The sequence below is a fragment of the Pristis pectinata genome, chromosome 10, assembly GCF_009764475.1.
Source record: "Pristis pectinata isolate sPriPec2 chromosome 10, sPriPec2.1.pri, whole genome shotgun sequence".
Taxonomy (NCBI): Eukaryota; Metazoa; Chordata; class Chondrichthyes; order Rhinopristiformes; family Pristidae; genus Pristis; species Pristis pectinata.
This window is the reverse complement of record NC_067414.1, coordinates 32,134,698-32,380,302: the sequence shown is the minus strand read 5'-3', so window position 1 is coordinate 32,380,302 and position 245,605 is coordinate 32,134,698. Positions and strand designations below refer to the sequence as shown.

The following is a 245,605-nucleotide window of genomic DNA, read 5'->3' as shown; positions in this document are numbered from 1 at the left end:
TTCAGGTTGGGGACCCTTTGTCAGATGATTCAATATAAGGTCTGACAAAGGGTCTCTGACCTGCAACATTGACTCGGTTTCTCTTCCCGCACACATGTCCTGCTGAGTACTTCCAGTGTTTTCTGCTTTTGTTTTGGACTTCCAACATCTGTATTTTTTTTTGTTTTTCTTTGCAGAGCTTCTTTGTAAACACACAGTCCACAAGCAGGCAGATGACATTTCCTCTGCACCACAGCTGCTTCAAGGGTAATGTGCAAAAGGAGTTAGACTTCAGCTCAAGAAGGACCTGAAGGTTGGCACTCCTCACCACTAGCAAAGGTCTTGAAGTTCAGCCAAGTTACTTCAATAGTAAAACCATCTGACAGGATCCACCGACTCCTCCTACTGCAGCGTCTCCAGGACATTCTATTCAGACCATTGTCTGATTGACTCATGATCAATGTGTTTCTCTTAAGAAAATTTTCTGTGTCCTAGTCTAAATGAATGGAATGCTCTACAGCAACAAGGCCAGGCCCACCCTTCACAACAGCAGGGACAAATGGAACCTCAGCACTTGGTGTTTGAGTACACAGCCAAAGAACATGGACTTACTTTTGCTGTGACAGATTCCTGAGACCAGTTCAATCTGGTCACAGATGTTCATGAATCTGCAGACCGATAGTGGGTCCAAGCAGAAGATGGTGATGTTGTTCATGTACAGTGAGGCTCCTGACCACCTAGGATCATTACCCCTCTTATGTGTGTAGTTGTGTCCTTGCTGATGGATTCAGCAAAATGTTCAATACATCACACTAACAACAGCTTTACCTGTCTCCTGATTTGATCAATTCTCATCATTAACTTTGACTGTGCTACTGCTGTTTGTTGGAGAAGCTGTATCCAATTACAGATTCCCTCCCCAAAGCCCATTTTGGAGAATGATTTTATCATGTTTGTATGTGATCATGTTCAAGTTTACTGTTGTCATAGGCATACATACACAGGGTATAAATGCATGAAAATTAGCTTTTGGAAGCAGCAGCACAGTACATTACAAACATGGTAAGCATAGTTTAACATAAAACTAAATTAACATAAATTATACACAACTTACACATGCACAAAAATAAACATAATGACACTAATGCAAGATTAAGAGAGAGAAAACGAAATACATTCCAAGGTAGTATTAGGGTTTTCAGGTCGGTTCAAGAACCTGATGGCAGTGGGGAAGAAGCTGTTGTTGAACCTTGAGGTGTGGGTCTTCAGGCTCCTGTACCTCTTGCCTAATGGCATCATTGAGAAGAGGGCATGGCCTGGATGGTGAGGGTCCCTGATGATGGATGTCTCCTTCCTGAGATATCACCTCTTGTAGATTTCCTCAATGGCGGGGAGAGCTGTATCTGTGATGGAAATGGCTTAGTCCATTACTCTTTGTAGCTTTTGCACTCCTGTGCATTAGAGTTTCCATACCAGGCCGAAATGCAACCAGTCAGAATGCTTTCCACTGTCAAAGGCTTCTCCTGTTTCAAATTGATCAGGAAAATCTTTTCAGAGGCGAGCTGATTAGTCAGGTTTTTTCAGCCTGTGCCTTCAACAATAGCAGTGATAGTATTGTACTTCTGCTGAATGGTGAACATTGAAAAGTCTGTGAACAGAATCCTTTTTAATTGATCACAAGACTTTTGGATATTATTTAAATTTCCTACTTTGAAATAAACCAAGAGATTTGTATCATGCTCTTGCATGCCTTGCCTCTAAACAAGTCACTGATACAGTGTAGAAAAAACAGCAGCCAATTTGTGTGCAGCAAGTTCCCGCAAACAACAAACCCAATAGATCAAGTGTTTTTAATGATGTTGATTGCATTGCAAATCTTGGCCAGGGGTTTAAAGATAACTCCCTGCTTATCACCTTGCCTTTGACTGTGTTAGGGGAGTTTACATCCATCTAAAAATAGAAAGAGTCTCTGTTTAATTTCAAAAGATAGATCTTTGACATTGTGGCACTCTCTTAGTACTTGGCCAGATGGTCAGCCTGGATTTCCTGGAGTGAAATTTAAACCCACGACCTCTTATTAAAGCCACAATTCATACACCTCCAACAGGCTCCAAGTCTTGTGAAAATTTACTTTTGTCAACTACTTCTAACATAATAGAACAAGCATCCAGTATTTCATGTAACTGGTGAATTAATATTAGTGATCAGTGCTGGCTACATTGTTAACAAGCCTGGTTAAAAGCAGGTTGCTTGAAACAGAGACTTATAAAATAAAACTTGCCTTTGCTGTACTACATATTTATTAGATTTAGGTTGCATTATGGCCCCATAGTTAGTTGCAAAGAGATTCACAGGTAATTAAAAAAGAAAACAAATGCTAAATATTCCTATTTAAATCTGCATTTGAGCTATATTGTCATATCCTGGAGCTTTACAGAATGTAAATGAATACTTTTGACCCATTTTCACAACCAGTGAAAATAGTCTTTCCAGATTTAACATATCCACTCTTCATTTTGAACAACTCTACCAAATTAACTGTTCTCATGATTCTGATTCCAATGAACCTGATTCTGATTCTGAAAAAAACCTGTAGTCTCTTTAGACGTTCCTCCCTTATTATCTCAGGTGTTTATCTCAAGACAAACATTATCATTATGATCATAACAGTCTCTCTAAAGTAAGGGGCCTGAAACTGATTGCCTAGAAATAGAACTGCACATTATTTGTTCTATAGTTAAAGAACTGGTACCTAAGGGTCCAAGCTATGGAGTATAAAGACATCAAATAAAATTCTAAAAAGTATTGCAGCTTTACTATCAGTAGACATTTTCTAAACTATCCATCGTCTTCCATAACTAAATTATAATTTGGTGTAACTGATGATCCCAATGAAGCAAATAATCTTTCAGAAACCTTTTAAATCTGTACAAGCATGAGGAACAACCATTACATTGATCAGCACTAATTGTGCTTACGATTCTTGTCTTTACACACTAGGTGGCTCTCAAAATGTGTTCAACCTTGGTGAATATTAAAATTCCATGTTAGGTACTATCATTCCCAATAGATTACTCTTATTATTATCATTTCAGCCTGTTTAGATAGTAGAACATAAAATAGTTCAGGATTTTGGAATTTGTTTGTATATTAGGTTAAAATGTTGCACTCTGAGGCCAAAAGTACCATCAAAGAAAGGATGGATGGTATAAATATTGGAATAAACTTCCAGTTTGAATATCCTAACTTGGTGTTTTATGTTTATAAATGCAGAGTAAAATAGATAAGATAAGATTTCTTTATTAGTCACATGTACATCGAAACACACAGTGAGATGCATCTTTTGCATAGAGTGTTCTGGGGGCAGCCCGCAACTGTTGCCACGCTTCCGGCACCAACATAGCATGTCCACAACTTCCTAACCCGTACGTCTTTTGGAATGTGGGAGGAAACCGGAACACCCGGAGGAAACACACGCAGACATGTGGAGAACATACAAACTATTTACAGACAGTGGCTGAAATTGAACCCGGGTCGCTGGCGCTATAATAGCGTTACACTAACCACTGCACAACATGCCTGTCCTTGGGGCGCCGAGGAGCAGGGAAAAATGGAGAGGAAGCTGTGGTTGATGTTAGTGCCGGTGTTTGGTGTTGCTGTGTTCTAAAAAATATTCAATAAGCAATTTATAAACCATACCTAAGTTACGTTATACAGTATACTCCCACATTAAGGAGAGGTTGCATTCTCAGAAAACCATTCATATCACAATTTCCACAATGTGAACTGCCGACAAAAGTTGACAAAATTTATTGTTTCTTTCCCATTTTGTGTTTGTTTAGCTTTTTTTTCTCACATGAATTCCATAAGAGTGAATGGGCGATCTTCTGCTATCCAAAATACCATAAGGCAGGGGTACACTGTACTAAAAAATTACAAATATTGAAGAAAATGACATAATGCCAGTGTAACCTGTATACTTTGACAGTCCAGTAGATGGCAGTAGGAAAGCTGGTCAGATCCAACCCTTTTGGATTATCTATATCCCGGAATTGGCACAAGGGACTCCTGGGGTGGATACTAGTAGCTGGGGAGCTACATACTTTAAATTCAACCACATAGCTGCAACCCCCAGTGATTTAGCTTCCATCTTAGGTTAAAAAGCAACCACAAACCATTCTTGTTTGTTTTTATCTTTAGCTAGTGATTTTGATTTGTCTAATAAAAACATAGTCAAACATTAGAACACTTTTCCATTCAAGCTTGGCATCAGTCCTCACTGGTTCAAGCACAGACAGTCAACAAATGTTGAAATTTCTTTGGCTCAAAGATGCTTTCTAGCCTCATATTGTTGCATAACCATATTTGTGTGGCACTTCTGTTTTCCATACCAAAGATGGAAAGAACTTTGATTCAATCCAGAACTAGTAATATTCATCAATAACGTGATAGTAATTGTTAGGTTTCTCATAGGATCAAGAGTTGAACCAATAGCCAACAATTCACTTCAAACTGCCATTTACATTCTGAGTAATTGTCTGTTATTCTACCAGAAACTAGTGGCAGGATCTACATCCTTTAACTGCAGTGAGAGACCCCTGCCCTGCACAAGACGTGGACAGACTTTCCATCAACTTCACTTTTGAAAGGCCACTCTGGATACAACTTTGCTTGCAATAAGGGTTATTTATATTTTGTTTTGGTTAACCACTCAAGTTGAATAACAAAATATCTACTCTGCGTGGTTATTCAAAGACATTGGTGCCATGCTTTTACAGCTAAATCGAGAGATCAAGCAAGCTGCATTTTAGGCAGCTTGGTGTGACCAGCCAAGAAAACCCAAGGAATCTGCAAACATAAACAATGTCAAGATCAGACTGTGAATTAGTCCTGGCAATATCCATTAACTAAATCTATGATACAATTACTATTGGTAATGAAAACAATGAAAACTAACAAGAAAACAGGCACAGTAATTTATCACACAATTGTTTACACTACATAATGTTCAAAGAGGTGATGTAGGAGACTACTAAATTTTCACATGATTGTAAATTAATACAGCATTCTTTCCTCATATGGCAAGATAGATAAAGAGTGGAACTTCTGTTTCAAAATTCAGATTCATCTCGATAGTAGGAGATACAGATTGTTTCTCAAACTATTGTTAAACCGTAGCTTCAAAGTGGGAATTTGTACTGCAGAAGTGTATTTTGACAACAAAAATTTTGTATCTTGCTTGACTATTATCTCAATTCCTTAAATGTCTAAATTTGTCACAATTTATCAAAATTAGAAATAATATTTTGAACAGAAGACTCATGTCACTGGCATCTCTAATAGATACAATAGACTTAAGTTTGTTAACTCCACTCATAACATCACATACACACCGACACCTGCCAATCAATAGTTGACCCATTGATTAAGGGTCTTTCAAACAGTATTTTTTTAACCAGCTCTATTAAGTTCCCATCCAATTTATAAAAAAATATTTTAATTTATAATTGATGATAGGGAAGACCTGATGAACTAGTTGCTTGTTAAATACTTACATTTGTATTACTGATCAATGTGAAAACTACATCCTGAACAGGATTTCCTTTTCCCTCTGTACTCTAATTTGATAATATAAACAAATGTTAAGAATCCAATGAGTACACACATGAGTAGCAATAATCATTAAAAATGATACACCTTCAATTCTTAGATATACTTAGCTCTTGCAGAGCAGAAGTTGAGGGGCTCTAATTTACATCAATGACCCTGATTTAGAGAGCAGAGAATTGGCATGGCTTTTTGCTCATGACTGCTAATCAGTTCCTGATGGAAAATGAGCATGTACTGACATTAGATGATGACTACATTGAGCTCCAAAAGAAGACCCTATATTCTATGTGCAATCACAGTTTAAGCTCATTGAATAAAGACAGCAGATGCCTTGAGGATGCCAAAGAATGAAGGCTGGAAAAATTGAAGGGCATGAGGGGAAAGAATGCATTGTTTAGTAATAGTTCATCTCTTGCACACATGATCATAAACTATGTCACAAGTTAGTCAGCCTGCTCTGATTTAGTACCAATGATGTTCCAAGAAGCAGAGAAGCAGGAGTTTAGTAACCCACATAGAGGAGGAACTCCAGGATGGATTTTCCTTTATCATGATGTATATTTTTTTGAACAGAAATCATTGACCTGAAATATTAAATCAGTTTCTCTCTCCTGCTGCCTGACTTCCTGAGCACTTACAGTATTTTGTTTTGTTTTTATTTCAGATTTCCAAGGTCCATAGTATTTTGTTTTAGAGTTTATTGCATTCCACAAGAAATAAAGCAATGTATGAGACTGACTGAGCCCAATGATACAATAAGAAGTGCACACTAATACATTTTCCAGGTTGCTGCTTTACGAATGAATATGATTTGGTGAGAACAATTTTTAAGTTCACTTTACAAGATATTGAAAGTACGTGGGATTTATGAAAAGTTATCAGTGATTGAAATGACTCATCTACTCTCAGATTGCCTAATATGATTAATTTGTTTCATGTCCTGGAATGTGTTAACAATCTGACTCAGCATCACACTTGCCGACAATTTCCTCCTCATTAACCTTTTTTAAAAACTACAGATCAACAATTTCATTATTATACGTAGGCAAACAAAATTAATGCACTCTGAAAATAAATCATAAGTAATTCTATGCTATGTGGCTAAAATTCTGAACAACTGTATCTTTTATTCCACTCTTGGGGTTCTAATTTAGCTAAAGGAGTGCCTGGGAGGTATGTCATAATATTTGTTCATGTTGGAATTAAATAAATTCAAAAGTCATTTTCCTTCCATCAAATTAATTTTTCAGACCTAAGTACAAATGGTACATATAATTCCCTTACATTTCATAGTGAAAACAATGTCTAGATATTAAAAAAAATTCTTTGGCCCATAAAGCCACTTCTTTCAACAGACTTGCCCTGCTGTGATCTCTCCCCAAATACAAGTTAGGTGATGTAATTTGATGAATGTCTACAAGTACTCTATATCCTAGCAACATAATAAATAATTGTTGATCAAAACAGTGCATCTAAAATTATATCTAACATTTCCTTTCCTCTGTATAAGCCACACTTACTCCTGTATATGCATGAAAGCGACAGTTCAGTGCAATTAGATGTGTAGTGTGTTTTTACAAATCAATGAGCAATGGATGAGAGACATCAGAAAGGCAATGGTAGTATCATTTTGGTGGTGGCAGTTTGGAATAAATGTGGTGTTCAGGAAAGGAAATCTGTTAGAATTGAGAAACCAAGGCAATCAGCCAACATGTTTGACATTGTGAGTGTTGAAAAGGGTAATTGAAAAGCTAAGTTATTTAAGAAATAAATCCCAGGTGATTCAGAGCTTTGTTTTTCAAAAACCCAATAAATGCAGGAGAGAGACTGAGGGGCATTTTCTACAGTTTTTAGGTTGAAGAGACAAGTGTTGTGTTCGCCTTAGTAATGGAAATGAGCAAAGAGAGAATTACCAAGAGGACTTCAGAGCATTAGACCATAATTTTTCTAGAATGAAATCAAGGCAGTGGGTATAAAGATTAACTGAACATCCAGGAAATGAAGAGTACATGTGGCATATGGGCTGAAGGATGTCAGTTGGTTAAAGCAACAAAGGGATTTGAAAGCAAAGTCCAGAATTTTATGTGTATTCTTTGGGATATAGATTGGAGAAAAGAGATGGGCGCTTTGGCAGGGGGATGGGAACCAGAGCATCGGATCAGAAAGTGGAGGGATTGAGAGGAAGGTAGATGTCAGAGCTAGTGAAAACAGGCAGGAGCAAAGTAATAGACACGTTGGGATTTGAATGCTAGGAGTATTATGGGTAAGGGTGATGAACTTAGAGCATGGATCAGTACATGGAACTATGATGTTGTGGCCATAACAGAGACTTGGTTGAGAGAGGGACAGGAATAGGTGCTTAATATTCCAGGGTTTTGAGGTTTCAATGTTTCAGAAAGGGTAGAGAGGGAGGTAAAGTGGGGGTGGGGGGGGGAGTTGCACTACTAATCAGGGACAATATCACAGCTGCACTCAGAGGGGACACAATGGAGGGCTTGTCCACTGGGTCTATATGGGTAGAACTCAAAAATAAGAAAGGTGCAATCACTCTGATGGGATTATACTACAAACCCCCCCAATAGCCACCGGAACATTGAGGAAAAGATATGCAGGCAGATTAGGGAAAGGTGTAAAACTAATAGGGTTGTTGTTGTGGGGGATTTCGACTTCCCTAATATAAACTGGGACCTCCTTAGTGTAAGAGGTTTAGATGGGGCAGAATTTGTTAGGTGCATCCAGGAGGGTTTCTTAAATCAATACGTAGATAGTCCAATGAGAGGAGGGGTCGTACTGGACCAGGTGTTGGGTAATGAGCCTGGCCAGGTGACAGAACTTTCAGTGGAAGAACAGTTAGGGAACAGTGATTACAACTCCTTAAGTTTAAGATAGCTACAGGTAAGGATAAGTCCCTGGGGCCTGATGGAATATACCCCCAGGTTATTGAGAGAGGACCTTGCAGGAGAGTATTAAATTGGAGCAGGGCAAATTACAGGAGCATTAGTTAGGAACTAGGGAGAATTAATTGGGAACAGCTGTTTTTGGGCAAGTCCCCATCTGACATGTGGAGAGTGTTTAAAGACCAACTGCACAGAGTACAGGACAAGGAGGGCAAGAAAAGAGAACCTTGGATGTTGAGAGTGGTGGTGAATTTAGTCAAGAAGAAAAAGGAAAAGTATGTAAAGCTTAGGAAGCTAAGATCAAACAGAGCATGAGGATTATAAAGAAGCCAGAAAGGAACTCAAGAAGGGAATTAGGAAAGCCAGGAGGGGCCATGAAAAGTCCTTGGCAAGTGGGATTAAAAAGAATCCCAAGGCATTCTATACATACATCAAGAGAAAGCGGATAACTAGGGAGAGGGTATGATCACTCAAGGATAAAGGAGGGAACATGTGCTTGGAAGCAGAGGATGTGGGTGAGGTCCTTAATGAGTACTTTGTATCAGTATTTACCAAGGAGAAGGACATGAAGGATAGGGAGATCAGTGTGGAGTATGCTAATATGCCAGGACATTTCAAGATAATGGAGGTATAATGTTGGGTCACTTAAAGAGCATTAAGGTGGATAAGTTCCTGGGGCCTAATGAGATATATCCCAGGTTATTGAGAGAGGCAAGAGATGAGATTGCTGGGGCCTTGACCAATATCTTCGTGTCCTCTCTAGCCACAGGTGAGGTCCTGGAGGACTGGCGAATAGCTAATGTTGTTCCATTATTCAAGAAGGGAAACAGTGATAATCCTGGTAACTATAGACCAGTGAGTTTCATGCCAGTAGTAGGGAAGTTACTGAAGAGGATCCTTATGGATAGGATTTATGAGCATTTGGAAAACCATAGCCGAATTAGGGATAGTCCGCATGGCTTTGTGCAGGGCAAGTTGTGCCTTGCTAACTTAATTGAGTTTTTTAACGCAGTGACAAGGATTATTGATGAAGGTAGAGCTGTGGATGTTGTCTACATGGACTTTAGTAAGGCGTTTGACAAGGTCCCTCATGGGAGGCTCATTCAGAAGATTAAGATGCATGGGATCCATGGTGAATTGCCCATTTGGATTCAGAACTGGCTTGCCTGTAGAAGACAGAGGGCAGTGGTCAAGGGGACTTATTCTAGCTGGAGGTCTGTGACTAGTGGTGTTCCTCGGGGATCTGTACTGGGACCTCTGCTGTTTGTGATGTAGTTTAATGACCTGGATGAAAATGTACATTGGTGGGTTAGTAAGTTTACAGCTGATACGAAGATTGGTGGTGGTGTGGATAGTGTAGAAGACTGGCAAAGAAAACAGCGGGATGTAGATCATTGCAGATATGGGTGAAGAAATGGCAGATGGAGTTTAACCTGGCCAAATGTGAAGTGTTGGACCTTGGGAGATCAAATGTCCAGAGCCAGCACAATGTTAATGGCAAGACCCTTAACAGTGTTGATGAGCAGAAGGATCTTGGGTCCAAGTTCATAGCTCCCTGAAAGTGGCTGCAGAGGTTGATCGGGTGGTAAAAAAGGCATATGGCATGCTTACCTTCATTAGTTGAGGCATTGAGTTCAAGAGTCAGGAAGTTATGCTGCAGCTTTATAAAACTTTAGTTAGGCCGCATCTGGAGTATTGCATTCAGTTCTGGTCACCACATTATAGGAAGGATGTCAAGGCTTTGGAGAGGGTGCAGAAGAGGTTTACCAAGATGCTGCATGGATTAGAGGGCATGTACTATGTGGATAGGTTGGACAAACTTGGGTTGTTCTCTCTGGAGTGGCGGAGGCTGAGGAAAGACCTGATAGAGGTTTGTAAGATTATGAGAGGCATAGATAAAGTAAACAGCCAGTATCTTTTCCCCAGGGTTGAAATGTCTACCATGCATTTAAGGTCATAGGGGTACATTCAAAGGAGATGTGTGGGGCGTTTTTTACACAGAGAGTGGTGAGTGCCTGGAATGCGCTACCTGAGGTGGTGGTGGAGCCAAGTACAATAGGGGCGTTCAAGAAGCTCTAATATAGGCTCATGAATGTGAGGAAAATGGTAGAATATGGACATTGTGTAGGCAGAAGGGATTAGTTTAGTTGGGCATTTCATTACTAATGTAATTGGTTCGGAACAACATTGTGGGCCGAAGGGCCTATTCCTGTGCTGTACTGTACTATGTTCTATTTTCTATGTATGGTTGGACATAGGCTACATCATTTTCACTTTTTTTTTAGTTGCAGGAGAAATGAGTTGGAGAAAATTACAGAAGTCAAACTTTGAGATCATAAATGCATTACCATATATTCTGATGAAGGGTCCTCTCCTCTCCATTCCCTGGCACTTTCCCTGGCAACTGTAGCAGGTACAACACCTCCTCCCTCACCACCATCCTAGGACCTAAACAGCCTTTGAGGCAAAGATTAATCTGCACCTCCTCCAACCTCGTTTACTGCATTTAATGCTGCAGATGTGGCCTCCTCTGCATTGCCAAGACCAAGCATAGACTCGACAACTGTTTTGCAGAGCACCTCCGCTCTGTCCACAACAACGATTATCTCGAGCTGTGTGTCGTTTCAACTCCCCTCCCCATTCCTTAGCCTCCTCCACTGCCATGGTGAGGCCAAACACAAACTAGAAGAACAACACCTCATGTTCTTCTTTTGTTGCCTACAACCCAATGTTATGAATTTTCCATCTACAGGTAACCCACACTCCCTGTGCTTCTTTCCCACTCCAACCTGCCACCTAGATTATAGAGTCATATACAGCTAAAAAACAGGCCCTTCAGCCCAACTCATCCATGCTGACCAAGATGTCATTCCAAGCTACCCCTATTTGCCTGCATTTGGCCCATTTCCCTCTAAATCTTTACTCTCTCCCTTTGTTCAGCTTTTTTATTTCAACTCCACCCCCCCCTTACCTGGATTTATTACCCTCTCCACCTGTTTCCATCTGCCCATCACTCACACACCTTTCCAACTGGGTTTTTTCTCTCTTTGCTTACCTTATCTGTTTCCACTTATCACCTTCCAGCCTCTGTCTCTATCTTCCTTTACCGCCCCACCTGGCTCCATCTGCCCATCATCCCCCACCGCAACTGATTCTTCTCTCACCTACCAGCCCCTGTTTCACCACCCCCCCCCCCCCCACTCATCTCTTTATACTGGTTATCTTCTCTCTGTGAAAGGCCTGGATAGAGTGGATGTGAGGAGGATGTTTCCAGCAGTGGGAGAGTCTTGGACCAGGTGGCACAGCCTCAGAATAGAAGGGCGTCCCTTTAGAACAGAGATGAGAAGGAACTTCTTTAGTCAGAGGTGAATCTGCGGAATTCATTGCCACAGACGGCTGTGGAAGCCAAGTCATTGGGTATATTTAAAGTGGGAGGTTGAATAGGTTCTTGATTAGCAAGGGCGTCAATGGTTACGGGGAGAAGGCAGGAAAAATAAATCAGCCATGATCGAATGGTGGAGCAGACTTTGATGGGCCAAATGGCCTAATTCTGCTCCTATGTCTTATGGTCTTATGGCCTCTATGCTCTCAGTCCTATTACAGGGTCTTGACCTGAAACGCTCGACCATCCCTTTGCCTCCACAGGTTGACCCACTGAGTTCCCTCCAGCAGTTTCTTTTTGCAGCATATAAATGGTACAGTGGAAAGGATGAAAGATACACCTCTTGAGAACATAGGTCAGCAGTTGCATTTTGTTGTGTACAAAGACAGACTGCAGAAGGGAGACACTGGACAAAATCGGCAGAGCACTAACCATTACACTGGTAACTTTTCAACAGAATATTTTGTTAAACACTAGAGGTATGAAGAGATCACATAACAAACAATGAACTTTTTATTTGGATTCCATACAGAAAATATATGTCTGTCCACAACAGTTTGATATAGAAACAGAAAATGCTGGATAAACACTGCAGGCCAGGCAGCTTCTGTGGAAAGTTAACATTTCAGGTTGAAGACCCTTTCATCTGACTTTCTGAGGAAGAGTCTTCAACCTGAAACGTTAACTGTTTTCCTTTTTCCACAGATCCTGCCTGACTGCTGGGTTTTTCTAACATTTTCTGTTTTTTATTTCACGTTTCCAGCATCTGCAGTTTTTAAATGTTCATCCAGTTTTGATGCCATGATATGATTCACCAAAAAACAGTCATTCCTCAAGACCCGCATTTATTTCTTATTTGCAAATTATGTTGTTTAAGTCATTGGATCCTGGCTTCACCTAGTAGATAAGCTATTCTGGCCAGTAAGATGCTAAGTTCGATCCTGATACTTTGACGATCTGATCCCAGGCACTTCAGAAGGTCCTACAGTTCCCACCGATGTCGTTAGATTTGAGGATGGAAAAAACTGCAGCAATTCCCCATACCTGAACACACCCCGTAAACAGAAGAAGTGGTTACTTTTTTTCGGGTGTCGCCTCCAGAATCAGGTTTCACCAGGAAACCAGGTGACAGCAGGAGAAAAGGAGGGTGCGGAAGACAAATTTGGAGGCGGGGCGAGATTCGTCATCATTTGAAAACAAATAACGAAGGACTTTCTGATGGAGTCCTCTGGGAACGTGGCCGAAACTCGGAAAGGGCGGGAGCTTTTGTAAATAGTTCTCGTAAATATTGACATTTCTGGTTGAGTTACAATTGGAACGACAGGCGTCTTTGTCAATTCCATGAACAAGGCATTGCAATAGAACCGAAACCATTTCGTACTGAGAAACTCTGCAAAAGGGTGAAGCAAAATGCAAAGAAACAAGCATGCGATATGACGTGAAACGTTTAAAAATTCCACCAGAGGACAATTGACAGTGGCTTATTTGCAAAGTTCCTGCTACGCTGTCCTCTTCCTACGCCCCCTGCTGTATTGAAATCGGCCATTATGTTGGATGTTGTCCTATTTTGGTAATCGGACGGCCCCTAAAGCTAGACTTAGAACTGACTCGTCTTGTGCTTGTCAGTGGGATACACATAGCATGAAACTGACAGGGTGCTGCAGTTACACATCGCTGATTGGAGTCCAGCGCTCTGCTGCCAGTTTGAAGTTCGTGCGTCGGGTTTTCGGTTGTGAATTAGTACAACTGATTTGCATTCCCGGAAAGAGCAGGGGATGCTGAGGAGGAGCTGAGGAACGTTCCTTTGAAGTCTCCCATGTGGGCCAGAGGAAGCTGGATCGGGAGAACTGCATCGCCGCTGAAGGCAGAGGCTGCCGCAGCGGCTCCGCTCGCAACATGAACGCCGACCGGGAGACGGCAGGAGCCCCGACGCCCGCTGAAGGAGACGCCGGGACACTGCTCTCCCCGGCCTCCAGCAGCGTGCCAGCCGGCACTTACTGGCAGGACCACACGGCGGCTGCCACTTGCGCCCCGCCCTGGTACCGGCAGCTCGCCTCAAGAACCGGCCGACCACGGTGGGTATGTGATGAACGAGGCGGCTCAGCTGCAGCTGGCCGAGAGCTTGGCGCTGCAGTGCTTGAGGGAAGCGTGCGAGAGTGTCAGCGCCGACCTGCAGACCGTGCCCTTCGAGAAGCTGGACTTCGGAGAGACCGCCGTCCTGGACTATTTTTATAACGCAGGTAAAGCGAGTGAAAGCAGAGAGCTGCTCCCACCTGAAGCCGCTGCCCCCACCTGAAGCCGCTGCCGTGCACGTCTTACACCAGAGTGCAGGGAAGGGAAGGGCAAGGTGCCTAGACTACCGGGGTGACCTTCTAACCTTAGCTAGAGGGTCACTTCTCCAATAAGTTGATCCAGCAAGCAGGAAGATAAAAACTTAAAGCACTTTTGCATTTAACTAACTCATTTTGAGGCTTTTCTTTAAATATAGGAAGCGCCGCAGCTACATTATAGTTGGCCAAAAGGCCAGTTATATTTTCTCTCTGGTGGACGCAGTGCCATGGGCTTTATTCCATCCGAGAGAAGACAGTTTAACATCTGCTCCTTTTTGGAACACTCCCTCAGCACTTGCGCTAGAGAGTTAGCTGGGATTTTTCTATTCAGCTCTCTGGAGTGTGTTTCGAAACCCCCAATTTAAGGCGAAAGTGCTATAATGTAGTCAAAATTAAGTTGATTCATTTACTGTCAGAATGGCTCCGTGTCGCACATGTGTTATTCGAATGGTATTGATATGTGGGAGACGCTGAACCAGGTTTGTTTTGACTTGTTCTGGCACTTAGGCCCGCCTGTCTAAACCATACCAAACGATTGCTACAACAGACTGAACCTGTTGCTACACACTCGCTGTTTCAGCAAACTGCGGCAGCAACGAGGGCTATAATGAAATTGGAGATTGAAACAAGACAGATTGCAGCCGAAGTAGGTGAATCATGAGAAAAACTACTGCACAAAGATGGCCATTCGGCCCGATGTGTCGATGATAGTCGTAAAAGAGCTGGCCAATCAAGTCCCGCCTTCTAGTAAATTAAACGAAGCTAAAATTAATTTATAGCGATAACTACACTAACATTGGTAACATTGTGTTCCTGTCTTCGGTATTTGTTCTGGAGATTGATGAAACTGACCTAACCTTTGGCAGACGTAGGTTGGTTCTGGTGCTGGTGTATGAAGTTGTAGCTGGATTTTTTTGTGTGTGTGTGGCTTTGATCCAGACTTAAGACAAGTTTGCTCTGTGTGTATGTTTAGTCTAAAATCCTTGCAGCCACAGAGGCAGCAGAGCAGAAGTCTGTGAGATACTGCTGTATCAGTCTGAGTGATAAAGGTATGTGAGCAGTTGAGCTCTTGACAATGCATGATTAAACTGCCGTTTTTTGTGTATTAGTGCAAGTCTATTTGGCTTCGTCAGATTAACAAACACGCGAGTTTCCGCGCACTTATTTCAGCAAATAGCAACCGTGGCAGTGCTGACAGCAGTGGTGAAATTGGTGATTAAAACGAGACAAATTAGAGTTGAAAATTACTGACAGGGAAGACATTTGGCCCATCGAGTCTGTGCCAGTTGGAAAGGAGTTTGGCAGCTCAGTCTCACCTTCCAATGCATGATCCATAGCCCCGCAAGACACAGCCATTGAAGAACATGTTAAAATACTTTTGAAATGTGATGAGAATTCTGCCCTTGGATGAAAACACTTTTCCTCATTTCCCCTCTAATCCTTCTGCCAATGGTCACTGGCTTCTGGTTTTGACCCCTGTGCTAAGGAAACCAGGTTCTTCTTACTCACTTCAACTAGGCCTCTCATAATTTTATACCATTCAATTAAATCTCTTCTCGGTATCCTCTGTTCCAAAGTAAACATGCCTAACTTATTCAATCTTTCTGCATAATTACAACTCTCTATCCTTTAAATTTCCTCTGCACCCTCTCCAGTGTGATCACATTTCATGTAATATGGTGACTAGAAATATATACAGTACTCAAGCTGTGACCTAATATTGTAGGCAGCTCTAACATAGCCTCTCTGCTCCCATTTCGTATTGCCTTGGTTAATAAAGGAAAGCATCCTGTCTGCCCTTTTAACCACCTTATTGACCCATCCTGGTGGCTTTAAGGATCTGTGGACATATGCTCCAAGGTCTGTCTGTTCCTTCACACCAGTCAATATCCTCTCATTTACTGTATATTCCCATACCATGTTGCACCTCTTCAAAAGCATTATCTCACACTTTTCTGGATTAAATTCCATTTACCACTTATCTGTTTAACTGGCCAGACTATTTATAATTTCCTGCAATCTAAAGCTTTCAATGGCCAATTTTTGTATCATCTGAAAATTTTATTATGTTCCCTTCATTTCAGTCAATATCATTTACATTACAAAAAGCAAGTAGTGAAGTATTGAGCCCTGTGGGAACCCAATGGCAACAGCCAAGTTACAAACAACAATCATTATCCTTTGCCTCCTGTCACAGAACCAATTTTGGAGTGAATTTGCCACTCGTCCTTCAATCCCACTGGATTTTCCTTTTGGATGAGGCTTCCCATATGGGACATTGGTAGAAGATGACATTAAGCACACAACCCTCACCAACCCTCCTTGTTACCTCCTCAAAATAAGATATTTTATAATTATAAAGATATAATAAAGATATCTTTACTAGTCACACATGCACTGAAATACAGTGATAGCTAGTAAAGTCAGTCAGAAAGGGCCTTCCTCTAACAAATCCATGCTGACAGAATCTATGTCTTGGAAAATTTATAATATTCCTCAGAATAGATTCCAATAATTTACCACCAGCCCTTTAATTACTCCATTTATACTTCCTCTCTTTTTAAACAACCACACATTAGCAATCCTCCAATCAGCTGACGCTACTCCTGCAGCCAGAGAAGATTGGACAATAGTATCAAAACCTTTGTCATTTCCTCCCTGCTGCTTTTAATTGGTGGAGGTTAATTTTATTGTTAGTGTCTTATGCGTAACTACACTTGATGCAGCGTTAAATCTGCACGAGAAATTCAGGTTTATTTTTTAATTGTATGTGATTACTTTTGAGTTTTATAAAATGATTCAATGAGAATTATTTTCAATGGTTTTCAAATCGCTCACCTCTCCATACTTATTTTTCTGTGGTTGGGGAGCATATGTACACGTAGACCAGTGAAGTAGTAGAGGGAGGGAAGAACTTTTTAATCACTCCTCGCCGGTAGCCAGCAAACATGCATCCTGTACCCCGTGAACTCGGAGACACATCTACCTCCCATCGCCCCAATCCAAGAGCAATAGCACGTTCGAAACAACCAGTTGCTGGCGCTGCCCTCTCTGAACAGGGAGCATCGCGCTATCCCACCGCCTCAATAAAAATTTCACTGAAGTGTACGGCAGTGTCCTGAACGCAGTATTAGTCTGCCTTTTACAGCCCCTTACGTGTATCCTGATTTTAATAGGATTGGGGTGATGAAAATGAAAGATCAGATTTTGCCAGAAGTATCAACTTGCAGTTTAAAGATAGGTTAATAAATAGTGTTATTTTGCCGCGTTACTTTGCGGCCACCTCTGTTCCAATATTTCAGTGTTGTTCACTGTTTCCATCGCCTGTGCTTAATTTCAGTTGTCTACTCTAAAGCCTGGGCGCACATATGTAGAATCAATTCATCTAATTAGCCTTTACCCCATAGTTTTGGTGTGTGGGAGAAAGCTGTGGTGTGGGAAGGGCGTGTAGAGTAGTATGTTTTCCAGAGAGCTCTGGGAAAAGAAATATTTGTCCTGTTAGGGTGGGATCTTGCTCCTTTCATTTTTTTTTAAAAATAGTACATTTGAAACTTACGTAAATCTACAATGCACGCAGGAACCGCTGTGATAGATTTCCTCTTCACATGAAAAGCTTTGTATGGTATGTTCACATTATACCTATGTAATTTTGTACATTACAGCATTTGAATATATTGATCAATTAAATTTTTCTCAAAGTGCAGCATCCAAAGTATATGGACTGAATTTACTCTTTCAATTAAAATTGTGTGGATGCACCTTGCATTAGCATCCAATTGAGAGCTGCTTGTAATTTTGGGAGGAACAAGATCAAGAAGGGATTTGAAAGAAAGTATGAGGTTTCAAATCAGCATAGCTGCACAGGGAGCCATTGTAACTGAGCAAACACAGAGATAACAGTGCCGAACCCTTACTTTTCACCCAAGAAAAAGTCTTCCCAGTGGCATTGACTGTAATACCCAAATACTTTGGACATTTTCTATACCCTTTTCTGGGCCAGATGAGACTATGGAATACCAAATGGGAAGGGTTGAACCTAGTTAGGATTTACTTAGACTTTTAACTTTATACGAAACAGTTTTCTAAGCTCGACTAAATGTGATGAAAAGAAAGAAGTGGGGGCAAGCAATTTTTATTAGATTTTAAACTGTCTCCCATCGGTTTGCCCACTGAGATGGTGGTCAATAAATGCTCAGCAACACAGAGGTTAGGTTTACTTTCCTCAACCCCAAAAGAGTGGAAAGAAGTGCCTTGAGGTCTCTCATTTTTCGGGAGAAAAATACAGGCTCTTTCAGCAGTTGAAGGTGATTCATTGTGATACCTTACAAATGTGACTCTTGTTCTGGACATGTTAGTACCTACTTTTCAGGAAACTGTTTAGGCTTGTGAGTAGTTTTATAGTCAGATCTTTGGTCTGTTGAAAAATGGAGCCAATTGTGCATGTCATTGATACTGCTGCACTTTTATCAGGTTGTGTTTAAAAAAAGTGTACTTACTTTCTGAGGTGCATGTGTCATTTTGTAATTGTGTCGTTAAGCCACACTCTTCCTTTCAATGGTTTTGCAATTTTGTGTTTATGATGTTGAATTAAATGTTTGGTGTTGTGAAGTAACATGTTTATTTTTCTACTTTTATGGTTCTCGGCTTTTGTTTGACACTTTCCTGTGTTTTAGAAGTTTCCCTGAGCAAGCAGTTGCATTTGAACTTGAATGTATATCTGTCCTTGTACTGTGAGGGAGAGTGCAGGTTTCAATAACTCCTTAGTTATGGCATATATACCAGACACTCTATAAGATACCTGCAATCCCCCATCAACCTAGAAAGGTAACAGATAACACACTGTGAGACTTGTTCAGGGAAAAAAAAACAAGCAACTACATTCATTTAAGCAAGTTAATTCACAGAGGAATGTGATATAATTGCAATAGCTTGTAATTATGCAACAAAAACAGAAGTTGCTGGAAACATTCAGAAATGTTGAAAAGTCATTGACTGAAACATTAACTCGTGTGTATGAGTTTTATGTGGGAAATATACTATGCACAGTGCAGTTGGGGTCTATGCTACTTTGCTTCAATTGCATGGCTGTCTTCGACATTGATAAATCCATTTACTAATCAAACCATGTTATTCTTCATGGGCACATAGTTAAGATGATATGCATTTTTAACATTGGTAGGTAAGGTTTAAAATTGCGCTCTCCAAGCTGTATGATAATTGATTTGCTTTTGACAGCATTTGAAATCATAGTTGTTCATCTGACTGGTGTTGATTGTGGTTAATACTTTACACATGCAGTCTCTTAAAAAATTAAATAATTTTATTGGCTTGAGTTCAAAGGCTCTTGGGACTTTGACCCACATTATCTGACTATAGTTCATTTACCAATATGTACCCACGGTGAGAAAAATTGTGTCTGAAGCTACTTGTTAAACTCCACAATTTTGATTCTGACAAAGGGTCTTTGACCTGAAACTTTGACTCTGTTTCTCTTCCCAAAGATGCTGCCTGACCTGCTGAGTATTTCCAGTATTTTCTGTTTTTAATAGCCAACACTTTTTGTTCATGTAATATTATCTACAATGAACAACTATTGTGTCAATACAAGGCAGATCTATTGCTGTGTGAATCAGGATGGAGTTATATGGTCCATCTTTGGGCTGATGTAAAATATCTCTGGGGTATACCTCAGCAGTACGGTATCACCAAACTCATTTGCTCCCAGTACAACAATGTTAATTTTAAAATTCTCATCCCCATTTTCAAATCCATCTATTAGCTTATCCCTCTCTAGCCCCCTATACCTCTTCTGTTATTCCGCGCCCCCCCCCCCAACTCTCTATCTTAATCAGTTCCTCAGAATCAAGGTTGACTTGCCATTCCAGTTCTGTGAAGGCTGAGGTGGCTGAAGAACATAGAACAGTACAGCGCAGTATGGGCCCTTTGGCCCACAATGTTGTGCCAACCTATATAAACACCTGCTCCAATATCAATCTAACCCTTCTCTCCTGCACAGCCCATAACTCTCCATTTTCTTACATCATGTGCTTATCTAAGGGTCTTTTAAATGTCCCCATTGTATCAGTCTCTACCACTACCCCTGGCAGTGCATTTCAGGCACCCACCACTCTCTGTGTAAAAAAACCTTCCTCTGACATCCCCCCTGAACATTCCTCCTCTGACCTTAAACAGATGTCCTCTGGTATTGGCCATTGCTGCCCTGGGGAAAAGGTGCTGGCTGTCCACTCTATCTATGCCCCTCATAATCTTCTACACCTCTATCAAGTTGCTTCTCATCCTGCATCACCCCAAAGAGAAAAGCCCTAGCTTGCTCAACCTTTCCTCATAAGACATGTTCTCTAATCCAGGCAGCATCCTGGTAAATCTCTGCACCCTCTCTAAAGCTTCCACATCCTTCCTGTAATGAGGTGACCAGAACTGAAGTGTGTCTAACCAGATTTTATAGAGCTGTAACATTACCTCGCAGCTCTTGAACTCAATCCCCTGACTAATGAAGGCCAGCACACCATAGGACTTCTTAACTATCCAATCAACTTGCATGACAACTTTGAGAAATCTATGGACTTGGACCCCAAGCTCCCTCTGTTCCTCCACACTGCTAAGAATCCTGCCATTAACCTTGTATTCCGTCTTCATGTTCATTCTTCCAAAGTGTATTACTCCACAATTTTCTGGATTGAAATCCATCTACCACTTCTCTGCTCAACTCTGCATCCTGTCCCTTTTGTAACCTACGACAACCTTCTACACTATTCACAAAACCTCCAACCTTCCTGTCACCTGCAAACTTACTAACTCATCCCTCCACTTCCTCATCCAAGTCATTTATAAAAATCACAAAAAGCAGGGGTCCCTGCGGAACACCACTAGTCACCGACCTCCAGTCAGATTACTCTCCATCTACTACCACCATATGCCTTCTGTGGGCAAGCCAATTACAAATCCACACAGCCAAGTCTCCATGGATCCCATGCCTTATGACTTTCTGGATGAGCCCACAATGGGGAACCTTGCCAAATGCCTTACTAAAATCTATATATACCATGTCCGCTGATCTACCTTCATTAATTTGTTTAGTCACCTCCTCGAGAAACTCAATTAGGCTCGTGATGCATGACCTGCCCCTCACAAAACCATGAAGAGTTCTATGTAGGATTCTCAGACATTGCTTCGTTGGATGGATCTTGACTGGGTGGATGGGCTTTGGGATGATCTGTGCTCCTTCTGGTGTTTATCCATGGCTTCTGTATGTTCCCACTGTAGAGATTTGAGATGTTGCTTCTACATTTTGAGAGGTCATGTGCCAAGGATTCCAATGAATCAATGTTACATTTTTTTCAAGGAGACTTTGAGAACATCTTTGAAGCCTTTTCTGTCCTCCTGGATATCTCTTGCTGCCAAGGAGCTTGGAGTAGAGTGCTTATTTTTTGGAGTCTGGTGTTAGGGATGTGAATGATGTGGCCCATCCACCATAGCTGGTTGAGTATGATCAAAGGCTAGGTGCTGGGGATATTGGCTTGGAAGAGAATGCCAATATTGGTTTGTCCATCTTGCCACTGAATTTGTAGGGTTTTGTGGAGACGGCATTGCTGCTACCTCTCCAGTGCTCTGGGGTGTCTAGTGTACATTGGCCATGTCTTCAACTCATTAAAGAGGGTAGGGATCACCGCTACTTAGTAAACCATGAGCTTGGTGCCAGGTTTGGAAACCTGGTCTTCGAAATTCTTTTCCTCAGACAGATGAAGGTTGTTCTAGTGCATTGGAAGTGGTAGTGAATTTCATCATCGATGTCTGACTTCACTGAGAGGTGTTATCCAAGATTTGGGAAGTGACCTATGTTTTCCAGAGTCTTGTTGTGGATCTTGATTGTTGGACAGTGGAATTGTCAGGTTGCTGTAATTACAGGCTATGTCATCACAAAGGTCCTCCTCAATCCTCCTCCATCACCTCCTCCCAGTGGTTGAAGAACTCCCAGAGTCAAAATGTGGATTCCGCCCATCAGGATGTCCAATAGGCATGATCTTCACTGGATAACAAATCCAAGAAAAATGTACAGTGTAGCATCAACCACTATATATGGCCTCTTCAACCTCACAAAAGCCTTTGACTTTATCAAACACAAAGAGATTATGGAGATTCATTCTCAAATTTTTTGCCCTCATAATTTTATTACAGTTCTATTCCAGCTACACGAGAAGATGAAAGCTGTTATCCTAACCAATGTGATATAGTCCCACTGCAGAATGGGACCAAACCTCTTCTCAATCTCCCTTGCCATAAAACTGCATCAACAAGCTCTGTGCTGGACTAGAATTAGTCTATTGAATGAACAGCTATTTTTGCCCCTCCTTTTGTTATCCTTAACAAATAAATCTGTTATCCTTTATCCTTACAAATAAATGAGATAACTGTGATTCACTAATTCTCACCTCTTCCTCATCTCTGATTTTCTGGTGGGTGTGCTTTCAGCTGCCTGTCCCTAAAATCATGCAATATGAAACCAACCCTATGAGGCTGGTGCCTGGTGTAGTGAAAGCTCCAGGGTAAATGAAGCAAAATGTCTTATGGGGCTCAGTGTCAAATTTTGTTTAAGCTCCTGTGAGTTGGCTATGGATGTTGAATGGAAGTTTTTTTTAATTGTTTCTGTGCATTATCTTAAAATAAATGTTGTTACTAGCAATGCCTGTGAGGGTCTGACAGTATGATAACTATTACTAAAATATCCTGCCAGTGCATGTGCATTAGTACAGGAATCATTACAGGAATTTTTATTAGTCGGGATATATCTGTCTTTCTTTTTGAACTAAGGTGCTGTTCCACTGATGTTATGGATTGGTTTCATATGCCAAACATTGGCACTGATTGACCAAAAAAAGGTATCTTTAGCCTGGGGTCTGCCCTGGCTGAGTAATAAAATGATATATATTTATATATTGAGTGATTTCCATTCAGGCTGGTTCTGAATGGCTGTCTATGAAATCCAGTGTAGGAGCTTTACCTAAATGCACCTTTGGAACAGCTGTAAAGGGTAAACCTGAAATAGATCCCCATGAAGTGAATTGCAAAATGAAAATAAGGGCACACTTTCCCACGTGCAAGAATTCACGTAACCTTTTAGCAATTCATATTCACTTCTCATAAACCACAGAAAGCCTTAGAAAGGTTTTGGTGATTTCACACTTTTTGCAAAATTTAACAAATGATCTGACTAAATCTTTGAGTTCAACACCCACATCAATATTGAAAGGTTAATCAAATACAGCTGAATTGTGCTCAGTAGGATTGGTGTGAAAACAGCAGTGTCTGTAAGTGAAGCCATCTCCACCACCAATCGACCTGTAACTGAAACTGGCTCCAACTCCTTCACTTCCCAACTACATACTCTGTATTTTCTGGCCCATTAATGAAGCTGCATTGTGACTGCAATGTACGTTAACTGTCATTAAACAAATGTTGCAGCCATAATATCCCATTTTGTTTTCTTTTACTACTTGGCTAAGAACAGAAAATTTCAGTATTTTAAATCAATCTTGACATTAAAACTATGGTATTGCAAAAAAAAAATGTTTGGGTGAAAAGAGGCATTGGTTTGGTTTAAATGCACCATTAGCATTTTCCATTTAATCTTTTGTGAGTGGGAAGAGATCATATGATGACTGCTGAGAGCTGTGTGTGGGCTGAGCATAAATTTAAGTAGTTAGCAATGCCAATATAAAGTTATTTGGCATTTCTGTAATTGAACCATAAATGAGAATAAATAAAAAAAAGAACTGAAAGTTAAGCAATGCACAGCAGGCGTTAGAGCTGAATATCTCAGAAAGGGTCAAAACACACATCTCACTCTTCAGGTGGATGATGAGGGTGTGTGCCTTCCTTACTCTCATATTTTGAGCCATTACCACTCTCATCCACATAGTCCCTTTAATTTGTTGACAGAATTTCATTTTAGTAATGTTTTGCTGCGGTATTAAAATGAAACAGGTGTATCTGATCGATGAAATAATCACAAAGCAAAATTAGACACTAATGTACAGGATCAGGCAGACCAAGTGGGGGGTTCCCCTTCCACTCCATCAGTTTCACATGTAACGGATCATTCTGCTCAATTTCCTGCACCTTCAATAAGATTCCAGGAGTGGACACACTTTCCCCTCCCTGCCCTTTCCAGCATTCCAAAGGGACTACTTCCTCTGTTGCACCCTGTTTCACTCTTCCATCTTCAACCACTTCCTTGCAACTACAGAAGATGCCACATTGCCCTTTTACCTCCCCATTCCCACCACCAACCAACCCAAATAGTCTGTCCGGCTGAAATAACAATTCATTTGCACTTCTTCCAACCTGGGGTTCATGATATGGTCTCCTCTGCACTGGATAAACTAGACACAGATTAGGTGAGTGCCTTGCAGAACATCTCCAGTCAGTCTGCAAGGATGACCTTGATCTTCCAGCCACCTGTCACTTTAGTTCTCCATCCCACTCTGACCTCTCTGTCTTTGATCTTAGTGTGTTCCAACAAAACCGAACATAAGTTTTTGCTCTTATGTTCAAGAACAAAAGAATATCTTTTGAGGATGAGAACCAACTCACCTTCTGTCTTGTCACTTTGCAGCTGTCTGCACTCAATATTAAATTCCACAATTTCAGATAGCCGGCTTTTCCTGTTTTTCTCTCTCCATAGATGCTACCATATTTGCTGGGTAGGTCCAATATTCTTTTATGCTTCAGATTTCCAGCAACAGTCTCTCTCTAACTCCCTAACTCCCCTTATTCATCTATTAACTAGACAGCTCTGAAAGCACTGTCACCTGGACAGCCTTCATTTCCACCATATCACAGGCATTCCCTTTGTCCTCTCCACCCATCCCCCTCTCTGCAATTTAAAACAAACTGTTTTTCTCACTTCTACAGTTCTGCTGAAGTTTCATTGACCCAACCTGTTAAATCCATCCACAGATGCTGCCTCACCTTGATGAGTAATTCTACCACTTCCTGTTTTTATTTCAGGTTTAAGACACCTGTAGCTATGATTTTTCAAACTAAGACCAGTTTGGATGAACAATGTTAAAATACAGCAGAAGCTCTCCCAAAAACTGTGGAAACAAAAACAATTGGATGCATTTGTGCTGGCTATTACCTTCTCTGACTCAGTGTTCCAGTTCAGGTCTCCAGGCTTTGTTTTGCTTTCTCCCTTGTCCCATCATGTGAGAACTCTAATACTTGCACCTTCATGTTGAAGATTGGGCATTTCTCCAGTTTTCATCTAGAATCCCATCAATTGTTTTGAGGTAAACTAAAATATCTGTCACCCTGATATTTTGGTCACACAGTTTGTCAAATGTCATTGTGTGTGGGGTGGAAGAAAATGACTTGATACTAAAATCACTCAGATACTTTTTGTGCAAATTGGGTAAATGAAACATTCTAATATTTTACCTAATTTTCCACAGTGTTTTAAGAAGGTTCCGTTCATACAAATATTCTCTAAATCTATAGAAACAATGTATGGCTGCTAAATTTAACATGCAATAACTAGACTTTTTATGATGAATTTTTGGTCAGTAACTAGTAAAGTCACACATTTTTAAAAACTGTTGCAAAATTGCCAAGTTGTAACTTTTGAAGAACTATAGGAAGTCTCCCTGGCAGAGAGCTGCTTTTTACAAGAATACCTTAAATAATGCCAGCCTTTTCTTCCCAATTTTTACTGAATTGTAAATACAAATTCACGCTGCTATGATGGAACTTGAACTAGTCATCTCCAAAATGCTGATCCAGTAAGTTTGTACCTTTTGGAGACACAAGAGACTGTAGATCCTGGAATTTGAAGCAGCAAACAATCTGCTGGAGGAACTCAACAGGTCAAGCAGCATCTGTAGGAGGAAAGGAATTGTTGATGTTTCAGGTTGAAACTCTGCTTCAGGACTGAGAGTGGAGTGCCGAGATGGCCAGTGTAAAGAGAAGGGGAATGGTTAGACAGGAGTCCGAGGTGATTAGTGGACTGAGGAGGGGTATAAGATGACAGGCAGGTTGCACCACATAGGAAAGTGGAGGGAACAAGGGGAGGGGGGTTGGTGGGGGTGGGGCTGGGGGGGTTGGGGCTGGAGTTGGGAGAAAGTGACAGGTGAATGATAGATGGAGGCAGACAAAGAGGGAAAAAACTGAGAGGCAGATGGAGCAAGGTGGGGGAAGGGGAGGGTGAAGGTTGGAGACAGCAGGAACACAAAGGGCTGGAATCTGATAAATAAAGGAGGTGATAGCCAGAACAATTAGGGGAGAGGTGAATGGCGGGTGGAACCAGAACCAGATAGGGGAGGAGGGAGGGAGTGCGGAAGCCACCGGGTGATCTATGTGTGTGGTGGGTGGATGGAACCAGTAGGGGGAGGAAGATGAAGCTGGGTGATGGGGGGGCTGGAGGGAGGGGGCTTTGAAGGAAGGGGGACAAAAATGGGAGGACAGAAGGAGGATCAGAAGGAGGGGTGGGGACATTGGGGGAAAAGGGGATAGAACCCACTGTAGGGGAGGGTTACCTAAAATTGGAAAACTCAGTGTTCATCCCATAGACTACCCAGGCAGAATATAAGACGTTGTTCCTCTAGTGGGGGAAGGCTGAGGCAGAATATAAGACGTTGTTCCTCTGGCTGGGGAGAAGGCTGAGGATGGACAGGTCAGTGTGGGAATGGGAAGAGAAATTGAAATGGCATGCAACTGAGAGCTCAGAATGGCCCTTTTGAGGTTGTACCTTTTTCTTATTGAATGGAGAAGCAGGCTTATGGGGCTCACTCTTCATTTTGTTTAAGTTTTTCAAAGAGCTAGCACAAGCAGAATGGGCCGAGTATTCACCCTCTGTTCAGTACCAATCTCTGCTTCTAAAAGTAAAAGATAATTATTATTCAGAAAATGTAAAATTAATTCAACAATTTCCTTTTCTTAACATTTTTTTTTATTTTTACCAAAATTAATTCAGTCCTTTAACAGAAAGTAACAAATGTGAAAGGTGTTATGTCCCTCCTTGGATACAGCTGGGTGTGGTGTGCCATTTTTCTACATGATGTTCCCCCAACATACTTTGCTCCATATTTCAGTGTTTTTTGCTAAATTTGTTTTTTTTTGTTATGCTGCACATTGAGCAGGTGCCCTTCATGGCATACACACTCTGCACATGCATGGAAGGAGCCTGGTGCAACAGGATCCCATAGCCACTGAAATCAGTTAAGGTTATGAAAGAATAAATCATATTGTTAGTTCCTTTCCAAAACATTTGTGTGCTCCTCTGTAATGGCTGAATATGAAAAACATAAGATTTCCCAATAGCTTTGGATAGTTATCCAAAAGCTTTATCCATTTAACTGTCAATTAAGTATTTATTTTTTAAATATTTAATTATTTTATTTTTAATATAATTATTTGAAGAGCAGTCATCCTTTCCACTCATTCCCTCCCCCTATGCTACCTGGTATCAGGTTATGCTACCTGATACTTGTTGCTATTAAGTTTCATTTACCTCTGTTCCATGTGTATTTATTTATCTCATCTTATAATTTCCTATCTGTATTCTTGCTCAATTACTACTCCCTCTCTATCTTGGTATGGCCTACAAATTTGCAAAGTTGCAGGACGCTATATAACTCTAGTTTAGAACCTGTGCACCATACTCTTGTGAAGGAAACTAGTTTTACATCAGTCCTTGCAGGTTGACCCCCAAAAAGTTATGGAATAGCTTAATATTAATTGCATCTGATGGGTTAAATAATCGGTCTGCTACCATGCTACACATTGAGCCACTCGCAAACTGTTCAGCGTCATGCCTGCCCTACCCAGGGAGTGGTGTCCATATTTATCTAGCAACACATCCGTTTCCTGCATGTCATTCTCATAACAATGGTACTGCTACAGGTACAATGCTTTTTTTTAACATATACTAAAAGTTATGATCTGTTTTTATTGTATCTGACAATGAATGTTCCTGGCATAAACTGTGTCAATTGTAAATGAGTTGCAGAATAATGTTGTGAATATAAGGCATGGGTAAGATTTCAGTCAAAGTTTTGTTATCTATAAAAATATATATTTGAATATTAAAGTTGAAACATCAGTGTACTTTTGAAGAGATGGTAAGATCTGGTATCTACTTTATAATGCAACCAGTAAGGATGCACTGAATTGGCCAACTGATATGGACCAAAAAAAACTTAGAGTGCTCCTTTATAATCTGAAAAATTACATGACATTTATCAACAGTCTAGGCTGTGTCTTATTTAAAGGTAGTAGAAGATGTATTGCAGATAATGTTTCCTGGCTAACCAACATTAAAAAGGGCGAGAGGGAGAGACAGTAAGAGCAGCAACTGCAATCACCCTGCTCCCTACCGTAGACCATGTTTGACTTTGAACTGTAGATCGCCATCGTGATCAGGACTTGGAGCAGAGAAATGAAGAGGTCCTCTAACATTCCAGCATCCTCTAAGCTGGATGGCCTTGCATCAGCACTGTGGGACCGAAGTGGAACCAGATGGTGAAAAGCAGCCCTTCAATTAATGTGCTAGGCTTCATGAATTAACATTGTAAATGCTATTGTAAAGCTATTGTATAATGCTCCTCTTCCATCAGAGTGATGTGATAAATCTACCCATTTCAATCACTATGGGTGCAAGGAAGCATCTGCAAGATGTGGTTTAGTTTTGTATATGGAACAGCAAACATCCAGAATGCAACCTTGGTTTAATTGTGGGCAATGAGTTGCTGGTTAAGAATTCTCTGATTTTGGAATTAAACAGTGCTTGAAGAAATCAGCTCTGACTAAAGTGATGGTGAAAATTTGTTTTCAGTGATAGATACTGCCAAAAAAGGAATCAGCAAACTAGCTTTCTTTAGTACAGTGGAGGAAAATCCTTCACCCTCCTGTCGGGAAATCTTCCATCTGAGCAACCTGTGTACAGGAGGTGAAGTACCAAAGGAAGATGAGTTGGCTATGGCTTGTAGCTGAGATGGTTGTCTTCCAACACAGATCACATTCTCCTTGAAAATGGTTTTGAGGAGAATTGCTTAAGAAAATAATGGTTGTGTTAGATGACACGGATGGACCTGCCCCTCCTATTTATTACTGAGTTACAAGCATCTATAGAAATGAATAAATCAAACATCAGACAAGTGTCAGAACACACGCATATGTAAAATATGAATGAGGTTTTATCATCATGCTCCTTGCTATTCTTAAGTTGCATCAAGATACAATCAAAGGACCAGAGGCTTTAATATACTGTGATACTAAGAGTATTCAGATCAGCACTTGAGAAGGCTAGAAAGCTCTGGACCAAGTGCTGTTAAATGGGATTAGTGTAGATGGGTACTTGATCATTGACATGTACATGATGGGCCAAAGGACCTATTTCTATGCTGTATGACCATGACTCTATGAGATGTGAAAATGAAAACTGCAGAGCCTGTTGCTGGTTTGTGAGGAGCCTCTACTCTTCAATGCAAGATCCCAGATGCACCCTGACATCTTTGGCATCTAAATGGGCACAACTTACAAGAATAATAGAACAAGGTTCAAATTAAAAACTTGCTCAGCATTTAATCATCTACAAACAGTTATGAAGTGACTACAGAATATATTCCCAGACATCCCATTTAACTGGAAAGCATTTTTTATCTTGAAAATTTGGGGATCCTGATGACATGTGCTTGGGAAAGGCACTGGGTTTTGCAAGAGGATTCTTTGTGTAACAGTAATAAAGATTGGTGTAGATGGTGTTCCTGTTTTGGATTTCTGAAGTAGCTGTTCAATGATACAGTATATTAAACTGGAATTCTTAATTGCCTCTAATTTTGAGCAGTGTCCTACAGGATGCAGCTCAAAAGTTGATTAGTGTTTTTTTTATCTGGTTTGTTTAATTTGTTAAGTATGTTCCAAGGAGTAAAAAGATGGTTTATTTCTCCACTGTTCTATCTTTTTGCTTGACATTGTTCAGGTATTTCCTATGTAAATTGAACACAGCGTGTACTAGAACTGACTTTTCGGTTGTTTGGCTGTTGCCTCTGATTATGCAGTGCAGCCAAATATTTTTCACTTTATACATGTCTAGTTGGAGTACTTCATGTAGCCCTTTTTAAAGACAACTCAGATGTTAAAATTACATCAGGAATTATTGGTAGTTTTCACTGAACAATGATGGAAATGATGAGTGCATTCAACCAAATGGTCATATTTCCTGTATTTGAAGCCCTGAATTTGTTCTGTATTCTGTGTGACTAGAGTATTTTTTTCCCCTTGTGTAACTGTGTTAAACTGCTTGTTCTATACGTGGTGATGAGAGCTGGTAATTGACAATGCTCCATTTCATGGCAGCCTGTGCTGAGTCATCCGTGAATACAAAAAAACTAAGATAATGTGTGAAATCAAAGCAATCTTTTACACTAATTCAGAAAGAGGATCTTGGACAACTGGATGGAAGAAAAATCATCGCGAGACTAATTTTCTGCTGTCAATGATGGTGGCATTTAGAGGTTCTATTGTTTTCAAAATGCTTGCAGTGGTGCAGAATAATTCTTCCCATGGGTTCTGAATGGATGATGCACATTGATGAATTGGAGCTCAGCCAAGTTTCTACCTCTTTCCTGTTCAATGAATTAATTTTTAAACTGTTGTTAACTAGACATTATTAAATTTGTCATTTGTTGTTTGCAGATATCGCTGTGGTGGAGATGAGTGATGCTTTCCGTCAGCCTTCCCTGTTCTACCATCTTGGAGTGCGAGAGAGTTTCAGCATGGCAAATAATATCATTTTATATTGTGATACAAATTCAGACACACTTCAGTCACTTCAGGTAAAGTTATGTGGAACTTGCTCATATTGTTTAGTGTTCTCTGAGGTGGATAATAAAGTACAAAATAGAATCTTGGGAGTGCATAATAAGCAGGTGTCTGGTTTTGCTTACATGTCAAAATAGTAGCAAAAATTCAAATGTCATTAAGTAGCTGAAGGACTTTTAAAACATTCTAGTATTAATAAAAAACAATAAGTTAGATTACATGGGTCATTTTTATATCCTGTTAAATTACATATTTAATAGAATGGTTACCATTAAATGATGTTATTGCTTCCTACCTTACTTAGCAACAAGAAGCCAAATTCACCTTGTTATGTAACAAGTAATTAATTAGATACCATTGGACCCAGAATCATTTTATATGATGGAACTGGTTTTACAAAGTACTGTTGGCCTGCAAGTAGTATGAGAGGATTGTGACAGAGTGCCACTAATAATGTTTCTGCTTGTTTTCAATGGGTAATTCTATTGAAAATGGCACTAACTTAGCCATGTAAAATTATAGGCCTGGGGCAAGCATTTTCTGGGGCCAGAAAAGGTATTAGTAAGGGAAAATATAAAGAAAAGATTTGAAATGCATATTCGGCCAGTTGGTCTTTAAGATAAGATATCTTTATTAGTCACGTGCACGTCGAAACACACAGTGAAATGCATCTTTTGCGTAGAGTGTTCTGGGAGCAGCCCGCAAGTGTCGCCACGCTTCCGGTGCCAACACAGCATGCCCACAACTTCCTAACCCGTACGTCTTTGAATGTGGGAGGAAACCAGAGTACCCGGAGGAAACCCACGCAGACACGGGGAAAACGTACAAATTCCATAGCGGTTAGCATAACTCTATTACAGCGGCCGGAATTGAACCCAGGTCACTGGCGCTGTAATAGAGTTATGCTAACCACTATGGTCTTCATTAAGAGAAAAAAATATTCATATTTTGGCTGTACACCATTCCTCAGAACAGAATCTTACCTGTTAAACAAGACATTTAGTAACAATAGTATCTGATCTGCACTGTATTTCTAGCATTTATTGTTTCTCTTAACTAAGAAACATTGTTAACTGTGTAAATGATGTACCAACATATGAATTAGGTGTAGGAGTAGGCCACTCAACTCCTTGAATCTACTTCATCATTTGAAAAGGTCATGACTGATCTATGTGTAACCTCAACTCTGCTTTCCTATCTATCCATGGTAATCTTTCACCCACTGGTTTATCAAGAACCTATGAACCTCTACCTTAAGAAAATATTCAATAATGAAAAGCACTGCTTTTGCCATCCTGTGAGGAAGGGGATTCCAAAGATCCACAAACTTCTGAGAGGAAAAAATTTGCACTTCATCATCGGCTTAAATGGGTGGCTCCTTATTTTTATACAGTGACTCCTTTTTCTGTGTTCTTTCACAAGAGGAAACATCCTCTGTACATCCACTCTGATAAGGCCCTTCGGGATCCTATATAGTTCAATCTGCCTGATCTCCAGCGTGTCTGCCATTACTTTGCTGGGATAGCTGTGCAAACTATGGAAGATTGGTAGCAAATGCACAGGAAAGCCCCTCAAGGAAATGTACTCCTAGTCCTATCTCTACTTTAAACAACGTCAATGTCACTTGGAACTTATGTAAATGAAAGCTAAATTGCAGTATTAAAAATTAACTCAAATGTGCTCAAAGTGAGCACCACGTCCATAATGTGAGTAAACGAAAATCTTTAGCCTTGCATCTCATGGGTCCAGGCTGGTTTGAACCCATGTTCTGGCATGAAAGACCAGGGCAGGCACGGTAGTGTAGTGGTTAGCGTAACGCTTTACAGCACCAGCAACCCGGGGTCAATTCTGGCTGCTGTCTGTAAGGAGTTTGTACATTTTCCCCGTGTCTGCGTGGGTTTCCTCTGGGTGCTCCAGTTTCCTCCCACATTCCGAAGACGTACGGGTTAGGAAATTGTGGGCATGTTACGTTGGCGCCAGAAGCATGGCGACACTTGCAGGCTGGCCCCAGAACACTCTACGCAAAAGATGCATTTCACTGTGTGTTTTGATGAACATGTGACTAATAAAGAAATCTTATCTTACTTTTAAAGGCATTGTTGCTTTCCCTTTACTTCCCTTTCATATTAATGAGCAGATAAGTCACCAGCACCAGGAAAATGATAAATTAGAGCAGGATATAAGGAAGTTGGTGTAAGGGGCAAGATAGGTGGAAGCTGAAATTTAATGAGGAGAAATGTGAGGTGATGAGTTTGTGTCGGAAGAATAAGGAACGACAATAGAGAATAAAGAAAAACATTCAAAAAGGTGCAGGAACAGAGGGACCCATGGTGATATGTGCACAAGTTATGGAAAATGGCAGGGCAGATTGAGAAAGCGGTTAATAAGACATACACATTTCTAGATTTTATTAATAAAAGCAGGGCTAAATCTCAGTAAAACATTGGTCTGGCTTCAATTGGAGTATTTACATTACACATTATGGAAAGGATGAAAGGGTCTTAGAAAGAGTCCTGGATAGATTTGCAAGAATAACTGTTGAGATGAGGAACTACAGTTACAAAGGTAGATTTAGAGAGACTGGGACTGTTTTCTTTTGAGAAGCCTGAGGGGCGGTGTGATAAAAATGCACAAAACAATGTTGGGTCTAGACAGACTGACAGTGGGAGGGTGTTCCTTTTGGTGGAGGGGTCAAGGACTAAATGTCACAGGGGGAAGAGAATTAAGAGTGAGGAAAGACTATTTTATTCAGACATGCTTCGTCTGGAATACACTGCTTGCTGGTATGGTTGAGGCAGGTTCCACTGAGTCCTTGAAGAGGAAATTGGATAGATAAGAAAATTGCTCTGGTTGAAAGCTGGCATAGACATGATTGGCTGATGGACCTTCCCTCTGCTGTAATCATGATTATTACAAAGAAATGTCATCCATTTCACCAATCATTTTTAGAAATTATGATTCTGTGAAATGTTGTTCATACAACCAGTATACTTTCCATCTCTCTTGCCAAAAAATAGAATTTTGTGGCTGAATGTCATCAAAAGAAGCAAGAACTTGTAATTAAAAATTATTTCCTTGAAAGACTCAAAGTTCATGACATCCAATTGCTTACTTTCTGAAGGGCAATCTTTGTTGCCATTGCAGACAAATGTGCACACAATGCCCAAGATACTCTCGGTACTCCCACTTGTATTCTTAAACCTCTGGAACAAAGACATGGCGCCCCATGTAACATTTTAACTGAAAGATGGACGCAGCTAGACTTCATTGAAACCTTGAAATCAAGTTTGAAATGGAAAGGTTTTAATTTAGTGAGGTTATTAATAATTGAAGCAAATTGACAATTTTTCTTGTATGTAGGAAAATTATCAAAATATAATCCTGTGTTTCAACAATGCGACAAAAAAGGACCTGACAGGTCATTGGGCTCCCTGTCTTCGGCAGATTAAGATCCTCTTTCAACAGATTGATTGGATTAATCACATTATTACAACACTGTGAAATACCACAGCAGCCTTACTGTGTATTTTTGTGTAAGAGTCAGGTTTAAATTATTTTGTGTGATTTCTTGAAATTTGCTATTATGACAAAGTTTTATGCTAATATCAGCTGATTTGTCTTTGTCCTTCTGCAGGAAATAATATGTCAGAAGAAAAATGTAAGTGTTTAACTCTGATATTTCAAAGCTATTTCTATGTACTGGTTGTGATGGAATTAGTAGTTTGCTGTGTTTAATTTTCATTAAGATCTTTTTATTATGGTTTCAAAAAGTCATTACAGGAGTATTCATAAATAAAAATTTAAAAAGAGAAAGTAAAATTAGGTGAGGTTTATAATGTAGCTGATCTCATATTGTCTTTGCACCATTGCTTTAAGTTATCCCCAGGAAATGAGTAAGAACCTTACTGAAAAATGGTGAATTTTAGATATTAGTTAACTATTTCCAATTCAAATTTAAAAATTAATTTTTTGTCATTGCTCTCCTGGTGTTGAGCATCGTGTGGGCTGAATGCAGGAATCCAAACATTCTGAAAATAAAGATAAATGCTGGAAACATTCAGCAGGACGGGCAGCAGCTGTAAAGTCAGAACAAGTTAACATTCTAGTTTGAAAATCAAAAAAAAACTCTAGGTGCTGGAAATCAAAATAGACATGGAAGATATTGGAAACACTCAAGAGGTCATGGCAGCAACTGTGGAAAGAGTTAATAGCATCAATTTTGGGTTCTAGTTCTCTTTCCCACAGATGCTCCCTTAACCTGCTGAGTGCTTTTTAACATTTTATTTATAACATTCCAGGGTGGTGACCTTTCATCAGATCTCCTGATTTTCTTTCCACTGAATGAACAAAGATAGAATCCAGTGCCCTCTGTGAGCATAGAGTCACAGAGTTATACAGCATGGAAACAGGTCCTTTGGCCAAACTCATCCATGCCAACCAAGTTGCCTACCTGAGAAAGTCCCAGTTGCCTGCATTTGGCCCATATCCCTCCAAATCTTTCCTATCCTTGTTCCTGTCTAAATGTGTTTTAAACAACCTCTCATGCTCTCCAGCATACTTTTATTTTTGCCCTGTATGTAGTAAAGAAAAATCTTTCTTTTGACTCCTGTCTGAGATGTGACTTCTTTATCCCCTCTCTTTCATCCAACCTCATTGCTCAAAATTATTTCATGTACTGATTCTTGAGTACTGCCTTCTTTTTCCTTTCCAACACCGAAATTGTGAAGTTAAGGCACTGAGATGCCACAGAATCTAAGTGTTTAGAGTATGAAGAAAATGATTTGATGCACCTTCAGTTTTGGCAGCACCATGTGAATTGTGAAGAGATTTCTAATTCAGTTTGTATTCAACTACAGTAAAATGCCAATAATTTGTCACGTTTGGGACTTTGGTGGTGCCACACTGGCCTATTAGATATCATTACATTAATAACCCCACAAACTGTTATTTCATATTTTTTTACATCTTGTACAGTATCATAACAAATTTTCCAGAGAACCCAATAAGTTTGCAGGAACAGGGCCCTGGTGAGTTTAAAGAGAGCATAGGAAATGGGGCTTGGTCTAGTTTTAAAAGGAGCGCAGTAACCCTGCCCATGTGAGTTTAAAGGGAGCATGGGAGCCAAGGCCCCACTAATTGAAAGGGAGTACAGGAACTGGTGTGTTGAAAGGGAGTATGGCAGACATCACCCAGTGCATCGATTTCTGAGTAGTCTGAGAGCAAATAATCAGAGTTTTACTGTATACAGGGATACGTAATCTAGACAGTGTGAATTGTAGAAAATTTACGACATAGAAGGAAGCCATTTTGCTCAACGTGTCAGTACCAAATGAGCTACTCTGCTCCCTTCCAGCTCTAAGTCCATTACCACAGCTCTTCAATTATACATTCAAGTCCATGCCGTTGGTCTTTGAACCCTCTCCTGAAGGAAATTGGTCTTTCTTATTTATTCTGTCTAGGCCCCTCATGAATTTTACACACCTTAAGCCTCCCTTAGTCATTCTATTGTTCCAAGAGAACCCTTTTCCCACACTATCCAGTCTTTCCTCAGAGCTGTGATTTGCCTTTACTGGTAACGTTCTTATCAATCTCTCTACACCCTCTCCAATACAATCACATCTTTCCTGTATGTAACTTGAAATGTAAGCAGTATTCAAGATGTGGCATAAATTGTATTTGTAAAAGGTTATAGCGTAACCTGTGTTCTCTTCAATTTCATTCCTTAGCTTATAAAGAAAAGGAGTCCATCCTTATCCCTAACCCTTATTGCTCTGTCCTGCTACCTTCAAGGATCTGTGGACAATAACTCCAAGATCCCTCTGTTCTTTCACACAATTGCAAATCATCCCATTAATATATATTCCAGTGTTTTGTTGCACCTCTCAAATGTGTTATCTCAAAGATTCCTTGATAAATTCCATTTGCCACTTTTCTAACAAGGTGACCAGTCTACTAGTATTCTCCAGCAGTTTGAAATTTTCCCTCTTACTGAAAACCACCCAACCAGCGTTTTTCCCATCTGCAAGTGTTTTTATTATGCCCCTACATTTAAAGGTAATTTTTTAATGTATATAACAAAAGGCAAAGGATTGAGTACTGAATCTTGTCGAACCCCACCACAAACAGCCTTCTTGTTGGAAAAACACACTTCAATGACTATCCATTGCTTTCTGCCACCAAGTCAATTTTGGATCCAATTTGCCATCCTTCCTTGGATCCCGCAGGATTTGATTTTTTGGACCAGCCTGTCGTTTTGGTCCTTGTCAAAAATCTTGGGGGAGCAGTAAAGTTTCCAGATTAACTTAGAAACAGCAAACAGTGTAAATCTGTACCAGTGTCAAGATTATACCCAAGTTGGCTTGCTCTTTATGTAGTCATTCTGTAATGGAAATAAACAATCAAAAGAGCATTTCAAATTGAGGAAGCCTAACTCCTATTATTGATTAACCAAAATTTATTTCCTGTTGAAAGGATGGTGACCTGAAACATTAACTTTCCACAGGGGCTTACTGAACTGCTGAGCATTTCCAGAATTTCCTGTTTAAATTTAAAAATTTAATTTCATTGAAATTTTCTTTTCAAAAAATGCTTCTGACTCTCATTAGTAACTTTTAAACCAAGGAGTGAAACAAACTTTTAAATAATTAACCAATTGCCCTTCTGTTTCAACGAATGACTGCATTTAAACTGAAGACGATATAAATTGATAACATTTATGGATTGCTTTTTCAAATCCAATTCAAAGTTCTTTATACATTAAAAGACAAAAACATTTCAAAAATGCACACCACTGTGGCCATTCTGTCTTATTTGCAGGGTTTATATGACTCCTTTGCTTTTCTATGAGAGCTTTATACCAAGTTTTATACACAACAATAATGTCTGCACTTCAAGAAATTGATTGTGAAGTATTTAGTGATGTCTTGAAGTCATGAAATTTATGATATAAGTTAAAGTCTTTTATTTTTCCTTTCTTCCTAATCCTTAAAGGTAATTGAACAAGATATCTATCTATCATTATGCCTGGATGGATTGCTTAGTTGAGCAAAGGGAATTTAATCCAGGGAAGTTTGAGATAATACGTTTAGGGAGTTGCAACAAGGCATTGGAATATACAGTAAATGAGGGCATAAGCAATTCATTTGAGTTCCATTGTTGTAATATGGCATGCCAATTTAGTTGGAATGTGCCAAGTTGCTGCACTAAACACTTCCCAGTTTATTTGACTTGCCTGATCCGATGAGAATAAGTTTCTACTTCAAAGTTATATTCTGAATGAGAAAAAATGAGGTTGCATCTTAATCCTTGATAGTTGTCCTTCCAAAGTTCAAATGAAGTAAATTTTACTAAAATGGAAAAGGAAAGAGATTTTATTTTGTTACTTTTGCAGCATTTACAATTATATTTCTAGCTGATAAATTTCTGGTAAAAGTAAAGACAAAAGAAATTTTTGAAGCAGTCCTACTAGATCACAGCTATTTCTTGCATCCAGTTGACAAATAACATGTTTGTCAAAATGTTAGTTAATCTCTTCTTGCATAGCTCAATAATACAAATTGTTTTAATTGTGGCAGGACATTATATACAGTGATTCATGTTTAATATCGTTTTCACATTAAAGTGTGATTGTGCTTCCCAAAATTATTGTGGTCAACATATAGCTCCCTTTAATATTACTTCATGAGATGAATAATTATAAACCTACTTATGCAAATCCATAAATTAAGGCTATGGGGGTCACAATATTCACTTGTGCTTTCAAGTAGTTTAGAATCAGTCCAGCATGTATGTTGAATAAAAATCATGTAAATAAGGCCAATGAACTTGTTGCATGGCTTACAAATACATATTTTAAAAGATTCCTCCAATGTTCCACACTGATTCCATAATCTTATGTCTTATATAAGCCAAACATGATGAGGCAGCTTGCTGAATTTTAACTTTATTCACGACCACAAACTAAGTCTGATAGATTTAATTGACTTCATCTTGCTACTGCTTGATGCTTGCATACATTGTACAACAATATCTAACCTGGCAAGCTCCCTGAGACTTCTTCAGTAATTCTGTTTAACATGGTAGTGGATTCGTAACTTATGAGGACGTCTGGCCAGTAATTTCCACAACTTTATCATATCTCTAATGCCTAGCTTAGAGGAGGAGAGATGTAGTGATGCATTTTCTGAGGGGTATTTGAGCAATCTATCAGAATCTTTGTGAACTCCTATAACTCACTTTTCAATGGTGAAATTTTTTTACACGTAGCATGTTGACATATTGTTTGGACACAAAAGAAATGGTGGGGGCTTGGAAAAATAGACAGGCTAAAGACAGAGTAAAATAATAGAAAATACGTTGCTGACAATGGTACAACTATGCCTTTTGTTCCAGACATCATGTGGAAACTACAGCTTTATACCATATATGGTGACTCCACACAACAAGGTTTACTGTTGTGAGAGCAGCTACATGAAGGGCTTGAGTGAGCTAATGCAGCCGAATTTTGAGTTGTTGCTTGGGCCTATCTGCATGCCATTAGTGGATCGCTTTGTTCAATTGCTGAAGGTTGCACACATCAGCTGCTGGTAGGTGTTTCTTTACACAAAGATCATGTTTCTGCACAAAAAAAAGTTTCTTCAAGCAAGCCTCTGTATTTGCCACGTTTGTTTTCACATATTTCCATGGTTGGCTAACTGTAAATGATGTGATCATTGTTTGAGTCATTTTTCTCAGTGTACTAGTATGATTGTCTGGTCCCACTGTGTTCTACATTTGCTCTAATTAAGCTCCACGTGTCAACAGAAGATAGAGGAAAATTTGCTGAAGTGAAACTACAATCGATTTGGTGATGATTTTGGTACTGATTTGTTTTTTCCTTTACTGGCGTTTGATTGTTGTGAATCTAAAGGTTGAGTGGGGGAGAACTGGATGCAGTTTTTATTTCAACCCCACCTACTGTTTAAGTAACGCTATCCAGGTCTCTTAACCGCCTACTCAAAGCTGGCAGATTACTTAATTAAGGTTAGAGTTTCCAAGAAGATGGGAAATCAAGAGCTCCTTGATGGGGGATGAGGTGAGGGGAGTTTGCCAGAGGAGCAGGAGCTCTTTTGCATTTGCCATCACCTCTCCTCAGAAATGGTCTTAATTCCTCCGCCCTTTTAATCTACCCGTCCATCTACAACTTTTCTTTACTATCCATTGTCCTTGAGTTTATTGTGCACAGTTAAATCCAGGCCAATCTTTCCACATCTTTTATTAGAATCTGTTCATTCTGGTTCCTACCATTGCTTAGAATGGAAGTGGCCCTTCTCAAAGTCACAAATGATGTTCCTTACGGCTTTGACTATAGTAAACTCTCCTCCCTCCTTGTCTTTCTCAACCTGTCTGCACCCTTTGACACAGTTGTCGAATCCATCTATCTCCTCCTTTGTCCAGCTGAGTGGAATTGTTCCTGTTAGTTTCATTCCTATTCATCAATCTCTGGCAATAATTTTTCCTCTCACTCCTATGTTATTATTCCCATGGATTTATATTTAACCTACTCCTACTTCTTAGCAAGCATCACCCCTCAGTGAAATCATACAAAGTCATAACATCATATTCCACATTGCACTCTAGAAATTCAACTGGAGTCTTCTGGGGGCTGAGGTCCCAACTCAATATTTACATCAAAGGCACAGATGATAATGGAGTTCCCTGCACAGTGCTCTTTTGGAGCATTGCAGTGGAATTTGGGCCACATTGTCTTGGAAGTGCTTGTTAGGCACTTCCAGGGCAATATGATCTTCCTGGTGCAACATCGGAATGGGGTATCTGTCAGTTAGGTGAATTCTTACCTTGATCCTTAGGCTCCCTGGCCATACTGCACCAACCTCGCGATCTTCCTTGATCTCATTCCCAACACCACTATTCCTCCAACATTAAAACTGCTGGGTCCAGTGTCCCATTCCCAACAGTAGCACAGACCCAAATGGGCCTGTGACCACAGACTATCCAGAATCCAAAAGGTGTACAAAGTGGTACATTTTCATTGTCAAAAATATGCAGAGCTTGGTGAGTTACAAGGCCTCAGCTGCAATTGAAGCTTTCAGCACAAGGCCAGCGAGTGGAATTGTCACTGGTACCCTGTTGTGACAGCTCTCCAATTGTCTTCAACCCCCTCCATAAACTTAGCTCCTTGATCACTGTTACCATCAAAGAAAACTACATGAAACTGAGCCAGAGATGTGAATGGAACTGAATCTCAATACACATGTTACAGCATTGCCTGTTTGGATTAATATAGGAACTTCATGTTTTACAGTTGCAAAATCAGAAGAACTGCATTGTATTAGGCATTAAGTCTAATTCCAGTTCTGCTGATGTTCCTGTTTGGCTTTCCCCTAGACGGCCCAATGCCTTTTTCTAAGTGCAGCCCTGAACCTAGGCATAGTGTCTTGCCGATTTGAGGGAGAAAAACTCAGCCTAACTTCTTTTGTGTGGTTAACTGCTTATCTTTCCTTTGGGAGTCCAGAGTGCACTGCAGATAAACATTCCAGGCAGGCTCTGCCTTTTTAATCTTGGTGCAATTGTTTCAGGCAGGTTTTCTTTTTAATTTTAGGGCATGGTTATGGTGTTGCTGAACAATCATAAACCCTGCAGTTATTTCCTTCCCTTCTTCATCTACATAATGGTGTGTAATCTATTTTAAAATATCACATTGTCACCGCCCTACACTGGTTGCTTTCTTCCAAGCCTTTTAAAAATCCCTTTTTATTTGCATTCGTAACTGTGTTAGTGGAGGGGAATAAAATTTTAACTATGCCATATTCACGTCAAAGCAATTACCACAGTTTTTTACTTTTGAAGCATAGTGACTTTTGCGGGGTAGGCAGAAGTACTTTGTTGAACGTAGAGCACTTAGGAATCTCCAAAGGTTATGAAAAGTATTATAGGCACGTCCTTGATTTCTTACTATTATCCAATTAGAACGTAGAACACTACAGCACAGTACAGGCCCTTCGGCCCACAATGTTGTGCCGACATTTTATCCTGCTCTAAGATCTATCTAACCCTTCCGTCCCACATAGCCCCCTATTTTTCTATCATTCATGTGTCTATCTAAGAGTCTCTTAAATGTCCCTAATGTATCTGCCGCCACAACCTCTACTGGCAGTGCGTTCCACACACCCACCACTCTCTGTGTAAAAAAAAACTTACCCCTGACATCCCCCTTATACCTTCCTCCAATCACCTTAAAATTATGTCCCCTCATGTTAGCCATTGTTGCACTGGGGAAAAAGTCTCTTACTGTCCACTCGATCTATGCCTCTTATCATTTTGTACGCCTCTATCAAATCACCTCTCATCATCCTTCTCTCCAAAGAGAAAAGCCCGAGCTCGCTCAACCTATCCTCATAAGACATGCTCTCCAATCCAGACAACATCCTGGTAAATCTCCTCTGCACCCTCTCTAAAGCTTCCACATTCTTTCAATAATGAGGCGACCAGAACTGTACACAATACTCCAAGTGTGGTCTAACCAGAGTTCTATAGAGCTGCAACATCACCTCGCAGCTCTTGAACTCAATACCCCGACTAAGGAAGGCCAACACTCCATACGCCTTCTTAACAACCCTATCAACCTGCATTGCAACCTTGAGGGATCTATGGACGTGGACCCCAAGATCCCTCTGTTCCTCCACACTGCTAAGAGTCCTGCCATTAACCTTGTATTCTGCCTTCGAATTCGATCTCCCGAAGTGTATCACTTCACACTTATCCGGGTTGAACTCCATCCGCCACTTCTCAGCCCAGCTCTGCATTCTATCAATATCCTGTTGTAATCTACACCAACCTTCTACACTATCCACAACGTCACCAACCTTTGTATCAACAGCAAACATTCTACGATAACTTACAGTACAACACATTACTGTATTACTAAGCAAATTGAAAAGTAAAAAAACTGCAGATGCTGGAACTCTGCAATAAAAATAGAAAATGCTAAAATATGCAGCAAGTTAGACAACATCACTGGAGAGAGAAACAAGAATTAACATTTCAGGTTGAACTGACAATTTATCACATTGAACTGTTTTAACTGGCCAGCCACGTTCATTGATAGCAAAGTTTCTTTTTGGATTCATCTTTTGGTCTAACAAGAATAACAGGAAATGCTAATCGAGTTACATAAAGGCAAGTATACTTTTTAATATGCATAATTGAAAGTAAAGTCATCCAGATTTCAACTTCCTCACTATTGTCCTGCCTGATGATTCACCAATATTTGATTTGGATGAGGACAGGATTAGGCTGACCTGAACAGAGATTCCTTGATATGCTTGAATGGCCTTGCTAAACTCACACATGAAAAGTAATCACTCTGATCCCAGGCCTGAAAATGTGGAACCAAGGATAAGTATCATATAGCAGGAAATCAGAAGGTTGGTAGGGGTGGGTGGGAGGGGGGAGCAGGAAATGTGAAAGCAAGAGTATTTAAAATTTCCCTTGCTACCAACAGGAATAAAATACAGAACAAGTTATAATTCACTGACTTAATAAAGGGTTTGTTCTGTTTGGTAACAGGGTCCATTTTCAAGCAAGGGGTTTTGTACCCACTGAAACACCATCCTACAGTTGAAATGTTGCCGTTATGTCCTTGTTCCTTCCTTCAGCACTGATGTTTCTGAAATATCAGTTGCTAAAGAAATATTTTGACATTCTTGACACAATACGCTGTTTTACATCATAATTGCAGAAAATATGAGCAAGCCAGCCACAAAATGGAAAAGATCTTCAACAAACATTTTGCTCCTCTTGTATTAATTCTTCATTTTCATTTACCTGTGAGTCTGCATGCTGTTCTGTCACATGAGCTGCAGCATGATAGTGAATGGTTATAAGCAATCTTCTTTAGCAACAGCATCTAATCAGAAAAAAGCTCATCGAAATGTCTTGAACAGAAAATATGTTTAAATGTTTAGATTGACTGTTAATCACAGACCTGTTCTTTATCCTGTATGACATTTTAAAGTCAATGCTGAAATGTGAGGATGTCTTTAAGAGGCCAGTGAGTGAAAGAATAATCACCCAAAACGATCATGTCTGCTTGTGTTTTACAGTCAGTACTTTAGGGAAACCATCCTGAATGACATCAGGAAGGCCCGTGAGCTTTACAGTGGTAAAGAATTGGCCGCAGAGCTAGGAAGAATAAGAAAACGCCTGGACAATGTTGAAGTTCTCTCTGCTGACATTATCATTAATTTGCTTCTTTCCTACCGAGATATTCAGGTAAATGTTTTGCAATGAAGACACCACGCTTGCATGGCCATTTATATTTTAATGTCTAAGTACATACTTTCAAATAACTGTGGATCAAATCAGACTTCCTTGAGCATTTGCTGCACTTTATATGAACTCCATATCTTTACCTCAAAGTTTGCATTGTGTTTTGTCCTATAAGAGAAAGAATTGTAAATAAAGAGGTAGAAATTGATACCTCTCTGTTTGTTTACATTCAAAATTGTTGGGGACAACTTCAGGTTATGGTGTCCCACTTGAATCAAAAAAAAAACAAAATCCCATTGTCTGGCACCCAGTGACTTCTGAGTGGCTAAACACCTATCTGAAGCAGGTATTGTGACTGCTGACAATGTAAATTGGAGCCATGCCTCCAACTCAGGATCTAGATACCACATTTGGCTAAAACTGAACAGACTATATTCTGCCAAGATCTTAGTGTCCTTTGGAAGCTAAAGCAACAGTTCTCAAAATGACACCTGAAGCGGAGGTGAGTTTTCTTTCCAAGTGCTCACTTAGTGGTCTTTAGGTTCTCACAGAACAACTGTAGCTTGCTTTCAGCTTCTCCCCCATCCCAGTCCCCAACCATCCCTTGACCCACCTGAGGACTGCAAGCCTGAAGTAGGAGAGTCTCGTTGGAGGGTTCCATGAGAATTCAGAGGAGGGTGGGTACTGAATTTGACTCTGGCTCTCAATTGGTTATGCAATCAAGTGAGAAATAGGACTCGGGTTATGGATCAGTATTTATCTCTTTGAGTCACAGAACAGGTTGGAAGGGACAACATAATAGACTATGTCATTTCCAATGTTCCTCAGTAAGAGGAGGTTCCCAGAAAAATAAATTAGACACAAAAATCCCAGATATTGCTGTAAAGGAATACAGCCACTGTGTTTTTAAAACATCTTTTATCCTAAATCAACAGCTCTATACTGTACATACTGTTTAAACACATAACTGAAGAGGTTGCATGAAATATCAGAGCCACAAAATATTGCAATAGAAAATGCATTCCAACATTCTTTCTCAAAATAGAACTGACTTTTTTTATTTGTCCCAAGGCATTTTCTACTTCAACTTGGCTGAATGGGTGTGATGCATAAAGGGTTGGGGTGAAGGTGGGGAAGAAATCTGTCTGCTACTTGCAACTCTTGTAAACATGGTTATGGTTGAAAGATTGCAGGATGGTGTGTCACAGTTCACTGGTAAATCAGTGAACTATACTGCTGACTGCCACATGGATCTTATTATGGAATTACTGCACATGCGACAAATTTTAAGCTTAAAACTTGTGTTTGGGATCTGAATCACAATGTACAGAACTTCAAATATAAAATTACATTAACTTTGTATCTGTTATTTCCCTCCTTAAGGACTATAATGCCATTGTAACATTGGTAGAGACTTTGGAGAGACTTCCAACCTGTGATCTGGTGGACAATCTTCACATCAAATTTCATTATGCCTTTGCACTGAATCGGTAAGGCATTCATTTAACATCCATGCTATATTATTATATTATGAAGTTGCCTGCTTCACTATGTGTTTTCAAGGAGCTGTTTTTAAATTTTAAAGTAATTTTCTGGTTGTCGCTTCCTTAGCTTAGTTTTATAGGAATTGTAAAGTTTTTTTTAAATTATAGTAATTTTTTCTGTTGAAAGGCGGTAATTTGTCAATCTAAGAATGTAATTTTTTTTCTCAGTCTTTCAGTGCACGGTAGATAGATCTTTTACAGGTTACTGCAGGGAAAGCAGAAGAACTGGTGGAAGGAAAGCATTTCACTTCTCTGCTATAAGAAAGATGTCATTAAGCTGGAAAGATTCACAAGGATGTTATTGGACTGGAGGGCTTGAGTTATAAACAGAGGCTGGATAGGCTGGGACTATTTTCCCTGGAGCGTAGGAGGCTAATAGGTGACCTTATAAGGGTTTATCAAATCATGAGAGGCATAGATAAAGTGAATGGTAGCAGTCTTTTTCCCATAATAGGGGAGCCTAAAACTAGAGAGCATGGGGTTAAAGTGAAAGCAGAAAGACTTAAAAGGGACTGGAGGTCCAACTTCTTCACACAGAGGGTGGTGGATGTCTGGAACAAGTTGCCAGTGGAAGCTGTAGAGGTGGGTACAATTACAATGTTTAAAAGACATTTGGACGGGTACATGGATAGGAAATATTTAGATGGATATGGGCCAAAGGCAGGCAAATGGGACTAACTCAAGTATGCAACAACAGCGGACCCAGCACTGATCCCTGCTGAACATCACTGGTCACAGGCCTACAACCTGAAAAACAGTCCTCCACTACCGCCCTCTGACTCCTATCGCCAAGCCAATTTTGTATCCAGGTGTTTGACTCAGATGGTGTTTTACTGATGAATTTACTTTCAAGATAAAATTCTTGAGCAGACACGTGTTTATGTGAATAATCTTGGCTTTATCAGCAAGTGAACATCACAGACATATTTCTTCAGCTGATAAATGAATTGTTAGATGTTTCCTGTATCCTGATGCAGTATGCTGATTTATGCTGCAGTGTTGATTTAGGTCAAAATATTTCAAGGCTGAATGCCACAAATAAAACCTTGCAGGCTATGAGGGTGAATGCTGACATCTGTTTTATATCTGTATGAAATCAGAAAATTATCACCAACTTTTACCGATGCACCATAGAAAGCATCCTATCAGGATGTATCACTGCTTGGTACCTCAACTGCTCTGCCCAAGACTGCAAGAAGCTGCAGAGAGTTGTGGACACAGCCCAGCGCATCACGGACACCAGTCTCCCCTCATTGGACTCTGTCTTTACCTCTTGTTGTCTTGGTGTAGCAGCCAGCATAATCAAAGACCCCACCCACCCGGGACATTCTCTCTTCTCTCCTCTTCCATCGGGTAAAAGATACAGGAGCCAGAGGGCAGGTACCACCAGACTTAAGGACAGCTTCTACCCCACAGTGATAAGACTATCGTACAGTTCCCTTATGCAATGAGATGGACTATGACCTATGACCTCATGATCTCACAATCTACCTTGTTGTGACCTTGCACCTTATTGCACTGCACTTTCTCTGTAGCTGTGACACTTTACTCTGTACTGTTATTGTTTTTACCTGTACTACATCAATGCACTCTGTACTGACTCGATGTAACTGCACTGTGTAATGAATTGACCTGTAAGATCGGTTTGTAAGACAAGTTTTTCACTGTACCTCAGTACAAGTGACAATAATAAACCAATACCAATACCAGAATGATTTCTAGTATTCAGCTGTTGAGTTTTAGATGGTTGATCAGAACATGAGCAGGATTAGGCCATTCAACAAGATCATGTCTGATCTTCTACCTCAACATCATTTTACTGCTCTATTCCCATATCCCTCAATTCCTTGAATATCCAAAAATTGGGCAACCTCCATTATTCAAGAAATCATTGTTATTTCACAAAATAGCATGATCTATTCATAATTTATCATCCTTAAGGGAATTTCATCTTCATCAAGAAACAATTGTATTGAAATACCTTCAACTAAATTTCTTCATGTATTAAAAATTAACTACATTTGATTGTTCTTCTTTGTGGTAAATTAATAGACAGGAGAATGCTATTGATGCATAAGGAAAATATTAAAGATGCTGGAAATCTTAAACAGAAATGCTGGAAATGCTCAGCAGGTCAGGCATCACCTGTGGAGAGAGAAACAACTTCGATGTTTCAGATGTGAATTGAGCTCTGTTGAAAGGTCATTGACCACAGACTTTCACTCCATTTCTCTCCACAGATGCTGCTTGACATGATATAAGTAATGGAGGTTCATTGACATTAATATTCATGAGCTCTGTTCAAGTTCCCACCTATTAATTGTTTCCCAGGCTTCCTGCAGGTAGCTCAGTTTTCTCTTTCATGTGGAACACATATTAATTCCCTCAAAAACTAAATAAAAGCACAAATCTCTTTAAATAAAATGCAGCTTCTGCTTCAATACCTTAAGAAGATCTAACAGCTATCCTCATTCTTGTATAAGATGCAAGAAAAAGATTGTCAACAGATTGATAAAGTTCTCACTTCTAATTTTCAACAAACATCTGCTTATATTTTGTCTTTCTTTCTCCATTGAGACATGTCTCTTTTGAAGGGAGGTATTACTGTTAAAAAGCATTACTAAGTTTTTCTAGTACACGAGCACGACATTAGGTTTAATGGATTCATGCTGGTGCCCCACATGAAGTTTCTCACTCTCCCCTTCTAACTCTATCAACACGTGCTGCTCTTTCACATGCATTTGTATTTTCACTTCTTTCCTTTTGATGCGACAATAAATTTAGACTTTGCACATTTCTCCATTGTGTATTGGCATCATCTAATCATCTCCACAGAAATTCTGCACCTTTCTCAACACTTCAGTCTGTTAACAAGTCCTAACCCTTCAACAAATTTTTAAGTTTTAAAAAAAAGGTTAAACCATGCCAAAACTTTGATCTTTTGTGAGACAGAGGATTCTCTAAAATGCCAGGCAGTCTCCCAGTTTTTGCATTCTGTTGTAGAAGTAAAATTTAATCAGCCAGTGCTGCATAACATAAAATAAGTAGTTTAGGCAGAGATTAGTAGTCCAAAATAGATATGTTCTACTCTCTAAAAGATCATATGTAAATAACAAACAAAAACTAGCTGCACATCAGAGTCTAAATGATGAACAAACCAAAAGAAGGCCCGTTTATGAAGGGCTTGTTCAACAACATTCCATTGACTAGTTATATTTCTAACATTAAGAAATTCCCTTTGTAATTGATTCTAGAGGAAGAGTTCAAGGTGAGTCATAAATGTGGGATTTATGTCATTTCACATCTCCCTTTCTCTCTCTCTCTCGCTCTTCAGTCTCTGATCACAAACTTACCCCAATCTCCTCCACTCAAGTTGCTATGCATTGTCCCCTTCTATTAGTTTGCTGAGTTAACAAAGGGCTTAGTCACCTGTTGGTTGGCTGATTACCAGGCAAAACACAGTGGATGAAAGTGATTAGGATGCCATATACTTATTATGTTATTAGTATAAGTATTTACTTTTAGGAAGTAGTTTGGCCCATTCGTCCAATTTGTCTGATTCCTCCTCCTCATTTCCCTGTACTCCTGCAACTTAGTCTCTTTCATACTTGCCCATCAACTCCCCTTTGATACATTTTTGCCATTAACCTACACCAATGGTGATTTACAATAGCCAATTGACCTACCAGTGTGTCTGTGGGATGTGTGAGGTAACTGAAGCATCTGGAGACAACCTGTGCAATCACAGAGAGAACGTGCAAACTCCGCACAAATAGCAGGATCAAAACCAGGTCCCCGGAGCCGTAGTTCAATTCTCCACATTCCTGGCCATGCCCCAGGTTCTTTGTCTGTTCTCAGCTTTCGTGTAAGCATCATAATCTCGGATTCAAAACAGAAAAATGCATGAATTTAGTCAGCTGCTGAAGGAGGTAGAAGATTTAATATTTTTGGATGCAATCTTCTATCTGCCTTGAAGTGTGCCAATAACCCACTTCAGTTTTTGACTGCCATGAAGTTTTATCAATTTATCCTTTTGTTTTTCCCCATTTACACTGCAAGCAGAATAAATCATTTGTATATTTGGGCTATAAGGGAATATGAAAGAAGTTTTATTGCATTTAGTTTGGGGGTTCTTCCCCACTGCATTGCCAGCTGGGGCTTATTCTTACTTGCAACATTGTTCTCCATCTCCTTCGCACTGGAAATGACAGTAAGCTAAGCAGGTAGGAAAAATATCAGCTTCTGGTAATATGATCTTTTTCAAAAGTTCAAAGGGACATGAAAACAGAGCCCTGGTGAGTTTTAAACAAGTATTTGGTGAGTAAACAAAAGAAAAAAATTCCTTAAGTGTAAGTCAAACAATAAGTGATGGCATTTGTACTATATTCTTTTGGTTGAATTAGTCTAAAAGGGTAGTGGGGCCAATCAGAAAGCAGGAAAGAAATTTATTCATAGAAGCAGAGGGCATGGTGGCGGTACTAAAGGAGTACCTTACATCAACCTTCACCAAGGAAGAAGGTGCTGATAGGGTATCGGCAAAGGAAGGTATAGCTGAGATTGTTGATGGGCTAATGATGGATAAGGAGGAGCCTTTAGAAAGGCTAGCTGCTCTTAGAGTGGATAAATGACCTGGTCCAGAAGGTATGCCTCTGAGTTTGCTGAGGGAGGTAAAGGAGAAAATCGCAGGGGCTTTTGACATCAACCTTGATCCAGGGTGGTACCTGAACATTTGTAAATTGCAAATGTTACATCCTTCTTCAAAAAAAAAACTGATGGGGATTAACAATCTAGAAATAATAATGCAACAAAATGACTGCTTGGACAAGTGTAGATTGGTTAGAGAAAGTCAGTGTGGACTTGTTAAAGGCAAATCATGCAACCTAACTTGCCGGAGTATTTTGTTGAAATAACAGAGATGACCAATGAGAAAACAATGCTGATGTGGTACACATGGAGTTGCAATTAGCATTTATAAAGGTGCCACTTAATCTGTTTGTCATCAAGATTGACGCTCTTGGGACAAAAGTGGCTGTAGTCCCATGGATGGTAAATTAATTAATCAATCAATCAATTTTCTGTTGATGCTGCAGCCTATTTTGTCCAAAAAGCCTTCGACCTTGATGACAAAACTATTAGGTGGCACCTTGACAGAGAGTCATTGTGAAAGCTTGTTTTCAGGGTGGGGGAAAGTGTACAGTGGAGTTCCCCAGCAATCAGTAGCACAATTATTGCTTTACCTAATAGCTATAAACAAGTTGGATTCAGGTGTACAGGGCACAATTTCCAGATTTGAAGATGACAATGAACTTGGAGGAGTAGTGAATTGTGAGGATAGTATTACACTTCAAGGAGATACAAATAGTCTGGTGGAACGGGCAAACAGGTGGCAGATGAAATTTAATGTTGACAAATGCGAAGTATTAGAGAAATAATGAGAAGAGGCAATATGAGCATGATTCTAAAAGGGGCACAAGAGGAAAGAGACCTGGGGATATGTGCATAGTTGAATGTGGCAGGGCAGGTTGAGTAAGTACAATGTATGAATAGAGGCAAAGAGTTCAAAAGCAATGAAGTCATTATGACTTTTTATTTTAAAAAAACACTGTTTCAGCCATAACTGGAGTATTGTGTTCAGTTCTGGGTGCTACAATTTGTGAAAGGTGTGAAGGCTTTAGAGAAGGTGCAGAGAGATTTGTCCAAATGATATCAGACATCAGAGACTTCAGTGAAGTAGATAGATGGCGAAAACATGGGGTGTTCTCCTTTGCATACAGGAGTTTGTGAGATCTTTTCGAGGTATTTAAAATCATGAGGGGTGTTGACATAGTAGATAGATAGAAGCTGTTCCCATCGGTGGTGGAGTCAAAAACTTAGGGGCCATATAATCAATATGATTGGGAAAAGAACCAACTATCACTTGAGGAAAATTTCTTTTACCCTGCAAGTGTTTTGGGTTTGATGGGGCAGATTCAACTGTAGCATTCAAAAGAGACCTGGATAAGTCTCTGAAGGAAAGAATTTTCAGGGTTATGAGGAGTGGGACAAGACGGATTGTCCTTGTATACAGCTGGTACAGACTCAATGAACCAAATGGTCTCTTTCCATGCTGTAACCATCTTGTGATTCTGTGAAATGCTACCTCTTTTTCTCTGAAGCGTATAACAGGCTGTTATGATACTGGCAATCCCAATAGCTCTGATAGTTTTCAATATTTAGATCTAGCTAGATGTATCATTGGTAATTATTTTCATATCTACCTAATGATGACACCTAGTTTTGTCACTGTGAAATGTTGAGTTTTTCTGTCTAGGTATAAAGCACTCAAGAACTTGTTTTTGCTGTATAAAACAGATGTTTCAAAATGATACCATTTGCTTCCTGTTTTCTAACATGTATCCTAGTCAGATTTTTAGACTTGTCAATGAATCTATCCTTTGTTGAGGGTTAGATTATCATGTTCTCATATAATCTTTCCAGAAGATCAGATCCTTTTCTAGAAGGATGCATTCCTTGGATTGATAATAAATTGAAGCCACATCCTTCTTGAAATTTTTGATATTCCTCTTGTGCTTTCCAATGCTTCACAGGTTCTGACTGTTCAAAGGGAAAATTTAGCATTACACAAAACATTGACAAATTTACAGCATAAAATAAGTTGGATGTGAGGACCTTTTCCTCAAGAGCTTTATGACCATTTCCCTGCATTTGGTTGGCTACATAAATAATTAATGATGGTGCATATTAGTCACTCAAACATGCATTTAATTTGATAAGAAAACGGCCCTGCATATTGGAAATCAGAAATAAAAACTGAAATGATGGAAATTCTAAGCAGGTCTGGCACAGCTAGTAGAGTTGCTGCCTCACAACTTCAGTGACCTGGGTTCAGTTCTGACCTCTATTGTTGTCTGTGCAGAGTTTGCATATTCTCCCTGTGATCATGTGGGTTTGTTCTGTGTGCTCTGGTTTTCTCCCACATTCCAAACATGTGTGGGTTGGTAGTTTAGTTGGCTACTGTAAATTACCATGTGTGTACAAAAGTGGTAGAGTCTAGAAGGGGTTAATGGGAATGTTGGTAGGATAAAATGGGTTCAGGTAGAATAAGTATAAAAATGGATGCATGGTCTTGGCACAGACGTGGTGGGCCAAAGGGCCTGTTTCAGGGCTGTGTCTCTCTATGACTCTGTTTGTGGTCATAGACCTAAGAGTTTATCTTGTTGATCTCTTCACAAATGCTGCCTGATCTGCTGATCGTTTCTAGTATTCTCTGTTTAATGTTGTGCATTTGGTGTAGCATAATCATATCACACCAAAACCTGAAATACAAATTATGCATCCCACACTTTATTTTACCATGATATACAAATGGATATATTTGTGTGCCTTTCAATGCAGCCACTTCCACCTCGTACAACTGAACTGAAAGTTTTCTTTACCTAGTTCATTGAATCATTTTGTAATTATGACACTAATAACTATTAGTACATTGTGGAATCTTCCTAAAGTGATCAAGTGGGTATAATATTGAGCATAGAAGTAGTTGCAACATGTTGAAACTTCACTCTGGGTATTTAGAGAAATGTCCACTATTCCACATGGAGTCATTATATTAAAATTGCAGTTAAGTGCTTATGGTGTCATTGAGTCTTAAATAAACAAAAGCTTCCTACAGGTTGGGTGTGCATAAATAAGTTATTTAGGCAATTCTTATGTCTTCAATGTGAAATTCTTGCAAAGGCAATTCTCATGTCCCCCTCAAGCATCTTTTGAACTATGGCTTCCTCATTATCTCAATGTGAAAGAACAATTTTTTAAGATTAAAGAACAGGAGAATTACAAGAAACGTCTCCTGCTGTCCTAGTACCTATTTCAAAATATGCTAAAAATCAAAGGATTCAAGTAATTCAGAACATGTACCATATTATTACTACCACACTTATTACTTTGGCCTTTTAATCATAGCAGGTTAGAGGATATCCTACTGCAGCTTTGGGTGGGAATATTCTTTGCCCCAGGATTAAACATGATGACGACATTTATTTTTCGGCACCTCAGATTTGTAATAATAATGGATGTGTCAGTGTTGTTAACTAACCCCTGTGGCTGGAGCCTTTTTGTGGAGATGACCATATGCTTTGTGTAAATGAGATGATGGAAAGGAATAAATTATACAGAACAGAAACAGACTAAGACCTCCTAACAGCTATAAGTACAAGAAAAAGAATCATTCTTAACTTGCATGTGATTTTATTTTACTTGCATCTTCTGCAATGTGCCTTTCTTAGTGTACACACTTGATCTATGCTGTGCCTGTGTAGATGTAAAGGATGCAGTCAAATATGTTCAGTAATTCATTTAAATATTTTATGAAAGATGTGTCCAAAATTGTGCCTGTTTCTGGGGTCTGCCTCTACTGAGTGAGCTATAATGAGCTATGTGAATAATACTTATTCTGTTGTTTTATTGGCAGAAGTGACTAATTGGACTACAATAAACTATTGTCAAAGGAATACCAGGCCTGAGAGCCATTTAGTATCTCAGCCACAAATTTGCAGTTGCTATTTCTGCAGATTTGCTTGTTTACATTTGGGAATTCAATAAGAATTTCAACTATGTTTTCCATGAATAACTTATTTCTTTATAACTGGTTAGTATTCAATTCATTATATTTAACAGTACTGTCAGATTATTCACGCACTTTACTTTGTAAGTGGCAGTTATCTCAGTGTTAGTATTAAGTCCAAATTAAAGTTTCTTTAGATTCAAGTGACTTGGTTGGTAACAATCCAAAAAGAGTACATTCAGTACATGATTTGAGTACGCACAATACTTGATGCATGAAATTGCAATATATTGAAATGAAATTCTAAATGTGGCAGAGGTAAAAGGCCTTTCTTTGTTTTCATTTGAAAAAAAATTTCCACGCCTTGTTTATTTTGAAAGTGGCTGAGCTTTTGTATTGGAGAGTGAGCTATGGCTTGCTCTGCTTCTTTGTCTGCTCAGTTGTTCCTGTGTGCAAGTTCTGGCTCCCGGCAGAAATCGGATTGCCAGTGACAACAGTATTCAAATACTACGTTAATAAAATCGCTGACCTTCAACTAACTGCGACAGTCTTTCGCTGAGTTGTCAGCGGCTACTTTTTAAGCTCCTTGCAATCAGCTGCAAAATAATTAAAGAATAAAACGACACAACTCACAAACAATGCTGCAGGAAGTATTTTTTCTTTATTTTCAGAATATCCCACTCTTGCTGATTTGTTTTTTCCCTCCTGCTGTTATTAGCCAAGGATTGCTGGGGAAGTTTATAGCAAAAGCCTTGCTGATACCAGCTGTCGTCATCTTTTGCCATCCTTCATTGTGGTTCCTTCTTTCTTCTTTTTCCAACTCAGTTTACATACTTTGGAGAAATGAATGTTGCACTTAAATATTGCTTTATTTCTTACCATGCCTATCACACTCTCTAATTGGGGTCAAGATTCACTAGAACAACTCAGAAAGGTTGCTTTGACAGTACCTTCAAAACACATAACCTTTACTAACTAAAAGTGGGTGAATGAAAGGACTATCATCGCCAAGTTACACACCAGTCTGTCTTTGAGATATGTAATCAAGCCTTAATTGTTGTTGGGTCAGAATTCTGGAACTTTCTTCCTAGAGTCCCTGTGCCAGTACCTTCATCCCACAGCCTGCAGTAGCTCAATGAGGCAGCTCGCCACTCCCTTGAGGATGGACTGTAAATACCAATCTAGCTACTGATACAAACAAACACATAGAACAGCTCAACACAGGAACAGTCCCTTCATCCCACTATGTCTGTGCCGACCATGATGCCAATCTAAACTAATCCCATCTGCCTGCACGGGTCCGTATCCCTCTGTTCCCTGCCAGTTCACGTGTTTGTCTAAATGCCACTTAAGTGTAGCTATCATATCTGCTAATACCAACTCCCCTTGCAGCACATTCCAAGGATGCATCACTTTCTACGTAAAACACTTGCCTTGCAAATCTCCTTTAAACTTTCCCCCTCTCATCTTAAACCTAAGTTCTCTAATAATTAACATGGCCGTTTTTAAAAAATGTGAACAGGTCTTCATAAAGCCTTTGGCATTGGACAATTTCATTTTAAGGTTGAACTGGAAGCTGATTGAGTCTGTGAGTTAATCTTACAGTTTTCCTTCTTTCCTGAGCTGAACTCTTTAGGATGATGTAGGAATGTTGGAATGCACGTGTCAAAGACTATTCCTCCGCATCTGGCTGACCTCATTCTATAGGAACTGTCACATTCCACAACACCTCTCTATCATATTTCTGCAGAACTGTCTCCAGATTACTTTTGTGTTTACTGATTAAAGATAGCCATCTTTCTTTTCCACATGTTCACCACCCAGCATACCCATGTAAAGACTATGCAGAGAGATTTCCACTGCACTGCAGTCTCTGTATTTTAACATTATAGAAAGTTTTAATCAGGACTTTCAAAGGGAACTTTTATGGAACATTTCCCACTATATGCTATCATTAAATTGACAATCAGTTTCTAATTACATATTTCCATAAAAACTTCTGTAATTTACCATTCACCTGCCAATACTTTCATAGTTTATGATTTTTCTTTTCAGGAGAAATCTTTCAGGAGACCGACAAAGTGCCATTGCTATACTACTGCCAATGGTGCAGTCAGAAGAGCAGGTTCCTTCGGACATATATTGCCTCTTGGGAAGGATCTACAAAGACATGTTTCTAGACTCTGGCTTCCAAGATACAGAAAGCCGAGACAATGGTGCTTACTGGTTAGTATTCACTCCATGTTACTGGCACCACAGATGTACCATGCTTAACCCAGTTTATGCAAAGTACATATAATAACAGCCCAGTTAATTTTGTTTTGCTTCAGAGAAAGATGGCAGAAGGAACAATGTTCACTTTAGGGTGTGAAAGAGGAAGGTAGACAAGAAGTAGGGGTGGCCTAGAAAATCTACCATGCACCATGAAGTATATGTGCACCACACTATAGAAGGTTATTGGAAAACTGATTGTTGAATGTAATTGGGTGCATGCTGCTTCGTTGGTGAAGTTCGCATAATTGCTTAATACTCCTCCACATAACTGACATGTTAATACAAGGAGGCATCTGGATATACATAGTGGCATCCAACAGCATGTAATGTTTATTCGTATGTCATTCATGTAGCAGCAGCCCTTCACGACAAATGTGAGATCTACCTCAGGGCTGCATAGAGGCCCAGAAGTCATAGGGGTACGAGAATAAATAGCAAAATTGTGCATTGATATATACTCATCAGAGGCATAAATTTTAATGCAGCTTTAACGTTAAGCATAATTAGTTTCAGATATTCCTGTCATTTCAGCTGGGAAAAATACAAATAATCAAAAGTGGAAATAAATATAAATCCGCTATCAACGTATGATGTTGTGGACTGCACTCAGGGCAGATGTGCTACTAACATAATTTGGACTGGAGCTGCAAGTGGCGCTCCATTTGGAGTATATTAATACTGCTGCTATTACAATTTTATTGATATTGGACAAGAGGGGAAACCTTGAAAGTGTTGACATTGGTTACTATCTCTGCTTGTTATTCAGTAGCTATATTGTTGCTTTCATTGGTATTGGTTTATTATTGTCACTTGTACCAAGGTACAGTGAAAAACTTGTCTTGCATACCGACTGTACAGGTCAATTCAGTTGAGTATGTTAACAGATAAACCAACTAATTTTTTGGATTTTTTGTGAAAATGAACAAGGTGATACAGGCATTTGAAACTGCACATCCACTGTGATTCTGTCCTACTTCTCATGCCACACAAAGTTTACCCTTTGAGTGCAGCCACAAAATAATTTCCAAACTGAAGAACTAAATTATCTGAACTGCATAATTTTGCTTTTTATTTGTAAAAGGATATATGAATTAGGAGCAATGATACGCATGGATTGAAAAGCATAGTAGCTTTTTAAAAGGGATCTCTTTAATGTGTAGAAGGATAAGCATATGTTTAATCATGCAGTCATTATCCTACTATTTGTTTCTATTCCGATTGAAAGTACTTGTTAAATAGTTAAATGTCAGTGTTTATACTTCAGCAATATCTGGGGGCTTGATGGATTGGATGGGCAGGCAAGCATGTGCTCATGTTTCCTATTTCGTTCCGAGTGTTCATTGATGCTCCATTGGGTGCTGAAAGGCTAATGTGTTCTCTGCATTTATGGGATTTTGCAAACACTCAAATTCTACTCCTGCTGAGTCTTGCCGGGAAATTCATCCCAAGCTGGATATACTCTGCTTATGATATTCATTTCATTGATGTCAATTGCAATCATATTTAGCACCATTGATAAGGGTTGAATTTATAGGCAAATGGAATTCTTTTTGAAGCCTAAATAAATTGGAATAATTCTTAACCAGATATTTTATATTTTTAAGTTAGCATTTTTCAAATTGTGCCTATGCACATTTGCTGACAGTCATTGATTACCTAAATTCTGTGGGGTTTATTCAAAAGTAGTCATACAATGTAAAGATTTTTTAACATTGGAATGTCTGTTTAAGGTACGGAAAGGCTTTTGAATCTGAGCCAACGATACATTCTGGGATAAATTTAGCCGTACTTCTTCTCGCAGCAGGACATCAGTTTGACACATCCTTTGAACTGCACAAAACTGGTAATTAGTTTCACTTTCTGTATGTATAGATTTTAATAAGGTATTTAAGAAACACTGCAGTTAGCTATGATTCAACATTGAAAATGTTGTTTCTCATTGGATCCAGTTCTCGTTTTAGTAAACACTCCATCCATTGTGACCACTTTTTTTAATCAAAGTAAGAGTAATACTCTCCTTATAATGAAGGAGAGGAAACTTGATACAGTGCTTGCTTGCACTGAAGGGTTCACCTTCTAATCTTGATTTTAAGAAGTGCAAAGAGTAAGGGCTCAAAAAATAGTTACTTAGTTCATCAAACCCATTACAGCATGGAGAGAAGTCTGCATTTTTTTGTCCCAGCATCCCTTTTTCTCTCATAGCTGGTGCACGTGAACTTAACGCGAATTGAGTCATCCAATGTGTTTAGAGTTGGTGTTGAAGGGCTGGTGTCCAGACTTCTTAATAAACTGTGGCACTTCAAGTAAGTGTAGCTGAAAAATACCAGAGCCCTAGAGCGATAGAACATGGAAATAGCCCCTTCAGATCACCCACGGCAACCATCAAGCACATATTTACTCTTTTCTTAACTAATCATCTGTTTTTCTTCCATATTCCCACCGACTTTCCCCCATTCTACCACTCACCTTCACAATAGGGTCAAATTACAGTAGCCAATTAACCAATCAATCTGCATATATTAGGGAGGAAGCAAAGCACCCAGAGGAAACCCACGTGGTCACAGGAAGGATGTGCAAACTCCACAAAGACAGAATAGGAAGTCAGGATTGAACCCCTGGCACTGGATCTGTGAGGCGGCAGCTCTACGAGCAGCACCACTGTGCCATCCTGCACTGCTCTGAGCAGCACCCAAAATCTTTGACACAAGGACTGAAATTCCTGGAGCTTGTCCTACATAAGATGTGTGACGGTATTTCCGTCCAGTAGGTGGAGAGCCCACTGATGCTACACAATTTCTGCAGATGGTATTATTGTGTAATGATTGGTGAAAGTGGCTCACACCTGACATTGTGTCCATCCTGGTGTGACTCTGGAGCTTGCTTCATAATTTAAATGGGCAGAGCTCCAGCATGAAGAAAAAGCCAAAGTTATTTTCCTCTTATTAACTATCAACTGAGCTGAGCTGGTCGTACTGAGCAGAATTCCTGAGTACACGTGGAAGTTACACTGTGGAATTAGCTGGCCATGCAAAACATTTACCTTCCTACACATCCCCTCCCTCAACGCCACCAACCACTGTCCCCCAGTCCCACTCAGAAACATTTCAATAACACATCTTCCTTAGACTCAACAAAAAATGAGTTTCCACAGAATGCAAAATGCATCTGCAGAACTAAAAATAAGCCTTCTCAACCACAACCCCGGAAACAGGAGCTTGTCAAGAGTGACAGATTTTCTTGTTTGCTCTTGAATCAGCAGAAAATATTACTCAGTTTGCGCCACAGTTGAACATGTAAAATTCTGTTTTTACACAAGTTGAGGGAGGAAAATTAGCTTAGACGGGGATGAATTACAGCACTAGTTTTGGTGCAAAACAGGACCCTAATCACCTTGGTGGATATTTGTTTCCACTGAAGACAACGTGAAGTCAAAGAAACTTGGACACAGTTGATCTGCTGCTGTCTGCCCTGTCAAATTGTGCCATTGCCAAAATTGAATTTTCATCGCAGTGATTTGATCAACTCCACAACACGTTGCTTGTTGGAAAGTATATATTTAGGAATGGTTACAGTGCAGAAGGAGGCCATTCAGACCATCATGTTTGCAGAGGCTTTCTACCAAAGCTTATTCCTAGTTCCAACCCCGAGTCCTTTCTTCATGGACTCACTGTTTTCTTCACCATGTATTTGTTCAATTCCCACTTGAAGGCCACAATAGGACCTGCCTCCACCACATCTGCAGGCAGTAAATTCCAGATTCCAGCCAAAAGTAGTTGTTCCTCATATCATATATGAGCAACCTCTTGCCATGACGCCTTCCACCAAAGGGAACAGCCTCCCACTATCCACTCAGTCCAAGTACCACATCATTTGAAATACCTTTATCAAACCACTCCTCAGTCCTCTCATCACTAGAGAGAATAGTCCTAACCTCTCTAATCTGTCCTTGAAACTGTAGTTGCTCATCCCTGGAACTATTCTCATTAATCTTTTTTGGACCGTCTCTAATATCCTCACATTTTTCTAATAAAATGTGATGACCATAATTGAACACAATAATCCAGATGAGGCTGGAGCCGTGTTTTTCGAAGATTCAGTATGACTTCCCTGCTTTTATACTCTTTGCCTCCCATTATAATTAAAGCCTAAAATTGTGACTTATTAACGACTCTTTTAACCTCCACTGCCACTTTCAATGATTGGTGTACACATACCCCCAGATCCTTCTGCACCTGCACTCCTTTTAGAACTGTATCCTTTACTCTATATTACGTCTCCTCATTCCTCCTACCAAAATGTATCACCACATATTCCTCAGCATTAAACTTCATCTGCTATATGTCTGTCCATTTCACCAGCCTGTCCATATCCTGCTGCAATCTATCACTGCACACATTACCAAGTTTTGTGTCATCTGAACATTTACAAATTGCAGATTGCACCCCAAGGCCAAGCCATTACAGAGATCAAGAAAATCAATAGTCCAAGCAGTGATCCCCAGAGAAAGCCACTTCCTCTATCTAATTATATAGTTTTTTTTAATATGGCATTCATGTTATGAAATAATCTGGTGAAAATTTTTGATGTTGATTGTAAAGAACATGTAGAAAACACAGACTCAGAAAAGATTATTTTATCAACAAATTCAATACATCCAGAAGTTCCGCATAACACGATCTATTGGAGTCTATCCAATATCTAATTCCTGCAAAGTTTTTCCTCATAATTGACATTCCAGAAAGTTAATTCCTGTAAATACCAGAAAATATAATCGTCCGAATATTTTTTATCTAAGTTTACAGTTACTTTACACAAAGAGAATTATCAAAGAAATGATATATTTTAAGGGTGTACATGCTGAGGTAAATGAAGATAAACTAAAACAGTTAAGAAAATAAATGATTGTCACACTAAGTGGCAGAAATACTGATTTCTGGGTGTTAAAATGGGAGTTAAGAACACCAAATTTCCCTGCCAAATTTCCTTGTTCAAATTCTGCCTAATTGACAGTTGGCAACTTCTGAGTCTCCAAGTAGATTATTGGAACAGGGGCTGGACCTCTGGAATATGTGAATTGTTCCAAATTCAACAAAAGCAGGGGAAAATAGGCAATATATTATTTGTTCTGTATAAAATATAGTTTACTGAACTTGCCATTAAGTTCGATGGAGTGTGGGCGAACTTGAGTTTGAGGTAAATACCATGGGTACACGTGCTATGTAAGGGTACACAATAATATACAAGTATTTAGGCCTATAGTTGAACAAAACCTATCATGCAGCAAGTACAAAAAGATTACATTTGAATTGTCACTAGTACCTTGATGCAGTTTTTCATTATAGAATATGTTATATCTTGATTCATGGCACTGTTCATTTCAGGACTTGGCCATTGAGTAACTTACCGTGTAGCCTCTACAATTAGATCAGAGAGATTAAACACACTTCTGTACTTCTACACTTACTGTATGGATCGTATTTGTCATTCATACGGCAGTTTTGCTTTTCAGCAAACAAGCTCAAATATTGCTGCATATAAATGCTGTGATTTCATTTCTGTGGTCATCTTGTAGTTTGAAGTTTGCAGTAATACCTTACTTTCATGGCAATATCCCATGTAAAGCTAAGGGGGAAATAAAATGTTATTTTTGTGACTGCTACTTATAGTTAAAATAAAAATACCAATATTGCAAGTTATAGAATCCTTGTTTGAAAAGGGTGGAGCAGTCATAAAATCCAAATAGAAAGGTTTGATCAAATATATTTTGTTATATCAGAATCAGGTTTATTATCACTGATATATGTCATGAAATTTGTGTTTTGTGGCAGCAGTACAGTGCAAGACATAAAGACATAAAAATTACTACAAGTTGCAAAGCTAAGTAAGTAGTGCAAAAGAGAAATAATGAGGTAGTGTTCATGGGTTCATGGACTGTTCAGAAATCTGAAGCTATTACTGAAATGATATAGATATAGAAACGATATACTGTAGATGTCTCTTTTGAAATTTAGCATCGTTGTCTTTAAATTTTGATTCCAAAACTGTAATATGTACTGCTGCATATGTGTCTCCTCTAAATTGAGCATATCTGACCAAGTGATTTTCACCATATAACTTTAGAAATTTCTCAGCGTTTAAATGGACTTCCTCCAAGTGAACTTCCTGAATTGAATGTTGAAATTGGAGGCTAGACTGAAAGAATCAGAAGAATTCAGTCTGTCTGCTTAAAATATTCATGTGCCCATGATTTTGCTTAAGTGAAAAGATCCTTGAGGTTCCTCTAGTATAGCACAATGTGCCTGATTTCTTTATTTGATGCTAACATTGGTGATACTTCTAATTTATGCAGGTGTGAAACTCAGCAGCCTACTGGGGAAGAAGGGAAACTTGGAAAAAATACAGAGTTACTGGGATGTGGGGTTTTTCCTTGGTGCCAGTATGTTAGCAAATGATCCTCTCCGAGTTATTATGGCTTCTGAGAAGCTCTTTAAACTCAAGGCACCTGCCTGGTAAGTTTAGATGTCTGCGGGATTGGAATAATAGGCCAGCTTTGTAAGGACTTTTGTAAATATAAGCAATAGAAAGGTTGAGTTAGTTGGGTCGACTGTGACATGGTGAACAATTAAGAGGCTCAGTAACACAGTGTGGATTTATGGTGCAGGGGAATGTAATTGAGACTTTGCTCATCTATTTGTTCATTGACAATTTCATGTCTGTACCCGAGGCAGGGTGCGAAGTTGAAGCACTTTACTGGCACTTTACACTGGACAATATGCTCAATGAAACTGTGCAAGATCAGACTAATACTGATCAGTAAAATTCTATTGCCCTACCTTTGTTAATGTTTAGGCTGTTTATCAAAGTAAGGGTGGATGGCACTTACATGCATGGGTTTAGAAATGGATAACAAAATCTCACGAGAAATAAAAATCCACAAATTGGTGCAAAATGCATCTGTGAGAATGGAATTAGGGCAAGGAGGTTATGGTTGCTGCAGGTTTCTGATCTGTCTGCATTAAACATGGCAGCTGGTGAGTTGGGACTCAGTCCCATTAAAGGAGAGTGGGCTGGTCAGAGCTGGGACCACTGAATAGAGTGCAACAGCTTGCCAGCCACAAGGTGGAAGCTGCAGTTTTTCAATGGTTGGCTGGGCACTGGGATCAATGGAGATCAGGAACTGGGACTAACAGGTTTCAGACCACAGCACAGCCCTGTTGGGGTTAATAATAGAAGGAAGGGATAGCATAAAGGTTGGCAGCAAGGGAAGAAACAAAAAAAAGCCATTTACAAGACATTTTGAGCATGCTCAGGAGAGGCCAGAACCAGGTGTGAGAGAGACAGTATTGGAGGACTTTAGCAGAATGCAGAAGGGTATGAATAAATCTTCCACGTTTTCTAATTCAATATTAAATTGTGATTTGTTGGTGGAAGGGGGTTTTAAACAATGTGATATTTGAGCTTTTCCAGTGTTCATCTCCTGTATTTTCCCCTGTCTTGGGGATATTTTTGAACTGGAGTGCCAGTGCACATTATGGAATTATGCCCAGATGCAATGTTCTTTTTCAGAAATTGGCTTGAAAGCAGCTACACATGAAGCTTGACAATTAATTGCGTGCTGTTAAATAGTGCATGCCGTGACTAGCAACTTATATTGCACCAATACTCAATGGATTGCTCAATTACTTAATTATATATATGGACTATAAAGTCAGTGAACCAATTTTTCAGATTTGTTAAAGGCTGGTTCATTGTATTCTCAGCCTTACACCGGGTAATTTTTTTTGTAGTTCCAATTCATCCACATAATCTGCTCCTTTAGGGCTTTGCATCTTTTTAAGTGCTTTATATACTCTACTTGCAATGTAATTAACTTTTTTTATTCATGAAATCCTAAACTGCGGATTTTACAACCTATCTAAGAGCTGAGTTACTTCAGTATTTAGTAATTGCTTTGAAAGTTATTCCCCATACATTATCTTGGTACACACATAGAGGATGATCTTTGTGGTGGGGTACAGGTGGGTGTTTGGTGCCATTGTGTTCAAGGGAGGATAAGACAAAAAGCAGGAACCATTGTATCAAAGACAAGAATAAAATTGAAAAGAGGAACAATAGAGACACAAACGAGAACCTCCTTACAGCACTTCTGATTGCAATACAAGGGTAAATCTTAAAATTCAGCCCTTCTGGTGTAGAGCTCCCTGTGATAGAATGATATCTATGCATTTCGATCACTGGGGGCAAGCTTACTCAATTTATGACCTGTATGATTACCTAATCACAATGGACAATTACAAATTTTGGATCAACACCAAATATAGTCTTAAATTCAAAATCATTGGCTGCTCCTGTGGAGGATCCATTTGACCTATGGGATCAAGGATTTACTTTTTCTATTCATCAGCAAGTCATACGATGATGAAATTGAGACCAGTTGTTATGTGATTTTAGATACTGCAAAGTCAAAGTCGAGTTTATTGTCATATGCACAAGTACATGTATGCACAGGTGCAATGAAAACCTTACTTGCAGCAACATCACAGGCACATAGCATCATATAAGTAGCATTCACAAGAAAAACATAAATTAAACATAAATTTTACACAATTTTTACAAGCAAACAGAACACAATTAGAACAAAAAAAAGTCAATTTTAGTACTAAGTGATCAGAGTGGTCATAACATTATTAAAACTGTAGTGGTGATTAGGGTATTGCCAATTGGTTCAAGAACCATATCTAAGTTTCTTTTCTCTTCCATAACACTGATTTATCATGCTGATCATTTGTAAATTATCCTCAGATTGTATAGAATGCAGAAAAATGGGGTGAGTGTTATATTTTAACTTGAATTATATTGTGACTGAGGAACAATTTTAAATAAATTAAGCTCACAAGGACTTGATGTGGTCAAGTATAAGAGAGCCCTGTCATAAGTTGAAAACTGATGCCATAAACTTATGAGACGGTTTGTGAATGCATCTTAAAAAGAATCTGCTAGTACTGGTGCTTCTGATCAATTTTTGTTTGCTTTTGTCTGTACTTTTAGGTATTTGAAGTCTGTTGTACAAACCATTCATATATATCAACGATTTAAGAAGCAGACTCCAGAGCAGCCCTCTGAATGTCAGGACCTGATGGACTTCTGGATGGAGTTCATTGTCGAAGCCACCAATGAAGTTGTGTCCTTGGTCCGATTTCCTGTATGTAGTTTTATTTGAAGTTTTATTTGTGCTCAAGCACATACATTCTTGTGTGTAAGCCTACATAGCCTATGTCTATATGAACCACATTTTAAAGTTAAAGCCTGAAAGAGTTTGAAGCTTTCTAATGCCATAAGTATCAGAACCATTCAATTGGTGTCCTCCAGAACTAACCCCACTGGAGCATGTAGAATATGGAGGAAATCAGAAGTATTCGGCGACAAAGTTAATAGTAATAATGCAGAGACCAAAAATATAAAACCTTTTACCATATATTCGTTTTTCAAAATCCGCTTGTTGCCAGCAAGACCAGCATTTATTGTTTATTCCTAATTGCTGATGAGAAAATGGTGGTGGTGAGCTGCCAGCACCTTGAGTTGTAGCAGTGCTTCTGTGAAGGTACTCCCACAGTGCATTTTGGGTTGGTAGTTATAGGAGTTAGGGCCAGCAATGATGAAGGAACACCATTACAAATGTAAGACAAGGTTCTGTGTGACCTGGAGGGGAACCTACAGGTGCTTCCCATGTACTTGCTGTCCTCGTGAGTTTGGGAGGTGCTGTTGGAGTAGCCTGGGTAAATAACTGGATGGAACATACTGCAGCCACTGGTAGAACAGGTGAATGTTTAGGGTGCTTAATGGGGTTCAATCAAATTGCTTTGCCCTGGATGGTGTCAAACTTTTGGGAGTTGTTGGGGCTACGCTCCAGGTAAGTGGAGAATATTCCATTGTACTCCTGACTTGTGCCTTGTAGATAGTGGAAAGATCCTGAGGAATCAAGAGTTGAGTCAGTCACCAGAGGATAGCTAGTCTCTGACCTGCTCTTTCAGCCACAATACTTATGCAGCTGGTCCAGTTAAGCTTCTGGTCAGGGGTGACTCTCATGTTGACAGTGGAAGATTTGGCGATAGTAATGCCATTGAATGTTAGACTCTTGTCTTGTTGGAGATGGCCATTGTCTGGCACTTTTGGGTCACGTATGTCACTTGCCATTTATCAGACCGTGCCTGAATGTTGTTTAGGTCATGCTGTATGCAGGTATAAACTGCCTAATTTGCTGTGGAGAAGTAAATAAACTTGAACATATTGCAATCATCAGTGAACGTCCCCACTTAAAACCTTATGATGAAAGGAAGGTGGTGAAGCAACTGAAGATGATTAGGCCTAGGACACTTCCCTCAGGAGCACCTGCAATGTTGATTGGATTTATTCTCCTTTTTGTGAATAGGAATTCCCTGTGCAGTTTTTCCACTTTGATAGATTTCAGTGTGGTAACTGAATTGGCTGGAGGTGCAACTAGTTCTGGTCTTCAGTACTATATCTGGGATGTTGTCTGGCTCTGGAGCCTTTGCTGTATCCAATGCTGTCAGCCATTTCCTCATGTCATGATGGATCATCCATTTGGCACATCTGGCTGAACCTGGTTCCAAGTGCTTCAACTTTGTCTTTAGCAGTCAAGTGCTGGGCCTCATCATCATTGAGGATGGGGATGTTCTTAGAATCTCCTCTTTCCATTAGCTGTTTAATTGTTCTCCATGATTCTCAACCAGATGTGACGGGATTGCACAGCTTTAGTCTGACTTGTTGGTTGTGTGATTGCCTAGCTCTATCTATTGCATGCACTCTTTGCCGGTTGGCACACAGGTCGTTCTGTGTTGCAGTTTCAGATCATCATTAGGTTGTGCAATAGATTTGGGTGTCATCAAGGAATGATAGATTAGAAGCAGATCACCAGTATTCCATTAGAAATAAGCTAATTTGTGGGTGTACGATGAACAAGAGGTTCAGACCAGTGTTTAATGCCAGGCCATTCCAAATAGGGTGCTAAATGGGTAGAGAAAGTTGCCTGACTGTTGTAGATCCTGACTGAATTACTGGCTTGTGGACAATAATGTAGATTAAGATTTGATTAACTAGTTGATGCATGTTATATTATAAAAATCTGCAGGATGCAAAGGTAATAAGCATACTGTGCTTATGTGGTTTGGCAAGCGAGAATCAGGGTATTCACATCAGTAAATGTACATATATGTCTACCAACTTGGAACAAACTGGTGATGTGGCCATTTTTCATGTCTGTTTGGATGGTGGGTCTGGGTAATGATACTAGTTCATGATTCTCATTAATCTGAAGAAAAAGGTGTTCAGAGTGCTTGCAAATTCTTGGACATGATACTATCTAAAATACTTTTAAAAATTTCCCTATTTTTACACTTGATGTGACAGGTTTTAATCTTGGAGCCAACCAAAGTCTTCCAGCCTGCATATTTATCCATTAACAATGAGGCAGAAGAGAAGACCGTGTCTATTTGGCATGTATCACCAAGTGATAAGGTAATTTGTTACGTGTGATACAAGAAAATTAAATGAATTAATTTCTTAGTATTCATTACTCTCCATCTATAATGTGAGTTTGTATTTCTTGTTTCTTTTTTCCCCATGGGAAACCACAGAATGCCATATATGAGTGGAACTTCAATGCTTCTTCAATCAGGGGTGTGAGGTCAGTGACTGACTGGTGTATTCAACGCACAATAAGCTCTAGTGTCATGTTGATTATTGTCATGTAAGCAGCATAAACATTAGGTATCACTGTTATAAAGTTCTTTTTTTTTATAAATAGTGGTAATTTATTATAATTTAGAACCAGTGTTAGGAATTTATATTAACTCATTCACAGACATGTTGTTTGATAGGTTGTAATAACTGAAGCAGTATTAATTACAATGTTACTGTATTTTAGGGGTGTATGGCCTTTATCAGATACAAAATGGGTTTAAGATTGTCGTGATATGTTGTACTTTGTTTAAAGATTATGGACAAAAGAAAATACCAAATTCAGTAGGTGTTTTGGGAGAATTGTTTCCTAATATGAAGAATATGTGTGTATTTCAGGAAAATGCATTTAAGAATAAAAATTCTTTGAGTACTCTGAGCATTATAATAGTTAAAGATCATCCAGCAACCAGATCTATGATAAGTCAAAGCTCTTATGATTTTTTCAACAAACATACCATGCTTTAACGATCATATGAATTCTCCACTTTTTTTCATCTGGGAACAATCTGGTGCACTGAATCATGGGGAAAATCTCATAGCTTGCTGGAGTCATACGTGGCTCAAAGGGGAGTGGTTCTGCTCGGCAGATGTCAACTATTTCATTCAGTGTATCGTTGCAGGAGATCCTTGTGGTAGGATTGTAAGTCCAGCCATCTTCAGATTCTGTTCCCTCCATTACAAGGTCAATATTGCTAAATTGGTTTATTATTGTTACATGTACCAAGGTACAGTGAAAAACTTCATTTTGCATGCCATCCATACAGATTACTTCATTACAACGGTGCATTGAGGTAGTACAAGGGAAAATAATAAACAAATGCAGAATAAAATGTTACCATTATAGAGAAAGTGCAGTGCTGGCAGACAAGAAGGTGCAAGGCCATAATGAGGTAGATTGTGAGGTCAAGAGTCCATCTTATTGTACTAGGGGACCGTTCAATAGTCTTATAACAGAGGGATAGAAGCTGTCCTTGAGCCAACCATGCTTGCTATTTAGTGGCATTACTATTGCCAAACACCCCTACCATCAACATCCTGGGAAACACTGTTGACCAGTAACATAGGTGTATCAGCCGTAGAGGTGATATCCCTCCAAGATCAAAATGCACATATCTTAAATCAAGTGACTCAGCTCCTGAGGCATGAAAAACTTTCCACCACCTACAAGGCACAAGTCAGGATAGAATACCGTCCATTTATCTGAATGTGTGCAGCTCTAAAACATTCAAGACGCTTGACATCACCCACAGCAAAGCAGGTCATTTGACTGAGATGCAAATACACACTCTATCACCTCCAGTACATGTGGCTACAGAGTGCACTATCTATAAGATACACTGCAGAAAATTGACGTAGTTTCTTCACTGGTACCCACCAAATCCACAATCTCTACCATCTCGAAAGGCAGCGAACCAAGGAAATGCCGCCGCCTGCAAATTCCCCTCCATGTCATGCACCATCCTTCCCTGGGGTACTGGTTATTCGTGGTAGGCAAAGTGACTATAAGGTTATTTTGTTTCCATCATTGCAAAATTTGTGAATGCTTTATAATCATTCTAACTAATCTAGATAAGATTAAATAGCCAAAGAACAACCAAATTTGGTCATTTTTGCAGATGACTTTTAAAAATAGTGGATGCTAATAATACGTCAACATAGTAGCAGGCCTATATGCAGAAGTAAGATTTGGGCTGCCTCTTGTTAGGGAAAGAATGCAACGCTATCGCATTTTGCTGAAGCATATTCATTGCACTTTCTTCTACTGGCTACAGTTAGAAGCCAGACTGTAACATAGAGAGTGGAAGAAGAAATGAGGGAACTACTAATAACATTTTTATATTTAATGAGTTACTAGAGTCTTAATGAGTCCCATTATCTGAACTAAAGATAGTTCAAGAGTGAAAGCCAGTGTAACTTAAGTAGGTGCACATGATTTAGGTAAAATGGTCGACTGAACTTTGACCCACTGAAATAGTGTGGAGCTAGCCTTAAAATTGTTCTTTTTAATATTTCAGTGTTTCCAAATGTGATGAACGTTGTTGCTTCTTGTATGTTCTACATAATTCAGATGACTTTCAGATATACTTTTGCTCAGAGCTTCATTGCAAAAGGTATGTACATTTTCCTGTCTCAGTTCTATGAAGTCTCAAATCCTTATCCACAAATCATTTTAAACAGTAATTAAGTAACTAGCTAAGCACATGTGCTGGTTTCAGCTGATTTATCCTCCTCCTTTCCCTGTTTTGAGGTCAGCAGTTTGCACTGTACGGAATAATCATGGTATATAATTGTACGAAGTGCTGTGCCATTAAGACTCAATTATATTTTTGTGCAAAGCACAGTTCTACTTTTCAGAAAGTTAATGCTTTCATTGGCTCAATAATTTTGAGTCCCTTAAACGTATGAGTGAATCATCATTGTCTGTCCAGATCTATCTAAACTATGCTACCATTGCTCAGAATGCTAAAATAGAAGTGGTTTTGTTAATATATTTTAAAGCTTCCATTTTAATTACATTCCCAGTTTGATCCAGCTGAGATTAAAAACCTCAGGACGAAAACTGGATGATTAATTTGTTGCTGACTTGTCATAATCTGCAGTTAAATCCTTCTGAGAAATTAATATGGAAAAAAATCATAATCGTTTTCCAATAAACCTAAAGATTAATGATGTCAAAGTCTTGCAAATTTTCATGAGATTAAAATAATGTTGCATTTTCTTAACAATGCAGGCCAAACTTTCTCAGCGAATAACCTATGTGCATTTTTTTCTTTTCACCCTGTTTAATTGAGAAAGAACTGTTCTATTAGAACTAAAATCACTGTTTCTTAATTACAAGTTAAATAAGAATGCAAAGCGAAACTGTGTGATATTGTTTCCAACAACGTAATGTAGCTTCATTGATCATGCACATTTAGGTACATGTGAATTTAGCACAGCATGCATCTGCTACAAAAATCTTTTCTTAACAGAAAAATTGTTTTGCTTCTGTAACATTTTCATCTGCTGTTTGGAATAAATTAGTTTTGTGGTATTTTGCTTTCATCGAGCTTGGATACTTAATGAAATGTGTAGGTGGCAAATTGCAGAATGATGTGTTATTACAAGGTAGGAATAAAGCAAATTTTTTCACATGCTGGAAATCTGAAATAAAATAAAATGCTGAGCAAGTTAGGCAACAGACATGAAAAGGAAAACAGATTTAATCTCACAGGTTGTTTAGAAGTATTTCATTTGTAGAATTTCATTTTTCACAATAACATACTTCTGGATGATCTGAAGTCCATTAAAAATACAGAAGTATATATTGAACAATAGTTCTGTGAATCATTACAAGTTAATTTTGGTGGCATAAATGTTTTTCAGATTCTGTGAAATGGTGAATTCTATAACAGACGAGGTAGGAAAAGGTGCAGAAGAAGGAGACTCTGAGGGAGATGCGTTGGAGGTAAGGTAGCCATTTTATTTAAGAAAGAACAGAAAATGCTCAATATACTCAGCTACAACCGTGGAATGTGAAAAAAGAATGATAACGTGAAAATACCAGAACTTTGTACTGCTGAGCTAGTTTTTGATTTTCCATTGAATCATTCAATGCACAAAAATACTTTTTGGTCCATTGTGCCTGCTCTGCTCTTTGAAGGCTCATGACCTTGATATTTACATTGAAAATGCAGGTTAAAAATAGCTAAAGAACCCAAGCAACGCCAGGTACATAGTGTTCCTATTGATTCTAACAACAGGAGCTCAAAAGCAGCTTTGTAGTTCTACCTCCTGTAGACAGCATGACCCAGCAAGTGTGGTGGAGGGAAGCCCAGAGGCATCAGCCAGGTGCAGCTGGTGCCACTTTGGAACAGTTGTGTGCAAGTAGGAGTGGGTGGTCGAGAGTACGACTGATAATCAGAAGGACTGAGAGGGACAGAGGGATTGGGCTGGCAGTGGTGGAGAAAAGCTGGTGATTGGGGTAGATAGGGAGGGGCTGGAGATCAGGGCTAGCAAGTGAGAGCTGAAGCTGGCTCTGGGCACAGGGAGTGGTTGAGGCTTCCTTTGAAGGATCTTGGGGTTAACTTATGTTTGTCATGTTTGTAATATACAGTGCTGCTGCTGCAAAACGGTAATTTTCCTGGCATTTATACCCTGTGTATTGATACCGTGACTTGCAGGGAAAGCTGAGAAAGTTAGATGCCTTGGAAATACCAGCATTTGACTTCTGGGTTTCTCAACCTTGAGGAACCCCAAGCAGCTCCAATTAATTTCAGCTCTGGCTTGCAATATGAATCCATTTCAGGTAATGTTAGGAAGTACTCTGCCTCTTCATTCCAGATTCATTGATATTGAACTAATTGGACAGTGTTAAATAACAGAGACGCTCAGTAGGCCGATCTGAAGATGCAAGCTGTTTATTGGAATTGGTTTATTATTGTCACTTGTACCGAGGTACAGTGAAAAACTTGTCTTGCATACCGTTCGTACAGATCAATTCATTACACAGTGCATCGAGGTAGTACAGGGTAAAAACAATAACAGAATGCACAGTAAAATGTCACAGCTACAGAGGAAGTGCATTGCAGGTAACAATAAGGTGCAAGGTCATAACGAGGTGAATTGTGAGGTTGAGTCCATCTTATCTAACTAAGGAACTGTCCAATAGTCTTATAACAGTGGGATAGAAGCTGTCCTGAGCCTGATGGTACATGCTTTCAGGCTTTTGTATCTTCTACCCAATGGGAGAGGGGAGAAGAGAGGACGTCTGGGGTGGGTGGGGTCTTTGATTATGCTGGCTGCTTTACCGAGGCAGCGAGGTGTAGATAGAGTCCATGTATGGGGGGAAACAGCTTGAAGGTTTTTTTTCAGCAAGTTACAAGTAGACATGACTTTTACATAGAAAGTACAGCTACACAACCTGTACGGCTGGACAATTGGCCTTGGATTACGGTTATCATTGGGTCATTCACATTTATTATCTCCTGAGGTGTTAAGAGATTGTCCAGCTGATTAATTACTTCTCACTGCTTTGTCTTGTAGTCCTGTATCCTGTCCAGAATCCTATGTCCTGAATTTTATCCACTGCTCATGCACCATAAACAATTTCAGTCTCTGTTAAGGTGTTATCCTTTACTGATAAATGGTGCGATGTTGGGAGTGGGTGTTGTATTCTATACACTTAACCTTTTAAAACCCCACTCCCCCCCACACAGCACTATCCGAACCTCTGCTTTTAGAATGCAAGACCAGTAATGCCTGATAGTAAAAGGATACATTCATGGGAAGATAATAACCAGCCCTGGCTTTAAACACTAATCAGCACTGTAGAGAGAGGCCTCCTTGTGCTATATGTGACAGAATCTTCCACTGACTAGGCTTGCTGGTTGTTTGCCCTTGGAGTTAATTTGAATGCAGTTGATTGTTACACAGCTCTGCACATTATGTTTCAAGGTTTGCTTCAGCGTCTCTATTTTAAAGTTCATTCCTGGCATTTTGTCCAAGAAATACATATAAAAAGCTATTTGACAATATTTGATATTTTTGTATCACTCCTCAGTTAATGGGCTTTCCAACAACTAATTGTGGACTTCATTTGAGTGAATAGTCCTTTCTTCAATTTGATCTAAACTTGAATGACATTTGCCCTATTCACTGACATCAGTTAATCATGAGGTTTCTGACAAAGGGTCTGTGACCTGAAACATTAACTCTGTTTCTCTTACCACAGATACTGCCTAACCTGCTGAGTGTTTCCATTTGTTCTTTTATAATCGTGAGGTTTTTTCCTTTTAGTGATTATTGTTTTCACAGTTAATCACAGTGACATAATTTGTTAAACTTCCTGTGGTTTGGTTGATACATTATACTTTGGAATTTGCGAGATCATCATTTTCAACTGTTCAAACTATTCTCTCAGGTTAATACTTCCATGAGTAACTTTTGATAAGAACATAAAAGGAAATGAAAGATGGTCAAACGTTTGTGCTGGAAAAGGCATCAGATTTGTTTGAGTCACTGAGCATAGAAGGAAATTAAAGGAGTCTAAAGAGGGAAAAAAATCTAGTTTAAAAGTTTGTGTAGAAGTGCCAATAAATGTGCTTACATTGATGAGCTTTGAGAGAAAAGACCATCTATTTTCGGCATGCTGAATCTTGCAAAGGCATGGAGTTTTTGTTTTGCTCTGTTTTCTAAACCTTGTTCGTTTTATCTTGCATGTACAGCCCCTTTCAAAACCACTCAAGTAGCTTAAATAGCTGTTCATACTCATTTATTAGGCAAACACTCATGAATGAATTCTTGGTTAGCTGTCACTACAAATAGAAACGCTGAAGCAAAACTTGAAACATACACACTTGACTGCAGGGAGGACGTGCAAACTGTCCATAGCACCATGGCACAGGGAGCCATTCAAGTGGGGGGCAGAAAAGAATAGTCACAGGGGATAGCATTGTTAGGGGGAACAAAACCCTGCTGCAGAGTCCTGAAGGCTGTGTTGCCTGCCTGGTGCTCACTGGACTGAAAAGGAATTTGGAATTGGAAGGGGAGGATGCAGTGGTGGTGATCCATGTAGATACTGAACACATATTAGGATGAGGAAGGAAGTTCTCCTGAAGAATTATGAGAAGCTCGAGATAAAATTGAAAAACAGAACCACAAGGGTGATAGACACTGGATTATTACCTGAGGTAATTATAATTAGGGAGGTAAACGCATGGCTCAAAGCTTGGTGTAGTAGAAATGGGTTCCGATTAATGGGACATTGGCACCAGTACTGGGGAAAGAGAGAGCTGTTCCACTGGCATGGACGACACCTGAATCAGTGTCCTGGTGAACTGCATAACCAGGGTTGTCGACAGGGTTTTAAACTAACTAGGATAGGGGAGGCCTTCAAGAACAGAAGATTTAATAAATGAGAAGGAAATGAAAGAGCAGTGGCATAGAATAGTGAGAGGGAAACTGACAGTCATTGTGTGATAAGTCAGGTCAGAAGATGCAAATAAAAATATGCAAAAGAGAGCATATCCAGCATTATAAATAACCGTAAGAAATCAAAACTTAATGTTCTTTATTTGAAAGCACACAGCATTTGCAACAAGATAGATGAGATAATAGCATAGACAATATGACAAATGAGTATGATGCAATAAATATGATATGATTGCAGGGTGACCTGGACTGGGTGCTCAGTATTCTAGGTTATATACTGTTCAAAAGAACAGGCCAAAGGGGAAAGGAGATGAGGTGGCATTGTTAATCAAGGAAGGTACCAGACCAGTGCTAAGTCATATAAAAGGAGTGGATAATGTATGGAATCAGTTTGGGTTGAAATCATGAATAGCAGGGGAAGGAAGACCTGGGTGTGAGTAGTCTCTAGACCCCAAAAGGTGACATCTCAATAGGTCAGAGCATAAATGGGGAAATATCAAGGGTATGTTTGAAGGGAACTGCAATTATCATAAGCAATTTTAATCTAGATATTGACTGGACAAACCAAACTGACATGGTATCATAATAGAAGAATTTGTGGAATGTGTCAGAGATTGCTTTTTAGAACAGTACTCTGTGAAATCTACCTGGGAACAGGCTATTTTAGATTTGGTCTGATGTAATGAGGATTAATAAGGGGTCCTGTGGTTATAAATCCCCTAGGGGGTAGTAACCACAATATAATAGAATTCCAATTGCAGTTCGATGATAAATACCATAGGTCTATAAATAGTGTCTTCAATTTAAATAAGGGCAATTATAGTGTGAGGGAGCAGTTGTCTAAGGTGCACTAGATAAACTGGCTAAGAGACAGGTCAATAAAGTAACTGTGGCAGATATTCAAACAGCTGGTCCATAATACTCAGCAAGAGTCTGTCCCAATCAAAAAGAGGGCTTCCATGAGAAAGAGGCACAGTCTGTGGTTAACAAAGGATAACATTAAATTGAAAACTAGGGTATACAATGTGGCAAAGGTGAGTGCTAGACCAGAGGACTGAGAAGTTTTTAAGATCCAGCAGCAAAAGACTAAAAAGCTTATAAGAAAGGAGAAGTGAATTTGAAAGAAGACTTGCATGCAGTATAGAAATAAACAGTAACATTTTCAATGAATATGTAAATAGGAAGAGGGCGGTTCAGGTAAATGTGCGGCCTCTAGAGAATAAGACTGGTGAATTGACAACAGCAGACAAAGAAATGGCAGATACACTAAATAAATTTTTTGCATCAGTCTTCACCATGGAAGACATTGCTAATATCCCTAAGATATCAGGCAGGCTAATTTCAAATAACATGGTAGAATTTACAAATATCCCAATTACAAGGGATAAAGTATTGGAGAAATTCAGGGGAATAAATAGTTTGGGCCTGTATTCCTTACAGTTTAGAAAAATGTGGTATGACCTTTTCCAAACATACTGTATGAGGGGGATTGACAGGAGAGATGTTGGTATGTTTTCACTGGTTGGAGAGTCTTAAACAAGGGGGCATAACCACAGGATAAGGAGCTGGTCATTTAAAACAAAGGAAGATGGAAATTTCTTCTTGTAGAGGGTGGTGAATCTCTGGAATTCTCTGGCCCAGGGTGTGGTGAAAGCGGGATCATTAGTAATATTTAAAGTGGTGGGGATAAATATTTGATAGATTGAGGAATAGAGGGGTAGGGAGAAATGGCACAGAAGAGGAATTGAGACCAGCATAGATCAACCATGATCATATTAAATGGCAGAGCAGGTTTGAAGGGCAGGACTGCCTACTCCTGTTCCTATTTTCTTGTGTTCTTACATTCAAAGTTACACACATCCACCATGATTCCCCATAAACTACATTCTTCTAATGAAAATACCTCAATTTTTCAAGTCTTACTTCAGAATTGCATTTTAACGTACCAGGCAGTCTTGTGAATTTGAAGTGAACTCTCTGAAATGTCTGAATATCCTTACTATCGCATGAATTGCAGTATTTTAAATTGCTTTCTGACATGTTATTTCACATATAAAGCTAACATTATCTTCTGGCTTTTGTATGCTACACCTTGTGATTAAACCTAGAATTCCATTAGTTTCACTTTATGGCCTTGGCTGTGTTCTGAGTCTGTAGCCTTGTCCTTCTGCTCAGCCTGAGCTTGACAACTTCCATTCAGATTTATTTCCTGCTGTTACCTTCATGCCAGTACCTTTTTGACATAGAATCCCAAATGTCTTCTTTTGATAGATTTCTCCATTTGACTCGTATTGCTTTACATTTTCTTTTTCTTTTTTAATGAATAAATCAACTGTTTTGATGCTGTGTAAATCTGACCATTGCCTGCTTTCACCTATGTTAAGGTTATTCATGAACAAAATGAATAAAACTTCACTGAACTCTGTGTGGAGATTGCTCACAACTTATAATTAGACTGGAAAAACTGACCTAACCTCCAACTGAGCTCATCTAAACACGTTTTTAAATTCATTTTGCAATTCTCTCCCTTCATCTTCACTAATAATCTCCTGCATGATTGACCAGCAACCTATTTCTGGCACTCATGCCTCAACGCATCAGACAAGATTATATGTGTTTACAACCAAGAGGAGAATTTAAATCCACAGCCATCTGAGTCAGAGACACGGTGCTACTAATTGAGCCAAGCAAATGCTTTTGCAAAAAGATAGTATTTAGACAAAATCCTTAACAAATCTATCAGTAAAATGCTCAAACTTTATTTGTTACATGTGGATCCACTGTTGTTGCATATATTAAGTTGGAGGAAAAAGTGCTCTAATGCTGTGTGGCATTAGGGGCTTAAGTCCAGTATGGGATCACATTGTTAATTTACTTCTAGTGACTGGGTCCAATTGTCATTTGAGAAAATTGGTGTGAGTAGGGAAGTAGGGTGGAATATGGGGTCTGCTTGTTAACCCTAAAGAGTGACCCAGTCCAATATTTATAGAAGCCTACCATAATAGTTTGAAACACCTGCAACACACAAAGCACTCGAGGGACTCAGCAGGTCAGGCAGCATCTATGGAGGGAAATAGTCGACATTTTGAGTCGAGACCCTTCACCTGGACTGAGTGATTAGTCCAGATTAAGGGTCTCGATCTGAAATGTCGACTGTCCAGTGCAGATTAAGGGTCTCAACCTAAAATGTTGACTGTCCATTTCCCTCCATAGAGGTTGCCTTGACCTGCTGAGTTCCTTCAGCTTCTTGTGTGTTGCTCCAGATTCCAGCATCTGCAGTCTCTTGTGTCTCCAGGCTGAAACGCCTCCCTGAAACAGATTGTTGGCCTCTTTCCCACATTAATTAGGATCCTAGTGACAAGAAAAGAAAATGCTACAAGAAAATGCTGCACTCAACAGGTTAGGCAGCATCTTGGGGAGGGAAACATAATATGCATTACAGATCAAGTACCCTTCGTCAGAACAGGAAAAGTGAGAAAACAACATATTAAGTTGCAGAGAGAGGGAGGAGTGGAGAGAACAGAGGGAAAGTGTATGATAGGATGCAGACCAAGATTGCAAAGGTAACGATTACTTTATGAACCAGCAGTTTGAGAAACAAGAGAATAAAGAAATGAGTTGAAATAAAAAGGTACATCCACATCTGTGGTGGGAAAGTAAAAGGTGACCACCCAAAATTGTTAAATTCACTGTTGAGTCCTGAGGGCTGCAACATGCCCAGATGGAAGATGAAGTACCTGTTCCTTGAGCCTATGTTGGGCCCTGTTGGAGCAGTGTGGGAGGCCAAGAGGATGGTAGGGGGGGACTGATAACCGAGAGCTTTTCAGTCTGTTCTCCCAGTTTCTCCATCTCTGTCATATCTGCTCCAATGAGAAGTCTTTCCACACCAGTGTCTTTAAGATGTTTTCCTTTAATTATGCTTCCTGTCTACCATATTTGACAGGGACCTCAGCAGTGCCTTGTCTGTTTCCTGCACTTCTACCATCACTTATGCTATCACGCTCTGTCCTCCCACCTAGAGCAAGGAAAGGATTAACCTTGTCCTCGCCTGCCATGCCACCAACCTCCACATTCATTGAATCATTCTTTGTAATTTCTGCCAATTCCTTCAGGTTTCAACCATCAGACGAACCTTCCCCTCCTGTCACCTTCCAGCATTCCAAAGGGACTGTTCCCTCCTCGACTTCCTGATCCATTTTTCCATTTCCACCAACCACTCTCCTTCTCTTGGCACTTTCCCATCCTACTGCAGGGGATGCAGTTCCTGTCCTTATACCTCCTCACTTTGCTGCTGGTGGTTTTGCCATGGTGCTGGAGTCCAGGGTGCTTTAGGCCACATCCAGACCTGTAAGTATGAGTGGGGAGACTACCTGTGATAGTTCTGAATAGCAGACCTGGGCCAATAGGTTTAGCCGGTTGTTATGACTGTAACTGCAACTTTAGGAGACATCTGCAGGCCTTGCAAGGCAAACACCACAATGGTATTTTCAGTCTTTGTGATCGCAAGCCTGTGACCAGTGGTGTACTGTGGAATTGGTGCTAGAACTCTTACATTAATAAACATTAATGATCCGGATGTGAATGGAAGAGCTATGATTTGTGAGTTCTCAGGTGATATGAATATTGGTGGTGTTGATGGTGAGGAGGGATAGTCTTGGGCTACAAAACAATATTGATTAGTTGGGAAGATGTGCAGAGAAGTGGCAGATGGAATTTCACACTTAAACTGAGCTGATGCAATTTTGAAAGAACTAATCAAACTAGGACATACACAATGAATAATAGGACAGTCAGGATTATTGAGGAGTAGAGGGGCCTTGTGCATGTACAAGAATCCCTGAAGGCAGCAGTAGAGGTAGATACTGTGGTTAAGAAGGCATACAAGATACTGGTCTTCATTAGCTGGGCTATTAAGTATGAGAGCAGGGAGCTTATGGTACAACTATATAAAACATTGGTTAGTTAGAGTGCTGAATGGAATTCTGGTTGACATGCTCCAGGAAGGATGCAATTGCATTGGAGGGAATGCAGAGGGGAGTCACCAGGATGTTGCCTAATAGGAGGGTTTCAGTTATAAGAAGAGATTGAATAGACTGGGTTTGTTTTCCTTGGAATGGAGAAGGCTAATTGAGGTATATACAATTGTAAGTGGTATGGATGGTGTAGAGAGTGAGAAACTTTTCCCACTAGCAGAGTGCATATGTCCGAGATAAGGGCCAGGAGATTAGGAAGGGATTTGAAGAGGAATTTTTTTTCACCCAGAGGTTGCTGGAATCTGGAATGCACTGCCTGAGGAGTGGCAAAGGCAAGGACTCTCACAATGTTTAAGAAATATTTAGATGAGTGCTTGAAATGCTAAGACATTAGAAGGCTATGGATGAAATGTTGGAAAACAGAATTATTATAGATAGATACTTGATTGTAAGTACATGGTGGGCCAAAGAGCCTGATTCCCTGCTGTATAAGTCTGTAACATGCACTGAAAGTACATCAGGGAACTACTGTACCAGAGAGGATTTTGTGTACAGAACTTATAGAAAGCTGGAGTGCTGGTTACAACAAAGCACTGGAAGTTGCAGCTGACTTAGCCTAACTTTGTCTTGGCACAACATGCTGGTATCCTAGTTGGCCGATGCATTGCAGCCAAAGACGTCTATTTTGTGTTCATGTTTTGACTGCATTATAAGATGTGTCCCAGGCTTCAGTAGTAGCCACCTGTCCGTAACTGGGATGGACTCCAGAAGACAGCACAGATTGGTTTCCAAAGTCAAAATTGCCACCATTAAGTCAATTGTGATTATTACTCAATAGTAGCTTGGGGTATTCCCTCGCTAATTTTTTATTATGGTTTTCTCGTTATTAATGTACAACTCGAGGTAAGTTAACAATCCAGGGAGTATTTGACATATACAGGTAGTCCCCAGGTTATGTAAGGGTTCTGTTCCTGAGAACAGTCTGTAAGCCGATTTCTCTATAAGTCAGAAACATCCGTTTTCTATAGCTACCCATATCATGTTGTTCAACATAAACTTGGTATAATTCTTTCATTTCATCGAATATTCACCCTGACACTACCCATAATTAAACTAATGGAAATCGTACTGTTGTTAATGAATACCACAAAACATTTTATTATTATTATTATTATTATGATCTATTAAAATGCTTTTAAAATGTATGGAAAAATTTGCATAAAGTCAGATATCTGTAAGTCAGGTCATTTGTAACCTGGGGAGCTCTGTAAATGTTTAGGTAGATCATTAAGCTGTATAAGCAAAGTTAAAATTAAACTCAGTGGAAACTGTAAACTGAAAATGCTTACTTTCATTTTTATTTGTGCCGCAGTACGATTATGAATATGATGAGAATGGTGAGAAGGTTGTACTGGGTAAAGGCACATTTGGAGTCGTCTATGCTGGTAGAGACCTGAGCAATCAAGTCAGAATTGCCATCAAAGAAATCCCAGAAAGAGACAGCAGGCAAGTAACTGCCTTGAGAGAGGACACAATTGTCCATGATAACAGTGTAAATGAAGAGTGTGAAGTTATCTTTCAATTTAATGTTTGGTACATGTTCCTAATGATGACGAATATGCTGGATAATGCCATTAACAGCATGATCCAAAGGTGAAAACTTTTTCTCTGAGAGGTGCACTGAAATGTCCCTGTCTGATATGCCAATGACTGCTTTAGTCAGGGGCCTACCACAGCAAAATCCAGCAGCGCGCATTAACCATGGCAATGAATGACCTCCATGTTCCTCCTGCTGAGGAGGATGCAGAGGCCAGTCTAGGACAGGAGAGAAGTTGGGAAGCGTGTCAGCAATCAGACTATGGCCTGGGTTGGATTGAAGGTTGAGTCGGATGTCGGGATTGGGGCCTGGATAAGGGATTGGAGAGTCAGGGTGCAATTGATGAACGTGAGGGGTCGAGGTTGGGGACTGGTGAGGGGAGTGGGGGGAGATGGGTGACAAATCCTCCCCAGAGTGTAAACTTCTTTCATCACCTGGTTTTGACAATTGTGCATGAAGGCAGTTTGGTCGGCGCTTTCTGCTCTGAGTGGAATTGGTCCACAGCCCAATTGTGCTCATAATTAACACCAATTTTCCATTCACTTCGGCTGTAGCCTGATACATAGCAGGAAAGGGAAAATCATTAAAACTGGTGCAGTAAGAGGTGCTGTACTTCAAACCAACTCGAGTGCATTTCTGGTCTTTAATGTTTGAGTGTGGAGCATTGGGGCAGTACAGAACCTAGGAGGATGATGCACCCATTTTTCTTTCTGCTACTTCATATGAAAATTATATCAGGCAGTTTTCAATGGGGTAGTGAAAATGTAAATCTGGTTACACTGGATATCCAGTTGGATTTTGCCTGACCTGAAACCCAAACATAAATTATCACACACTCTGCCAAATGTTCATCTGAATCTTGCATGGTAAGATTCACAAGGTCTCAAATGGTTACAGCATGGACGGAGGCCTCTTGGTCTGTCATGTCCATACTGGATCTACATAAGGACAATCCAGCTTGTCCCTACTCCTCCATGCTCTCCTCATGGCTTTACACATTCTTTCAGGTTCCCATCTAGCTCCTTTCTAAACAACGTGATTTCATCTGCCTCCACTACTACCTTAGCAGTGCCTTTTAGTTCTCAACAATTCACTGTGCAAAAAAGGTTTTCCTTCATGTTATTTTGGTTCTTTTGTCAATCACCTTCATTTTATGCTGCTCTCTAGTTCTTAACTTCTCTGCCAAAGAAACATTTCTAGCTATCTACATCCTGCATGATTTTAAACAGGTCCATCATATCTTCTTACAACTTCCTCTGTTCCAAGAAGAAAAGTCCCAGCTTCTCCCAGCTATCTGCAAAAGTAAAGCCCTCATCCATTAGAAATTTTTCCTGCATCCTCTCTGAAGTATTCTTATCTTTCTTAAAGTGTGGTATTTTCATTAAAGTGTGGTTTTTCCATTGAACACATGGGGCTCTGTTTCCCACACTTATAAACTCACAGCATTTCTTTTTCTTGTTCAACTGTTCACTCAGCTGTGAAGATCTTCATCTAAGTAGGGTCTGTCACACAGTACAAGTTTCAATGCACCTCACAGATAATTAAGTACTTCTGCAAAATAACACTCGTTGAAGGCAGCTGCTACATACAGATTTAGTGAGATAATAATAGGTAGACAGTTTTTACAGGAATAATTATGGGACAGGACACTTGGAAGCATATCTGGCTCTTTTTCAAAAGCTGCCTTGTAATCTTTTATATCCATCAAAAAGAACAGACAGCCCTTGGTTTCATTTCTTATTGAGAGGTGATACCTCTCTCAGCACAGTGCTTCACTGAAGTGTCAGCCTAGATTATGCTCAAGTGTCTGGAGTGGGACCTGAATCCATGATTTTTTAAGAGCTAAGGGGGATGTTATGCTCAGTAGCAGTGTAGTATGAATAAAACCAAAGGCCACTGTTGAAGGAGCTTACAAACACAAGTCACAGCAGCTTCAGTTAAAACACTATTTTAGAACATAGAACAATACAGCCCACAATGTTGTGCCAAACCAATTACATTAGTAATAAAATGCCCAACTAAACTAATCCCTTCTGCCTACACAATGTCCATATCCTACCATTTCCCTCACATTTATCTGCCTATATTAGAGCTTCTTGAATGCTCCTATCATATTTGCCTCCATCACCATTCCAGGCACCCACCACTCTCTGTGTAAAAAAAAAACTTGCCCCACACATCTCCTTTGAACTTACCCCCATCACCTTAAGTGCATGTCCTCTAGTATTAGACATTTCAACCCTGGGGAAAAGATGCTGGCTGTCTACTCTGTCTATGCCTCTCATAATCTTATAAGCCTCTATCAGATCTCCCCTCAGCCTCTGCCACTCCAGAGAGAACAACCCAAGTTCGTCCAACCTATCCTCATAGCACATGCCCTCTAATCCAGACAGCATCTTGGTAAACCTCTTCTGCACCCTCTGCAAAGCCTCGACGTCCTTCCTATAATGAGAAGCAATACTCCAGATGCGGCCTAACTAAAGTTTTATAAAGCTGCAGCATAACCTCCTGACTCTTGAACTCAATGCCTCCAGTAATGAAGGCAAGCATGCCATATGCCTTCTTTACTGCCTTATCAACCTGTGTAGCCACTTTCAGGGAGCTATGAACTTGGACCCCAAGATCCCTCTGCTCATCAACACTGTTCAGGTTTCTTTCTTATGGTTTGACCAGTAAATTAAATTTTAAGCAAACTTCTTTCTTCTTCTTAGCCAGTCCTTTGGAATCCAGGATGACTTCCACTCTGGTTTTGTGGATTCTACGGTCGCCCTTTGCAGAAACGTTAATGGTGGTATTTATCCACTGCATTGAGGTGTCTGCAAAAGGTAGTCCAGGTCTCAGAAGCATATAGAAGAGCAAGATCGTGGCTTGCATCCTGCTGTAAAGCAAACATAAGATAAAGACAAATTTCTATGGGCAAATGAATTTGAGGAAAGTGCTCCAAAGGCCCACTGATTGATGGAGTCATAGGCTTTAGTGATGTTGAAGAAGACCATGTGTAGTGGCTGGTGCTGCTTCCTGCATTTTCCTTTGAAATATCACTCAGTGAAGCTCTTGTCCACTGCACGTCTAAGTCAGTGGAACCTACACTAGGGTTCAAGGAGCAGCTCTTCAGCCTCGGGGAGAACTCTGTTGAGAAGGATCCTGGTGATTTTTCCTGTGGCAGACAGCAGGAAGACACCCCTGTAGTCACCATGGTCGCTCTTCTTTCTTGAGTAAAAGTTCTTTGCTGACAACACTAATAGAACAAAGTTGGAATAAGGCCTCAAAAGTAAATGCTGACAGATTGGTCAAATCTTATTAAATGGTGAAGCAGACTTGAGAGGCAGAATGACCCATCCGTCCTCTTATTTTGTATGTTTGTATGCATTGTGGGTTCAAATTTGCATCTGCCTGATGATCAATTGGCTTGAAAACAAAATCAGAATTCACTTATAATAAGTTGCTTTAATAAAACTAAAAACAAAGAGGGGGTTTAATGGACTGTCTTTACATGTGAATTGTTCAACCCAATCTTTTTATTTTGAAGTATGAGGTGATAAAATTGTTATTTATATTTGACATTAAACTGTGGTTCTGTCAAAATGTTTTCAGATACTCGCAGCCCCTCCATGAAGAAATTGCTCTTCATAAGCACCTCAAGCACAAAAACATTGTGCAATACCTGGGCTCCATTAGTGAAAGTGGCTTCATTAAGATCTTTATGGAGCAAGTTCCTGGAGGTATGTTTGTTTGCATTCTGGCTGTTCTGAATCCCAGATCACCAGGGTTCATCTGTGTTTTAGGAAAATTTTGCATGTACACAAAAGAAAAAGTTTTATCATGTCATGTATTTTCATAAATTTATTCTGAGGTGAATGAAACATTAAATAATATCCTAAGACATACAAATTTAAAAATATGATACCTCCAATATTTTGATGTGAGGAAATGGCTGCTGCTTTGACTTCTGACAAACTTTTGTGACCGCTGCCATGTGTATGCTTTAGTTTGGTAGTTATGAGGTATGTTTCAGATGATGTAAAGTCTTCTGCACAGATAAGTGAAGCTTTGATGGTTTTATTTTTCCTTTTAAGGAATCTGTGCATTGTTGGCAACAACAGCTTTTATTGCCTATCCCTAATTGTCTTTGCACTAAGTAGTTTGCTAAGTCACCTCAGAGAGCATTTAAGAATCATTTAAGAGTCTGGAATCACATATTGGCTGGACTGGGGAAACATAGCAGATTTCTTCTCCTGTGAACCAAGTGGGATTTTAACCACAACCAGGTAGTTTTTGTCATTACCATTATGAGGTCTAATTGTTGTTTTTCCAAATTCCAGATAATTTATCTGAATTTAAATTCCGTGGCTTCAGAGGTGGGATTTGAATCCAGGTTTCTGGATTGTTGATCCAGGCCTTGGGATTCCTAGTCTAGTGGTTTACACACTGTACCACCATTGTATCCCTATTCATTGAGAAATTATCAACAAATTCTACTGATATGATTGGGCCTGGTATACTCTGTAGGCAAAACTTTTGCCTTTTGGTCAGGAGCTTTTAGTATGGAGGTCCAACTCCAGGATTTAAATATGTAAATTGAGGCTGATGTTTCAGTGCTATACTGTTGATGGATGCCCCCCTCCTCCTCTTGGAGATAAGGGTTTATTGGCACTAATTCAAGGAGAGCAGGGACGAGTGCTCCAGGAGGCCTACTTTTTCCTCAAGTAACACAACCAAATAAGCATGAACTGGCTGATCAGCTGTTTATAGGACTGTTCTGTGTGTAAATCGTCTGTTCTCCTTGACCACAAAATAAGAGTGACTGTACTTCAAAAGCATTATATGATGGTAAAACAGTCTGAAATATCATCAGGATGTGACATGACAGCATTTCTTTCTGTTTATTTATAGTAATGTGAATACCTTTACTTTCAATGAGTACTGGAGTTTATAGAACATGGTGTTTCTGATAATCCCATTGTTCCAGTCATTTGTTTCATCCTGATCTTGGGTGTGTTGAGTTTGCACGTTTACCTTTTGACCACTTATGTTGCTCCATACTCCGGTTTCCTCCCATATTCCAAAGACCTGTTGGTTGGTAGGTTAATTGGCTAGTGTAAATTACCCCTAGTGTAGATGGGTGTTAGGAGAATTGGGGCTGATGGTCTTCTATGACAGAATGGCTCACTGGGAAAAAAGTAAGGGAATGGGATTGATGGGAATGCTCTGAAAACCAGCAGAGATGATAAACAAAATGGCCTTCCTCTTGTGAGAAAATAAGAGACGTTACAGATCGCCAGACATGGTGCATCACATTTGCTGTTTAATCACAAAGAATTGAAGGGACTGCTCTTAATTTCCATGTGTGTTCTCCTGATTATTCTTTGTAATTTCAGCAGAATATTTTCTGATGCAGAAGAAACAATGTAACTCCATTATGTCATTTTTTTCAGATGTTTGCATAAGATCTCACCTTCAGATTAGGGTAGATGATTGAAAGAGGCCCCGATGGAGTTCACATATAAATAATTATTTTTATTGATGTGTCCTTTTTGTTTTGCATAAATGAACAGGCAGCCTTTCTGCTCTCTTACGATCGAAATGGGGCCCTTTAAAGGATAATGAACAGACCATTGGATTTTATACCAAACAGATCCTGGAAGGACTGAAATACCTTCATGACAATCAAATAGCACATCGAGACATTAAGGTATAGATTATTCAAAGAGCTATCACAGAGTTCTCGTTCTGAATATTTGCATTGTTTCCATTTTTGGACGGAGCAATTTTCCTGTTAATAATGCAAAGATCATGGGCACAGCGAGTTTTCATGATCTCATTCACTTTTGGCACTTTGGTTTAAAAGGATCCCAGATTGTTTCAGTTTCCATCTGATATTAGGGCCACTGGATTTTTCCCCTTATCCAATGGACAGATGTACAAGATTGATGTGCTCTCTTGTGGATGCAACCAGATGGGAGGGGGAATCAATCTGAATCAGATTTATTATCACTGACTTAGATGATGTGAAATTTGTTGTATTGCAGCAGCAGTAGAGTGCAAAGAAATAAAATTACTATAAATTACAAAATAAATAAGTAAATAGTGCCAAAAAAGGAATAACAAGGTAGTGTTCATGAGTTCACGGAATCTGATGGTGGAAGGGAAGAAATTGTTTCTGAATAATTGCGTGTGGGTCTTCAGGCTCCTGTACCACCTCCCCGATGGTCGTAATGAGAAGGGGGCATGTCCCGGATGGTGAGAATCCTTAGTGATGGATGCCGCCTTCGTGAGGCACCGCCTCTTGAAGATGTCCTCGAGGGTGGGGAGCGTTGTGCTTGTGATGGCGCTGGTTAAGTCTACAACCCCCTGCAGCCCTTTGTGATCCTGTCCATTGGATACCAGGCTGTGATGCAACCAGTCAGACTGCTCTCCGCCGTACATCTATAGAAATTTGTAAGAGTCTTTGGTGACATACCAAATCTCCTCAAACTCTTAATGAAGTAGAGCCGCTGGTGTGCTTTCTTCATGATTGCATCAATGGGTTGGGTCTAGGATAGGGTCTCCAAGATGTTGACACCCAGGAACTTGAAGCTACTCACCCTTTCCACCGATGAGCCCTCAATGAGGGCTGGTGTATGTGGTGATGAAATTGGGAGTGCCTTTATGAGGTTCTTAAAGAAAATGTTTTGGGGAACAATAGAGGCAGAAGTGTGAAATGCCAAGAGGGTTTGATAGGGTAGATACAGAGAAGCTTTATCCTTCTGGTGGTGGAATCCTGACCAAGAGCAGCGTAATCTTAAATTTAGTGCTAAGCAATTTAGAAAGGAAATCAGGAAACACTTTCTTCACAAAGCAGCAATGAAAATTGGCACTCCCTTCCCTAGAAGACTGTGGATAGTGGGTTAATTAGTGCTTTCAAGACAGAGGGAGAAAGAAAGAGAGAGAGAGAGAGAAGTAAGAGTGACCAGGGAAAGGGAGCTGAGGTCCTGATCAGTTGTGATCTCATTAAACAATAGAGTTGAATGGCCTACTCCTATGGTGTAGGCAGCTGGCAGGTTTCTTGATGCTGGATACTTGTATCTACCTAAGCCTGTGTAATCTAACACAGTTAAAATTACCCCCACCAACACCGGTACAAAGAGGCTACAGCCTTTTGGAGTCCTGGAGTTACAAATGAAGCACTACGTCTTCAATTTGCAATGAAATGTCAGCTGTATTCCCAACTACAGGGTGGCAAGCCCAGCACATCACAGAAACCAGCCTCCCCTCCATAGACTCTCACTGCCTTGATGAAGCAGCCAGCATAATCAAAGACCACATCCACTCAGGTCATTTTCTCTTCTCTCCTCGCCCGTCAGGCAGAAGATACAGGAGCCTGAGAGCACATAGCACCGGGCTCAAGTACAGCTTCTACCCCACTGTGATGAAACTATTGAATGGTTCCCTAATACGATGAGATGGACTCTTGACCTCACAATCTACCTTGTTTGACCTTGCACCTTATTGTCTACCTGCAATGCACTTCCTTGTAGCTGTGACACTTTATTCTGTATTCCGTTATTGTTTTTACCCTGTACTACTTCAATGCACTGTGTAATGAATTGATCTGTACGAACGGTATGCAAGCCAAGTTTTTCACTGTACCTCGGTACAAGGGACAATAATATACCAATGCCGAGAATACTTGCTTTTCAGCCAATTTGTCTTTTAAAGCAAATTCAACCAATGGCTGCAATGCTGAAATAGCCTGTTGATTTCTTTTTCTTCAATTTATAGTAGATCTGTTTTTAAATTGATTCGTGCTTCACCAAATAAAGGAAAATAGTCTACAAAGCTGGAGCAATTTTCGTTTTCGTACTAGATCGGAGCAGTAACTTTTCCAGCATCTTTGTAACATTATATTCTAAAACCCTTAACATTTTAGAGATACAATCCTGACTCGATACTCTCCCAATGGATACTTGCAATCTGAAAATTTAATATTGTTGTGTTTCATTCTGGTATTAAGGGAGCATTTACTCCAATTATGCCTCCACTTGTTATTTATTACAGAATTGATAAAAAATTGAGTATTTTTAGGGATCCACCTGTAACAAATTAGGGTGGTGAATGACTGGAAATCTGAATATGTCGTTAGTATATATTCCATTTCTCCTTTCTTTGCTTAAATGCAAATATAGAACAGCAGTTTGTGTCTTTTTCCTTTGGAAAATTGCTAGGAGCTGCCCAAATTCCATCATCTTTAGAATTTTGCCAGCTCTGGAAATGTGAGCCTTTCATACTAGCTGCATATATACTCATATCCCTTTCAGTATTTCCTTAGTCCTTTTTCTGTGCTTTAATCCTCAGCCTCGTCCTTAGTTTCCCATAAGCCGCTTTTACTTAATGTTCTGTAATTCTGATTGCCCAGGTGGTGAATTTAACTTTGGCCTCATCTAACATTAAGCTCACACTTCCTGCATTATAAATATGTGTCTGTATTTAGGAGAAAAATATCCTTTCTTTAAAAGGAACATTTTTTTTCAAGATTACCTTTACAGCCTAATATATTTCAGTTATAAAAAGGTAGAAGTACCTGTCTATTACCTGTCCATGATTTTAGAGTTTTGGTAACTCTAAAATCATTAGTACCAAATTTGTACAAACCTTTATTAACAAAAATTAGTACAAACTCTAAAATCATTAGTACCAAACCTTTAACCATAGTTTTAATTTGTTTGTTTAAGCATGTCAGGCATTGTAAGGCGGCACCATTACTGGTAATCTCTGGCAAGTTTTTAACTTTTCTTTTTAAACGAGCTAAATTGGAGAATCTGCTCTACTATATCATGTATGGTAGATAGGGTTGATCTTAAAAACACAAATGCTGGAAACAATAGGTTTAGGCAGCATTTGTGGAAAGACAAACAGTCAACATTGATAACATAAGTCTGGGAGGTTGGACACTGAGATTTAAATATTTTGGGCCACTTCTGGTTAGAAAATGTCAGCAAATGAGAAATGTCAGAGCACACGACTGGAAAGGAACTTGGCCTGTTTTTATTCCATTTAAATTGTTGGTGGTCCTGGCAGAGAAACAGATTTTAAAAAATCTCTCCCTGACATCCACACACTCTCTACTAACTGCATAGTACCTTTTTCTGCCTTCTGTTTCTTTTTTCATGCTCACTCATGCCTTACTCTTTAAAAATATCGAAATGAAAAAGCTATTTGAAATTATGACTTACTAAATACATAAATCCAAAGTGTGGGGAAAGATATATTGACTATTGTTAATTGACAGTCCAAAAAGTTAATGACTATTTATCATAGATTTATGTGAGGAACTTCTAATAATTGTCATATGTAGTTTACGTAACAGGTGGCTGCTTTGCTGGCAGAAAAGAGTTGAGAAATGTTCCATTATTAACAAAACAAACTAATTATTCCCCCAGGGCGATAATGTGCTGATCAACACCTACAGTGGGATCTTAAAAATTTCAGATTTTGGTACCTCAAAAAGACTGGCAGGAATCAATCCTTGTGCTGAAACATTCACAGGTACGAAGCGATGAAACATTCATGGTTAGGAAGCGTTTGTGGTTACATTGTTTTTATGAAGGTGTAATTTTCAAGAAAGGTCATGCAGTAGCTGTTTTTAAAACATGAGGGAGTGGGCAGAACAAATGAGGGAGTAGACAAGTAAAGCATTCATTTAGAAACTGCTGGTAAAGGTGAAATGCTGCTTTTTTTTAATGTTGGTTTACACCACATAATTGAGATGCTATCTGTGTCGTTTACTTTATCAGCATTCTGCCTGTGAAAAACAGTGTAGCTTTGTGAAATCATTAATCACTAAAATTAATGATTTTAATACTTCGATACCACATCATAATCCTGCTGATAAAGTTGAGTTGCAGGTTGAAGATCTCAGAGTTAGTTGGTTGTTTGCTAGAAGTCATGAATGTAATAAGACAGGATCTAAGAGATGTGTAAATCAGCCAGTGTGAGTCTTGCCAAATCAGGGAACTGCCTTTGTTGAAGATAGCAACGTTGTCAGGGATGAGTTTCATAATGCAGGCTGCATTCATCCTATCAAATACAATTTTGGCCAAAATACTGTTGATGATTATTCAGATGGCGTAAAGATGTAAGAGAAAGTGCCAGTTGCTGAAACTTGAATAGCTGTGGCAGATCAGACAAGTTATAGGAGAAAAACAGAAGGATTCCTTTCAATCGTTCAATTGTGCTTTTAGATTTAGAAGAACTGCACTCTCAGAAAGTAATACAGTTGCAGCCCTGTTACAGGCATTTTGTCCATGGCCAGAAACCTGTCCATACTGACTAAGATATTGTTTCTAGGATGTGTCAAAAGAGACTTGTATTTGGTGCATTTGTTTTATAGGGAAACCATGTAGCAAAATAAATTGGAGAAACAAAGGACTGCAGATGCTGGAATCTAGATGAAAGAACAACAAGATGCTGGAGGAACTCAGCAGGTCAGGCAGCATCCATGAAGAAAAGCAGACAGTCAATGTTTCGGGTCAGGACCCTTCTTCAGGACTGCAGATAGGAGAAGGGAAAGCCCAATATGTTGGGGGGGGGGGGTTACAGAACAGTGATAGGTGGACAAAAGAGGAGAGGCGATGTGGGCACAGGTAGTGATAGGTAGACGCAGGTAAGAGATAATGATAGGCAGGTGTGGGGGAGGAGGGGAGAGCAGATCCACTGGGGATGGGTCAAAGATATGAAGGCAGGCGGCATGGGGGGAGGGAAGGTAAGGAAAAGGAGAGAGAAAAAAAACAGTCCTTTCAGGTGTGGCAGAGATTTACCTGCACCTCCCTTAATATCATCTACTGCATTTGGTGCTCCAAGTGTGGCCTCCTCTACACTGGTGAGACCAAACACAGACTAGGTGACCATTTGGTAGAACACCTGTGCTCTGTCCGTAACTGCGATCTGCATCTCCCATTCCCAGTCACTTCAACTCCCCCTCCCACTCCCACTCCCACTCCATCACTGATATGTCAGTCCTTGGCCTCCTTCACTGCTGGGAGAAGTCCAAATGCAAACTGGAGAAACAACATGAAAAACACGATGATGCTGGAGGAACTCAGCAGGCCAGGCAGCATCCGTGGAGAAAAGCAGGTGGTCAACATTTCGGGTCAGGACCCTTCTTCGGGGGCCTGCTGAGTTCCTCCAGCATCATCATGTTTTTCATCTAGACTCCAGCATTTGCAGTCCTTTGTTTCTCTGGAGGAACAACACCTCATTTTCCGTCTTGGAACCTGACAGCCTAACGGGATGAACATCGAATTCCCCCACTTTAAGTAAATGAACCACCCCCCGCCCCCGCCCCCCCCCCCCACACCTTGCCTTTCTTTACTTCCCTTTCCTAGCCTATCTCTTTTTTTCTCCTCGCCATATTTTTTTGTAAATTGCCCAGACATAGTACCAGGCAACAGCTGAAACACAAATAATTCTTCCTGTGGATCTGATAGTCACTTTTCCATCAAACTTTCATTTCACTTGATTCCTCAATGTCATTATATGTGCCAAATCAGTCATTGCCACTTAATAATGCATCTGTGGACAGTAAAATAGTGTGTCCTAAAATTTCATTTGTGTAGCATTTGTCGTTTAAGTGCTATGGGAATGAACTGTATAGGGGTGCAAGTAAACCAGGATGGGTTGGTGTAGTGTGTCAATAGTAAGCTACGTTTGTGGTGTGACCAAACCTGCAAGAAATTTAACTTGCTTTCACCCATGGAATTGTTGCATTGAGAAAGATCACAAGTAGTTGCAATAGTTATATGCACAGGGTATGCCAGTGAAAGACTTTCTCCAACATCTACACAGAATGGCATGGGTTTCCCACATGGTGTTGTTTTAGTGACAGTTCATGTACAAATGAAAACTTTTATAAGAACATAAAAGGAGCAGGAGTAGGCCTGTTGACCCTCAAGTCCGCACCTCCATTCAATATGATCGTGGCTGACCTGCCCCAAGCCTCATCTCCTCTTCTGTGCTGATTTCCCTTTACCCTCAGTTCCCTGATCTTTCAAAAATTTATCTGCTTCCTCTTTAAATACCTCCACTGATCTAGCCCCTACAACCCTCTGGGGTAGAAAATTCCAGAGGTTCATCACTTTCTGTGAGAAGTTGTTCCCACACACCTCAGTTAAAAATATCCACCCCTTATCTTGTTACTATGTTTCCTCACTGGAGATTCTAGATATCTACTATTTCCTGCCATCAAAAGATCCTGTAAGATCACCCCTCTTTCTCCTAAACTTCATAGATCTAATTTATAGATCTAATTTCTTTAGCTACTTGTGGCAGAGCAATCCTCTCATCCCTGAAAGTAGCCTTGTGAATCTCTGCCTCCCGTATCAGTATATTGTTCCTTAAATATAGGGACCAAAATTGTGGACAGTACTCCAGGTGTGGCCTCACCGATACCCTTTACAATTGTAACAAAACTTCCCTATTTCTGTACTCCAACCTTCTTGCAATAAAGGCCAATATACCATTTGCCTTCCTAAGCACTTGCTGCACCACCTGCTAACCTTTTGTGATTCATGCGCAAGATGCCTAGATACCTCTGTACTTTTCTCATCTGCATTTTTTCTCCATTTAGATAATAATATACCCTTAGATTGCTCTTACTAAAGTGGATAACCTCACACTTTCCCACATTAAACTCCATTTGCCAAGGTTTCTCCCACTCACTCAACCTATCTACAGGTCCTCCCCAGCTTATAATCGCCTGACTTAAGTACAGCCCATACATACATTCTAGGACTTAGGAGACCAGCGAGATGGATTTTCTGGCTGTTATAGGGCTGCAGGCATCTTCTACTGCCTGGGAACTCAGTTCATGGCTGCATTTCTGGTTTGCGAACTGTTCTGGTTACAAACAGTTCACAGGAAGGGAACCCTGCCTTAACCTGGGGATGACCTGTATGTCCAATTGCAGAGTCCTAATAACCTCATCGTGATATGCCCTCCCACTTATTTTTGTATTCATTGGCCAACTTAGATACCTTAGACTCCGCCCCCTCTTCCAGGTTATTAATATAAATTGTAAATAATTGAGGGTCTGTGGAGCACTGGTTACACTAGTTACATACTTCCACCCTGAAAAAGATACATTTATTCTGATTCTCTGACTTCTATGTGAAAACCAATCTTCAATCCTTGCTAACACATTTCCCCTAATACTATGTGCTCTTATCTTGTGCATCAGCCTTTAATGTGGCACCTTGCCAAATGCCCCTGTTTGAATGCTTATGGTAGTAAGATTTTCAAGATTGCAATGCATCATAGGTGACACGTTATGACCATTTGGGCCTTTCACACTAATCGAATGATCTAACAAGGTATACCTCAACTTATTAATATTCCGGCAATTAACCGAGAAAACCTCTCCAAGTAAAACAATGCCATCACTGGTCTGGGAGGATGTCAATGACTGTCGGTGTCTGTACATTGGGAGGAAGGGGGAAGTATTGAGGATGAAAGGTAAGCATAGAACTGACCTAGTGGGATCCCTCTCCACCCCTGTGCCATAAAGTCACTTGTTATCCCAGGAGTGGCCACAAGCAATTTTCCCCACAATGCTTCAAAGAAGAGTTGCACAGAGATTGTCGTCATTTCATTGGAGATCAGATGTTGAAATCTCATGAGATGCACAGGTGTGACACGGAACAGGAAATTCCTAATTAACTCTCCAGAGTGATATGAAATGACTTGGAAGTGGTGGTTATGGCATAATGCTGAAATAGATTGTGGCTCAAGGTATAATTTCTGGGCCCACAAGTTCTGGTCATCAGTTACCATCCCTGCTGCCAGCAGTATCCAGATCTTCTGCTCCAAGGACAGAAGGGAAACTTAATCAAGTCTCCCTGAGTCATCACTACCATGTGTTAGCAACTTCAAGGGTAGCATGGCCAGGCCTTGAAAACTTTTTGCCTGAATGTGTTTCCCCAAAGTGGTTTTGTGAATATCATAGAGTGATTATGATGCAAATAATTAATCAATGAGGTTAAGTGGGCACTTGTACAGCTTCTTCATAATTTTCATCCAATCTTTCATTGGTAACCTACTAAGGCATGCTCCAGAGTAATGGCATGCAAACTGCATGTGTATGCAGCTGAGATACTGACGTAACTTATGATAATAAATTTATGAAATCTGGTGAATTTCCACAAATTGCTTCCTTATTGCCAATGATAGGAACAGAAGTAGGCAAAGTTGCGGAACAGAAGTAGGCATAGTTGCACAACAAAGGAGATTATTCAAAAGGACAAAATTGTTGGATAATTCCAGCAATTGACTTCTGTGCTTCCGTCATTCCTGTTTTCTTTGTCCTGTATTACAGCCAACCATGCCTCGAACATATCAGCATACACACATACGAAGTAGAAGCAGGCGTGCGCCTCTCAACCCTCAAGCCTGCTCTGCCATTTAATAAGTTCATAGCTGAACTGATTGTGAACTGAGTTCTGCATTCCAGCCTACTCTCTGTAACTTTCCCTCCCTTGCTTATCAAGCCTTACAAATATTCAAAGACTCTACTTCCACTACCCTTTGAGGAAGACAATTCCAAGGAACTGCAGCCCTTTGAGAGAAAAAAAGTATCTCCTTTAAATGGGTAACCCCCTTATTTTTTAACAATGATTTCTGGTTCTGAAATGCGATGGAAACCAAATGGAGAACACGGTTCTAGTTGATATCTTACAGGCTGTGAACTAAAATAAGTTGCTAATTTTTTGCATATGCATTCTGAGGGATTTATCTTGTTTTATTTAAGTTATTGCAGGTATGATGGATGTTTTTTTTTACATAATCTGAATTGTACATCCTTCTTCATAAAGCCGATGGACAGTAGTTGGAAAATCACCAATACCAGGATTAATTTAAGCAGTTGGCTTAATTTTTTTCCACAGTAGTCCATGTAACAATACAAACAATACTTTAATGATCTGGTTCTTCAACCTAAAAGAAATGTAAATAGTAACTTTTCTTATTGTGGTTCAGTGGGAAGATTTCCATAGTTCATTAAATGTAACTAAATTACAAACCTGTCCTTTACAAACCAATTTTTGAGTTTGTCGGATATAAATCAGAGAAAATCTTTAACCTTGGCCAATATAACAGGCCAGGATTAGATTGTCACTTGAATCTCCTGATTTGCACAGGGTTTCACAACAGGAACGTGCTGTTCCATATGTTTGTCTTTAGCAGATTTCTTTCTTATTCTATTTGTTATTTTTTTTATAAATGACATTCACATTCAAAAATAAGAAATGTGCCGACGTCTCTGCATGGAATTTGCTGCACATTTTGGGGGTGGGGGGAGAGGGATCATTTGGGGAATTAAATGCAATTTGTTTATTTTGTCTTTAGTCAAGGTGAATTTTACAGTCAGGGACATTTGTACCGATATGGATTATACTGCAAGTACCATAGAACCATACCATAGAACCATACAGCACAAAACAGGCCCTTCGGCCCACCGTGTCGTGCTGTCCATCAGACCACCCTCACACTACCTAACCCCTTCCTCCCGCATATCCCTCTATCTCACATTCCTCCATATGCCTATCCAACAAGCTCTTGAACCTGTTCAATGTATCTGCCTCCACCACCACCCCAGGCAGTGCATTCCATGCACCAACCACTCTTTGGGTGAAAAACCTCCCTCTGACATCTCCCCTGAACCTCCCACCCATAACCCTAAAGCCATGACCTCTCGTCTTGAGCATTGGTGCCCTGGGAAGGAGGCGCTGACTGTCTACTCTATCTATTCCTCTCAATATTTTATATACCTCTATCATGTCTCCTCTCATCCTCCTCCTTTCCAGTGAATAAAGCCCTAGCACCTTAAGCCTCTCCTCATATTCAATACCCTCCAATCCAGACAGCATCCTGGTAAATCTCCTCTGCACCCTCTCCAATGCCTCCACATCCTTCCTATAATGAGGCGACCAGAACTGAACACAGTACTCTAAATGTGGCCTAACTAGAGTTTTGTAAAGCTGCATCATAACCTCGCGGCTCTTAAACTCAATCCCACGACTTATGAAAGCCAACATCCCATTGGCCTTCTTAACTGCTCTTTCCACCTGTGAGGCAACTTTCAACGAACTGTGAATATGAACCCCCAGATCCCTCTGCTCCTCCACACTGCCAAGTACCTTGCTGTTTACCCTGTACTCTGCCCTGGAGTTTGTCCTTCCAAAGTGTACCACCTCACACTTCTCCGGATTGAACTCCATCTGCCACTTGTCAGCCCAGCTCTGCATCCTATCAATATCCCTCTGTAAGCTCCGACAGCCCTCCACACTATCCACAACACCACCTATCTTAGTGTCGTCCGCAAACTTACTAACCCAGCCCTCCACCCCCTCATCTAAGTCATCTATAAATATCACAACAAGTCATCTATAAATATCACAAAATAACATTTGCTTTTTCATGAGGTTAGAGAAAATGGTTCTCTTATTGGAACACCATGCATCATGTTTTAAAAACGTTTCTTAACATTCAAAATCAATGCACGGCATGAAACATATGCAATGTGAATCTATTTATCAAATATCTTCAAAGAACATTTAGCCTCAAGTTTTTGTTGCTAAATTTCTCATAGGCCGCATTGTTCATTATCTTAACTTTATCAGAGTTTGGTCAACCCTCTTTTGGATGCATTTTTACTCATCCTGACCGGAGCCCTAACCATCACTTGAAAATCGACTTTTGCTGGAAAGTACAGGCCTCAAATGCATTGTGCAGTCCTGCTTCTGCAAGAGTGGCCTGGATTCTATGGCAATCCATGTGACTGGCCCAGCAAGTACCCAATCTGATCTAACAAAGTCAAAGTCGAGTTTATCGTCATATGCACAAGTATATGTATGCAGAGGTGCAATGAAAAACTGACTTGCAGCATCATCACAGGCACATAACATCATATAAGCAGCATTCACAAGAAAAACATAAATTAAACATAAATTATACACAATTTTTACAAGAAAGAACACAACTAGAACAAAAAAAGTCAATTTCAGCAATTTAAAAACAATTGGCTTTTTGGTAAAAAATTTCTTGCATAACATGTAAAAATATAACACTAGAATTTCCAGGTAACTTCATCTTCTGGCAATTACTGAGGTATGAGGTAAACTTGCTAACCACTTGGAATAACATCAGGACAACTCCGAAGAGATTTCAAAATACCAGATCATACAGGGGAAAATGAAGTAGATATGTAATAAAGATCAATTTTCAAAAAGCACTGAAAAATATAGGCATGAAGATGATGCAACATGGAATTTGGGGAGTATAGCCAAAGAGTACAAAGCAAAGGGTTGAGGTATAAGGAATACTGGAAAGATTTTTCTGTGCGAGGTGGGATGTGAGAGAGGCGGAGATACTGATGAGCAGAAGAAGCAAGAATTGACAGTGCTTGGTGTGAGGCAGGCATGTTCAGTAGCTAAGGACAGGCTGTGATTGTTTTCTCTGGAGCGAAAGAGGCTGAGGTGTGATCTTAGAGAGGTATATAAAATCATGAGGGACATAGATAAAGTGGATGGTCACAGTATTTTTCCCAGGATAGGGGAGCCTAAAACGAGAGAACATAGGTTTAAGATGAGAGGGGAAAGATTTAAAATAGACCTGAGGAGCAAGTTTTTCCATACAGAGAGTGGTGGGTATATGGAACTAGCGGCCAGAGCAAGTGGTATATGCGAGGACAATTACAATGTTTAAAAGACATTTGGAGAGGTACATGGATAGCAAAAGCTTGGGAAAACTTATGGGCCAAACACAGGCAAATGGGGCTAACTCGGGAAGGCATCTTGGTCAGCATGGATAAGTTGGGCTGAAGCTATGACTCCATGAGCTAAAATTTGCTTTTAAGAGTTCTCAGGGCAAGTGAAGCTGGTTGCGCAGACTGACAGAATTCTCAGTTAAGGGTGAGCAAGTGATAGGAGAAGTGGGAGCAGAAGCTACTGTGACAACTTTTGGAGTGGCTGGAGATTCTGCTTGGTGGAAAAGGAACGCATGGATACTGCATTATTGGGGGTGGAGTGGATGGAGCTCCCTAAATGGGGTGGAAGGGGGAAGGGAAGGATTGTTCCATAATGTTGCTTGTTGGGCAGTAGGTCCAAGTAATTCTTCATTGTTCAGAGTGGGGAAGTCCAAATATTTGATGGGATGAGTATCTTACTGTAAATAAGGCACAATGCTTATTTACTTGGGAGAAGTAGGATGTTGAGCTGTGGAGGTAGATTGACAAAAGTCTCAATCTCAGAGTAATGATGGGGTACGACCAGTGTGATGTTCAAAGTTCTGGGGACAGTAAAAGGTTAATAGACAATGGCAGTTAATACAGTTTCTTGGGTACATGCTGGAGCCCCTGAAGGTTCCCGTGAATATACCCAGTGAAAGTCTGCTCAGGTGTGGGGTCAAGCAGGAGACTGTAGTTTGAAAGGGTTGTAACATTTGCAGAGCACATTCCTTCCTCTCATTAGTGCTTCAGGTACATGCACGTTCAATGTGCCCCTCCAAAAGCCAAGATTTGTACCTTTACTAAACTATACTAACATGGCTGGTGACCCAGAAATTTAGGTCACTCTGCAGTGACACATAGTGACATAAGCTTGCAACTGCATGCAGACGGGAGCAGGCTTTCTCGCATGAACATTCAGTATATTTTACAAGGTGATGGGGAGAGGAAGTGGTGGGAGGGGATAGTGATGGAGGAGCTGATGGGATTCCAAGGCAAGGATGAGCAAGTGAGAGAAGTGAAGATTAGACTGTTACACAATGTTCAATCTGTCATGTGATGTTACATTTGCCATCAAGTAGAAGCTTGAGTCTGCACACTTAATATGTGTGTGAGAGAGATGGAGAAAGAGAGGAAAGGGTTGTTAGAAAGTTATGAAACCGGTATTCCTCACCCAGAGTGATCTACATGTGACCTAGTACACACAGCAAGGTTGTTGTTGATGCTGTGTAAGTGCTACAATTCACAATGAAGGCTTTTGTCTCAGGCCAGTTGGTGAAAAGCAACAGAGGAGGCTTCACCACTGCTCTCCTCTTCCTGAAACACATTTAGAGGGGAAAAATGCAGGCAAATTAACCTTTCTGCATGAGGTTGAATTTCTTTTTACTTTACTGTTCAGGAACGCTTCAGTACATGGCCCCTGAGATAATAGACAAAGGACCGAGAGGTTATGGGAAACCTGCTGACATCTGGTCACTGGGATGTACAATTATTGAGATGGCCACAGGGAAACCTCCATTTTATGAACTGGGAGAACCTCAGGCTGCTATGTTTAAGGTAAGCTATTGAAGTGAATGCAGGCTAATGAACAAACTGTTCAAACTTGTGCAAATCAGAAAAGTTGTTGCAATTAAACAGAAGATGCTGAATACGCAGAAGAGACCACTCAAAATCAGCAGTGAGAATGAACAAGTTGACACTCTCCAGCCCCAGCTTCTTTTCAGGACTAAACAATGAACAACTGTCATAAGGTAATCAGAGTAAAAGGGAGATTAACCACAGGAATTGGAATAATCCAGAAAAGCCAAAAACTCCAGATGCCAGAAATAAGTAAAATGGTAAAACTACACTGGAAGACAGCCAGCATCTTTGAAAAGAAAACAGTTAACACTCAGGTCAAAGACACTCGATGTGAACTTATGTGTTAGTCCTGTAGAGGTGGGCAGAATGTGATTTCCTCCAGAAGATAACTAAATCTTCTATATGTTGTATGTTCAACCTGCCTCTGATCTCCAACCAGAAAACAAGTTGGGTACTTTACTGTGATGTGCCCTGAGTTCCTCTTTTTTTGCTTGGGCTCAATCTTCTGTGGACCTGCAGCAGCTATTCCTATTGGTCTGGACAACAGAATCCCTCTCCATTTAATACTGCTCGTGTTTCTCTAGAATTGAAGTCCAGCATTTTCCTCCAACATTCAAATAGCTAACCCATGAGCAGCAATTTAATCTCATGACTTGATTAACCATAGAACCATAGAACAATACAGCACAATACAGGCCCTTTGGCCCACCATGTTGTGCCGCCCTTCAAATCACACCTAAGACTATTTAACCCCTTCCTCCCACATATCCCTCTAACTTAAATTCCTCCATATGCTTATCTAACAATCTCTTGAACTTGTCCAATGTATCAGCCTCCACCACCACCCCAGGAAGCGCATTCCATGCACCAACCACTCTCTGGGTGAAAAACGTCCCTCTGACATCTCCCTTGAACTTCCCACCCAATACCTTAAAGCCATGTCCTCTTGTTTTAAGCATTGGCACCCTGGGAAAGAGGCGACAATATTGGGCAACGATGATAAGTTCATTCTAACAGCTCATTCACCTGCTGAACTATTTTAATGTCATTGCATTGACTTCCATTAATTATCAAGTCAAGATCTCCAAAGTGTATTTTGCCAAAACAAGAGACAATTGTTTCTATGTATTGCATACTTTTTTGTAGGTTGGAATGTTTAAAATTCATCCAGATATTCCAGAATCCATGTCACCAGAAGCCAAAGAGTTCATTCTTCGTTGCTTTGAACCAGAACCCGATGCACGTGCTACTGCTGCAGAGTTGCTATCAGACGAGTTCCTGAAGGTTACCAGCAAGAAGAAAAAGACCCCATTAAAACAACAAGGTAAACAAATCAGAAACACTAGGCTCACATTGTTGTACCATTCTCGTAGTTCATACAGTGAGCTTTTGTATATTTTTTCAACCCAACTTTTCAATCTTCATAGCTGTTTTTTAATACGCTGTGCCAATAAGAAGTGGATTCAAGATAATTCAACTGAAAATTTAAAAATGTTCTGAATATTTCAGTCATTTCAAACAAATTGGTAACTTAGCATTTTCATTAATTACATGATTTACTGGTTCATGGGAAATGTTTTAGTGGTGACTGTTTTTTGCATATGTAACTATTTTCCCCAATTTATAGGAAAGAATTGAAAGACTAACAGACATACAGTACTTACCCCAACTAACTTATATATCAGAAGTAAATAAGATAGGTTGTTAAACTGGGGCCCCATCTTGGGTGGACTTAAAAGATCTCATTATACTATTTAAAAGAGACAGGATTTGGATGGTGGGGTGTGAAGAGAAGTTCTCACTATTTTTGATCAGTATTTATCCTGCAATATACAAATTAACTGGTTATTAATCTCATTGCTAATTGTTCTGTTTATGTACAAAACAATAGTGATGACATTTCAAGAGTAATTAATTGGTACATATTGCTTTCGGATGTCCTGAGCATGTGAAAAAATCTCCAAATATACCTTTTCTGTTTGGAATACCCATTTCCCACCATACTTTTTATCCCTTGCACATTTAGTGTGAGCACTCAACTTGATTTATGTTGTGTATTCTCACATTTTAAGTTGCAGGAAGCTCTTAATTAATTTGGATGTGTCCTCAGTACAAGTTGTCCTCGAGATCCAGAGGTTTTATGAAATCTTATTTCGGGCAATATGGAAGAAACCATTCTGTTTCTCAATATGATCATCGTTACTTCTACTGAACATAACAATGCGCTTTGCCATTCCTTTGTTTTTGCTGTTCCTTGTTTTTAAAGAAATGCCAAGTCTGGCCATTTTGCCAGAATCATACCATAAAGGGATGGATGCCTCACTGATTTGTCTACTGTTAAAAATGCACCCTTTGTTAATACAACTTTTATTGTATTGTAGTTGTTTGGTATTGTGCAGTTGTTAGCCTGTGAAATCGATTCAAATAATTAAATAAATTAAATGATAAATCCAATTAAAAACAGATTAAAAATAAATATAAAGAGAAATAACTATAAGCAAAAATCTTACATGCATTTATCTTTCTAACAAAGGTTGGCAAGCCTATTAAAATGAATGGGGCCACCCTAAATGTGCTGGCTCTGGTCCGCATCAAGAGGAGGGGCAGATGAGAAGTATGTTCAGTGCTCCAGCTAAGAATGTTACAGATGCTGGAACCATCATGCTTCCATTTAAGTGTACCGATGTACAAGTATGGAATGTGCTGATGAGCATGCGGCAGCTAAGTGACAATTCTCTACCAGAATTACCAGCTAGCTCTCAGTGCGATCCAGCCTAATGCTTCATCAAGACGTTTTAAAATCAGGTTGCAGTTGAACTCCACAACGTAAAGAATGGAATTATAGGGATGATTATTACTAAACAGCAGGAAGCTTGGGGGCAGCTGAATCACATGGAAACACGTGGGAAGTTTCAAAGAACAGTGGTATATATATGCACATTCTTGTTTTCTTGGAAAAGTTGAATGTTTAGCATCTCCCAAGGTTCTATTTTCTTATTATTCTGTTTATTTCCAATACAGATTATCTTCGCAGTATATCCCTTCCGGTTCCAGTTGTTGTGGAGGAATTGAGTAGTGGCAGTGAATTTGGCTCAGTATCACCAGATTCTGACTTAAAGCAGGATCCATTCTTTTTCAAAGTAAGGGCAAAATCCTGCATTGAAAAGGAGAGCAAACCAACAAGACCTTTGCTTCTCAGGTAAATAGTCTACCAGCTATTCTTACAAAACCATTTGCATCCACTTCAGTGTTGTTGATTTTATTTTTAAGGAACAAGGGTAAAATTGTCTTTACTTAAGAGCACTTTTTCTTTTTACCATTATCTTCTGCTGCTTTCACTACATCATAAACTTTTGTAAGCTGACTGTCAAGATAACTGTACCTGCATTTCATGTACATTTACTAATACTTGTCCACAGTTGCTAAATTAGAGAACACAAAAAAAATTGAGCAATTTTGTTAGTGCCCTAGATTTTGCATGCGACCCGCCTGGTATTACCATTTATTAAGGAGAACAAGGTGGAAGGTCATTCAATGGTGCAGTTTGTTATAACCTCACTTCCTCCATTCACTCATTTATCAATTGTCCCTTTGCTCTTTGATCTCATTCGCCTATTTCCCTGTGCTCACTGACCTTGTTCACCTATTGTTCCTGTGTTCCCTGTTCTCAGTGAGTACATATAGACATGCGCCGCATTATGGGGGGGAGGGGGTTCCGTTCCTAGAAAATGGGCCGTATCACGATTTTCCGTAATACGAAGTCGCATCACAGAACATTGAACATAGAACACAGCACAGCAACAGGATCTCTGGCCCACGAAGTCTGTGCCGAGCATGATGCCAAATTAAACAAATCCCTTCTGCCTGCACATGACCTATATCCATCCATTTCCTGCAAGTTCATGTGTGTATCTAAAAACATCTTGAATGATGTCACTAACGTAACTACGCACCTGTGCATGTGTTAAGAAGCGTGAGTTTAAAACAATTGTTTATTTATTTATTTTTCACATAAATTCCCTGACAGCAAATTTTATTCCATATCTCAGATTTTTAGGTAGCAGTTAGTGAATTCTTTAAGGGCAAATATCCATTATCTGAATGGCCGTAACATGGGGGGTTGCCTGCAATTCATCAGTGTGAAGCATTGCATACTAACTAGGACAATTTTATGATTGCTTGGGTTAAATAGATTATCTTGTGAATCTCTGGAGCTGGGTGCTATAACTTGCATTCTGAAATAATCTACTTCTTGCCCATATTAATTATGAGTGTCTATAATCCCAATAGTAATTAGGAATTGCAGTCATCTGTTAATCATAATTGAATGTCTGATGCATAAGAATTCGTTAAAGATTGTGCTCCTAGGCTAATATACAATTCCTTTACAGGAAGTCATTAGTTAAAGCATTAAACATATCAGCAATTCATCAGATGTTTATTCATGAAATTGGCATCATTGGCATTTTAAATCATGAACAGACATTCCTGGAACAATTTCAGACATTCAAAGTACAAAAATTGTTACCATCTAATTAAAATTAATGGTTAATTAGCCTATGTTTTCTGACAATAAATTGGAATTAAAATGTTTCATTTGCAATAATACAAATAATTTTAATTTATGTCTGTGTTTCCTATATAAATACTGAGTGGTAGATAAACGGTAGGTCAAAGGTGACTAAATTAATTCACAGGCTACACTGGAGATTAAATTAACAGACCAGTAATCCAGATGCTTGGGCTAACAATCTAAAGTTCTGAATTCAAGTCCCATCAGAACAGCGGCGAAATTTAAATTCAGTTAATAATCTGGAATTTGGAAAAACAACAACTAGTCTTGTTAATGATGACCATGAAAACTACTGGATTAAGATTCACTAATGTCCTTCAGGGAAGAAATCTGCCATTCTATTCAGTCTGGTCTATTTGTAACTACTGACCATCCCATTCACTCTGGGTGGCTAGCAAGCTCCTCAGTTGTACCATTACTGCTACATTCAAGTAGAGAAAGAATGAATCTGGACAGATCACTTGGCACTGAATTCAGACAAGGTAGATACTCCCAGCCCAGTCAAGCTTGCAAAGTGGTCCTCACAATCACCTGTGACTGGTGTCTAAATGGGGAAATCTGTACTAGTTAAGTAACTGGTAAGTAACATATATGACTTAAAAGTCCAGGCAATGACCATTTCCAACAATAGTGTAACCACTTACCCTTGACACTCAATGGCATCACCATCACCAAGTCCCCCACTGTTAATATCTAGAAAGTTACCATTAACTATAAAACTCAACTAGATAATACTGGAGCGACAAAAATAAGTCAGAGATAGGATATTGTATGGTGAGTAAATCACATCCTATCACCCCAAGCTCTTTTCACCACCAAGTCAAGAGTGTGATGGGAAACCGCAAAACTACTCAATATCAAGCAGTACAAATCAGCCACCCTAAGCATCCATTTCCTCTACTATCAGTGCACAGTAGCTATAGTATGTACCATCTGCACAATGCACTGCAGTTATGCAGCTAGGCTACTCTGACAGCATCTCCCAAACCCACACCCTCTGCCACCAAGAACATAGAGAGAGCAGGTGGATGAGAACACTGCCACCTGTGGGTTCCCTTCCAAGTCATACAACATACTGGAAACATATTGCCTATCACTGCCCAGCAGCAGTATGGAAGGACTTTCTCCAGAAGAACTGCAGTGGTTCAAAATGACAACTCGCCAACAGTTAGAGGTGGACAATAAATGTTGGCGAATCCCAGATCTTGAAAAATGAATAGGTTTTAAAAAAGAGGGATAAGTAATGAATATAACGGAGCACTGAATAACCAGTCTGTAATAATTTGTGAAAGGGAGTTCAATTATATGCTTTTATTTTTTCGTTCATGGGAACTTGACATCATTGGCAAATGCCAAAACTAATTGTCCATCCTCAATTGCTTCTGAACTGAGAAGGCAGTTAACAGCCAATAATTAGTGGATCTGGAGCCCAACCAGGAAAACATGGAAGATTTCCTTGAGGCAGACATGATTTTACAAAAGTCCAGTGGTTTCATGGTTACTATTATTGAGAATGTTTTTTGTCATTTTTATTATTTACTTGAATTTAAATTCCCAGCTGTCATGGCCAATTCGGACCCATATCTCTGGGTCAGTGGTCCAGAACACAAACTGTTTTGCAGTAATTTAATCGCTACACCACCAAACCTTCCATGTTAATGTTGGATGAACTTCAAGATGTTCATGTTATGGGAATCCAACACCAGAATTAAACCAGGTGGATGTAACATGACCTAAATGGAGAATAAAACTCCTCTAGCTTTCCCAGCCAATGTAGCTTTATCCTCAAAGAATCACTTGCAAATGATCCTGCAATCCCCCACATAATTTCCAGTGCTATTTTATAGTTATTAAAATTCACACATGGCTAACATGAGGGGACATAATTTTAAGGTGATTGGAGGAAGGTATAAGGGGGATGTCAGGGGTAAGTTTTTTACACAGAGTGGTGGGTGCGTGGAACGCGCTGCCTTGCAGAGGTTGTGGGGGCAGATACATTAGGGGCATTTAAGAGACTCTTAGACACATGAATGATAGAAAAATAGGGGGCTATGTGGAAGGGAAGGGTTAGATAGATCTTAGAGCAGGATAAAATGTCGGCACAACATTGTGGGCCAAAGGGCCTGTACTGTGCTGTAGTGTTCTATGTTCTAGAAGTTCATTCTATATTCAAAAAGCATAGCATAATCCATCATAATTTAATTTCTAACTTAAAAGGATAAATTGCACAAGAAAGCAATTCAGTTTGTGCCCCATGCTGATACAGTGTCAGTGAAGTGAATGTTGCTGGTTCTGGTCCACGCCAGTCTGTGAACCCAGCTGAACCTGCCTGTGGGTTGACAGTGATTTGCCTGCATTGAATTGGCAGTCCATTGAAACCCACCAGCCTGGGAAGCCAGAAGCTTAGCACAGGGTGGTGGGCAACAGGCTAGTAAGTTCTCCTGATGCAGGATTTAGAGCCAAAACATTGACAATTCCTTTCCTCCCACAGATGCTGCTCAGCCCACTGAGTTCCTCCAGCAGCTTGTTAGTTGCTGGTAGTTTTTTTTTGCTCTTGTAAGCCCAGAAAGAGCAATTAAAATTGCCAGGAGATATTTGTGAGCCTGTTGCAACAGGTCCTTTCAACTTGAATTATTATTTCTACATTTTAATGATGCAGGAATTCCTTGGCTAATGTTGAAGTTTGGCATTAAAACTGCTCTCAGTAAATTGTTGATACTTTTTAAGTCTGTGAGACCATTTAATTAGAGGGCCACAGAGAAATTACAGTGTAGTGTTCAGACTGAAAGCAGCAGGAGCTGTGTATTGGCACACATTGTGCATTCTCAGCTGGATGATGCATGTTCACAATTTCTGTAGGGATCAGGGTGCTGGGAAGTTGTTGGCAGAGACCAGAAGTTTCACTGGCTCCTGAATTCTGTCTCTATTTACTAATATCACCAAGCAGGAAGTTCACATGAGTGATTTCTGTCAAGAGATTTTGAGGTTCAAACAAGTTGCATGGGATAATTTTTGTTTATCGTGAAGGTGCCTTCCCATTTCTTCAAACTGCTCACCTTTAATTGTTCCAACCTGCAGTATCCCTGATGACCATTTTGAAGATCACAGTGCACCACCATCACCTGAGGAGAAGGATGCCGGGTTCTTCATGCTGAAGAAAGACAGTGAGAGGAGGGCCACTTTACACCGGATTCTCTCAGAGGATCAGGACAAGGTTGTGAGGAACTTGCTTGAATCTCTGATGCAGGTAAAGACACATTTCCATAACGTACATAAAATGGTTTATATTTTAAATTATTTTCACCTAATTTTTAGATCTTCCAAAAAAATCAGATAATTAGTTATAGCCCCACCCACTTCTTACCAGGCACATCTTCTCCTCCCCACCTCTTTCCACCTTCCACCACTCCCTCCATGAATCCCTGGTCTACTCATCCCTACCCACTCACCCCTCCCTGACCCCTGGCACTTTGCCCTACAACTGCAGGAGGTGCTACACATTGTATTTACACCTCCTCCCTCACCAGCATCCAGGGACATAAACAGCCCTTCCAGGTGAGGCAAAGATGCACGTGCACCTCCTCCAACCTCGTCTACTGCATTCGGTGCTCCCGATATGGCCTCCTCTCCATTGGTGAGAGCAAGTGCAGACTAGGTGACCAATTTGCAGAGCACCTGCAGTCTGTCTGCAGTGGCCATCCCAAGCTCCCAGTTGCATGTCATTTCAATTTTGTTTCCCATTCCCACACCGAACTGTCCATCCTCAGCCTTCTCCACTGCCAGGGTGAGGCCCAACTACCTCATATCCCACCTGGGTAGCCTACAACCCAATGGCATGAACACTGAATTTTCCAATTTCAAGTAACCCCCACCTCTGGTGTTCCCCCCCTCCCCCACCTTCTGATCCACCTCTAGTCCTTCCAATGTTGTCCCCTTTCTCATACCCCGGCCCCCATCACCAATTTCTGTCCCCCTTACTACCATTCCCTTACTACCCACACGTTTCACACACCGTCTCTCCCTGCCCCTTCCCCATCTGGTTCTGGTTCCATTTGCCCTTCACCTTTCCCCTAATGGTTCCCATTGTCACCTTCCCTACTTATCAGATTCCAGCACTGATTGCCTTTGTGTTCCTGCTCATCACCTCTAGCAGCTGTCTCCACCTTCACTCTCCCCTCTCCCCACCTGGCTCCATTTGCCTTTCGTTTTGCCCGCCTCCCCCTATCACCCACCCTCCTCTGTTTCCTAACTCCACCCCTCCCCCTCCCCCAACTGGCTCTATCTCCCCGTTATCCTTAATCCTTCTTCAGTCCGCCAATAACCTACTGGCCCCTGTCTCACCACCCACCCACCCACCACTCTCCTCTATACTGGCTACCTTCCCTCTCCACTCTCAGTCCTGATGCAAGATCTCCACTTGAAACATCGACAATTCCTTTTCTCCCACAGATGCTGCTCGACTTTACTCCTGCCACCCTTCCCTCCCACCCCTTTGGAAATTCCATAGACAACGGAAGTTCATTCATTACTTTATCCCCATTCAAAATCAGCCAGTGTCATAAGAAAATTTGTAGAGAATTGAGTCAAAAATTGTTCCAATATCCTTGTTTTTTTTATTGGGAAATGTACTGGCTAGTATGTCCATACTTTAGATTTTGTTTTATTTGTTTTGGCATTGTCCGTTGACCGTTCTGCACTCCCAGTTTACATAGTTACACTGTTTTCACGTCTACTTTTGGAATGTTTCCCCCAGTTTGTTCACTAATCTCGAAACAAAAGTACTGCTAACTTTTGTATCTCACTTAAAAACATCTTGCTCCATTCCTGAATTTTCCTTTGTCATTATTGCCAACTGATACAGGATGCTCCATTTGCACCACAAAACTTGATTGAGAAGTATTGATGTCCCTAAGCTGGAAACAATGAGAGTTGAGTAATTTTCTTAATGGTGGAACATGATATTTTGTTTAAATCATAAATATCTTGAGCTCTTTTGCTGGAAGTTTTCTGTGTTAATGAAAACTAAAAGCTGATGGGGATAGGTTGAGCGAGTTAGGGCTTTTCTCTTTGGAAAGAAGGAGGATGAGAGGTGACTTGATAGAGGTGTACAGGATGATAAGAGGCATAGATCGAGTGAACAATCAGAAACTTTTTCACAAGGCGAAAATGGCTAACACAAAGGGGCATAATTTTAAGGTGATTGGAGGAAGGTATAAGGGGGATGTCGGAGGTAAGAATTTTACACAGAGTGGTGGTATCATGGAACACACTGCCTGCAGAGGTTGTGGGGCAGATACATTAGGGACATTTAAGAGACTCTTAGATAGGCACATGAATGATAGAAAAATGGAGGGCTATGTGGGAAGGAAGGGTTAGATAGATCTTAGAGCAGGATAAAATGTCGGCACAACATCGTGGGCCGAAGGGCCTGTACTGTGCTGTAATATTCTATGTTCTAGACCAATTCAGACCATATTCCTCTTACTCAGGAGTAGCAATATTTGTAAAGCGCTATAAAGTATAAGAAAAGTATTGTTTGAGGATAAAAGGAACACATAACAGAAAAATATGGAGATAATTAAAACATAAGAATATAAAAACAAACATATTCCCTAAGTTAGTGGAAACACTCATTAGGTCAGGCAGGCATCAGTGGAAGGAGAGAGACAGTTAACATTTTAGATTGAAGGCCCTTAATCAGAAACATGTTATATAAATGTAGAGCTCTGAGATGCAGAGGAATCTGGGTGATTCACAAAGGCTGGCATGCTGGGACCTCAAATAATTAGGAAAGCTAATGCGATGTTATTGTTCATGGCGAGAGGAATTAAATACAAATATAGTGATGGGGTGGGGGGGTTTAATGCTTCAGTAATGTAAGGCAATGGTGAGGCCACTTGTGGAGTACTTTGTAAAGTTTTGATCTCCAAACTTAAGGAAGGATGTTAATGCACTGGAAGCAGTTCATGGAAAGCTTACTGGACTAATACCTGGAATGGGTGGATAGTCTTATGAGGAAAGACTGGACTGACTAAGACGTGTATCTGCTGGGGTTTAGAAGAGAAAAAGGCAACCTGATTGAGATATGTAAGATCCTAAGGGATCTTCTTGGGGTGGAGCTGGAGAGGATGTTTCCTCTTGTGTGAAAATCTAGAACTAGATATACTGTTTAAAAATAAAGGGTTGCCTATTTAACAGAGGTGAGGCAGATAGTTTTCTCTCAGAGAGTCATAAGTCATTTCCTTAAATTACAGTGGATGAAAAGTCTTTGAACATTTTGAAGCCAGAGGTAGATTGATCTGATAAGCAAGGGTTGAAAGGTTACCCAGATAGGCAGGAATGTGGAGTTGAGGTTAAGATCAGATCAGCCACGATTTTATTGAATGGCGGAGCAGGCTCGAGGGGCTTGGGAGCCTACTCCACTACGACCTCCTTAGGAGCAGGGCAGAGGAGCAAGAATAGGCCATTCAGCCCATAAGCCTGATCTTCCATCCAACAAGATTGTGGCTGATCTTCTTCCTCAACACCATTTTCTTGTCCTTTGCCAGGGGAAACATCCACCTGTCAAACCTTTAAGAATTTTACACTTTTCAATGAGATCACTTCCCAGTCTTCAAATCTAGGTGAGGGAGGCCTAGCCTACTTTATATCTGCTCATATGACAAATCTGCCATTCCAGGAACTAGTCTGGTGAACCATTATTTACATGAAAGGTGTAGGCAGCAGTTAACTGAAGTGTTATTTTAAGAACTGACATTCCTAGTGACCTCTCTCCTAAGTAATGCTGTTGAGAGTTGAGTATTAGACAAGAGCTGGGAAAGTTGCCAGGCCATCACATGCAGGACATCAATATAGCTGCTGTTCCACATGTTTGTCACATGCTTTTAATTCAAACGCAGTAAACTGATGTCAGCAAAGTGCTGGTACTTACAGAACAACAGTATTAAAAAGGATTATGCAGTGGGTCCCAGTTACTATATACACACTCCTTTCATTTCTTGACAGGACAGATTGAATTGTCCTGAGCTCAAATCAATTCACCTCTGTTTCAATACAACAAATGTATTACTCATTGATAACATCACTTTTGAGCAATGTCACCAGAAATTTAGAAGAAATAAATCTGGAATTATTTTCATTTTCACTCTCTGAAGCCAGTCATTTTAAATATAATTTCTTCTCAGCATTGAATAGTTTGATATGTCTTGTCATCACTGGTAACAATGAGGGACTTATTTCAAGTTATTCCATATGGAAGCACAATAAGGCCAGATCTCAATGTGAAAGACAACCCTAAGGAGATACCAGAGATGGAAATTGTTTTATTCAGTTTTGACATTGAATTAAACTCAATTGGGAACCAAAATTATTCGTTCTTCACTTAAAAAAAGTTCATCTTGCCACTTGCAAAAAGTATTAACTTTCAATCAACCACTACTACAAATGTTTGTTCAAATCGGCTTAAAGCTGTCAGTACTATTTATTTCTCTCTATACATTCACCACCCACTGTGAAAAGTATTCACGCTTAATCTCTGTTCACCTTTCATCCACAGAGTATGAACTTGTTTTCAGAGGTGCACTAAAATTTAACTCTGTCTATTTCACCTCCCCCCCTCAAATTTGGTTTCATCTCAAAACTTAGTCAAGTTTGACTCTGAGTACAGCTTCTCCTCATTTATATGCATTGTAAGAGCAGTGTCTTGGCACTGATCATCATGACACATTCCTGCCATGGCAACTTATTCTCTTTCAAAGCCACCATTTAGGCTAAGTAAATTTTAATGCATTTCAGAAGATTCTCAGCTATTCAGTGTTTGCCTTTTTAGATGATTTGCTCCTTGTGTCAAATGCCTTGTAAATCCAGATGAACACAAACAAGAATGGCAGTGAGGGAAAAAGCGAAGTGACCCTATCCAAAGATACCACAGTACAGCTGAGAAAGATGACCCCATTGCCTTCTAACTACAAACATTCCCTGATCTTTGGGGGAGCCAAAACCCTGAGCTGCTTCATGGGAGAAACAAAGCTAGGAACTTGTTCATCTCCATTCCAGCAAATTCATTTTTGGTGCTTGACGGAGCAAGTTAATTCCATGCAGAATGAAAATAAATGATTTCTCCTCTGCTTCAAATTTTGTATGCCTGAACATGCCCTTGCTCTTTGTTTCTAGTTCTTTCTAAACAACCTAACTCAAAGTAATCTGCAGAGACAGAGTCTAATCCATTATTATTATATCTTTTAACAAGCAAATATCCTCAATCAAATGTTTCTAAATTTTAAAAGCCCAGTTCCCTAACCATATAATGCTAACTTTGGGGCTTTGAGCAATCAGCCCTTCTCTGAACCTTTTCCAGGAGCCTTCAAATCATTCAAAGTGTAAGAGGATCAAAATGCATTTTAATCTACACAAAGCCTAACTGAGATTTTATCCAAGGATAATATCTTTCAATACATCCTAATACTTCATTTAGACTTGAATAAGAAATAAAAGCAGGAGTAGGGCCATAAAACCCCTCAAGCCTGCCCCACTATTCATTAAATGAATTAGCCTGTCTTGTGCCTTGCCCATTTTGCCATGGATTCCCAAGAAGAACATTTGCTTTTGCTTTGCCTTACTGATGGTAAATCTTAATATATTCATGTTTGTTCCACCCAGGTCCCTTTCCAACTCAACAGTCGAAAGCTTTGAACCCTCTGTGGTGTTACTTAGGTTTATCTTTGCTCACATACATTACATGAGATATATCTTTTGTATGGCTTGTGCCGCCTGCAGCCTTGTTTCCTGAAAATGTATATACAAGACATATTCTATCCATAGAAATTATGTTGTTAATGAGATAAAACATTTCCTTGAGGAGTTTGGAGTTAATGTGTCTAGGCTGAAGCTCTCCTGCTGTAGCATACTTATCAAGGTGCTTCATTGGATCCTCAAAACTAACAACATCTCTCACACATTATTCACACACATTAACTGATGCTGACATCATTGAGAACCTAACTTATCCTCAGTGCAGTTGGTGGCAGCAAATAGCAGCACTGAGGTGCACAGCATAAACACCATCTTCCAGTTCCTTAACAGAGTTTTCTGGCCCCCGCCAGAAGAATTACAAATAATATACCTTGCAAAATATGTCAAATTCTTTCTAAACTTAGATTTTACCTGGTAATAAATACTCATAAATCTGTTCAAACTTGGGAAAATTTAAATGACTGAAGCACAGCACCATGATTAGGAGTTTACAAAGCAAGCGCGTGAAAAATCAACACAATTACAGAAGTTCCATTTGCATATATGGACTATAAACTTTTACTCCCTAATCACCACCTCCCTCCCAATCTTCATCACCCCATCAACTCCATCACCATCACCTTGTAAGGAGATACATCACTCACCCAACAGACAATCTGCTGGAGGAACTCAGCAGGTCAAGCAGGATCTGTAGGGGGAAAAGAATTATTGATGTTTTGATCCAAAACATCGAGAATTCCTTTCCCTCCCAGAGATGCTGCTCAATCTGTTGAGTTCCTCCTGCAGATTGTTTGCTGCTCCACATTCCAGCATTGCAGTCTCTTGTGTCTCCATCACTCACCCAAGCTCATGGTGCTTAAGTATATGTTAGTAAGACCAAGATTTATGTATTCCCAAAAGTGTATGGGCATACTGATATTCCAGTTGAATCCATTTAGCTCACTAGTAAAAGGCATTGTTAAGTGTCTTGCTGTCTGCCCAGCAAGGGCCACCACACTCATTGGGATATGAGTCTGCAACGTTTCATGAATCCAAGTCTCCCAATCACTAATTAAGTCAAATTAGTTAGGTAATTCACAACAGAGTTTAGGTAATACAGGAATGAAAACAGAAAATGCTGGAAACATCCTGATTTTATTTCAGATTCCCAGCACCTGCAGGTTTTGATTTTTATTTATTCTGGGTAGTAAAGCCCGACTACAGAGAGTTGACAGAGATATAATTCCAAGCTTCAGCTGTCAGATATGTCACCTCAAAGCTATCCACATGTGAACAATGTTTAGTTTGGTAAACTGGAGTTAACTTTTTGAGTTGTACAACATGTGGAACAGATTTTCCTTTCCAAGTTGGCTTACTTATTTTTACCAGATATCAACCACTGAGAAAATCTGCCCAAAAAAGTTTCCCATAACTGTCAACATAAATTTCTATCCATCAATTTATCCACAGGCAATTGGATCAGCCTCCTTTAAAGGCATGCAATATTCCCCAAACACTTTTCCTATGAACATTATTGGAACAGGATAATCTGGGCCTATAAATGCAAAGCTTTGCTTGTTAATTTTTGGAAAGCTAATAAGTACATTCTACATGTTTTCTTCATTTGTAGGGTTCTGAAGTACCAAAACTGAAATCCGAGCACATCTGCACACTTGTTGTTAGTTTAAGGGAGTTTGTGAGATCAACTGATCGCAAAATCATCTCAGCCACACTCTCTAGGCTGAAGTTAGAGTTGGACTTTGACAACCACGCCATTAACCAAATTCAAGTGGTGCTGTTTGGTTTCCAAGAAGCTGTAAGTTGAACTTTATTTATTTTAATGTGAAATTATTTCTGGAGAAAGTCCACGTGTCCGCTGGCTGTGAAATGATTTTGACCTGTACCAGCCTGATTGCTAGTGGGTGTGGGTTTACGGGACTCTGCCTAGTGTGCCACTTCTAATCTGTCGCCCCAGACTGGCTGATCAAAAAAGGGGATGATCCTGCAATGGTGTAATTTGATAATGATCAAATGCTGAAGTATTGTTTAATAAGACCGAGGCTTATGCAGTCTTAAAAGTGTGTAAGTATGCTGATATTCCAGTTTAAACCATACAGCTCAATAGTTCAAAGCATTGGTATATAACTTGCTGCTTGCCCAGCAAGGACCACCACGCTCTCTGGGGTATTAAACTGCATTGCTTTGTGAATCCAAGACTCCCATTCACTTAATAAGTCAAATTATTTCATCAATCCATGAGTAAATTCTGGATAATACAGATATAAAAACAGAAAATGTTGAGTACATTTTAATTTTGTCTCAGATGTTCAGCATCTGCAGGTTTTGAATTTCACTTATTCTAGATAATAGACCTAATTCAGGAAGCTGTCAGAGATATGGTTTCAAGCTTCAATGTCCCAAATGTTTCACCTGAGTGTCTAAAACATTAAGTCTTCTGTCTCCTAGGAATAACTGAAATAATATTCATAACCAAGACATACCAGCAAAAATAACTTATTTGTCATTAAATATGTTTTTAGATTATTTTTATGGATTATTCTTTTAGATGCAATTGACTTTCCTTGAGGGGTGAAAAGGTGCAGTTTAAATGGGGTCACACATCCATTAAGATTAAGGGGGAAGAGTCTGATATAAATGAGCTATGTGTTCAAACAATGTTAACAGTCACTTACAGGTATATGAAATGTTTTATTTGCCATTTAAGTTCAATTTCTGGCTTATTGTTTAAAATCACTCGAGGTTCCATATTGCAATTATTGCTGTTTGACAAACTGGATTTTCTGTCAATGTAGCTTATTTTTGGCTGATACTGGGGATTTCAAGGTTAATTTTCAAAATATATCTACTGGGAAAGACACTGAAAAATATTGTACTTGGCAAGTCAAATGATTGGAAAAGAAAAATATCTTCGGCACTGATCATTAGTTGAACTACAACACAGCAAACTCTTATGTCCAGGTTTTCCTTATCTTTCCTCAGTCTGAGGCAAGTGAACCCCTAATGATGCAAAATTGCCTCAGGAAACCACCAGCAATGAAATAAGGCAGAATTCCACAAGATCCACAACTTGATGCTTACTGTTGCCTAGTACTTTAAATTTCCCACTCACTTTCATTCTGACCCCTCCCTCCCACACTGGACCAACAAAACCCAATGGAAGCTTGAGAATCCACACCTCATCTTCTGACCAGGTGTGTTACAGTCTTCCAGGCTCTGTAGTGAATTCGCTATTTCATATAAGTGGCCATTACAATTTTCAATATTTTCTGGTAATTTTCAAATTTTATTCATTTTCTTCTACTTACACCCCACTCCAGACCTGACTTTTGTTATTCACTAGCTTTTACCATCTTCTTTCAGGGAGGTCCATCACCACTTTTGTCATCTAATCTCTCCTGCCCTCCACCGGATCGCAGACTTCCCCTTTTATTCTCTCTGCTCCTCCCCCTTTTCTCTACAACTTAAGATGTCTATCACTAACTCTACCATGACAGAAAATTAACTTTGTTCCCAGCCCCACAGATCTTTATATTTTGAATGCTGAAAACTTAAGACATATGGGTTAGTAGGTTAACATGGGTGTAATTGGGCGGTGCGGACTCATTGGGCTGGAAGGGCCTGTTACTGTGCTGTATAAATAAAGTTTTAATTGCAGATTTCAAATAAGCCCTTTTAAACAAGCTCTTCTTAAAAATATCAGCCAACTTATTGAAAGAGGTTCCTTGTTGGAAATTGAAAAGCAAATACTGAAATTCTGAAATAAAAATAAAAAATACTGGAAAAGTCATGGACTTGAAATGTTAAGACTGTTTTTCTTTTCACAGATGCTGCATGTCCTGTTGAGTATTTCCAGCAATTTTTTGTTTTATTTTCCATTTTACAGCATCTACAGTTTTCTTTTGCTTTTAGAAAATAGAAGTGGAGGTTTTTCAAGCAGCAATTTCCTTTTCTCCATTAATTTACAATAATTGTCATAAAGATAACTGTTAATTACATAAACATTTTATGTGAATTATGTAAATAAGCAGAATATGCTGGAAATGCACATTAGGTCACTTAGCATCTGAAAGAGAATTATCATCAGTATTTTGGAGAATCCATTTCTGGTGATAAGTTGTATCTTCATTGCTGACATTTCTTCTTTCTGGCACAGATTATCATGCATTTTCTCTTTTTAATTCAATGTTAACAGGTAGCTGTTTTCTATGTTCTTACAACACTTTAAAGAAAATTTCATACTGCTTTTCAACATTGTGGGGAAAATCTGCCGTTCTTACATGGTTTGGTTTATACATGTTTCCAAACCCACAAATACAGTTGACTCAAAAATGGCCTCAGAAATGGCCTGCCACACCACTCGGTTTGAGGGCATTTAGGGATGGGCAATCAACGTTGGCCTTGCCAGCAATGCCAAGATGTCCAATAAAGAATAAATGAAACAAAATCTATGTACTTTCTGTTTACTGCTATGCTGTATAGGTTCAATTTCTTTTTATCATTTCCTTCTTCCTGTAGTGACCAAAGAGATTTAGAGTAAATATTAACAAAATTGTTTTTTATTCTGTGATACTAGGTAAATAAAGTCTTGAGAACTCACAATATTAAACCTCACTGGATGTTTGCTTTGGACAACATCATTCGCAAAGCTGTGCAGACAGCTATTACTATTCTTGTTCCTGGTGAGTCATTATGTCCCAGCAGGTGTCTGGGCTATTTAAGAATTATTCGCCTTCAAACTTTAGTAATCCTACCCCTATGAATTCAGCTAATTGGTATTTCCACTATCACCAGATGGCGTAACAAAGAATCCACTATGAAGCTCTTTTATGCCAATGTTTTAAAAAGTTGCTTCTCATTATATGGAATTAACTGAGTTAATTAAACAGAAATATTAATTGTATTAATAATTAAAAGGGCATTTTGCTATTTTTGAATTGGTTGCACAACAGAAGCATTGTAGCAAACTTCTAACTTCTTTCAGGTGTAAAACGGGCAATTTCAGATGGGCACTTGTAGTATGACCCCCTGATTTCTTGATATTGTCTATTTCACATCACTATGTAAGTGACTCTTTTTTAGACACAATGACACATCATATTGGCCCATCATGGAATGCTTGGATGTAGGCTCTCCCCACTGGAGAGAGGAGATCAAAGGATCTCTGAAAGGGAAGAGCTCACCAGACTTCTGCTGTTCATTTACATTTTCCTTGATAATTGCAGCTGCTGTGTTCTGATACCATCCATTTCAATCCCGTATCCACTTCCTCCAGTGCTTCCGTAGCCCTATGAATACCAGAGCTATGCACATCATCCTTAATACTAATGTCTGCCTCACCTACTTGGGCGAGTGGCCAACTACAAAACACATGCAGATGAAATCTCTCTAACAATGAAGTTTAAATTGATTTCTAAAACAGGATTAATAAAAGGCATTTGCAATTGTTCTTCTAAGAAATGCTCTTGCGTCTTTTTGCAATTTTTCACCTTAACTTTTACTCCAGTAAAAGGAAATCAGATAAACATCCAAGCTGGCCTATTGTAATTGTCAAAGTGTCAATCTACAAACTGGAAATATTGATTAATGTTATGCTTAAAAATAATCCAGCACATACATAAAATTCTCCACATTTATTTTGTTTTGCATGCAGGAGCTACAATTGAATGTAACTTTGATTGGAAATAAGCAGACCAGAAACACAACTCAGTGATTTAAAATCATATATCTTCAGCCCATCAGCTGTCAGACAGAACGATAATCTGTTGACATAGTATGTTGTTTTCATACAGAACTGAGACCACATTTCAGCCTTGCATCTGGGAGTGATGCTGCAGACCAAGAAGAAGCAGATGTTGAGGATGATGATGATGAAAATCACAATGAGCCATCCCGCTGTGAAATTCAGCAGCCGATTGCTGTGAATGAGGACCGAATACCAACTTCGGGTGTGAGCACCCTTAGTTCAACAATATCACATGACTCTCAGTATATACACAGATCTCTGACAGTACAATTGGGAAGGCTTAAATTAGAAACCAGCAGGTAAATCGTTCTATTTCAAATGTTTTAATAAGAATTTAATTTGGTTTGATTTTCATGTATTTATATATTAAATAAAACAAAAATTGTTAGAAATAATCAGCAAATCAGGCAGCAGCTGTGGAGGGAGCAAAGATAACATTTCTGGTCAGTGACTTTTCATTGTTTATATTTTAAATTCTAGGAACAATTGAACCATCTTCATTTATACAAGAATCAAATACTCAGCAGCAGATTACTGAATTGTTGCAATGTTTCCACAATTGAATTGTAAAATCTTTCTGTGCAATAGCAAGCTTGGGTTTTGTAACCTACTTGGGGTGCCTGCAACAATAGTGTGGGATTTACAAGTTAACACTGTCATTGGAGAGAGTTTGGATCATATTACTCAGCATAGAAATAGTCTGGCTTGTTTCACAACTGGTCAAATCTCTCTTATTAATTTGAATAGCAGGAAAAGTATATTTCAATGGAAGTTGGTAGATTTATCATAGCACAGAGGAGGTTATTTGCTCCATTGTTCAGTGCAGATTTGTTGTACTATTAGCCCCACTCTTTTTCCAAATCCCATCATTTTTCTTTTAAAGAATTCGTCCAATTCTCTTTTGGATGTTTCTGTTGAACCTGCATCCATCATCCTCTCCAGCAATGCATTCCAGATTGCAACAGCTCAATATGAAAGTCTTCCTCATTCTATTTCTTGCTCTATTAGTTACGTTATGGCTTTTAACAATTCTATTGCCAATTATCAGTAACAATGTCTCCTTGCTTACTCTACAATAGCTTTTCACTTTGAAAATAGATATTTCCTATCGGGAAGGGTCATCTTCATTTTTTTTTGTTTGGGAAGTGGTAGTGATGGTGTGGATGCAATGAGTGAGAAATTAATAGTCATTGATTAATTAGTTTTAATTTAGCTCCAAGTCAAATGATCTGATGTAATTGAAAGGACCCTTAAATTTTATGTGAGGCGGCAGTAGGATTAGGACCACAATAGAACTTAAGGTAGAACTACAGTATCTTTTAAAAGTGTGTACTCAGTCCATGGTTTATCCCAAATATGTGCTCCCACAGTGGATAATAGACAATGTATCTTTTCACTAAAATAATAACTTCAATTCATTTCAACAAAGCAAATCTCCACTCAGATAATCTTTGTATTGGTTGCATATGTGCTTTTTTAAAACGTTGCAATCTAATCTGTAAACCAGTGGAAAAGTTGAGTTAAATGTGGGATTTCAAATTGTGATAAATTGGAACTGCATTTTACAAAGCATTGCTAATGTTTTTACATTAATTTACAGACTTTTAGAAGAGCTCATTCAGAAAGAAAAGGACTATCAGATCCTTCTTCATCAAGCCATTGAAGATAAGGAACAAGAAATTAAATTGCTCAAACTGAAGTCACAGCCAATAGGTAATCCTTGAATAAAATGATCTTGTACAAAAGCATTATTTTGATTACATGTTCCTTTTATGTACATGCTGTTTACACCCCTACTTTCTTGATTGCTGGTTTCAATCTGGTAACAAAAAGTGCAATTGAAAAACATTTGGCCCTAAAGTGAATTCCTCTTTCTTGAATTGGGAGGTGCCAGGCCAGGTTGTCTGAACGTGCCATGCCTGGTTTACTTGGGAATTATCGATAGTTGCTTTCTCTAATCAGCATACAGAAAAAAAGGAAGCAAATTTGAAGTTGGGATGTGGAACCAGGATGTGTACTTGTAGATGATTGTCACACTGGCTAAATATTGGTTCACGATGGCGGCACCTTGTTATTTCTATAAGCCTCCCTATTTGACTAAATTCGCACCAATTGCTCAAACTATATTGTCTAAATGATGAAATTCCACAGAGCTGCTCTGGCTGCACTCTAATTCACTGACAGAGAGTTGTAGGACTGCAAAGACATCAATTGTGCCAGATGACAGCCTTCTCAGTATGTTACATTGGGATCTTTTGGGGGAGTACTGTCCTCTTCTACTTACACACAGTCAGTGGTATGTGGCCACCAAGGAGAGAATGATAATCTTGGAATGTTCTCATTCCCCTTGCACATGAGCCAACAAGCTGAGTATGATGTACTGGCCTGCCAACAATCAGAACCCAGCTGGAGCCCCCAGAATGGTTTGTGGCCTTGGTTCTCATGATAATTTATTTTTAAGTTCACTATCAGTTTATTGGCTGGGGAAGGGCACCAGCAACCCTTCCACTGGGAGACCTCAGACAGACAGGCAGTCAATCTACATCACTACATATTTAGTTTGCATTAGCACCAGAGTTCATTGACAAATGAGTCCCCTATATTTTTCAAGGGCTAATTTTCACATTCTATAATAAACACTGAACAGATTTTGTAATCTATTTTCAATGTACTAGGTAATCCAGCCAGATACTCTATGTAGGAAGACATTACACAGAGGAAGTTTAATATTCACAAAACTGATAGATGTGGCTTTGCACCTTTGATATTGCAATCTTGTTCTCTTACATCTTTTTTTCAAAAAATGCATTTCTTGATTCATCTGAAGCAAGCCCTCACGGTATAAAGAAAGATTTTGATCTGTCATGTTGTGCTACTGTTAACTTCATTCATTAAGTTCCTGTTTACTTTCATCTTATTTTTATAGACTTACCTATTCTGTCAGTATGTCACTATGATTCTTCTCCAGTAAACTCTGGAGACCCTGAACTTATTAGCTGGTTGAAAGAACATGGAGCTGATGAAGATACAATAGATAAGGTAAGAAAGGTCAACTGTTTATGAAGTACACTATTCAGCTGCATAGAGAGAGGGTTTCCTTAACGTTGCAAATCATGATACATATGAAAGATGATAACAAAGGAAAGAGTAGGACCTATTACCAAGCAAAATGGTAACCCGTGTGTGGCGACAGAAGTCGTGTGCATTTCTAAATGAGTACTTCACATCTATCTTCACAGAAAATGAGGATGATACAGACATATAATGTTTATAGCAGAGAAAGAGGCCATTTGGCCCATCACTGTCTACGCAGGCTCTCCACTAGAGCTTTTTTTTAGTTCCAAGCACAGGCCCTTGCTCTGTAACCTTGCACATTCTTCTGCACCACATAGCTATCCAATTCCCTCTTGAAGGCAACAGTGGAACCTGCTGCCACCACATCTGCAGGCAGTGCATTCCAGAATCCAATCACATGCCATGTAGAGAAAAGTTTTTCTTCATGTCTCTTTTAATTCTCTTACCCTTTATTTTATACCTGTGATCTTCCTGGTATCGATTTCGTTCATACCCTTTATCATTTTATATATTTCTATCAAATCTCCTGTCGATCTTCTCTTCTTCAAAGACGATCCCAGTTCCTCCAATCTTTCTTGTAACTGTAGTCACTCATTCCAGAAACCATTCTCATAAACCTTTTCTGGACTTCTCTGATACTTTCCCATCTTCCTTATAATGTGGCAAACACAATTGAACATAATATTCAGCTGAGGCTGGACCAGTGTTTTGTAGAGATTCAGCATGCCTTCCCTGATTTTATACGCTATAACTCTGTTGATAAAGTCTAACAGTTTGTATGCTTATTAACCACTTTCTCAAGTTAAGAGTACACATATTAAGGAGTCAAGCATCTTTAAAACTGGACATGGTGACTTACAAGATATTTGGGATACTTGCTTTTATCAAAGGAGAAAACAAAAGCAGGATGGTTATGTGTGATCTGTATGAAATGCTTCTTTAGCTGTGGTTACAGTATTCTGTCCAGTTCTGATCATCAACTACTGGAATGATTTGATGGCACTACAGAGGATGCATATGAGATTTACATCCAAACTGCCTATGCTGCTTCAGCAGAGAGATCAACAAAAAAAAAAGGCATAGATTTAAATTACTTGGTAGAATTATTGGAAAATTAAGGAAAATTTTCTTCACCTAGGGGGGTGGGTGGTGGGAGTCTGAAATTTACAATATAGAACAGTACAGCATAGAACTTACTGCGTGATGGGGTGGTGGAGACAGAAACCCTCGCTGCATTAAAGGCGATATCTCGATGAATCATGATCTACAATGCTGGGAAATGGGGGTAATGTGAATTTATCCTTTTTGTCTAGCACAGGCACGATAGGCTAATTGCCCATCTGTGCCATGGATTTCCACGATTCTATGATAAGAGTCTTTTATTAGATTGGACACATCTGCAAAGTGAGCTTCACTCTACTTTAAAGGTTGCCTATTTCCATCTCCATAACACATAGCTCCACGACTCATTTTTTAAATTTCAAAATAAACGTTGTTCGTAAAAAATAAACACAAGAAATACAAAAACAGTGCATGGCTTTCTTTACATCTGTAGTGTTGTTCAGTCTTTACATTCATTGTGTTATCGGTCTAAACGTTTGCAGTGTTCACACATCCTAAAGTACAAGGCACCATTTCTACCCATGTGGCCTCTTTGGACGATAAACCGTGTCTGCAGCTCATCTGCTGTTAAGCCCTTATCAATGTCTCAGTTATCTGTAAAGGCGTGACTTTTTCAGCATACTTCCGGCTTACTTATTCTACCCTCCTTATCCCTGTGGTAATCAAAAACTCTGCTGTTCATGTCCTACTTCGCACTGAGTTACATTTACCTATTCCAAAGAAATTTCTCTTCACCTCAGTCTGAAATCTCTTGCTGTGTAACCTGAGACAGTTATCTCTTTTTCTAGACAAACCAACCAGGGGGAACATCTTATCCACATTCAGTCTGTCTGACCATGTCTATATTTTATAACTTTCAATTGCATCCCCTCTTATTCTTCTAAGTTCTAGTGAATACAAACCTAGTCAGCTTCTTGCACCATGGAATCGGTCGCGTAAACTGTCACTGCACTCCCTCTTTGGCAAGTATATTCTCCTTTGGGTAAGAAGACCAAAACTGAACACAACATTCAAGTGTGGTCTCGCCAACACTCTGTACAATTGTAACAAAGCATGAACGGCAACATTTCATTTGTCTTTTTAACTGTTTGCCATGTCTGTTTGCTTCCAGTGACTTATGTCCAAGCACACTCAACTCTCTTAGTATATCAACACTTCCCAATCTAACATCATTTAAATAATATGGGGCTTTTCTGTTTTCCTACTAAACTGGATAACTTCACGTTTATTAACATTAGACGGCATCTGTCATGTTTTTACCACTCACTCAATCTATCTATGTCACCTTGCAGCCTCTTCGCATCCTCATCATACTTTATAATGCCATCCATTTTAGTGTCATTGGCAAACTTTGGAATATTACATTTGGTTCCCACATCCATGTTATATAGGTTGAGGCACAAGCACTGATCCTGCAGTACCCAATTAGTTAATACTTGCCACAGTGAGGAAAACAAAAATCCTATTCTGTGAGTTCTGTCTGTCATTCTGTGTTCCATCCATGCCATTATATTACCCCAATACCATGTATTTTGTTATGTGGCACTTTATCAAAAGCTTCTTGAATATCTAAGTATACAACATCTTAATAGTTACATGCTCAAAAAACTTATGTAGGTTTTTCAAACACAACTTCCCTTTCAGAAATCCACATTGACTCTGTCTAATCCCAAGTGTTTAGATATTTTCCACTTGAATATTTTCTGAGTGTTGCATTATCTCAACCCTTATAATAGAATCCAGCATTTTTCCCACTTTTGAAAATACAGTCAGATTACTCATTCTTCTAAATTTCAGGGAGTCAATTTCTAGTTTCATTCATTTATTCTTGCAATTTAACCCTGTGGTTGAGTTATAATTCTGGTAAATTTCAGTCTAAGGACAAAATATTCTTCTTGAGGTGCAATGCTGAGAAATGTCTCATCTTTCTGGTGTGGTCTAACTTGTACTCCTGACAGTTGTAGTTATCTCCAATCTCCTCCTATTCTTGGTTACTAGATATAAAGGCCAACATTCCTTTAGCCTTTGCGATGATTATTCTGTTCATGTTCATGATAACATAACATTCAGTTAAGGACCCCTACTTCATTAAGCTTCTTCCTATTTGGAAAGTACATTGTTTTATCCTTTTTAGTTCCATTGTGGTGACCACAGATTTGCCTATGCTGAAATTCATTTTCCAGTTTTAACTATTCAATCAGCAAACCTGCCTAATGTTGATGAACTCAGGTACACACACTGAAATGACTGTTGCTGGTGAAGTGGTGAAGGAAATGGATCCTCTCAGATTTGACCAAGGAAGGTGCCAAATTGAGATCATTATTATTGTTTATACAATTATTTTACAGTTTCCCTTGCCTCAAATCTACCATTCAAGTAAAACACACTCACTTTGGAATGTATAGATCTGCTCTCAGGTTAAAAAAAATGCAAACTTATTGTTAATTGTGGTTTATACATTCCAAATACAGTATGTTTGTCATTCACAAATATGATATAGAGCAAGTTAAGTTACCTTCTTGTGGCCATAAAGTTTTTTTTTTCTTACCTCACTCAGTTTGTGGCAGATGATTATAATCTGACGGATGTTCTCAACTACATGACAAGAGATGATCTGAAATGCTTGAGGTTAAGGTAATTGCTTTGTTTACTCTTTGTCTGTTTAATTAGTCGGGGGCAATGGTTAGGAACAGTGGAGTCAGGGAGGTAAGGGAAGGAATATCAGTGCAATTAAATGAAAATGGCTTCCCTGCACATCATGAATTTTACTTAATTCAACCTGCTCTGAATTCCTGTTACTGGCAAACTTAAAATTAATTCTAATGTTCCCATAGCAGGTGGGTAAGCATCCATTAAATCACTTTAAAAGAAATTTCATCTTTCCATCTTCTTAACAAATTTATCAAATTAGTGTTTACATTACCATGCAGTTGCTTATCATTGTAGTAATCTTCATATAGATTATTTTTTGAAGTATTAAACAGTACACTTGAAAAGTTATTTGTCTTAATATTAACTTCCCCACAGCAGGCATGAGAGGGTTGGAGGAATTAAAAAGTCTAATTCTTTAAACACAGCTCAATCCACTTATTTTATGGTGACAGACAATTGGGGGCCAGGCATTCCATCCTAGAGAGGCAAGACACACTTTATTGAAATATTTAAATCAGGTTCAACAGTACAGTTGACAGCCCAATTCAAACTTTGCTCTGCTACCCAGCTATCAGCAAACCAGGAGTGAAGACTTGGGTAGGAAATGCTATCTACATGAGAGAAGTTGATGTTTCAGGACCCCCTTTGAGCAAGGAGAAACAGAAATTCTTCTACCCATCCATTTCTTTCTCCTCCCTTCCCACCCTAAACCTTTGTCGATTCCTCGGGAAAAACCTTCAGTCAATCTGCCTCAGTTTTTTCTCCCCCAACTCCCATTCCATCTGATTGCTGGAGCCTCCTACCATTGGTGCTTCCAATCACCTGGTGTCCATTCGGTCCATTTGACCTACTGCCAGATGGGAGACAGAAGTCCAAAATGTTGCCGAGGTCCATAGAATTAAAATGAGTGGATGTACATTTGAAATCATGGAAGATAGAAGAGTTTCACAGACACACAAGAGAAGAGGCATAGAAAGTGGAAAACATCATAAGGAGAAATGCAACACCTGATAGTCTGCTTTTCTGGGGTAAAATCTGTTTTCTGGATCTCCAAACTTCATGATGTGGTTTGTCATATCAGGCAGCACATTGACTCAATACCAACTTTCTATTTGTTTGGCATGTTCACCTGAACCACGTTACACTCCGCAAATATGCACAGTGGATTTCATAATCACTTGCAGGACAAAGATATAAGGCACATTTTGGAAGTCTGTGCTGTATACGCATACCGTTTGAGTTGAATATTATTCTCATGCTATATAATTCATTATTGCTTGGAAATTGCATCATTTATCACTGAGGTGAAAATGATGCATGACCCAAAATTAATTTTACCTGAAGTAAAATCAGTGGTCACTTCAAGGTGAAATTGGAGTGGGCAATTCTAATTGTGATCCCGATTTAGCATCCCCGACAATTTCCCAAAGTCAAGAGCATGTCTATTGCTGTCTGCCTGGTGTTTTCTCACCTAATCCTGTTGCTATTAATCCCATTCATAAAGCATGGCTCCAAGAGAATGAACAGTAACAGACAGATGTTTTATTTCACCATGTGACCTCGGTTATATTCTTCAACCTCTCTTAGGAGGTATCTCGCCAACAGAGGTTGCCATTGTAAGTATAGATACTGCACATCAAGCAGGAAAGAAGAACCCCCAAGCTAGGAATCTGCTTGGGGGTGAAGGTCAAACATTGAAGGTCAAACTCATTCATTGGCAGAATACCATGAGGGCTATGGCATTAGGTGAATTATTTCACAACCATTTGCTGCACTACGGTGTGGTAATCCTTTTCATTTGGACGGCATCCCTCAACATCTAGCAGCAATCACAGTCAGTCTCCAGCATGTTACTCTGAAATGCATGAGACTATCAGACACAAAAGGGGAGGTATCACAGCAGTGGAGCAATGGCAGCAGCTGCCTGATCACTCTGACTTCTCTCTGCACACTGAAATATGTTGCCAGTGTCTTGAAAGTAATATACAGACAAATTTCATTATTTTCCTTTTGGCATGTGAAACCCCTCTGCTTCCATTTTGCCCACCTTTTCAGTACCCTAGTACTGCATAATGGTGCCCCCTCTATTGCTGTTGCTGGAACATAGAACAGTACAGCACAGGAACAGGCCCTATGGCCCACAATGTTGTACCGATCTACTTAAGCTAATGATGCCTACTTACACATGGAACGCTGCTCCTTTTCCTTTCAATTCAGTGTAGATGCTGTTAATGACAGTTAGAAGCTTTTGCCTTGTATGGTGGCTTCAGATTGCAGGGCAATTAAAGCAGTAGTTCCAATGGTGGCAGTGGGTCACAGGTGAGTGCCTGCTAGACAAGCCATGATGGGTGATGAATTGCTGATGTTCTGAGGAGGGGATATCAAATGTCTGAAACCTGCAAACCAGGCATTTCTGTAGCCAGAAGCAAGACTCCAAGATGGTGTATTGCCTCCCTGTTTCCAGGAACATCCTTGTCTTGGAGAAAGTGCAGGACATTCTGAAAGGTATGGCAAGCAGCTAGAAGTCATGGTCCACATTGGTAATAATGACGTAGGCAGGAAGAGAGGAGGTCCTATAAAGTGAATATCCTAACTTCTAGGGTTGTAATCTCAGGATTACTCCAGGTGCCACGTGCTTAGTGAAGGTAGGAAGAGGGCAAGTAAATTTGTGGCTGAAGAGGTGATGCAGTCAGGAGTGCTTCAGTTACTTGGACCATTGGAACCTCATCTGGGGCAGAGGTGACTTGCGCAAGGTGACAGGTTGCATCTGAACTAGAGGGAGACCAATATCCTTGTGGGGAGGTTTGCTAGAGCTACTCAGGAGGGTTTAAACTAGCATAGCAGAGGGTGGGACCCAAAGTACTAACAGATGAGAAAGTTGAAGCAGGTATAGAGGTTAGTGCAAGCAAGTCCAGTTGGCAGGACAGGCAGGATGGAAAGTCTGATAGGCTAAATTGCATTTACTTTAATGCAAGAAGCTTCGCAGATAAAGCAGATGAACTCAGAGCATAGTTCAACACATGGGATTATGATATTATAGCTATTACGGAAACATGGTTGAGGGATGCGCAGGACTCAGTGTTCTGGGGTATCAATGCTTCTGGCATTTCCCATGGTAGGGTGTTTAAAATTAGAGAGCATTGCTTGAAAGACATGGATAGTAGTGGTTTAGGGGGATATGAGCCAAGCACAGACATATGGGAATAGCTTAGGTAGGTACCTTGGTTGGCATGGATGTGTTAGGCTGAAGGACCTGTTTTTGTTTTAGCTTTATAGCTCTAATACTCTCTGAGAGGGGGAAGGTTTATAGGGGATCTGAGTGGTAAATTTTTCACATAAAGAGTAGTTGGTATCTGGAATGAGCTGCCGAAGGAGGTGCTGAAGGTAAAAGCATTTAAGAGGGACATTGACAGGTACTTGAATGAGCAGAGCATAGAGGGATATAGAACTGATGCAGGCAAGTGAGATTAGTATAGACAGGCATGATGGTTGGCATAGACGTGGTAGGCTGAAGGGCCTGTTTCTATGCTGTACAATTCTAGACTCGGTGACCATTTCGCAGAACACCTGCGCTCTGTCCATAACCGCGACCTGCATCTTCCCGTTGTCAGTCACTTCAACTCCCCCTCCCCTTCCCACACTATCACTGATATGACAGTCCTCGGCCTCTTCCACTGCCAGGAGAATTCCAAGCGCAAACTGGAGGAACAGCACCTCATTTTCCTTCTTGGAACCTTGCAGCCTTATGGCATGAATATTGAATTCTCCCACTTTAGGTAATCCCCACTCTTTCCCCACAACCCCTCCCTCCACCCCCCCCCCCCCCCCATGCTTCTTCTCCCCTTTCCTAGCCCTTTTTTTTCCTTTCTCTTGTAACCTTTTACCCATCTCCTGGTGGATCTGCTCTTCCCTCCTCCCTCGCACCCGCCCATCACTGTCTCTTACCTGCATCTACCTATCACCACCTTGTGCCCACCCCGCCTCCCCTCTTTTGTCCACCTATCACTGCTCTGCTTTTCCCTCCTATATATTGGGCTTCCCCTTTTCCTATCTTCAGTCCTGAAGAAGGGTCCTGACCCAAAATGTTGACCGCCTGCTTTTTTCCACGGATGCTGCCTGGCCTGCTGAGTTCCTCCAGCATCGTCGTGTTTCTCACCTGGATTCCAACATCTGCAGTCCTTTGTTTCTCCTATACAATTCTATGACTCTATTCACCTTGCTTGTAGAATAGCCCTTTCTGCAGACACAAAAACCTACAGCCAAAACCAGGAACATGGGTAGCATATATCATTATAGTAAAGATTACCACAGCACTGTGCATTTATACTACCAAATGCTTGCAAGGAGCCTTCAGTTTAATCAGCCTGCTGATTGTCCACACTTTTGTCAAGCAAATAACAAATGCAGTGTTTCCAGGGAACGGCACATTCATGACTTTCTTTGTGAATAGGAGGCTCAGTGGGCTGGAGACTTTTCACTGAGTGACAGAGTTCCTACAAGTCAAGGCATTGTTGGTTGCACTCGTGTCAACATTGGATTTTCTCACATCAACCTTATGGCCTTCATGACATGTGAAGTCTTCAATCCCATTAATAATCAGGTGATGCTTGACAGCAGAAATGGTCTTGTGCACATGAATGACTGTTATTCAGAATGCAGCTGTGATGCCATTCATAAGCACCGGTTTCAACTCTCATATATATTGGCTTGGTATTCCATAGTTCTAAATCCTCCCTCCCCCACCCTATATACAAACTCTGGATCTAAAATCCACCTTCACCCAAATTCAACTCTCACAGTTGGATCCCTTCAAACACAGAGAGGACAAGTATGCTTCTTTGCAAATCATGTGCCAGAATTTTCAGGTCCCAGGAGAAAGTGGAGGAGTTTTGTCCATATTTCTTCTTGCTTCCCTAGTACCATAGAAAGCATAGGACAATACAGCACAATACAGGCCCTTCAGCCCACCATGTTGTGCCGCCCTTCAAACCACACCTAAGACTATCTAATCCCTTCCTCCCACATATCCTTCTATCTTAAATTCCTCCATATGCTTATCTAACAATCTCTTGAACTTGGCCAACATATCAGCCTCCACCACCACCCTAGGCAGCGCATTCCATGCACCAGCCACTCTCTGGGTGAAAAACCTCCCTCTGACATCTCCCTTGAACTTCCCACCCATTACCTTAAAACCATGTCCTCTTGTTTTGAGCATTGGTGCCCTGGGAAAGAGGCGCTGGCTGTCCACTCTATCTATTCCTCTTGATATCTTGTATACCTCTATCATGTCTCTCCTCATCCTCCTTCTCTACAATGAGTATCGACAGTCAAAGTGTTTACAGTCTTCTTGCTTGCTTGGCATCGCTCAGTTGAGAGCATTGCTACCTCTGATTTTGAGCACAATAAGCCAAGAACTGAATAGGGAGTTTTAATGCTGCACTGAAGAAATGCTGCAGCATTAGAATTAAAGTCATTTGTTTGAAGTGTTAAACTGTTCTGCGCTCCAGAAGCTAGGCATAGTTTACCAGTCCCACAACATTATTCAAAGAAGATCAATTTCCATCAACTGGCCAATATTTTTTCCTTTTCTACTGCCAGCAAAAATGTATTTTTTTTCTTTTGCTTTTTATGGAAGAATGAGAACAATCAATCCACTTCAAAATTTAACAAAATGATTCTGACTTGTGCTTTTCTGTATTTTTGAGCACCATTTTGCTTCAAAATATCTTTCAGTAATCCCTCACTTAAAAACTCCATCCTTTATTTTTTTCCAACTGTTGCTCTATATCTGCCGAGTCCTTTCTATCCTAATCCTTCAATATATTTGCTTAGAAATGCTAGTGCACCAAATGGGTGTGCTGTACTGGCAGTGCAGTACTATTTAAGTCAAGGACCTGCTGCTGTAATTTTCAGGCACACTACTGAATGAGAGTCGGAAAATGTCCCTTTTGAGATGATGGTTGGGGTAGGAGGTAGACAAAAGAACTGGTGGTTGGAGGGTGAGGATCAGGACCTGTGGTCAAACTGGAGCAAAGGGAAGTGTCCAGGATGAGCCAAAGGGAGCTGTTCTGATGGATACGCTGGGGAAGCATGGGACGGGGGCATGCATGGTGATTGAGTAAGTGTTGAGGATATGGGCCAATGACCTGTGCCGAGGAGGATCAGGGGCCTGAAAATTCAAGGGATCAGGATCCTGGAGCATAAGGAGATAGAGGCTTAGAACATCAGGATATCAAGAGACTTGAACAACATGTGAAGCATTGGAAAGTTAGGGGGTTGAGAGTTGTGTTAGTGAAGTGTGATTGTCCTTGGAGCAACCAATGGTGGTTGTTCCTGGGATAAATTAACATAATTTCTAACTTATTCTCCAAGAGGAGTATTGCACAGGGAATGGCATCATCCTGTTTATGACTGATGTTGATCAAACTGGGTGCCTGGTGGAATTTTCCAAGTTGATGTGAAATGATTGGAACCATGTTTCCCTCAGGATAAAGGGAATGTTAGATTGCATAATGCTGAAAAGAAGCACAGCACAACACGATCAAATTCCTAGGTCACAATAATCACACTGTCAAGCTACATCTCTCAGACTTCTTCCTTTTGAATCCCTGTAGACTAAATATTTGAAAATCCAAAATACTGCAATGTTTGAAATTTGAAATAATAACAGATAATGCTAGAAATACTCAGTAGATCAGGTGGCATCTGTGAAAGGAAAAACATAGTTAGTGCTTCAATCAAAGTTCCTTATCAGATTAGATTAGCTTAAATTCTTGATCTTTTAAAAGCATTTGAAATGTCCTGGTCAAAAACATGACAATATTTCTCTCATTGTGTCTCCTTGACTCATTGCTATTATTGATTCCATTGAGAATTTGAAACCATGGAGGGAAGGAAAAAGGAAGTTGCACAGAGGTGTACGGATTCTATATTTCTATCTTTTGTTCCTCTCAGCTCCAATATTGTCATGCAGTGTCTGCACAGTTACCTCTGTCCTGCAGTTCCAAATTTGGTCTCCTATCTGAGAATATATACGAGTGAGAAAACATTCAGTTCCCCCCACCTACCTACCTAAAGATTTCTTTATTAGTCACATGTACATTGAAACACACAGTGAAATGCACCTTTTTTTTGCGTAGAGTGTTCTGGGAGCAGCCCGCAAGTGTTGCCACACTTCCGGCGCCAACATAGCATGCCCAGAACTTCCTAACCCATACGTCTTTGGAATGTGGGAGGAAGCCAGAGCACCTGAAGGAAACCCAAGCAGACACAGGAAGAATGTAAAAACTCCTTACAGACAGTGGCCGGAATTGAACCTGGGTCGCTGGCACTGTAAAGCATTATGCTGACTGCTATGCTACCATGACTCACCATACACCTACCAGACTATGCTCCTCCCCCTCCCCTGAACTTGAACTTCTTATTCTAGCTTCTGGCCTCTTCCTTTCCAGACCTGATGAGGGGTCTCGACCCAAAACGTCAACTGTTTATTTCCCTCCATAGATGCTGCCTGACCTGCTGAGTTCCTCCAGTACTTTGTGTCTGTTGCTCCAGATTCCAACTTCTGCAGAATCCCTTGTGGCAACATTCAGTTCAATCTTTGTGTCAATGCATTGAAAATGTTTACTGTAATTTAGTAAATATACCTTACCTAAAGGATCTTATGCAATGTGTTTTTGGAAGTCTTTTTTAATTCTGAATCGTTAAGAATAAGACTAAGAATAAAACTGACTTCCAATCTGTAGCAACTCTATGGTCCCTATACTTCAGTTGCAATATTTTATTTATATTATCTCATATTCATTGGTTATTTTCTCTGCAACATACTACTGTTGCATAAATTGGATGCCAATAATTTTCTGATTGATCAGTGATTGTTTTTTTTTCCCCTTCTCTAGGGGTGGAATGCTTTGCAAATTGTGGAAAGCAATCGTTGAGAACAGAAAAAAAAATGAATCTACTTCCCCACTAGGTCACATGTAAGGAACTTGTAATGGGACACACAAGAGCATCTCTCAATGAAATACTAGCACTTTAAAATAAATTTGACAATGTAAACATGTAGGTTGTTTATGAGTCTGCTGCAATAAGCACTCTGTATCTGAACTGCTGACAAATGTATGTGTGTTGCCAACAGCTGAGAAATTTAGCTGGTTGTTTTTATTCAAAATAACCACGTTCAATGAAGTGATTTTTGGTATTTAAGGAGTAATTTTCCAACATTTAGAGTTCACTACTGGGGACACTTGTCCACAGTGAATGTACATGGATACCTGTAAGCAGGCTGTAAATGATTTGCCAGCTCTTAAATAAAGGATGTGCAGACATTCTGAAGTTACAAAGTATGTATGCTCCCAATGGGTGAGACTCTATGCTGAGAACACAAAATCTGATGACATTTAGGGTTCTATTTTTTAACTTTTCTCTTAAAAATGGGGGGAAACAATTGTGCACTAAATTCTGTTTTTATACTTTTTTTTTGTTGTTATTGGATGGCATTTTGCTGAACTACTGTTAATGTATGTTGCGCAGAACTGCACATATTATAACTTTTTTATGATGTCTGGAATGTAGCCCACTGTCTTAAGTTGTCTTAATATTTTTCTGCAGTTGAACAATCTGAATTACTGTAGTAAATTTTGTAAATGTACTAATGTTATACGTAATTGTCCCAGTTTTTGTAATGTAAATTATATACTGTAGCTTTATATTGTATAAATGCAGTTAATCCTGTTTCCCTTTGATGTTGAAACATGTTTAAATCATCATATTATGATCCACTGTTCATTGTTGATCTTTGTGCCACAAATGGCTTGTTCTAAAGCTAAAAATCTTTGACAGCCACTTTTAGAAATAAATTAAAGAAAATTACAAACACATTTGGATATTATTACAGGGTCATTGTTTTATTTGTGGAGTTGCAGAATTACAATGGTTAGAGCACAGAAGGAGGCCACTTGGCATGTTGAGTGTCTACCGGCTCTATGTAAGAGCATTTCAGCTGTTCCGCTCCACCAGCCTCTTCTCAAGAGTTCCGCAAATTCTTTCCATTCACAAGGTTATTCAGCTCCCTTCAGAATGCCACACCTGAATCTGCTTCCACACTTGACTCTGCTTCCACTACCACACGTGGCAGTACATTCCAGACATTAACCATTCATTGTGTGGTTTGCTTCTTTTGTCAATCACCTTCATCCTCTATCCCCCAGTTCTTAAGTCCTTTGGCAATCTACTCTGTATGTACCTTACATGATTTTAAATATCTCAGATGTCCCCACCACCCGCCCTGTTCTGAGGAGAAGACCACCAGCTTCTCTTCAGTCTGTTCACATAACTAAACTCTTTCCTTCTCTGGACCTGCTTCCCTTGTCCTTCTTGATCTTAAAGGTTGGGGTTTGGGAAATGCCATTGGAGTGGCTTGGGTGAGGAACTACAGTGCATTTTGTATCCACTGTAGGTATGGTGTACAAGTGCTGGAGGAAGTGAGTATTTAACCAGGTGATTGAGGTGCCTGTGAAAAAGGTTGCTTTGCCCTGGATGGTATTGAGTTTCTTGAGTGTAGTTGGAGCTGCAAACATCCAGGCAAGTGGAGGGTATTCTGTCACCCTTCTGACTTGTCCCTTGTAGATAGTGGAAAGGCCTTGGGGTGTCAGGAGTTGAGTCAGTCACAGAAAGATACCAGCCTCTGATGGTATTTATGTGGCTAGTCCAGTTGAGCTCCTGATCAGTAGTAACTCCCAGGATGTCAAGGGTGGAAGACTTGGTGACGAAAATGCCATTGAATGTTAGTCTCTGTCTTGTTGGAGATGGTCATCACCTGGCACTTTTGTGTTGCATTTATTATCAACCCATGCCTAAATGTTGTTTGGGTCTTGTTAGATGTAGATGTGGACACCTTTGTTTTCTGAGGAGTTGCAAATGAAGTTGAATATTTGGTCATCATTAGCAAACATCCCCATTCTGACATTATGATTAAAAAAATGCAGTTAAAGATAGCATCTGGAAAGAAAATAACAGGTGTCAAGCAACCACAACCCACAGCAGTCTCTTGTGTAACCACAACCATCTTCTTTTGTGCGAGGTGTGATCCAGGCAGTGGAAAAATTTCCCTTGATTCCTGTTGACTTCAGCTTTCCAAAGGTTCCTTGATGAGGTCAAAAGTTCCTCTGATGCTTTAGTATTTGTAGTAATTGCATAATCCTCTGTCATGTGAATGTGCATCACATGTTCAGAAGTCATGTGAGCAGAACATTATGTGATCAAATCTCTAAGACTGCATCCAGCCAGAGGTGGCAGCCTTGTCTATGTACATGTGACTTAAGGTCATGGAATCCATTTTCTTTCATTCTTATCAAATATAATAGTATGAAGTGCAGGATTTCAGAGTTTGGGGCCAGCCAGAGATGGCAAGATATTACTCTTCCCTAATTTGCCTGGGTCTTCTTGTACTCCAGCCTCACAGTAGCCATATTATCAGATCACTTTTCTCTGTCAATGGAAAATGACCACATAATGGCAATGAACTGGAAAGCCCTACTAACAGAGAATAGATCTGATATCGTCTCTCAGTCATGACCCTGCTGACAGGATTGTAGAATTAGTCAAAGTAACATGTCAAAATGAAAAATAGCTTCAAGAGACACACACATGAGATACCGTTCACTGCATATGCCATGACCATTTTGAAAATAAGTAAATCAGTGCAATTTACAGGTTTCATTGTATGGAATAAAATCTTATATCACTAAATTTCAATAATGTTTAAGATAGAGCCAAGCTAACCAGCATACCATAATAGATTGATTTATGAAAGAGTACATCCGTGTTAAAGGCTTTCAGATTTGATCGAGCCTATAAACATTCAAGGTGAGAGTGAGGTGCAAGCTGCACACATCTGCCAGTGTTGTTTGAGACAGCATATAATTTTTGTGCTACCTGCTGATTATCATTGCTCAGGCATGCAAGCAGCAAGATCTGCATTCTTATCCAGCTGCATACTAAGGCTTGGGTATTGGTGTCTCAGATGCAATTTCTAGGTTGACCCAGCATCTATTGAAGGAAGATTGGGCTGGTGAGAATATATGTTTGTCCAGGATCAAAGGTGAGGAGACAAGGGGGGAAGGCTATTTTGAAGGAATAACTTGGAAATGAAGAAGAGCCTGCTTAAAGCAAAGATGGTGTCCAGATTCACAGATGCTTCTTTCAGGTTCTGGTCCTGACAGACGGCAGAACAATCCCTTCCTACCAGTCAGCAGGACATTTGACAAGATTTATCCCTGCTGTTGGTGGAAAGATGTTGCAAAGCAAGAGAATGACTCATAGAAGTACCTCAATGCTGGAAATACTTCAAAATCTCAATATTAATCAAGGTAATCTAAGATTACAACAGGATCCAGATGAACCAGGGAAGTGGGCCAAGGAATGGCAGATGGAATTTATTTCAGAGAAGTGCAAAGTGTTGTATTTTGCTATGTTAAAGGAGGACAGGACTTACACAGTAAATGGTAGTGCCCTGGAGACTGTGTAGAGCAGAGAGACAGAGGGGTACAGGTACATAGTTCCCTGAAAGTGGTGACATGGGTAGACAGGGTGGTGAAGAAAGCGATTGCATCGGTCAGGGTACAAGAGCTGGGACATCATGTTGCAACTTTACAAGTCATGGGTGAGACCACACTTGGAATATTGTGTGCAATTCTGGTCGCCCAGCTTTAGAAGGATGTCATTAAGCTGGAAAGAGTGCAAAAAGGATTCCCAGTGATGTTACCAGAGCATATGAATTATAAGGAGAGGCTGGATATGCTGGGAGTTTTCCCCTGGAGCATAGGAGGCTGAGGGGTGACTTTATAGAAGTATATAAAATCATGAGGGGTGTAGATAAAGTGGATGGTCACAGTCTTTTTCCCAGGGTAGGGGAGTCTAAAACTAGAGGGCATAGATTTAAGGTGAGAGGGGTAAGATTTAAAAGGGAACTGAGGGGCAACCTTTTCACAGTAGGTGGGTGTGTGGAACGAACTGCCAGCAGAGTCTGTAGAGGTCTGTACAATTACAATGTTTAAAAGACAGGTACATAGACAGAAGAGGTTTAGAGGGATATGGGCTAAACACAGACAAGTGGGAGTAGCTCAGGTAGACATCTGGGTCAGCATGGACAAGTTGGGCCAAAGGGCCTGTTTCCGTTCTGTATAATTCAATGACTATAATAATAATGTTCCTTTATCCTCTGCTTGGACGCTTACCAATTCAGATTTCACTGACCACCACATGCCATCCTTCACTACACTTCATTTCCTTCTTCTCACATTCATATTCTCACCACTTCTGTGGTGACTGTGTGGGGAAACCTTATTTCCCTAGAACTCACATCTGATTTCACATGTTCTATAGGCCTGCAGTTCAATTTCATCCTTTGCTGGATTCAAAGCTTTAATAAACACTTATTTCTCTTCTTTTCAGGCATCAAAGATGAGAAATTTCAATGATCTTGAATTCTCATAATCCTTTGACTCTTTCAACCCCTTCACATTCCTCTGACCTCGACTTCCCCTCCCCCCTACACCCCCCCCCCCCCCCCCAATCGCATGTTTCACCCTTGGTTTGTTTTTACTCTCCCTTTTGACCTTTCTTTCTCTGATCATGAAGGATTGTCCGCTGTGGACGCCTCAGCTTCATCCCCTGATATTCCCATCTCAATGAATTCCAAGCCTCACATGATGTTATGCTCTTCATCCAATGCCTTTGCCTCTGCATCCATTTCTCCACTCCAAACTGTGGATACATTTCTCCATCTTCAGACTCCCTAATCCACCCAGGTCCCCTGCTCTGGCCTCTTGCCCTCTCTATATCTACTCATTGCTAATGGCTAATACAACATTGGTTGCCTCAATTTTTCCACTGCACTTACTCACTCTAGCCTTCCCCACTGCAAACTTGCAGTACAAATCTCAATAACAGTCAACCCCAACATTGTCATCAAAACTGTGGACCTTGTTGAGGCTGGAGCAATGTGTCCAGTTTCTGTCTCCTTATCTAAAAAACAAGACGTTTGCCACAGAGGGAAAGCAATGAAGTTTCACCAAATTGCTTCTTGGGTGTTCTGTTTCCTACACAAGGAGGGATTGAGTAAACCAGGCTTGTATTCTACGGAGTTTAGAAGAACAAGAAGGGGCCCCACTGAAACTTAAATAATTCTTTTGAGGCTCAGTCAGTTGTATGCAAAGAGGATTTATCTATGGTCATAGTACCAGAGAAAAAGGTAAACCATTTAGGACTGAAATGAAGTAAAATGTATTCACTCAGAGTCAAAGTCGAGTTTATTGTCATATGCCCAAGTAAATGTATGTATAGGTGCAATGAAAAACATACTTGCAGCAGCATCAAAGGAGCATCAGCATTCACCAGAAAAGCATAAATTAAACATAAATTATACACAATTTGAACAAAAAAATGCATTTTAGTGCAAAGTGATCAAAGTGGTCAGTGTTGCTATACTGTAGTGATTAGGATTGCGCCAGTTGGTTCAAGAATTGAATAGTTGAAGGGAAGTAGCCATTTTTGAATCTGGTGGTGTGGGACTTCAGGCTTCTGTACCTCCTGCCCAACGATGGACCTTTGGAATTCTCTACTCTGGATACTAAATTCCTTTGGAACAGAGATTGAATGATTGCTGGATATTAAGAGAAAAAAAGGGATATTGGGGTAATGTGGGAAAAATGACCCGAGGTGGAAGATCATGATGAATGGTGGAGCAGGCTTGAATGGACAGATAGCCTACTCCTCTCCTAGTTTTTGCACTCATATGATTAGGCAGTGTTGTTACTAATCTCTATTTGCAGATGAACTAATCCTGCAGGTGAACTAATCTCTACTTGCAGAAACTGAATGCCAGTTCTCCAACACCTCCTCAAAGCTTCCTCTGGACCATGATCCTTCTAATGAACATGAGATATTGTTTCCCAGACAGTAACTGACTTCAGCTCATGGAGTCATTGAGTCACAAAAAGCACCTAAACAAGCCCTACAGCCTGCTGAGTCTGCATCTACCATCAAACACACATTTACACCAATCCTGCACTAATCCCATTCTACTTTTTGCCACATTCTCAACTCACCCAGATTCTACCACTCGCCTCTATACTAGGGGCCATTTACAGTGGCTAGTTAATCCAGCAACCAGCACAGAGACACATTTTCTTGGAAGGCACATTGATAAAAATCTGGAAATGAAACTGGAGGAACTCAGCAGGCCAGGCAGCATCCATGGAGAAAAGCAGGTGAAGAAGGATCCTGACCTGAAACGTTGACCGCCTGCTTTTCTTCACGGATGCTGCCTGGCCTGCTGAGTTCCTCCAGCATCATAGTGTTTTTCATCTAGATTCCAGCATCTGCAGTCCTTTGTTTCTTTGTTTCTTTTTGCCAGCTAGCTCCAGGATTCTGGAGCCAACTGTGGTCCTGCTTGAGGGATTTTTGGCGACAAGGAAGCACAAGCCATTTAGATCTATGCAAAGCAGCTGGAAGATTTATTGACTGGTCATTAATTGTATTTAATTATAGATTTTACTGAGAAACAAATAATTGAAATTTACAAAACAAAGACTGTGAAACAAAAACAAACAGGCCTTTTCCTGAGTCTGGAAAGAAATCCAGATTCTTTAACAGCAGCGCTCTCCACCCTGCGCCCTCAGGCCCAGGAGAATACCCGTTTATAGCTCTGATCAAACAGAGGGTGGGGTTGTTTGCAGTCAACCGATGCGAACCGATCTGAAATATGACAGCTGTAAAATAAATAACAGAAGACAACCATTTTATTGTTTAAAACTAATCTTGCAGGCTGAAGGGAATTCGTCACTTCTTTTGTTCAGCCGGCATAATAATTATATGTATCCACTTAGATTTGTAAACAATTTGCATCCTGTTTTGAAATCATCCGTTTGGGACAAGACTTTACTGAAGCGACTACACGTGAACCACCTGGTGTATAATCGCTCTTACTTTGATAATAAAACAATAAATGTATTGCAACAGTTGTCACCTTATTTTAGAAGGTTATGGTTTCGAGCGCATAATCCAGTTTAGTTCTACTGTAAATACTGAAATCGGACTGGGTAGACGAGGCATTGTCAGAGGTGCCGTCCTTCGATGAGATTTTAACGTGAAGCCAGGGTGTCCAATAGGGAAGATGGCAAAAAAAAACCTCACAATTTTCCAGAAAGAATAAGTGTGCTCTCCAGGTTATTTATCTCTCAACCAACGTACTAAAATATGACAATTTGGTTGCTTTTGGTGAAAACTTGCCTCGGGGAACGTGATCGCTGGGTTTTTTTTTACTTTGCAACAGCGATCACAGTTTAAAAAGTACCCACCCAGCCCCACCGAAAGACATGGAGGTGCTTCTTTTGCCCTTCGGAGCTGTGCTTAAACACACACTTAAGTAATGACTCTTTCATATGTCTTAGAAAGTTTGCTAACCGCATTAGCTTTACTGAGGAAATAAAACAAAACTCCTCCTTCAGTGGATTTTCGACCATTTTTTGAAACCAGCAATTAGAATAAAATTGCATCCGAATGCCGCCGTGCCAAAGAAGCCAGGTCCGACGCAGAGTATTTTTAAATAGAAAGTGGTCGATCATTTATGTCATTGAATTATTAATGTAACACTACAAAGCTGGTTCTAGAATCTTAAATAATAGTTGGTGATGGCTCTGAAAGCCGATTTTGGGGGTTGATTGATAGAATAAACAAATAAAACAGATAGAAAGGAAGGTAGATTTAAGATGAAATGACATCGACCTGAAATGATCTCTCCACAATTGCTATCTGACCTGCTGAGTAGTTCCAGCATTTTGTTGTTTCATGTTGGTACTTAGCGCAACTGTTTGTCCTCCAACTGATGAATAGTTCGCTGTTTCTGGTTCTGAAAACAGACTCGGCCGCTATAGATTCAAAAAGATAATAAATTGAGATGTTAACAATGAAACCATACTCCATTACTGGAATACAACTAGTTTGGTGGTGACTTGTAGCCCTTCTATTAATAAATTGCGTATCAATGTATATTTTACTTGTGGGGATATTTTATCTTATTTTGTATCTTGATACTGCTGCATGTCCCGTTTATTGCGTATGGCACCTGTTATTACATGTGTAATACGTTAATGTATCACCTTGATTCTTGCAACATCCATCCAGAGCCCTGCGATATATGTTTATTTATGTCACTGCTTTGTGATGTGTTTGTGTAATACCCGTTGTTACCTGGAGCTGTGTGACCCGCTCATGATGTGTCTGTATAGTACATGCTGCTAAGCCCGCTGTTACCTGTTGGTCTCTATGCATCAACCTGCTACCTGCCACCTCAGACGAAGGCGGGGCCTGAGTTCTCACTGGTTGAATTTCCCGCCGCCCCAAGGTGGGTTCGCCTGCTGCTGACGTCAGGAGTAATGGCGGAGGCGGAGGGAGTCGCATGCCGAGTGGATGGCGGCGACAGTGGTGGTGAGTTTAATGAGTTGGTTTTTTGTTTGTTATGCGCATAAAGGACGGCAAGGTAGAGGGAGGTGAAGCGTTGCTGAGAGGAAGGAGGGAACGGAGGGCGCACGGCAGCAGCTGCGCTGAGACACACCTGGGGCCGGTGCAGCGGGGCCCGGGCCGGTTGTCTCAAGCGGCCGATTGTCCACGTAACAGTGGGTTGGAACTCGCGACCGGCGAGCGCGCGCCGCCCAGCCCGGCCCGGGTAACGCCAGCGGCCGGCGTGGTTGCAAACCCTCTCCGCCAGAGGTGCTTCAGCGCACCGGCAACGTGTACCTTTCGCTGTTGGGAGGAGGAAAAGTACAAAGTGGAACAACAAGTGGCTCCGGGAACGGGAAGACTAATGGAAATAAACCCAATAATGGAGCTGTAGTGTGCAAAGCCAAGCTTCAGTTAACGCAGTCGCCTTTTCCAGCAACTCACCTTGATTGAATTGGCTTGAGAATAAAAACGGGGATGAGTTGGCTTTTTAAATTCCATTTTGTTGGGATCATTTCCACGCAAGCGTAGAGAAAATGGAATCTGTGAACACATTTTAAATTACTTTTTTATAATAAATTCTGAATATTGATACTTGACAGATTATCAGTTACTTCAAATGCATTTCGACTAATGAAGTTCCCTGATGATGTTTTGACTTTTGCTCCATAAAGATTACCCCCCCACCCCCGCCGTCTACTGAGATCTGTGTCATGTGCCGTTTCTTTTCATTGTTATACCTGGCGCCGGGTTTAGGATGGAGGGTGCGGCTGGATATGTATTTAATGTAGCCTGTTCTATCAAGCCTAGTTATGTTCAGCACGGACCTGCCAATGCTTCGTTCAGTTGTTATAAAATTTGAACCAAATTCTTTGCCACATAATCGTCTGAAACCGCGGTATTTTGTATTGCGGTGTATCGAAAGTTGGTGGTTAAACAAGTATCATTAGAGGTTAAGATTAACTGTATTGTAAATGGAATCTCAGGTAAACCGTGTAGGAAACTGCAGAAGGCGTGCCTGATTGGTATGGTGTTTTCGTCGGAGACAAAATAAAAAAACAAACTGCTGGAGGAACTCAGCGGAACAGGTGGTATCGTGGAGGCAAAGGGATAGTCGACGTTTCGGGTCGAGACCCTGCAACATCCGGATTCTGATGTCGGGTCTGGATGTTTCGAGTCGAGACCCTGCAACATCCAGATGTAGGGTATGGACCCGAAATGCCGACAATCCTTTTACCTCTACAGATGCTGTCTGACCCGTTGAGTTCCTCCAGCAGTTCTTTTGCTCCTGATTCCAGCATCTGCATTCTCCTGTGTCTTGATAATTTTATTTTCGGTTCTCAGATACTAGAGTAAGATTTTTGTAATGTAGACAACATCATGAAAAGCTACAGGTGCTGGAAATCTTGAAATAAAAACTAGTGGAAACGTTCAATATGCAATGAACATGGAAAGAGCAGCGGTTAACCTTTCAGGTCAAAGATTGTTCGTCGGAGCGTAATATTTCCCATATGGCATCCATATTTTTCATGTTATTCAGCTCTTCCTCTAATTCCAACCTAAAAAAAAGTCGCTTTTCATGAATAGCGAGTCCTATGAAAGGATGTGAGCAAAAACCTGTTGCATTTTTTCATCCATTTGGACGTTTTGGAGTTCACCTTGGTTATAAATTGAGGGAACCAGCAATAAAAATGTAATTCTGAAAAAAAATGGCATGCTAATAGGGTTATACGTACTTAATATAATTGCCGTTTGTATTTTCAAGGGATGCAAGGGTGAATTGTTTGAAGTTCTGAGTCAAGTATATTCCCCATCTCAGATTATTTGAGTACTTCAGTTTAATTTTTGGATTTTGAGAAGTCAATATTGCCAACTGAAGCTGGTTCCAGTTCTTAAATCATAGTTTTAATATTAATTACCTAATTTGTTAAATGCTTGTAGCTAGTTCTGCCGTGGTCAATAGAGGGGATTTTTTTAAAGATATTTGGTACATATTTGAAATGTTATTGCATCTTTACTGGAGATAATTTTTAAAATGGAGATCTCCATTCATTTGTAAATATATTGCACTTCTGGTGTTTGTGCAGTGAAAGAGGAACATGATTTTTGTGCAAGATAGAAAAGAAGACATTATCAAACGGAGTGTACAAATCTTGCAACACAATTGGCTATATTTTTCAGCAACTATTGTTTTATGAACATAGTTTTGGGTAGTGAAGAGTAGAAGAAATTACAGGGTAGAATTTGTGTGGAGAAGATATAATTGCAAGTTGGTATTGGTGTGAGTGCAAAAGTGAATAAGAATAGTGAAAAATAGGAAGGAAAAGACTGTGGAAAGGCAGGGAAAATGGGAGCTAAGGAGTCCATGTTGATGTTTGTTGGTATTGGTTTATGCTGCCGTCCATCCTTCTGATTCATCACATAATTCATTTAAGGGGAAGTTAGATCACATAGAATACCACAACATGCAGTTGAGGTGTACAATGATTAAAACACTTGAGTTAACAAGTGTCAACACTTATTGACACTCATTTTACTGATGGCTTCTAATTTTGCCCATCCCCAAGAGTGGAAACACTGTCTGCTCTATTAAAGATTTCTAGTAGGTCGACCCTCAACTTTATCAAGAGAATAGAGACCACACTGTTCATCTTCTCCTGATGGGTATAATTGTGGAGTTTTTTTGGTACCCTTACCAAGCCTCAATATGATCCTTATGTAACATGTTGCATCAAATTGTATACATTACCTTAAATGTGGTCTAAACAATATTCTGACAAATTACCTTTGTTTTTCATTTTATTCCTACTAATATTAAGTCACGATGCTTAGTTTTCTCTTTTTTTTTGGCCTTCCTATGTCACAACTTCACAATTTGTATGTTTGCTTTAAAAAAGGGTTTATGATTAAATGGGTGGGAAGCTGTGGGGACTTGTGTTGTGTGGCTTCCCATTAAGGAATTATGCCTGTGTAAATTGGACGTCATTTCACAATGGGTTTTGGATTCAAGTTGTTTCAGTAGAAATGCGGAAAAAGTTTAAAATTTTTTCTTCTATTGCATCCTGCAGGGTGGCTTTTGAAAAAGAGAATTACTTTTGTATTGTGTCATTTAAGATGTCAAGATGTCCCAAAGTGTTTTGGTGCAATTTTTATATAATAACTTGTAGGAAATAGCCAACTTGTTCACAAGCTCCCACAAACAGCAATATGATTAAGACAAATCTTTCTTTTCCCCCACCCCTTCTTATTGCTTTTGAGGTCTAAATATTAGCCAGGACATCAAGGAACTAATTTGCTCCTATTTAAAATTATGCCATGGGATCTTTTGCATCCAGTTGAAAGAGAAAGGGGATCTTGGTAAATCACTGTCAAAGGTGCCACCTATTCGATGGGATGCAGTGCTTCACTGATTCTCTATACTTGCATCATCCTCTACAAAGTTTCTGGACTGGGATTTGAACCTATAACCTATTTTTTTTATCCAGTGTGTTACCTAGAATTTTGCCCAGGGTTTCCAGAGCAAGGGGTCAGTGTAAGGAAGAGCTTGTAAGGAAAATAGGAAATAGAAGCAGGAGTGTTTCGCTGTTCACTAAGGTCACGTTGATCATCTACCATGCCATTTTTCAACATTATCCCCATATTCCATCCCTTGATGCCTTTTTAAAGTCTAGAAATTATTTTGAATGATCACAATGATGGAGCCTCCACAACCCTGTGGGGTAAATGTTCATGATCCTTGTGCATGAAGAAATTTCTCATCATCTCAGTTCTTAGTGCTTATTCTAAAACAATACCCTCAGGTCCTAAGACACCTGAGCTAGAGGAAATATCTTCCCAGTATCTATCCTGTCAATCCCTTTAGGAATTTTTTACATTTCCAATAGATCTTTCATTCTTATCTGCTCTAGAGAATACAGTTCCAGTTAACTCTATCTCTCCTTGTATGGCAAACTGTCATTCCTGGAACCAATCTACTGAATCTTCTCTGAACTTCCTCTTTAGTAAGGAGACTGAAACTATATGTAATATTCCAGATGCAGTCTCAATGTGGCCGTGCACAAACTGCAGTAAGACTTCCTTACTGCTTTATTCAAATACCCTCATGATAAAGGCTTGCATCCCATTTGCTATTTTAATCCTTTGCTGCACCTGCATGTTGGTCTCCAGTTACTTGTGCACAAAGCACAGTCGGGTCCCTTTGAACATCAACACTATCCGATCTCTCACTGTTTAACAAACACTTGCTTTTCTGTTTAGTGCAGAAAAAGTGGATGGTCTCCTATCTTTCCACAGTATATTCCATCTGCCATATTCTCGCCTACTCATTCAGCATTACTATACCTTGAAGCCTCTTTACAAACTCCATTTAGTTTAGCATCAACAGATTTGGAAATATGACCTTTGGTCCCCTTGGCCAACTAGCTGATGTTCTGAAAAGGCGGGGCCCTTCAGCTGATCTCTGCAATCTCAACCCAAGAACAATCTTTTTATTCCAACTTTTTCTGTCTGATAAGGAATTCTCAATACATCATTGTATCCCCACCTCCTTGTGCTGTAACCATGTTGATCAGCCATGTGTGGGGACCTTATCAAATTCATTCTGAAAATCATAGTCAACACATCCACCTGTTCCCTTAATCTTTTCTACAAGTCACATCCTCAGAGCTCCAACAGAATGGTCAAATATGATTCTCCTTTTGTAAACCCATGTTGACTCTGCTCAATCCTGTTATTCATTTCAAGGTGTTCTGTTATTGTAGTTTCGAGCATTTTTTCCTACAACTAACGTTAGCAGTGAAAGAGAAGTAGGAATGGAGAAGATGCTGGCAAGGGTACAAAGCTGCAGGTTGCTGATCACTGGCACATTCTAAGTGTGAGATGAATGGCAGGGTAGATCAGAGAATGGCATTTTACATGAAAACTGAGCTGAAAAGTTGGTGTTATGTTTCAAACAAAATTGAATCTTTTTTGTAATGTTGGTCGGCATTAGTTGTGTGATGCGATGTCAATATAGCAACTTGCCCTTAATGCAGTAAAATGTGTCAAGGAGTTTTGTGAGAATCTTATCAAATGCAAATGGACACTCAACCATGAGAAATTAGACCCATCACCTAAATCCAAAGTACATTTAAAAGTGTATTATAGGGGAGAGATATAGATGGGGAAGAAATTTGGGCATAACCAGCTGAAGGAATGGTCACAAATGGAACAATTAAGTTAAGGCTAGACTTAGAGGTAGAGATCTTGGAAGTTTGTAAGGCAATTTGGAAGTTATAGTGAAATAAAGATCAAAGATGGATGCATTTCTAAACAAGGATGAGAATGTTAAAACCAGGCAGAGCTGAAGTGGAAATCAATGTATGTCAACAAGCATAAGAATGGAGGGTTCAGGAAAGGAGCAGCAGGATTTTGGATATTTAAGTAACTGGTTAAAAGACTCGGGCTGTCCAGGAATACATTGGAATTGCCAGGTCTGGAGCTGAAGGGTTCAGGATGAGGGTTTCAGCAGTAGATGAGCAGAAGCAAACCTGCATTGTAATGGAAGCAGCAGTAGGTGGTCTTGGGTGAAGAAGCAGGCATCTGTCAGCTTGTCTTCGTTCAAATAGAACACTTTGTGACTGTCAGCTTTTGCAATTCCAGGATGCCCCTGAGAACTTCACAATAATCTAATTAAAAGGTAGTTACATTTGGAAATGGGTAAAATCAAGTCATTTGGGGGGGAGGGGTGGGAAGCAATGTTCCACAATTGATAATGAATGCATTGATCAGTGAAGCTGTTTTGGTAGTTGGGCTCTGGCATAAAATATTGGCCAGAATCCAAAAAAACTTCACCTTTTGATGTCCCTGAGATCTTTTCTTTTCATGCTTGTCAAGTTGGTTGGAGAGGCCTCAGTATCATGGTTGGTTCAGATTCATGTCAGTATTGCTTCTGAAAATTTAATTGTCATTGAGAATATTAATATACTGGCCTCCAAGATCTGAGACTTTTTGGATGGGTTGAAGAGAAAAGAAGGAAGTGTTCTATGTAAAAGGGAACAATCCTGTATGCAACTTCGCACATGTGACTGGGTTGTTACTGCAAGTTAGAAGCGATTGGAAATTCATAATCGCTAAAAGGAGATTTCAAAGTGCAAAGCCTCAATCATGGTCAAAGTGCACTGGGTCATCAATTAGCAGCCGGCTTTGAGATTAACATAAAGCTCAAATGTAGTAGTTTTGCGACTTTTAACTGTTGTTTCTCAGTTATGCCTTTTATTGCCAATCAAGGTATAAATACAGCAAAAAAAACTTTTGGAGGTGCTTTCTTGCTTAATTTGTTTTTTGAACTTTGGATTATGGCTAATATTGAGAGAGAACAAAAGCAAGTTGAAAGCAGTATCTTGTTGGGAACTAAAATCTTTTAAACATTTTTAGCACAAGGATTAATTACCCTCATCAAACAGTGTCCATTTACCTAAATTTTAAATATAAAGGTTCAATTAACTTTACAAGATGTTCTATTCAAAGTAGATAAATTTTATAAAATGCTTGTCTACAGAAACAGTTTTATTCAATGCACTTGAAAGTTTAGTATTTGATTTCTTTACTTTCTATCATATGTTATTCATTTTTGGGAAAAGGAATGCAATGAATATCTGAGGATATGCATCCTATTGAAAAAGGCAGGCAGAGGGGGAGGAGTGGCCCTGTTGAAATGAGAAGTGTAGACAGAGTCAATGTAGGAGAAGCTTGATATCATGATAGACTGGGCTGTGTTCACAACTCGCTGCAATTTCTTAGGCAGAGCAGTTGCCATACCAAGCTGTGGTGCATCCAGATAGGATGCTTTCTATGGTGAACCTATTAAAATTGGTCAGGGTCGTTGGGGGCATACCAAATTTCCTTAGCCTTCTGAGGAAGTAGAGGCGCTGGTGTACTCTCTTGGCCATGGTGTCTGTGTGGATGAACCAGGACAAGCTGTTGGTGTTATTTACACCTACAAACTTGAAGCTCTCAACCATCTGCACCTCAGCACCATTGATACAGATAGGTACATGTGTTCTGCCCTGTTTCCTGAAGTTTTTGAGATGTATCTACTATCCACTAGGAAATTGGAATTCAAGTTGCATTTATTTTATGTATCAGTATTCTAAAACACTTCCTTGGGGTTAAGAATTGCTTCTATTCCAGTTCTTAGATGTTTGAGACCAATGTAGGATCTGCAGAATGTGCTTGATTGGATGGATCATAAGGGAATTGGTGTGCTCACATTACGCTTTTTACTGTGCCTGCTTGTGATTCCAGCAGTGACTTGAGATTCTCACTGCCATTCCAGGTACCCCTCCATGTTGAGTATTGTACAGCACAAATTCCTACTGCCATTCCAGGTAGCCCTCCATGTTGAGTATTGTACACCACAAATTCCTATGAGTTGGTGTGGATGTTACTTTTCTTTCCAAGGATGCTTTTGAGAATGTCCTTGAATGTTGCCTTTGCCCTCATCATCTTTTCCTGTGACAGAACTTTGAGTACCTAAAGTTTCTGAGTCTACTGTTAAGACTGCAAATGATATAGTTTGCTGAGTCTAACTACAGCCTTTATATTTGGTGGAGAGAAATTTCACGCCCACATTCTGTGTCATTGCACATCAATCAATAGAGACCAACCAATAGAACACAGTTGATGTTTGGAATACTTATGGTCTGATTGTGTAGCACTAACTTAATAAATTGCTGAAAGTCCTGGGCCCAACACATAGATGCAATCACAAAGAAGGTATGCCAACGTCTTTTAGAAGGTTAAGGAGGTTTGGCATGTCACTGAACACTCCAACAAACTTCTACAGATGTACTGTTGAAAGTATCCTGACTGGTTGCACCATGGTCTGGTACAGTAATTCAAATGTGCAGAAACAAGCTGTAGAGAATAGTGGACTGTGCCAATACATCACGGGCACATCCCTCCCAACCATCGGTGGTATCTACTTGAGGCAACATCTATCATCAAAGATCCCCACCATCTGGGCTATGCCATCTTCTTGCAGCTGCCATATCGGGCAAGAGGTACAGAAGCCTGAAGTCCCACACCACCAGGTTGAAGACAGCTCCTTTCCTTCAACCATCTGTTCATTGGTCCAACCTGTATAACCCTAATCACTGCCTCCATATTGGCAACACCATGGTCACATTGCAGTACAGTGGACTTTGTTTTGTTCTAGTTGTATTCTTGTTTAACAAATGTGTATAATTTATTTTTTTTTCTTAAGTGCTGCTTATCTGCTGCTATGTGCCTGTGATGCTGCTGCAAGTAAGTTTTTCATTGCACCTGTGCATACACTTGTGCATATGACAATAAACTCAACTTTGACTTTTAAAGAAGTGGTGTATAATTTTTTGTCATATCTTAAACGTCAGTTAAGCTCAAAATTTTGCTTTGCACATTTTCAGAAGTATCCTCCATACCTTGCCCAGACAAGTATTATGAAAATCCTTTTGGTTGGAGGATATTATATTTATGCTTGAATTAAACACTGAGTTGCTATTGGGAATGGGAGCCCATTCCATTTCTCTCATTTGTGCATCAGCCAGTTCACCTCCCTCACCTGAATATTTTCCACTTTCATATGTTTGCATTCTGAATTTAGTTATAACTTACCATAAGAGTAGAGGCTTTCTCATTAGTTTATTTGGTCAATATTTATCCCACAAGTAGCATCACTAATAAACATCTGGTCATCAAAAACATTATTATCTGTGCAGTAATTGGGTACCTCCCTTACCATGGAAGAGTGATTATATTTCAAAGTTCATTGGTTGAAAAGGGCTGTGTGTTGTGTCTGAGAGTCAGAATGCCTGTGCTTTTACCTCTTCCCTTCTCACCATCCAGGGATCCAAACACTTCTTCCAAGTAAAGCAAATTTAGTGTTCTGCATTTGGAGCTCTCGGTGTGATATCTGTATTGGAGAAATCAAAGGTAGATTAGGTGACCACATTATGGAACACCTCTGTTATTTCTTAAGGATGACCCTGAGATTCCAGTTGCCTGTCACTTTAATTCTCTATTTCACTCCCACTCTGACCTATGTATTTGGGTACTTGTACAGTTCCAGTTAACCCTAGCATAAGCTGGAGGGACAGCATCTCACAATCTAGGTGTTTTATAGCCTTGGGCCTCTGCATTGAATTAAACACTTGAGGTAACTGGCATTTCCATTTGTATTAGAACTATCCAATTCTAATGAATCTGTTAACACTATTTTTATCCCCCAAAGATGCTGCCTGATATGCTGAATGTTTGTAGCATTTCTCTGTCATTTATTCTTGTGCACAAATTAGTGCCATGTTTGCTAAAATAATTTTTACCGCAGTAATTTCTTTCCTGGAAAGTACTTTGATTTGCTTTTTCATAGTGTCTTCTATTTGCTCCTGTTGCATACATATCACCATAATTTAATAGAGAAGAAACTACGCTGGTGAGATTTAGATCAGGTTTGGGGGGTGGGTGGGGGGAGGATTGACTTGCTCTAAATCTTTCATCAAATTCTTTGCTAGGAAACTTTAAAATTATTAGGGAATCTCATCAAATATTCATTGACTTCAATTTCTTAACTAATCACCAAGTCATTATAAACAGGAACTTACTATTTAAAAGAAAATCAATAATAATTTGACTGAATAACAAATTTAAAATTTTTGTGGCCTTAAAGAATTTTGCTCTGAAGGCTTGTTACAAATGTTTATTTAATTTTAACTGTATGTCATTGCATCAGTATTTTGATTTCCTCCATGGGCAGCAAAATATCTGGTTAGAGTTTTGGGAGGGGGCTTTACACATTTCTGTATGAGTGGTAATTTGAGAATCCATTGACAGTACTATGAAATGGTTTTTAGGTGAGCGCTTGGGGTTGAGAAGGAGAAATTTAAAGAGCACCAGTAAAAGGGACAGGAATATTCAGTTTGCAGTGACCTATACCCTAAAATTGGATTGTTTGGAGAAAAAACTTCTTTGGAAGAAAATAGGAGATAGTATTCATCAAGGTCACTTCTCAACAAAACAAACTTGTAGCTGCCTAAATTTGTTGAGAGGACCTGACTAATATCCTGTTATCCTAATGTTAGTAGAAGGGAAAGTGCTGCAGTCTGTAGTGAAGGATGTAGTTAATAGAACACCTTGGAAAGAACAACACAGTTGAGCAGAGTTGGCATTGATTTATGAAAGGGAATTGTTTTTTGACTAATCCACCAGAGATTCTTGAGAATGTGATGAGTAAAGTAGATATGGGAATCAGTGAATATGATTATATTTGAATCTACAGAAGGTTTTCTGACATCAGAAACTACTGAAAAAATTTCTAAGGCACAGGATTTATCTTTACTTGGAAAAGCAGGGATTGATTAGGGATACTCAGCATGGCTTTGTTCAGCATGCTATCTCAAATTTGATCGAATTTTTTGAGGTAACAAAGCATATTGATAAGAGGAGTGCAGTTGATGTTGTCTACATGAAATTTAGTCAGGGTTTTAACAAGGTATTGCATGGTAGGCTAGTTCAGGTTGGATCCAATGGGATCCAGGGCAAATTGGATCCAAAAATGGCTTCATAATAGGCAGAAGATGGTAGTGGAGGATTGCTTTGCTGATTGTACTTCTATGACTGTTGGTATACCACAGGGATCAGTGCTGGGACCTTTGATGTTTGTGATCTGTGTTAAGAATTTCAATGTGAATGCATTGCAGATAGTGAGGAAGGTTGTTAAAGATACAATAAGATATAGATCAGTTGGAAATTTGGATGGAGAAATGGCAAATTGAGCTTAATCCAGACATGATGTGTTGCATTTTGGGAGGTCAAATGAAAGTGGAAAGTATACAGCAAATGGCAGGACCTTCAAGAGCATTGATATACAGAGGGATCTTCAGGGCCAAGTCTATAGCTTCCTGAAAGTGGCAACACAAGTGAATGAGGTTGTAAAGAAGGGGTGTAGTATGTTTGCATTCATTGGTTGGGATGTTGAGTATAAAAGTCAGGAAGTCATGTTGCAGCTGTATATAACTTTGGTTAGGCCACATTTGGAGTTCTGTGTGCAGTTCTGGTTACCACATTACAGGAAGGCTGTGAAGACTGCGGAGAGGGTGCAGAAGGGGTTTACCAAGATGTTGCCTGGATTAGAGAGTATTAGCTATAGGTAGAGGTTGAGCAAATTTGGATTATTTTCACTGGAGTGTCAGAGACTGATGGACAACCTGATAGAAATGTACAAGATTGAGAGGCATAGGTAGGGTAGATAGTCAGTGTTTTTCCCAGGATGGAAATATCAAATACAAGAGGGCATAGGTTTAAGGTGGGGGGTGGGGAGGAAGGAGGGGGAAGGTTTAAAGGAGACATGTGATGCAAGTTTCTTTTTACAGAGTGGTAGGTGCCAGAAATGTGCTGCCAGTGGAGATGGTAGAAGCAGATATTTAAGAATCATAAGACAAGCACGTGAACAGGCAGGGAATGGAGGGATGTGGACACTGTGCAGGCAGATGGTTTAGTTTAGATTGGCATCATGATCACGCAACCGTCATTAGCCTGTTTCTCTGCTGTACTGTTCTATGTATGTGGTACGATCAGTAAGTTTGCATGTGATGAGGAAATTCTCTGGATACATCCAGCATCTGCAGAACTTCTTGTGTCTTTATGAGGAAATTGGTGGTGTTTAAGGTTAGCATGACATAGATCAGCTAGAAAGTTGGGTAAAGCAATGGCAAATGGAATTTAATCCTGACAAGTGCAAGGTGATGCACTTGACAAGGCTAGGACATACACGGTAAATGGTAGGGCCCAGGGAGTGTTGATGAACAGGGCTGACCTTTGGGTACAACTCCATAGATCCCTGAAGGTGGCAGCAAAGTTGGATAAGGTGGTGAAGAAGGCAAATGGAATACATTGGGTGTGGAATAGAATACAATAGCTGGAATGTCATGTTACAGCTTACTAAAATTTTGGTTAGCTCACACCTGAAGTATTGTTTGTATTTCTGGTCAACATACTAAAAGAAGGAAATAATTGGGCGCTGTAGAAGATGCAGATGAGGTTCACCAGGATGTTGTCTGGTATTTCTGTTGTAAGGAACGACTGGATATTCTGGCTTGTTTTCCCTGGAGTGGAGGAGGCTGAGGGGTGACCTGAAAGAAGTATATAAAATTATATACCTCTTTTGGAATGAGGGGTAGGCCATATGGAACCTCAAGAAGGTAACATCCATCATCAAAGATCCCCACCATCCGTGCCATGCCATCTTGCAGATTCCATTGGGCAAGACGTACAGAAGCTTTGAAGTCTCACACCACCGGGTTCGAGAACAGCTGCTTCCCTTCAACCATTTGGTTCTTGAACCAACTGGCAAAATCCTAATCACTACAGTTTAGCAATACTATGACCACTTTGATAACTTTGCACTAAAATGGACTTTTTGTTTTGTTCTAATTGTGTTCTTTCTTGTTAAAAAAAGATTGTGTTGAATTTGTTTTCTTGTGAATGTTGCTTGTATGATGCTATGTGCCTGTGATGCTGCTGCAAGGTAGGTTTTTCATTGCATCTGTGCTAACATATACTTGTGCATATGACAATAAACTCAACTTTCTCACAAGGTGAGATATTTAGGAGAAATGTATTTAATATAAAGGTCAGGTGATATGGACGAATTTCTGATCTGAATTTTCTGGTCTGAATTTTCAAATGTTTCTGTGAGCATTTAATGCTTCATTGTTGTCAATTGGTTCCAGGTTTAAAAACTGTAATGGATTTGTTCAAATCAATTGTGCAAGTGTGTGTGATTTGTCACGTTATGAATGTTGAAGTGGAGCAATAGTTTTGGTTAGAAATTTGAATGTCTGAAATTCATCTTTTCAAAAAACTTTGACCAATTTATAATACCAGGCTATAGTTTTTCAGCATTTTTGATAACTTGAAAATAATTAAATACACTTTGAGCAGTCCAGGATACAGAACATAGAACACTACAGCACAGTACAGGCCCTTCGGCCCACAATGTTATGCCGACATTTTATCCTGCTCTGAGATCTATCTAACCCTTCCCTCCCACATGGCCCCCTATTTTTCTATCATTCATGTGTCTATCTAAGTGTCTCTTAAATGTCCCTAAAATGGCCATCTTTAAAGTCATGGGATGGCTTTGTGTAAAATTAAGTGACATCTAGTTGTCACAATTATCCACACCTAAAGCTTTCCCCATTACTCTCTCCACTGCTTCATTTCTAAAAAGTGCAGCTCATTAGGTACTTTGGCAAGATCACCAGCCAGGTGGTTGGAAAGGCATAAGAATCAATGAAAACGTGCAATTTTTATTTTAGGTACAGAGTAAGTGCCAAATTAATTTAAATTAAGTAATCTAAATCAGTAATGCATAGTCCAATGCAAGGATGCTCAATTGCTGGAAGAAAAATGGTGAATTATCAGTGCTTAACATTATTTTAATTAAAAACTGCCAATATGTGGTAGGAATACATCCCAGCTTAGTTCACCACATATTGTTGGTTGGGTGGTGGGGGGAGACAACAAAATTAAAATTGACTACAGGCTGTCCCAGGTTAAGAACACCCAATTTATGTTGTTAAACTCACAGGTCTGACATGTGCTTATTCCTCAGAACTAGTTTCCCCTCTCTCTCTCCTCTTTTAGTAATTGTTTTTTCTTGCAGTCTTGTATGCCTTTGATGCCATTTGTTACAATAATGTGGAGGTATAGTTACTACAGTGAGTGATTTTTGTATATTTTCTGATTTGTGGACAAAACTGACTTGTGGATGTCTGTAAAATTGCAACCCGTTCATAACCTGGGGGTCAGGCTGTAATGGGATTACTGTTTTTTACTCTATGGAAATTAATCTTGCCAAGTAATCACCTAGTCAATCATATTGATAATTAATGCTGTTCCCAGTTAACCTAATTGGTCTTGACAAGAAATTCACAAGGGGGATAGTGGAGTTGTGTAATCTCAATACAGCAGATAATACTTGCCATTGGATTTTAAAATCTTCTAAGTTTTCATGGGACTCCTATGCCAGCCTTGCAACCTCATTCATGCCAAATTGGTGATAATTTTCTGGATGCTACAGCTGTTTTAACATTCTGGCCAATAGATTTCAATCAGAAATTAATTTTGAATTACTATTTTGAGGTAAGATGTTAAATGTGGCATAATTTGCAACAATAATATGACTTTAGACCACTTTTTTGTGTGAGAGATTGCTTGAGCAGCTGGTTGTGTGCTCCAAATAAGCAGCTGCTCCTGTGAAGAAATAGGACAAGTGTGTAGCATAAACAGGGAAGTTTTGTTGTGGTGCTTTTTACTTGCATGAAAACTGGGATAAGTTTACACTTAAAAAATTAGATTTGGTATTGAGAAATGAGACTGATATAGTTTACACCATAAAATTACGTGAACATGATCTTTAAACTCCAATCAATTAATCTAAACGGAAATGGGGAACACCTATGATTTTAGATACAAGGTTAATTTGGAGGATGGAACACAGTATTTTCTAAATACTGAAAAACAAGTTCCAGGTCCCATAAAAACCTAGAGTGGGTGGCATATGCTAATGTTAGCATTTCTTCAAATGCCAATTCATGTTACAGAATTGCAGTGCTTACAGCATAGGATGCCATTTGGCCTATTGAGTTCATATCAGCTCTATGCAAGATCAATTAAGTCAGGCCCACTTCCCTACCCTTTCCCTGTAGCTATAAATTCTTTCCTTTCAGACCCTTGGCTAGTTCCTTTCTGAATGCTACAGTTCAATCAACCTTCACTCCTTGAACTGGCAGTGAAACCTAGACCCTAACCACTCAGTGTTTATGGGGAGAAAAAGAAGAAATCCTCAGCATGTTTGATGTCCCATATTTCTTGATTTCTCTGTCAATGGGAACAGTGCTCAAACTACTGCCTATACCCTTCACGATTTTCTATCAGATCACACAAACATGAACTAGGAGCAGGGAGTTGGACATTTGGCTTCTTGGGCTTGCATGGCAATTCAATAAGGTTGTGGTTGATCTGAATTTAACTTCAACTCTGTTTTTCCTACTAAACATCACTAAATTTTCATTTATCTCCTCGTTTATCAAGAATCTATCAGAGCCTACATTTTTAAAAAAAAGTGTTTGAAAGCTCTTCTCCCACTACCCTTGTGACTCTCTGAGAGAAGAACATTTGCCATTTCTGTGTCTTAAATGGGCAACCCCTTACTTTTAAACTAAGTTATCTCTAGTTCTAGATTCCCCATAAGACACAATAGTTTCTTCACGTCCACCCTATCAAGATCCCTCAGGATCTTGTATTTCAGTCACGTTGCTTCTCGCTGTTCTAAATTCCAGCAGATAAGTCTAGCCTGTCTAACCTTTCCTCAAGACAATCCACCCATTCCAGGTATTGGACCAGTAAACCTTTTGTGAACTGCTTCCAATTCATTAATGTCCTTATAGAGACCAATACTGTATACAGTAGTCCTGATATACTCTGCCCAATGACCTATGTACCTGAAGTGTAACCTCTTAACTTGAATATTCAATTATGCTAATGATAAACCATAATATTAGTTGCTGATCTTGCATATGAGCCTTTTGCAAATCAGTAGGACACCCAGAGCTTTGAAGTCTCTCACCATTCAGATTTTTTTCACTTTCCTATCAAAATAGGCAGTTTCACATTTTCCCACATTATGCTTTGCCAAATCTTTGTTCACTTTATATCTCTGTAGCTTCCTTTGTGCCCTCTTCAGAGATTACTATCATTGTCATCAGCAAACATAGCAATTCTACCTTCTATGTCTTTATCCAGATCATTTAAAATTGTAAAAAAAATGAGACCCCAGCATCAGTCCTCTGTGGCACACCACATAAAGGCCAATTTATGCGTACTCCATTTCCTGTTTCCACATCAGTGTATTACCTCCTACACCATGCTCTTTCATTTATTTTGCAATAATCTTTGTGGCACATTTATCAAATGTCTTTTGGAAATTTAAGTACAGTACATTCGGTAGTTCTTTCTTTGTCCTTTTTCCACGCCACTTGCTGCTACTTCAAAGAACTTGAATAAAGTGGTCAAACACAATTTCACTTTCACAAACCTTGTCAATTTTGCCTTATTGCCTTGAATATTTCTGCTGTTGTGTCTTAGTTTCTAATGTCTTCCATATGACAGTTAATCTAATTTTCCTGTAGTTTCCTGCTTTGTTTCCATCACTTTCTGAATTAAGGACTTGTACTTGCTATTTTGCAATCTGATGAAATCTTCCCTGAATCTAGTAAACTTTGGTAATTTAAAATCTAAGCATCAACCATCTTACTGGGCTCTTAAGACTGTGAAATGCATTTGGACCTGGAGTCTGCAGCTCTGTTTGCTTTGTACCACATCCCTGCTGATTTGTCATTTTCCTGAGTTTTTGCAGCCAATTTTGTGAATTGCAGCTATCCTGAAGATTGCCAAATTACCTGTTTAATTAATACGCCACATTGGTTAAAATCTCCTGAATTATAGCCATTCCATAATTTACAAAGGTGATGTGTTCCTGGAAATGTCTTCATTAAATGAAATTTAATTAATGGAAAAGGCCAGGGAGAAAAGTATTATGGAAATTTTGCTGCAGTGCATTTCTATATATTGAGAGTGACACATGCTTCATTATAGCAAAAAAAGTAGCTTTGTAAATCAAGCCAAATTCCCCAAAGAGACAGTGACTTTATAGCAAAATTCATAAATTGAGAAATACCTACAGCTGTCTGCTCTGTCTGTCTGACAATCACCTATTACCTTTCTGCCTGCTTTCTCCTGAATCACAGCATGGTAATCACCTGAAACATGCAATCCATGAGCTCCCTCAGTGGACATTTCCTGTGCAGTTTCTCCAGTACATGGGAATGCCAGCTCGTATGTTAAATTCAAATCTGAAGTGAATTCTTGATAACCAGGAGTTCTACTTTCCCTCATTATGATGAGGATATCTGTCATCTGTGGCTCAGTTGTTAACACTCTCACCTCTGTGTCAGAAGTTGGTTGGTTCAAGTCTTACTTCTGAAGGCTTGAGCTTAAAATTCTAGGCTGGCACAGTAGGGCAGTACTGAAAGAGTGCTGCAGTTGATGTTCACATTTCTGTGGGAACAATGGCCATATCTCCTTAAGTTTTAAGATGGTTCTGAATAAGGATGGATGTCAGGACCTTGCAAGAAAGTACTAAATTAGGGGAGGGCAAATTATGACATTATTAAACAGGAACTACGGGGAGTTAATTGGGATTAGCTGTTATGGGGCAAGTCCACAAATGACACGTGGGAGTTGTTCAAAGACCAGCTGATCGGAGCTTGGATCTGACATGTTCCAAGGAGGAGGAAGGACAAGGATGGCAAGGTAAGGGATCAAGAAGGAGGTGGCACTGGTTCTTTTGAAGAGCATTAAGTCCCCAGGGCCTAATGGGATATATCCCAGGTTATGGAAAGAGGCAAGAGAGGAGATTGCTGGGGCCTTGACGAAGATCTTTGTATCCTCACTAGAAACAGGTGAGGTCCTAGAGGACTGGAGAATAGCCAATGTTGTTCCTTTGTTCAAGAAGGGAAATAGGGATATAATAAATTAATAAGCCAGTGATCCTCCCATCAATGATTGGGAAGCTATTGGAGAGGATTCTTAGAGATAGGATTTACACACATTTGGGAAGAATATGGCCTGATTAGGGATGGTCAGCATGGGTTTGTGTGGGGCAGGTCATGCCTTACAAACTTGAGTTTTTTTAAGGAGGTGACGAAGGTGGTTGATAATGGTAATATTAATATTCTGGATCAGTTTGCCATGAGGGACCTTGTCAAATGCCTTGCTGAAGTCCATGTACTGGATGTTGTTTACATGGACTTTTGCTAAAATCATGTGGACAACATCTAATACATGGACTTTAGTAAGGCATTTGATGGGTCCCTCATGGTAGGCTGATCCAGAACATTAAGACGTATGGGATCCATGGTGACTTGCTGGATTGGATTCAGAATTGGGTTGCCCATAGAAGATGGAGGGTAGTGGTGGAAGGGTCTTATTCTGGTTGGAGGTCCATGAGCAGTGTTTCACTGTTTGTGATGTGTATAAATGACTAAAATGAAAATGTAGATGGTTGGGTTAGTAAGTTTGTAGATGACACAAAAATTGGTGGTTGTGGACAGTGTAGAGGGCTATCAAAGGATACAGCAGGACATAGATCAGTTACAGATATGGGTGGAGAGTAGTGTGTGCCAGGGGTAGTGGTGGAAGCAGATATGATAGTGGTGCTTAAGAGGCTTTTAGATCGACACCTGAAAATGTAGGGAGTGGAGGGATATGGATCATGTACAGGCAGAAGAGATTTAGCTTTATTTGGCATCATGTTTGGCGCAGACATCGTGGGCTGAAGGGCCTGTTCCTGTGCTGTATTGTTCTATGTTCTACTACTGTTTTTTCACGAGATGCATAAACATAACCACATTTCTTCTCCCTGGGTGTAGAACTATTATTAAATATGGGGGTGTTCCACCTGGATAATTGTTATCCTTCAGTCAACATTACTAACACAGATTATGCATTCACGAACACAGCTGTTTATGGGAGTGTCCATTATGCAGATTGGCTGTTCCCTGCTTTGGAACCTTCAGAGAAGGGACAAAAGATATTTCAGAAATGCAAAATATTTCTTTCTGCCTGCAGTCTTGTAGGCAGGAGATGGCAGAGTGAAAGTCACAAGAGATGGATGGAAATGGTGCTGATTGTGAGAGGGTGTGGAAATGTGTTAATAGCAGATGATCTGGCTGGAGGAGATTGAATGAGGCTGAGGAGAGAAAAAAGACTATGCTGGAACTCTGAAACAGAGAACACTGGTTGCTAGAAATCTAAAATAAGAGTATATTCGAAACGCAGAACAGGTTAGGCAGTGTTTGTGGGTAGAAAAAACAACTTAATACCAATAATTATCATTAATATTGCCGGGTTATGACCTTGAATCAGAACTAACCAGTTTTGATTCGTGCTGGAAAGGTTAGTTATCTAAAATTGTTGAATGTGTTGTTGAGTCCTGAAGGAAATGCTGTCCTTGCTAATAAGATCAAATGCTGTCCCCGAGCTTGTATTGGGCTTTGCCAGAGCAATTTAAGAGACTACAGGCAGGGGTTTGAGTGGGATGGCAAATTTAAAATGACAGGCAATTGGAAGTTTGGAACTTGAAGCAGCCATTCCACAAAGAGGTCACCCAGTCTGTATATGGATTCTTCAATGTAGAGGAGACTACATCTTGAACGCTGAATGCAGTACATTAAATTGGAAAATGATCAAATGAATCACTGCTTCACTGGAAGGAGTGTTTGGGTCCCTAGGTGGCAAGAAGGGAAGAGGGAATTGGGGAGGTATCAATGTATCTTCCTTTGCAAATGCAGGATGTGATTGAAGATGGAGAGACCCAGAGCATCACAGAGGGAATAGTTCCTTGATAGTGCTTGAGGGTTGGGCATCATGTTGAAAGCAGTGGAAATTATGGTGGATGTTCCAATGAAAGTAGAGGCTGCTCTTTTGGGAGGTGGTGAAGATGGGAGGAACCTGATCCTTGCAGTGGATGGAAGAAAGTGGGGGGGCGGTGTTTAGACCAAAAATGATAAATAGAAAGACACGATTGAGAGCACCATCAACTATGATAGAGAGGAAAGCCATGGTTAATTAAAGAGACCCTCCAAAAGCAATTGTGTAGAAAATGTTGTCATCTGAATGATTATGACAGAGCTGGAGAAATTCAGTGACTGCAGTGTAGGGAAGTGGAAACTGTCAAAGAGAGAGGGAATCAAAGTTGTATTGGAAGTCAGCTAACTTATGATTTCCATATTGCACTTGGTTGGTGTGGAAGTCAGAAGCTCACAAAGAAGATATAGCTGATAATTCTCCAATAACTCATGGATCAGAAGTAAGCATAATCTGACCCAAGAAGGTGGAATACTTTGACCCAGTGGTCATGAAAGGGAAAGGAATTTAATTCCAATTCAGGATGTTATGAGGATTAGAAAGGGAGCAGGTAGTTGTGTACCAGTGTGTTAACTTCCCCTGTTTTTTTTTGCATTGTTAATTACTGATTCTAACCTTTATATGTACAGAAGCATATGGGTTGGCAGTTCTTGTATCGAATAGTGTATTATAAAACTAGTTTAAATGAATTTCCTTGCAGTGAGTCTGGTAGCACGAGTGTATGATGGGAGCTTTTACTACCTGGAAATGAAATTATGCCAACTTTGTATTAGTATTGTAACACTTCTGATAATGTCCTGTTAATGAAGTTAAGAAAGAAGATTGTTTATGGTATACAAGTAGAAACTTAAATCATGAATGTATTTTTTTCCAATGTTGCACCATTCAAATTCCTTGCAATTGTCTTTGACACAAAATTGAGCATTTGATCCTGTTTCTCCTCTTTCAAGATGCCTTGTTCAATCTCGAGGGGAGATGTGAAACTGCAGATGCTGGAATCTGGAGCAAAAAATAAAAGGCTGGAAGAACTTAGCAGTTGTGGAGACAAAGGGATGGTCAATGTTTTGGGTTGAGACCCTGCATGAGGACTCCAAATGTTCGAGTCCTGATGCAGGGTCTCAAATTGAAACATCGACCATTCCCTTTCCTCCACAGATGTTCCTTAAACTGTTGAGTTCTTCTGCAATTTGTGTTTTTTTTAGTTTAATCACAAATTTTGCTCCTCTCCACTTCTTTATCAACCAGACTGCTGTTGAAACCCTGATCTGTGCCTTTATTATTTTTACAGTTGACTATTGACATGATCTCCAAGCTGGTCTTCTACCTTGTACGCTAAACATTTGAGCTCATTTAAAGCTGATTCCAAATTAAGTCATTAACACGGCCTTGTTTACAAAGCTCCCTTTTAAAATGTTCATTGTTTTCTGGTCCATCCAAGTCCTCGCTCTCTATTTCTGAAACCTACTCCAGGCCTAAAATCCTCTGAGATTTCCTAAGCAGCTTCAGTTCTGAAGATTTGCTTTATCCCCAGTTTAGTGTTTTATTGTTAGTTTTGTCTTCAGTTGGTTAGATCTTAGCTTTTGAATTTCCTTTCTAAGCCTCCCGCCTTTCTATCCCTTTTTAACATACTGCTATGAAGCCAGCTGTTGTTAAGCTTTTGGTCATGTTTTAAATATTTCCTTGGTGACTTTTTCATTTTTGCTTATTATCACTGTTAAACATATTTAGATGTTTGACTACATAATGATGCTAAATAAGGTCAAATGCAGTTCATTGTAGTGATTTGAGTCTTCAAAAAGTCAGTCCTCAGTTTTGCATCCTAGGTAACCAGCATCGTTGAGAATGCAGCTGTATAAATGGTTAGGCTGCATTTGGAATGTTGTGTTCAGTTCTGGTTGCACCACTACAGGAAGGATGTGGAGGTTTTCAAGAGGGTGCAGAAGAGGGTTCACCAGAATGTTGCCTGGATTTAGAGTGTTTTATATATAAGGAGAGTATGGACAGACTTGGATTGTTTTCTCTGGAGCATCAGAGGCTGAGGGGAGACCTGAAAAGTTTATACATTTATGACAGGGGTGTCACAAACCAGCAACAAAAGAAACACACTGAGCATGATTCAGTGTTAAAAACTATTTTATTAATCACTACTTATGATAATACGTAAAATAAAAGTAAAAATGTTAGTATGTTAGAATTCAAGAATGTTAAACCTCGAACGTTAACCCCAAAACTAAACTCTTCGTGTGTGTGTGTGTGTGACAAAGTCCAAAACTCCCAGTTCCGGAATGGTTCTTAAAGTTCGGTTCCGCAAGCCATAAGGTGAAACATGAGCAAGGGCTTCTTCAACAACCACCGTTGTCTGAAGATAAGATGTAGATGTAGAAAAACATAGAGAGAGTACATACGAAATCCAAATGTTCCACGATGGACCCCAAACGACACTCCAGTGTTTACTCGGTAGTGACTTCCTCACCCCGAAAAGCATCCGAACCGTGGTCGTCCACACACAAATACCTGTTTCCTTCTACAGGTCAGCAACAAAGTGAACTCCACCGGATTACTTCCAACTTCCATACATGGATTTCAGTGGCAAACACAGTTATTGTTTCTCATCCATCGATAGAGAAAACTAGCAGGCTGGTGTCTCTCTCCCTTCTCTCTCTCTCTCCTCCTTCTTCTAACCTCTTCAACAACGTCATTACGTCCTTTATCTTCTATTGACGTAAGCACGCCCCACACACACATACACACACACTCTCTATCTTAAAGGGACTTTCACTGAGTCCGTAAACAGGGGGTAGATAGTCAGAGTTTCTTTCCCAAGGTAGAAATGTCAAATACTAGAGGACAAAGCTTTGAGGTGAGAGGGGGAAAGTTTCAAGGAGAATTATAAGGCAAGGTTTTTACGTAGAGTGATAGGTGCCTGGAGTGTGCTGCCAGAGATGGTGGTGGAAGCAGGCACAATACTGGCATTTAAGAGACATTTAGCCACATGAATGTGAAGGAAATGGATCCTGTGCAGGCAGATGGGATTAGTTTTCATTTGGCCTCATGGTCAGCACAGACATCATGGGCTGAAGGGCCTGTTCCTGTGCTGTGTTTTTCTATGTTCAGTAGAAAATTTATTGTAGTAGACTCAGCACATGCAGCAAATCTACATGTAGGTTTTTTGATTTTGATCAAAAGAAGTTGGGTAGGAAGGTTAGTTTTTTTGTGCTAATTAGATTAATAGTATTAAACATGAGTTCACTATTCTTAATACAACTATTTTTTGGCAAAAATATAATTTGTAGCAGAATTAAGGTTATGATTGAAACTAATTGAGCTTAGTGTGTCATATTTAATAAAATTCTTTAGGAAGATTGGTAGCTGATTTTGCTAAGCTTTTGAAGAAAAAAAATGAGTACCACACAGGATTCAGAATTTTTAAAAGTAAATTGCACGGATAATACATTGAATTTCATATACTCTTGCTGATCCTCTAGGTTGAAATGAACAGTATTGTAGCTTGCTTGAAATGGCTTTATTTAAAAAGTGAGTAGTGTGCTCTTGTATAGGTTGTGAGCAGCTGGTTTGTATGTGATGTTTTGCGCTTTTTATAATTCTGCCTCTGTCCAGCAGTCAGCTGTTTATGCAGGCATTATTCTATCCTATAACTGCCGTGGCTGAGTGGAAAGGAAATGCTATTAATTTGATAGTGCTTATTCGTGAATCAGCTGAACACTGAAAATGATGCAGCAGCATTCCGGCATGCTGTGATATCCAGCTGATGAGACATTTATAGTCTCATTGCATTTGTGTATGTCACTGTTGTTGTGGCAACTATTTTAATAGGTGTGTTCTTTATTTTCTCGTGCATCATTTTTTCCTCTGTGGCAGCTTAACTGCTTCTGCAGGAAGGAGAAAGGCGTGCACCAGGATCTAATTGTGAGCATTTGCTGCAGGTCAAAGACGAGAGAGGTAACCTGCTAAAGCAGTAGTTAATTAGACATGGAAGGTGGAAAGCTATAGGCCCAAAATCTGCACTAATTGTTAGTGTTTGTCAGCTGTCATCATTCACCCTGAAGAAATCTATTCTACATGCACAGATGAGCGGAGGTTTGTGGTGGTGCTCTTTTAAGTCCATTTTACTAGGCTGCTGGATCAGTGGCTGTACTGGTTCAGCAGCAACAACAGTCATAACAGCATGCCGGGCTCGACCACTACCGGCAAACAGAGGTTGAAGAAGACGAGTGCAAAGTCAAAGCTTCATGGTTTATTCACTATTAATGAAGAAGATGAGCTCTACAGAACTAGAAATTCCAGAACAGAAGAAGGTATGTATGATTTAGACTGTTCTGTGATCTGATTTCTAGGCTGATGTAATAATTCTGTGATATATTCTCATTACAAACTAATGCAAGTTATATTTTGGAAATTTTAATGGTGCTATTTTATTCTCTTCTAAATGTACAAATTTTATTTTTAATCATGGTGAGGACATAAATTATTGCATAGCCTAAAATGTAATGATCCCCATTTCCTTTCTATATTATAAGTTTTTTTTTGGAGAAAGGTGCTAATATGTTGAGCAAATATGAAAAGTACATTTAAAACAAAAATGATTGACCATTCAGTCCAGTAAAATCCTGCCATTCAGAATCTGATGACTAGCCTTGAACAATTGTTTATCCTCAGCAGCGGTGCCCTTCAGTGATAGCTCTGACAGTATGATAGCTTTATACAATATAATTGGCGCTTTGGTCGACCCAGAGCTGCAAATTGCAACATACTGCTGTTTTTGTCTAGAAATATAACTGCATTAGATGAGTGGCCTGGAATATTCTGCATTTCTAGTTTGACCTTCATTCTCTTCCCATAATTGTTGATAAAATGTGGAGCTTTATTTATTGGGTCACTTATCTGGCTTCATTTATCAAAACTCTTTCTGTCCTTTACATGGTAATACTTTTGCAGGGAAAACCTATTGAAAGTATTTTTTTAAACTGCAAAATAAAAAAGCAAATTTAGCTAAATCATTCCTGCTGTATGACACAGGCATACTTGCCATTTACCCCATAGGCTAAACTTGCCTTTTTTAGATTAGAGGACTTAGGCCCTCAGTGTAGTCATTGGTTTTGGTTTATCTTGCCAACACTATGGATGTAGGCATCCATACATTCAAAATACGTTGACATTGAGTAGATTGTCTTTGTAAATATACTTCTATTATAATTCATAAGCTCTTTTGAGTTCAATTTCAAAATGTCTGACATGACACTAATGTGTTACTTTTCATTAATTTGATCTCTCCTTTGAAGTTCTATCATATTATTATATTGAGCAAAGACTTCTTCAATGTATTGTACAAAAATATTATACATAAGCTCTTAAGCTTGCTATCTGCCTCCTGTTGAATTAAATTAATACTGTTTACAAAAAAAAATCCAGTCTCTTGTACTCAATTTTCAATGAAAACATGATTGTTAAAGCATTGTTTTTTTTCTTTTTAAAAAAAATTGATGCAATGGCAAATTTATTAATATGGTTTTTATGTAATACTTTTGTTTACCATTATCTTCTGATTTGGTTGTGCAATTACCCTTGGGCCAGTGTGTGAAGGATTTTGCTTTATAGAGTACTTAAGATCATTGAAATATTTTTACTTAATTTCAGTTGTGAAACTTGGCAGATGTGAAGAATTTCTCATGGAAAGGCCAAAACGTAGATCTGAAGGGATGGGACCAGATTTAACCAAGAATGAACAACAGATTTATTCATTTGCAGTAATGTAGTTTTAGTTGTCTGTGAAGACAAAATGAGCAAAAATGCTTAGTCGTTATGACCTTGAAGATGGAAGAGTTTCTTTCTAAATTCACACTGATTTCTGGTCAGAATGTAGCTGCTGACACACTTCATTTTTTTCATTGTTTGACTTGCAAAACAGGATCGTTATTATTGATTAGATGCTGCCCGAAGGGCAAAGTTTGAAAAACCTGTTATCGCAGTCTCCAGCATGAGAGGTGTTCTTCACATTTGTATCTCGGGTTAGTAAGATTCTTAGTGCATGATAGAACATAAAGCATTGCCATTAAACACTTTAAAGGCAAAAGTGTTCTTTGTTGGAAATGCACTCTTCTTATGGCCATGAGATTGGCCATGTATGATGGACATGTATGTGAAACTCATCATTTGACTTTTTGGCTAAGCTATGTCCTCTTTAACTTCTACTCCATTGTTTCTGGTTATTATTAAAGCTTAATTTTTTAACTACATTTGGAAACTTATGATTTGAACTTCCTCAATGTTAACTAAAACACTGCTTGTGAGAATTGATGAAGTGCCTCCAGCTTGAAAAGAGAAACATTTTAAACTTTTTTTTCTATGTCCTCCTTCCATTTGAAGACTTTTTTTGTTTAAAGATTTCATATACTATAACTTGTGGCTCACAGTGTGGATTCAATTTTCATAGAATCACTGATAAAACAAGGAAGCAGACCTGACTTTTTGAAAGGCATGCAATTGGTTGCCTCATTATAGGAAGGATGTGGAGGCATTGGAGAGGGTGCAGAGGAGATTTACCAGGATGCTGCCTGAATTAGAGAGTATTGAATATGAGGAGAGGCTTAAGGTGCTAGGGCTTTATTCACTGGAAAGGAGGAGGATGAGAGGACACATGATAGAGGTATATAAAATACTGAGAGGAATAGATAGAGTAGACAGTCAGCGCCTCCTTCCCAGGGCACCAATGCTCAAGACGAGAGGGCATGGCTTTAAGGTTATGGGTGGGAGGTTCAGGGGAGATGTCAGGGGGAGGTTTTTCACCCAAAGAGTGGTTGGTGCATGGAATGCACTGCCTGGGGTGGTGGTGGAGGCAGATACATTGAACAGGTTCAAGAGCATGTTGGATAGGCCTATGGAGGAGTGTGGGATGGGGGGATATGCGGGAGGAAGGGGTTGGGTAGTGTGAGGGTGGTTTGATGGGCGGCACAACATGGTGGGCCGAAGGGCCTGTTTTGTGCTGTATGGTCCTATGGTTCCATCCTGATGCCAGTTCCAATTCAGGTACTTATTTCACTTTTAGTCAATACATCAGATCATCACAATTTGTTGCCAAAATGTGCCTGACTTAATGCTTCTTTTCCATTTACTGTCAAATCTGTTTTCTGCTTTCTACCCTTTCACCTGGAATCTTTTTCCTTCTTTACTTTGAAAACTCCCATGATATTGAGCACCTTTAAGGAATTCTTCATCTTTCCCTCTAAATTTTCCTGTGATATTTTAATGAATCTCCTCTGCATTGATATTTTCTCTGGAGTCGGATATACATACGGTGAAAGTGATAATCATCTTATGTTGATTATGTCACCATTTTATGTCACCAATAGTTTGGCACCCGGTTCACCAGGTGATGTTTTCCATGCTCACTTTGAACTCAACCAAATTTATTATACTATTGTGTAACATTTTTTTAAAAAGAGAGTAAATTTAAAGTGTATTGGAGTATTAAGAGGAATAACATTCAAATCTCTGGTAAATCTGCCAATCCAACACCTCTAGAGTCCCAAGCTTGCTGGATTAAAAGAGTTTTATAGTCATTGGATGCAATGTGCTAGCCAAAGCCTAGCCTATGTTTTATAACAGTTTAACATGAAAACTTTGTTTTGTATCCTGAAACTCCAGTTGTAAAGAAAATGTTTCTTTTTGTCTCTCCATTTTATTCCTGAACCTGTTTTAAAATTACACAATTTAGTTTGTAGCTTCCCTCATTCTTCCTTATCAAAATATATAATTTTATGGCCTTTGTATTTAATTCCACCTGCCATGTGCCAGACTCAATAGCCCATCTGCCTGTTTTCTGATCTGTTACTCTTCCTCGTTGTTTGCTGCTTTTCTGCATTTCATGTCCTAGAAGAGCTTTTGAAATTATACTCTGTATTCCCAAGATTGTCAAAGTTGAGTTTATTGTCATGTATGCACAGGTGCAATGAAAAACTTAACTTGCAGCACCATCACAGGCACATAGCATAATGTAAGCAGCATTCACAAGAAACACATAAATTATGCACAATTTTTACAAGAAAAAAACAGTCCATTTTAGTGCAGAGTCATCATAGTGTTGCTAAGATGAAAGGTTATAATAGTGACAGCATCTTGCACTACCTTCCAGTAAGGAAAGCAGTTCATCACAATACTGCTTTGTTGTCTGTAACCAATCCTGTATCCCAGCTTGTATCACAGTTTGTTCCCAGCCTTCAGTTTTATTAAAATTCATTATGTATCATTTCATGTACATAAACCTTCATTACAACCTTGTCAGTTTTTTGTTACTTCAAAGAACTCCATCCAAATGGTCAAATAGAAATAGCCTTCAGTGGATGCATTTATTAGTCATATTCATAGAAGATAGTGAGTCACACAATTTGTATTTATCCGTGCAAGAAATATAATTTCTTTGAATATCTATGGAAGTGATTACTACCATGGATGTTTATAGCAAAATGAAATTTCCTTGTTCAAAGTTATATTTCTCATCAAATTTAAAGGGAATTATTTTGTAATAAATTGTAGAACTTTATAATGGAGTAATTGGAGAACTTCTGATGTTAGGAAGACTATATTAAAAGAAAAAGTAATGAATCAAGGTATATAATGGGCAGATAACCTATTGCCATGATTGACATACCTGCCAAATTTGAAATTTGTTCAATATTTCATAATTAAAAATATTTTAACCAGAAGTTAACTAGCATTTCAGGAGCACTGTCAGACAAAATTTGATACTGAGCTATAGAAGAAATTATTGGGACACATGGTCAAAGCTTGGTCAAAGACGTAGTCTTTATTAAGGAATCTCTTAAGGAATAAGAAGTGAACTCTTAAGGATGGAATTTGACTTTGCTGGAGGCGCTATGGGTATGTTCATTAATGGTGGAATGATAAACTTGGCAATGGGGTAGAAATGGGAAAGGTTGAAAATAAAAAAAAAACAGATGCTGGAAACATTCAGCAAGTCAGGCTGCATCTGTAGAAAGAGTAACATGGTTAATGTTGCAGAGATCCAGATGAAGGTTCTCAACCCGCAAGGTCGACTGTCCATTTCCCTCCATAGATGCTGCCTTACTCGCTGAGTTCCTCCAGCATCTCGTGTGCTACTAATGTATCAGATTGAAGATGCTTCGTCAGAGCTGGGAAAGAGAGAAAGAGAATTCAACAGGTCAGGTAGCACCTGTTACAGTTTCCAGCACCTTCTGATCTTATTATAGGATTGGAGAAGTTGAGAGTTGGTAGTATTTGGAAATTAGGATAAGATTTTTAAAACTAAGTTCCTGTCATACTAGGAGCTAGTATAGTTCATTGAGCACAGGTGATGAGTGAATGGGGTGAAAAAACAAACTGCTGGAAGAACTCAGAGGATTGAACAGCATTTGTGGGGGCCAGAGGGAGGAATGAGCATCATGCTCATCCAACACTGTCGTCAGAAGAATAGCATGAGGTGGACTTGAATGAGATGATGAGGTTGAGTTGAGTCTTGACAGCATACATGTGAAACTGTGTTTTCCAGGTAGGTTTGTGTGTGAGAAATTGGTCACTGGTCTTCCAGAAGGGATAGTCTTAAGCTTTTGTAGTAGTTTCCAGTAGATGAGCTGGACAGATGTATCATCTTTGCCTTTTTTAAGCAAGTCCATAACAGTAAATCAAAAATTTGCCAGACAAGTTTGCTAAAAAGATTTGAATTAGAACTGCTTCCATTTAAAATTGATATAACACTTTTAGTTTGGTTTGAAATTGTTATGAAATATGGGATTCCTTATAACATAGTTGCTGACTTTTAAGTGGTTAACTAATATCTCTGAAACCCAGTGTCTAGAGCTTTCTGTCATCCTGAGTGATATGAGAAACAAAGTTGCACGTTTAATGTCTAAGCTGCTTTCATGGTTGTCAATGCTCCAAGCAAAAATATTCAGTGTTTTGGGAAGGTTCTGTGCACAAGTTTACTCTGTTATACAAGTTAACACCATTACTGAATTATACCCTTTGTTGGACATTGAAAAGAGGAACAATATCATTGGCAATCATAAGAGTTGTGGGAGAGTTAGAATGTAAAATTATCTATGGTGAATTTACAAGATTTAGAGTAGTTTATCCAAAAGGTGACTAAAACAGATGAACATGTTAACTATTTTTAGATGAATGAACTATAGATATTAATGCTAAGCAGAGAGTATGCTTTTTAAATGTAAGTTGTTGACTAGAAAACTTTCAGCTGCTAGAGACTGGGAGCTATTGTCTTTCACCTTGAATCTTTCATGCCCTTTTTCTCCTATTGGTCATTAAGTACCCTAATGCTGCCAAATCTCACTTCCCCATAAGTGTTGTCATCGCCAACATCCAGCATTCATCTTTCTATGTATGCAAAGAAGAGATTATTACAACACTCTAGTGATCACAATACACAACGACTTTGTAAGTGTTTTGGGAAATCCTGAAATGTCAGAGAAGTGATTTGTTCCTTGTACCAGAGACACATTTTCTTGGAGACGCAAAGGAAGAGAAAGGGGAATTCTGAGATTCAAAAGACATTGTCAAAAAAAAACGCTGTGGGCCTAATTGTTCCAGTATGTGGTTCTGATAAATTGTATGTGGCATAACACTCCCCCCAACCTCCCCTCCCCCCAGGGAAGTTTGTCCAGTAGCCTAATACTGAGTGACAGAGCAGGAGATGCAGTTTTAGATTCTATAAATTGTAACCAAGTGGCAAAAGCAAGTTGAAATTGAATCAATTTTTGCAATCATTCTGTGTGTAATAACTATACAGTACATCTGAGCAACTTCTACCAATGTTGAACCAATTAGCCATTTGAGTTGCTCACGTTTTTAAAATTTTTCCTAATTGCAGTTTCCTTTCAATCAATTACATTCAAGAATTAAAAAACATAATGCACCAAGTTGTGGATTTGTAGAGATGCTTCCAACTGGGAAACTTGTGTTTTGGGATCATGAGTGTCTTTAATGAAACTGTTAAGGAATTCAAGAAGAGCTTCTCATACAGCATGGTTAGAATGCTGAATTTGCTGCTACTTGAAGCAGTTAACAGGAAAGTTGAATATCTACATGAGGGAAAAAGGAATAGAAGAATATACCGATTGGGTTAAATGAAGTTTTTATTATTCATGCAATGCAGATGTCACTGGCACTTATTGTTCATCTGTAATTGCCACTGATGCCAGCTTTATAATTAGGGAGTACATGGAATAATGGTTGGGATAAACACAGTAGAAGAGACTGTATTAATAGTTTTAGCATCTTTTGAAAGCAGATCAATCATCAAGTTTGTGTGTGAAATATCTTTGGCTGATAAAAAGAAGTTGAAGAAAATGCAGAGGATTTAATTGTTTTTCAATCTTTTATGGCTGCAGGAGTGGTGCCACAAAATTGGAGGATTGCTATATCTGTACCATTGTTTGAAAAGTGAGGAAGTAACAAGTTCAATAATTATAGGCCACTTTGGTGGTGGGCAAATTATTAGATTCCAATCTAAGGGATTATTAAACAGCGGGATGGATGGGGATGCAGGCATCTTCTGCCTAGTGGAACTGTGCGTTTCTATGTGTCGTCATCTTTTCCCCTGTCCCCACACTCCCAAGCTGCATCAACCAAGCCAAGCAGACCTGAGAGCAATAAACAGAATCGCTCACTGAGTCAGGCCGCTCTTCCTGCGCCTGCTCATTCTCCCATCACAGCTGTTTCTGTAGCTTCTCCCACACACTGTTTTTGTTCATTTCTGATTTGTGAATTGTTCGGGTTACAAACGGTTCTGAGGAACAGAACCCTGTCATAACCTGGGGAATGCCTACAACTTGATTTCAATGTTTTGATCTTCATTGACTTCTCAGTGAGGGCAGTGCATTTGGCATAGTCGTCATGGAGGTTAGCATAGTTTTTAACAAGATTTGCACATGCAAGCTGGTCGGTGGTGGTAGTGGAGGCAGATTCCTCTGTTCAATTCAAGAGAATTAAATGAGTACTTCAGTAGAAACAGCTTGCAACACTATGGGGATGAATACCACTATGTTAATGGACTTGATTTCTCTTGCAAACAGCTGGCATGCACTCTACAGGCTGAATGGCCATATTATGAGCTGTTACTTGATCCCGTCACAGATACTTCATTACTGCAAAGGAAATATGCACAACATGACTACATCTCATACACGAACCTTTTTTTTAAAAAGTAACAACTGTGATAGTTTAAAGGAATTGTCAATTCTTGGCTCCATACGTTCCAGCATTGTGTTTTTAAAATAGTTAATAGGGTAGTGTGAAAATGCAGGAAAGGCATAGCAAATGTCCAGGATATACCTGACTGTGGGTTTTGCAAGCACACAGTCATGTGAACCACAGTTCAAGCTAAACCAGTAATCTATTTGCATGCAGCTAAAATATGCAATAGCACATCGCCTGACAAGTTATTTCTGTCTTGATAGGCGTGGAACAGAGCAGAAAACACTGGGCTTCAGTAAACATTTGTAACACGTCAGTAGATCTCTGTGCAATAAAATATTTTAATAAATGTTAGGAATTGGCAGGGATATTTTTCAATAAAATAAATATAATTGTTCAAAAATCATTGGATTAGTCCAGTGGTTCATTAGTATAAGAAAAAAAGGCAGGGTAAATACTCAAAGTAGGAGTGAATCCTGTCATCTCAATATTTTGTATAAACAAATCTGGCAGAAATGTTAAGAATTAATTCTTATATCTGGGAGGAGGTGGTGGTGACTGTGGCAGGTGAAACATTGTCCATCTTTAATTGCCACTGAACTGAAGAGAAAGTTAAGAATCAAGCACATTGGGTTTGTGAGAATCCAAACACAGTCCAGACTGGCTAAGGATGGCATATTTTCTTCTTTGACGGAGTTAGAATGAACCAAATGGTTTTTCACACCGTCTGGTAGCTTCATGATTGCCATTACTGAGATTGCCCTTTTTAATTAATTACTTGAATTCCCCAGCTGCCATAATTATACAGTGTGGAAATGGGCCCTTCGGCCCAAGTTGTCTTCTTGAGCTAGTCTCATCTGCCTATGTTTGCCCCATTTTCCCCTAAACTTTTCCTATCCATGCAGCTGTCGAAATGTCTTTTAATCATTGTAATTGTACTCGTGTCTAGCACTTCCACTGGCAGCTTGTCCCACGCACCCACCACCCTTTGTGTGAAAAAATTGCCCCTCAGATCCCCTTTAATTCTTTCCCCTCTCACCTTAAATCTGTGCCCTCCAGTTTTAGACTCCCCTACCTTGGGGGAAGAAAGATGTGGCCATTCACCTCATGGTTTTATGTACCTCTGAGGTCACCCCTCAGCTTCCTATGCTCCAGGGAAAAAAGCCCCAGCCTATCCAATCTCTTCATGACTCAAGCCCTCCACTACTATTAATGTCCTTGTGAAATTTTTTCTGCACCCTTTCGAGCTTAATGACATCCTTCCTATAGCTAAGCAGTCAGAATGGCACACAATATTGCAGGCATTGTCACACCAACATTTTGTACAGTTGCAACATGATGTCTGAACTCTTGTACTCAATATCCTGACTGAAGGCAAGCATGCCATATGCCGCCTTCACCATCCTGTCTACCTGCATCGCCACTATGTACTTGTATCCCCAGGTCTCTCTGTAGGCCCCTGGCTCCTGCCGTTTACCGTGTAAATATTGTTCTGGTTTAACTTGCCAAAATGCATTACTTTGCACTTGTCTGAGTAAAATTCCATCTGCCATTCCTTGGCCCAGTTTACCAGTTGAACTAGAACCTATTGTAATCTTAGTCCAGAATACCACCAATTTTGGTGTCATCCACAAACTTACTGATCTTACCTCCTAGATTAATATCTAAGTTGTTAATGTATACTTTAAAAAAAAACCAAGGGTCCCAGCACTCTTTCCTGTGATACACTGCTGGTCACAGGCCTCCAATCACAAAAGCAACCCTCCACCATCACCCTCTGTTTCCTATTTTGGATTCAGTTTGCCGATGTGTGTTGGATTTCATGAGTTCCAGGTTTTGTTGACCGGCCTTCCATGTGGGACCTTGTCAAAGGCCTTAAAGTCTATGTAAACTACGTTAACCATACTGCCCTCATCAGTATGTTTAATTTACTCTTCAAAATAAACTCGTATCTCCCACCACTGACTATCCTTGATAAATCCCTGCCTTTCCAAGTGTCTCAGAATTGTTTTCCCAATAATTTCCTAACCACTGATAGATTAACTGGCCTATAATTACCTGATTTATCCCTGCTGCCCTTGTTGAATAAAGGTACCATATTTTCTGTCTTCCAGTCATCTGACACTTCATCTGTGGCCAGTAAAGATTTAGATATCTCTATTGAGACTCCAGTGATTTCCTCCCTTGCCTTGTATTGCAGCCTGGGATATATTGCATCAGGTGTTAGGGATTGTTGCCAGCTATGATATTTAATACCAGCTTCTTTTTAATCTTAATGTGCTCTCGAAATTCATTGTCCCAACTGAAATCCCCACCTATGATATCTGTATTCACTACAGAGAAAGACAACGTATTGATTTAAGACCTGGCCTTTGTCCTTTGGCAATAGGTACTATCTGACGCAAAGTGCATTTGAAGAGCAAGGCGTCCTACCGATCACAAAGCTTATGGTCTAAAATGCAGCAGTGATCCCTGCCCTCCTGTATGGTTCTGAGTCATGGATACATAGATCAGGCATCACAAAGCACTGGAGAGATACTGCTATCACTTTCCAGATATCCTCCAAATCCTCACCCAGGTCAACATTGTCAGTGTGGAAGCTCCATTTACATTTATTTGTCTCTGATGTGTACACCACATGCCTGAAACTGAACTCCAGAAGCAGACTTTCTGTTCCGAGCTCTGACGTGGCAAGATTACTAGGTGGACAGAGGAAATCATTCAAGAGTGTTGTCAACGTTTCCCAGGGTGTGCTTGGTTTACATGAAGGTTACATTCCTGCGAACTGTCCATAAACTGAATTTTCCGTAAGTCAGAAACTACTAATTTCGCCCAAAATTGTAATGTGAAATCTTTAGCCTCAACAGCCCTTGGGGACTGAAAGGGTAGACTGGGGAGGTCAGCATAGGTGATAGGACCTGTTACCAGCAAGTGAACTGTGACAGATGTTTGTCTGAATGCAGCCTGGGTAAACTGGTAAATGATTTATTATTGTCACGTGTACTGAGGTACAGTAATAAAAACTGTTTTGCATTGCTATCCATACAGATCATTTCATTATAACAGTGCATTGAGGTAGTACAAGGGAAAATAATAACAATGCAGAATAAAGTGTTACAGTTACAGAGGAAGTACAGTGCAGGTAGACAATAAGGTGCAAGGCCATAACAAGGTAGATTGTAAGGTCAAGAGTCCATCTTTATCGTACCAAGGGACTGTTCAGTAGTCTTGTAACAGCAGGATAGAAGCTGTCCTTGAGCCAGATGGTACATGCTTTCAGGCTTTTGTATCTTCTTCCCAGGTAGAATGATGTGGGGAAGCTGATCTGCTAATCAGCAAGAAAACTGTTGGCAGCTTAATAAAAACAAAAGTGTGCTAACAAGAGGCTCGGGGTTTGTAATGTTTGATCTTACCTGACGAAGAGTTTGGAAAAGGCACTGGCCTTTTCTCTGGGCAATCTCTGCTTTGTTTCCTGGTGAAGAGATTCAAGTACTGTACCTAAGATCAGAGTCTCGGAGAATTTGCGTCAATTTGGGTTTTCATAAGCTAGGTCTTCCATAGCCGGGGAGTCTCCTGTATCCCCATTCACTCAGGAAATATCTGGCCTATAACCATTCAAAATGGAGAAGGGCCATCTGGGATTGCATTGAGAATCCATTTGTCAGAAATTCGCAAGCTGAGCAGACAGAATTGTTGAATACCTCCTGTCCCATCTGTGATGTAGTCTGGGCTTTCACATTAACCTGATCACCCACTCCATCACTCTCAGAATTGGAACTGAAGCAAGTTAATTCTTGAAGGGAGAAACAAAGGACTGCAGATGCTGGAATCTAGATGGAAAACATGATGATGCTGGAGGAACTCAGGTCAGGCAGCATCCGTGGAGGAAAGCAGTCTGTCAATGTTCCAGGTCAGGACCCTTCAGGACTGAGACTGACAATCTACTTCGTATGGCCTTGAACCTTATTGTCTGCTTACACTGCACTTTCTCTGTAATTGTAACACTTTGTTCTATATTCTATTGTTGTTTTCCCTTCTACTACCTCAATGCACTGTTGTAATGAAATGATCTGTATGGATGGCAATGCAAAACATTCTTGAAGGGATTGCTGAGGAAGACATCTAAAACCTAATATGATTGGATCATCCTCTGGAATGTTAAGGTGAAGCATAAAACTAAAATGTTCAAACATTACACAAATGAGCAAAAGCCATTCAATTCCACTTAGTTTTCAAATTTAGGTTGAAGACTTGCATAACTTGCCCCCTGAGTTATGGAGTGGGTGATCAAGTTAATGTGGAACCCCAGACTACATCACAGATGGGACAGGAGGTACTCAACTCTCCCCAAATAACCTCCACAAACTGAACCAGAAAGCAACCTGACTGCTGTTCATGGATTTTTAATGTCTCCAGTTTGAAGTTTGTTTTCACTGGGAATTGATTTATTCTAGCAAATAACCTAGGAATAGACAAGGTCAGGTAAAAATTCTGATCCCCAAAACTAATACTTCAGGATGGATTTTAGTTACTGGTTAGCTAGTTGGGCATTTAATTACTAGTTTAATTAGTTCGGCACAACATTGTGGGCTGAAGGGCCTATTCCTGTGCTGTACTGTTCTATGTTCTATTCACCATCACCCTCACCCATAGATTTCTCCTCCTGTACTGTCATGTAGTTTACTGTCTATAGTTAGAATTTCTGCTGTTTATTTCCTTTGCTTCATCCCATTATCTTACCATTGTATACAGGTGTTGTCATTTTCTGTTCCTGTCACCTTACTTTACCAATCTCTCCCCATTTTAATGTTTAATTTTTTTTCGCCATCTAATGTTGTAGCAAACTTTCTTTTTGTACTCTCTATATGTGTTTATGAACATTGATCTTGAGGCTATTAGCACTTGTATTCTATGTGACCCACTTTGCATAAAGGGGTTTTATTCTGCAGCGCCTCTGCCCACGCCACTCCCTCCCAAATTCTCCATTTCAATTATCAACATTTGAATAGTAATGTTTACTTTTTAATAATAGCATTATCCATCCCATACCTCCCTCTTAGCCCCTTATCCTGATCTAATTGAAGATTTAGGTAATGAGCTGCCATTGGAAGTACTCTTTTATGAAATCTGTCTAGGCTTGGTGCCATGATATGTCAACTTGTCCCTGGAAATTCAACTTGGAAAGTGTGACTGAATTGGATTATTTCAACACTGGAAGACCAGTTATCAGGATTTGTCAATGGTCCCACTTTCTTTTTTTGTAACCTGCTTTATGATATGCTGCTGTTCTGATATTTTGTGCTATCTAAAATCTCATCTTTCTATTTCAGTTCTCCTGACTTGCTCTTGAAAGTTTTATACACTCTGATGTACTGCATTTCTATAATTGGGATTATCTCTCACTCTGCATTAACAAGCAGGAGGAGGAAGATTTGTGGGGAACAGTTGGCTGAAAGAGCAAGTAATTTTTGAGGCAAAAAGACCAATTTGGAAACCAACTTTGGTTTGCCCTCTAAATGTCAACCGTAATATAAAGTTTTATTATTGAAGAAAGGGCAGTTGTTAACTGTAACACTTGCGAGTTTCCATAGTTTGTTGAATTCTTTGCAGGAAAAAAAATTGCACGTCTTCGTAGTGAAGCAAATGTGTTGCCTCAGTAAACGCAGTTCCAACAATTTGGGAAGCTCAACACCATTCTGAGAGAAGTAGCGAATTGGATTTGCACCTGATCCATCAGTCTAAACATTACGTACTGTGGTTGCAACTTGTTCTGTTTATAAAATGCACTGCAGCAATTTCCAAGGCTTTTTTTTAAAGCACCTTCTAAACCTGTAACTCCACTAAAGGTACAATTCCCCACATGCTAACAAAGACTTTTGGTACCTTGCTTGTCATAATATAGTCATTCAGGGATTTCTACAAGAGTTGGCTATTTGCCTGTGTGTGCTGCTTTTCTTTGACAGAAAACTATTGGATTTGTCCAGCTCTGTAATGTTGAGAACTGCGGTTGTTGTGGTGGTTCGTTCTAGATCATTATAACATTCTGTGCCAAGGTTCTGGCAGGTTCCTTGAGTGAATGGGAGATTTCTGTGGCACCTTTTGTTTTTAAACTCGGTTAACCTTTTAAGCAGATGACTTAACCCAGAATGGTGAGAATATTTGTAAAGCTTTGCAGGTTAACCAGCTGAAGCCAACTAATTTAGCATAGGGAAAGTTAAGATATCAAAACTGGTATCCTATGGTTATTATTCTAGTATGGCTTAGCTGCTCATTTGATGAATTTGCCTTGCAGTCATGGAAATAGCTCAAGTCCTTCATTAGATTGCTTAACTGTTTTTCAGTTTACCAACTTAATGAAATGTCAATTGATTATTTGATGACATGCTCAACTGTTTATGGAATTATATTGTTTAAACTTCACTTTTATACAACAGCTGCATGATCAAAGCCAAACATTACACAACATTGCCATCAAGCCTCAATGCAGTAATCAAATGGAGGATGAACTTTGAGTAAAATTTTCCTACAGTAATGCTTTTGCACCTAATTTCTCAGCAGTTAATATGTGTGCTAATCAGAAAATAAGTGTTACTTGAAGTTAGTCAAGTGTGTACCAAATTGATGTCCACCATCCAAAGTCAATCGGGAGCCCTGATGCAGGGTTTCAATCCAAAATGTCGACAGTTCCTTTCCTCCCACAGATGCTGCTTGACCTTCTGAGTTCCTCTAGTAGGTTGTTTTGTTACTCCAGATTACAGTATCTGCAGTCTCTTGTGTCTCCACAATCCTTGTATATCCACAATTGCCTGGATTGGATGTACAAGGCCATTCAAGCTGACCATCCACACCTCAAATGAGGTGTAGCAAGGCCTACCTGCTATTGAGGCCTCAAGCATTGTAGGAGGTGACGTTGGGACAGAGACTTGCTTCCTTTCAAGATATGAGAGTATAAATCTCTTGAGATTTTTTAATCTGGAGACATTTTAAAATAGACTTTATGCTTTAAATTTTTTTTAAATAAAACTCATTTTAGTTATAGTTTTAATATAAACTTTGTCTACCTGAACCTCCAGGTCATGAGCCTCAGTTCAAAATAGTTGGGCTCTGATGCTGCACCAGGTCTGCTTGGCATAGGATTAGGGAGACAGCTTCTTCAGCACAAAGTTTGGGAATTCTGGCACAACCAGTTTCTGCCATTGAACATCAGTGACATCTGTCACTTTGCACAACCCAGATTTGCGACATGTCTGCTTAACACTCTGGGGAGTGGATGCATGCTCTTGGTTATCTTCGGAACTGTTGCACAGCCTGTGCATTGTGGGCCATTGTGTTTTAGGAACCTGTTTTCTCCATCCAAAGAAAACCAACATTCTCATATTCCTAGCTTCCCCTGACTAAAGAGCCACACTCTCCTGAAGTGTCCACTTCCTGTCTGTATTAGTTAGTCCATGACACCCATATTCTCATATTATCCATTCCCACTAAATTGATCACCCTTTCCTGGCTCCTGTGTCAGCTGATAATGCACACAAATCTTTTGAGTAATGCCATCTCTTTACAATTTATTGACCTGCTCTCCTTGTGCCTCGTCAAAAATACCACTAAACACTATTCACCCTGCATCCATATATGGTCTCTTTCCTCAAATATTCAGTCACGCTCTACATGCGGACTGCCAGCCAAGTATATTCACCTTTTTGTTGCTGTGCTTTCATTCCAGAAATTCTTTGCTTTTAGAATTCTCATGTTCTTGCCCCCTCCCTATCCATAACATGTTTCATATCTTTGGCACTCAAAACTGTGTTTGTTCAATTCAGGGTGAATCACAAATTTCTGTCATGCCTTGAGTTATAGATCCTCTGCTCAGGTATTATCTCCTTATATCTTTCAGCTCTTCTTATTGCTCGTTAATCTTTTCAAAGCTCTCCTTTTCAAAACAAAAACTAACCCAAGTTTTTTGTCACTTGAAGAAACGAGTGTTTAATTTTGTTCAATCTGACCTCCCCAATAAAGCACCTTGAAATATTTCGTTATTGACAAGGTCAAGTTTTTGTACCAGTACTTTTGGGGGCATTCCAACTATTTCTACCGCTCATGCAAGACAAGTAGCTTGATTCGCTTTTTCGAAGAAAAAGTGCACTGCTGGAAATATTTGGCATTTGTGGTATCTTTGAAGAGAAAAACTAAAAGTTGACAGTTCATTGGTATTCGACTAAATTTCTTTCCTTGGCTAGGTTTCTTCCTCCTCTGCAGAGCAGTTAGAACACCTTGGCATATTCCTCCAGGGAACTGACACTTTGGCTGTTCCTTACAAGGCATGCTTATTTTATTCTTAAGCTGGATGTTTCGGCATATGCACTCACCCTGGAGCTCCCTGTATTAATCCATGCAGATATTCAAACTATTACAAATTAATATATATTAGTAAATTTGGAAAAAGGTACCAAAAAAAATTAGATATCCTCAAACTTTTATAAAGAAAACAAAATTCATTAATGGAGGTTGAGTCCATGAAGGTTCTTTGGGGTTGATTCTCCAGCATGAGTGTTGGCAAATTGCCACTTTAGACTGATGTTTGACTCTTCAAGGAATCCACAGAACATTTTTTCAAAATTGTTGAACAGCTTTTATGAAGTCTGGGTGTGCATGCATGCATGGAAATCCTATACTTGCTAGTGCTTATGGGAGGAAATGCTGACCATTTCCATCAAAACTTCTCTTTCTCTGTTAGCAGTTGCCTGTCCTGAGAATGCAGCAAAAAATCTTTCTGAATATTTGAGGAGAAATTAAGCATTCTAAAATGTGCAGAACCCTTCTCTTATAACCTGCTCACCTTCACGGCAAAAACGTTTGCTTTACTCTGACCACTGTTATCCAAGGATTTCTTTGTTTGATAAAAGGCCTAGTCACAAACTCCTTTCTCTGAAATTATGGATAATGGAGAGCAAGAGTTAATTGCAATTTGAAAGAAAAGTGAAGATGGAGAGAGTACGAGCATAAAGTACACCTACTGAAAGCTAGGATTAAAACAATGTGCATGGAGATTAATGTGAAATATGAGAAGAGTTCCAACTGTGCCAGTACGTGAAAAGAACTTTCATACCAATGAAGAGAACTGAGTGTTTTTGGAATGATAGAGTGAGAAGAACATTGCAGTAGGTTTTTATAATTGCATGCCTAAGATTTGCTGGGGATGGGAGAACTGCATGCTGAGACATGGTGTGAAAGGAATGTTACCAGAAATTGACAGATGAAAAACACTTCATCCTTTGCTGTTCACATAAAGATGTAAGACCTCATTTTTCCTATTGACATCTGGTCACATGAGGTGGATCTGTCAGTGATCTTCAGCCATCCCTGGCCAGAAGTAAATATAGTCCAGCAGGTGAAGGTGGTCCCCCCCTTTTCCTCTTTGCTCCGATGTGTGTCCCTCTTCTTGTGGGGCATGTGAAGATGTTCTTTTCTTTTCCTTTATGTAATCCTTGGTGTGGAATTTTGTTGTGCAAAAATAAGTGCCCTGTTGAGAGATGCATTCCAGCTTTAAATAGATCTTGATCACACAGCTGTGGAAATTGTAGTAAAAATTGGCAGGGAGCTGATTGGTCACACTAGGTTGAAGCCCAGTGAGCTTTTTGTTCACTTCTGGGATCTGGGTGTTGCTGGCAAGGCTAGCATTTACTGCCCTGGTGAAGATGGTAGTGACCTTTCTTGATTTTCTCCGATTTAGACGGTGATGATTGAAGACTGACAATATATTTTTCAGTCAGGATGGTGGGATACTTGGAAGGAAACCCACAGGTGGTAATATTTCCATCCGCTGACTACGCTTGTCCTCCTTGCTGGTAGAGTTTGCAGATTTGGCCTGGGCAAGTAAGCAGTGCATCTTACATGTGGTATGTACTGGTGCCACTGGTAGTGGACATTGATAGTGGAGAGGATGAATGGTGGATGTAGTGACGATCATGCAGGCAGTTTGTCCTGGATGGTGTTGAACTTGAATGTTTTAGAAGCCACATTCTTCCAGGTGTGAAGAGTATTCCATTCATGCTTCTGACTTGTGCTTTGTGGTTGTCAGGAGAGAGATGGTAACTGTTTCAATTCCTGTAAAGTAATAGTTTGCTTTAGTTAATGCAAACTGAGCAAAAGGAAGAAATTGCAGTCCTTCTGTCTGACCTAGTTGGTTTGGGTTTCATCTTCCCAACGTTTGGACAAATCGAAAGCAGTAACCTTCAGTGTCTTAAGGGGATGAAGGCTGGCCTGTGTGAATGTTATCACTTCATACCTTGGGTGAAAATAAAATTATTGATGTGTTGGGGCATTGGGGTGTAAACTTATTTGTTGTCCTTTTTTCCCTTTTCAAAAAATCTTTTATATTGTGGTCCTCTGGTAAGTGAAGAAAATTCCTTTGTGGAGGTTGTGTATACCACTTTAAAGTGGTTGCTCGGAAGCAAGTGTCACACTAGCAATTGCTTCCAATATATCTTTCATTTCTTAATTTACTGCATTATACAGGCTGTCCTGCCTTTCTGGCTAATGCTGATTTAATGGGCTGAACTTGGTACTCTCAACTAGCAGTGCTACATCTTTGCACTTGTTTAACTTTGTTTCTTTGATTCACTCTTCAGCTTCTGAGACACAAGTGAGAGTGGAGGACAAAAAAGGCAGTCACCTGACTTCTGTTTCTGGGCAAAGTGTGAACTCTGGACCTAAACAAGGTGTGTGAATTTTATTTTTCCAAATTCTATTTGTGAGTTTTAAATCTTAAATGTAAAGTTAATTTAGAAGTGTAATTTTTCAGATTTCATAAACTGCTTTCTATCAAAGGTTATCATGTATTGAAAATCTGTACTTCCTTTATCTCTTTCCAGTCAATATTAATAAAAATTAATAAAGTATAATCCTCTCCAACTCCCCATGAACTTGTTTTGACCTGTCCTCACTTATGCACAGATTTTTTGTTCTACTATCCCTCCTGGCAGCTCTGCAACTTAAAGGCATCTTGTTTTTTAATCCCACTTTCCTAGTTCTGATGAAGGGTCTCTAACCTGAGATATTAATTCTGTTTCTCTTTTTGCAGATCCTGCTTAGTTTTTATTTTTTTGCCTTTTGGAGTGGGGATATGGAGCTTGGTGGCTAAATTGGTGCTTATTGTCTGTACTTGATTAATTGTTGCTTGCTAGAGCAATCAAGGTCAATCATATTACCATGGGCCTGAAGATGTATGTAGATCAGAGTGAATAAAACCAGATTTCCTGCCGTAAAGGGCAGTGGTGGACCAATGGGTAATGGAAGTTACTGATTTGGAAAAACAATTGAGAGAGATTTTGTACTGTGTGGGCAAGGAGGTTGGAGACTTTGAAGTATTCATAAATGCACCCCAAGGGTGATGAGTTTTCCTGAAAAGGAAGTGGGTTAACTATTTTATTATGGGAAAAAAAGTAGAAAGGGAGGATTTGATAAAGACAGTTTAGGAAATACAAAAGGTCTTTTCAGTCTAGCATATATGTAGTGCTGAACACATGTGACTAAGGAATTGATGATGTAAATAATCATGCTTATTGTCATATGCTCGAGTACATGTATGCACAAGTGCAATTAAAAACTTGCAGCAGCATCACAGGAAGATAGCATCAGATAAGCAGCATTCACAAGGAAAACAAATTATACGCAATTTTTACAAGAAATTTCAAAATAAAGCATCAGGAAAGATATTGAAAAAGGATTATGGCAGTCAGATTTAATGGAATGGTAATATTTATGAAGTAATACTGGAATATTATGTTTTACATGATTGCTGAATAGATTAAGGAGTAATATTAGTACTTACAAAGTTAAGGGTTAATGATGACAAATAGATTTTTCTCTTGTCACCAAGATAAAAGCAAGCTACTAGATAAAAATATTAGCACAGGTGATTAGAACCTGACATTACCAACTGTAAACTGAATCTAATTTTTTTGAGAAGGCACTTGTTCTAAAAGAGTAATGTTGAAAGCAGATGAGAATCTAGATTTGATGGTCTGTTATGTCATCTAAAATTTATTGCTCAATATGTAAAGGGTTCTCATGAGAGAAGTGATTATTGGCCTGAATTTTGTTGATTGCTGCCTGTGCCTGCATGCTACCCATCTGATCCAAGCCTTAATATGCCAAAGCCTGAAACATATTGAGGTGACTTGGGCAGACCAGAACAAACACTACCCCAAAAAAATCAACTGGAAACTTTTGACAGATCACAAAGCCCTACTCCCAATTTTGCCAGCTATCAAAATGGTCTGCTTTACAGTATTTCTCAATGCCTCACTTAACAATTGAACTATTCAAAAACTACTTATTTAAAAAAAAAATTAAATGCACAAATCAAACTTTAAAATGTAACTAGCCTTGATTCATTTTCCTCTGTGCAGTCCTACAATCCCTGTTCACTCTGAGGCAGCATTAGGCTCTGAAGCAGAGCATAACTGGGAAGCAATGTAGAACTGCTGGCAAAACTCAGCAACATCTGAGCCATTGTGATCTGCCATAGTATAAATTGTTTTAAAACCTTTTGAACAAAGGCAATAAACTTAGAGAAGTCGTGCTTACTTCTGGAATGAAAAAAATTACTTGTTTTATAGACCTTCCAGTTCTTCGTGTTGATGACAAGCAAAGGCTTGCCAAGGAACGCAGGGAGGAACAACAGAAGCAGCTAGGTAAGAAAATATATGTAAGCTTTGTGTTTGGAAGAACTTTTCTCCCCAAATGTAAATAGTATTAGTACATGTTTACTTAAACTTCGTTAACAACACTGAGCCAGATTTCACTTTAATGCCAAGCAAACAGGACTTGTTCTTTAATCCTAAACTTGGCCAGTTAATTTTCGTGAGTTTTATTTCACAGTGTGTTATTGAATATGTAAGATAAACACTCTGGTGCCCTCTATAGAACACCTGTGTCCTGTGTGAATAGGGCAAGCAGTTTTATTAACCAAATTAGATTGAAATTAGGAAGCATAAATTAGCACAATAAATTCAGTGCCAAATTCAATACAGAGAAGAAAGGAAGGATTGGATTGAAGGAGAAGAGTTTTAATCCTTAGGGGGAAAAAAAATCAAGAATTAAGAGCTGAAAGAATAAGACCACATGTGAAATAAGTTACTTTTCAATGCAAGAGAGGCTGGTTCTTAGTAACTAAGACTGAAAAAGACAATTTGTTTGCACACAATCTTTCAGTGGCTCAGGATATCATGACTTGCATTGAGTTAAAGCTTAAAAGGAAGTTTAATGGAGATGCTGAGATGCTATTGGATGTTAAGAAGGATGGCAATTAATTTACAGAGCAGGCTTCCATGAATGACAGTGTGATCACCAAATTATTTTTCAAGGTTTAAGAGAAATTTTGGCCTGCGTCCTGGGTGTAAGTCTTAATTTTCTTTGTAATGGAACTATTGGATATTTTGCATCGTGAGAGACAACAGCAATCCTGTGGTTGAAAAATATTGTTCCATTCATATTTACAAATGTAAATTTCTATAATTCTCAGGTTAATAATATTGTGGTGAGATTAATTAGTCTTCGTGGACTGGCTGTGAAATTGCCAGTAAGAATACCATTTTGTCCAAAATGCCTTTGGGAATGCTGATGTTGAACTTGTTGGAAAAACCTTAGTCAATGATTATTTTAGTGAATTAGGCAATTTGAGTAGCACAGAGCTAATTCCACTTGCTCGCCTTGCCATACTGTTAATGCTATTATAGTCTAACCCAATTCCTTTCTAAAACATTGGACCAGGGACAAGTATCCCAACCTAATAACTGGGAAGTACTTGATGTGCTGCTCATTGGATTCCATGGTGAGTATACAGCAGCTAGTGATGCAGGCTGTAAGGTGGAATGTGCCATCACTTGTTTAGGCCATTGGCAGCTTTGGAAACCAGATCTTCAGTGGAGATACCTGGATAGTCCCAGCATTAACTCCAGTATAGGTTTGAAGATGTGGCCTATAATTATCATGTGTAAAAACTTGCATTTATGTCTCAGCACTTTACATAACTTGTTGTCCCAAAGCATTTGGGGCCAATTTACCAATTGTCATTGTTGTATGGCTGTTAATTTAAACATAACATTGAGATGACCAAATAATCTCTCTGTTTCTGGTAGTGAGGAATATGGATTGTACAGGACCCCCAGCTCATTTTTTAAAAAAATATTGATCTTTTGGGTTTAGCTGACCATCTCGAACTTGCTTAATGTCTGCTTTGACAATTAGTAGCTCCAACAATGCAACACATCCTCAATCCTACACTTGAATGTCAGTTTAACTTTTGCGCTGAAGTCTGTAGAATACAATTTTCAGATCCCTAGGCAAGGGTACTACCAAATGAGTCATAGTTTATACTTGAAAACTCAATTAATGAGTGGGAATTTTTTTCAGTCTAAACATTTTTTTGATATATGAGAAACAATATAAGAATTTACAGCAGTAAACCTTTTTAAGGAAGCAAACCATTGTTGAAATTTTAAATAATGGATTATCAACTGTCCTATTGCTAACTTGTTCATTTATATATTAATTATATAATACATTTTGCAAGGTTCATGCAAAAAATACAAACTTTATTCTTATGATTTTAAGTCTTTAGGTTTGTTTCAGGACAGCTGTTATAATTCACAAACCATTTTATTATTTAGCTGCAAGAGAACAACTATTACTTGAAAAAGAGGAAAAAGCAAGACAACATTATGAAAAGCAACTAGAAGAACGCAAGAAGAAAATTGAAGAACAGAGACTAAAAGAAGAAAGACGGCGTATTGCTGTTGAAGAAAAACGGAAACAAAGACTTCAAGAAGAAAGAGTACGTTTATTGTGAACAATTACCATAAGCAGTGCGTCTTCTGCCCTCGTTTTTCCTTCCATGTGTGATGTTTTTAAAACTGATTGCATGTTGTTTATTGTTGTTTTTGATTTTACTAGACCTTCACCTGTTTTTTTTTTAAAACTGCTGCCTTTTGGGTCCTAGTAGAAAGTACCATGCGTTTAGTTTGAAGGACGGAGCCAAATTAAATAGAAATACAAAATAGGAAATATGAGCATGAGAGAATCTGGGAAGGAGGGAAATGGCCATTTTTCCAAATCAGTTGAAAAGCAGCATGTTTTATTTCTTTAGTTTACCATATCAATTTATTAATATGTTGTATAATTGAACGTGACAAATGGTATTTACATGTTTTATGGAGCAATTTAGAAAGTAACTACTTTAGGTTAATTGAACCTTTCTTCTTGAAGGAACGGCATGAAGCAGTTGTACGTCGCACAATTGAAAGAAGTCAAAGGATCAAACAGAAGTCCAACAGGTGGTCGTGGGGTGGAGCCCTACAAAGCAATGCAACCAACAGAGATGGTACATATTATAGGATGTATGCTTTATGTTTTAAAAAAAACTGTAATTGCACAATAATGTACAAAATGAACAGAATGTAGTAACCAATTTCCTAATGCAATTGAAGATTATTTAACTGAGGAAAATATTGCATTATAAAAAGTCTTTGCTTTTTGATAAAGTGGTTAATAATTTTCTTGCCATGTTTTTCCTGGAAGTGAACATACTGAAAAATGAATTTTAAAATGCTTTGACGTAAATGTACGCCTGTTTTCCATTAAAAAAAAATCCTGATGACAGTGGAAAAAATACCTTGTTGTAGAATCCAGGAAAATTGATCAGTGCAGCTATTAATCTTTCTTTCTTGGAGGGATTTCTATTCTGTGGTAGTTAGCATCTTGAGATTTTAGATGTCTAATTTTAATAACTTAGATTGGCATATATTGTATCATAACTCGTTCTTATTTTTAGTATTCAACTTTTTGACTATTCTGTGAAATTCTCCTTGTATTTACATATTTCATTTTCTTCACTGGAAGTTCTTCATTGTTTTGCATCTGTTCCTTGTCCAGGTGATTTTGTTGAATCTTCATACTCCTATCTTGATTTAGCAGGCCTTGATTGCCACTCAAGAAATAAGGGTGGTGCTCCTAAAAGTGGTACAGAAACAATAATATTTGATAGGATAATATCACCTTCCAGATAATCAACCTATTAATCTGTTCTTGCATGTTTGTATGTTAATATTTACATTAACTGCTTTCACATAGTTTCTCAAATCCCTTTTCTTCTATTATTAATTTGAGTTGGCAGTGTTTACAAGTATGCCGAATGTGAAACAGAAATTTAATCCTGCTGCCTGCAATTTAAATTGCAATTCAGTAAAATGGTGTAGAGTTAAGGCACTGTCCCTCATGAGGAAAAAAACTCAGTCTTTAACTTCTAATCAGATGACATATCCTATATTCAATCTCATTATTTTAAAGAACTGAAAATTGCCCTGTTACTCATTTCATAACAACAAAAGAACAGGAGGAAGCCTTTTGGCTCGCTTTCTCCATCAATCACTTAGATTATGGGTTAGCTCATTTTGTCTGTGTTGATTCCATATGTTAATGCACTTGGGAACAAAAATTTATTGAACATGGTTTTGAAAATTTCAGTTGTTCTACCCTTGGTAGCTTTATTTGGCAGAAAAGTTCTCAAAATGTATTACTTTTAATCAAAAGAAATGACCATTGATATCTGGATTAGCTCAGATTTTGAGATTTTGTCTTGTAGTTCTGGATTTAGCCACCAGATGATATGCTTTGTCTTTGTCAGCTCCAATGAATCTTGTAATCATCTTTAATATCTCAATCATATCACTCAATCTTCAAACTTAAATCTATTCTAGGTAGCTGTCATAATTTAATCCTCCTTGACTATGAATCATACTTGTGAATCTCTGCTGCTCCCCTTCCGAGGCCAGTATATTCTTTCTGATGTTAACTAAATGGAGCATATAAGATCTCTCACCAGAATCCTAATCTGGTAGAGGTGAAACAACTTTATTGCTTTTGTATTCCCTCAATTTATGTAGGCAATTGATTTTCTGCCAATAAGTTTTACAGGACTGAAACCTTTTCTTCAAAATTCTTTCATTGCAAACAGAAACGGGACCATTTACGTGTTTTACAATTTGTTCAACTCTACTCAATCTTGTAATCTTACCTATAGAAGCGCGCTTAATAACCTTCCTAATTCTTAACAGTAGATCAGAAATATTGCAGTTGGTCTCATGAACTTTAATGTTAGCAGAGAGCCTCGGTGCCATACACAGACAGTCAACTGCAAATGTTTCTATTTGTTTTAGATGCAGATAGGCGATCAGTATCCACAATGAACCTTGCGAAACATGCTGATCCAACCATTAACAAGCGGTTATCATCATCTTCAGCAACATTGTTAAATTCTCCGGACAAAGGTACTGTTTCAGCTTAATATGTTCAGTTTTAAATATTAAATGAAGAAATAGTGAAAATGTTTCTTGAGTGATGTAATTATTTAGTTTTTCACAAAAAACTGGTGTTTTTAAAAAGAACAATAGACTTATTTTAGAATAATGTTTAAATTTTTATTTACCTTCACAAAACTGTTGTGAGTTAACATGGTAGTCTTTTTTCTATCATTGGAATGGTTTGGGACATTGTTTTCTGAATGCAGAAATGCAAAATGTTGTGTAAAATGGAGTATTCCTTTTGAGTTGCACAATAATATTTGGAAAATACGTGAAGTTTGATTATGCCTGCAATCGCTCTTGCATTTTTGTCCATCAATTTTATTGTCTTCTATTGTTGAAAATCTATTAACTGTTTTCACTCCCTCTCCCCATCCAAAGAACATCCATCGCCTGGTCCTTTGTAGATGTTGTGTTTCTTTTATAGCTTTGTGGTAATGGTAACCATTAAATATATTCTCTTTGCAAATTTCTTGATATTTGTTGCTTTGATCAAAAGTATGCTCGAGTCTTCCAAAATATTTTCCAGAATTGTAACTGGTACAAAAGTGCAACTCTTATTCTTTGCCATCTTTAGAAAAGATGTATTTTATGATTGTCTTGGATGTTACCCGGAGACTTATTTTTAGCCATGAGATGATGATGGAGAAGGGAGGGCATTTGAGAAAATAGACCACTTAACAGCATATTTAATTTTTGTTCAGCTCTCAAGCAAAGGATTTCATCCTTTATTAAACAGCCCTCTAAGCCTCGTTCATCTACGCCAGAAAAATTCTGCTCTGAATCTAAACAAGGTGTTTCTAAGACATGAATGAATTTTGTATTTGTCACCAAACTACTCATTAACTGCAACATGACTTCGGTTGTGAAATTATCTGGGAAGCACTTCCTTTTACATTCGTATAGCAAACCAATCAAGTTTTCCGAAATAGGTACTGGTTGCTTTTCACCTCATAGGCTCGTTTATTGAAATTGCTTGAAGAACACTTAATATATGAAGAACAAGTAGCAAAATGAATCTTTAAATTTTTTTTTAGTAATTCTGTTATTATGCCATGCTTCTACAAACCTAATTGTAACTTACTTTACAGCCAGGCAAGTTAGGTTTAATGAAAGATCAATTGAAAATTTCTGAAACCTATCATTTTTGGTGTATTTTTTCCTGAAACAATTAGTTGCACAGTTTCAAAAATATTAGTACTATTCAATCTGTTTTAATATTAGAACCCAAGGTATTATTTGAAATACGGTAGTATTTGAAGACCAAAGCCATTTGGACGGTCTGATCCTTTTCTACCACTTCAGCATCCACTCTCTCCTATCACCCCATCCTGCTCCACCTGAAGATAATGATGGCAGTCTTGATGTCCTTGACTTCAAACTATGCAGGATATGGGAAATACGGTAGTATTTGAAGACCAAAGCCATTTGGACGGTCTGATCCTTTTCTACCACTTCAGCATCCACTCTCTCCTATCACCCCATCCTGCTCCACCTGAAGATAATGATGGCAGTCTTGATGTCCTTGACTTCAAACTATGCAGGATATGGGAATCTCCTGCATAATCATCCTAGTCTCAATCCATTTTGGGTGAAACAAGTCATGTGTGTTTTTCTCCAAGCTCTAGTGCTCCCTAACATTCCTCAGCTCATCCTTTGTCCATGAGCTTTTTCTGGTGCTTTTCTAATTCATCTCTTAACCTATTCACTGATGACCCCTGTGAGCATTTAGACAATCCACTGTGGTAATGACTCAGTTTTAAAATACTTATCCTGGAATTTAAAACGATGCATCTCCTCACCCCACCCTATCCCTATCCTCAAGCTCAAATGTAGCTCAACAAAAATCAGGATGGCAGCTTGCAAATTTAATGGTAATGTTGCCTTTCACAATAGTGTAAAACTGCAGCTTGGCTCTAAATATAATTTCCTGACACTCCTTAATGAGAGATGTACATCCTAATTGAGGCAGCTAATCAGGAGAAAGATCAGATTGAAGTGGTGAATGGAGCAGATTATGATGGTGGTGCACAGCAGATTTGAAATTTAACTTTCACCGTGAAATTTAACACCCCGCCCTTCCTAATTTCCATAATTGAAACACAAAATTCAGAAATTCCTTCAGGGGGAAAGAAACACTTAAATAACAAACCTGTGTTTTATATAGTCTGTCTTGTCTTCTGTCTGTCCACCTGCACCTAAGACCACAAATGGCAAATGTGATAAATGACCATCTGATTTTTGGCAGTGTTGCAGTGAGGAGTGAAAGGTGTCAGTTTTGAAATCTCCAGGCTCTTAAGTGTATTGAATATTTCATACACTCAAACATCAAGATACCTGAACAATTGTGCCGCCAACTAAATGCCTTCCTATAGTGCTAAATTGTTAGGAACTATGCTGAAATCCTGGAATGGGACTTGGGACTTCAAACTTCAACCTCTGCCTGAGACTATGACTACTTTATAAAAGAAAAAAATTCTTCTGTGCGTGAAGTTAGGGATAAACACTAATGTTATAAATTGGACCTTGAATGTAATTCAGACATGTTGCTTGGAAGTCAGTTTTTTTTTGCAACTCTTTCCCCAAATCTGGAATTCCAACTTCCAGAAAGTAATGCAGTTACAAACTATAGGCAAATCTGTGATTAGGGGTTGTAGAAGTTTGGTGTACTGCAGAAGTTTTAATTATGTGTACCTTGCATGTAAATGTTGTCAGCAGCATTTAGTAAACTCTATATGCATTTGGATGATTGTTATATTTATAAAATGTATTAATTTGGGGTTGTCATTAATGTATTATAGTACATATTATAAGCGTTCATGTTTATCAGTGATAAAGCAATTGGGTCTCATTTTTTAAAAAAAAATCAAAAAAATTATTCATCTGTAGCAAAAGGATTTGATTTCCAGATTAGTTTCACATCGTTATTGTAAGGCTCAAAGCGCAGTTTTTGGAAGGCTTGTGTGTGGCTACTAAAGATGATGCATTAATGTGATAATCCCTGTACATTGCTCTGCATGAAGCAAATCTTACTTTGCTTATTCTGTAAATTGCTTTCAACTATTTGTATATTTAAACAAAGGTTCCCCTTTTTGGCACGTTGATTACTTTATTTTTAAATATCCTTTTGGGCTCGTTTAAGTGGGCCGATATCTATATTTCTGAAGCATCTATTACAGTATGTCCTGTTATGCTCGATTTATTAAAAAATTATAGTGCATTTTGGTAGCATGCCTGCAGAAATTTTTCACTGCTATGTCCAACAAAAACCCATTAACTTTTATTCATGAATTTAACTTCATACTTGATAGCAAAACATCTTTTCTTATACTTTAAAACAAGGCCTCAATATTTAATTCATTAATGCATGGAGTTTAACCTGGCAAGTAACTTATTTCAGGCTTCATTACCACTGCTCCAAGTTCTTTTGTCTCATAATTTTTATACTTAAAGTGGATTGAAGTATTTGATGCATAATTGTCCATTTATTTTGTACAGCTCGGCGGTTGCAGCTGAGTCCCTGGGAAAGCAGCATTGTCACTCGCCTTTTAACTCCTACTCACTCATTTCTAGCTAGAAGCAGAAGCACTGCTGCCTTGTATGGGAGTGGTCTGGATGCAGGTAATTCAGCTTTGCACAGAATTATAACACTAAATTATTCAGATCTGTAATGATTAATTTATATATTGATTAAACTGTTCAAATTAGTGAATTTATTTGGGTATTTACAATAATTATGGACATTTTTGGGAACTGATTACTTGTAACTGGACACTGGTAGAAAGTCTCAGTACATTGACATGGCTGGGATCAGATTGCATCAATACAATGCTTTTTTTATCTTTTAAATACAAAAGATATTTCTGCAAGTATGAAGTAGGAATACATTTACTTGAGATTTTAGGTTTGAAATCTGAAGCGCATTTGTAGGTAGTTTGTAAACAAATTAAATCTGTTAATTATGTACAACAAAAATTTGGCATTACAAAAAAATGCAGTGCCACTTAGATGTAATTCAAGTAATTATGTGGAACATTCACAGTTCAAGTGAGGATTTTTCCAGTTTAGGTCACTGAGACCCATGGTTGGAAAGAATGATGAATTAGGTAATATGGATTAAATGTACCTTATTGTTGGTTTGGTCTGAAACTGGTTCTGTTGTTGCACAAGAAAGATACTGGTGAACAACGTTCCACAATTTGGAAAGCTACAGGCCTATCACATTTGATTTTCCATCTATTACTCTAAGCTGATGGAAAAGCTAGTCAGTCATTGCTGGCCCCAGGTTTCTTAGCAAGGACTCACTAAGTTAACGGTTCCACGTGCCAGGAGTACCGAGTATGAAGTATGTCTTCTACTTTTGCCCATTCCTTTTTCTCTCTGTAAGTTACCATACTATTAAATAAAATTATATTGGACATGTCCTCAATTTAAAAAAAACCTTTACATCAACTGTCTGAAGGTGCAAGCACTCTCATTATGAATAGCTTATGCCATTAATACATGAAATGGAGAGGTGATTTAGATCTTGTTAGGTGAAATTTACTTTTATGAATATTATCAATAATGCAGTTTTTAAAATACCCAAATGCAAAGGACCCAATGTTAAATCATTTAAGGTTTCTGGCCTTTTCAAGAATCCACTGATGTTACTGGAAAATCGGCCTCTGTTTACAGTAGGTTGTGAAATGCTCAGTTGTACTATTTCCCATGATCACATAATTACATGTCACGCAATCTACGTACATGAATATTCAAGCAGCAGCTCCGCAGCTTCTGGAGGAGGCCCATGGCAAACAGCAGGGAGACTGCTCTGTAGTCAGACTTTCCGTCTAAGGTTGCTGAAACAATCTCTGAAATACTTGAAAGTCAAATGTGGTAGAACATAGGACAGTACAGCATAGGAACAGGCCCTTCGGCCCACAATGTCTGCACTGAACACAATGCTGAAGTAAACTAATTCTCTTCTGTCTGTACATGATCTATATACCTCTATTCCTTACATATACATCTGTCTATCTAACAGCCTCTTAAACACCACAATCGTATCTGCTTCCACCATTTCCCCCAGCAGCCCATTCCAGGCACCCACCATTCTCTGTAAACTTTAAAAAAAAACTTGCCCCACACATCTCATGGACGAGTTGGGCCAAAGGGCCTGTTTCCATGCCGTAAAAATCTATGACATCTCCTTTAAACTTGCCCCCGCTCACCTTAAATGGATGTCCTCCAGTACTTGCAATTCCTATCCTGGAAAACCAGTTCAGATTGTCTACCCTATTTATGCCTCTCATAACCTTATAAACTTCTATCAAGTCTCCCCTCAGCCTCCAGTGCTCCAGCAAATACAACCCAAGTTTGTCCAACCTCTCCTTGTAGCTCATACCCTCTAATACTAGTAAACCTCTTCTGCATCATTTCAAAGGCTCCACATCCTGCCTGTAATGGAGTGACCATAAATGCACACAGTAGTCCAAGTGTGGCCTAACCAAAGTTTTATACAGCTGTATCATGACTTCTTGACTCTTGTACTCAATGCCCCGACCAATGAAGCTGGCATACCATATCTTTTTTACCACCCTATCTACATATGTGGCCACTTTCAGTGAGCTGTGGACTTGGACCCCTAGACCCCTTTAAATTTTAAAGGGTAACTTTTCCTCTCAAAAAAGAAATAATCACATCAGGCAGCATTTATAGTTAGAACAGTTGGTGTTTCAGTCAGATGAGATTTCATCTGCAGTGCTCAGTTGTGCAATAATTATCTGAAAGTGAACATACAATTGACATCGGGAAAAGTTCTGAAATTTTCATTTGTCGAAATAAACATCACAGCCAGCCCTCGTCTGATTAGCACATATCTTTATTTTACACTAAAGCTTATCTATAAGCACACCAACTACAAAGTCATCCGTTTACTAAATTTTTTCAAACCAACCCTCTCCTGATTAAAATGTTTTGCTTTATTAAAATTGGGGCCTTAGGACTTGTTAATTTTTAAGTGTGGGACTGAAGCATGTTGACTACTTGAACTGTGCATGTTGCAAGTTAGATTTTGAATAACTGACTTCAATAACAAAATCATATTTGAAGTTTTTTTTATCTTGAAGGTTGTTCTATTTTGAGGTTTTTAATTGCTTTCAGTGCTGTTATCTACTGTTGCTCTGTATATAAAGTAAGACCTATTCTGCTGATCTTTTCTAGCAAAATCTATTCTTGTTCTTTCCAATACAGTCTGCTGCTGATTTGCAGCATCTGCTTTCTTTGTGCATTCTGCGTTCTGACAGCTGAAAAGATGGAATGTATACAAATAAACTATTAAAGCACTTAATATTTTTTTCAACCTGTCAGCTGCTTGTAGTGCTATTTCGTCATTGTGTATGTATACATTTCCTGACTTTAGCTGCACTGTAAAACCAAAACCACTTCTGTTTGTTGGATAGGTTGGGAGAATTGATTTCTTGAAAATGCATATAGATGAATCACATGCATACCTCTCTGCCTCAACAATTTTCATAAAGGTAGTTATTACCATAGATAAACTTGACACACATTTTCTGCATCTTTATCAATCCATAATGGTAAGCCTGTCGTTTACCAAGAAGTAATTGGTCAGCATTTTCTGGTATTCATAAATACTATATGGAAATCGGGAAATTGCTGCCCAGGTTGCCCTATTTCTCCTAGGGGTGTCACTGTACTTGTACTTTGTCAAGAAGCTTGACATTCAAATATATCCAGTGGTGTGAGGTTGTTGCACTTGGGTGATAGATAGCTGCTCAAGACACCAAATGATCTTAGAGCTCATCAGACAAAATAAATTAATGACCGCCTAACAACCCCTCAAGTTTGGCAGGTGTTTACTACTATTTTAATTATTGGAAATTTACAAATATTAAGAGGTTTTTGTTTTTACTTTAATCTCATCTTCATCCCATGAAGGATCATCTTTGGCAAGGCCAGCACTTGTTATCTCCCTGCTTCTCATCTCTCAATCCCATTTTTCTTTCTATTAAACCTCCTGTATATTGCTTGCCCTTTTTACTCATTCTCAGTTCCCATGTAGGTGGCTGTGTGCTGGTTTTGATTTTTAGCTTTGCAAATTCAAATATAAAAAAACATAGATCTGGCAAGGGCAATAAGTGTTATATCATTTGATACTCTCAAAAAAAAATCAAAATCAATAAATTTGAGAGCAGAGATTTCTTGATTATTGGCAAAAAAAAGTAGCAATTAGATACATCTGTCAAAATAATTTAAAGGAAATCTTTAAGTTAATTTCCAGTTTGCTTTGTGGAAGAGTCAGATGGAAACTGAAATCATCTTTGAGCTTTGGCAAAAGTGGATTAATACAACATCAGAAATGGTTTTGGTAGCTTTCTTTATGCATTCCTTTCAAGCTAATGCTTGCTATCTTTTCTCTTATTCTTCAACTCCTTTCTTCAACTTCACATAATACTGCAGTTATCCCAATTTGTCCTCGTTCAGTATCTGCCAGCTCTATTACTCCGCCAACCTGCAAGAATCTTCACAATAGGATGTCTGAGTGGCCAAGGTTCATTGTTACCACACATGATGTTCGTGGGCGGAGCAGATCAGCTAATCCTGCAAAGGTAAGCAGCTGTTTCACAATAAACATGGTGCAAAAAAACTAGCTATTGGCAATATTGTTGCCTTGAATGATTATTCATTTTAAATGGTTTTAAATTTTTAGCATGCATTAAAGGATGTTTAATTTCAATGGTATTGCATGAAAAATTCCTTAAAATTTATTACATGAAACGTAACTTCCAGTAAAGGTAAACAAAGAATGTTGGAATACTCAACATCTGTGGACGGAAGAACAGAGTTAACATATAAGGTTAATGGTCCTCCCAGTGTTCCATTTTCATTTCAAATTTTCTACACTTGCTTGATTTCCAACAAAATTATTTCAATAATTTTGATTTTTTTTTGCTTGTTTGAAAGTGTTTATTGAAAGTTGCATCAAAATTTTCCATATTCACTAAGTGCTGGAAATAGTCACGTCAGGCATCTTCTTGGAGAGGAAAACGGTTAACATTCTGATGACTTTTCATAGGGAGAAGGCAGTGTTAGTGATACAATTAAGTTGTGGGGGGGGGGGGGGGAAGAGAGAGGCAAAGAACAAAAGAGCAAGTCTGAATCAGGTGACGAACAGGAGACAGATGGTAAAAGTTGTGATGGAGCAGACTGCAAAGGTGCCAGAAGTGAATGACGAGAAATGTCTAGGAATGGAACAGTGTAGGAAAAAGGGGTCAGTCTGGGAATGAGATGGAGAATTAAAGTAATGCTCATAGACTGAATAAAGGTGTCCCACAAAGTGGTCATCAGCATTTGGCTTCCTTAATTTAGACAGATCTGTATTGTGAGCATTAAATGTAGTATGCTGAAAAAGTGCAAGTAAGTAGCTGCTTCATCCGGAATGGAACCGCGAGTGGTGGAAAGGGAGCAATGAAAAGGCAGGTGCTCCAAGTGTGGCCTCCTCTACATTGGTGAGACCAAACGCAGACTAGGTGACTGTTTTGCAGAACACCTGCACTCTGTAAACTGCAATCTGCATCTCCCCATTGCCAGTCATTTCAGCTCCCTCTCCCACACTATCACTGATGTAGCAGTCCTTGGTCTCCACTGCTCAGAGAATTCCCAGCACAAACTGGAGGAACAGCACCTCATTTTCCTAATGGCATGAACATTGAATTCTCCCACTTTAAGTAATCACCACACACCTCCCCCCACCTTGCTTCTTCTCTTCTTCTCCCTCCTAGCCTATCTCTTTTTATACTTTTTTCCTTTCTCTTCTTACTGTTGACCCAGCCTCTGGTGGATCTGCTCTTCCCTCCTCCCCTGCACCTGCCTATCACTATTCTTACCTGCATCTACCTATCACCACCCATCACTGCTCTGCTTTTCCCTCCTATATATTGGGCTTCCCTTTTTCCTATCTTCAGTCCTGAAGAAGGGTCCTGACCCAAAACGTTGACCGCCTGCTTTTCTCCACAGGTGCTGCCTGACCAGCTGAGTTCCTCCGGTATCATAGTGTCTTTCATGCTGATTTATCAAAATTGCTTTGTGCTCCTTGCTTTTTATCTTGCTCCCAATTTTGAGATATTTACAGATTTTGCGATTTTACCCTGTACACCCTTACCCAACTCATTAATATATCGGCAAAAAGCAGTGGTCCTGGCCTACTGTTCTGCTGGAGAACACTAACGATGACAGTTTGAAAATTGATCATTTTGCTACAATTTTCTTTTCTTTTTTAAACCAATTTCTTATCATTGCTCTCTTTAATGTATTTTATATTCCATGTGCGTCAATTTTTCTAACCAGTCATTCTTAGAAGACATGTGACACCTGTTGCATTTCTTTAACCCATCTTTGTCACCCCACCAAAAAGTTCAATCAGCTTTGCCAAACATGACCTGCTTTAGCAAATCCATGACAATCCATTTATTAACTCAAAGTTAGACATATGCCTAATATTTATCCCAATCATTTTATTTTTAAAAACATTGATTCACTTTCTCTGGGGGAAAAAGATGTGTGCATTCACCCTAACTATGCCCCTCATGACTTTATACACCTCTATAAGACTCCCACCCACCCCCCTCCACTCCTCCCCCAGTCCCAACAGGGATATGCTCCAAGGAATGCCCCTCCCTATAACTCAGGCCCTTGAGTCCTGACAACATTCTCATAAATCTTCTTTGCACTCTTTCCAGCTTAATGACATCTTTCTTATAACAGGATAACCAAGACTGTACACATTACTCCAGGTATTATATTGTATTGTATTGTCTTGTCTAAGATTTTGCCTGGATTGGAGGACTTCAGTTATTGGGAGATATTGGATAGGTTGAGCTGCTTTTTCCAGGAGCGGAGGAGGCTTTGGGGTGATCTAACAGGTGTTTAAAATTACAAGTCGGATGTTAGTATCTTTTTCCATCGTAAGTGTATCAAAAATAAGGAAGCCTGGGTTTAAGGTGAGAGGAAGGAGTTTTAAAGAAGAGTTGAGGGTAAAGTTTTTTTTTACACAGGTTAATTTCTGGAACTGCTGCTAGAGGAGGTGGATGGAATCAAATACAATCATTATGTTTGAGATATTAAGACGTACTGAAGTAGGCAGGACATGGAAGGATGCAGACCGAATGAGGGCAAATGAGATTAGTTTAGATGGGCAAAAAAGTTGGCATAGATATGGTGGGTCGAGGGGCCTATTTTTTTGTGCTACACAAGTTGATGACTCTGACTTTAAATGAGAACTCAGTGAGTGATGTACTAATTCATTCTGTAACCAGATGCCCACTCGTGCATCGAATAAGTTCATTGTCTATAATTTGCAGGCCTAAAGAATGAAAATTTTGAATGTTATAATTTGATGAATCTTCAGCAAAACATTGCACTGTGTGACCCAATAGTCTTTACTGACTGATGCAGGCAGATTATTCTTTAGCTAAAAATTTGTATCAGTACAGTATCTGTATTCAAATATTTGTTTCATCTGTCATGATACCAATATACTTTTCAACAGGAATGTATTAAATGGTAATATTTTTTTCCTGAAATTATTTTTAATTGTCTTAGATGGATAAAAAAGAAAAAGAGAGAGAAAATGAAAGGGAAAAGAATGCAGCTGTAGCTCTTGCTTCAAATGCAACAGCAAAGAGGTCACGTTCTCCTTTGAATGCAAAATATAAGTCACCAATGCCATCCATAGTCCGGTAAGGAAAGTGCAAGTTTATTATGCTAACTGTAACAACTTTGTTATACAGGCTTGCAATATGTCAAAACTTAAATAGAGTTTAGAGCAGAACACGTGGGAATATGGTCGGCATTTTTCTTGGGGTTTGAAGTAAGCAACTGACTTTTCTTTATTTCATCTATATAGTTTTTACTTTTGTTTATTATAGATTATCACCAAAAACAACTGCTTCTGCAGTGAATCCAAAATTACTTATTTCACCACCTGGCTCAGTAAAGAATTCATCAATTCAGAGGCCATCTTCCCCTGGGAATGTTCGTCCAGTCAAAGCATCCGAGTGTGAAATAAAGGTCCAAGAAGAAGTGAGTCCAAAAACTCAAGAGGATACAGGTAAACCCGTCATATCTTATGTTTGTAGTTAAACAGCTGACGTCTTTTCAAGACTGTTGCAAAAATCAAAGGTACAAGTTACTAAGAAACATATCCTCAGTCTTTAATGAATAACTATATAATGTCACAAGATGAATTGAAACTGAGTGCTGGAAGAGCTCAACAGGTCAAGCAGTATCTGCAGTGGCAAATGGTGCATTAGGATTTGTTTGCAGCATCCTTTCATGTTGAATCCATTTGGATGGCAGATGATCACCCCATTTAACAATTGCTAAAGGAAGTTCACCGTGTACTGATGGAGCTGGGCATATCTCCAGGCTAATATCCCATTTATCCAGGAAATTTGCATGGCAGCCTTATGGTTCCAATCTTCGTGAGAGAACGTTTACATGAATTTTAGTATGCTTTCTCGATGAGCATTTCATTGAAACAGAGTTTAATTTTCTTTACCAGGATGCTTTCCTGTTAATCTTCACATATTCATTTGCTGTGCCATACCTAGTCCAGGTCTAACTGACAATCTTTTTTGGAGTAATCCTGTGTAGTTAGACTTGGAGTATTCCTATGATATCTTCACTGTAGAAGATATTAATTTGAGATCACATTTCTATCACCTAAAACAATCAAAAGAGTTCATTTACAATTAAATTTGTATGACTGTTAATACAAATCTACAGTCTTTCCAGGAAAAGTAAGGGCCCAATTTCTCAGATGCTATTGCATTTGCGTTTTCAACATCTCTAAAGTCTTTCTTTCCATAGATCAGGAGGTACTGTGGAACATCCTCAAATTTGGCTGCTTGCAGAAAATTGTCTCTATTTTACATTTGCTCCATGATCATGTGCAAGTCATGATATTTAGCAGCAGATATACAACAGAGCCAATCTCAGCCAAGACTGGTGTCAAATAGGTCAATGCCCTAAAACTTTCCTCAATCTTTTGTACTATAATGTCGCGCCTTGCCTCCAACAAACTTCTTGTGGGAGTGAGCAAATCGTCAGAATTAATGGAAACTGTTCAACCTACCATGACTGTACTCCTGTAAGCTTGCATTTGCACTCACTTGGAGGCTGGGCTCCAAACCACTGCCAACACCTTCACTGAAACATACAAAAGGCACTTGGCATCTGCAAGCGAACATCCCCTACCAACCTGACAATAAAATTCAGGACAAGACCCTGGAAAACATGATCACTTCCCATACCTCAAAAGCCACCTCTTTATGAAGGCATCCCCATTAACTCCTGTAAATCTCTGGTCTATGACATCTCAAACTAGAGGAGAAGCATTCAGGGTGGTATTGGGAACCTCAAGTCCATGCATCATGGGCACACAGAAGTCCTGCATAAAAGGCAGGAGGAGTGCATGACCTCACAAAGTACCCATCCTCTTGCCTGCTCTGTGGAAAAAGTCCATGGTTCTCACTTTGACCTTGTTAGCCACCTTGGAACCCACAAAACTGAAGTGGAAGCAAAAATTCATAGCATCAAAACATTTGATTTATGATAATACTGTTTTAAATAATATTTTTAAATTACTGCTTTGGTATCAAAGTATTTCCAGCTTAAAATTCACTGATGCTGAAAAGAATAATAGCCTACCTTGTGCTCCTTCTCAGTCTTCACCCCATTCACTTTCTCCCATCACCTTCCCTTGCTGAGGTTTTGCCTGCACTCTTTTCCTGATTAGAGTCCCATATTAAGTACTAATTTGGTATTTCAGTTGTGATGCTGTCTTAATATGCTCAGATCATTTTCTATATCACTATAGGCCCTACCCCTCCTTTCATTATCTACTTATTATTTGCATGCATATAGAAGACTTTTGGATTCCCTTTTAACTTTGCTTATAGTCTCTCTTTGCTCATACTTTTTTTCCCCTTCTTCATTACCTTTCTCATCTTTCTATATTCAGCTTGGCTGCACTTGAATTACTTGCATCCTACACAATTTTGTTTTCTTTCCACTGACTTCATAATCTCCTCTGTCATCCAGGCTTTAATTCCCTTGCCCTTTTCCCCACTCTGGGAATGTACCTAACCTGAACCTCTTCTCACTAAAGGTCATCCATTGCTCTTTTACATGTTTACAAAACAATATTTGGTTCTACTTTAACCTAGACTACCCCTTCTCATCCCATTGAAAAGAGAGAGGGAGAAATATTTAGGTGTTAGGAATATGTCAAGAATTCAGATGTATGGCTCACCTTGCCCAATCCTTAAATCCTTTAAATTCTAAAATGATGGAACTGAGGGATCTTGGGGTCCACGTCCATAGATCCCTCAAGGTTGCCACGTAGGTCGATAGGGTTGTTAAGAAGGTGTATGGAGTGTTGGCCTTCATTAGTCAAGGTAAGGAGTTCAAGAACCGCGAGGTGATGTTGCAGCTCTATAGAAATCTGGTCAGACCACACTTGGAGTAGTGTGTTCAGTTCTGGTTGCCTCATTATAGGAAGGATGTGGAAGCTTTAGAGAGAGTGCAGAGGAGATTTACCAGGATGTTGCCTGGATTGGAGAGCATGTCTTTTGAGGATAGGTTGAGCGAGCTAGGGCTTTTCTCTTTGGAGAGGAGGAGGATGAGAGGTGACTTGATAGAGGTGTACAAGAGGCATAGATCGAGTGGACAGTCAGAGACTTTTTCCCCAGGGGACAATGGCTAACCTGAGGGGACATAATTTTAAGGTGATTAGAGGAAGGTATAAGGGGGATGTCGGGTAAGTTTTTTTTTACACAAGTAGTTGGTGTGTGGAACGCACTGCAGAGGTTGTGGGGGCAGATACATTAGGGACATTTAAGAGACTCTTGGGTAGACACATGAATGATAGAAAAATAGGGGGCTATGTGGGAGGGAAGGGTTAGATAGATCTTGGAGTAGGATAAAATGTCGGCACAACATTGTGGGCCGAAGGGCCTGTACTGTGCTGTAGTGTTCTATGATGCAGAATATGAATGCTTCCGGTGAGCTGTTTAATCAGATCTTGTGATAATTGCATTATGATGCTGGAGGAACTCAGTAGGCCAGGCAGCATCCGTGGAGAAAAGCAGACAGTCTACCCTCCTAAAGAAGGGTCCTGACCCGAAACGTTGACTGCCTGCTTTTCTCCACAGATGCTGCCTGGCCTGCTGAGTTCCTCCAGCATCATGGTGTTTTTCATCTAGATTCCAGCATCTGCAGTCCTGTGTTTCTCATGTGATAATTGCATATGCGCATTAAGCAAAACCAACATATTATCATAGTAATTGTATGTTACCAGACCAGATCAAGCCATACAGCTGGCAGTTGTATAGCTATTTCTATGGCAACAATTACTTGACTGGTCCAATTCTTCTAACCAAGGTCTGCATTCCAAAGGCCCTTTGTTCGGCGATAACCCAAAGTTATGCTGAGAACAGCTGTTCTGCTGTAAACAATCCTCCCTTGGTCCGTGTATTTCTTGCTGTTTAATTGTGGAACTGCCGGGTCTCAGCACTACACCACCTGATATGCAAGCCTTGATAATTGCCAAACAGATTCACCACAGACCCAAACCCAGTGCAGACTGTAATCAAGCAAGCCAATGTCATCACACCAACTTTGTTGTGAATCCTTCTGGTTTCAATACTTTTACTAATCTGCAACAGGCTCCTTGCTGGTTGAATGGAAGCAATACACATTTATCATCTCTTGTCCAGAACCAAAATCAAAACCAAACAATTTCAGTTATTAGAATGGAGTATGTAAATGAATCTTGCTGCTTGTTCATTTGGAGGATGAACTTCAAACCACAGAATCCTTCACTGAAGCACGTGAATGGATAGGTCTTTCAACCAAATGCCCAAAGGCAAAAGTGCTTTATGAACTTGCCCTCAGCACAGTACCAACCCCTGCACCTCTGACAATAAAAATCAATAACAAGGCCCTAGTCACTGTGGAATATGAAGCAGTCGTATGTCAGGAGCCCGTTCTCACTGAAGGCTTTCTCAGTCTGTGGAGAAGCATTGGAAGAAGAACTAAATGTTCAAACCCAGCAGTAAGCTTGTGTTTTACAAGGCAGCAGTGAACCTCGCTCCTCTACACACATTATCAGAAAGTTTCCCAAATCCATCGGGAGGGTGGGCTCACCAACGTCAGCGTGCTTCTCGGGCCAGCATCCATGACATCTATCCTCTGGTTAAGCTGGACCAACTCTAATGGGCAGATCACCCTTGCTTGATGCCTGACACTAGACTCCTGAAGTAAGTACTGTGTCCTGTAACTGCAGACAATTTCCAGGACAAAGAAAATGTTTGAAGAACCATGTCAAAATACCATTTTACAAAAAAATTTGTTACATACTCGCCAGCTCACAGAAATTCCTAGCCGTGACCATCAAATAGACAGAGAAACATAAGGAATGTGCAGGAGAGTTGGGATTTCTCTAGAAATGCATACAGACCAAGCACAAGTGGCAGGAGGAGTCTGTGACAGTCCAGTCAAGCCAGTTGCTCACCCTATCGAGCTGCATCTGTCCCATGTGTGGCAGAGTCTATGCATCTTCTGTAGCTTTCATTAGTCTCTTCAGAACCCATGAAACTTGAGTGAAGTAAATCATTGTCAGCTCCAAGGGATTGCCTAAGAAAATGATAACTCATTGCTGAGGTACCACTGTGCTTTGCTAGCTGAGGCCCAGGTGTGTAGGCTCAACGCGATTGTCCATTCACATCCAACCAGATTAGTTTGGGCAGGCACGATAGTGTAGCGGTTAGCGTAACACTATGACGGCGCTGGTGACCCGGGTTCAATTCCGGCCACTGTGAGGCATTTGTATGTTCTCCCCGTGACTGCATGGGTTTCCTCCAGGTGCTCTGGTTTCCTCCCACGTTCCAAAGACGTACGGATTAGGAAGTTGTGGGCATGCGATGTTGGCACCAGAAGCATGGTGACACTTGCAGGCTGCCCCCAGAACATTCTACGCAAAGATGCATTTCGCTGTTGTTTAGATGTACATGTGACTAATAAAGAAATCTTATCTCAAGTGGGAACTGAGTGGTTGGTCAGGTCCATTTGAGATCAGGAACATTTGTGGCAGTAGAAAAACCTTAGAATCAGGATCAGGTTTATTATCACTGACGTATTTTGTGAAATTTGTTGTTTTACAGCAACAGTGTAGTGCAAGACATGAAGACATTTAAAAAAAATTACTATAAGTTACAAAAATAAATAGTGTAAAAGAGGAATAATGAGTTAGTGTTCATGGACCGTTCAGAAATCTGATGACAGAGGGGAAGAAGCTGTTCCTGAAACGTTGAGTGTGGGTCTTCAGGCTCCTTCTAAGTGCATCCATCTCTTTTGAATAATGGAATTGGTTTCCCAGGCTTATTTTTAATTTAAATTATTTCTCTTAATAGTTTAAAAGCTACCTGAAGCTTCATGTCTTGATATTTTAAATACAAACTTGACAGTCGTGTTCAATCCATTATTCCCTCATCTCACCTATTAATGCCGTTTTGTGGCTAGACTTCGTGTTCTACAGTTCTTAGAAACAATTGTGTTTTATTGCAGTGTTACTCATCTTGCTGTCATTTCAATACAAATGTTAACCATTCCGTTTTTCATACAAAATTAACCTGTAATTGCCCACACTCTAAAGATATTCTATTATCAATAAAAAAAAATCAAAGGCTTAATTCCCACACCTGTGGTTAATTTTGGTCTTCATTGCAAGTGTTATGAAGTATAAAAGTAGGGAACATTTCATGCAATTTTACAGGGTGCTGGTGAGCCCACACCTAGAGTACGTCTAGAGTTTTGGTTTCCATATTTAAAACATGTTTTAGAGAGAGTACAGAGAAGGTTATTTGATTTGAACCCTGGGATAGAGGTTGAGGTAAGAAGCAAGGCTGAGTATGTGAGGCCTATGTTGTTTGGAGTTTAGATGAATGAGAAGTGACTTTATTGAAACATATTGGATTCTGAGATGCGTTGTTCAGGTGGATGCTGAGAAGATGTCCCCCTCCTTGGGGGAGGGTATGCAGAACAAGGGGGCACACTTTCAGAATAAGGGGTCATCCACTTAACACTGAAATGAGGAGGAATCATTCCTCCATGGGCCATGATTCTTTCCAATTCCCTATTGCAGGGAGCTATGAAGGCAGAGGGATAACACTGAAATGTTGTTTTCAGTCTGTGTTTTCAATATAGTCAAATATTTGAAATACAAGGGAGCCAAGGGGTGTGAAGGGAACATGGGAGACTGGCGTTGAGCCCAAGTTCATTCACAATCTTAATAAATAGCAGAGCAGGCATGAGTGGTCCCACTTTTGCTTATGGTTTTGTTTCTTATTGTTAATTGGGAAAGCATGGGATCCATCTGTGAATTAATGACTATTTTTGAAATCTATTTAACCACTATTTGCATTTAAACTTTACATCTAAATTCAAATATTTATTCTTTTTCTATTTGTATAGAAAACATTCCAGTCATACTTTCTGCTACTCCTGGTAAGGTCACAGCAGGTACCACTGATGCAGCAGAGGCCACAAGGCTTCTGACTGAGAAACGGCGAATAGCACGGGAACAGAGGGACCGGGAGGAAGAGGAGAAAAGAGAACAAGAGGAGAGAGAAAGGTACACTATTATTTTGATGTAGGTTCGAGGAATTGTTATCTTCAATTTACAGTAATTTAATACGAAAACAGTACTAATCCAAATTTTGTCAAATAAGTAAGTTGGTTTGCATTTTTCAGAAATCCAGTTTAACTGGCTTATAATTGGGAGCTTTGTGTTTGCCTAACCAGAACCACGGTCTAGTTTCATATGTCACCCTTGTGCTTACAGAGCTATACTGGTTTTCAGTCCAGCAAAATTCTTATCCTTGTTTTCAGACCCCTGCCAGGCCTCAAACCTCCCTATATCTGTAGACTTCTTCAGCTTCACAAAGTTCAGCTCCTCCAGTTTGGGACTCTTGCACATTCCCAAATTTAATATTTCACTGTTGATAGTCATACCTTAAGTGACTTAATTTCTGGAATTCTCTCCCTTAAAACTCTCAACTTCTACATCTTCCTCTATTAAGGCACTCCTTAAAACCTACCTTTGTCTAAACTTTAGATCTATTATACTAATATAACATTATTTATGTACACATTTAAATAGTATTGTTTTAAGTAGCATTGCCAAAACTTAGTCCGGAAATGAAGTTATCATGTTAGTTGGGTTTGATATATCTAGTCCTATAGCTACAGTGTTTTCCTGAACTAGAGTTGGTTTCAAAACTGCTATTAAAACTAATGCAATAGTTACAATCCTTGAGAAAACCTATTGTTCTGAATCTGTTGTTTTCTGGGAGTACTTCAATAGAAAGAAATTGGCAATAAACAGCAATGTCAGTAAGTCTTTGTAACTCATGGTGATTCTTTTCTATTCCAAGGCTGGGGGAAGTGGCTGAAGTGGTGGTATTGGGAGAAATTTTGCAGCGTGAGTGCAAATATTGTTCTTGCAACAATGTTTTAATGAAAGACTAGGAAATGTAAAGAAGAAAAGCAAATTTATCTTGGATTTTGAAACCAGAGTATGGAAAATGTAGCATTGTGTTATAACAATATAAGAATAGTCACTTGATGGAAGCCTTCAAAATCAAATCAGGAGAAAGATAAACCAGATGATCTACCATCTATTGACTTGGGCACTGAACTGAATATGGCAAAGCTGCTCCAGTGCTGATAACGTCCTCGCTGTAAACGTATGTGGACAGATGATTAATACTGGTGAGTCGAACAGCAGTCTGACATAATTGTATTTGGAGAATCACACCTTACACACAGTGTGCCAGACTTCATCACAATCCCATTCACAGGACAGACACACCAGAGGCAGAGATGGCAGTACCTTGCAGGTGAGAGGATGTAGCTGTGGAACTTGTCAGTAGGTAGGCCAAGTAACAGAACTGGCAGTCAGGGAGCACTTTGGCTTAGTGACCATAATTCTATTAGTTTTAAGATGGTGATGGAAAAGGATAGGACAGGTCCAAGGTTAGGGTACTAAACTGGAGCAGGGCTAATTTTGGGGGAATTGGGCAGGATCTAGCAGAGGTCAATTGGGTGAGCCTGTTTGAAGACAAAGGAACAAAGATTAAGTGGAAGGTTTTTAAGAGTGTGGTATCAAGAGTTCAGAAGCAGCATGTTCCTGTTAGGATGAAGGGTAAAACTGGCAAGTTCAGGGAACTTTGGCAGACAAGGGATCTTGAGGTTCTGGTCAAGAAAAAGAAGGAATCATTAGGAGGTCGGGGATGAGTGAATCCCTTGATGACTATAAAAAGATTAAGAATACTCCAAAGAGGGAAGTCAGAAGGCAAAGAGAGGGTATGAGATGGATCTGACAAGTAAGGTTAAGGAAAATCCCAGGAGGTTCTGTAGCTATATAAAGAGTAAAAGGGTGGATAGGGAGAGAGTAGGTCCCCTTGGAGATCATCAGGACTGCCTATGTTTTGAGCTGCAGGAGATGGGTGGGATTTTTAACAAATATTTCTCCTCTGTGTTTACTGAGGAGAAAATCATGGTTGCTCAAGAGATAAGGGAAACTAGTGGAGATGTTTTGGAGGAAATTCATATTACCAGGGAGGAGGTATTTGAGCCTTAAACACATTAAAGTGGATAAATCCCCAGGGCCTGACCAAGTGCATCCTCGGACTTTGTGGGAGGCTAGAGAAGAAATTGCAGAGGCCCTTGCAGAGATATTTGCTTCATTGTTAGCCACTGGTGAAGTTCACGAAGACGGGAAGGTGGCTAATGTTCCATTGTTTAAGAAGGATAGCAAGGACAAGCCAGGGAACTACAGGTCAGTCAGCATGACATCAGTAGTGGGGAAGTTACTGGAGGGAATTCTCAGGGACAGGATTTACCAGCATTTGGATAGACGGTCTGTTTAGGAGGAGTCAGCATGGCTTTGCGCATGGAGTTTTTTGAAGAGGTAACTGAAAAGGTAGATAAGGATAGGGCAGTGGCTGTTGTCTATTTAGACTTTAGCAAGGCCTTCAACAAGGTCCTGCATGATAGGCTGGTCTGAAAGGTTAGGTCCCATGGAATCCAGGGAGAGCTAGTTAGGTGGATCCAAAATTGGCTCGGAGGTAGGAAGATGAGGGTGGTGGTTAAAGGTTGTTTTTAGGAATGGAGGCCGGTGACTAGTGGTGTGCCACAGGGGTCAATGTTGGGATCCTTGTTATTTGTTATTTATGTAAATGATTTGGATGCAAGTGCACAAAGCTTGGTTGGTAAGTTTGTGGATGACATGAAATTAGGAGGTGTTGTTGAGGGTGAAGGAGGTTATTGTAGATTACAGGGGGATCTTGATCATTTAGGGAAGTGGGCCAAGGAGTGGCAAATGGATTTCAATACAGATAAGTGTGAGGTGATGCATTTTGGAAAGTCAAACCAGAGTAGGACTTGTACTATGAATGGTGGGGCACTGGGGAGTGTAATGGAACAGAGGGATCTAGGAGTACAAGTGCATTGTTCATTGAAAGTGACATAACAGGTAGACAGGGTGGTGGAAAAGGAGTTTAGCACACTGGTCTTCATCAGTCAGGGCACGGAGTATAGGAGTTGGGACATTATGTTGTATAAGTTGTTGGTGAGGCTGCACTCAGAGTACTGTGTACGGTTTTGGTTGCCCTGTTATAGGAAAGATGTGGTTAAACTAGAAAGTGCAGAATAGACTTGAGATGTTGCCAGGATTAGAGGGACCGAGTTCTAGGGAGAGGTTGGCCAGGCTAGGTATTTATTCCTTGGAAAGTAGGAGAATGAGGGGCAGCCTTGTAGAAATGTTTAAAATTATGAGAGCCATAGATAAGGTGGACGGTAATAGTCTTTTACCCAGGGTAGGTGAGTCCAAAACTAGGGGGGCAGAGGTTTAGGGTGAGAGGAAGAGGACTTAAAAGGGATCTGAGGAGCAACTTTTTCATGCAGAGGGTGGTGAATATATGGAACGAGCTGTCAGAGGAAGTGGTTGAGAGGCAGGTACAATAGAAGCACTTGGATAGGTACATGGAGGGGTGGGGCCTAGAGGGATATGGGCTGAACACAGGAAATTGGGATTAGCTGGGTGGGCACCATGGTCGGCATGGACTCATTGGGCCGAAGGGCCTGTATCTGTGCTGTGTTGGTCTATAACTCTAACTATAGAAGCCAAATGACTTGGGATAAAATATTCCTGAATTGATGAATCGGTGTTTTCCCCATCATGAGGACACTCCCCACTCCCTCCAAACAAGTTCTGTGGTACTAAAATCATAACAAATGGATGGACTAGGAATAAATCTTGCAGCTGAACTGGGCATTCATAAGATGCTGTGGACCGTAAGCAGCAGAAATCTGTTGCACTGTAATCTATAACCTCATAGCCAGAAACATGCCTCACTTTACTATTTCTATCAAACCAAAGAAGTAACCTTCGTTCAATAAGTAGTGTGGGTATGTATTCTGGGACCAGCATCATGCCTACCCAAAAATGAGGTGCCAACTTGGGGAAGCTGCAACACAAGACTACACGTGTGCTAAACAGCAAAACCACTGAAATAAACACAGCTAAATGATCCCTCTACCAGTGGATCAGATCGAGGCTCTGCAGTCCTGCCACAGTTAGTTATTTACCATTGTGAGCAGTGAGACAACACCAGAGGAAGCAGCTCTAAGAACCTCCCCGTCCTTGGTGATAGCTGAGCTCAATACAAGAGTGCTAAAGTCAATGCTAAAGCATTTGTGAACATATTTTGGCAGAAGTGCTGAGTGGTTGATCCATCTGGGACTAGAAACCGGTCTCTTGGCAATTCGATTCAACTCCTTGTGTCTGTGAGAAATGACTAGAACTCCATATGCAGTAATGTGTATGAGACCAGACAACATCCTGACTCTTGGACCAAAGACTTGCATTCCAAAAGTAACCTTGCCTCTAGCCAAGCTATTCCAGTACAGTTACAATGCTGACATCTACCTGACCATTTGGAAGATTGTCTAGGTACATTATGTCCACAGAAAGCAGGACAAATCTAATCTGGCTAGTTAATATTCCATCAGTCTTCAAACATTAACAGAGTGACAGTAGATATCGTTGTCAAGCAGTACTAACTAACATCCTCCTCACCGATGTCTAGTTTGGGTTTCTTCAACTTCCATCACCTGATTCCATACCTCATCAGAGCCTTGCTCCAAACATGGACCCAAGAGCTGAATTCCAGAAGGAGGATGAGAATGACTGCCCTTAACATCAAGGCATCATTTGATCAAGAAGATCTAGTATTGATATAAACAGAGAAGGAGGAGAAAATACTCCAGCAGTTGAATTTATACTTCTCTCAAAGGAGTTGTGGTCCTTGATGGCCAAGCAACACATCCCCACAAAATTGTTGCAGAAGTTCCTCAGAACCATCTCCTAGACCCAGCAATATTCAGCTACTACTTCTATGAATTACCTTCCATCATAAAGTCAGAAATGGGAATATTGGATGAAGTTTACACAATGCACAACAATAGTGGTTACCATTTACAAAATCCACAATGGTTGTGTAGGCTCCTCTAACTGTATTTCTCAAAGTTCACAGCCTCTACATCAAAGGTGATAGATGTGTGGAAACACCACCATCTCCTGGTTTTTCTCCAAGCCACAAACCATTCTGACTTGGAAATATGTTGTCATTCTTTCATTATTGTTGGACCGATATCTTGGAATTCTCAAGCAAACAGTTGTTTTATCTTTTTAGACAGGCTGCAGTGGTTCAAGAAGGTGGCTCAGCACCAATATTTCAAGGGCAATTAAGGCAATAATTGCTGGTCCTGTCAGTGATTGCCCACATTCTGATAAATTAACTAAAAACAAAATTTAAAGGAGAGATTTCTTTAATTTTTCAAGATAAACTATCTTAGCTATTGTAGCTATTTTCACTGAATACAAGCTTGGAAAGAATATGCTTTTTACTCTTAGATTCTCTTCAGGTGAAGTTACACATGGTATTTTCTTTTATTCTGTCATCTGTTCCTTGAACTCCTGCAGTTTACATGTTGTATGGATTAGGCTTTCCAAATACAAGGCCCTTTATGTATTATTCTGTGTTCATTCCTTTTTCTTTTCTCTGGTTTTTGAAATGTGAAAGATCTTGGTGATCATGGTCCTGATGAAATCAGGTGAGTTTATATCGGAGGCTTTGCAGAGTCAAAGGCAGTCTTCCACCTTAATTTGAATGCTTTCTGTTAGATGTAAGCAATGTAGATTGGTCAGTGATACAAATTTTCTAGAGGTCAGCTTGTTCTTTTGGACATTGGGTGATTTAACTTGTACATGGATTATGTGTCTAATCTGTGTGTATTGCTTGCTTGAGTTACTATATTTATTGCTCTACAATAGCTTTGCGATAGAATTTGATAACTAGGGCATTATCTCTTATTTTTAGTACCTTTAGCTTCTAAGGCAATTAATGGTGTACCGTAATTGTCTACTGGAGTGGATCACATCTAGTTCTCTGGTGGGGCATATCTTGGAAAAGGTATTGTCATGGAATCCATTGTTGACCACTTCCTCCATAGTTGAACACCAATATATCATTATCCCCTTTCCATCTGTTGAATAATGCCAAAAGCACACTGAATAAGGAAGGAAGGAAGCAAACACACCCTCATGGGCATACCCCAGCCTACTTAGATGTTAAACCACAATTGCTATGTATATCACTTGTAAAGTCTGTGTGTGGATAGGTGCCATTAGATACCTAGCCAGCACAGCATGGTATGCAGACTCTAAAGTGCTCAGAACAACCACAGTTACTTTGGTTATGCTCTGTGATAGATCAGGAAAATGTGCAACAAATATGGGTTCTCTGCATTCACATTTGAATGGATTTCCAAGAAGTTTCAGATTCTACCATCTGCAGCTTGTTCAGATTCCATCATTTGCAGTTTTATTTGCTTTCCATGAAGTTTGAAATTAGGGTAATTTCCATGTTATTACAATTTTTGGGAACTTGACTGCATTGGAGAGTTGGAGAAATACATTCCAGAACCTTTTTTTTTGAGTTGAGCTTGGGATGCTGAATCATTAAGAAGGGAGGTCATTGTTATTCCTGGCTACATCTTAGATGAGTGGGTAAGACTTTGTGAATGGGGTGGAATTTGTTTTATTTTTGTGTCCAGAGTGTCAGTGTCAGCATTTGGCCTTTTTTAAATGAGCAATGTTTGTCAGCATTTTGAAAGGTGTATACAGATTATCTAACATTGGGTGTGATTCTTTATTAAGATGAAGGTATCCTCCTTTGGATACCTGCATGTTCTTTAGAAAAGGATTTTCAATGTGGTGCTCTCTTATTCTGCACGTCTGAACCAATATTTATGGTTTGCTGTTAAATAAAGGCAAATGAAGGAAGAAATGCAGCGGCGAAAATACGAAGAGAAAGCTCGCCGTGAAGAGGAAGCTCGGAGACTTGAAGAAGAAAAGAGACTTCAAGAACAACAGCAAAAACTTGAAGAGGAGCGTCGACTTCTAGAGGAAAAGGCTCAAAGAGACAGAGAAGAAAGGGAGCGTTTGCAAAAGCAAGTGAGTTCATTTTATTAATTCTGTATATAAGATTTGCATTTTTTTTCATTGTCACTGATCTTTTCATCATTTGTGTATTCGGCAAAGTAAGGTGAAATTTTATTACAGGCTCTAATCTCTTAAATGTTAATGACCTGTGAGACTTGAGGGAAATGACAAGAATGCATCTGCACATAAAGATTGCTTAAGCATATAAGATTGTTGCCATATTCTGAATAGTCTTTTGAACAAGATTTCTCCAGAACAAGATGAAATAAAGAATAATTGTAGACCAATCCACCCTTTGGGTATTCCTTTAACAGATATAAGTGATTTGATTCATCTCAACTTGTTACTCATTGTCAAGTTTTGCTCTTGTGTTTTGTGTTGGATAACTACTTGCTTGCCACAACCCAGCAGTCAAAAATTATCATGATCTGCAATCACCTACTAGCAGCCATTCTCATCTAATGGTATGGCTTGTCTCACTGCAGGATTGTAAGTTGTTGTCATTGCCATGTTAATCATTGATTGGCTAATTGGCAGCAGCCAATAAAAAGAAGTTGGGCGTGAAGTGAGCGGAAGCTAAGGTGAGGTTCTGGTCAGGTCTTATTGCACAGAGCAGTGGGAATTGGCATTCAGGGCAGTGGTATGCTACTCTTGCAGGATATGGGAAGTCAGGGAGACCTCCAGTATCTCTGACTACACCTGCGAGAAGTGCATCCAGCTGCAGCTCCTTGCAGACCGTGTTAGGGGGCTAGAGCTGGATGAACTCTGGATCATTTGGGAGACTGAGGGGTTGATAGAGAGGACTTACAGGGAGGCAATCACACCTAGGTTGCAGGATGCAGGTAACTGGGTGACTGTCAGGAGACGGAAAGCGAATAGGCAGTCAGTGCAGTGTACCCTATGGCCATTCCCCTCAATAACAAGTATATCACTTTGGATACCGTTGAGGAGGATGACCTACCAGGGGAAAGTCACAGTGGCCAGGTCTCTGGCACTGAGTATGGCTCTGTGGCTCAGAAGGGAAGTGAGGAGAAGATGAGGGCAAAAGTGATAGGGTATTCATTGGTCAGGGGAACAGACGTGAGATTCTATGGGCAAGAATGAGATGGTATGTTGCCTCCCAGGTGCCAGGGTCAGGGACGTCTTGGATTGAGTCCACAGCATTCTTAAGGGGGATGGTGAGCAGCCAGAAGTCATGGGATACATTGGTGCCAACAATGTAGCTAGGATAAGGGATGAGGTCTTGAAGAGTGAATATAGGGAGTTGGGGAGGAAGCTAAAAAGCAGAACCTCAAGAACCTCTGGATTGCTGCCTGTGCCATGCACCAGTAAGGGCAAGAATAGGAAGATATGGCAGATGACTGTGTGGCTGATGAGTTGGGGCAGGGTTTCAGATTTGTGAATCATTGGAACTCGAGAGGGACCAATGTCCTTGTGGGCAGGTTTGCTAGAGCTGTTGGGGAGGGTTTAAACTAGGTTGGCAGTGGGATGGGAACCAGAGTGTTAGGTCAGATGATGGAGCAGTTGGTGTAAAGGTCGATACAATGTGCAGAGAAACTGAGGAAGGATAGGCAGTGGATAGGGCGTAAATGCTGTCAGCTGGATGAGTTGAAATGTGTTTACTTTAATGTGAGAAGTATTAAGAATAAGGGTGATGATCTTAGAGCATTATGATGTTGTAGCCATTACAGAGACTTGGCTGTCGCAAGGACAGGATTGGCTGCTTGATGTTCTGAAGTTTAGATGTTTCAAATGGGATAAGGACAGAGGTAAAAGGGGGGTGCGGGGAGTGACGTTGCTAATCAGGGATAGTATCACGGCGGCAGAAAAGGAGGACGTTGTGGCGGGATCATCTACTGAGTCAGTGTGGGTGGAAGTCAGAAACAGGAAGGGAGCGATCGCTCTAATAGGAGTATTCTATAGGCCCCCCAGTAGCAAACAGGACACTGAGGAGCAGATAAGTAGACAGATTTTGGAAAGGTGCAAAAATAATATGGTTGTTGTCATTGGGTGACTTCAACTTCCCTCATATTGATTGGCACCTCCTTAGTGCAAAAGGTTTAGATGGGGCAGAATTTATTAGATGTGTCCAGGAAGGATTCCTGACACAGTATGTGGACAGGCCGACCAGAGGAGAGGCCATACTGGATATAGTACTGAGCAATGAATCTGGTCAGGTGATAGTCCTCTCAGTGGGCGAGCATTTCAGAGATAGTGACCTTTAGCATAGCCATGGACAAGGGTAGGAGCAGATGATCTGGGAAAGTATTTAATTGTGGGAGGGTGTATTATGATGGTAATAGGTGGGAACTTGGGAATGTAAATTAGGAACAGATGCTCTCAGTGAAATGTACCGCAGGAATGTGGTGGTTGTTTAGGGAACACTTGCATGGGGTTCTGGATAGGTTTGTCCCACTGAGACAAGAAAGGGATGGTAGGGTGAAGGAACCATGGTTGAAAAGAGGGGTGGAACATTTAGTCAAGAGGAAGAAGGAAGCATACTTAAAGTTTAGGAAGCAAAAATCATACAGGGCTCTTGAGAATTATAAGGTAGCTGGGAGAGATCTTAAGGGATTTAGGAGAGCTAGAAAGGGACATGAGAAGGTCTTGGCGAATAGGGTTTTCCTTAATCCTAAGGCATTCTACATGTACGTGAAGAACAGGAGGATGACTAGAATGAGGGTAGGACTGTTCAAGGATAAAGGGGGGAACATGTGCCTGGATGTGGAGGAGGTAGGGGAGGTCCTTAATGAATACCTTCCATCAGTGTTCACTAGGGAGAGGGACTTAGATGAATGTGAGGTCAGCGTAGAACAGGATAATGTGCTGGAGCACATCGAGTTTAAGAAAGGCAGTGTTGGAGCTTCTGAAAAACATTGGAATAGTTAAGTCCCTGGGGCTGGGCAGGATATACCCCAGGTTACTATGGGAAGCGAGGGAAGAGATTGCTGGGGTGTTGACTATGATCTTTATGTCCTCCCTGGCCACAGGAATGATACCAGAGGAATGGAGGATGGCAAATATTGTTCCCTTGTTCAAGAAAGGTCATGGGGATAATCCTGGGAATTATAGACCAGTGAGTCTTGCATCAGTGGTGGGCAAACTATTGTAGAGGATTCTTTGGGACAGGATTTATGAGCATTTAGAGAAGCATAGTCTTATTAAGGATAGTCAGCATGGCTTTGTGAGGTGCAGGTCATGCCTCACGAGCCTAATTGAGTTTTTTGAGGAGGTGACAAAACATTGATGAAGGTAGAGTGGTGGATGTAGTGTATATGCTTAGTAAGTCTGCAGATGACACAAAGGTAAGTGGTGTGGATAGTGTAGAAGGTGTCGTAGGTTACATCGGGATATAGACAGGATGCAGAGCTGGGTGGAGAAGTGGCAGTTGGAGTTCAATTCGGATAAGTGTGAAGTGATACAGTCTGGAAGATCGAACTTGAAGACTGAGTATAACGTTAATGGCAGGATTCTTAGCTTTGTGGAGGAACAAGGGTATCTTGGGGTCCAAGTCCACAGATCACTCAAAGTTGCCACTCACTTTGGGTGGTTAAGAAGGTGTATGGTGTGCTAACCTTCATTAGTTGGGGGATTGAGTTCAAGAGCCGTGAGATAATGTTGCAGCTCTATAAAACTCTGGTTAGACTATACTTAGAGTATTGTGTTCAGTTCTGGTCGCCTTATTATGGAAGGGATGTGGAAGCTTTAGAGAGGGTGCAGAGGAGATTTACCAGAATCCTGCCTGGATTAGAGAACATGTCTTGTTGAGGAAAAGTTGAGCCAACTAGGGCATTTGTCTTAAGAGCGTAGGAGGATGAGAGGCGCCTTGATAGAGGTATATAAGATTATGAGAGGCATAGATAGAGTGGACAGCCAGCACCTTTTTCCCAGTGTGGCAATGGCCAATACCAGAAGGCATCTGTTTAAGGTGAGTGGAGGAAATTTTAGGGGAGATGTCAGAGGTAGGTTTTTTTTTACACAGAGTGATGGGTGCCTGGAACACACTGCCGGGGGGTGGTGGTAGAGGCTGATACAAAAGGGACATTTAAAAGACTGTTGGACAGGCATATGATGTAAGAAAAATGGAGGGATAAAGGCTGTGTAGGAGGAAAGGGTTGGATTTGTCGTGAAGTAGGTTTATATAGGTTGACACAACGTTGTGGCCCTAAGAGCCTGTACTGTGTTGTACTGTTTTATGTTCTGAGTAATTGTAATGTCCCTTTGGAAAACTCTTGCGCATTACATGATTTTGGTCCTCACACAGTTGCCGTGTAGGGACAGCTGTTGAAGTAATCTAAATATATCTGCATCCTCTGATAAACCTTGTGTATTCCATAACTGGAAAGGAATGCATCAAGGAATAGAAGCAGTGTACAGGGCAGGGATAGCCAATTAGTCATTGCACTGAATGATTTGTAACTTTTTTCCCCATAAAGGAATACTGAAGAAGGATGGTGTGGTGATGCAGCATTAATACTGCTGCCTCACTGCTCCAAGGAGCTAGATTCGACCGTAACCTCGGGTGCTATCTGTGCAGAGTTTGCACATTCTTTCCATGACTGTATGGGTTTCCTCCAGGTGCCTTGGTTTCCTCCCACATCCCAAACTAACCTGGTGGGTCAATTGGCTACTTTAAATTATCTATTAATATATGTTAATGGCACAAAGAATCAAAGGGGCATTGGTGGGCATGTTTTGAGAGAAAATAAGTTGCATGCTACAATGAAATAGATGGGGAATGGGACTTGGGGGCTCACTCCCTGAGAGTCAGAATGGCCTCTTTCTGTCCTGAGAAGTATTTATTAAAACAAAATCCAGTATAACCTCTTAGCCAATTTTCCCACCCCTCTCCTAGTTTTGACAGCAAAAACACAATGTCCACAATGTGGACATTTCCTTACTGAGGGATTTTTTTTTCTTGTCACCAGTTTATTGTCCATTGGCTTGGCAACCAGCTGAGCGAAGCTTCAGACCAGATGCAATAACAATTAATTGAATCCTTCACAACTTTCAAAGCAAGCAAATAAAATGGAGAAAAAAACGTTATTAGCCTTTTGGATAATGTGCTAATACATTGTGTGACTTGATGCCTGTAAAATTCGATGTGCAACTGCATTAAAAACAAATTGCTGATGAGTTAAATCAGCATGCCTCTATCATTTGCACTTCTTCCAATCTGGTGTATTGCATTTGGCATTCACGATGTGGTCTTCTGTACACTGGAGAAACCAAACACAAATTGGGTGATTGCTTTACAAAGCACCTTTGCTCAGTCTGCAAATGTAACTGAGCTTCCAGTTGCCTGACAATTTAATTCACCATCCCACTCCCACTCTGACCTTTCTGTCTGTGACATCCTGGACTGTTGCAACAAGGCTCAAAGCAAGCTTGAAGAACAGTACCTCATCTTTCACTTAACCATATTCCAGCCTTCTGGACTCGATATCTAATTTACCTTTTAAGGCAGCTCACTCAGAAACAGACAAAGTTTCAGAGCTGGCCATTTCTGCCTGAAATATTAACTCAGTTTTTCTTATTCTAATCGTATAGTTTGTCTTGCTGGGCATGTCCTACAGCCTCACCATATGGGACAAATTGCACAGACAAAGAAGCTTAATGGTAACTGCCTCATTAAGCCATTTGGACACCCTATCAGAAATATTCCCTTTGTTCTACACATCCCCACTATCTCTCCCACTGAAAACTAACTTGTATTTGGATTACTCCTGGTGCCATGCACTAGTGATGGTAAAAATAGGAGGATAGGCAGATGAATGCATAGCTGAGGAGATGGTGCAGGAGGGAGCGAATCCTTGGACCATTGAGATCTTGTCTGGGGCACCAGGGACCTGTACAAGAGGGATGAGTTGTACCTGAACTGAAGGGGGACCAATATCATGGCAGGGTGATTTGCTGGACCTACTGGGAGGGATTAATCGAGTCTCGCTGTAGGGTGAGACCCAAAGTAGTAAAATGGCAGATGAGAAAGTTGAGGCAGGTAAAGAAATTAATGCAAGCAAGCCTGTAGGTAGGATAGGGAGAGAGGAAGGTGTGATAGGCTAAACTGCATTTATTTGAATGCAAGAAGCCTGACAGGTAAAGTGGATGATGTCAGGACATGGATAGGCACATGGGATTGTGATATAGCTATGACATAAACATGGCTGAGGGATGGGCAGGACTGGCAGCTCAGTGTTCTGGAGTACGGATGCTACAGGCATGATAGTGGTGGAGGTAAGAGAGGGCAAGTTGTGTTTTTGATTAGGGGGAGCATCATGGCAGTTCTTGGGGGCATGTTCAGTAAGGCTACATGGGTAGAATTTAGAACTAAGAAGAGAGGGATCACACTGATGGGATTATACTCTGGACACACCTATTGTGTACAGGAATTAGAGGAGCAAATATGTAGGGAGATCGCAGATACCTGGAGGAATAATAGGGTTGTAATAGTAGGTGATTTTTAACGTCCCTAATATCGACTGGGACTGTCATTGTGTTAAGTGATTAGATGGGGCAGAATTTAAATCTGTCCAGGAAAGATTTCTGAAGCAGCATGTAGAGGTCCTACCACCACTCGACCTTCTTTCAGGAAATGAGGCTGGGCAAGTGGCTGAAGTGTTGACAGGGAAGCATTTTGGAACCAGTGACCATAATTCTATTAGTTTTAAAATAGTTATGGAAAAAGGTAGGACTGGTCCACAGATTAAAGTGCTAAATTAGGACAAGACTAATTTTTGACACCATTAGACAGGAACTTGCAAAGGTTGATTGGTTGAAGCTGTTAGCAGGTAAAGGGATGTCTGGCAAATGAGATGGGGAGAGTTCAAGGCTAACATGTTCCTGTTAGAGTGAAGGGCAAGGCTGGCAGGAGTAACCTGACAAGAGATACTCAGGCTCTAGTCAGGAAAAAGGAGGAGGGATAAGCAGTTGGGATCAAGTGCATCTGTTGAGTATAAGGGATGTAGGAGTACAGTTAAGAAGGAAATTGGGAGGGCAAAAAGAGAACATGAAATATCCTTGGCAGATAAGGTAAAGGAGAATCCTAAAATATTCTATATGTATATTAATAACAAAAGGTAATGAGGGAACGAATGGGTCACCTTAATGATCAGTGTATTCACCTATGCGTGGAGCCATGGGAGATAGGCGAGATTTTAAATGAATACTTCTTGTCTGTATTTACTGTGAAGAAGGAAGCGAGGGAATTCTGGAAAGGGACAGTGATTGACATTAGAGGGGCTGTTGGCATCCGTGAGGTGTATAAAAGTGGATAAATCCCAGGGACCTGAACAAGTGTATCCTAGGATTTTGTGGGAAGCAATGGAAGAAATTGCTGGGGCCCTGGCAGAGACTTTTGTATCTTCCTTAGCCATGAGTGAAGTACTAGAAGACTGGAGGGTGGCTAATGTTACACCTTTATATAAGGACTGCAAAGACAAGCCAGAGAACTCCAGGCCAGTGAGACTAACATCAGTGGTGTATAATTTATTGGAAGGGATTCTGAGGGAGAAGATGTGCATTTGGAAAGGACTGATTAGAGATGGTTTGTGCATGGCTTTGTACGTGGGAAAATGTATCTCACGAATGAGTTTTTTTTTGAAGAGGTGACCAAAAGGATTGACCAGGGCAGGGAAGTAGGCATTGTCTACATGGACTTTAGCAAGACAAGGTACTTTAGCAAGGCTGGTCTGGAAGATTAGATCGCATGGGATTCCAGGTGAGCTAGCCAGTTGGATACAAAATTAGTTTAATGGATGGAGTCAGAGAGTGGCTTATTTTTCAGATTGGAGGTCTGGAACCAATGGTGTGGCACAAGGATCAGTGCTGGGTCCCCAGTTGTTTGTCATGTGTATTAACGATTTGGATGAGAATATAGGTGGCATGATTAGTAAGTTTGCGGATGACACTAAAATTGGTAGTGTGGTGGACAGTGAAGAAGGATGTTTAAGGTTACAAAAGGATCTAGATCAACTGAGAAAGTGGGCAAAGGAATGACAGATGGAATTTAACTCCGACAAGTGTGAAGTGGTGCATTCTGGGAAGTTGCACCAGGGCAGGACATACCCAGAATGCCAGGGCCCTGGGGAGTGTTGCAGAACGGTAAGACCTAGGGGTAAAAATACATAGTTCCCTGAAAGTGGCAACACGGGTAGACAAGGTAGTGGAGAAGGTGTATGGCACGCTTGCCTCATTGGACAGGGCATTAAGTTCAAGAGTTGGGACATCATGTTGCAGCTGAATAAGACATTGGTGAGACTGCATCTGGAGTATCGTGTGCATTCTGGTCATACTACAGGAATAATGTGATTAGAGAGGGTGCAAAAAAGATTTGCAAGGATGTTGCTGGGAATGGAGGGCGTAGGTTTAAGGTGAGTAGGGAAAGATTTAAAGGGGACTGAGGGGCTCATTTTTCCACACTAAGGGTGGTGGGTATATAGAGGAAACTGTAGAGGCAAGTATAATTACAATGTTTAAAAGATGTTTGGATAGGGACATGGATAGAAAAGGTTTAGAAGGATATGGACCAAATGCTGGCCAATGGGATTAGCTCAGGAAGGCACCTGGGTTGGCAGGGATGAGTTAGGCCAAAGGGAATGTTTCTGTGCTATACAACTCTGTGACTCTCTTCTTCCCTTTCCCATTTCTGCCGAAGGGTCCCAGACCCAAAACATTTCTCCTTTAACAGATTCTGCATTGCCTGTTGAGTGTTTCCAGCATTTTCTGTTCTTGTTTCTGCCATTATCTGTCAAAGGCTTTAAATATGTTTTTACAAAAATGCAGCATTATCATGAGTGTTGGGTGTCAAAGAAGTAGTAACATTTTGTAACTATGGGAAATCAATGACTTTATTTGGTATATTCTTGCTAAGACCAGGAACCCTTTTAAATCTCAGATGCCAGGAGCTTATTGATAGCAGCACTGGCTACGACTCTGTTAAGGTTGTCTTGTGCGTTATTCCTCCATTTCAGTTCTTGCCTGGATACATGGTACTGCTTGACTTGAAGCTGCAGTGCTTTTAAACTAATCTTGGTGTACTTCCCTCAATAGTCAATAGGTGTGATAATTCCTCAGTCCCTCCCAAGAATGTAATGGGCTAAACAAAGCTGGATTCAGCCCCTTTTCCACAGCCCAGAGGTGTCAGATAGGGCATGGTCGTGAATAGGCCCCTAATGGCATACTGCTGAGGCCCTTCCCTTGAATGCTCTTATAGCCGATATTATTGGGAGTAAAGGCTGGGCCAGAATTTTGTTTTCTGACAAAACTCACTTTTTTAAAATGTTCTAGATTTATTATAAAAATAAAAATACCAAGACACTGAGTAATAAAGCACAGTGATCAAAATTCCATCTGGACCTGAACAAATGTTTTGTTATTGGTAGTAGTATGGATAATGGAAAGGTCATGATATTCCATTTAGTCTACCTGATTGTTTGTAATCAGCAGTCTGAATTTTTACCTCATTAGGTTTCGGTTTAAAACTACTTGAGTGCTTATGGCATTTTCAGAGTCTGTTTTGTGCATTTGATGTGTTTGTAGAAAGAGGAAGATGCTCGTGCTCGAGAGGATGCTGAGAAGCTCAGAAAAGAACGTGAAGAGCATTTTCAAAAGGAAGAACTAGAACGTATGGAAAGGAAAAAGGTAAAATTTGACTTTATAGTTGAAGTTGTGGTTTTCATCCTTGATGTTGTGAGGGGCTGTAATCATGTTGGTTATAGTACAGTTGTTGGCCATTCTCCAATTTTCAGGTCATTTTCCATCAGCTGATGGTAAGCAATAGCAAAATTTGAACAATAAGGTGCAGAATATTCATATCCAACATTCCTTTAGCTGCATTTTCCAGCAGGAATTGTTGAACAGCATTGGGCCAACCTTAATTTATTAGATTTACTCAAGGAAATTTACTTACCAACTGAAATCGGTTAATTTTAGTGTACATGGTAGATCATATTTGGGAACTCTGTGACCCCACAGTCTCCCTTGTATTCCCCTCCAACCCAGTTCTCTCTCATTTTAACAGTAACTCTGCTCTTGTTTGGTTATATATGCAACTTGGCTGATTGATCCTGGTTACTTATGTCTTTTTGGGTCTACCTAACTGAATCAGCACCATTCTTCCAACTACAGTAACAATCGAGTCTGGAGCAAACGGTTCACTTCCCAGGCAATGCTCCTCCCAATGACTTCAGTAATATCCATTGTATTCTCTTTGATAGCAGTCCAATATTGAATGTGACAACAGAAGCCTGTCTGAGGTACTATCTTTATAGCTTCCTTAACACTCAGCAACTTAGGAACAGCTGTTTTTCCCTCCGCCATCAGATTTCTGAACGGTCCATAAATGCTATTTCGCTCTTCCTTTTTTTTTGCACTATTTATTTATTTTGTAAGTTATAGTAATTTTTATGTCTTGCATTGTACTGCTGCCGCAAAACAACAAATTTCACGACCTACGTCAGTGTTAATGAACCTGATTCTGTTTCCTTATTCTACAGTCTTTATTCTGCGCCCATCACAGGCTTACATAATCTATCTGTACATTTAAAGAGAAGCCACATTTACCACGAGTGTGGTCAGCATTCTTGATTGTTAATTTTCACCACTGACATCTCAAAGACAAATAAATGGCTTGGTGCGGTTGAATGATCTGCTTTAGTCATTGCGGGTATCAATCCCATTTATTGTGAAGACAGTTGAAAACAAAAGTAGAGAGATTGTAATTATGTTATGTAGATGAATCCTTAGATTATATCTGGAGTACTTTGCACAGTATTGGTCTCATTTAATGAAGTATGTTAATGTGTTGGAAGCAGTTAAGAGAAGACTGATAGCTGGAATGGGTAGATTGACTTCTGAGGAAAGATTGGGCAAACTAGGTTTCTCTCTACTGGAGCTGAAAAGAGTGAGAGGGGTCTTAATTTAAATGCATAGGATCTTGACAGATTAGATGTGGAGAGAGTTTCCTCATTAAGATTCAGATTCGCTTATTATCATATACATCCAGGATACAATAAAATTCCTTACTCGCAGAGTAAATAGTATACGTAGTAATAAATACAGCGATGAGTGCAAAAATAATGGAATGATGCAAAGTGCAAACTGAGGTATAGCAATAAGAAATGCTAATGTAACAATAATGAAGGAGCTAGAATTAAAAGTTTGAAAATGTGGCAGCACCACTGGGAAGGGGATGTAAAAGAGGTGTTTGGTTCTGAAGCGTCATAACAGTAGGGAAGAAACTGTCCTTTGAGTCTAGTTATCTGGGCTTGCAAGCTCCTGTATCATCATCTAGACGGTAGAAGAAAAATCTGGAAGTAGGGATCACTACCTAAAAATGAGTTTCACATTTAAGACGGGGATGGGACACAATTTTTTTCTGAGGTTAAATTGATCCATGGTGAGTTGGTATGTTGAAATCAAAATTAGCTTGGTCGTGGAAGACAGTAGTGGTAGAGGGGTGTTTCTCTGACAGGAGGTTTGTTGACCAGTGGTGTTACACGAGGATGAGTACTGGGACCTCTGCTGTTTTTGATATATATCAATGATCTGTATGAAAATATAGGGGGTCTGATTAGTAAACTTGCAGAGAACGTGATAATTAGCAGAGTTGCAGATAGTGCAGAAGGTTGTCAAAGGCTACAGCAGGATATATATATGATATCAGTTGCAAACATGGGCGGGGAAATGCCAGATGCGGTTTAATCCGAACAAGTGTGAGGTGTTGCATTTTGGGAGGTCAAATGCAAGAGGAAAGTATACAGTAAATAGCAGGACTCGTGGGAGCATTATTACACAGAGGGATCTTGGGGTGCAAGGCCATAGCTCCCTGAAAGTGCCAACAAAAGTGGATAGAGTGGTAAAGAAGGCATACGGCTTGCTTGCCTTCATTGGTCAGGGCATTGAATCACGTTGCAGTTGTATAAAACTTTATAGTTAGGCCACATTTGGAGTGTTGAGTGCAGTTCTGGTCGCTACACTTACAGGAAGGGTGTGGAAGAGGTTTAGCAGGATGTTGCCTGGATTAGAGAGTATTGGCTATGAGGAGAGGTTGGACAAACTTGGATTGTTTTCCCCTAGAGCATTAGAGGCTGATGGGCAACCTGATAGAAGTATATTAAATTACAAGAGGCATAAATGGGTTAGATGGTCTTTTTCCCTGAGTGGAAATGTCAAATACTAGAGGGCATAAGTTTAAAAGAGGTGGAAAATTTGAAGGAAATGTGCAAGGCAAGTTTTTTTTTGTTTACACAGTGGTGGGTACATGGAACACACTGCCATGGGAGGATGTTAAGGCAGATATGATAGCAATGTATACAAAGTATTTAGACCCACATGAACAGTCAGGGAATGGAGGGATATAAACCATGTGCAGGCAGATGGGACTAGTTAGATTGGCATCATGTTTGGCATAGACAAGGTGGGCTGAAGGACCTTTATTTGTGCTGTATTGTTCTATGCTCTATGGTGGTTGTTCCTTGGAATTTTCTTCCTCAGTGGAAGCAGAGTCTTTATCTCCTTCTGCCTTAAAAATACCTACATTCTTGATAATGGGCAAAAGACTATCCATGGTAGGTAGAAATGAAGAGTTCAGTTTTCAGACAGATTAAGCATGATCTTATTGAAAAAAGGAGCTGAGTGGCCTAGTACTCCTCATTCATACGTAATTACACTGGGTCTGCTCCAATGGATACATCATTCACGTGCTCAATACCAAGCTCCAAAAATGAACCCTTTCTTCAAAGCTTTGTCACAACAATAGATTGCCACGTGGACAAAGGAAAAGATTCAAAGATGTTCTCAAAGACTTCTCAAATGTTTAACATCTCCACCAATTCATGGGACCCCTAGCCCATTATCCCCCAAAATGGAGAAGAGCATTGAAAAGACATTCATTGAAAAGACAACATTCATTGAAAAGGGCACACTGAAGGCTATCATAAATGGTGGAAGTAGTGTACCACCTTCCAACCCATCCATCTGCCCCACTGGTCTCCTTGGCTAGATCAAAACCTACAGTCTGGAGTGGAAGCAAGCTGTACACTCTCCTGAGGGACTATCTAAGAATGAAAAGACTTTGCATGTAAACCGTCATTTTTTGCGCATACACAGCTATCCCAGTATCTGGCTGTATGTGCCAACGGTTACCAGATATTCCACAAGATATAGGAGCAGAAATAGGTCATTCATCCCATTGAGCCTGTTCCGCCATTCATCATGGCTGATTTTTTTTTTCAACCCCCATTCTCCTGCCTTCTTCCCATAACATTTTTACCCATCAATAACCTATCACTCTCTGCCTTAAATATACCTAATAACTTGGCCTTCACAGCCCTCTGTGGCAACAAATTCCACAGATTCACCACACTCTGGCTGAAGAAATTCCTCCTCACCTCAGTTCTAAAGGGACTTTTATTCTGAGGGCTGTGCCTTGTAGACTCTCCTACTAATGGAGCCAGTCCTCTCTATCCAGGCCTTTTCAGTATTCAGTAGGTTTCATGAGATCATCCCTCATCCTTCTGAACTCCATCGAGTACAGGCCCAGAGCCATTAAATGTTCCTCATGCGTTAAGCCTTTCATTCCCAGGACATTCTTGTGAACCTCCTCTGGACCCCCTCCAGGGCCAGCACACTTTTCCTTAGATACAGGGCCTAAAATTTCTCTCAATATTCCAAGTGAGGTCTGAACAATGCCTTATAAATCCAGAGCAGTACATCCTCACTTTTATATTCTAGTCCTCTTGCAATTTCTTTGTTCTTGGGTAAGTTTACTGGAGAACACAGTGAGCTTGGAGATTTTAGCTTCTCATGTCCAAGGTCTTAGTTTGTCAGGAATGGACAGGTTATCAAATGCAGCTCTGTTTAAACAAAAATGTTAATGGGCAAGATTGCAGCTTTTCACAAAATGTCTATTAACTACCATTGCTTCTGCCAGAATGCTTTTGTGTGTGTTCCAACGTATCTTCCAATCAACCAAGTGATGATCCAGGAGCCATTTGTTATTTTTCCAGCCTTTACTTTAAAATCTCCTTGATCTTACCTTAAACACTTGTTTACTCCAGGAGCCTAGGAAGCTCCTAACTATTCACCAAGGTATTTTAATAACCATTGTAGTAAGCTTTGAACAAACCTCTCCTTAATCATCTTTCAAGTGAGCATGTGGATGGATGATGGCAGTTTGTTTCCTTGGCCTCCACTTGAATTGCATGGTTTAAGCATTTTTACCCCAATGCCCACTGATACATAAAAGTTGGGTCAAGTTTTTACATGTCCACTTGGTAGATTGAAGAAGCCCTTGATAGAATGCTCATTGAAATTATTAAGCAAGTAGAAAAGGCTGTAAGAGAAATAACATTTTAGATTTTCTATGCTAGTTCATTGAATTTCTACAAACACTGACTGCAATAGTTTGAATATTGAGAACAATGCTGGTCACCCCATTAAAGAGTCAAAGAATAGATACAGATAGGATTCACCACAATTATTCTAGAAATAAGATATAATAATGAAAAAAATCTTAAAACAGAATTTGGGGGAATGGGGGAGGGAGGGTGGTGGTTGATCTACTTTCGTTGGAATAGAAACACTTTGGTGATTGAATGCATGTATCAAGTTCTAAAAGATTTAAAGAGCAAACGGTGATAAATTATTTTCACTGGTGAAGAGGTTAGGTAGAGGTAATATTCAAATTATCAGTGAAACATATGGAAAAGTGAGAATTGTTTTCAAATGGTTTATTCAAGTATTTACAGTTTACCTGAAGTGAATAGTTATCTAATAATTATTTAAAACAAGCTTTGGATAATCATTTATTTGAAGAAAAGGGAAAAACATTAAAATGAATTTAGAATAAATGCTTTTAAGTGAGGAAATAATATTACTGTTCGTAGTAATTGGCTGAATAGTGACTTCCTTTGTTTTAATTATTAAACAGCATTCTATCATGTCATTTATTTTGAATTAGATACTCATTTAAAATGAAATTGATGCATTGAAGCATTATTTTTAATAAATACAGTAAATCCCTTATTTGAATTTTGTATGTTCTAGAGACTTGAGCAAATTATGAAAAGAACAAGAAGATCCAACACTCCTGAAAAGGTATCCTCCACTTACCCACAAAATTTGTGTTACTTCATTTACAGTTTTTATTCATACTTCAGTTCTTTTCTTTTAACAGAAGGATAATCAGTTAAGGTCCACGGAACAGAGAAATGGGGAAGTTCAGAAACTAGCAACACCTGATGAAGGTAATGTCTAAATACGGAAATTGTCCTGCTGTATAGGTCTGTGGTTATGCAGTTAAGTTCTATTGTGATTTGGGTGTAGTCATCATTGTTCTTCTATCAGTGTGTCTTTGAAATAAACAAAACTGTTCCAGTATAATTAATGGGACTTTCTAAAGATTTGGCAGTAGATTTTCTGATGAAGGAATTTCCAAAGGAGAGACTGTAGACACTGTAATCTGGAGCAAAAAGCAAACTGTTGGAAGAATTTGACAGGTCAGACACCATCTGTGGAGGCAGGAGTGATTGACGTTTTAAGACAAGACACCTGCCCTGATGCAGGATGTCAATGTTTTGGGTTGAGTCCTGCATCAAGGACAGGGGTCTTGACCCAAAGCGTCGACCATCCATCTGCCTCCACGGATGCTATTTGATCCTCTGAGTTCCTCCAGCAGTTTGTATTTTTTGCTCACAGAATTTCTATAGTCCACTTTATTCAGTATTCAATTACAACACGTTAATTGTAAAGCAATAACACAACCTGAAACGAGCATATATTTGCCATCACCGGATTAGACATATGACTGGCTGGCTCATTAGTGATCCTTCTAACAACTGCAAATAACTGACTTTTTTCTTTTTTTTTATCATTGTCCCTCCATGCCATTCCATCTTGTTTACACAATTTAAAAATATTGGTTCCTTTATCACCTTTGTAGTTCAATGTGGCTATCATCCAATAAATCAGAAAAAGAAAATACTAGAAACATTCAGCAGGGCAATGGCATCCATAGGGAGAGAAACAAAATCAGTGTTTCAGGTTAAGGACCCTTCATCAAACGTCAGCTGTCTTTTTCTCCCCATGGCTACTGGTTGACCTGCAGAGTTCTTCCACAATTGAAAAAGCATTCCAAGTATCTTTACTGTGTATGGAGTTCTTCAGCATTCTCTGACCATGTATCCCAGTTCCGAACATAAAAGCACTTCATCTGTTATAAACAGTACCAAATCTCTTGCTGTCAGCAATTTATGATCCCCTAACTGTTGTGTTTACTTCAACAACACATTTCCAGATTACTTCCTCTTTGCTCTGTTGTTCAGTTTTGGTTTCGAGTGCCTTAATATCCTTTCTGTACCATGTATTTTAATTATTTAATAGCAGGAGAAAGACTGTGTTACATCTTTTCTGAGGTTTGAGAGATTTTGACAGATCTTATTAATTGCTTGTATCATTGCATGTTTTCTTTAAACATAGGCAATCTTTTGTCATTCCTTCAACTTCCATTTTAACACGCCTATGGTGGTTTATACTAGTGCTTCAAGTGAAGGAGTTACACAACACTATTACAATTTATGGGGCAGGCACAGTGGTGTAGTGTTTGGCGTAACGCTATTACAGCGCCAGCGACCCAGGTTCAATTCCGGCCACTGTCTGTAAGGAGTTTGTACGTTCTCCCCGTGACTGCGTGGGTTTCCTCCGGGTGCTCCAGTTTCCTCTCTCATTCCAAAGATGTACAGTTTAGGAAGTTGTGGGCATGCTATGTTGGTGCCGGAAGTGTGGCGACACTTGCGGGCTGCCCCAGAACATTCTACGCAAAGAGGCATTTCACTGTGTATTTCGATGTACATGTGACTAATAAAGATATCATCTTATTCATCGAGCCATTCTACTGCAATGTGACCTGTGGTATTAATCTGGGTCTTTAGCTTAAAATTAACCCTTAGTTACCAAGACACATAGGCATATATTTTATTGGTTAAATGTATCAGAATTCATAAATTCTGACATTATTTAGATCTGGACCCTGTGATTTCAGTCTCTATAAATTTTTGAACCAGGGCTGACTTCTGTGTTTCAAGCCAAGGTAATGAATACCTTGAGAAACGTCCAAGCCACTGCCAGTTCCATGAGTTCACTCTCGTCCTCGCTGGCACTGAAAGCCTATTTCCATGTTCAAGTTAAAGCTACCAGCTAGTTGCAGCAATAATGGGTATTTTGGACAGTAGCAGGGTACCTCGTTTCATGGGAAATGAGTCTGAATGGTGTACATGAGCAAAGTGGTCATGAATTTACAGGTATATGAATCACTCAAAACGGTGATGTAGTTTAATAAGACTTTTTGTCCAAAAAGAAGCACTAGAGGAATAGAATTGTGAAGCTGTGTTAAATTTATATTGAACTTTTGTTTGATTACACTCTGAGTACTATGCAAGGTTCTGGTGTCTGTTGGTGGATATGGTGAGTGATATCTTGTAAGGATCTGTGTTGGGGCAGAAACTATCCACTGTATTTATAAAAGATTGAGATGATGAGTTTAAAAGTCATGTATCAAAGTGCTCCATTAATATTCAAGTGGCTAAGATTGGAAGTAATGTCAATGGAAGGATTAAATTGCGACAAAGTAATAATGTATGAAGCAACTTGGCAACATTTTCTTGTGAGGAAAAACTTTATTAATTTCTGTTCTGGAGATTTCCAAGTTTCCAAAGTGTAGCTGGATACCTCACAGGAATTCATAAACCCTGCTTAGGAGATGAATCATTTTGACCTCGCTCTTCCAAATAGATGAAATTTCACTAGTTGTCTAGCCCATTGAGATGAAACATGTCAGTGATCTCTTAGTTTTTAGTCTTGTTACCTTTAAAAATACACAGTAAATCATTTGGATCAGCAGCTTTTCCCATTTATTGATAGGGCTACATGTAATCCATTTAGGAAAAATAGGTTAGGCAACATAGTTCGTGAAGTTTCTGGAGCTGCATGTTATCTGCATCACTACTTTCTCCATTTGTGCCTTTTGATTATCACATTGGGGGGTATGGATTGCATTGGCTCTTGTGCTATGTCCCGACAAAGCTTAAGATAATGAAAGCATTTGATGATGATTATAAAGAAAATATTTCCATGTGAAGGAGACAAAACTGGGGATAAGAAGAGAATCATTTTCTTCCCCCACTCTTTCCCCCATCCACCCACCCCACCAAGGAGTGGATTGGATTGGATGAAGTATTTTCTACCACAAGAGGCCATTGAGACAAATAGCCTAGTCCTATTTTAACAAAAACCTAGGGGAAGAAATGATTGAGAGGAAATGAACGTTATGTTGATGGTTAGAGTGGGAAGAGGATGGTGTGCAGCATAATTCCCAGTGTTGGACCATTTAGGCCCAAAGGTGTTTGAGCTCTAAATATTAATTCTATGTAATGTTCTTCTTTTTGCCTCCAAGATGCTGTATTATACTATTGGTATAATTTATTTAATGTCCTTTCTTATAATAGTTGATAAAATGTCTTTACTTTAAATTCCAGCAACCAGCCAGAACCCTGATTTCATAACTGAAACAAAAGCAGAAACAATGGTCCCCGAGGAAGTAACCAACAAGCAGTCATTAATTCAAGAAACAGGCAATGATGGAGAGTTTGCTGATCGTTCTCAAACAGATAAAGAATGGTAAGAGCAGTACGAATTCAGAATTGGTTTCTGATATTTAAATTGCTAATCTAAATTTTGTAGTAAAATATGCTAAAAGGATGCATAAACTGTGGAGTATAGGATAGGTAAACTGAAGCATGCTGGTTTACTAATTTGAAGCCTGTCATCAGTAGGAGTCGCTTGTATTCATTCTATCACTTGGGATATCCTGTGCACATGCTTGCACTCATTTAACCTCTGTTTGGGCAATGTAGCCCTTTTATTATTTCTTATTTCCTTCTCAATTCTTTTCCATTCAGTTTCTTGTGGTACACATTGATACCAATGACATAGATGGAAAAAGCGATGAGGTCCTGAAGAGGGAATATAGGGAGTTAGGAAGGAAGCTAGAAAGCAGAACCTCAAGAGTGGTAATCTCTGGATTGCTGCCTGGGCCATGTGCCAGTGAGGGTGAGAATAGGAAGATATGGCAGATGAATGCGTGGCTGAAGAGTTGGTGCAGGGGGCAGAGTTTCAGATTTGCGGATAATTGGGATCTCTTCTGGGGAAGATATGACCTGTACAAAAGGGACAGGTTACTATCTGAACTCGAGAGGGACCAATGTCCTTGCAGGCAGGTTTGCTAGAGCTGTTGGGGAGGGCTTAAGCTAGGCTGGCGGGGGATGGGAACCCGAGTGTTAGGTCAGATGATGGAGCAGTTGGTGTAAAGGTCGATGCGATGTGCAGAGAGACTGAGAGGAACGATAGGCAGTGGATAGGGCATAAATGCTGTCAGTTGGATGGGTTGAAATGTGTTTACTTAATTACAAGAAGAATAAGGGTGCTGAACTTAGAGCATGGATCAATATATGGAATTACGATGTTGTGGCCATCAAAGACTTGGCTAAAACAAGGGCAGGACTGGCTGCTTTGATGTTTCTGGGGTTAGACATTAAAAAGGGGTAGGGAGGGAGGTAAAGGGGGGGGGAGCAGCATTGCTAATCAGGGATAGTACCATATCTGCAGAAAGGGAGGACGTCATGGAGGGATTGTCTACGGAGTCAGTGTGGGTGGAAGTCAGAAACAGGAAGGAGCAATCACTCTATTGGGAGTATATATATAGGCCACCCCCCCCCCCCCCACCCCCCCCCCCCCCCCCCCCCCCCCAAATAGCCACTGGGACACTGAGGAGCAAATAAGTAGGCAGATTTTGGAAAGGTACAAAAATAATATGGTTGTTATCATTGGGGAAGGGAGGTCCTTAATGAATACTTTGCTTCAGTGTTCACTAGGGGAGAGGGACTTTGACGAATGTGAGGTCAATGTAGAATAGGCTAATGTGCTGGAGCATGTTGAGGTTAAGAAAGAGGCAGTGTTGAAGCTTCTGAAAAACATTAGGATAGATAAGTCCCCGAGGCCAGATGGGATATACCCAGGTTACTACAGGAGGCGAGGGAAGAGATTGCTGGGGGCATTGATGATGATAATATTTATGACCTCCATGGCTACAGGAGTGGTGCCGGAGGATCGGAGGATGGCAAATATTGTTCTGTTGTTCAAGAAAGGTAATAGGGATAATCCTGGGAATTATAGACCAGTGAGTCTTACATCAGTGGTGGGGAAACTATTGGAGAATATTCTTAGGGACAGCATTTGGAGAAGCATAGTCTTATTAGGGATAGTCAGCATGGCTTTGTGAGGGGCAGGTCATGCCTCGCAAGCCTAATTTGAGTTTTTCAAGGAGGTGACAAAGCAAATAGATGAAGGTAGAGTGGTGGATGTGGTATATATGGACATTAGTAAGGCATTTGACAAGGTTCCCCATGGTAGGCACATCCAGAAAGTCATGAGCCATGGTTCCAGAATTGGCTTGCCCACAGAAGGCAGAGGGTGGTAGCAGATGGAGAATATTCTGACTGGAGGTCAGTGACGAGTGGTGTTCTGCAGGGATCTGTTCTGGGACCCCTACTTTGTGATTTTTATAAATGACTTGGATGAGGAAGTAGAGGGATGGGTTAGTAAGTCTGAAGATGACACAAACTTTGGAGGTGTTGTGGATAGTGTAGAAGGTTGTCCTAGGTTACAACAGGATATAGACAGGATGCGGAGAAGTGGCAAATGGAGTTCAATCCAGAAAAGTGTGGAGTGATACACTTTGGAAGAACGAACTTGAAGGTGGAATGCAAGGTTAATGGCAGGATTCTTAGTGTGAAGGAATAGAGGGAGCTTGATCCAAGTCCATAGATCCCTCAAAGTTGCTGTGCAAGTTGATAGGATGGTTAAGAAGGTGCATGGTGTGCTGGCCTTCATTAGTTGGGGGATTGAGTAGAGCCACAAGGTATTATTGCAGCTTTATAGAACTCTGGTTAGACCACACTTATAGAGTATTGTGTTCAATTCTGGTCCCCTCACTATAGGATGTGGAAACTTTAGAGAAGGTGCAGAGGAGATTTGCCAGGATGCTGGCTGGATTAGAGAACATATCTTATGAGGAAAGGTTGAGCGAGCTAGGGCTTTTCTCTTCAGAACGACGCAGGATGAGAGGCAACTTGATAGAGGTGTAAGATTATGAGGGGTATTGATAGAGTGGACAGCCAGCACCTTTTCCCCAGGGTGGCAATGGCCAATACCAGAGGGCATCTGTTTAAGGTCAGAGGAGGAAATTTTAGGGGAGATGTCAGAGGAAGGTTCTTTTTTAGAGTGATGGGTGCCTGGAATGCACTGCTGGGGGTGGTGGTAGAGGCTGATGCAATAGGGATATTTAAGAGACTCTTAGATAGGCACATCGATGTAAGAAAAATGGAGGGTTATTGGCTGTGTCAGAGGGAAGGGTTAGATTGATCATGGAGTAGGTTTATATAGGTCGACACAACATTGTGGGCTGAAAGGCCCATACTGTGCTGTACTGTTCTATGTTCTTATTAGGATTATTTATTAATCTTTCTGTTACCATGCATTTGTAATTTTGTTTTATTTATTTGTGGGATGTGAACTTCACTGGAAATGCCAGGATTTTTTTTCCACGTTCATTGTCAAGTTTAGGTCAGACCAGGTAAAGGTCTGGTAAAGGTAAATTTGCCTCCCTGAAGAACATTAATGAGCCAGATGGGTTTTTTGAATAATTCAGTAGTTTCTGTTACTGAGATTAGTTTTAATTCCAAATGTATTTAGTTGCTTGTATTTAAATTCCCCAGTTGCTATAGAGGGATTCAAATTTGTTCCTGGATCAGTGGATCCAAAATTCAGGCTTCCAGTCCAGTAACGATCACTAGGCTATTGTACTCCAGTGCTTTATGATCCTAGAGGATTGTATACCTGTTAGGCTCATTGCCACTTGTGAGTAAGAGTAATTTCTTTCTAATGCCAGGTGATTTCAAGAAATCGTGTTTGTAGCCCTCAGACCTAGAGTTACAATGTTTATGTGGGTGGTTCTGCACTTTTTCTTTACAGACAGATTATTTCAGTCATCAGACATTTGTTCTTTATTTTGACACTATTTTGTAGCCTTAATTTGTATTTGTATTCCTACAGTTCTCACAACCTAAGTTGTTTCTGGAACAATGTATTGTTGCAAAGTAATCATCACATTGGTCATGTTGTCTCCTTTAATAAATTTTAATTACCTATAGATTGTACATAACATCCTAGTATCAGCTAAAGGCTCTTAAACAATATTGTTGTCTTCATTTTTACCCATCACAAATTCAGTTTTCTGTTTACTGGTTCCATTCCCTTTTTCTGGCAGCTGTCTAGAACCAAACTGGACAATTGGTGTTGTATTTCACCATGAGTTGAGTTTCAGATCTTGTATCAATGCTGTCACTAAATCCACTGACCTCTTTGACACCATACAATTCTGTCTTAATTGCTCCTGAAGATCCCATCCAAGTTTGTTATCTATGGATGTCATTGTTCCAGTCTGCTCATAGACAGCTTTAGTTATGCACTCCATAAATTTGTTCACTTGCATCTTTCACCCATTAACCATTGCTTGCTGACCTGTATTGACTTCTTGTTAACCAGTGTGTAGTGTTTTTTAAATTCTCATTGTTTTCAAAACACTCCAATTCTGGACTTTTGAGGATGCCTGAATTTGGCAGATCCATTATTGGTAGCTTGTTTCTTCAGTTCCTAAGACATAAATTTCTGGAATTCCCTCCCTAAGAATCTCTTTTTCCTCCTTTGAGATAATCTTTAAAACAACCTTTGACAAAGCTTTTGATCATCTGTCCTATTGTGCCTCAGCATTAATTGTTTTCTGTTTGATGACACTTATGTGAAACAGCTTGTAATGCTTTTACTACATTAAGGACAATATAAATGAGTGTTGTTGATCTTAGAACCATAGTGGCCTCCTCAAATAGCCAGAAGCACAGCAGATGTTATAGCTAAACCTCAACATTTTATATCAAATCTCCTAGACACCAGGTATATGACGCTGTACTTAATTATCACCATTCCAATTCTAGAATTGAAGTCATAGGCATGTCTTGATTTAAGTCATGTTTTTCTGTGCTACAGATTTGAGTGAGTTGAAGACTTGTAACCTAGATGAGCACAGACAAAGAACTGGGTAGTGGGAATAACCTAAAGAGCCCATTTTTGCCCATCATGGACATTTTGGACCAAATGGCCTCCTGTACTATAAATTTCATTTCTGAGACATGCTTAATTCTGTTGGCTTTGGTTGTGTGACTAATTTACAAAATGGTTAGTTCCATAACCAACTATTTGTAATGCTGAAACATTCTGAGTGCAAGTAGAAATTTAGAATTAGTGATCTCTAATTTCACATGATTTGGTATGAAAGTCTCCAACATGCAAATTTACTGATCTACTTTGTTTCTAGGCTATTTACTTACGATTTCTTAGGAAAGCATATACTGCTGTCTGGCTGAGTTTTTTCTTTTAATGGGTTCTACTTGAGGAATCCAAAAGTAACACAGTAAGTGCAATCATGGCACAATAAAATGTTTTATGCAGTTGTACAGGATGTTATCTTTAACCATATGGGGAGAAATGTATTACTTTGATTTCGTAGATTACCATATCAGAATCTATTTTGATTATGAAAATGGTAACAGGGCTGTGACATTTGGTTTCACTTATTAATTGCACAATGTTTTTAGCTTGGTCTTTAGGGGAAGATTTAAATTCCAATGAAATTGTGCAGTTGGTTAAAGGTGGTCATTTAGTTTTTCCTGGATTTCTGGATGTCTTTTGTTGAAGCTGCAGTTTTTAAAAAAAAAGGGAGAACCTCCACAGAAATTCAGAGTAAATGAATTCTTGCAACACAAGGTCCTTTACAATCAGTCACATATAGTTGAGATATTCCAGAATCTGCACCTGAGTTGCGGGTTAAATATTTGAATGAAAAGAAATTATTTATTTAGCTATTATTATACCAACATCTTGCAATTACTAATTTTGCTAATCTGTTAAATGATCTCATGCACATTTTAGAGACAAAGAAGCTTAACTGTCCTTTGAATGGTTACATTGTTTCCCCAGTACATATATTTCTGTTGTTCCATCCACCTTCCCCAACTGTCTCTGCCAATTAGACTAATTTGCTTTCTCTCTCAGTTCTGACGAAGGGTCTGTGACCTGAAACGTTAACTGTTTCTCTTTCCACAGAAGCTGTCTCACCTGCTGAATTTTTCCAAGTATTTTGTGTTTTTATTTCAGATTTCTAGAATTTGCAATCTTTTTTTTTATTCTCATTCTCATACTTTGGTCTTGTAAATAAACGGGTTGCACAAACAAAAGTTACATTGTTCCACTTTTCAGAATAAAGCAGCTTTGGGTCTGTTAATATTTTGATGGGTTAAGCTTTTTCATTATGTTGATCCATGTAAAATGTCAACAATCACAGCAAATTGTTTGGAATCTTGGTATCTGTTTACATAATGTACATGACAGATCCTTCTTATTTTAAAATTCTATAGTCCTTCTGCTCAGAAAATCATCCGAGAGAATGGAGTTCCCATGCAGGATGAAAGCTTTGAAGATTACATTGATCTCTCATTTGGAATAAAATCTACCAGAGTAACCACAGAAACCATTAATAATGATTGTCAGGATGAAGTTGGAATTCCAGTGAATCCAGTTATTGCATTTGAGGAAAATGGATCCATGGAATTATTAACCAAAGTAGATGGCATTCAAACTCAACAAACAGCAGGTATGAAGTCATTTAACCATGCCAGTGTTTTAAAAAGTTAATAAGATCATATTGTTGATGTGGTGACTACCATGTTGTGGATCCAGGGTATTAGTGCCTCTTATGTCTGCATGAACAAAATAACTTCTATTTAACTGTGAAATTCATCAAGCCAGAATATCAAAATGAAGCACACCTTTAAAATTGTAAACTAACATCTTTTTGTTTGTGCTTACTAGTAATGCATCCTTTTATTTGCAAACTAATGACAGTAGCATGTTTATTGGAACCAGGCTGATCCAGATGGGAAATGTCAATTTTATGCCATTAAAATGTGTGGATTATCTTGAATCAAGTGAGGATTAGTTATAAAAAGCAGAGGGGATTGGTTATGTATGGATTATTTTCTATTTCTTTGGAAGGGACTTGGTGCTATTGCAATTTTTCTGAAATCATCTATTCTGATGTATTTCATTGAAGAGAAAATTGTAATTAATTCGCTTGATTAAATCTGTTCTAAAACGTACCAGCAATAAATTGGCAGTTCCCCAAATACCCCTGCCCTCAACCTTCCCCTCTCCTCCAACACGTCCTTGCAGCAGATCACAGTGAATTTATTCAAACTATTCTCTCCACTTGTGTTCATGAAACAATAATGACCAAAATAAATGTCCATGTCTTCTGGAAAATGTGTGATGGAAGTGTTCTGGAGAAGGAAAACTGGCTTTAAGAATAATGGAGAACAATGAAGTAATTCCCATCAATTTCTATCATCCTCTCTATGTATGTGTAGCTCTCTAAACTTGTGATTTTACCAGATTATGGAGTTGGGTGCTACAAAAAAGAACTTTGATTGTGGAAGATTAATATATTCTTTGTTATGAACGATGCTCTCTGAACATTGAATTAGATTAATGTCTGAATTCAAATTTGAACAGAACTATTTCAAATAATCTAATTTTTGAAGAAATGCCATTTTTCTATTTCATATTTCAATGCATTAATTTTGCAATCTCCTATTGTCTGTCTTCCAGAAGTGATTTGACAATGTTGAGCAGGAACAGCAGTGTGAAGTTCAGTGAGCCACTTACAATGACTGGAAATCTGTTTGTTTCACATCATGAAGGATTGCAGTGCAGCCTTGTTGAGATCCAGAATTGGAAACTAACCACAACAGTGAGAACGGGAATATTAAATATGCAAAATGCGGGTAGAGAGAAATTCATCACTGCTAACTGAACTTCTAGTTAATTCTGATCACTGGTTAATCATGCTTAGTATGCATTGTATATAAACTGCTTTTCCAACATATTGCTTCAGGGAATTGGCATTCTTTATAATAAGATGAGAATGACAATTGCGAATTTGTGACGGTGCAGGGAATTACTTCAAAATTAGCAGTACCTTTCTTTGTTTTGGAACCCCTATTACTTGAATAAGCCTTGTTGTGCTGCAAGTAGTTGACAATAGGCACAGAGTTATGAACCAATTGGTTTAATATAGCACAGTGAGCTCAGCAGAGTTCCACATAATCTCTTAAATACTAAGTAGAACCTTTTTAGAAGCTTCACTGTTACCTTCTTTTCAGAACCTTTTAAACACCAGCTATGAAAGAAAATGTTGAAAATAGAGCATATTAAATTAAATTTTAATAGTAAATCTGTAATTGGTAAATAAGGCACCTATTTTATGTAGGTTGGTTATTATCAAAGCAATTTGAGGCTAATCAATTATTTAATGAAGTATCTCAATGTATTGGTACTGGTTCAACTTGTGAATGGACAAGCAGTTGTAATGCCTTATGATCTGATAGAAAAGATACTGGGAATTTATATACTTAAATGTATGCTTTCAATTGCCTTATCAGATCATGAGACAAATTTAAAATTACTTGTTAAGTATTTGCTTTTGCTTGTATCAGAGCAAGAAACCTCGTATTTAAGATGGCATTCCTTCTATGTGACTTTCACTTAATAGATTCGGAGACTTTAAATTTAGCTCATTTACACGTCACTGCACCAATGAAATTTATGACTTTCATCTCAAGTTTAGATATTGCTGCTAGAGAGCATGACTATAAAACCTTGCACTTTTTTCCCTTTTTAAGTACTACTGAAATTATTGCAGACTGAATTAAATATGATCAGGTATCAGCTTGTTTTTCTGTCCTAAGCATAATGTTTAAAACACCTTTACAGAAGAATTTTTGCAATTGGTCAGAGACTGAAATTAGTATATCCAGTCGGTTTATTTAAGGCCAGATGGTGTATATTTTGTGGTAAACAGTTAGTTGAAGCTTTGAAAACCTTCATCCATCCTGGATTATAAGAAAAGCCATTTAGTGGGTTGTTCAATAATCATTGTATAGCTGCATATTCTGTTTTTTTTTCTGTATTGTCTATTCACATCCATGTATATAGAAATTATTTAAAAATTACTTAAAATTGTTTTTGCTTTAATCTGTGTAGATTATGTACAAAAACATGCTTTTGAGTTTAATATTTTTAAATTCTAAATTGCAGTTGTAAAGGGATAGTTGCCTCACTAAACCAATTAGATGTGATTTATTGCTGATTTTTACAAGGGGAATGTTCTGAATTTAATTTTTTCTAATCCAGAGAATGCTGAAAATTTGACTGCTTCAGGTTTTTTGTACCTCTTGTTTAAATATGCTGGACTAATTGAGCTGTATATGATTTTGAATATTAATTTGAGGATGGCCAGCAAGACAGTTTACTGTATGAGAAACTAGAATGAAAGCTCAGTAAAATCTGCACAAGTATGAAGAGAAATGACCTTTCATTTTCCACTGTTATGCATTTCCCTGTCCCACCTGATTGTTTTGTAACTTCAAAAGATCGAAATTGGAAGAGACAAGTTTGATAATTTACACAAATAAAATGCAATAAAATAGTTTCTGTAACTAGTCTGTATTGCAATATCTATTTGTGGTGTACTGGTTTGAAAACATTATCTTGAATGCACTTCCCACCATTTTGAATTAGATTACAGATTCCACACAAAAATATTGAGAATAAAGCAGTTCCTTGTGTACTCATCGTTGGTTTTATCAATACACATGCTGAAAGTGCAACAAAAATCTGTTCACATTCAATGTCATTTGTGTGTCTTCACAATTTTTTCTCCTTGCTTCTCTAATGCTCCCTCATTAAATCTTGTTTTTAACATGACAATGTACTTTGAACTGAGACTATAACCACTGTTTCATGTTCTAGAACATCAGCAAGAAAGTGATCATAATATCAATGGTTTTGTTGTAAGCTGTTCTGCAAGGCAAGACCGCACACTAAATAAAATGCCATTTCACATTTTAATGAAAAGATCAGTCATTAGGCAGAGTGCACAGAGTTAAATTTGAATTGCGATCTTAAAAACATGAATTGAAAAATTGGTATATCTTGACTCATAG

At 39.5% G+C, this 245,605-nt stretch overlaps 2 protein-coding genes across 6 annotated transcripts; both read left to right on the top strand.

Annotated features, from left to right (window-relative positions):
* The first annotated feature begins 13,226 nt into the window (after window positions 1-13,226).
* On the top strand, window positions 13,227-136,053 carry map3k5 (mitogen-activated protein kinase kinase kinase 5). Of its 2 annotated transcripts, XR_007957027.1 has the most exons (30): window positions 13,227-14,108; window positions 30,909-31,048; window positions 34,669-34,692; window positions 39,426-39,619; window positions 44,138-44,306; window positions 45,687-45,793; window positions 56,466-56,636; window positions 58,415-58,527; window positions 63,034-63,193; window positions 65,733-65,886; window positions 68,112-68,219; window positions 68,339-68,388; window positions 70,460-70,555; window positions 71,811-71,892; window positions 81,702-81,835; window positions 85,521-85,648; window positions 87,482-87,618; window positions 91,346-91,451; window positions 101,078-101,235; window positions 102,406-102,583; window positions 104,281-104,458; window positions 108,911-109,079; window positions 116,193-116,378; window positions 119,157-119,262; window positions 120,373-120,625; window positions 121,927-122,039; window positions 123,253-123,365; window positions 127,081-127,157; window positions 131,626-131,775; window positions 135,077-136,053. XR_007957027.1 is itself a non-coding variant. In XM_052025054.1 (29 exons), the coding sequence occupies exons 1-29, from the start codon at window positions 13,955-13,957 to the stop codon at window positions 135,159-135,161; spliced, it is 3,843 nt and encodes a 1,280-aa protein (XP_051881014.1). In that variant the 5' UTR covers window positions 13,227-13,954; the 3' UTR covers window positions 135,162-136,053. The 2 variants fall into 2 exon arrangements, 1 of the variants encoding a protein (XP_051881014.1); XM_052025054.1 differs by lacking the exon at window positions 131,626-131,775.
* Window positions 136,054-143,540: 7,487 nt separating this feature from the next.
* On the top strand, window positions 143,541-245,227 carry LOC127575423 (ensconsin-like). 4 transcript variants are annotated; one of them, XM_052025285.1, is made up of 18 exons: window positions 143,541-143,666; window positions 186,014-186,103; window positions 188,006-188,080; window positions 190,058-190,221; window positions 190,653-190,767; window positions 192,602-192,712; window positions 196,244-196,366; window positions 200,210-200,358; window positions 203,351-203,487; window positions 203,677-203,858; window positions 210,284-210,443; window positions 217,208-217,391; window positions 226,917-227,018; window positions 232,425-232,475; window positions 232,555-232,624; window positions 235,910-236,051; window positions 241,961-242,196; window positions 243,210-245,165. In XM_052025285.1, exons 1-18 carry the CDS (start codon window positions 143,615-143,617, stop codon window positions 243,218-243,220), a joined length of 2,154 nt encoding a protein of 717 aa, XP_051881245.1. In that variant the 5' UTR covers window positions 143,541-143,614; the 3' UTR covers window positions 243,221-245,165. The 4 variants fall into 4 exon arrangements, with proteins under 4 accessions (XP_051881245.1, XP_051881246.1, XP_051881243.1 ...); XM_052025286.1 differs by having other exon boundaries at window positions 143,542-143,666; window positions 200,234-200,358; window positions 243,210-245,227; XM_052025283.1 differs by lacking the exon at window positions 143,541-143,666 and adding an exon at window positions 166,995-167,500 and having other exon boundaries at window positions 243,210-245,166.
* Window positions 245,228-245,605: the final 378 nt, after the last annotated feature.

Excerpts from the sequence above, each read along its gene's own strand:
- LOC127575423 (XM_052025283.1), top strand. The coding sequence starts at position 167,371 with ATGCCGGGCTCGACCACTACCGGCAAACAGAGGTTGAAGAAGACGAGT. Across the intron at positions 188,081-190,057 it reads GGAACAACAGAAGCAGCTAG|CTGCAAGAGAACAACTATTA; the intron begins GTAAGAAAATAT and ends TTTATTATTTAG. Across the intron at positions 236,052-241,960 it reads TCTCAAACAGATAAAGAATG|TCCTTCTGCTCAGAAAATCA; the intron begins GTAAGAGCAGTA and ends AAAATTCTATAG.
- map3k5 (XM_052025054.1), top strand. The coding sequence starts at position 13,955 with ATGAACGAGGCGGCTCAGCTGCAGCTGGCCGAGAGCTTGGCGCTGCAG. Across the intron at positions 68,220-68,338 it reads ATGTATCACCAAGTGATAAG|AATGCCATATATGAGTGGAA; the intron begins GTAATTTGTTAC and ends GGGAAACCACAG. Across the intron at positions 116,379-119,156 it reads TGTTTGGTTTCCAAGAAGCT|GTAAATAAAGTCTTGAGAAC; the intron begins GTAAGTTGAACT and ends CTGTGATACTAG.